This window comes from Ranitomeya imitator, chromosome 2 (assembly GCF_032444005.1).
Source record: "Ranitomeya imitator isolate aRanImi1 chromosome 2, aRanImi1.pri, whole genome shotgun sequence".
Classification (NCBI taxonomy): Eukaryota; Metazoa; Chordata; class Amphibia; order Anura; family Dendrobatidae; genus Ranitomeya; species Ranitomeya imitator.
In genome coordinates, this window is record NC_091283.1 from 794,636,434 (window position 1) to 794,924,791 (window position 288,358).

At 45.0% G+C, this 288,358-nt stretch overlaps 6 protein-coding genes across 7 annotated transcripts; 3 read left to right on the forward strand and 3 right to left on the reverse strand.

The window, feature by feature from the left end:
* Nucleotides 1–256: 256 nt before the first annotated feature.
* Nucleotides 257–12,689, forward strand: LOC138665828 (RING finger protein 122-like). The gene is made up of 6 exons (XM_069753698.1): nucleotides 257–368; nucleotides 2,282–2,419; nucleotides 5,263–5,305; nucleotides 7,990–8,031; nucleotides 8,972–9,054; nucleotides 11,704–12,689. The coding sequence occupies exons 2-6, from the start codon at nucleotides 2,316–2,318 to the stop codon at nucleotides 11,798–11,800; spliced, it is 369 nt and encodes a 122-aa protein (XP_069609799.1). The 5' UTR covers nucleotides 257–368; nucleotides 2,282–2,315; the 3' UTR covers nucleotides 11,801–12,689.
* A 1,839-nt stretch (nucleotides 12,690–14,528) lies between these two features.
* Nucleotides 14,529–79,518, reverse strand: PDCD11 (programmed cell death 11). The gene is made up of 36 exons (XM_069753697.1): nucleotides 79,400–79,518; nucleotides 74,783–74,887; nucleotides 74,245–74,373; nucleotides 73,413–73,580; nucleotides 72,424–72,585; nucleotides 71,267–71,390; nucleotides 68,532–68,713; nucleotides 68,324–68,431; nucleotides 67,138–67,344; nucleotides 59,921–60,042; nucleotides 58,081–58,141; nucleotides 56,511–56,657; nucleotides 56,178–56,429; nucleotides 55,612–55,752; nucleotides 52,314–52,508; nucleotides 50,662–50,832; nucleotides 50,088–50,307; nucleotides 35,975–36,130; nucleotides 35,058–35,173; nucleotides 33,794–34,272; nucleotides 31,956–32,018; nucleotides 29,457–29,544; nucleotides 28,901–28,990; nucleotides 28,715–28,817; nucleotides 28,335–28,512; nucleotides 26,436–26,489; nucleotides 26,061–26,183; nucleotides 25,420–25,542; nucleotides 25,193–25,340; nucleotides 22,303–22,392; nucleotides 21,728–21,859; nucleotides 20,020–20,240; nucleotides 19,763–19,931; nucleotides 19,279–19,432; nucleotides 16,357–16,522; nucleotides 14,529–14,999 (listed from the first exon to the last, which is right to left on the reverse strand). The coding sequence occupies exons 2-36, from the start codon at nucleotides 74,873–74,875 to the stop codon at nucleotides 14,828–14,830; spliced, it is 5,307 nt and encodes a 1,768-aa protein (XP_069609798.1). The 5' UTR covers nucleotides 74,876–74,887; nucleotides 79,400–79,518; the 3' UTR covers nucleotides 14,529–14,827.
* Nucleotides 79,519–79,607: 89 nt separating this feature from the next.
* ATP5MK (ATP synthase membrane subunit k) lies at nucleotides 79,608–93,230 on the forward strand. The gene is made up of 4 exons (XM_069753699.1): nucleotides 79,608–79,746; nucleotides 89,402–89,497; nucleotides 89,578–89,669; nucleotides 93,019–93,230. Exons 2-3 carry the CDS (start codon nucleotides 89,411–89,413, stop codon nucleotides 89,665–89,667), a joined length of 177 nt encoding a protein of 58 aa, XP_069609800.1. The 5' UTR covers nucleotides 79,608–79,746; nucleotides 89,402–89,410; the 3' UTR covers nucleotides 89,668–89,669; nucleotides 93,019–93,230.
* Nucleotides 93,231–111,865: 18,635 nt separating this feature from the next.
* On the reverse strand, nucleotides 111,866–133,449 carry TAF5 (TATA-box binding protein associated factor 5). Its single transcript, XM_069753700.1, has 11 exons — nucleotides 133,001–133,449; nucleotides 128,298–128,538; nucleotides 127,025–127,340; nucleotides 126,591–126,754; nucleotides 118,940–119,075; nucleotides 118,707–118,827; nucleotides 118,088–118,217; nucleotides 117,835–117,999; nucleotides 117,392–117,569; nucleotides 117,018–117,195; nucleotides 111,866–115,009 (listed from the first exon to the last, which is right to left on the reverse strand). The coding sequence occupies exons 1-11, from the start codon at nucleotides 133,434–133,436 to the stop codon at nucleotides 114,792–114,794; spliced, it is 2,283 nt and encodes a 760-aa protein (XP_069609801.1). The 5' UTR covers nucleotides 133,437–133,449; the 3' UTR covers nucleotides 111,866–114,791.
* Nucleotides 133,450–144,159: 10,710 nt separating this feature from the next.
* PCGF6 (polycomb group ring finger 6) lies at nucleotides 144,160–200,080 on the forward strand. 2 transcript variants are annotated; one of them, XM_069753701.1, is made up of 10 exons: nucleotides 144,160–144,370; nucleotides 146,974–147,073; nucleotides 154,296–154,392; nucleotides 162,889–162,944; nucleotides 164,168–164,227; nucleotides 164,371–164,479; nucleotides 177,104–177,131; nucleotides 181,843–181,941; nucleotides 191,109–191,195; nucleotides 198,706–200,080. In XM_069753701.1, exons 1-10 carry the CDS (start codon nucleotides 144,230–144,232, stop codon nucleotides 198,751–198,753), a joined length of 825 nt encoding a protein of 274 aa, XP_069609802.1. In that variant the 5' UTR covers nucleotides 144,160–144,229; the 3' UTR covers nucleotides 198,754–200,080. The 2 variants fall into 2 exon arrangements, with proteins under 2 accessions (XP_069609802.1, XP_069609803.1); XM_069753702.1 differs by lacking the exon at nucleotides 144,160–144,370 and adding an exon at nucleotides 144,477–144,580.
* Nucleotides 200,081–259,652: 59,572 nt separating this feature from the next.
* INA (internexin neuronal intermediate filament protein alpha) lies at nucleotides 259,653–272,412 on the reverse strand. The gene is made up of 3 exons (XM_069753704.1): nucleotides 271,315–272,412; nucleotides 266,908–267,032; nucleotides 259,653–263,707 (listed from the first exon to the last, which is right to left on the reverse strand). Exons 1-3 carry the CDS (start codon nucleotides 272,362–272,364, stop codon nucleotides 263,422–263,424), a joined length of 1,461 nt encoding a protein of 486 aa, XP_069609805.1. The 5' UTR covers nucleotides 272,365–272,412; the 3' UTR covers nucleotides 259,653–263,421.
* Nucleotides 272,413–288,358: the final 15,946 nt, after the last annotated feature.

Here is a 288,358-nt window from a genome sequence, read left to right on the forward strand (position 1 = left end):
TTTAACATAATATAAAGTACATTTTCTAGCCAATTTTATTTTTTAATCTCTCTACGATTTTACAAATATTAGTGCCCCAACATTTGATAATATTGTGATTTGCGGATGTTTTCTGTAATTTCACTGCCTATAAATGAAGTGTGTCACACTACAAAGCATGAACAAAAGCTTGGCCCATGGTGACTGACATGTGACCCATCCCAAACACCCCATTGTCCATAAACAAAGGACAGGATTTCCTCTACAATTCTGGGTCACCTTCACGTGCTCATCTGATCCCGAATGACTGCTCATTTACCCTGGTGCTACTGAAGGGAATGAAGCAGAGAGCGACCACCTTATAAACAAGGCCTGTCCACCATGTCCTGGTGAGTACATTACATGAGAATGTGCCAGCTTCATATAGGCTTCTTGCCATTTTGAGGGGGAATGTGGGGAAGATGACATTTAAAAGGGGAGTGTAGATGAATATATTGTGAAGCATCTGGGTTTACCTGGTAAAATTCAGAATTGGCATCTTCCATCCCTTTCTAGATATGAAGGTTTAATGAATGGATTGAGACTTTGGGGGAGCAATGATTAAACTATGATTATGCCACACCTGGAAAGTGTTAAGTTATGCTCACACTCGTTGTGATTTTATTGGTTCTATCTAAACCTCCTGAAAAATGTCATTTTAGATGTGCCCCTGATGGAGCCATAGACTAATTATCTAACAGTCGAAACATGCAACATTTAACTTTGTTTTCTTCTCTGAAGTTGAAGATGGCAGTGCCATAGACTAAACTATTGTTTCGACCGATATGGTGGAAAGAAAGCTCAAACGGAATCCAAAGTTTTGTGTGTTGGTCTTTGTTTGATAATTGAAGTCCATGGCTCCATCAGGAGCTTGTCTAAATCCTATTTTTAGATGAAGCCCCTGAGGGGTCACAAGTGTATGGCAGACACATGGAGTGAACTCAATTTAACATTGCTTCATCTATGCTTATCTTTGAGGTTCATTTATATGTACTGAATAAAAATTGCATGTGAATTGTTGTGGTCTTCAAATGTGCGGGTTTTTTTTTAAAGGTGATAATGAAAAATACCGTAAATGTTTCACCCATAAGGGCCTCACCACAAACCATAAAAAAATGAATCACAAAAACACTTCCATTTGTACACACTGTGGTAAACCTTATGTGGAATAGATGTTTGGCTCTTTTTTTTTTTTTTGACCGGGCAGTCAAACTTGTCTCATGTAATTGTACTAGAAGGTCAGATTCCATATTTTATGGTCCTCATTCAGATTGCGATCCAATGATATGCCTCAGCTCTGCTAGCTCTAACTCAACTATCTTTATATATGCCTTTCACGCTGTTGAATTTGGGTCAGAAGGTCCTCCGCCAGTCCATGCGTCGTGGTCCAAGTATGGACTACACAGAACAAATGTGTGAAACTGGCCTAAGGCTATGTTTAGACAGAGGTATCTATGGTCAGTGTAGTGTCCGTGTGCTCAATGGTCAGCACACTGATCCAGTAATATCCAGTCTGCCTGCACACATAAGCAGCTGTTCATATGGACCTTAGGTCAGACCAGTGCAAGCCAAGGTGGGCATAGGTGAAGTAAAGTGACACTTTCCAGAAGCGTTATAACTCTTCACGACTATTGTAATTACCGCTCCCTGCAAATTCCTGGTTTATCTCTCACATATTATCCCTAAGGGTAGTGTTACGCATGAAATTCTGAGGAAAAATTGCAGTCAAGGTAGTTATATAGTCAACATCTGGCCACCTTCACAATATGATGCTACTTTTCACATCCTGCTTTTATGGGAAAGTAAATTACAGACAATGAAAGACAAAAGCAGTAGAGGAAAACTGCAAACCATGCACATACAGTACCACCGACATGTGGCAACGCCAGTCTCTTCTGGGTGCTCACTGTGAAAGAAACACAAGTCACTTGATGCTAATTATTAGTATAGTTGTGTATAAAAACATTATCCGGGGACTCATATTAGACTTTTTTCTATGGGAAGCCTATGGAAAACATAGCCAAAACTAGGAAATGTTGTATTTGGGGGGGGACCTCCGTGAACCTACAAAAAAAAAAAAAATTGTGAAGAAACACCACAAAAATGCATAATTTCCTATTGAATCAAAAAAGAACGCTGCAAAAACTTTGTTGGGTGAAAGCACTCACGATCACGTCGTGGAGCGGAGTCTGATGTGTTGCTTATGCACTGTGTTTAGTTCTGCTGAGGACATTTTGGATATATAATTTCTACTCTAATGCAGAATATCCACAGATCATCCAACGCAAAGGACTAATATGACAAAGGAAAATGTTCAGGCAACACCTCTGAATTTCTTCATTTTCGGCGCCGGGATTTTGCTACTTCTATTCTGCCTTGCCTTTTGCTGCTACGTTTTCAGGTAAGGATTTGGTTGATTATATATCTATTTTATAGTGTTATTACCATCTTTTACATTTATGGGATATCATAAGATGTTTGATAGCTGCAGGTCCCAGAGCAGAGCTTCCATAGTTATGAGCTGAGAGAATTGTGCATGGCCAACGACCACCCATCCTATGATAGCGGCATGTAAGAGCCATATTCTTGAAAAATATGTAGGTCACTATGTTGGGACCAGAATCTACCATTCCTTGTGTATATGCTGTTAATGCACAACATGGGGCAACCCCTCTAAGCTAGCATTATATGGCAATAAACTGTCCTAAATCCTCAATGGCATTTGTAGTGGATTCTGCTGACCTCCTTGGATAGAATACTGAGCACTGTGCAGGCACAGTATATGATCTATATACCTGGTAGGCCCATATATGACAAGTCTGTCCTTGGGGTAACAGCCACTACACAATGTACAGAGCTGCTGCTACTTCTAGTGAGCTGGACCCTTCCATCTGCTCTTCTCTAAGAATAGGTCGTCAGAGTACAGGACAAGCCCATTCATTGCAATGGCACATATGTAAGGTTCTAGCAGGTACGCGGGATGCAGTGATGAGCAGGAGGCAGAGCAAGAGTTAACAGGTTTTTTATATAAAGTTATCACAGCAGTAAATACTCCACACAGGGAGTAAGGGGGTGAAGGTATATAGGAACAAAAAGTGTTAATGGTAATAGAGTAATAACAGAGGGTCAAATAACGAGTTAACTTATCAGTCTCTGGTACCTGGATGGTGGAGGCTGGAAAATCCCACGATGGCGCCGTAGGTGACGCAAGAAGTCTCTGAGCCGATCCTGGAGGAAAGTGAAGCACTGTCTCTGAACGGCGATGAAGTATCCTGGCCTTCCTACATGTGCTTTCGTGGTCCCTGGAACGAGGTGCTGACCGAAGCACTGCAAATGGTGTACAAAGTCCTGGAGTGGAGGCCGCAGTCTCGCTACTAGCAGGGAAGCAGGGAAATGGTTTCTAGAGGTACACAGTCGTGGGGGATGGAAGGGTGCAACGCGGGTCAGCAGGTTGGCGTCGGTCAGTGGAGAGGGAGTCAACCTTTTCCTGTCGCACACGCTGGGTATCCGCCAAAAGCCCCATTCTCCCGCGCTCAGACTCTTTAATATCAGACCCGCCCACAACAGTCAGGTGCAAGGGTCTGCTCCGGTCAGAAAGTCCTTCCCCCGGCAACAATTGTGATAGCCCCAACAGTTCCGGCCCGGACACGCGAGAGAGACCACTAGCCCGATCCATCTTCCTACACATACATAGCTTTGAATCTAAGGCTTCTTTCACACTTCTGTCGATCGTCCTGCGTCAGAGTGCAGTGAACCGACTTAGGCTACTTTCACACTAGTGTCGTACGACGCACGTCGCAATGCGTCGTTTTGCAGAAAAAACGCATCCTGCAAAGTTGTTTGCAGGATGCGTTTTTTTTTCTCCATAGGCTTGTATTAGGGACGCATTGCAATGCATTGCCACACGACGCAACCGTCGTTGTCGTCGTTGTGGCGGACCGTCGGCACAAAAAACGTTGCTTGTAATGTTTTTTGGTGCGTTGTGTCCGCCATTTCCGCCCGCGCATGCGCGGCCGGAACTCCGCCCCCTCTTCCCTGCAACTCACAATGGGGCAGCGGATGCGTTGTAATAATGCATCCGCTGCTCCCGTTGAGCTGCGTTGTCACAGGATGCGTCGGTACGTCGGCCCGATGCACTGCGACGGGCCGACGCTAGTGTGAAAGTAGCCTTATTGACGGGAGTTGCAAAATTAGAGGAAAATGTGGAACGCATCCAGTGTTATGACGGATGCGTCGCATGAGTCCCGGGCTGAATTTACAGCTATAAATTTTGAGAGAGAGAGACTCTTTTCCCCGGGTTGGAATATGCTTCCAGGCATGCTGAAATGTAAAAACTGCATCCGTCACTGGATTCCTGCGTTTCACAGTGTGCGCAGGATCCAGTGTCCATAGGCTCCCATTCTGTGAAACGACGTATGCAGCAAGAGGCATCGGGGAATGTTTTTCCACTGGAGAAAAAAAACGTTCCTTTGAACGTTTTTTCCAAATGACGGTCCGTCAAATTCTGCAGGATCCAGTGCACGACGGACGAAACGTGTGGCCAACCCTCGCGATACGTCGCTAATACAAGTCTATGAGAAAATGCAGGATCCTGCAAATTTTTTTGCAGGATCCTGTTTTCTCAAAAAACGACGTATCTCGACGGGGCTACAAAGACGGAAGTGTGAAAGAGGCCTTAAAAAAAACAGATCAGTCGTGGACCTTTATTTTAGATGACCCTAGATTTACAATCTGTTTATGAACCACAATTTCTGGACCAGCTGCAGGTCTTCTCACCCAAACTTGTGGGCCTCCTAGGAATACATAAGGCTGTTGAGTTTGGGTCAGGAGACCTGTGGCTGGTCCGTATTTGGACTATAATGCTGTGTGCCCACGATGAGTTTTCGGTAAGTTTTTGATACTGCTTATTTTCCCTGAGTCAAAAACGCAGCGTCTTACAGTTCCTACAATGTGGATTGGTTTATAGAAATTTCCTGCCCACTGTTTTATGTCTTTTTTACTTGGCGTAAAATGACCTGCGGTTTGTGATTCAAATCTTCAACATAAAAAAACTTGCATGCATTTAAAAAAAACCAAAACACAATAACTTTGCATGCAGGAAAACGCAATAAAAAAACTGTAAGTATCCTAATTTACATAATAGGTGCAGAAAATGTGTAACATCAAAACCTCATCATGGGAACCTGGCCTGAACGCCGGATGTGAGAAACCTGCCTTAATGATGGATCATTTTCTTTATTTTAGACTCAAACAACAGGATCAGTACAGGAGACGTGGCTATAAGAAGGTACATTCATTTATTGTGACTTCACCACCATTATGTCAATAAGTCTATACACAAATTAATTTTTCCAATAGATTAATATAGATAATGTGGTTTTATTTTAGAGCTCGTTACCTGAAATATTAGGTCATATTTAAAATGGACTTGTCACAAGGTCCAACTTGCCCAGACTCAGACCATCTTATGCAAACGTATTTTTGGAAGTTTGTGATATTCTCCCTCCCACTATTTGCTAAATTCAGAGTACCCCTTTAAGGTTTTGATAATGATCAAGTTTCCTCTTCTATGTGTCTGATCATATAACTGAGAAATACTGGCTGTTCATGAGATCAGATGTTAATTTGCTCACGCTGCCATTGAAACCTATTTATAGGGCCCAGCTGCTGGCTAATGCCACAGAGCTGGTTCTCCTGCATGGATGGAGTCTCTATTTCTACAATATCAACTCTCCAGATCCATCTTGCTGTACTTAAAGGAAATCTGTCACCCCCTAGGACGTATACGACCTATTAATATGGGCATACAGGTACTAGAAATGTTACACTAGTCCTACCTGTATGCCTCATATTAATGGTCTGCACAGTCATCACTAGGAACCAATGACTATGCAGGGAGGAAGTGGGGGGAGCATATTATTGGCGCACACACCGGAGGTCAGTGGAGCCGAAGTCGCCTGCACAGAAGTACCCTGAATGCAGTGCCCATAGAAGAGAGGAAGAGGTATGTATCGTGAAGGGAATGCAGGGGCACAGGTGCGGGATTCCAGGATGTCACTGATGCTGATAGGAGGGGGGCTAGTATTGTAGTGAGGACAGGAAGCAGGGATTTCTTCCAGTCACCGCACGCCCCGGAATCTGGAAGAAATCACTTGAATAAAGCAAGAATATAACATTTCTCAGCAACAAGACCATTAATATAAGGCATGCAGGTAGGACTAATGTAACATTTCTATTACCTGTATGCCCATATTAATAGGTCACATACATCCCGGGGGGTGACAGATTATCTTTAAAGGGAACCTGACAGCTGATTCAGGCTGCCCAATCCATGCGTCAGAAACCGGCTATATGATTTGAGCCATGCATATTTGACTCTGAAACACCAGTGTGTACATACTGAAAACATACGGTAAAAGCTGCCAGTGATCAAGCCACATAGGAGACTAGTTGGACAGGTGGGTAGAGATGACCTGTGGCAGTTCAGGTTCTGCTACCCGACCAAACTTTAGTCCAAAGTCCGGATCGGGTACCAGAACTGTACCCGAACTTCAACCAGAACCCAAACCCCATTGAAAATAATGGAGTTGGAAAAAATTTCTCTCTCTTCCCCTGCAGAACTCTGAACATTAAAATGGACTTCCATGGGAAGTGCGTGTTTCGAGTTGAGCGCTGGACACTTATATGAATCTCTCCACCCGCTCCTTTGGAGTGACCAGGTCTCTGCCTGTGGGCATCTATAGGGAGAGACCTGTCACTCCAGGAAAGTGGGTGGGGAGAGGTGGCCAGGGAACCGCCTGTGCGACTAGTCTTCCATGCAGTTTGGTCTGTTTCAGCTTTTGAAGTATTTTTCTCTCTGAAATGCTGCATACCTGGCTAAGATCATACAGTCACATTTCAAATTGGAGGTATTTGCTAATATTATTATACCTATTACATATTGGGATAGCATCTTAGAGGTGGCAATACCTCTTTAAATCATTGATATATTACAATACACACTTGCTAAAGCAATCAGTAATTGGTGACAACAGCACAGCATTACAATATACCAATGATATTACAAAGCGCTGTGTAAAAGAATTTTCATCAGAGAAACTACTAGAAATGTTTGCTTTCGAACCAAAATTGTAAATTAAAAAACAGATATCACTTGGTAGCCATCAGTGTGCCATCCCCACTATTCACTTATTACCGTCTAATGGGTAGGTGAAGAATATATCTATATTTTTTTGTACATGTGAAAAACAGATGAAAAAAAGATACATTGACCAAAGATGGATGAAAATTGAATAAAAATCACTAGCCAAAATTGATCCATTTTTTTCTTGCCCACTAAAAATATGGACATCTAAAAGAGATTACAAGATCACGTGAGAGTATAAAAAAAAAATCACCCACATACTTGTTTTTGTTAATATGTAAGTGAGCTGTTAAGCTCTATGGGCTGGACATAGATCTCCCCGAAAATCTGCCTCCAGAACTTATTTTACATGAAAGGGGGTGTTACCAGTGTGAGACATGTAATGACTGACAGTCTGCTCTCCTGATCTCCAAGGCTCACACTGGTAACTCTCCTGTCCTGTAAAATAAGCTCTGGGGGCAGATTCTCAGGGAGATATTTGTCTGGCCCAGAAAAATGTGAATTTAACTGCAATAAGACATTGGATCATAGATATCAAAGTGTCATTTTATTTAACTTCCTATGACCTAGATGCATAAATGGCTTAGGGGGGGTTGCTCCTACTGACAGATACCCTTTAAGTTACCGTTCTCCAAAATTGAGCTCACCTGTGTTACCGCACAATGCTGATGCCAGGCACCAGGATGGGGTCTAGAACCAGAAGCCTAAACAACGACCCTCTAAAATCTCTATGAATATTACTTTGTTTGTCATAAATTCAGCAACTTGATAATTTTTTTAGATAATTTGTTAGAGTTGATAACAGGTGGCTCCATATATCTTTCTAGGTGGTGTTAAAGAACAAATCCAAGAAAACCAGCCTGATCGGAGTAAGCCTTATATTAATATTTCCTTTTGACAAATTATTCATACACTATTCATATAATTTAGTCTACAATGTGAGGCTCACATCCAACGAGACAAATCTAAGGGCTTGATGAGTCAAGTGACCGTGCGGAAACTGCACGTTTTGAAGAGGATCTTGGAAAGTTTTTGCTCCATAAATTCCTAAAACATATCAGTGTGACCATACCTTAAGGCCTCATTCACACATTTCCCATTATAGTACCCATCGTAATATATGGGCTGGTTCGCATGCACATTTTTTTTCTTTGAGGAGTGAAAAGCACACGAGAAATGTGTTCAATTTTGATCCAATTTGCTAATTAAAATTTCTCAATTGATCATATAATGAACCCGTGGGAAAAAAAAGGGAAAAAATGCCATCTGTTTGCATCCTTTAGCTCTCCATTTTTCATTCTGTAATAAGTAGAAGCTTGGGAATTTTTTTTTCTTTACATACAAGAGAAACTGATACCTCAAGGATGGTAAATCTAGACACACGGGGCAAAGAAAAGGATAAAAATCAATTAAAAAAACACTAGTTCGTAGCATTTCTACTATAGGAAAATTCTTGTTAATTATGGCCTGTATGGATAACCCTATGGTGATATATTGATTGTACCACCATACAGACCGCTTTGCGCTGGGTATGAGGCCTATGTTTCTAAAATTTTAAAATGGCGAAACGGCTAAAAAATTTTTTACTAGCATATAAAAACAATAGATATTTGTATTTCCCTATAAATCAAAGTTTCTGTGTCAAAGAATGATGGCTGATGATTCCTATCTTGACGCAGAATATACATTATGGGTTTTTCTTCTATTGGTATTGTAAAATTGTCCTTGGGAGGGTTTCCATAAATCTAATTTCTAGGTCTTTTATCACAGCGGGCTGATATAGTAGACGTGTAACTTCTATATCTACAGCAAATGTGTGCGGTGTGTCTGGACGAGTTTAAACTGGAGGAAGAAGTTGGCGTGTGTCCGTGCACCCACGCGTTCCACACAAAGTAAGTGCCAGCTGACGAGGGAGATGAAGAGTCATTGACAGGGTCACGCGAACATCTGCTCAGAACTATACAACTGCTGACAAGTTATTTAGATTCCGGGGGTAGATATGATAAATGTTACTCCACGGATGTCCAGAATGGGGTCTTACACTCATTAAAGTCCATGCAATAGACAATCGGCACCATTCCCAGAAACAGGAGAACCACGTTGGGATAGTGGCGGTATTCACACGTGTGATGCACAATATCTGACAGTGTGATAACACCACTGTTCATTTTCTGTGCATGGTGGATAGGTATACAAAAAGAGTACGACTGGCCTGGTGAATAATTTTTTTTTTAATAAACCTTACGAAGGGGCAAAGAAAATAAACATCTGTTATATCACACTATGTGGTGAGCGACAATCTGCTTTTTGATGTTATAATTGAAGATAAGCTAATAAATTTGAGTGGAATTTAAAAAAAAAAAAATCTGCATTTGCCAAAATTCTGATTTTTTTTGTAATTCACTTCCATGCGGAAGGCCATCAAAAGTGAAAAAAAAAAAAGGAAATTATTTGCCTCACTGCTCACCTTTCCAGCCTTTCAGCGTTACTTGTCTGATCTTCCCCACCATTCTGAAATCTACAAGATGATTTTAGGTCACGGAGTCATGAAGTCACGGCGTGCTCTGTGACTTTGCGTGTGTATGCCCAAACTCTCCCAGACCTCATCAAAGTTTGAAGTTCTGGCCCAACAAAAAAGCTCAGGGATGTCCGCACAAGCGGTGGTGATCTGAAGATGCAAGGAGGGCAGGAGGTTTTTATTTATTAACATCTTACAGTTATTATGCTTTTGAGTCTAGAGAGATCCCAAAGTATATCAAATATGCCGAGAATATCTTCTCCACAAATCAAATTTCCCGGGAAAATCACTGGTTTGCAAGATTTAAATCCTTGCTGGGTCCTACTTGCCCTTTACATTTGTAGGCTTATAGCCTGGAAGAAGCATGTCTGATAAATATTAGGTCTAGTGTCCCATCAGAGAGAGGTCACCTTGTTGTGGATGGTGGGCTCACACGAATTGACCAATTTATACACTGTGTACCTGCATTTGATCAATACCTTCTATAGAGCAATAATGCAGTTTAAATTTTGGCCATGATTCATGAAAGTCTTTTTGCTAGAATTCTGCTAGAAAACACTTTTGAGAAATCAAAAAATTTTCACACAACTGGATGTTGGGCAAAAATTTGCGACTTATGGCATTTTCAGTGTTGCGCAATTACAACAAAATGGGCAAAACAGAGGTAGGATGTGAGAGGAACGGAGGAAGAGGAGGGTGACACCACAGCTTGTCTATTGGTGTGCCATACTTTATGCCAGAAATCTTACTTCAGTTTCATGACAGTCTTGATGGATCGGGGCTTTAATGCTTGCATACACAGTAGCTTAGTGCATACAGTGCACTGCTGCACTCTTTGGTTTGTATGTAATGCAGTCATAGCAGCTTGCACCTGTTCACACATGCTTATTTGCTAGGAGATGCTTGTCAGTTGTTTGGTTCAATTATTAAATCTTGTATATTGGGTTTTTCTAATAATAATGATAATAGTCATATAATGTGAGCAAGTAACAATCTTGAACTGTAAATTTTTTCCATGTGGCTTTATACTGTACCCATGATGGAGAGGAGTTGTGAATGTGCCACCGTTGTTATGGTAAGGGACATAACTACAGGTTATTGGGGACACTACTGTAAAAAAAACTGTTCAGGAATTTCATAAAACTTCAATATTTTTGGAAATTTATACATAAAAAAGGCATTAAAAGCGACTTGTAAATATAATTTCTCTAATGCATACCAATGGGTAGTGAACTGTGCAAATTTTTTTCTTTATCTGCTGCCAGAACTTCACACAGAATATTTTTTTAAAACGTAAACACAGTGTCTCGGTGTATTAAGTCTCCCAGAAATAGTTGACGGACACAGCTGCTTCTAATAGGTTGATCTCTAAGGAAACATTGCTGCTTGTAAAGGGTTAATCTTAGTCTAGATTTTTGTCATTTGTAATGTCATTAAGTTTTCTAGATGATCGGTACTAACCCCATTATGAAGGAATAAACCAAAAGCGGAGTAATTTTTTTTTCACTTGATCATGGTCCCATCATTTTGTACCCTGTGATGAGCGGGTCTAGTGAACAAACAGATATGTGTATAGCCTGTATACTTCCGTGTGTTGGAGCCATTAAGAGGATTTGCAAAACTGGATAAATCAAATGGAAAGCAAAGAAAGCAGTCACATTGGTAAAACAGGGGACACCACCATTTTGCTTCCTTTGGGAGCCGAGATTGCTGTTGTCTATTGTTTTCCTGTCAGGTCCATGGGCAGTGAGGGCCTCGTATTAAAGCACTGGCAAAATGAATGGGCACAGCAATATTCCTGTACATACATAACCTGATGAGATTTCATACATTTTATTATGAAGTAGACCTCCCCATCAAAGCCCTCAACATTGTGTACAAATAAACAAGATTCTTGACGAACAATGGTTATTTTAACCTTTTTTAATTTTTACATAAGCATTTAGAACGGAGTCCTCCTCAAAACGGAGACAAAACTATAGTTCTGGCAACATATGCCTGACTCTCTTCTCGCTCTCTCTAGGTGCTTGACGAAATGGCTAGAAGTGCGGAACTCATGCCCGATGTGTAATAAAACCATTTCAGAGGCATTGCCCAGAACTTCCTTGGAGCACATGTGACAACGTCTTCAAGTCTATGTATAGCCTCCAGCAATGCGTGAGAAAGCTTGGAAATGTGCAAAGTATCATACACGTGTCATGGAGGCTCAACTTTCACCACTTACGGTATATAAATATTCGGTGGGATGATCTGGTCTGAGGTCATGCGAGGGAACCGAGGAGGGATCAATCGTCAAGGATCATCAGTCAGCGGGTGGCATCTGATCTATTTCTGGTGATGGGCTACGTCAAAAAGAGAAGACTGGTTGTATTGTATAGAACGTGCTGTAGTCAGGCGGAAGGAGTAGGACAGTGAGGGATAAGGAAGCGTAAATCAGCGGCACAGCGCTGTCCCAGATAATGGAGGCTCGCATTATGGCTGCTAAATCCAGATCATTTTGCAAATATACTAACCTAAATTTAAAAAGTGTTTTTAAGGATTATGCACAAGGAATATGCACTTTTTTTTGTGAGGTGGCCAAAAATGGCAAATTTTCAAGTGAAAACCTTTCAGGAAACACTCCTTCATTGAGGAGATCTTGGAGATTTCTGAAGCAGTTTTAGAGAACATTCCATCATGAACCCGCGCTTCACAGTAGGATCATGCACTTTTTTCAACTTCAGATTTTGGAAAACACCCGGTGAGAAAAGACAAAACATATAAAAAGCAAAGTGATTTATAGTGAACAGACTACGAAAAACAAACAAACAACACTTTCATGGACATAGCCTAATGATTTGTAATACCACACAAAGGCCCAGGAACGGACTGGCGCTGTTTTTGGAATGGCTTTTTTTCTTCTTCAATCTTTAAAGCCCAATAACTGGTGCTACATGATATGGGAGTAAAAAAAATGGTGAATGGAGCAGGATGTTTTGTTTTTAATTAATAAAAATAAATTTGGAAATGATTCAGGCTTAGTTCCAGTCATATGTCTATCCCTCTAATGCATGCTCACTTATCAAAAGTTAGATTAAAATATGATATAAATAAGGGCTTCGCAAACCATGAGGTGCCCCCTAGAGGCAGTTTTCATAGAAGTGATCGTGTTTTGCAGACCTTGCAACAAATATTGCAGCAACATATTTGCCTCATTCCAGACTTATTCTAAGATTATACAGGCTGCACAAGATAAAGATTCTTAATCTGAACATGGACTTCTACTACAGCTGATGAGACCTAGAAAGTTTCTTGGGTTTTCTGGAGAAGCCATGATATAAATATTGAGCAATAAATGGAACCTTTATTCCACATAGTATATTTATATGTTAGGACGGTGAAACCTTGTCTTGATTTTCAGGTTACACTACAGAACAACCTCTGATTAAGGTTGTTGTCCAGGCTTATCAGAAAAGTCTGCGGTCACTATGTCTTGTGTATCCATGTGCCGATTGTGATACCCAGGGGTCATGTGACAGCAAGTAAGAGAAATACATTCTCCTGGTCACATTCCAACTAGATGTGTGGGGCCTTGCTCAGTTCACTGCACGTCTAGTCGGAATGTGGTCGGGAGTATGCTCATTACATATTTGCGGTTACATGACCGCTTTGTCTCGCCTCGTCACTGGAGAATCCTCATTGTGCACTGTGCGAGGTCTCACAAGACTGACTGCAGCCTTCCGTGAAAGGCCTGGACAACCGCTTTAATCAACTCAAATTCCAAAAGAAAAGAAAATCAATGCATACTCACCTCCCACAGTGCTGCCATTCCAGCACTACTATTCCCAGGGGGGTAAGTGTGTGACAATTCTTCAATATTCAATTAGAGGAGACGTGCGCTCTGACAAAATAGTGGAAGGCCTTCGCCGGCCAGTGGTCACGTGGAATAACAATGTCACAACTGGGGACAGCAGCGTTGGACTGGCAGCACGGTCACATATTCTCTATGGCGACCTGAATTGACTAAAGGGGAATCCGGGACTTAGTTCAGGTAATTGCAACGTACCTGCATGTTATGCACAGCGCCGTTCTTCCCCGGCACAGACGCTCCTGCAGGGGATTCAGCTACCTCTGCTGACGTCACATCTACAGAGCGAAGGCTTTTTTCCACTCAGCTATGTTGATAGGGCGGAACTTCCGAGGTCATTCTGATTGACAGCTGGATCCCTACTGCCTGAGGGAGCCAGCTGTCAATCTAAATGATGTGGGAAGTCCTGTCGGGTCAGCAGAGGAAGCTGAATCCCCGGCAGGAGCGGTCTGTGACAGGGAAGAATGGCGCCGGGCACAATAGACAGGTAAGTTGCAATTATCTGCCTGTTAGTGCTTAGGCACATTTTTTTTGTTTTTCCATAAAGTCCCAGATATCCCTTTTAAGCCTGAATTGTCAAGTAATGGAGAGCCCCATTAAATGAGATCATGAAGTAAGTTGCATGCTAAATGTTATAATATCACATAATTGTATAGTCAGGGCCTGCTGATCATTGGTGTAGTAAATGTGCCACCTTAGGTAGGCTGAAAATAGGGATCCAGCCCTGCAAAATACCTCGTAACAGTAGGATCTTTGGTAACAACTTAACAATATGCGTTCCTTGTGTCATCACGTAACTGCATCAGCCATGACAGAAGGGGGCTGGCTTAGCTAATGAAGTGAACCACTTAGCCAGTTCCTTTCACATGTATCAGTGATCTGAAGCAAATGCAGATGGAGAGACGCGTCTTCCTGTCTGTGCTGAATCCTACTCAGAATTGCAGAGGTGAAAAGTGACACCCAGCTGAATTAAAAGTATATTTGTAAGTAAACCATTTGCATTATAATACAATGATTATTTATTTTGGACAATCTCTTTACAGAGCAGCATTAATTCATCACCAGTGTACAAAACGCCTCTGTCTGTATTCAATAAAATATATACAGAATATAGATTTTAATGTTCGATCTCAGTCTTCTCCGTCCCGAACTTCTGCATCTAATTAGCTTCCCAGAGGAAAGTAGTCACATAAGCGACCATGTGATTTCCACAAGTACAAGTCGCAGGGACGACCGAGATTTGGAGCTTTCACACATCTGTAGAGTCAGTAACACAAGTCCCACCGAGGAGGCGCCGGCTTCATGTCGTGGTCACAGACCCTTTTGATTCTACATAGTTCAGAGCCTTCTCCTTCACCGCCTGAACGGTATTCGCGTTGCCCTGCGTCTTCTCGTACTCCAGGTAGCGCTTGAAGAAAAACTTTATTTTCTTTGGTGCCAAACTCAGATGAATGACACGCTCAAAAATCTCCCTGTAGAGAGAATGATGGGAATATTAATACATGGAAAGCCATCAGACGCAATGATGTGAAAGGGAACCCAAAACTGGTCTCTGATCTGCGGGCAGGATGTTATGGAGCAGGTGGAGCTGTCAGACTGATACACGTTTGTGTGGAAAAGATTCAGTAAAACTTTCATTTTATTAACTGAAGTCCCTTGTGTATGTAGGAGTCCAGTGGGAGGTCCTACTAATCACTAGTAGGACCGCCCACTGGACTCATTTACAGTGTACAACCCCTTTAAGCGCATTACATTATAACCTTTGTTTTGTGTTGATTTTTTTTTTATGACTGACAATTAAAAGGAATTGTACCAGGTTAGAAAAAGATGGAGGCTTTTTCCCCCAAAAAAACAGTGCCACATCTGTGTGTAGTATTGCATCTCATGATAAATTCAAGTCAATGAAGCCGACCTGCAATGCCAGATATGACCTATAGACAGGAGTGGCACTATAATTTTTTATAACCCCTTTAACCTTGAGTTAGTTGTGCCTAAATACTGACACTTACTCGCAAGCACCTCGCTGTGACATGTGTAGTCGACACCACGTCTCGTGGTGCACTGGGGAGGGTGGGACGCCCAACCTAGTAAACTACCACAAAGGATGATTATCAACCTTCCATACTTACAAAAACATGATAACGGCAAACTCACTTGTGGTCTGATGGACCCCAAGCAACTAATTCAAGGTTAAAATATAGTGAAATAGTAAGTGCTGTCGGAATCAGCGGTGACTTCCAGGCTCAGTGCTTCTGAACCATTTCTTGTTGCCTCACCCTTAACTTAAAGGAGTATTCTCAAGCTATCCCCTTTGCTTTGATAACTTCCGTCATTGGGGGTCCAACTGCTGGGGCCCCAACCGATGATGAGAACCGGCGCTCTGGTCGATGATGCAGACCGTCGCTCATTTCATTATTAATGGGAGAAAGCGAAAGCTGCGCTGGGGTAACTCCAGCGCTCCCCATAGAGGATGACTGGAGCAGCAGTGCACATTATCGACCTCTGATTTACAGCCCCAATCCTGGGGACTGGTATAGGTAGCAGCAGTTGGATACCCAGTGATACTTTTGGAAGTCATTCCCCCCCCCCCCCCCCCCAAGACAAACCTCTTTAATGCAATGCAGAATAAGCCAACCTTTCCCGAATCCCCCTGGGCACAGTCAGTCACCGCTGGATCTACCCTGGCACATAGCTATATTCCTTTACATCTGTGTGACACTACACTTCCCAGCATGGCAGACACAATCACTGTTATAGCTTCACATTGACTATATAAGAACAAAGCTCTGAACATTTAGCAAGAGCAACCATTAAAGTAACCGTGCTCACCGGATTTCCTTCTTGCTGCCGTATTTCACCATCATGTCGATGTACACTGACCAGATGTCCGTGCGTTTAGGGTAGCTGCTCAATGTGCTCTCGAACAAGGCCTTGGCTCGTACGGTGTCTCCCATGCGGAACTCCAGCTGAGCAAACTTGGAGATCAGATCCACGTCTGAGAAGAAGAAAAGAACGTTACACATTGGCCTAAAACCTACATCTGCAAGCCAAGCACAAATGAAACCTTTTGTTTAAAAAAAATATTAAGATCTGACCGACACGGCCGGCAGACACGCAGAAATGCTACCACCGCTCGAGCGCCAGATATAGCCCGCGTCAGACCTGCTACAGCACTTCCAAGAGCCGCACAGCAGGCACACCGCACCACCTTTTTCTCGTTCTGCCACCACTCTGTATACGTTCCCCTTCAAGGACAAGAAACCAACTAATGTGCGGGAGATGCACTGCCCCTTTTATTTTGTAGGTTTCTTGTCTTTGATGGACAGATCCCTTCTCTCGCGGTGCGGTTATGTGTGAAAGGAAAATCAGAGCTGGAAAGACCTTTTTTGAAAACTTTCAGAAACTTTTTTTTGTGGGGGGGGTGGATTGAGTGCTCATGCACCAATATCTATATATATATATAATTGTCTAAGGGTTTTTCCGTCTGTCCTGGAAATCCCGCGTCTGATTGGTCGAGGCCGCCAGGCCTCGACCAATCAGCGACGGGCACAGTATCGACGTAGAAATCCCGCGTCTCTGATTGGTCGAGGCCGCCAGGCCTCGACCAATCAACGACGGGCACAGCGACGATGATGTCATAAAGGACATAGACATCCCGCGTCTCTGATTTGGTCGAGGCCTGGCGGCCTCGACCAATCAGCAACGGGCACAGCGACGATTTCATAAAGGACGTAGAAATCCCACGTTTCTGATTCAGCGACGGGCACAGTATCGACGTAGATGTCATAATGGTTGCCATGGCGACGATGATGTCATAAAGGTTGCCTCGACCAATCAGCGACGGGCACAGTCTGCCGCGAATTCTGGAATCATCATTGTCCATATACTACGTGGACATGCATATTCTAGAATACCCGATGCGTTAGAATCGGGCCACAATCTAGTTATATATAAATACATATATACACATAAGCCTGGTATGCGTGGACTCTGAACAGGCCTATAGCTAAAAATCAAGGAAACTTTTCCAGTGTGTTCTCTTCATTCTTCTCACAACTATATGGAGACACGGGTGATTCTGTTCTCCAGTGCCACAACTTCACGATGGAGTAGATGGGCAGCCGTCTGTTAGTTTGTGCTCCTGCTGTATTGGCTTGGATATATTAATATTTACACCGGAGTGTAATCTAAAGGACTGCAATGACCATCACACCCCCAGACGCCATTGAACCCGGTGCTCACTAGTTAGCAGGCGCATTTACTTTGCCTGGAGGTAGTTTCACACTGAGTTGTGAAAGAAGTATTCACTGTTATGTTGCTATTTACCAGGTTGTGCTGAACTAGAGAGAAACGAAGGATGAGAAAATCAACTCTGCCGCTTTGCTTAATCCCCCTCATTCACTGTCCTGTCAGTCTCACCGCTCCACGGCAGCTCATGACCTCACACCTGTCACTCACACTGTGCACCTGTGTACAAGGAGCAAGAGCCAGGCCTGCTATGGCCAAACGTATGCCTCCGAATATACTTTCATAGGGTTAGACTCTACGATCCTGTACGCAGTTATTACGATCGGCCCCGAAAGTTGCTCCGATTATGCTAATCACACTCAAGAGTTTGATCAGAGTGGGATCCGATTTTCACGGAGCTGGAGAGAAAAAAAAATCCAAGTTTCTCCACCTTCTCCATTATGACAGTCCATGCACATTGGATCACATTTGGATGTCATCTGAGTTCAGCCCAATTTTTTTTCCCAGACCCAAAATTCATGAATGGGTAAATGCCATCTTATCCTAGAAGGCAAATTGTGCGTGCTGCGACTTTTATTTTTGCTCGGACTGAATAGAAAAATCAGACATGTACACGACCCCATAGAATAACATGTGTACGAGTGCTATCCATCAAAACCACAAATGGCACTCATCCGATTCAATCGGTAGTCTGCATAAGCCCTAACAAACAGAAGAGGCCTTCATGGAGACACAAACTGTTGCCAGAGACGGAAGAGTGCGGTACAATGACGTATTCATGTGGATGGCAGCACTGAAAGGAGAAGACTGTATCAACTACCATTGTATGATTCTGGCCATGAGCCGGACAGCGAGGGTCTCCCCTAAACATGGACCTCTGGTCACTTGTGGAAAAGTCCCTCTCTGTCCTACGGCTTATGCACGTTTTCCAACAAAGAAAATGTTAATGTGGCTTTCCATTTCAGCTCGGAGACAGTCTTTTCCAAGCTCATCAACAGTTTAGTAATTATCGCTACATAACTTGACAGATTTTATTTTTTTGTGAGCCTTTTACGTGGTACCAACCTTTCCTCATAATATAAATATACCCATAATTGGACTATTTTATTCACAATATAAGGACCGCTGTTGTAATATTATAGTATTTCCCACTGTGTTTACTGTACCGTTTGCATCTAATAAAAGCTTGTGTATTTGTAAACCATCCATAGGTGCCTGTTCAGCAGAACTGAGTGTTTTTGGCCTAAGTCTGGCGGGAATTGAGCAGGGTTAGCCTTTCTTTTGCTTAGCACAGCAGATTGCCTCTGCATGAAACCGCACATTCAGCCAATAGGTGAGGAATAGGACTCGGTTAGATGTATACCTCCAATGTTTCCATCGAGAGGTTGATGAAAGATTTATGCAACATCCAGATTCCTCCAAACTGACAGTGCCCGTGTGCGGCCCTCTGGACGAAGCCTGATCTTTTCCCTAAATGCTCAGGTCCATGATTTTGCTACTCACGTTCTTTATCAGGAACACACTTCAGGGCTTGCTGCAGCAGTCTGTGCGTGGCCTCGGACTGGCCTTGTTTCAGGAGAAATGTGGCGTATTTCCACCATACGGACTTCTCCGTCCGGAATCGCTTCACCATGTTTTTGTACAAATCTTCAGCCTCCTGGAAAAAAAAAAAAGAAAAAAGGGAGATCTTTCCTATTAATAATTACACCTTGCATAAAGAAGGATTTTTGCATCATGTCCATTTAACACAATGCTGATTGGAAAAAGGAAAAAATCTCCAAGTAAAAGACAGACAATATCTGCCAACTTTCCTGGGTCTGACCGACAATTTAATGAGTATGGCCACCTCCTGACTCTCCCCTCATACATAAACTTGGGTGGCAGAGAGATCCGGTATGTTGAATATCTAACGGTCTCATAGCCGAACTAAGAAGCAGTCAGATTTGGAGACTGGTTGGTTGTACCTGTAGCAGAGCAAGATCTTTACCTTAAACTTTTCAGACTTGATGTAAATGTCGACCAAATTCAGGAAGGCTTTCAGAGGATCATTGTACTGAATGGCTCGTTCAAACACTTTCTGTAGGGTCTCCTCCGTCCCAAAGGTATTCTCCATGTTTAGCATAGCCACCCAAACACTCAGCTTCTCCTGCTCCTCTCTGAAAGGGTTAAAATAAATCAAGAGAATTAATTAAAGTGCTCCGTCCTGAGGACATAGAATAGAGGAGCAGCGGATGATCTCCTTACCGGAAGTAAATGGTCTGCAGGGCTCTCTCGGCCACGGCCCGCGCTTGCTCAAGGTCGGTGGCCTGGAGGTGGTAGTCTATGTACTGGATCCAGTTGGCGGAGTTGTTTGGAGAACTTATGACAAGCCGCTCAAACTCGTGCACTGACTGTGGCGGCTGGTTTGGATTCGCGACTTGCATCTTTGTTTGTGTTTCTTGCTGATCTTTTTTGGCTTTTTTAATCTGAAAAAAAAAAATGTATGACAAAAAAAAAAAATTGCATTACAGGGTTGTAATAAAATTGTAATTTAATTTAATAGAGTCAAGAAAGAAAAGGGTTTATGGGACTTGATGTCATTTATATCAGATCAGTGAGAATTCGATTGCTGGCACACTACAATTAGCAGATTAAAGGGACCATTGGCGCTGGAACCGCTGGTTGTCGACCAGTTCTTTTTGTTGTAGTGCAGCTGTCCCCGAGCTCACTGCCCTTAAATTAAAAGGGACCGAGCTGGAAGTCACGTGACTGCAATTATGCGATTTAAACACAGGCAACCATGCGCAGACTAGACGTGCGTGCCCCTCTCAATAGAAGTGGCAGCTCTAATCACAATGTGGTCGGAAGTCTGCCAATCATATACATGCAGTCACGTGGCAGCCCCCTCTCAGCGTCGACACTGGAGAATCCTGACAGTGTGCATTGTGAGGATTCAAACCCTTACAATCACATACAGTGACTGCAGACTAACCTCAAGCCTGGACAAGCCCCTTTAAGGACAGGTCATCAATATTAGTCTGTGAAACCTTTAACACGTGATGTCTCTCCACTCTAGTCGGTAGCAGTGCCACAGACAAAAATGGGATCCCATAACATTTCTCCTTGTAGAGAGTGACATGCCAAGCCTGACATGCTAAGGTAAGTAGACTTTTAAGCCTTTCAATTCTCCTCTGCACTGAGGAGGGGCAGTACCCTGAATAACAGTGTCTGCAAATTGAGATCATGGTTTGGCTTTTATCCCAAGTCATGTGACAAGGCTCGTTAAAGGGTCGACATTGACTTGTAGGATTGCTACTTCCAATAGGTGACGCTAGAGTTCTAGTCCTCTTCCTCTCTGAAGAGACAATTTGCATACATAATTTCCCAGAAGAGTATTGAAAGGCTTAAAAGTCTCCTCCATTGGCATGTCAGGCTTCACATGTCACTCTCCGCAAGGAGAAACGTTATTGGATCCCGGTCAGACGCCTCTCATTCAGCCAAACCAGATCTCACACTTTGCACTGACGAGGGGCAATACCCCGAAACACAGTGTCTGCAAATTGAGATTCTGGTTTGGCTTTTATGCTAAGTCAGGTGACAAGGTTCGTTAAAGGGTCGACATTGACTGTTAGGATTGCTGCTTCCTATAGGTGCATTAGAGTCCTAAGTCCTCTTCGAAGAGACAATTTGCAGACAAGAATGGAGAACAGCACACACATGCCCACCCTGAGCAGTTTATACTGCCATTTGCATTTTAATGGACCCCCAGTCTTCCGATAGGTGGTGGTCCAATCAATCTGGTATTTAGGAGTGTCTTACGGACATCTCACATTTCTTATTGGAATTCTTTTTAATTACTTAATATAAAAAATAATACCTGGTCTGTGAGATTATTTGTATTGTGTCACGTGTAATGATAAAAAGATAAGTGACCACTAAAATCTGACAAATGTAACATACAAGCTGCCGGTACCTTAGTCTCTTCTTCACCTTCTTCGTCTTCACTGTCTGTACTGCTCTTCATTTCTCCAGCTACAGAAGTTTTGAGGTTGTATAAAGTAACGTCCCAGGAGAACCCAGAAGAGACCTGGAGCCGGGGGACTTTCTGAGGATCACAGGAAAAAACAAAAACTGGTACCCAATACAAAGCCGAGCTGGAATGACGTCTATACAAAACAGGATTGTGTGCAGATCACCTGCTCAGGATTAGCGCATCATCCTGGGTGTGATACAAAACCATATTTTACCCTATATACTGCATGTATACAGCCGATATCTTGTATATGTATATCTACATTGTGTGTAGAGTACCCCATAATATGGCATCCGATGGAGCCCACCGCGCTAATACCATGGGTTATAGAACGTGCTCCTGCCTCTTCCCCACGGTCACAATCTCGGAGATATCAGCCCTGGAATTAGCACTTCAAAGGCTGGACCCCGGCCGATGAACGCCCCTTTAGGTTGCTACATGTATAGCTATAAAGTTTTTCTTTCCTTTTGAGATCTTTTTTTTTTTTATTTCTCCTGTTCGTCCCTGTGACTCACCTCTTGGTTCCTTTTTTCGCTCTTTGACTCATTCTCTCGACAGTAAACCTCCACGCCGCTGTCCTCATCATCATCTCTTTTTTTCTTATTCTATTTAGAGACCGAATAATAGAAGAATCATTAATAACAGCAAAAACTGATGAATGCAAATCCGTTACTCGACACGGCTGGTACCGTCACTTTGTTGCTGGTCTGACTCGCTGCACTGGTGTGAACACTGGTTTAGCTTAAACTAAAAAATCATTAAGCCAGAAAATGTATAAAAGGATGGAAAAAAAAAAGGGGGGCTTCAGTCGTCCACCAGCTTTTATCCAATAAAATGGAGTTTATAGACCCTTACTGGATTGTATTTGTGCACTTTATTGGATACAAATGTTTCTATTTGAAAAATACATTGATCGGGTGTTTCAATTTATAACAATATGCACACCGTCAGGATTCTCCTCCTTTGCCTGCTGGAGCAGTCGGTCACATCACCAAACTTAAGTGATTTGTAGAATTGTGGTTACGTGTTTTATTAAGAAACGCAGGAAAAGTTGCTAGTTGGCATTAGACAGCCGGTATTACGTGAAAATCGCAACAGAAAGAGAATCCTGACAGCGTGCATAATACACACTAGACTGTTCAATTTCAACAAACCGTGTGTATTATGCACACTGTCAGGATTTCCCTTCTGTTGCCGAATATTGGTGATCTGACCGACCGCTCCAGCATGCAAAGAAGGGGGGGGGGGGGGGGGGGCGGGATCATGACAGTGTGCAAAACACATAATTATTAGACTGACTGCTGAAACCCAAATTTTGCCAGAAAAAAAACACTTTAAAGGTACCGTCACACTAAGTGACGCAGCAGCGATACCGACAACGATGTCGATCGCTGCAGCGTTGCTGTTTGGTCGCTGGAGAGCTGTCACACAGACAGCTCTCCAGCGACCAATGATCCCGAGGTCCCCGGGTAACCATCGGGTTACTAAGCGCAGGGCCGTGCTTAGTAACCCGAAGTTTACCGTTGTAAATGTAAAAAAACAAACACTACATACTTACATTCCCGGTGTCTGGTCATGTCCCTCGCCTTCAGCTTCCAGCACTGACTGAGCGCCGACCGTAAAGTACAGCGGTGACGTCACCGCTGTGCTGTGCTTTACGGCCGGCCGGCGCTCACCAGTCAGTGCAGGGAAGCTAACGGTGAGGGACATGACCAGACACTGGGAATGTAAGTATGTAGTGTTTGTTTTTTTTACATTTACAACGGTAACCAGGGTAAACATCGGGTTACTAAGCACGGCCCTGCGCTTAGTAACCCGATGTTTACCCTGGTTCCCAGTGACATCGCTGAATCTGTGTCACACACGCCGATCCAGCGATGTCAGCGGGAGATCCAGCGACAAAATAAAGTTCTGGACTTTCCCCAGCGACCAACGATGTCACAGCAGGGGCTTGATCGTTGGTCGCTGTCACACAACGATTTAGTTAACGATATCGTTGCTACATCACAAAAAGCAACAATATCGTTTACGATATCGTTATGTGTGACGGTACCCTATGTGCACACGTTCAGGTTTTTTAGCGTTTTTTTTACGGTAAAACGCTATAAAAACTCATTAAAAAAGCATACATTATGCATCCCATCATTTAGAATGCATTCTGCATGTTTTGTGCACATGATGCGTTTTTTTCTGTGAAAAAAACGCATCGCGGTAAAAAAAGCAGCATGTTCATTAATTTTGCGGATTTTCTGCGTTTTTCCCGCTATTCTATGCATTTGGGAAAAAACGCACAAAAAACGCGTCAAAAACGCGAGAAAAAAAAAACGCATGCGGATTTCTGGCAGAAATGTCCGGTTTTTGTCAGGAAAATTTCTGCAAGAAATCCTGACTTGTGCACATACCCTAAGAAAGGTACTAAAATTCCTAAAAACTGGAATCTGCAAAATTTCAAAATAAGAGCATAAAGTTAAAAATTATAGATAATTGTAGAATTTTCAATTCACAATTACAGGGGATCAGCCTCCATATACGCGGCATAAAGGTATCAAGGATCCTGTTTTGTCTGCTTGTTCTATTTTTTTTTTTTTAAGACATGAAGGGAAAAAGATCTTTCTATCACTAAACATTAACGCTAAAAATTCTAGACGCAATTGTCTCCCCGGCCAATATTGTGCGCGCCATGGAGCACAGCATTATCATGAGCCCCGTCTGAAGACTACAAAGGTGTGTGTGAACAGCATCCTAAATCTGTCCTGTGCTGTCATGTTCTAGTTTTGAGTGGACTTAACGGGATTCTCAATTTGTTTAAAAATAAATAGGATTGTTGCCTTACTCACCCTCCCCAGGTCCAACACCACATCTGCTCCCGGTGTCTGGTATGGTCTATAGAGCTGACATTAGGTTAACAGGATTGCGGTCAGTAAGTGAGCAGCTTGGACAGAGCCGCTGAGCTCCCCGAATGGCTGCACTGTTATCAAAGTGATAATAACAGGCACCAAGAGCAGAGTAAGAGACTTAGCAATGGACCCGGGGAGGGTGAGCAAGGACCATATTGATTTTTTATGTATTTTTTTTTAAACAGCAGCCTGGGGATATAGCTTATCTGAAAGCAGAAAACCCCTTCTAGCGAGATGACGAAGTCTGAAAAGTGAATGAATGTGAGGGATTTCGACAGACAACACAAGTGTTCATTAGTTCAATTATTCGTAAGTTTCAATCGGTCGCTGCCTGACACTGATCACTAATCTATTCATTAAATCAGAGAGAACGGAGCAGTCGCCAAAAGTGACAGCGCAGGAATCGCTCGCGGGGACAATGGTCTGATGAGCAGCTGCTGCATGAGACATCAGTGCACTCGGTGCTGCCATCTGCTGGTCACAGAGGCGACATCAGCGGCAGGAATACCTTGGCTTCACTTTCAGAATCTGTTCTCCTCCTCTTTAAATTACTTTGGACCCTTAAAGGGAAACCTGCAGACTCCGGAACGACATCTGGTTTTCCCGTATCCTTTGAGAGAAGTGAAAGGTCCAGGCGTTTCTCTTGTCTGTCGATACTACGGAAAGGAAACACATTCATTCCATGTACATCTTATCCTTGTAATATGTCATCTTGCTTTAAAAAGAACAACTTACGTTAGAATTTTGGCAGTAAGCAGGGTTCCTTCAGGGATGTACGAGGAATATTTTTCGGGTTCTTTGATAAAGTAATCACTACTGTGCTTAAACTGGACGCGGCCAACAACGGAGGCGGATAACCTGCGACACAGAATAATAACGCATCACCGATCTGCATCGATATTAAAGGGGTCCCCTCTAGAGATGGCATGAATCGATTCCCAGGTACCGATGCAGTGGCCAAGGTCCATAATCTGTGACTGTGGATGGGAGCCCTGAGAGCCGCCTCTATCTCCTGGGATCTGCGGTTCTTCTTTTGATTCACCAGCCTGGCGCAGCGTCATCGTTGCAGTGTAACACACATGCGTTGGATCACCAAAAGCAGAGAAGCGATGCCAGAAGGGAGGAGGCGTTTCTCGGATTATAGATCACTGATCTGGCTGATGGATCGGGTCATGAAAAATTGATTCGCACCTCTCATTCAAATATTGAGGCAAATCCACAGAATGTCTGTCTATAGACGCAGATCCAGCCTGCGTTCATAGAAGTTGCTAGTCCCACATCTATCAGACATTTATGGCCTACCCTGTGGATAAACCCTAAATGTCCGTGATTAGAGAACCAGTTTAAGAAATTTACCTGCCTATGAAAAACCTCACCGGAAAAAGATCCCTTTTTCTGTAACCGCTCCAACGAAGCCTGAGACTAGCTGTCCTTCCTCCAGGTCGTCAATGGAAGAGATTTCTTTATCTGTCACTTTTTGTGCAGACTCGGGACATGTCCTAGAAAAAAAGCAGACAAAAATAACAGAGTGCTTCACTCAAAGGGGTCGTCCCACAAGAACAACCGTCCACTGCCCACAGCCCCTTTAAGGTAAACTGGCACTGAAGTCCTTGGGCAATGGGAACTATCTTCTCTTTTGGAATACGGCAATCACCCGCTACTATAAAAGGCGGGGGCGACACATGCAAAAAAAAAAAAAAAAAAAAAAAAAAGAACGGGAATAGCCGCTATTGTTGTAGGAATTCACTTACCGGGACTTCCTCAGGGACACCTCGATTGTGTTCTTAACAGAGAGAACGAAGCACCTGAAAAATGAAATGATTAATTCCTCTACAATATCGAACTTATATAGCATTATGTGCCCCCCTGCCACTACAGCATTGCCTCTCTCCTGCAGTCTTTGTTGACATACCTACAGCGGTGAAGTCTCGCCTACAGCAAGTGACCACTGCTGCCAATCACTGGACTCATTGAGGAAATAAAGTTAATTGGCAGAAGATCACTGAACCGAGTGATTGGCTGCAGCGATCACATTGCTGCATGCGTGCAGCAGTGTCGCCAAAAACCCAGGGTAGCGGTGGTAGGTATTGCTGGAAGGGAGTAAATGCTGCTTTTATTTATTTATTTTTTTTAGCTACTGCAAATCTTTAACAATCAAAAAAAAAAAAACCCTTTTAAAGTGGTTTTCTCAACACCAATAGTAGTTAAAATTAAAATTTTTCAAGAAACGGGGTTTTTTTTTTAACTTCTTGTTTAATGCCCATTTTCTAGGCTACGGGCCACTAATGGCGTGGCCGAGAATAAAAAGTGCTTACAAGCTTCTTTCCATTTTTCATTAGAGCCTTGTAAAACATTGATCTAAAGCTGGCCGGCTCTCGCTGCCGGCGCACGCAATGTGGCCGGCTCGAAGCCGGCGTGCACAATGTGGTTGGCTCGCACGATGTGGCCGGCTCACTGCGGACGTGCACGATGTGGTCGGCTCACTGCTGGAGTGCACGATGTGGCTGGCTCACTGCTGACGTACACGATGTGGCCGGCTCACTGCTGACGTGCACGATGTGGCCGGCTCACTGCCGGCGTGCACGATGTGGCCGGCTCACTGCTGACGTGCACGCTGTGGCCGGCTCACTGCGGACGTGCACGCTGTGGTCGGCTCACTGCCGGCGTGCACGATGTGGCCGGCTCACTGCGGGAGTGCACGATGTGGCCGGCTCACTGCTGACGTGCACGCTGTGGCCGGCTCACTGCGGACGTGCACGATGTGGTCGGCTCACTGCTGACGTGCACGATGTGGTCGGCTCACTGCCGGCGTGCACGATGTGGCCGGCTCACTGCGGGAGTGCACGATGTGGCCGGCTCACTGCTGACGTGCACGCTGTGGCCGGCTCACTGCGGACGTGCACGATGTGGCCGGCTCACTGCTGGCGTGCACGATGTGGCCGGCTCACTGCTGACGTGCACGCTGTGGCCGGCTCACTGCGGACGTGCACGATGTGGTCGGCTCACTGCCGGCGTGCACGATGTGGTCGGCTCACTGCCGGCGTGCACGATGTGGCCGGCTCACTGCGGGAGTGCACGATGTGGCCGGCTCACTGCTGACGTGCACGCTGTGGCCGGCTCACTGCGGACGTGCACGATGTGGTCTGCTCACTGCCGGCGTGCACGATGTGGTCGGCTCACTGCTGGAGTGCACGATGTGGTCGGCTCACTGCTGGAGTGCACGATGTGGCCGGCTCACTGCTGGAGTGCACGATGTGGTCGGCTCACTGCTGACGTGCACGTTGTTGTCGGCTCACTGCTGACGTGCACGATGTGGCCGGCTCACTGCTGACGTGCACGATGTGGCCGGCTCACTGCTGACGTGCACGATGTGGCCGGCTTTAATGTCCCTGTGCGCCTCCAATGCTGCGGTATCTAACAGCGCACAGTTCAGACTACTGAAGGAACTATGTTGCTGGTAAGAACGGTCAGTGTTCAGGAGTGCACTACATGCAGCAAACAGGGAGCCCGGAGGCTGGGGATTGGTGTGCTCCCGAGGATGACAAGAAAGATTAACCCTTTAAATATTACTACACCCAGATCCGGAAAGAACATCCATAGAATTGTAACAGCACTTAAAAATAACGAATAATCAAAAATCTCTCTTTTACCTTACAAACATCCCAACGGTAAAGTTGTTCACGGAACTGTCGGCATAGCAGTCACCCAAATGGAAGAGGCTGGCTTTTCCAATTATTCCAAAGGGCAATGATATTTCTAAGCCAGAGGCTGGAGTGATGCTCTTCACACAGCCGACGGTCACACAGCCTTGTGTCAGCTCATACATGTCTGCAGAGAGAAAAACAATAAAAAGAGAAAACCAATTATTACAAATAGCAGGCGTGTGCCTGATTTATTATATTTTTTGCATTTTTTATGGAGGAGGTATTTTGCTGGAGATGCTGCCGTAGCGGTTCCAGGGTTTTGCATTATGGCGCAAGCGCCTAAAAACCCAATGACGATAAGACGGTGTGAGTTATGTAGTCATTACCTGTCAGTGATAGTGAGAGGGTTTTGTGGGAAACTCCAGTGTCGACCACAGTAGCAGACAACGCCTGCCCTTCCTTGAAATGCATTTCTTGACGCTTCACCACCTGCAAAGCAGAACGGACAGACGCTAAGATGGGGGAAGGTATTCAGTCATCGGGGGGCTCACATCGGGGGATCCACAACTTACCTTGCAGGACTTGGATAGAAGGAGTTGTTCAATGCGTCCATGGATCTCGCTAGTGATCTCCACCTCCAGATACTGCTTCTGCTTATTGTACTGCAGGGGGAGGGGGAATAAGGATGACAGACCAAGCATTAAAACCATCGTCATCGTCTCCTATCCTATTAACCCATTATATAAAGATGAACTGAATGGAGAACAAGTTTACAAGAGATTTCTGGGGCTTAAACACTAAAGGTGTGATTTTATGTCAGGCAATTAGCATTTAATTGGTGGTGGTCTGACCCCAGGAACCCCTGAAAAATGATGGGTAGATGGTGCTTTACTGAGCAACGCTGCCCCATCCTTGTCCACATGGGCACAGCGGCGGTGTTTCCTGCTGCCCAGGTTAGTAAGGGCACCAATGCCCGGCATAGCTGCTCAGTCCCAATGTAGCACCAGGCACGGCCCAATTATATGTGCAGGGCAGAGTAATTAATAAGGTTGAAGTTAAGTCAATGAATAATGACGGACTAATATAACATTTCATCCCCAATTATTAATTTAGTAGCATCTGTATTACCTTGGCCACATAGCAGGTCACCTTCTCCCCAGGCATGTACATACTTGTAGGTCGCAGCTTGGGAATTTTCTCTTTGGGGTCCAGCAAACTACGAAGCCAAACAAAAGAAAAAAAGAAATGAGATGAAAAAAAAACAAATGCTCCAATGAGTGAACCTGGCATATTTAATCCACAAGCAGTGGTCTCCAAATGTGGGACCCACCGCTAATAGCAGGCAGGGCTCCCTTATGGGTACATTTCACCTTCATGCATGTCTGTGAAGGGAGCATGCAAAAATAAAATAGTCATTCCCTCTAATACCTTTATTTTTCTATATGGCCTCTCCTTCTGTCCCCTGCCCCAATTGGCACCTGTTATTGCTTTTCTGCAGCACCTCCGCTCCCTGCATCCAGACTACAAATCCCAAGATTGCAATCGCACTGTCTTATTGCCAGCTCTTGATCGGGTCCCTTGTGAATGTTGGAGGATCAGGGAATGAGAGCCGCAGCTTGTATACATAGAGCTGGGACCCTCTGCACCCCTTTGTAGAGCGGCAGAAGCGGTGATTGCAGTTCTCTCTGTAATCATGTGCGATCCCTGCAACATCTAGGCAAAGTGCCGGACAGGGAGCAGGGAGCGTACATGAGTGATCCAAATGCTTCTGTACCGCATCCCACCACCTAAAGAGTCACTTTTTTTCAAATAATTTTGTCTAGAATGGAAAGTTATGAAAACTTTGCAAATCACTTTATTTAGGAATTTCTCTTCATTACTTCAATTTTTTTTTATTGTAACTGGATTACAAACCCCTGCTGTTCTCAATTCTATTTGTTGCCTACAGCTGCACGGATATCAGAACGTACTCATTTGGAGCACAGATGATGGCAGTGACAAGGTCAGCGCTTGTGTCTACCACCGAGTGTCCAGTTTATCAGAACAATCAGCTTATCCCCAGAATTAAGCTACGGTACATTCACATGTCCAGAAGTGATCAGTTAGGCTGGTTTCACATTTGCGTTTTTTGCCGCTGCGTTTGTAAGGCATATAAACGCATGCGTCGTGTTTTCCTATATTTAACATTAAAAACGCATGCGTTTTTTTGTACGCGTTTTGCCGCGTTTGATGACACATGCGTCGTTTCGATGCTTGCGTCTTGGCGCGGAAATGCAACTTGTAGTAATTTCTAGAGGCGTTTTTTTGCCGCAAAAAAACGCATGCGTTTGTGTCAAAAAAACGTATTGCTGTCTATGTAAACGCATGCGTTTTTTAACGCATGCATTTCCATAGAGAAAAACAAGTCTAGACACTGATAAGCCACCCCCCACCATCAAGGTGATAAAGGGATCCAAACCCTAGCCCTAACCCTAACGGGATCCAAACCCTAACCCTAATGGGAAAATGGAAATAAATACATTTTTTAAATTTTTTAATTTTTCCCTAACTAAGGAGTTGATGAAGGGGGTTTGATTTCTATTTATAAGGGGTTTTTTAGCGGATTTTTATGATTGGCAGCTGTCACACACTGAAAGACGCTTTTTATTCCCAAAAATATTTTTTGCGTTACCACATTTTGAGAGCTACAATTTTTCCATATTTTGGTCCACAGAGTCATGTGAGGTCTTGTTTTTTGCGGGACGAGTTGACATTTTTATTGGTAACATTTTCGGGCACGTGACATTTTTGATAGCTTTTTATTCTGATTTTTGTGAAGCAGAATGAACAAAAACCAGCTTGTGAAATTTCTCATCGTGCGTACCAAAAGCGCAAACGCAGGAAAAAACGCATGTTAACGCGTACAAACGCGGCGTTTTTTTAACTGCATGCAACAACGCATGCGTCTAAAAAATGCAGCGTTTGTACGCGTTTACATGCGTTTTTTTCACCACTTGCGGATGCGTTTAAAACGCTGCGGATTTAAACGCAAATGTGAAACCAGCCTTACAACGGATCCAGCAAAAATCGAATCTGTTGTCCAAAAAGTTGTGCAGACTTTTAGTCCCTTTTTAAATAACTGATCTCTGCTGGATCCGTTTTTTTAACATTAAAGTCTATGGAAAAAGGATCTGTTAATCAGCTATCCATTTTTTTTTCATTTGTATCGGATCTGTTTTTTTTTTTGGCTTACTGGAACCAGTAACTGATTTGTTTTTTTGCTTACTGGATCTAGACTGTGGGGAAAGCAAGGGTTTAGAAGTCACTTGGAAGCATTTTTTTATTTTTCTATTTTATTACAAAAATGAAGACAAATCCCCTAATAAAGTGATTTGCAAGGTTTCAGAATTTTCCATGCTGGACAAAATGATTAAAAAAAAAGTTTAATTACACTTAAAACAACACCTGTATACATATGTCAGCAGTGACAAATACTGGTGTGAACCGTTCAGGCAGAAAACCATGTGGGTGACACTTGTTTTAAAACGGGGGCATAACGGGGCACCCCATAGACAGCCTCCCTCACATTCACAAGATTAGCAGTAATTTGCCTGATGTAGGCAGGGTGACCCCAAACATGTCACTCACCTGGGGAGGATACTGAGCTCCAGAATAGACTTCATCAAGTGTGGGTGAGTGATTGGCAGGAATCTGTCGAAAGGTGAAGCCATAAGTAATAATACAGAACATACATCTATAAATCGCGGTCAGATAGGGTTGTAATAAAAACAATTAACAGCATGGAGGCCTGAACGACGCTCCACTTATTCCCTATGGGGATGGTCGAAAATAATTGAGCCCATCGTTCAGCAGTCCCATAGGGAATGAACGGAGCAGGAGTCGAGCATGGACACTGCCACTACCTTCTAGAGGGGATAAAAAATGCTTCATTTTGCTGACTGGTGTGCATCCCAATGGTCAGACCCCCGCCCATCCTATGGATAGATTGGAACTTAAAACAATCCCTTTAAATAAGGAGAAAACATCAGTGAAAAGTTGGACAAGATTGCGCGTGTTGCAGGTTTCAAAATCCACGGCATGCTCAGACTGTTGTGCTGATTTTTTCCACGACATGTAGACAATCCCTTGTATTGTACTGACAGCCGATGTGGATTTTAGGCGCGGAATCCAGATTGCAAATCCTCAATCAGATCTATGTTTTTAACCAAAATGGAAATCGGAGAAGGGAAATGCTGGGACACCATGCTGCTACTAATCCAGACTAGTGATGAGTGAATATACTCGTTACTCGAGATTTCTCGAGCACGCTCAGGTGACCTCTGAGTATTTATGACTGCTCACAGACTTAGTATTCATCGCGGCAGCTGAATGATTTACAGCCATTAACCTGCTTAATTACATGTGGGGATTCCCTAGCAAGCAGGCAACCCCCACATGTACTCAGCCTGGCTAGTAGCTGTAAATCTTGCACCTGCCACGATGAAAACTAAATCTCCGAGCAGTCATAAATACTCGGAGGTCACTCGAGCAACGAGTAATCTCGCTCATCACTAGTCCAGATCAGTTAGGGCAGCAAAAGGAACACTAATGAAAATAGGAAGAAGAAATGACTAAGGAGTAAAGAAAATGTTTGTTGGGATGTGAAAAGAACAACACTTAGGAATACAGATAGCAGAAAACGTAAGAAAGATCACCCCATATTGATGAAGGGCAATGATGCTGCATATGCAATAGAGGCCAGCTAGAATAGATAATCTGCGAATAGCCGTGATGGTGCCTAAAAGGGACTCTCCAGGAATGCAAAAATTCAGCAGAGCATAAGAATAAGAATTGCAAGCATAAGTGGAATAGGGAGATGCCAACAATCCAGAAGATACAGGAAGGGTTGAGCACAGAGCCCCTGAGGAAGCTTAGTCCAGCTTCACAAGGTCAGATGCACTGAAAGGGTGTGTAAAGGATAGAAACATAATTCAGGAAACAAACATAAAAAAGTGCCAATAACTCCCCAAAATGGGAGTTTCCTGAAGGGGTATCCAATAGACAACACATTTTTGACCATGTGCACACCTCCCAAGAGAACAACCAGCCTCCACAGCTATGCCTGAAGCCAAGCTGAAGTAAGGAGGGGAGGAATGGAGGACCCTGCATAGGAAGAAGATGCAGAAGGGTTGGGTCCCAGGAGAAATGAATGGTTGTGCTTCCATAGTGACCCTAGTAATAAGAAATAAGAGGGAGATCCTGAAAACAAGGGAGGGGGTGACAATATTTATCTTTCCTTTTTCCACCTAGTGTCAGGCTCCTGGTGGCAGGGAGTATTCCCACAATACTGTACCCCTAGTAAAGTCCCACCTTCTAGATATGGTAACACAATGGATGGAATTAGAAAAGTGGTTCAGAGGTCATTAAAATCAATAAAAGAGGAGGACACCGAATGGCTGAGCCGTGGTGGAAACATCTTCACTTACCGATGCGTCTTGACATCTCGTCCTCCAATTACTCGACAGGTGACTCTCTGTTTAATCTTCAGGGTGAGTGTGGGGAAGACGCCTTCTGCTGCATCTTCCAATATCTGAGAGGCATGGATCGCCCCCACTAGATTATCATCAACAGAAACCACTACATTATTAGGCTTCACGCTTTTCACAGTCCCTGTGACCAGTTCCCCAATCACCGGCTTCTCCTTCACAAGGGGCTTGATTGGCTTCACTGATCTACTGGTACTGAGGATAGCGAGCAGGAGGCCATATTCATCAGGACTCGTACTCTTCATCATCACGTTGATTTTCTGTCCAACATGGAACTTTTCCGAGTCAAACTGAAAGGTGTCATTATAGTGACATGCGAGTGGGACAGCGGCAAGATGAGCGGCACCTTCCAAGGACACGACGGCAAATTCTTCTCCCACGTGGCGCACGACCGCAGAATGCACTGAACGGGCAGTAACCTAGGACAAAAAAAAAAGGTGTCAGGTGCACAATTCTGTATAAAGGATTAATGACAGAAAATCTGATCTAACACCTCGCACCCAGCTAAAAAGTACTCTGTCTTGTACTGATGAGGGGCAAGAACCCTGAAACAGCTCTCTGCACATGATTTGATATTTCAAATGGAGGAAAGGCAATTTGCACATTTTTTTTACCCTATTGAGTGTTGCCTCATAATTTGAAGGGGTACGCCCATCTGTGGTGGAATATTACTAGAGTTTAGTAATCACTGAGCAAGTCCAACCTCAATGATCCTGACACTGGAGGGGCCATAGCACTACATTAGCACTGCATGCCCAAAACACGGCGGCTTCCAGCACTGCCCCTGTGCAAAGGAAAAGAGGACGCAGAACTATGATCCTCTCATTTTTAGGATCAGTTGGAGGTCCTACCAATCGAGCTTATAGCCACCATTAAATGATGTTATATCCTGGCTATATAGAGAGATGGGAATGCTCCCGGCAGTAGACCAATACTCTCCCCCTCCGAGGAACCTCAGTTAATTTAGGAGGGTTTTTTTAATTTGTTTTCCTGAATATTTGCAACTAGGTGTCCAAGAGTGGTCTCTGTCTAGTCCGAAGCCAATCCCCATTCATTGCTAGTTAGTTAACTTCTACCAGCAGAATTGGAAGGGGACATCGGAATTTTGGAAATGTAAACTATAAAGAATGAAAGATCAGTGCAAATCTATGGGGAGATCATAACTGCCAAGGATACAGTAACCAGGACTTGTACAAGCACTTACTGTATATTTTGTTTTCATCATCAGTGTCTCATCCAGAGAGACGTGAAGGTGGGACTTAAGGAGATCAACGTGTAGAACCACAACCTTGGCTTTTTGTCCTACCACCAACCTTTTTGCTGCAATGAAAGACATGACAAAATATAATTGCACCAATGAAATACGTAGAGCTGCATGTCAAGGAAAGAGTCAGGGCAGAATGGACTACCAGTAACAAGGACAAGACCACAACATACAAAGTAGTAGCAGCTGGCTAAAAGAGTTGTGAAGATGATCTTATTTCTGCCCATAGTATTGACAGGTTGATTTTTCACACCAGCTGGGACGGTCTCCGGGGCGTAAGTCGCACAACCCACAGGTTTTGTGCACAAGTCAAAGTCTAATCAATAGGATAAATGCACAATATCTACTGTGCGTCCTCCCACTGGCATCGGCAAGCGTCCTACCCAGCGTGCAGTCAAGGAGACTAGATGCAAAATGCTTCTAAAAGATTCAAGTTCATGCATCTTCCAATAAAAGTGTGAACAATAAAAGCCTTCTTATATCAAAATGCTTTAAGGCTTTTAAGGAAACAGCATTGCAAATGGAAATCCCTATGGACAAAAAAACAAAACAAACTTCTGGTGTCTGTTACTGCCTGCAGCGCTAATGACATGTCTAAAGCACTGCAGCCAATCAGTGAGCTCAGCGGCTTGTGCCATCAGCTCAGGCAGAGCCACCGAGTTCACAGACTTGTCAGTACTGAAACCACTTGACTTCAGCGGTGTAGACACACAGCGGGAGCAGAGGTGGAGACTCAGCGCCGCATCCATTTCATTTTTTAAGACAAACTGCAGCCGGAGAAGAGTTTAAAAAAAAAAAAAGCAAAACTGGAAAACCCCTTTAAATTTTCATCACATACATTAGGTGAAAGGTTTTACCTTTATTCCCATGTTGAGCTGCTGTTATTTTCTGAGCTCCAGATACTTTGCCGATGCTGAACAGAACTGAACAATCCTCTTCCACGGCGTCAACAACGAGGGTCAGTTTCTTCCCCGGGACTAGGGAGTAAAGATTCTCATCATCCTCCAGATGCCCTAATACAGCAGGGGTAAGACCAGAAAGTGTTAAAAAGGGGTCACAGAGGCAACAACATTTACCCTTCATGACTTTATAATACAAGGCTATAATGTAATAATATCATAATGGAGCATCTTAAAGGGAATCTGTCACGCTATTTTTCGCCTATAAGGCCTCTTTCACACATCAACGTTTTAGAATCCGTCACAATCTGTCAAAGTGTTGTAAAGATGGATCCTGTGCTGATTGTGAAAAACTGATGCACTGGATAAGTTTTTTTTTTTTTTTACGGATCCGTCGAATCACCTGAATGGAAAAATGTGTTAAATTAAAGGAATAGATGTGTTAAATTAAAGGAATAGAAATTCTTCCAGGCATGCTCATTTTAATAAAGTGGAATCCGTCACTGGATTCAGTCTTTTGACAGACAACGATGGATCCTGCTCCCATAGGCTTCCATTTTAGCCAACGACGGACAGCGCAGGATCCGTCTCTGTCCCGTTTTTTGACGTACACAAAGACGTTACTTTGTCCGTTGTCTCAGGCCGACGGACAAAGACTTTACGACGGATCTGTCAAACGACAGATGAAACGGAAGGCCATCCATCACAATCCGTCGCTAAGGCCGGGTTCACATTCCGTTAATGGCGTCCGTTAGACAGACTACATTACACCGTGGCATAACGCTGTGTAACGCAGTCCGTTAACGCCGCCATTAATTCCTATGTCGGACGCATCGCTAGCACACGCCCACAATGGGCATGCGCTAGCGATGTGCCGTCACTGAGTGACGGACCCAGAGACGCGGGCTGCAGCGTTTCCGGGTCCGTCACTGCTAGCGCAGATAGAGCTAGCAGATGCTCTATCTATGCTAGCGCAATGGAATGTCGGCACTTGCGCTAACAGCAGCTCGTTAACGTATGTGTTGAACGGGCTGCTGTTAACGCAATGTGAACCCGGCCTAATACAAGTCTATGAGAAAAAAACTGATCCAGCAAATGTTTTTTTTCTAAAAAAAGACAGATTGTGACTGATGGCAAAAAACTGATGTGTGAAAGAGGGCTAAGCTGCGGCCACCGGCATCAGGGGCTTATCTACAGCATTCTGTAATGCTGTAGATAAGCCCCCGATGTGACCTGAAAGATAAGAAAAACAAGTTAGATTATACTCACCCAGGGGCGGTCCAGATGCGGTCCAATGGGCGTAGCAATCTGGGTCCGGCGCCTCCCATCTTCATACGATGACGTCCTCTTCTTTGCTTCCTGCTGCGGCTCCTCCGCAGGTGTACTTATCTGCCCTGCTGAGGGCAGAGCAAAGTACTGCAGTGTGCAGGTGCCGGGAAATGTCAGAGAGGCCCAGCGCCTGAGCACTGCAGTACTTTGCTCTGCCCTCAACAGGGCAGATAAGTACACCTGCGGAGGAGCCGCGACAAGAAGCAAAGAAGAGGACGTCATCATATGAAGATGGGAGGCGCTGGACCCGGACCTGCGACGCTCATCGGACCGGACCACATCGGGACTTCGCCTGGGTGGGTATAATCTAACCTATTTTTCTTATCTTGCAGGTTACATCGGGGGCTTATCTACAGCATTACAGAATGCTGTAGATAAGCCCCTGATGCCGGTGGCCACAGCTTATAGGCAAATTTTGGGGTGACAGATTCTCTTTAACTTAGAAAGGTGTGCTGTACCTCTGTTACTCATCCCGGAAAAATACAGAAAACAAACAATCTGCACAGTATGTCACCATTCAAATCAGTGCCGAAATGTCAGACTGTAAGGACGAAGCATATGGACTAGGTTAATGGCACGTATATACATCTGCAGAAGGAGCAAGAGAGGAACAGTAATGTAGGGTTCTAGGCGATGCTTCAACACCATTATTTTCTTGGGAAGACAACTGCTACATACAGTGGCATGTAAAAGTTTGAACTGTTATTGTGAACAGTTAAGCAAGTTGAAGATCAAATGATCTCTAAGAGGCTAAAAGTTAAAGATAACACATTTCCTTTTGTATTTTAGTTAAAAAAAAAAAAAAAAAAATCATTATATTTTCATCTTTTACATTTGAAAAATTACAGAAAGGAAAATGGGCCGATGCAAAAGGCAAAAGTTTGGTCACCTTGCATGGTTAGCACTAGTGATGAGCGCATATACACGTTATTTCCCGAGCACGCTTGGGGGTCCTCCGGGTATTTTTTAGTGCTCAGAGTTTTAGTTTTTCTTGCTGCAGCTGAATGATTTACATCTAATAACGAGTATATTCGCTCATCACTAGTTAGCACCTAGTAGCTCCCACTTTTGAAAGTATCACAGCTTGTAAACACTTTTCTCTATCGCTTCATTGGGAGACACAGGAAACCATGGGGTATATGATGCTGCCACTTGGAGGCAGACACTATGCACAAAAAAAGTTAGCTCCTCCGCAGTGAACACCCCACCGACTGGCACTAGGATAAATCATTTCAGCTTAGTGTCAGTAGGAGGTGGACACAGGTCTTTCACTAGACCCATATCTACCTTGGTTTTTGTCGTTTTCCAGTAACTTTCTTCTTTTTCAGATGGATCTCCTCCTACCTCTGGAGGAATACAGTGTGAACAGTAGTGTTGAGCGATACCGTCCGATACTTGAAAGTATCGGTATCGGATAGTATCGGCCGATACCCGAAAAATATCGGATATCGCCGATACCGATATCCGATACCAATACAAGTCAATGGGACATCAAGTATCGGAATGTATCCTCATGGATCCCAGGGTCTGAAGGAGAGGAAACTCTCCTTCAGGCCCTGGGATCCATATTAAAGTGTAAAATAAAGAATTAAAATAAAAAATATTGTTATATTCACCTCTCCGGCGGCCCCTGGACATCAGCGGGAGGATCCGGCGTCCGGCACGGCTTCTTTCTTCAAAATGCGCGCCTTCAGGACCTGTGGAATGACGTCCCGGCTTCTGATTGGTCGCGTGCCGCCCATGTGACCGCCACGCGACCAATCAGAAGCCGCGACGTCATTCCTCAGGTCCTAGAAGGCGCTCATTCTAGGACTTTAGCTGAGGAATGACGTCGCGGCTTCTGATTGGTCGCGTGGCGGTCACATGGGCGGCACGCGACCAATCAGAAGCCGGGACGTCATTCCACAGGTCCTGAAGGCGCGCATTTTGAAGAAAGAAGCCGTGCCGGACGCCGGATCCTCCCGCTGATGTCCAGGGGCCGCCGGAGAGGTGAATATAACAATATTTTTTATTTTAATTCTTTATTTTACACTTCCGATACCGATACCCGATATCACAAAAATATCGGATCTCGGTATCGGAATTCCGATACCGCAAGTATCGGCCGATACCCGATACTTGCGGTATCGGAATGCTCAACACTAGTGAACAGTCACAACTGTACTACCACGTAGAGACTGAGTATGGCGTGTACTGCCACCCCGTATCCTCATATGTCTAGTCGGCAGGACCCCAACCCCTAACACAGAAGGGTGTATAGGTGATTCGGACCTAGCCCCCGTCTCCTACCCACTCGCCCACCAGAGCCTGTCGGTTTCAGGAGGCATGGACGTCCCTCAGACTCAAATTCTCGGACGCCCTCAGGATGGAGAAGTACATCTCCCTTCCTCTCTCTCTCAGTCAGGTTCCAGTCCAGATGTGTCAGTGGAGAAGATTCGGGTATTGAAGAAAGAAGAGGATAAAGAATGGTGAAGATAAGAAGACTTAAGGTACCGTCACACTATACGATTTACCTACGATCACGACCAGCGATATGACCTGGCCGTGATCGTAGGTAAATCGTAGTGTGGTCGCTGGAGAGCTGTCACACAGACAGCTCTCCAGCGACCAACGATGCCGAGGTCCCTGGGTAACCAGGGTAAACATCGGGTAACTAAGCACAGGGCCGCGCTTAGTAACCCGATGTTTACCCTGGTTACAAGCGTAAAACTAAAAAAAAAAAAAAACAGCACATACTTACATTCTGGTGTCCGTCAGGTCCCTTGCCGTCTGCTTCCCGCATTCACTGACTGCTGGCCGTAAAGTGAAAGTGAAAGCACAGCCGCTGTGCTCTGCTTTCACTTTACGGCCGGCAGTCACAGTGCGGGAAGCAGACGGCAAGGGACCTGACGGACACCAGAATGTAAGTATGTGCTGTTTGTTTTTTTTTAGTTTTACGCTTGTAACCAGGGTAAACATCGGGTTACTAAGCGCGGTCCTGCGCTTAGTTACCCAATGTTTACCCTGGTTACAAGCGAACGCATCGCTGGATCGCATCGCTAGATCGGTGTCACACACACCGATCTAGCGATGACAGCGGGAGATCCAGCGACGAAAGAAAGTTCTAAACGATCTGCTACGACGTACGATTCTCAGCAGGATCCCTGATCGCTGCTGCGTGTCAGACACAGCGATATCGTAACGATATCGCTGGAACGTCACGAATCGTACCGTCGTAGCGATCGAAATGGTATAGTGTGACGGTACCCTTAGGGAGAGACTCATCCATTCTCTTTTGTCTTTTTCCTCCATCTTCCTCTAAGATTCTTTATTCAGGGGTTTTACTTCATGTGGGGCCTGCTTTCCGCCTTATTCGGTCGGTTACGTAATAGTAGGATCAGAATATTCGGTCCCGGCATGGGCTCTTATTTTTGGAGCGGTCACTGACAGCTGGGTTAATTATTCTGTGTGCTTCCCTGTTCCCGGGGCCTTTGCCACTAATTTAGGCTCCGGCTTCAGTGTGGCCTAGTTATGGCGTTTGGCCCTGCCCCCTTCTCTTCAGTGTCTTCAGGCGGGCTTTTCTCCCGCCCATTGATGACACACCTCCTCTTCTTGGCCCCAGCGTCTAGTTTGGCCCTCCTTCCGGCCCTAGTAAGCGGGCTTTTCAGCCCACTCCCCCCTCTCTTTTTCTGCAGCCCGGCTCTGCGCGCCTTTCTTACCACTCCCAGTCCTCCCCTTCCTCCTGCGGCCGCCATTTCCCGGCAGCTGGACCCAGAAGATGGCTCAACTCTGTAGGACCTGCTTTCCTCTATCCTGCAATTGTCCTGCAGCCTCACTTGTTCTCCAGGGCCTGTGAGGAACCCACAGGTTCTTCAGGGCCTGTGAGTATCTCTGCTCTGCAGACTGACACTCTCCTCAGCTCTCTGTCCCCTAACCTTCTTGCAGCATCAGTTAGTGGGTCTGCTTCTTAGCATGCCTAACTCTAAAGGAGAGCGCTCTTGCCCTCCTGCTTCCTTTTCTTTTGCTCGTCAGAAACTTTGTCTGCTCTTCATGCAAATGCAAACTCCCTTCAGACGAGTCCTCTCCCCTCTGTCAAGACTGCAGCAGTCCCCCTGTGCCCGCTACCCAGGAACCCCCTACTGCCCCAGGAGAGAATGGTGCCCCGATCCCAGTATGGGCTACCTCTCTGTCGCAATCTCTCACGGACCTCACCAGGGTGTCCCAGACCCTGGTGTCTGTCCTTGACGGATTGTCTCTTCCTACTTCCGCCGTTACTGGCGGATCGAAGGACTCTCCGGCTGTGCCTACCAGCAAGGGTCATAGTAGGTCTAGGCAGGATTGTCATTCTAGTTCTTCCTCCCACTCCCTTTCTCCCCCTGACCTCTGCCGGTGAACATCCTTTTCCCAGTCCCTTTACCCAGATTCAGAGGTGGCGGATGTACTGTCTGAGGACTTCTCGGACCAGGGTTCTCACCGGGCCTCTAATAAGAGGGACTTGTTCCAGAGCCTCATCGTGGTGGTCAACCAGACCTTTAACATTAAAGATACCGCTACGGAACCTGCAGAACAGGCGGTTTCGTTTAGGACGGTCCAGGCTAGCTTCTAAGGTCTTTGCCTCTCACAGAATTTGAGGAGGTACTTTCCAAGGAATGGGACAACCCAACCATCTGCTTCCAAAGAAGGAAGTGCCTTGGCATCCTATATACCTTCTCACCTGAGCTCACCGAGAACTGGACCACTTCTCCAACTGTGAAACCCCCGGTTTCCAGACAGTCCACCAATACAGTCCTTCCTCTTTCAGATGGAGCTTCCCTCAATGGCAGCATTTGAAGTGGCCGCCTGTACATTGTGCCCTGCCTTTTCCTCCACCTGGGTGGCAAAGTCCATAGCCACATGGGCTAAGCTGCTCAGTCAAGGCATTCTTTCTGGAGCGCAACCGGAGGAATTGGCCAAACTCACAAACGAAATTTCTCTTGCAGGGAAGTACATGGTATCCGCCTCTCTAGATGCCGCCACATGTGCTGCTCGGGCGTCCAGCAACATAGTGGCCATAAGTAGGACCATTTGACTTAAGGCGTGGCAGGTGTACTTATCCTAAAAGAAGTCCCTTACCATCTTGCCTTTCCAGGGTTCCCGTCTGTTTTGATCCACGCTGGATCAAATTATTAAAGATGCTACCAGAGGGACGAGCTCTATCGTTCCTCAGGCCAAACCTCGTTATTCTCTTTTGAAGTGCGAGTTTCGGTACTCTCAGTCAAATCGCCGTTTTCCTTAGACGGAGCAGTCCTCCCAGCAGGTGAATCCATGGGCTCACCGGATTAGGAAACAGGTTTCCTTTAAATCCTCCTGTGGGCGTTTCCCCTACCACGGGAGTTCCGATAATGTGCCGGAAACATCTCCCAGGACCAGTCCTGGTAGATTTTCCTCTGCATAACCCATCCTGGTTCTAAGATTCCTGAATCTAAGGAGTCCTTTCTAGTCATTTCAGGATGGAATCTCTTCGTTCAGTAATTGCTTCCCGGAAACCACAAATCATTGTTCTCCATGGAAGCCTATATCCATATTCCTTTTTCAGTTTGTCGTCCTCCCCTCCGGGTTCACATCTGCTCCCAGGACCTTCTCAGAGCTCGTGGCAGTGGTCCTGCCCATTCTGCAGATCACTGGTCCAGTGCTCTTCCAGTACCGATGTGACATTCTCATCATGACTCAGGAAGGCTCTCCATCGTTCTCAAACTCCTGTTTTCAGGGGGTGCCAGTTTATCTCTTTTAAACACTGGATTGGCCCACAGGGTTTTGCTTTGCAGAAGTTGTCTGCCTTCTCGCGGAAGCCCCCTGTAGGCATCCAGACAGATCGGTCACCAGAATTGTTCGGCAGAGAATGCCGCGCCCTTGTATTGGACTCCTAGGACTTCAACTAGTTCTGGAGGCCCTTGAGAGTTTGCACTTGGAAACACTTCGAGAGGGCTCTCTGTTTGGACAGTGATTTTTTTCTTGTGGTTCTCCCCCATTAGGCGCGTCCCGGAGTTGGCGGCTCTTTCCTATCGCCTTCCTTTTTTATTTATTTATTTTTTTTAACAGGGTAAGGTGACTTTGCAACCTAAATGAGGATTTATCCTTTCTTTCGTTTGGCTCGGTTTCATTCCCGATAGCTTTTCTTATCAGGTTAGACCTGATTTGAGCATCGTGCATCTATCTGGTCACCTTCCTTTTGGATGACAGATTCCTTACAGTGCGCACTGAGGCCTTCCGGACTCCAGGGCAAATATTTGCTCGCTGGATCCGGATGGCAATTGTAGGCTTACCGGGTCAGAGCAGAGCGCCTTCTCCTGGGTTTAAGGCACACTCTACTCGGGCAGTGGGCACCTCCTGGCGGTACACATAGGGCCTTTGCCATGCAGCTCTGCAGAGCGATAATCGGTTCTCCATCCACATGTTTGCTAATTTTTCAGTGTCTATGCCTACGCTTCAGCAGATGCCAGCTTAGGTAGAAAGACCTTGCAGGCGGCAGTGGTGAGTTCTCCGACCTGAATGGAGTTTTCTGCTTTTCCTTCCCCTTGGGTACTGCTTTGGGACGTCCCATGGCTTTCTGTGTCCTCCAATGAAGCGATAGAGAAAACAGGATTTTTGGTTGCTTACCATAAAATCTGTTTCTTGGAGCCGTCATTGGGGGGACACAGTACCCTCCCAAGTTTAACAGATCTTTTTACCGTATTATATTGTTACTGTTTGAGTTCGTGTATTTTTCTTTCTCTTTTATTCATTGCTTCTCCTACTGCTTTCTCACTAACTGATTATCCTAGTGACGGTCGGTGGGGTGTACACAGCCTCCTAGTGGCAGCAGCATACACCCATGGTTTCCTGTGTCCCCCAATGAAGGCTCTGAGAAACAGATTTTACAGTAAGCAACCAAAAATCCTGTTTTTGTGTAGTCAGCCAAGAATCGTTCAATTCTTGTTTGAGGGATTTTCATCTATTCCTCCTTGGAAAATTCTTTCGGTTCTGTGAGATTCCTGGGTCATCTTGCATGTTCTGCTATTTTGAGGTCTAGCCACAGATTTTCAATGATGTTCAGATCAGGGGACTGTGAGGGCCATAGTAAAACCTTCAGCTTGCGCCTTTTGAGGTAGTCTATTGTGGATTTTGACAGGTGTTTAGGATCATTATTCATTTGTAGAAGCCATCCTCTTTTCAGCTTTTTTACAGATTGCATTATGTTTGCATTCAGAATTTGTTGAAATTTCACTGAGTCCATTCTTCTACTCGTGATATATTACCTGTGCCATTGGTTGCAACACAACCCGAAAGCATGATTGATTTCCCCCCATACTTAATGGTTGGCGAGATGTTCTTTTCCTGAAATTCTGTGCCCTTTTTTCTCCACACATACCTTTGATCATTGTGAGGAATGAGTTCTATTTTAGTCTCATCGGTCCACAGGACTTGTTTCCAAAATGCATCAGGCTTGCTTAGAGGTTCCTTTGCATACTTATGACACTGAATTTTATGATGAGAATGCAGAAGAGGTTTTCTTCTGATGACTCTTCCATAAAGGCCATATGTGTGCTTATGTCTCTGAACAAGTTTGCTAAATCTTTCTGAAGGTCTTTTGCAGTCAAGTGGGGGTTCTGATTTGCCTCTCTAGCAATCCTACAAGCAGCTCTAGCTCTCACTGAAATTTAGCTTGGTCTTCCAGATCTTATCTTGACCGCCACTGTTCCTGATAACTGCCATTTCAGAATTACATTTTGAACTGAGGAAAGGGCAACTTGAAAACGCTTTGCTATCTTCTTATAGTTACATATAGTTACATAGTTATTAAGGTTGAAGGAAGACTATATGTCCATCTAGTTCAACCCATAGCCTAACCTAACATGCCCTAACATGTTGATCCAGAGGAAGGCAAAAAAAACCCATGTGGCAAAGAGTAAGCTCCACATTGGGGAAAAAAATTCCTTCCCGACTCCACATACGGCAATCAGACTAGTTCCCTGGATCAACGCCCTATAGACTTCTCCTGCTTTGTGTGCCTCCACCATTTTTATTTTCAGAGTGCTAGGCAGCTGCTTAGAAGAACCCATGGCTGCTGTTTTTTGGCACAAGGTTAGAGGAGGCTGGGTTTTTATCTGGGAATTTTGCATCACCTGGCCATCCCTAACAACAATCATGAACAATCGATAACCGGCTACTTAAGGTCAAAACCTTGGTCAAAGTTATCTGAGAACGCAAATCTCCAAGGGTGCCCAAACTTTTGCATTGTCCATTATCTTTTCCAATTTTAACCCCTTTACCCCCAAGGGTGGTTTGCACGTTAATGACCGGGCCAATTTTTACAATTCTGACCACTGTCCCTTTATGAGGTTATAACTCTGGAACGCTTCAATGGATCCTGGTGATTCTGACAATGTTTTCTCGTGACATATCGTACTTCATGACAATGGTAAAAATTCTTTTATAGTACCTGCGTTTATTTGTGAAAAAAACGGAAATTTGGCGAAAATTATGAAAATTTCGCAATTTTCCAACTTTGAATTTTTATGCAATTAAATCACAGAGATATGTCACACAAAATACTTAATAAGTAACATTTCCCACATGTCTACTTTACATCAGCACAATTTTGGAACCAAAATTTTTTTTTGTTAGGGAGTTATAAGGGTTAAAAGTTGACCAGCAATTTCTCATTTCTACAACACCATTTTATTTTAGGGACCACATCTCATTTGAAGTCATTTTGAGGGGTCTATATGATAGAAAATACCCAAGTCTGACACCATTCTAAAAACTGCACCCCTCAAGGTGCTCAAAACCATATTCAAGAAGTTTATTAACCCTTCTGATGCTTCACAGGAATTTTTTGAATGTTTAAATAAAAATGAACATTTAACTTTTTTTCACAAAAAATTTAATTCAGCTCCAATTTGTTTTATTTTACCAAGGGTAACAGGAGAAAATGGACCCCAAACATTGTTGTACAATTTGTCCTGAGTATGCCAATACCCCACATGTGGGGGTAAACCACTGTTTGGGAGCATGGCAGAGCTCGGAAGCGAAGGAGTGCCATTTGACTTTTCAATGCAAAATTGACAGGAATTGAGATGGGACGCCATGTTGCGTTTGAAGAGCCACTGATGTGCCTAAACATTGAAACCCCCCACAAGTGACACCATTTTGGAAAGTAGACCCCCTAAGGAACTTATCTAGAGGTGTGGTGAGCACTTTGACCCACCAAGTGCTTCACAGAAGTTTATAATGCAGAGCCGTAAAAATAAAACAAAATTTTTTTCCCACAAAAATTATTTTTTTAGCCCCCAGTTTTGTATTTTCCTGAGGGTAACAGGAGAAATTGGACCCCAAAATTTGTTGCCCAATTTGTCCTGAGTGCGATGATACACCATTTGTGGGGGGAACCACTGTTTGGGCACATGGGAGGGCTCAGAAGGGAAGGAGTGCCATTTAAATGCAGACTTAGATGGAATGGTCTGCAGGTGTCACATTGCGTTTGCAGAGCCCCTAATGTACCTAAACAGTAGAAACCCCCCACAAGTGACACCATTTTGGAAAGTAGACCCCCTTAGGAACTTATCTAGATGTGTGCTGAGCGCTTTGACCCACCAAGGGCTTCACAGAAGTTTATAATGGAGAGCCGTAAAAATAAAACAAAAATTTTTTCCCACAAAAATTATTTTTTAGCCCCCAGTTTTGTATTTTCCCGAGGGTAACAGGAGAAATTCGACCCCACAATTTGTTGTCCAATTTGTCCTGAGTGCGCTGATACCCCATATGTGGGGGGGAACCACTGTTTGGGCGCATGGGAGGGCTCGGAAGGGAAGGAGCTCCATTTGGAATGAGGACTTAGATGGAATGGTCTGCAGGTGTCACATTGCATTTGCAGAGCCCCTAATGTACCTAAACAGTAGAAACCTCCCATAAGTGACACCATTTTGGAAACTAGACCCCCTAAGGAACTCATCTAGATGTGTTGTGATAGCTTTGAACCCCCAAGTGTTTCACTACAGTTTGTAACGCAGAGCCGTGAAAATTAAAAAAAAAAATATTTCCCCCCAAAATTATTTTTTAGCCCCCAGTTTTGTATTTTCCCGAGGGTAAGAGGAGAAATTCGACCCCAAAAGTTGTTGTCCAATTTGTCCTGAATACGCTGATACCCCGTATGTTGGGGGAAACCACCGTTTGAGCGCATGGCAGAGCTCGGAAGGGAAGGAGCGCCATTTGGAATGCAGACTTAGATGGAATGGTCTGCAGACGTCACATTGCGTTTGCAGAACCCCTAATGTACCTAAACAGTAGAAACCCCCCACAAGTGACCCCATATTGGAAACTATACCCCCCAGGGAACTAATCTAGATGTGCTGTGAGAACTTTGAACCCCCAAGTGTTTCACTACAGTTTATAACGCAGAGCCGTGAAAATAAAAATCTTTTTTTTTCCCACAAAAAATATGTTTTAGCCCCGAGTTTTGTATTTTCCCAAGGGTAACAGGAGAAATTGGACCCCAAAAGTTGTTGTCCTATTTGTCCTGAGTACGCTGATACCCCATATGTTGGGGTAAACCCCTGTTTGGGCACACGGGAGAGCTCGGAAGGGAAGAAGCACTGTTTTACTTTTTCAACGCAGAATTGGCTGGAATTGAGATCGGACGCCATGTCGCGTTTGGAGAGCCCCTGATGTGCCTAAACAGTGGAAACCCCACAATTATAACTGAAACCCTAATCCAAACACATCCCTAACCCTAATCCCAACAGTAACCCTAACCACACCTCTAACCCAGACACACCCCTAACCCTAATCCCAACCCTATTCCCAACCGTAAATGTGATCTAAACCCTAACTGTAACTTTAGCCCCAACCCAAACTGTAGCCCTAGCCCTAACCCTAGCCCTAACCCTAATCCTAACCCTAGCCCTAGCCCTAACCCTAGCCCTAACCCTAGCCCTAACCCTAGCCCTAGCCCTAACCCTAGCCCTAGCCCTAACCCTAGCCCTAACCCTAGCCCTAACCCTAGCCCTAACCCGAAAATGGAAATAAATACATTTTTTTTAATTTGTCCCTAACTAAGGGGGTGATGAAGGGGGGTTTGATTTACTTTTATAGCGGGTTTTTTAGCGGATTTTTATGATTGGCAGCCGTCACACACTGAAAGACGCTTTTTATTGCAAAAAATATTTTTTTGCGTTACCACATTTTGAGAGCTATAATTTTTCTATATTTTGGTCCACAGAGTCATGTGAGGTCTTGTTTTTTGCGGGACGAGTTGACGTTTTTATTGGTAACATTTTCGGGCACGTGACATTTTTTGATCGCTTTTTATTCCGATTTTTGTGAGGCAGAATGACCAAAAACCAGCTATTCATGAATTTCTTTTGGGGGAGGCGTTTATACCGTTCCGCGTTTGGTAAAATTGATAAAGCAGTTTTATTCTTCGGGTCAGTACGATTACAGCGACACCTCATTTATATCATTTTTTTATGTTTTGGCGCTTTTATACGATAAAAACTATTTTATAGAAAAAATAATTATTTTGGCATCGCTTTATTCTCAGGACTATAACTTTTTTATTTTTTTGCTGATGATGCTGTATGGCGGCTCGTTTTTTGCGGGACAAGATGACGTTTTCAGCGGTACCATGGTTATTTATATCTGTCTTTTTGATCGCGTGTTATTCCACTTTTTGTTCGGCGGTATGATAATAAAGCGTTGTTTTTTGCCTCGTTTTTTTTTTTTTTCTTACGGTGTTTACTGAAGGGGTTAACTAGTGGGCCAGTTTTATAGGTCGGGCCGTTACGGACGCGGCGATACTAAATATGTGTACTTTTATTGTTTTTTTTTTTTTTATTTAGATAAAGAAATGTATTTATGGGAATAATATATATTTTTTTTTCATTATTTTGGAATATTTTTTTTAATTTTTTTTTTTACTTTTTTACTTTGTCCCAGGGGGGGACATCACAGATCAGTGATCTGACAGTTTGCACAGCACTCTGTCAGATCACTGATCTGACATGCAGCGCTGCAGGCTTCACAGTGCCTGCTCTGAGCAGGCTCTGTGAAGCCACCTCCCTCCCTGCAGGACCCGGCTCCGCGGCCATCTTGGATCCGGGGCTCGAGCAGGGAGGGAGGGAGGTAAGACCCTCGCAGCAACGCGATCACATCGCGTTGCTGCGGGGGGCTCAGGGAAGCCCGCAGGGAGCCCCCTCCCTGCGCGGTGCTTCCCTGCACCGCCGGCACATCGCGATCATCTTTGATCGCGGTGTGCCAGGGGTTAATGTGCCGGGGGCGGTCCGTGACCGCTCCTGGCACATAGTGCCGGATGTCAGCTGCGATAGGCAGCTGACACCCGGCCGTGATCCCCCCGTGAGCGCCGCCGATCGCGCTGGACGTACTATCCCGTCCATGGTCATAGGGGCCCACCCCACATGGACGGGATAGTACGTCCAATGTCAGAAAGGGGTTAAAATGAAAAAAAAAAAAGAAAGATATTTTTTGTAGACTAAAATACAAAGGAAATTTGTCATCTTGAACTTTAGCCCTTTTAGAGATCATTTCATCTTCAGCTTGCTTAACTGTCCACAATAACAGTAATTTTGACAAAGGCATGCACAAACTTTTACATGCCGCTGTATCCACCATGCATGTACCTAATCCTAGGAATTATATTTATGCTGTACAATCACAAATCTTAAGATCAATCAGTAAAGAGTCTAAAATATTAACCAGCAAATCCATGATCATTCGCAAAGAATCGTACCATGTCTGGCAAGAAGACTCCTCGAGAGCTGAATCTCCTTCATACACTGGCTCAGACGTGCAAAGCTCTCGGCCGAGCGGTCATCGAGGGCACATCTAGACATCTTCAGGGTCAGCAGGAAACGTTTCTTCTCCTCATCGATGTTTGTCACCTCGGCCACCACCGTCTGGCCCACAGTAAAATGGTCGTTGACGTTTGTCACAAACTTGTCGCTCATTTTCTATTGCCACAAATTATTGAAAAAGAAAAAAATTAAAAATGCAGGAAAACAAAATATCTTTTCAGGCCCATCTTGTCTTCACAGGTTGCTGCTTGCTACATTGCCTCCCTTTCTCTCAAAACCTCAGAAAATATTGCAAAAAAGCTGCAATGTGTTCGCAATGTGTGAACACAGTCTGAATCTAAAAAAATGCGAAAAAAATCTAATAAAAATCCTAAACAATAAAAACACCAAAAAATGTTAGAGTATATCGCAAAAACCGCAGTCGATGTTAAACGGGTTGACCTTAATGCATTCAATCCAAATACATAACAACCAATATGGCTGCCATGTTGCAATAACCATGTGACGTACCGATAATGGGACCAGACCGACGAGTCCACACGGGAGCTCCACAAAGACTCCATACGGCATTATATTCTTCACAAATCCAGTGAGCAGCATCCCAATCTGCAAGTCAGAAAACTCCTTGGCGCCCGGCTCCTTTTCCATGAACGAGATGAGGGCAGGTTTCCTGGTCAGTATCTGAAGCTTTTAGTAAAGGATCCACCAAGATCAAGAGGAATCAATAAAGACATGGTGGAGGGCCGTATTTAAAGGGAACCTTTCACATTGCACATGGAGTCCAGTCTGTGGACACCATGGTATAGAGGAGAAGCTGAACAGAATGATATATAGGTTTGTTGTAAAAGATTTTTTTATTCAGTGAAAACCCTGGTGTTTGTATGTATGTGTGTCCAGTGGGCGGTCCTACTAGCGATTGACAGCCCTCTCTACATGCACAGTCATACAGGGAAGACTGTCAATCACTAGTAGCGCTGACCACTGGACTCATATCCTTACAAGTACAAGGGATTTCAATTAATGAAAAACAAGTTTTACTGAAACCTTTGCTACAAAAATGTATATCAAAACTAATTTAAAAATGTATTAAATAGAATGACAGCTCAAACCAAGCACAGGCGCTCGGTGCACTTTTGGCATGGCCAAACAAATCACCGCAACATTCCCACCTGTTTTCCATCGATCCCCAGCGTCCTCTTCATTGACTGATAGTTCAACCAGAGAAGTGTGGAGATAGATGGAATACAAGTAGGTGGGAAGTTGATCCTTTGGAAAGATGCCAAAGGAGCAGCCAGATCATGTGCTTGGTTTGGACAGTAATGCACTGACTCCTAAATTCCTGTGTAATTTGAAGAGAAATCTGGTCATATGTCATTGATCGCGGTGAACCTACTATGCCTGAGAATCGCACTTTGCTGCATCCCAACCGAACAGTCATGGTCCTGTTTGTGCGCCACAACCTGCATCATTGTCCGCTGTACTTAGCTGTAGCCATTAGTCTCACAGACAACAAAGAGCGCAATGGCAAGCATGTGGGATTCTTGCTCCATTTAAACCAGGCACCCCAGAGTCACTTTCTTGGGCTCGAGAGATTTACCCCTTTACAGGGAATCTGTCAACAGATTTTGCTATGTAGTCTGAAGACTGCAAGAAATAGAGGCTGAGGCACAGAATTCAGGGATTTGTCACTTGTCAAAGTGCATGCGATTGTTTACTAACTGTGAAGGATTTATCATTATGATTAACATTACTGGACTAGTCCAGCAACGCCCCCTTCTGTGATAAGCACCTCACTGTCTATGGACTTTCTACATGGAGCCTGGTGTGGGCAGGGTTAGCTGTGATGTGGGCGGGGTTAGCTTTCTCAGCTCGGCTTTATTCCAAATCTAAAAGCTCCGAATGTGTCAGAACGGTGGCACCCAGTAATCTAAGTGACACATCATTGGATTCAGCCTCTTTTTGCCTACAGCATGCTGCTCTCAGAGGAAGTAGTAAAAACCTGCTGACAGATTCCCTTTAAGCTGCGTTGCCTGTTCACATCACATCTACTCCATACAGGAGACTGCAGTGACACCTAGGATTGCCAATTCAGTGACCCTAAAGATGGGAAAATACTGAGGCTGAAAATAAAAACCTTAGGACATAAAGACTGAAAAGGATACAGTTTTGCCTTTTAAGGTGCCGAGACCCATTAGTCCGGTGAGCTCATCACCCTCCTGCAAACAGTGCCACAAGAGCTCACAATTGGAGACGTGATCAGACAGATGAGTCTTCGGAAGAAATGCAGGACTTTCCTTGGGCAGAATCAGCACATTCAGCCCGTCATCTGCCTTACTCGCGATTTTCACAACAACAGTCTGACAAAAAGAAAAACAAAAAAACAAAACATAGAATTACACGTAATACAGTGACCCGAGCCTACAGATAACATTTTACACAATGGAAAACTAAAAACATTGAAAAGACCCCAAATTTTATATCCCTGCTATAGGCAGGTATTATGGGCAAATGGCAAGAGGTGCAAGAGTTAATAACAGAAAAGCTATGAAAGACCACAAGGGCCTGCTGTTAGGGCCACTACAATTACAGGTCTCCATTTCTTCGTATGCTCTTTGTATCATACAGGACACCAGCACTTTGCACTCGATGCTAGAGGCGTTTTCCCATGATAGTAAATATGGTAGGTAAAATTACAAAGTGCTTCTAAAAAAATACACTTCATTCTCAGGAACAGAAGGATTTTTAATTTTATAGTGTACAGCTCATAGTCTAGCTAGCCGACCACCTCTGGAGTCTATGAGAGGTGGCCGATTTCACAAACAAGGAGCGCGCGCTTACAAGCTTTTTGCTTTAGAGCACATGTCAAACTCTGACCTGCGGACCAAATCTGGCTCACAGGGCGAGTATATTTGGCCTCCTGAAGCGCCAGGCGGATCTCCAGGTCAGCATCGCACTTTCAATTATATCGGCATCCAAGATGCCATGCCAATAGAGTTGAAGGCAACGCGTCATTACAACTCGCCCGTTGTACCAAGATGTGCAGAGGAACTAAAGACACCATGAAGAGACTGGAGCCGCAGAAGAACAGGCAGAGGTATTTATTTTTTAAACGTGGGGAGTATTATACTGTATGGGGAACTATGTGTGTCCATTATACTGTATAGAGCACTATGTGGGGCCCGTTCTATTATACTGCATGGAGCACTATGTGGGGCCATTACACTGTATGGAGCACTATGTGGGGCCTATTATACTGTATAGAGCACTATGTGTGTCCATTATACTGTATGGAGCACTATGTGGGGCCATTACACTGTATGGAGCACTATGTGGGGCCTATTATACTGTATAGAGCACTATGTGTGTCCATTATACTGTATGGAGCACTATGTGGGGCCATTACACTGTATGGAGCACTATGTGGGGCCTATTATACTGTATAGAGCACTATGTGTGTCCATTATACTGTATGGAGCACTATGTGGGGCCATTACACTGTATGGAGCACTATGTGGGGCCTATTATACTGTATAGAGCACTATGTGGGGCCATTATACTGTATAGAGCACTATGTGGGGCCATTACACTGTATGGAGCACTATGTGGGGCCTATTATACTGTATAGAGCACTATGTGGGGCCATTATACTGTATAGAGCACTATCTGGGGCCCGTTCTATTACACTGTATGGAGCACTATGTGGGTTCTATTACACTGCATGGAGTACTATGTGAGGCCTATTATACTGTATGGAGCACTATGTGGGGCCTATTATACTGTATGGAGCACTATGTGGGGCCATTATACTGTATGGAGCACTATGTGGGTTCTATTACACTGCATGGAGTAGTATGTGAGGCCTATTATACTGTATAGAGCACTATGTGGGACCATTATACTGTATGGAGTACTATGTGAGGCCTATTATACTGTATGGAGCAGTATGTGGGGCCATTATACTGTATGGAGCACTATGTGGGGCCTATTATACTGTATAGAGCACTATGTGGGGCCTATTATACTGTATAGAGCACTATGTGGGGCCTATTATACTGTATAGAGCACTATGTGGGGCCCATTATACTGTATGGAGCACTATGTGGGTTCTATTACTCTGTATGGAGCACTATGTGGGGCCTATTATACTGTATAGAGCACTATGTGGGGCCATTATACTGTATGGAGCTCTATGTGAGGCCACTGTACTGTATGGCACACTTCTGCTTCATTCTAAATCTAAAAACTCGGTGTCCAGTAATCTGTGTGACATATTGTTGGATTCAGGGTCTCTATGCCTACATCATGCTGTTCTCAGATGACAGAGCAGCATACTTATGTGATCACAGCTCTATTCATTGCTATAGGTTTTTGGGAGAATTATTGCACATGAGTGAACACTGACTAAACAGGAGTATGATTACAGAACAGAAGAGAGCTAGAACTCTAGTGCCACCTATTGGAAGGTAGAGATCCTACTAGTCAATGTTGATCCTTTAATGAGCCTTGTCACATGACTTAAGATAATAGCCAAACCAGAATCTCAATTTGCAGACACTGTGTTTCGGGGTACTGCCCCTCATCAGTGCAAAGAGGATATCTGGTTTGGCTGTGTGAGAGACGTCAGACCGTCTTCCAAGAAGTATCATTTCTCCTTGCGGAGATCGACATGCTAAGCATGCCGAGATGAGGAGACTTAAAGCCGCAATGCTCCTCTGGGTAATATGCTAATTATGCAAATTGACTCGTCATAATAATTAGCATATTACCCAGAGGAGCATTGCGGCTTTAAGTCTCCTCATCTCAGCATGCTTAGCATGTCGATCTCCGCAAGGAGAAACGATACTTCTTGGATATAGAACAGAAGTCATGCATGCTCACTATCACAGCATTTATACAAGACCTCTTTTTTTCGGTTGATCCCCCATAATCCTACTTATCGGTGCGATAACCCTGTTAAAATACATGGGTCTTCAGAACCTGTCCATTATCTATGTTCCAAAAGATGGAAAACATACACGTGGCCATTCACCTTAAATGAAGTTGGCATGAACCCGTAGATTTGGGCGGGACATGCTGACCATCCGATTTGAAAGGAGAGATCCTGATTGTCTCCTGAAGGCAGATGTCAGAACAAGAGAGATCGGGCAATTGGATTTCTAACACACCCGATCATTTAGTTCTTTTCTCAAGGAAGAAAACCCACCAGACCTGTCTGGCAGCGACTTTCACCCCTCATTCATATGTGACGCACTGAGAGTGCATGTGTACAGGGGAGTACTGAGCATTGGCTAGGGGTGTGTGACCCCATAACATTTCTGCAAATAAAATCCCATTCTTTCCTTACCACACTGAAGGAACGGCCAGCTATGTGCAGAGACTTAACAGAACTGTCCCCATCACAGGCACAGAGAAAAAAATAAGAGAAACTATCAGACAGCGATGATACTGGGCCAGAAATACCTTCCCATCTGTACAGGCTTGTGTAACCTCTTTTACAGGCTTAGATTTCTTCACTCCTTTCTCCTCCTCATCAAGCATCTTGAAGGACAGCCGTAGTTTCCCCGTCTCAGGATTACAATCCAAAATTCTTACTTTAACCACCTGAAAATGATGCAAAGCCACATACATATCATCACTAATATAAAATACACTATATGGTCAAAAGTGTCAGGACAAGCGTCTCAGTCATTCAATTCAGATATTTTGCTCAGTCCAATCATTATAGTGAGACTATGGGACTCTGCCACATGATGTCGTAATGGTTGATTCACTACACAAAGTACAAGGTGGCGTCTGGATGCATTTTTTTTTAAATATAATAACATTCCAGGTTACGGGCACTAGATTGTGTGATGGGACACGGATCAGGGGAACTAGTCCGATTGCCGTACGTGGAGGCAATATGGGGCAATTAGCATTGAACTTGTGGGGGTTTTTCCTTCTTCTGGATCAACAAGTTAATCTATAGGTTAAACTTAAACGCACTTATGTCTACCTTCAACCTTAAAAACTATTACAACTATTACCTGTCCCTGATAGAAAACTTCTTCTGGTGATGTAATATATTCAGTGCTCAACTCCATGATTGGTGCCAGCCCCTGGACATTGTTATAAAACCGGACGATGCAGCCGCAACTTCTCACGGATCGGATAAAGCCGTGAGTGACCAGGCCAGGGGTAGCATCGTGGTAGGTGGTGATGATTGGCAACTTCGAATTTATCAGAATTTTCTTCCTGGTCAAGATCAACTTCTTGGCTGCTGGGTCCACACTTAGGACCTGTGTAATGTTCGGAGACAAGGATAAATCAGTGACACAAAAGTCCCATAATTCTCAAAGACCAAAGTGCGATTTCCTCACCCTGCACTTGATCTTGGTCCCAGGCGTGTATTTCTTCTCCGGCTGCTGCAGAGTGACGTCTGCCAGGTGCAGGGTGGGCACAATACCATTCAGGCGTTTCGTGATATCCACTATCATTCCTATTGGCGTTATACTGTTTACCGTTCCCTGTGTAAGAAAAAGCAGATGTGTGGGCAACCCAAGCATAGAAGGTATATAGATCTTACCAATGAGGCATCACGCCAAAAAGGAGCCACCTTACAACAATAACCCTTGTACATATTTCTTATTAGAGCATATGGACCTCACAGACAAAACCCCAGGACTTCTCTAGCACAAACATATCCTCAGCAGCCATCACTGAAGGGAAAATGTTCATTCACCCTTACTGATGCTCCGATCCATTCTTGCCCAGATCACCACAACTAACTACTACTAATGAGCGAACGTGCTTGTATAAGGCGTTATCTGAGCATACTCGTGTGCTAACCAAGTGTTTTTGGGGTGCTCGCAAAGTATATTCGAGTTCCCGCCACTATTAGACAATCTCTTTAAGTGATGTGACAATGGCTGTGGAGTTGGAGTCGTGAAGTCAGAGCCCATTTTCGTGGAGTCGGAGTCATGGAAATTGAAGTCGGAGGTTTGGCTTACCGACTAACCAGCCCTGTCAGAGCTGTGGTGTCGGAGTCGGAGCTGGAGTCCATTTTGGTGGAGTCGGAGTTATGGAAATGGAGGAGTCGGAGTTGGAGGTTTGGCTTACCGACTCCACAGCCCTAGTTGTGACTGTCAAATAGCTGCGAAACATTCAGCCATGGGGACTCAAACATATTTGTCGAGCATGCCAAAGTCACTCGGTTAACACCTGAGGAGCATGCTCAGATAACGCCTTATCTGACCATGTTCACTCATCACTAGTAACTACACCCTTGAGTTTCTGGCTCTTTTCCCATCGATATCCTGAATGCAACAGTAAAGCCAACCCTTACTGACCAGCAAAGACATGGATGACTACTCTGGTTTATGTCAACAGCTCAGCCAGCCCCCTTCTGTATCCACGCATAGTACGTGACAGAAAAGAGGGCTGAAAGCTACAGAAATGAGAAGTCAGAGAGAACCCTTTACACATACACATCTGACACACAAGGGTCTCTTCTATGTCAAACCCAAACTCAATGTGGAGCTGCTGAATCTGGTGCCAATACACTAGAATTAAGTAAGGCACCCCCCCTCCATCTCAAGATGTTGGCAAGCTGCTAGCCCCCTACTGCCTGCAACATCCCTGGTGTCTCTTCTAAATAGCAAGGGAAAAGACAGAAGAGGTCGACACTCCGTGTTCTGGCGTGGTGCTCGTGGAGGAAGTATAAATGGAAAAGCAAAAAATCCCGGCACTCACGTATCATGAGAGCCAGGATTCTTGGCCTCTTCTAAATAGGAGGCCCGTCAGACATAATGAGTGTGTCGCAATGTAAAGATGTCACCAGAGATGTTGGAGGTTCGTAGTGTTCTGGTCAAGCACAAACGGACTACTGACTTTTATAACACCTACATAACTTTACTACTGCACATCAGTGAACACTGGATTTAGATTTACCTTCAGAACTTGTCCAACCTGCACATCTTCAAGTCTCAAGTAAACGCCTTCCAGAACCTCTCTGTAAGGAAAAATAATAATTTAAAAGGTAAGAGAGGAAAATATGTCAACATCAGACAAATATACAGTATATACTCCACGATCACACTATGCCCAAACTAGAATCACCACTTTCACCTAGGACAATACTCTGTAGGAGAGTTCTTGTGTACTCTTGGACTTGGCTGTTAAAAGGGGTTTTCCATTCTGTGTGACTGCAGACTTGCAGTGCAAGTGCTGGGAAGATTCACTGGTGCCTGGAGCATGATCTCAAGTATGTGATTTGCATAATGTGGTCACATGACAACTAGATGGGTGCAATGTATTGGACAGGGCCGGACACAGACTAGTCAGAATGTGACCGGAAGTATGGAAACTATGTGCGCGGGAGAATCCTCACAGCATGTACACTGCACGCTGTGAAGATTCACATAGAGTGACTGCAGACTTGTAGCCTAAGGCCGGACGATCTCTTTAAAGTCGCTTTTAGCATTTAGCGGAACTCTGTAGGGTTTCTTGAGCTAAAACTACTACATAATAGCATTGTGGACACTGCTGTTATTACAATATGTGGAAGATAAAAAAAACCAACAACACTAAAAATCCTGTAAGGAGGCTTCCCGATATGTGACTTAAGAAAGTCTGTATGGGTTTTGTTACGATAAAAGCTGAAAATATGCGGCAAATTCTCTGTTTGGAACCTGCTGTGAACATTTGTAGGATAAATTAACAAACGGCAGACTTATAATCTGAAGTGCAGATAGAAGCCATGTATTTTCTCAACAGCGTGTGGATGGGATTTTGGGACATTTCATCCACAATGCCGGTTCTCCACTATGTAGGTGATTTTCCGTCTAGGAAATCAGGAGAAAAAAGTAAGCTTTTTTTTTGTCTTATTATGGGATAGGATGCAGCAAATCCGGTTTTGTTTTTTCTTGTACAATAGTAGTTTCAAGGTGTCTTTATTTTCTTATCTTAAAAAAAATAAAACGCACCCACCGTACCCGTACCTTGCAAAACGATGTAAGAATGTGATAGGAAAAAGGCGCAACATGCAATTCTCAATCCGAATCTGATTGAGAATTACCCTTGTGTAAAAAAGTCTAAGACTGTGACCACGTCGTCTTTTTCAGGCCAAGAAGCCTGAAAAAGCCTAAGAAAAACTCAAAAATATTAACATATTCACAGCAATGTCAATGCAACTTGCTGTGCATGTGTTCCTTTTTTAGTGTCTATTAACAAATTCAGGCTTCGAAATTTGCAAAATAAAAGACGTTTCAGGAAACAATAAGTGCTTGTCACTTCTCTGAAGCAGCTCCTGAAGAACTCTGCTTCAAATTGTGAACAGTGTGAACCAAAGGATGCAAAAGTAAATGCTTCAGGTAAACAAAAACTTTCTGAAGAAGGAGCAGTTGCTGTAGTTTTTCATCACCTCAAAAAAAAAAAAAAAAAAATATGCGTGCACCGAGCTTAATTGCATTCACATTGTGTCTTGTTGCCGTTCAATGCTCAGTCACTGGCTTACATATCAACACCAGAAAAACAGTATTCAGGTGTTTCCCTGAGGCAGCCATTGACATCAATGTTGAAATGTGGTTTCCTTTTTCACAACAGTCTACTACGCTATTGTGTCCAGAGAAAAGGCATACACCAATAGAAAGGATTTCAGACGGAGTCCAAAGCATCATCTTGTAGGCTCCATTTCATTCCCTGAAGCAGCTATGTTGGATGTAAAATCTGAATACAGTCCGACGTGGACACTAAAAACCTGACAAGATGTCTACAAAAAACAGCAACTTACTTTTTAAAGGACAGCAGGAGTGTCTGATCCATAGGACTGAACTCTATAACTCGCCCCTTATGGACTGTTCCTTCTTTGAACTTTTGCACAGTTTTTAACTTTGTTAAAGCAAGATCTTTTTTCTGTAAGACAAAAAATTGAAAAAAGCAAAAAAGAGTTCCATAAGAGATAATGGAATCATTAAACAGTGAGTTTACACGTAAGACGAAGGTATCACACCGATGCATAACGAGAAACATGTCTGAAAAGCGGATTCTCAAGACTTGGAGTAAAAGAGTATAACGGTAAGAATGGAGTGGGCATCTCATCCGCACGCATGACAATATCCGGCTTGTCACATATTGGAAAATATGGATTTTTGTGTACTCACCGTAAAATCCTTTTCTCTGAGCCATTCGTTGGGGAACACAGACCGTGGGTGTATGCTGCTGCCACTAGGAGGCTGACACTAAGTGATACAAAGAATGTGATATCCTCCTCTGCAGTATACACCCTCCTGCTGGCTCTCAGCTAACCAGTTCGGTGCAAAAGCAGTAGGAGATCAATAACATATGAGCGTAGAGAATGTCACATTATATATGAGAGTATAGCATGTCAAATTATAAAACAAGCACAAGCTAATAACAGGGTGGGAGCTGTGTCCCCCAATGAATGCTCGGAGAAAAGGATTTTACGGTGAGTACACAAAAATCCCTATTTCTCCTACGCCTCATTGGGGGACACAGACCGTGGGACATCCCAAAGCAGTCCCTGGGTGGGGGCAACATCAGATCAGGCCCTGTGTAACCGCTACTTACAAGTGCGCCACCGCGGCCTGCAGAGTCCGCCTGCTCAGACTCACATCTGTGAGGCTGTGTGCACACGTTGCAGTTTTTTCGCATTTTTTTCGCGGTTTTTCCCTGATAAAAACGCTATAAAACCGCAAAAAAAACTGCATACAATAAGCATCCCATCATTTAGAATGAATTCCGCATGTTTTGTGCACATGTAAAAACCGCAGCATGTTCATTAATTTTGTGTTTTTTTGCGGATTTCCCACTACTAAATGCTTTGGGAAGTGTCCGGAAAAAAACGCGGCAAAAACGCGGCAAAACCGCATGAGGTTTTCTTGCGGATTTCTTGCAGAAAATGTCCGGTTTTCTCAGGAATTTTCTGCGACAAATCCTGAACGTGTACACTTAGCCTGAAAGTCTTTGAATTATAGTGCTTCAAGAATGCATGCGGACTAGATGAACCCGCAAGCTTGCAGTCGTGCTGTGCCGACGCCTGGTGCCTAGAATCCAGGAAACCTCGATAAAGAGGGAGATAGGCTGACATTTAACACGGAAGGTCTCCTGGATGGTGTAACAAATCCACCAAGCTAACATGGCCGATGAAACGGCTAAACCCTTCCTGTAACCGTCAGAAAGCACCTTACAATGAGGTAGCCCAAATAAAGTGTCCAACCTTCGGAAGGACGCCGTCCTCGAGACGTATCTACTCAAAGCACCCACCACGTCCACAGGGCCGGCGTCAGCACCCGGCGCACCTGGGCAAATGCCGGGGCCCTGGGGAGAGAGGGGGGCCCACTCACGCTGTCATAGATACAGCTGGGAGAGCAGAGCAGGAGATAACATGCTCTCTCCGCCCACAAAGTCACTGCTGGCTGCGTTCTCTTAACCCCTATGTGCCAGCTCTGACACAAGCATCTTCTCACTCAGTCAGTGCAGCCAGGCAGGCACACATAGGGGTTAAGAGAAGGCAGCCAGTGTGACATTGTTTATGGGCGGAGAGAGCACGTTCTCTGCTCTGATCTCCGCCCCTGGCTGGCTGCCGTGCTGCTGAAGTTATGAGGCAGATTCAGGAGGAGCTCCTAGTCCTTCCAGTGCCTGAGTGAGTGGCGCTGCTATATACTACGTGGGCTGCGCTGCTATATACTACGTGGGCTGCTATATACTACGTGGGCTGCGCTGCTATATACTACGTGGGCTGCTATATGCTACGTGGGCTGCTAGATGCTACGTGGGCTGCTAGATGCTACGTGGGCTGCTAGATGCTACATGGGCTGCTATATACTACATGGGCTGCTATATACTACGTGGGCAGTGTTATATACTACATGGCTGTGTTTATATGCGATCATGAATCGGGGTATGTGTTAAAGGGGGGGGCCCACTGAGACTCTTTCGCCCGGGGCCCTCAAAAACCTGGAGCCGGCCCTGCACGTCCAGAATATGGGGAACCCATTCCGTTATGTGGACTGGTGCCGAAAGAGATGAGGGAAGAACGATGCCCTCATAACTGTGGGAATACAATACCACCTTGGTAACAAGGGATGGGGATTGCCTGTAGACAACCTTGCCTTGAAGGTAATAAGGGAAAAAAGTCTGAAAGAACAGAGCGGCTAGCTCCGAAGATTCGTCAGGATGAGGAGATCGCAGAGAAAAAAGGGCGAAGACTCCCTGGAGGAAGTCCATATTAGCAGTTTTGTTGCAATAAGACGGAAAAATACTAGTTCAGCAAACGAGAAAAAACCTTCCTGCTTCCAAAAAGATCTCGGAAGTAGTGGAAGAGGGGTGAAGGAAACTGGTAGCATAGAAAAACCAGAGCATGCACTGCGATGGCTTTTGGACCTGGGGGCCGAACCATGAACTTAGAGTACATTGGCGTTTAGCCTGGATGCCATCCGACCTACATCTGGAGTGCTCCAGAGAAGTCGGATCTGATGGAAGACTTCCGGGTGAAGTTCCCTCTCACATGAGGCAGGGCCCTGACGTGACGGCGTCCGCCGCCCAGAGTTCTACACCTGAGAAGTGTAGTGCCGAGACCACCAAATGATAGATCGTGGCCCAACAGAGAATGTGAGGTACCTCGGCCATGACGCTTGACCGTGGGTACCTGCTAGATGATTGACGTATGGCACAGACGTGAGATTGTCCGATTGAATCGCATGGGTGATCCGCCAGAAGGCAGTGGACCTGCTGTAGAACTAGCTGTACCGTTCGGATCCCCAGAACAATGATCAAGAGGAGAGGACTGGCATCGGTAGTCACTAATAACTGGGAGAAAGGATCTCTCCTGGATGAGGAAGGAGCTCAGCGACTAACCTCTGAAAGCCCGATTGACCTGCAGAAAACGAAAGGAGCGAAGGAAACCACTTCCATTGTCGTCACCAATTTTCCTCAGAACCCTCCTAGCAAATCGAATGGAATGAGGGGATGAGTGAACAAGTGCGCGAGCTCCCTGTTGAAGGGCCACGGCTTTGTCTCAAGGGAGAATCACTAAACTTCTGGAAGATTCCAAGATCATGCTCAAAAAGGATATCTGCTGGTCTGGAAATGAGGAAAAAACTTGTGTAAGTTTAGCTGCCAGCCCAGGAGACAGAGGGTATAGCAAGAGATATAGACGACTCAGCGCAGGGCTGGAAGAGAAGCTAGAAAGTCGACCAGATAGGGCAGGACGACCACGCCTCTAGGGTGCAAGAGGAACATGACAGCCCCATAACCCTTGTGAACACTCTGGGTGCGGTAGCAAGGCCGAAGGACAAGGTCGTGATTTGAAAATGCTGTTCGCGAAAGGGAAAGCGAAGGAATTTTGAAGAGGGAAAAAACATAGGAATGTGAAGGTAAGCATCCCGAATGTCAGTGGATGCCAGAAACTCCCCCTTTTTCCATTGAAGTAATGGCGGAGCGGGGGAACTCCATCCGAAGAAGGGGGACCTTGTCAAGTTTGGTAGAAGTTTGGAGGTTCAGGGTCGGTCTTACTTTTCGGTCCCCATTTTGGAACCAAGATCCCTTAGATCTAGACCGTCCTGGACAACTAATCCACTGCTGGTTGGGTCTATAGGAAATCAAAATAGTTAAGGTCTCTGACCAAGAGACCATTGCTCTAGCAACACATGTGGCGGCTAAGGGAGGGTAGAGCGCTGAACTGGAGGCCGCAAGACGGAACAAACTAGATTTGCTATCTGACTGTATTGTATTTTTAATAGGTATGGATAGTGGTAGGTATACCACAGGAGATTCTACCTGGTTAATATGCCAAGTGGCAGAATGCGCAGCTGAATGCAGAAGGAGGAAAAACCATCTCTTACTATCGCAGCTCTCCTTTGACTGTGCGGAGTTAAAATGATGAACCCTCGATCCACCATCCTCTTAACAGGGAAGTGGAGAGTGATCGTCTGCCTTCTTGCATCATCTGCTAAATAGTGGAGATGCAGAGGGGGGATGTTCGGACGCCAAAAAAGGGAGCCTCTGTACATCCACAGAGTTATGGTCCCTGGGTGGACAGGGCTGGTTGTCCGGCGTTAGGCCAGGCTGTAGAAGAGGATACATGGAGGCGACACTCCATGTGCTCGTCTATTGCTGGTGTGGGGAGATCGGTGTCCTTTAAAAGGATCCGTCACCCTTAAGAATCAGACCAAGCATGGCACCTCCCGTCTTAGGTGGGAATACGTGGAAGGAATGCCTCGCGTGTTTGCATATTGGCTGAAAAAGGATACCGCGCTTGCAGAGGTTTCTGTCCAGTGGATCGCTTATCCGGACGCTCCCTGTGAGGGTGAGTGGCAAATGCTCTACGAGGGAATTTAGTTTCCTCATGAGGTACACTGCGTGATCTAGAGTAGAACCGAAGTCCTCGTCAACCTACAGAGATTGGTTAATGATATAAATAGGCGAATCCATCCTTTTCTGAAGTTCTGGTGAGTCCAGAACCAAGGCAATATCTGATCCATATTCAGAGACTTGTTCTCAGCAAATCATTGGTGAGGGATCAGGAAATGAAACTTCCATTTTCTAGGCGCGTGTATGTTTCTAGAATACTTGCGGCCCCTGCTAACCTGAAGGAAAGAGAACATCTATATTGGTCCTGCGAGCACTCCGAGCCACAGAGGGTTCACGGAGGGATTCAATCTCATTAGAGAATCCATGGGTTGCGGCAGTAACGAAACCCACTCAGGGAACTAGGTACTCTGGGATAAGCTGGGATCGGCGGCAGAGGGCTCCTGAGCTCATTTAGGGTAACCGGCTTCGGACTGGTCATATGCCCTTAAGACCAGGGAATGCTGGTCATGTGCCCTTAAGACTACGGAATGCTGGTCATGTGCCCTTAAGACTACGGAATGCTGGTCATGTGCCCTTAAGACCACGGAATGCTGATCATGTGCCCTTAAGACCACGGAATGCTGGTCATGTGCCTTTAAGACCAGGAATACTTGTAATGCGCTTTTAAGACCGGGTAATACTGGTCATGTGCCTTTAAGACCAGGAATACTGGTCATGTGCCTTTAAGACCAGGGAATACTGGTCATGTGCCTTTATGCAGTACTTCCTTACCCGGATGCAGAGTCGTTGTGGCCCTTTAATACAAAACCGTCGCCCCTGTGTGTGTGTGCCGGCAGGGTGGACCAAGATGGCCATCGGGAGTTGCAGAGGTGGTAAAGTCTCGCAGAGAGCGAGAGGCGCCAATTCAGGGGGCGGGGCCACATATGTTATGTGGGCGGAGCCTCGTGACTTCCATGAATAGGCCCTAGCCGGGGCCTAAATTTCTGCAGCCGGCGTGAGCAATACCAGCGTTGCTGAGGGAAGCGATCGCTCCTGTGCCAGGGAAGAAGCACCAGAAAAGGTGGGCGGAGCCGCCTTAGTGCGCCATAGTGCGGGAGCCGCTTCCGAGATGCGGCCTACACATCGGCCGAAGCCTGGGGCTAAATATTTGCAGCCGGCTGGAGCGTTACCTCAGGAAGGTGGGCAACAGGGAAGCTGAGGCTGACTGTCAGCATGTGAATATCCCACTGCAGAGGCCCATGGCTGACTGGATCCACTCACCATCGGTGCGCGTCCCGGCATGGACCCGCTGCGGATGACTGGGTTTCAGCGCCGAGGAAAGCGCGCGCATCTACTGTTCTGCTGCAGGTCAGGTATTGCAGCGGATAAACCTCAATCCATCATCCCTTTGTTAGGGAGGTGGAGAGGACCCGTCCGCCTCCTTGTGCCATCCGCTTTCACAATGGTGGGACAGTGGGGGCTGCTCGGACGCCATAGCGAGGGGCCTCTGTACATCCACGGAGTTCAGTCCCCGGGTGGACAGGGCCAGTTGTCTGGCATTAGGCCTGGCTCCAGGAGAGGATACATGGAGGCGACACTCCATGTGGTCGCCTGTTGCTGGTGTGGGGAGATCGGGACTCGAAGGAACCGTCGCCCCTGAAGTGAGCGCAGGCATGGCTTCCCACGTTGCAGGAGAGGGTACGGGGAGGTATACTCACCGTGCTCGCCTGTTGATGATTCGGGGGGAGATCGGAACCTTGAAAGGAACCGTCGCCCCCTTCACTCCGTTAATTAAAAAATAAAAATTAACAGAAAAGTAAAAAATAAAATAAAAACGTTGGGGTCTGAACCAGACCCATATGCTTCCTACAGACACTAAGCAAGAACTGGTTAGCTGAGAGCCAGCAGGAGGGTGTATACTGCAGGGGAGGAGCGAACTGTCTTTGTATCACTTACTGTCAGCCTCCTAGTGACAGCAGCGTACACCCGCAGTCTGTGTCCCCCAATGAGACGTAGGAGAAAAAAAAATCTGCTAGCAAAATTAAGAATTGTAGAGTTTTTAATAGTGATGAGTGAACATCCTAAGACAAGGTGTTATCCAAGCATGATCGTGGGTTAACTGAGTGACTTTGACATATTTTTCGAGCACGCCAAAGACACTCGGCTAGCACACGAGCATGCTCAGATAACACCTTATAAGACCACGTTTGCTCATCACTAGTTTTTCCTGAAATTAGTAACCTATATACAATGAGAGACACTTTGCAGCTACTTACCATAAGGCCGTGTTCACACAAGTGTATACAGACCGCAATGCCCAGACGGGGTTTCCTGACTCAAACTTGTAGGCACATGTGAGGCTGTCAGTTCAGGGGCAGGAGACTACCGCCAGCCAGGGCTTTCAGTCCCTATATGCTCATATGACTTAGAACTTATCTAAAGCTTGTGTGTAGTTCCTGTCAGTGGGCGCTATGAATAGGACCACGCGGTGTTTGCTATGCCCTTTCCATAATGCTCCACTTTAACAAAAAACAACAAAAGGAGTTCACTGGATGCTTTTTTTTTTTTTCATTAGCATAGATAGGTCAGGACCCGCACCCATCAGGCACATAGGCGATACATGTCGTATGCAATAAATATCTTAAATGCTCGAGATCGTGATATGCCATTAATTTTTAGTTATTGCTCAGAACTTACAAGTGAAAATCCAGAGGTTTCTCCATCCAAGTGAAACACAGCCCCCGCACGCTTGTGCAACGCAGTCACTGTGCAGCACTCGTGCAACGTGCCGATCCGGTCACTGCTCAGCTGCATGACGGAGCTCCCGGGCTGCAAGAAGCACTTCTGAAGGGTCAGACGAATGGCCTTAGAAGATCGGTCAATCCACAAGATGCAAGCTTTCACCTGGAGGAACAAAAAAGAGACTTTAGTTCTCATTAAATCGCAGTGAAATCTAACTAAACACGACCCGTCGGATCTCTGACATGACTGGTGTTCATTAGCAAAACACAATCCTTGAGCACCTGGAACGTCGTGTAGCTCCTCTGCTATTCTTTCCAATAAATGCATAAATAGATTGAAAACAATCCCTCATCAATAAGGTTTGTCCCAACACAATAATATTTCCAGGAAGAATAAGCAAGTATGAAATTCTAAAAAATAGCTGTACTGAGGATATGTAGGAATATCCAAAACCAAACATGTTCTGCGCACATCTAGACGGCGAAATTTAGTGAAATTAGGAGGATTGCAGTGCCATTTAACGTGAAGATTAACACTGTATCTGCAAGTGAATAACATTTCTGGACGTGACAGGTTTCCTTTCCTTGAAGTGGTTGGTTTCTCTACATCGACAGTCCACCAGCACTATAGGTGCATGAACTTCCTTTTCCTCACTTACACACTTGCATAGCATCTGCCATTGTCCAATGGTTGCCTGTCCTTAAAAGAAAGTTCACCCGCTGCTACAACTGTATACAGCTTGAAAGACAGGAGAGCGGCGACACCTACATCCTGTATTTCGCCTTGGTGTCCCTGCTCCTAGAGACGGAAAGGACTATTTGCAGATTGCATATATAGTCTACGAAATAAGCAATGAGCCATACACAGTCCAGACAGAGGTCAGCAGGAGACTCTTCTGACCTCCACCTAGTGAATGGAGACCTATGGATTAATTCAACGCAGCTGCTGAACGTTCTCCCGACACATACGGTAATGGTATCATACTGGGTGAAGAGAGTCCAGAGAGCAACAATCCAAAAGGTAAAGTAAGATGAACTCCTATGCAAAATGGTGAACCGAAAACTGCCCAATATTTATTAGATCATGGATTTCTTCAGGAGTGGAAAAGCCAACAATTATATTAACAGGTCTGGATACATACCGTCTGATCTTTCTTGTAAGAGTTGATTTTCTTGGACTCCAAGTGCAGGAAATCCACAACCCCAGTGTAGGATGACAGGAAGGATAACAGGACACGATCAGAGGAGACCTAGGGGGAAGACAAAAACAACTCAGTTACCATTGCATCCCATTGGAACCAAAACCCAACTATTCCCCACTGCAGCGTGTGGAGTCTGTGAGGTCAGTACCTTCTGAACCTGAGCTTTTACCACCAGACCCGGCACAAGATTATTCAGGGTCCATTTCTGCTCCTCTGTAGCGATGGCTGTAGCCACATCAGACTGTGTGATGGACAGGCGAACAATTCGGCCACTATTCTTTACTTCATCAATCACACAGTTGAGGTACTGTCCGACCTGCAGAGAAGTCACTGTACACATAAAGCAGAAAAAAAAGTCATCTCATTTTCATTTGCCGGTCAGTTTAATGGCATCTATTGTCCCGTTATCACAAAAGTCCATTATAATGAACCTCCAGACATTATGTACAGCATGACGCCGATTTCTAGTTTTCCTTTAAAGTAGCACTCCAGAACATATAATGCCAACTGGCTCTATTCTATCTATAGATTTTGTTGCAATCGATTCCATACCTTTTGAACCAGTCTACTAGTGCATTATGTGCTCTTCTGCATAGACACGAGGATAAACTTGTACTACATTTTTTTCTCTAGAATTACATATCAAAGTTATCTTGACAGCTATCAGATTTTTCCCTCTTATACCTCTGTAAGTCATCTATACAGCTTAAGATACATTTTCTGCTTTATATTAGAGCAGTAATATAGTAGGAGTCTATACAGTGAGTAAGTGCAGCTAACCACAGCTTCAGCTTATCTCTCGGTCTTCTGCTTGTGATAGGTTTCTCCCAGCTTTTACTGATTGTGTACATTTTGTCTCAGTTCTATGTGCAGACTCTGCAGTGTATCTTACATGATGCAGCTTTACTCTGCTATTTTTGCCTCCTGCTTAGATGCAGCATAAGTATTTATGTAATCACCTACTACCTGTGATAAGGGGAAACCTAAAACAAGCAGAAGGCAGGTAAGATTGTCTCATGTGATGCAGCATCAGCCTCAATAAACCTCTTCCTACGAGTCAGGAATCAGCAATTCTGTCATTAATTACTTCTACAGTCAGATAGAAGACAACACAGAGCTCCTGCTCACATGCAAAGCCAGAAGCAGATTGGAGGCGACGAAGGAACAAACATAGCCCAGAAATGGCACATTAACTAAAACAGATATATAACAATATATATATACATAGTGACCGAATATTCCCGATTTTTAATTAAAAAGGCATGATCAAAAATTATCCTGTGAAACATTTAGGCATTGCAACTAATTTTCTACAAAGCCTCTTTATTTCAGGGTCTCAAAAGTAATAGGACAAATTATCTTTATCATAAATAAAATGTTCATTTTGAATACTTCGTAGAGAATCCTTTGAAGGCAATGACTGCCTGTAGTCTGGAAGCCATGGACATCACTAAACGCTGGGTTTCCTCCTTTGCGATGCTTTGCCGGCCTTTACTGCAGCTGACTTCAGTTGTTGCCTGTTCATGGGTCTTTCTGCTTTAAGTTTTGTCTTATGCATGTGAAATGCTGCTTGATGGGTCTGAGATCTGGTGACTGACTCGGCCAATGCAGAATATTTCACTTCTTTGCCTTAAACTCTCCTGTGTTGTTTTCACAGTATGTTTTGGGTCACTGTCCATCTGTACTGTGAAGAACCGTAAACCGTGCTGCATTTGGCTGAGTCTGAGCAGAAAGTATCGCCCTGTATACACAGGATTCATACGGCTGCTTCTGTCTTCAGTCACATCATCAATAAACATTAGTGACCCAGGGACATTGGGAGCCATGCATTCCCAATCTCATGCTATCACGTTGCCTCCGCCATGTTTTACAGAGGCTGTGGTGTACATTGAATCATAAGCCGTTCCAAGCCTTCTCAAAACTTTCTTCTTCCCATCATTCTGGTACTGGTTGATCTCAGTTTCATCTGTCCAAAGAATGCTTTCTCAGAACAGCGCTGGCTTCTTTAGATGTTTTTTTGGAAAGGTCTATTCTGGCCTTTCTATTTTTAAAGCGGATTGTTTTCACCTTATAGTGAACCCTCCGTATTTGCTCTCATTACGTATTTTTACGATAGGCTTACTTTCTGAAGAGTGTTCTTCACTTGGGTGGATGTTGTGAAGGTTTTTTTTCCTTCACCATGGAAAGGATTCTGCGATCATCCACCATTGTTGTCTTCCATGGACATCCAGGCCTTTTTGAGTTCCCAAGCTCACCAGTGCATTCTTTTTTGATGAATATATTAAACTGTTGATTTGGCTACTCCTAACATTCTGCTATCTCTCTGATGGATTTCTTCCTTTTTTTCAGCCTACGGATGTTTCGTTTCTCTTCCCTTGACAGCTTGTATGACCACATGCTGTGGGTTCACAGCAATAGCTGACAAATGCCACTCCTGGAATCAGACCTTTTTCCTACTTAATTGACGATGGATTAACGAAGGAAAATTCCATCCAGCCCATTAAAAAGCTTTTCAGATAATGATCCAATTACCTTTGATCCCTTGAAAAAGGGGCAGATACATATTAAAAAGCTGTAATTCCTAAACCTTTACTCAAATTAGGATGTGAATATCCTCAAATTAAAGCTGAGAATCTGCACTTTAAGCCCATCTTGATTATATAACTGCATCTGAATATGGTTTGGTAAGCAGCCTAAAATGAAAAACTTGTGTCACTGTGTCCAAATATTTCAGGACCTAACTGCATAGCCTCTATGTATTTCTTATTAGATGTATGCTTATTCTGTACCATGACAGCATCACATATAATCGTTGCGTACAAGTCTATGAGAACGTCATCACCTTAGAGAATATTACATACATCAAATTTAATGCATGCTTACATATACTTGTCTGGTTTAGATACACTTGAGCTTTTTGACGAGGCAAGAAAGCTTTATTTCCCCCAATTCCCAGGTCAACGAGATATCCATGGTCTTCAACACTGGAAACACAACCGCAGAGAAACTGGGGAGGACAGATAAAATGTCACCACATCAGCAGGGACAAAAGTACCAGGGATTCATCGTTCTGCCATTAGAGAAGAAACGGGCAGAGGAGGTGGCGGAAGAGCAACAAGGCAACCGGATGGAGATACTAGAAAAGTGTGACCATCAGCATTAGATACGATAGGAGGTAATTAATTGAGCCGCAGGGGCGCCGTAATAAATATGTAACAGTGATATCTTAACACAAGCAATTTCTTTGCAAGTGATCGAAGATAGCAATGTGATAGCTAATTATGGGACAATCCTTTTTACAGCGACGTCTTAAAGTTGCTCGCACACATAGGACAGCTGTCAGCAAAATCAGCATTCATCCAACAGTTATCTCTCTACAAACCCTTATATACACAAATGCTTGGAACAGGCATGAGTGTTTATTTTACAACTCTGACAATATCTAATATTATTAAAGGTTAATCAAGTTATAACCTATGCGGGACCCTCACTGATCAACATAACAGGGAACTTTAATCAAGGCTAGAATGCAGCGACATTGCACATGCTTCACTGCAGCTCCATTCATTCCCTATAGGACTGCTCTTGTTTTTTCCGGCAGCCTCAGAAAATGAGTCGGAAGTCTCATTTTGTAACTGGAAGAAAAGTGCTTAATCAGGGATAAAAATTCCCCATTCTGCTGATTAATGCGGGTCTCCGTGCTCAGACCCCCATTGATCAGCAAGTTATCACCTATCCCCTGGAAAGGCAATAGATAACTTGTTAAAACTGAACAACCCCTTACATGTATGATGAAATCTATTAAATGCCCATAGAATTAGTTTCCAGCACTGTCATCTGTGAGGAAAGCAGATGTGAGTGAAGCCTTGCAGAGATGTAAATCAGGGTGACCGAATTACTGGCAAGTTTGCCTTTAAATATGGAACTACTATTTTGTACCCCCAAAAATTATTTGAACTGTTGCTTTACCAGTTTATTTGTAGAATAGGTCACAGAATATACATGCGATCTAGAAAGATTGAAAAGCTGACAAGACCTACCATGCCCATGTGCAACGAAGAAGGCGTCAGATCCGCATTGACCAGCTTGGGGTTCAGAGACAGTTTGATACTTGGGTACCCACCAGACGTGGTCTCCAGGCGGCTCACTGCACATCTAACCAGCATCCCTGGTGAGTACAGGGCAGACAGCGGCAACAGAGCCTACAACATAAAGAGACAACTCAGGGGGAGCCCAATACAAGCAACACAGGTTATTACATGTATCAAGTCAATGAAGCATCTTTGATGGGAAGTGTAGGTGCAATGATTGCCTGGTTGAGGGCGAGAGACAGGGATGCGAGTCTAGAGAGAGAGAGAGTGTGTGTGTGTGTGTGTGTGTGTGTGTGTGTGTGTGTGTGTGTGTACAGAAGTGCTCATATGAACGTTGTTTTCCTTTGTGTCCGGATTTGCTCGGCACACTCATCCTTGGAGAGCCGAACCTATAGTACAAATTACACTGCAAGCATTTCTTTTCAAACAATTGCATTGGACGTTATTTTTCTTGAATTCTTTACAGCAAGACAATGCATTTAAATCACAAATTAGAAAATAGCCGACAGCACATCAGATATATGAATCCAAGTCCTAGTTCCACTGGACCCCATGGAAAGAGTACATTCTAAAAAAGCAATAAAGGACAGCATCCAATCCAGGTGAAATATCAAAGATTCTTATTTTGCCAGATGCATATAAGGTCTTTTTCTTGGCAAAATAAGAATCTTTGATATTTCACCCGTATTGGATGCTGTCCTTCATTGCTTTTTTGGAATGCATTTAAATCAGTCTTCTAAGGTGTTGGACATTTACAGCTGTCTTTAGAGTTTGCAATTTACATTCCATGAGAGAAGTCCCGAGACTCTAAATCTCTGGGGTGTTGCTTTCCCCCAAAGTGGAAGAAGCAGCTTCCATGCTGCAGACGTCAGAAATTAATGAGGACATTCTAGATCATTTTCCTTTAACATTTCCATAAAGGAAGCTTGAATCCTTACCTCCAGTGGTTCATCCGTTTCCACTTGCTCACTAAGCAATTTGGTGTAGGCCTCACAAATATTTATTGCTTGGACGTAGCCAATGAGCCCATAAGGTAAATTAATGGACAACTCAAAATCTTTTGCTTCTTTCACACATCCCAGGAGCAGCATGCTGTCATGGAGGTTCTGCAATCAAATAAGAAATGATCATGATCCAAAAGTGATTAATAATACAATATACTTAAAAAAAAAATAGAGTGTAGTTCTTCGGTTATTTCTCCTGGTAATTTAGATATAGACAACTGAACTTTACTTTCTATAGAAGGATTTAGCTCTATGCACCTGCATACAGTAAAATTAAATGTATGGATACCTTCTAATGTGACATGCATGATGGTAAAGCTCATTTGTCAAATTACTCATACATTTCCGGGAAGGATAAAAGAATGGGTGATGAAGAATTGAAAAAAAAAAAAAAAAAAAAACAGCAAAACAAGGCAGAGCTTCTTACCTGCCTAGGCCTCTAAACAAATGCACTATCAGGATGCAGTGGACCCATGTGATTCAGATGGAGACAACACAGGTGCAGCATAACCGATGAGGCAGCCACTCACAACCTACCAAACTAATGGAGGGGGTGGCTGCTTGGCACATTGCTGCACATAAAAGACTTGTATGTGGCGCTGTTCACACAATGGAGATGCACAGCATCCAGGCAAGCCTAGTAGTGACACCCTTCTATTAGATCAGGCGGGCCTGCCCAGCGCTATCCAAATGCACCCCATGTGAACAGACACCACAGTTTACATGATGAAGAATTGACATGTAATTTTTAGAAAACTCTACCAACCTTAAAATTCAGTAATTCAACGCCTTTGTCTTTTTTTTCTGTGCTCTTTTCTGGCTTGAAAATCTCTGATTTCTCCCTTAAAACCTTCTTCTTTTTCTTCTTTATCTCTTCTAATTCTTCATGGTGTGTCTAAATAGAAATATTAATGTACTATTTGTACTGCAATCGACTAAAGTAGCAACGATTATTAAGGGCTGTAATACATAGAATAATCTTAGAATAACAATGGAAGAGTGCAGATTTCTAAAAGTGTGGCATATTTTAAACAGATTGTCCACAAGACCCTCACCGATCAGCTGTACTCCGTAGTGGTGTACGGACTTTAAAGGGACCCATCATGTCCCCAAATGACCTGCTGGTTCATAGCATTACTATTACATTACAATGGTGTCGAGCCACCGAGCTGAAGGAAGTGAACTTATTTCTCCCAGCAGCCGTCGGCTTTCAGTCACCGCATTGTGAGTAAATAAATATATTTTTAAAGTTATATTAAAAATATTTTCTTTTGAACATAAGGCAAAATGGCTCATTGACATACAGAAAAGAGGTTGTCATCTTCTCGCGGCCTCTTCTTAATGCCAGTTTCTTCGGATTTCTTCTGTACGCCCCCTCGGGGGAAACTCTCTTCCATTTTGGTGTAGGTCTGGTAAGGAAAAAACAAATAAAACATTACAAAACTAATAAGAGAATTGGACTTTTTCACTTATACGATGAAAATCGCAAGCAAGTCGGCTGCTATTGCCTGCACACCATTAAACTATTCCATCAGTCGTTCTTGAGCACATTTTTATATATGGAATTCGTGGTATGGTTGTGTAGATGCTCTTCCCTCAATAGAAAGAATATATTTTCTTTTTGTAGAGATTCGATGTTGCAGCCCTGAGAAATCTAGTGTAGAAGTCATATGCAAATCAGGCTGGAAGTGCACAGGGGGCGTGTCAATGTACTTGGAAAAGGAAGTCCAGCTGCACTGACACGCCTTCAGTGCACTTCCAGTCTGATTTGCATATGACTTCTACACTAGATTTCTCAGGGCTGGAACATCGAATCTCTACAAAAAAGAAAAAAATATATATATGATTTTTATTGGGGGAAAAGCACCTATATAGCCATACTACTACTTCTATATGTAAAAACGTGCTGGCAGCTTCTCTTTAAGTGTGCCATTACTTCATGATGAGTGAGGTGTCAGACATCTGAAAATGGAAAAGATGCAGAACAGATTCTGCACGAATGTAAAATCGACATCAAATACGCCTGGTGGTCACTTTGCTTCCCCATGCAAATTTTACACTGCATATTTTACAGTTTATTCATATTAAATCCACACCAAAATCAGGATTTGTTGAGAATTCTGGCGCAGATTTCACCTTATATACTGGAATCGGTGAAATCTGAGAGAATAAAACACAGTATAAAGTGACAAAATGCAGATTCACACCATGAACCACAGTTTAATTCACTGAATATGATTTTTTCACTTTTCCGCCCCTGTAATATGTTGAGGATTCTCTGCTGCAAATCCAGATAGAAAATCCAAATAGGATTTACCAAGTGTGAACATACCCTGATGGTGATCCAACATTGTGCCGAGCTTTATTAAAGGGGTTAGTCCTGCTCTGCTTAACGTCCATTTACACGGACTAACCGGTAAACTACTACCGATCGGCGGTCATTTAAAAGTAAATGATGTGCGATGAACGATCTTCAAAAGATCACTCAATGCACAAAGGCTGCCATGATTCTCTGCAGTGCAAGTCCCGATTACATAAGACAATGCATTGCCAAGACAGATGATCTTTTGTGCTGAGTAAAAGATCATTTCACCCAATCACCCAATAACCGAAAGCACTGCTCTTTCATTGGCAACCTGTTTAAAAGGCTACCAGCGTTTTTAATAACATTCATACAAAGCTTCCGTACATGTATGATTATTATCTAAGGAGAGTAAAGGCGGAATAGTAGACAGGGCCGGGGTAGAGCAGAGTAAGACTGGTGACAGAGTAATTATGCTTTTTGTGATGTTCATTCTGAATGACAAGAAAGCATAACCATAATAATAATTTTTATTTATATAGCGCCAACATATTCCGCAGCACTTTACAATTAAGCGGGGACTTGTACAGACAATAAATTCAATACAAGTTAAGGCAATTTAGACAGTGACATTAGGGGTGAGGTCCCTGCTCACAAGCTTACAATCTACAAGGAAATGGGGGGACACAATAGGTGAAAAGTGCTTGTTATTTCAGGTCTGGCAATTATAATAAATAGGGATTTTCATATAAAGCTGCATGATCCGGTCATCAGCCCGTGTGTTTAAGTGCAATAGTCAAGTATCAAGTGCAGTTATCATGTGCATGGAGGGTGTGGAGACAGATGAATAGTAGGGTGCAGATTCAGAGTAATATTTGGAAGGAGGGAACAGGGCAAAGTTAGTTTACTGAGTAATTGATGTGGTAGGCTTGTTTGAAGAGATGGGTTTTTAAAGCGCGCTTGAATAGGTCGGGGCTAAGTATCAGCCTGATCGTCTGGGGAAGTGCATTCCAGAGAGCTGGCGCAGCACGAAAGAAGTCTTGGAGATGGAGGTGCGAGGTTCGGCTTACGGGGGATGTTAGTCTTCGGTCATTTGTAGAATGTGTAGTACGTGTAGAGCGATAGATGGAGATGAGAGAGAAGATATAAGGCGGTGCAGAACTGTGGAGATCTTTGTGGGTGAGAGAGATGAGTTTATACTGGACCCTGTAGTGAAAGGGTAGCCAGTGTAATAACTGGCACAAAATGGGGGCATCGGTGAAACGGCTAGACAGAAATATGACCCTGGCTGCCGCATTTAAGATGGATTGGAGAGGAGAAAGTTTGGAAAGAGGGAGACCGATCAGAAGAGAGTTGCAGTAGTCCAGACGAGAATGAATAAGAGCGACAGTAAGAGTCTTAGCAGTTTCAAAGGTGAGAAAAGGTCGGATTCTGGAGATATTTTTAAGATGCAGGTGACAAGAGCGGGTGAGTGATCGGATATAGGGAGCAAACGAAGTTCGGTGTCGAATATGACCCCAAGACAGCGGGCATGCTGCTTGGGAGTTATGGTTGAACCCTCCAGGGTAATTTCGATGTTGGGTAGAGTGATGTTAGTAGAAGGGAGAAACACAAGTAGTTCAGTTTTGGAGAGATTTAGTTTCAGATAGAGGGAGGACATGATGTTAGAGACAGCAAACAGACAATCCTTGGTATTTTGAATTAGGGTAGGGGTGATGTCAGGGGAAGAAGTGTATAATTGGGTGTCGTCACCATAGAGATGATACTGGAACCCAAATCTGCTGATTGTTTGTCCAATAGGGGCCGTGTAAAGAGAAAAGAGGAGGGGGCCTAGGACAGAGCCTTGCAGAACCCCAATAGTAAGGGGACGAGGAGAGGAAGAGGAGCCGGCAAAAGATAGGAGGGAACCAGGAGAGAACGGTGTCCTTGAGGCCTATAGAGCAGAGCATAGAGAGGAGGAGCTGATGATCCACAGTGTCGAATGCAGTGGAGAGATCCAGGAGAATGAGCAGAGAGCAGTGACCTTTGGATTTAGCTGTTATTAGATCATTAGAGATTTTAGTGAGGGCAGTTTCAGTGGAGTGTAAAGAGTGGAAACCAGATTGTAAGGGGTCGAGAAGAGAGTTATCCGAGAGATAGCGGATTAGACGGGAGTGGACCAAGCGTTCCAGGAGTTTAGAGATGAAGGAAGGGTTAGAGACAGGTCTGTAGTTAGCAGTGCAGTTCTGGTCCAGGGATGGCTTTTTAAGTAAAGGGGTTATGATTGCATGTTTAAATGAGGCAAAAAATACCTGAAGTAAGAGAGAGGTTAAATATTTTAGTTGGTAAAGTCGTGCAGCGAGCCGGGACGGGAGAAAACCAGGTCCAGAGTATTCCCGTCCTCATGCGTAGGAGAATTAGTAAACTGTGAGAGGCCGACTGAAGAAGTTAGAGAAAGAAGATGAGAGGCAGATTGGGAGAGGGGATCATTGATGGGGATGTTAAAGGGACACTGTCACCTGAATTTGGAGGGAACAATCTTCAGCCATGGAGGCGGGGTTTTTGATTCACCCTTTCCTTACATGCTGGCTGCAATATTGGATTGAAGTTCATTCTCTGTCCTCCATAGTACACGCCTGCGCAAGACAATCTTGTACAGCGCAGGCGTGTACTATGAAGGACAGAGAATAAACTTCAATCCAATATTGCAACCAGCATGCAGCCAGCGGGTAAGGAAAGGGTGAATCAAACACCCCAAAACCCCGCCTCCATGGCTGAAGATTGTTCCCTCCAAATTCAGGTGACAGTGTCCCTTTAAAGTCTCCCATGACGAGGGCAGGGATGTCACAGGATAGGAAGTGATAGTTCTCTGTTTGCACAACACTCATTCATCAGCAACCTGTTTAAAAGGCAAAATATAGTCACAAAACAAGAGTTTTTATCAACATTCATTCGTAATTATCTTACAGTGTAAATGCCCCATTACATTGGTATTGAGAGGAAAGCAGAACAGGTGACGCCACATCTACCGATACCAGCAAGGAAGCCTAGCGTGATCGTGCACCATTGATCAGAGCTACACTGATTATAGGGGATTCTTTGGCAAGAGCACGCCACTCCCCAGCCTCCCGAAACCTGGGTAATGGTGGACATATCAATAATGCAGCCGTGCCCAGGGGCCCATATATTGTCCTTGTACTGCTATATGGGACACTAGGCCTCTGCAGCATGGGAGGAGCGCAGGACACGCAGGATGCTCACAGCTGACCATGGCAGACTTCACAGAAGTGCTCTACTATTGGAACGAGCTTGTAAGCGCTGCTCTCCTCGCCTAGGGTGGTCGCCTAGGACACCGACCACCGCAAATAAGACTGCAAAGGTAACCAATAACATTAAATATCTCTTGAAAACCTGAGAGGCTCTTTAACAAAGAGGTAACATGCACCGTTCATGATTTTACAGGAACTTTGCAGCTTTTTCCCATTTAGCAAGAGACAACCCCTTTAAGGGCTAAGAATGCAAAGACTGCAGTACGAGCATCAGGCCCAGATGGCCCCCTCACTCCTGTCTGTGACGCTTAGGATGGTCACATGACTCACAGCCCAGCTTTATAACCGTCCCCGATACGGCGGTCACTTACCGGCTGCACACAGATCACGCACACGGGGGTCTCACAGCCGGGCTCCTCGGCAGAAACATGCAGTTACCACACGTGGGTTTCCCGTGCTGTTAACCCGGAAGTACAAAGTTCCAGCTACAATAGTCACGTGACACACGACTTCCTGTTCCTGGCTGGAGAAACCGCGTCACCGGAGTCACCTTCTGTGTCTTGGAGAACGAGGTATTCTAGCGACCAATAGGGTGTCAGAAAGCTTTGACGAGCAGTTGGAGCAGCCAATGAGTGCAGCCGGTGGTTAGAAAGCCGCAGACAGCGGGCGCAGCAGTCGGCAGTGAAGGGCATTGGCACGTTGCTGCAGGCACGGACTGGTGAGCGCTGCGGCGGGTCACATTGCGCACAGCTCTATGGCTGGGTTTGGTCTTTAATGTGATTTGTTGCTTATTTATGCGGGCCGGTTATCGCTGCAGGACTGGACGGATGCGGGGCTGTCACTGGCCCGTCTTGCAGCTACAATGGCCGGTTGTATCAGGCGCTACTTTAAGGGGTTGACCACAATTTAAACGCAATGTGACAATCAATATGCTCCTGTTAAAGGGGTTTTCTGGTGTTGGTACCCCCCTTTTTCCCAACCTCTCCATGTTATATAACATGTCCTTTACTCACCATCCCCGGGTCCAACCGAGTCTCTCCCAGTGTCTATTGTCTGCAGTGTTGATGTCTCAGTGTTGCAGCCAATCATTGAGCTCAGAGTTGATGGCACTTGGCGCTCAGAGCCGCTGAGCTCGCTGATTGGCTGCAGACAATAACTGGCATCGGGACAGGATTTGCGAAGAGTCAGCGATGGACCTGGGGAGGGTGAATGGACTGTTGTTTGTTTTTTTATTTCAAACTGTATCCGGATGACCCCTTTAAATCCTCTGCAGCTTTGGCCCCGCTGCTCTGGTGGCCGGTAACCTCCACACAATCCCTGGTCTATGTGGTGATGCTGGCATGTGATTTAAAGGGACTCTGTCACCTGAATTTGGCGGGACTGGTTTTGGGTCATATGGGCGGAGTTTTCGGGTGTTTGATTCACCCTTTCTTTACCCGCTGGCTGCATGCTGGCTGCAATATTGGATTGAAGTTCATTCTCTGTCCTCCATAGTACACGCCTGCGCAAGGCAAGATTGCTTTGAGCAGGCGTGTACTATGGAGGACAGAGAATGAACTTCAATCCAATATTGCAGCCAGCGGGTAAGGAAAGGGTGAATCAAACACCCGAAAACTCCTCCCATATGACCCAAAACCAGTCCCGCCAAATTCAGGTGACAGGTTCCCTTTAAGAGGCCGTTGTAGCTATGGGTTTAGGTGGGCTACAGTGGAGACTATTCACTGGCTGTGGCCAAATAGGTCTGTAGGGCAGAGGCATAAGTAGAAGTCATTAGGCCCTTAATCCCCCCTCTGGGGGCTATAGGGACTAGTCTGATGGGGTCCCTGCCTGGTGGCACCTCACCCCACTCCAGTTGATTGACAGCTTTGTCCCATGTGTGTATATAGAGACATGCCTATCATGACTGGCGGAGAAATCCATCTGGGGTCCTCATTGGACTCCTCATTGCTCCCTATAATCCCTGGCCGTAATCCCATTCATCTGCCTGTAACAGATTCCCATAAACTTTGGTTCTGAGTGACGTAATGGGAATATGGACCCGACATACAGCTTAGTCTACGTTCACACTAGCGTTCGGCTAGTGTGCGTCGCGCTAGCGTCGGGCGACGCACGCGTCATGCGCCCCTATGTTTAACATGGGGGACGCATGCGTTTTTGCTTGTTGCGTTTTCCGACACGTGCGTCTTTTTTGACGCTAGCGTTGGACCAAGAAAACGCAACAAGTTGCATTTTTCTTGCGTCCGATTTTCGTCAAAAAACGACGCACGCGTCGAAAAACGCAGCGTTTTTGCGTGCGTTTGCACGCGTTTTTCGGTGCGTTGTGCGTCGCGTCGCCGACGCAGCGGCGCACAACGCTAGTGTGAACGTAGCCTAAGGTCATGATCACCAAGGCATTCCCCTCCCCCCTACAGCAGACCCCTAATGTTTGATACCTACAAGCCCACCTCCACCCTCGCTGGCTGGGAAAGTGGAGTCCAAAATATGAAATTTAAATAAACCGGGAACTCTAGGGATATGTTTGGTAATAGTAAGGGACTTGCCCTGTTCTCTTGGTTGTGGTCCTGTATACTACAGTCTGAGGCCTCCTTCACATGTACGTGTCTCCGGTATGTGTGGCATCAGCTTGTTTGTTTTTGTTCCCCAGATGCTACATGTACCCACTATAATCTATGGTGCTGGCCACGTTAAAAGACATATTATGTTCATTTTTCGGACGGTTTCTGCCCATCTAATGGAAGATACAGGAACACAGTCCATGTAATGGACAGCACTTGGATTGCGCCCGAGTCCTGTTTATTTATTTTCTTCCATTGACCAATAGACTTGTATTGGCGAGATTCATCCAGGCCTTGGATCACCCATGGAGAAGTCTGATTTTGTGCAGACAGTCAGCAAAAATACAGCTACATAGACTAAAATAGGTTTGTGTTCTGTGAAAAATATGTATAGAACTCTATGAGATGAATGGACGCCTGACTGATATGCGGATTCTCTAACTTCCATGGAAATTTCTAGGACTTAAAGACACTGCCTAAGCTCAGCCATTCTTGATTGTTTCTTTGACCCCCAACCTCTCGTGGTCTGAGCAAGACGGAGTACAGGAAGCAGAGATGGGAATAGCCATAAGGCTATGGTCACACGTTGCGTTTTTGCTTCAGGTTTTTTGTTTTTTTTGTCGGGGGACATTTCTCTTGTACATACTGATAAAAATGTAGTGCATAAAAGAAAATCTGACTCCACGTCATCATGTTTTGGCACCAAAAACACAGCAAAACCTGACACCTGTGTTTTTTCCACACGGGCACAGTCCGGCCGCGAATTCGCCCCTTCCTACTGTCAGTGCCACCTCCATACTCCCCTCCAGTCAGCGCCCACACAGGGTTAATGGCTGCGTTACACCGCGGTGTAACGCAGTCCGTTAACGCTGCTATTAACCCTGTGTGTCCAACTTTTTACTATTGATGCTGCCTACGCAGCCCACGCAGTATATAACGCAGCCCACGCAGTATATAACGCAGCCCACGCAGTATATAACGCAGTATATAACGCAGCATATAACACAGCCCACATAGTATCTAACACTGGCCAGGTAGTATATAGCAGGTACGCGGTATATAACACAGCCCACGTAGTATTTAGCAGTGTGGGCACCATATCCCTGTAAAAAAAAATAAAAATATTTAAAATAAAAAAATAGTTATATGCTCACCTGCCTGGATCCAACGAAGCTCTGGCGATGCTCGCGTGGCTGCCGCCATCTTCTGTTTCCAGGATGCATTGCGAAATTACCCAGATGACTTCGCGGTCTCGCGAGACCGCAGGTTTTTTGTTTTTTTTAATTATTTTTAACATGACTTTTCTCCTTCGCCTCATTGGGGGACACAGGACCATGGGTTATGCTGCGGTCACTAGGAGGCTGACACTAAGCTGAGACAAAAAAAGGTTAGCTCCTCCCCTGCAGTATACACCCTCATGCTGGCTTCCAGAGACCCAGTTCAAGCTTAATGTCCGTAGGAGGCACACTGTTTTTTTTTTTTTTTAATCTCACGGATTTTTTCCTTTTTATTCCGGACGAAGGGGGCGACGGATTCTTTCAAGGTCCGATCTCCCCCGAACCAGCAACAGGCGAGCACGGGAGTTTCACCTCACCGTATCCTCTCCTGCGACGTGGGAGCCACTGCCTGAGCTGACCTTTTTTTTTTGGGCGACGGTCTTTTCCCTAAAAGGGCACCGATCTCCCCACTTTATACAGATGAGCACTGGCGTTTTACCTCCAGTATCCTCCTCTGCAGCCAGGCTTTTTATTGCCGGACATCTGCCCTGTCCACCAGGTTTTCCCTCGGCTGTACAGAGGCTCTATTTCCGTGGCGTCCGTGCAGACCACACTGCATCACCAATGCCTATGCGTGATTCAGGTGGTGGACGGTTCCTCTCCACCCCCCTGTCTGGGGCTGGTGGATAGAGGCTTCCCAACCCCTGCACCGTCCCTGTCATTCCAAGGCACCTCTCACTTCCTCGGGGTAAGTGTCTCGTGGGGGATGGGGGGGGACGCCGGTTTTGCGGTCCGGAGGGCTCCTCCTAAGTAGCGGCACATCGGTGGGCTGAATCCGCAGATTCCCATGCATTTTTTGGCACCTTGCAGCCACGCGCCGGACCGAAGCCGCAAATTTAGTCCCCGGCTTCGGCCTAGCCGCTGGACGCTGCCGATTGGCTCCGCCCACCCCTGTGCGTCATCGGCGGCGCCGCCCCCCGGTCCTGGCGCTTCTCGCAGCCTCCGAGATCTCTCTCCTGATCTCGGCGGCCATCTTGGTCCCTCACTGCACGCCGCAGCTCAGCTCTGCCGCAGCGTCTAGGTGTCACAGCGCCCACGTGCAGCCGATTTCCCAACTCAGGGGACAGCGGGACACAGGACCTGGGTAAGGAGACCTCGTCAGCCTCTCCTCTGCAGCGTCGCCCTCTGCTTCCTAGATTATAGACCCTGTGGTCTATTTTTTTTTTTGCATTAGAATCATGTCCCAGTCAAGGTCTAAAAAATCCTCTAAGGTGCATACGACCTTTTTTTTTTTCTGCGTGTACCACCTGTCAGGCCCCACTTCCTAGGCCTCAAAGTTCTCCCCTCTGCTCTGCCTGCGATGCCCCATGTGCCCAGGAGCCCTCCACCGCCACCGACTCTGGCGTACCTAGTCCCCCCCCGTGGGTCGCTTCACTTTCGCAGTCCGTGGATTTTTAAGCTAACGCCATCAAATCCATTCAAAACCCTCCCGGGGAACGGGGCAATCCGTTACAGGTGTTAAGAGATCCCTCCATAGCAGGAGAATCATCGGTCAGCAGGGGCCGCTCTCCCCATAAAGAAGCACGGTCATCCAGAAAACGGATCCGCACTACCTCTCCTGAGCGCTCACCTCGCCACTCAGACTCTGGCAGCTCCACCTCTCGCTCACCCTCTTTGGGGGCTCGCAGCGTTCACGACTCTGAACATGAGTCCGAGGTATCATTGGACCCGGAGGCTCCGGAGTTCAGAGCTACGGTTGACTCCCTCATTGTAGCAGTCAATCACGCACTTAAGGTGGATGATGACTCTAATTCCGCTCCGGAACACGCGGTCTCTTTTACCAGAACCAAGCGTTCCCACAAAACTTTTGCCTCTCACCCAGCTTTTCTGGATATAGTCAGGCGACACAGGGAGCGTCCAGATAAGCGTTTCTCGGGTAAGAAGGACCTGGTATCGAAGTATCCCTTCGCAGCAGATCTCGTGAGAGACTGGACGGATCCCCCTATAGTAGATCCTCCGGTCTCACGCCTGGCTTCTAAAACGCTTCTTTCAGTCCCGGACGGCGCTTCAATTAAGAGTCCCACTGAACGCCAGCTAGACTCTCTAGCTCGCTCAGTGTACGAAGCCTCAGGCTCTTCCCTGTCCCCCTCCTTCGCCGCGGCTTGGGTGACCAAGGCAATGGTTTCCTGGGCGGATGCTCTAGCGAAATCCATTCACGAACAGGACCTCCCGTCTGAGATGGCGGACCTAGCGAAGCAGTTAGCCATTGCTAGTGATTATGTGATGTACGCATCCCTCGATGCGGCGAATTGCGCAGCATCGGCGGCTTCTAACGCCATCGCTATCAGAAGGGCTCTTTGGCTCAGAGAGTGGCGCGCAGATTCCTCCTCTAAAAAATCTCTGATCTCTCTCCCTTTTCAAAGCGGGCGCCTTTTCGGTGAAAAGCTTGATCAGCTTATTTCCGACGCCACAGGGGGAAAGAGCAAGTTCCTTCCCCAACAGAGGCCCAAGGCGGCTTTCCAGCGCCAGCCTTACTTTCGCTTTCGGCCCTTTCGTACCAGCCCAGCCTGGTCCAATCCTACCGGTCTTTCCAGATCGGACCGATCCGCTCGCACAGAGACGCTCGTCCCTCCTTCAGGCCGAATTCTTCCTGGCGCGGAAAACCGAGGCAGCCCAGAACCAGAGGTTCCAGACCCCCCAGATTCCCGTCTCAATGACTCGGGAACGGCGCCAGTCGATACCACCAGAGTAGGCGGACGTCTACTCCTTTTTCAGCAAGCCTGGCTCTCCGTCGTTCACGACGAATGGGTCAGGGATCTGGTATCGTCTGGCTACAAAATAGAGTTCTCCGCTCCTCCTCAAACTCGGTTTTTTCCCTCTCGTCTCCCCAGTTCGGGAGCTCAGTCTCGCGCCCTCCTTTGCGCCATTCACTCCCTCCGCCAGAGCGGGGTCATTGTTCCGGTCCCGGAACACGAGAGGTTCAAAGGTTTCTACTCAAACCTCTTCGTCGTGCCAAAGAAGGACGGAAAAGTGCGCCCCATTTTGGATCTGAAACTCCTGAACAAGTGCGTAAGAGTCCGCCACTTCAGGATGGAATCGCTCAGATCGGTCATCTCTTCGATGGAAAGAGGGGAATTCTTGGCCTCAATAGACATCAAGGATGCCTATCTTCACATCCCGATATTCCCGCCTCATCAGAGGTTCCTCCGCTTTGCCGTTCTGGAGGACCACGGCGCCCAGGGTATTCACCAAGGTCATGGCGGCTGTCATGGCCATCCTTCATTCTCGAGGAGTTGTCGTGTTACCTTATTTAGACGATCTCCTCATAAAGGGCCCGTCTTTTCAGGCCTGCGAGTCAAGCGTCCACATTACCCTGGATTCTCTTTCGCGCCTGGGCTGGTTGATCAACTTGGACAAGTCCTCTCCCGTTCCTGCCCGTCGGATCTCCTTTCTGGGAATGATCCTGGACACTTCGAGGGGGCTTCCTCGGTCCAAGGCCCAAGCGCTTCAGCAGGGAGCCCGAACGCTCTGCCATCCTCGTCCGCGAACCATTCGGTTCGCCATGAAGATCCTGGGAAAGATGGTTGCAGCAATCGAAGCGGTTCCTTTTGCTCAACTCCATCTCCGCCCCTTGCAACAGGCTTTGCTGGACAACTGGGACAGGAGTCTCCCATCTCTCGACCGCCCTTGCCCCCTGCCCCCGCGGGTCAGACAATCTCTCGTATGGTGGACCCTGGGTCCGTCTCTTCTCCAGGGGAAGTCCTTCCTCCCGATCCGCTGTTTAGTGATAACCACCGACGCCAGTCTTCTCGGCTGGGGGGCGGTGTTTCTTCACCACTCTGCCCAGGGCCGTTGGACAGTTCGGGAATCCAGACTCCCCATCAACATACTGGAGATTCATGCTATCAGACTTGCCCTGAGTTGCTTTCACGCCCTGCTCGCGGGTCACCCAATACGAGTCCAATCGGACAACGTCACGGCGGTGGCTTACATCAACCACCAGGGGGGTACCCGCAGCAGGGCAGCGATGCAGGAAGTCTCTCACATCCTTCGTTGGGCTGAAACCAACCATTCCATCATCTCTGCGGTGCACATTCCGGGAGTCGAGAACTGGGCGGCGGACTTCCTGAGCCGCCAGGGCCTTGCCTCGGGGGAGTGGGAACTCCACCCAGAGGTATTTCGTCAGATCTGTCTTCGCTGGGGGACCCCGGACGTGGATCTGATGGCGTCCAGATTGAACGCCAAGGTCCACAACTTCATTGCACGTTCTCGGGATCCCGAGGCCATAGGAGTAGACGCGCTGATTTCTCCGTGGCATCAGTTTCAGCTCCCATACGTGTTTCCTCCCCTTCCCTTACTGCCGAAGGTGATCCGAAAGATCAAGACGGAGGGAGTTCCGGTCATTCTGGTCGCCCCAGACTGGCCTCGCCGCGCTTGGTACGCGGAACTCGTTCAGCTCGTAGCCGACGTTCCCTGGCGGTTACCAGACCGCCCAGACCTGCTTCGCCAAGGTCCGATCTACCACCAGAGCTCAGGGGCCTACATTTAACGGCGTGGCTGTTGAAACCTGGATTCTAACTCGTGCCGGTTTCTCTCAGCAGGTCATTCCCACCATGTTAAGTGCTTGCAAGGCGTCTTCCGCCTCCATTTACCACCGCGTCTGGAAAACATTCTTCTCATGGTGCAGGCTCCGAGGGCACCCTCCGCTCGCTTTCTCTATCCCTTGCATCTTGAATTTCCTTCAGTCTGGTCTGGACTCCGGCTTGGCCCTGAGTGCCCTCAAAGGTCAGATCTCAGCGTTATCCGTGCTGTTCCAGCGTAGGATCGCCGCCAACCTTCAGGTCAAGACCTTCATTCAGGGAGTCTCCCATGTGGTTCCCCCCTACAGGATGCCGTTAGAGACCTGGGATCTCAACTTGGTCCTGGGGGTTCTTCAGGAACCTCCGTTCAAACCCCTTCAAGACGTTCCGCTCTCTGTCCTCTCATGGAAGGTTGCCTTCCTGGTAGCGGTGAGGTCCATCAGAAGGGTTTCAGAGCTCGCCGCTTTATCCTGCCGGGCACCTTTCCTTGCCTTTCATCAGGACAAGGTAGTCCTACGCCCTTCCCCGGCGTTTCTTCCGAAGGTGGTCTCATCTTTTCATCTTAACGAGGACATCATTCTTCCCTCCTTTTGCCCGCAGCCCAAACATAGGGTCGAGAAGGCTCTCCATACTCTGGACGTGGTACGGGCCCTCAGGAGGTACATTTCCAGAACGGCTCATTTCAGAAAATCGGACGCCCTTTTCGTGCTCCCGGAGGGTCACAGAAAGGGTTTGGCTGCGTCTAAATCCACGATAGCCAGATGGATCCGATCCGCTATCCAGGAATCCTATCGGGTCAGGGGCACTCCTATCCCGGCGGGGATTAGAGCTCACTCCACTCGGTCGATGGGTGCTTCCTGGGCCATCCGGCACCAGGCAACAGCGGAGCAGGTTTGCAAGGCCGCAACGTGGTCCAGCCTGCATACTTTCACAAAGCATTACAATGTCCACATTCACTCCTCTGCGGAAGCGGCCCTTGGCAGGCGTATCCTGCAAGCGGCTGTGGCGCATTTGTAGTCAGATGGTACACGGAGTTATTTGGTTGTTTTGTTTCCCTCCCAGGGACTGCTTTGGGACGTCCCATGGTCCTGTGTCCCCCAATGAGGCGAGGGAGAAATATGGATTTTTGTGTGTACTCACCGTAAAATCCTTTTCTCCGAGCCACTCATTGGGGGACACAGCACCCACCCTGGTAGCCTTACGGCTCGTTACCTTTTTTGGTCTTTGACTGTTTGTTTGACATGTTATATTCTAATGTTACTTGATATATTGTTGTTATTATCCTACTGCTTTTGCACTGAACTGGGTCTCTGGAAGCCAGCATGAGGGTGTATACTGCAGGGGAGGAGCTAACCTTTTTTTTGTCTCAGCTTAGTGTCAGCCTCCTAGTGACAGCAGCATAACCCATGGTCCTGTGTCCCCCAATGAGTGGCTCGGAGAAAAGGATTTTACGGTGAGTACACACAAAAATCCCTATTTTTTTTACTATTGATGCTGCATAGGCAGCATCAATAGTAAAAAGTTGGGGACACACAGGGTTAATAGCGGCGGTAACCGAGTGTGTTCCCCGCGGCATAACGCAGTCCGTTACCGCTGGCATTAACCCTGTGTGAGCCGTGACTGTGGGGAGTATGGAGCGGGCGCCAGGCACTAACTGCAGGGGAGTAGGGAGGGATTAATCGGACCGTGGCCGTCGCTGATTGGTTGTGGTGAGACCAATCAGCGATGTGGGATTTCCGTTACGGAAGTTGCAGACACACAGAAGTACCATATATATATATATATATATTCAAATAAATAGTGTAAGAGGGGCTCAAAACCGGAGACTGCTATACCGGAGACCTGTTACTGATGGCTCCTAACGAACACTGCAGGTTTTGGTGCTAGAAAGCTATTTGTATGTCGTAGCCACTTGTGCTCGGTCTTTCAGCAATGTCTCTAAGGCATGTACTGCGTACAATCATTGCAAGGAGTCGCATGTCCCTTATTAATGAGGTTTTCGTTTCTCATGTTTCTTTCAGTAATCCACCATGGGAGGACACGACGCGGGGACACAGTACCACTTCACTGGCATCAAGAAATACTTCAATTCTTATACCATGGTTGGCAGGAGGAATGTACGTGATTGGGCACAGTCCTTCCTGTCCTTAATTTTTATTTCAGCTTTTTCTAAGATTTAACTTTTTTACCTTTGCAGTGTGTACTGGCCACATACGCAAGCATCGCCGCCATTGTCCTTTTCTTTAAATTAAAGCCCAAGAAACAAGCAGCGGTCAAAGATAAATAACGGTAAGTGACGTAAGTAATGATCAGCCCTCTTTACATTGGTAAGATCAGATACTGGTTTGTTATAGTGGGCCACGTCCATTTCCAGTAATGGGAGTTCGTGGTGTAGTGAAAATCTGAGCACGGCCGCTCCGATGACATTCAGTTGCATAAGCGCTGAGCTGCAGTTCTTGGCAGCTGCCACTAGCCACCATCAGCTAAGTGCGACAGTTCACATATAGCCCACGAGCGGCATTAATCTGACAAGTTAGACCTCCAGTGAACTAATATTGCCGACATCCTAATGAATGTAATTGGCCTGGACAACCCCTTTAAGTTTAACTTATAGCCAATTATGTAATTGGCTGTAGGTCTTTGGCCAGGTGGCCCACTGAGTCCCATTTGTCTAGCAGAGCAACTGGCCTCGTTGTCAAACCTACTAACCTGTGCAGCTTTCATCGTCGTTTTGGAGAAAAAACGCATCCTGCAAAGTTGCCCGCAGGATGCGTTTTTTCTCCATAGACTTGCATTAGCGACGCATTGTGACGAATGGCCATACGTTGCATGCGTTGTCCACTGGATGCGTCGGGTTTTGGCGGACCGTCGTCTCGGTAAAACGTTCAAGGGAACGTTTTTCCGTACGTCGCATCCAGTGTTTCACACTGCGCATGCCCAGCAGGAAAGATCGCTCACGATCTTTCCTGCTCGGCAACGCAGACAGAAATGTGAAAGCAAACACTTCCATCGGTACGTTGCGCCGACGCTTTGTGACTGCCCCGTACCGACGGAAGTGTGAAAGAAGCCTAAGAAGGTATATACCTCAGACAGTTTCTTGAGGTATTTCCCAATGGTTTCAACGACCCTATACATACTCCAGCCATGGCATCCACAACTTTTCATATAGGGCAGATTTCACCCTTTTCCTGTAAACTCCCTTCTCCAATTTAAAGGGAATCTGTCACCCCAAAATTGGCCTATAAACTAAGACTACTGGCATCAGGGGCTTATCTACAGCATTCTGTAATGCTGTAGATAAGCCCCCCCCTGATGTATCCTGAAAGATAAGAAAAACACATTAGATTATACTCACGCAGGGGCGGTCCGGTCCGATGGGTGTCACGGTCCGGCGCCTCCCGTCTTCATGCCATGACTGCCTCTTCTTGTCTTCCTGCTGCGGCTCCTGCGCAGGCGTACTGATTAGTGATGAGCGAATTTACTCGTTACTTGAGATTTCTCGAGCACGCTTGGGGGTCCTCCGAGTATTTTTTAGTGCTCGGAGATTGTTTTTCTTGCTGCAGCTGGATGATTTACATCTGCTGGCCAGCATAAGTACATGTGGGGATTCCCTAGCAACCAGGCAACCGTGGCAGGAAGACAAGAAGATACAGTCATGGTATGAAGATGGGAGGCGCCGAACCGCGACGCCAATCGCACCGAACCGCCCCTACGCGAGTATAATCCAATGTGTTTTTCTTATCTTTCAGGATAAGGGGGCTTATCTACAGGATTACAGAATGCTGGAGATAAGCCCCTGATGCCGGTGGCCCAAAGGTACAGTCACACTCAGCGACGCTGCAGCGATATAGACAACGAGCCGATCGCTGGAGCATCGCTGTTTAAGTTGCTGTAGAGACATCAAACACAGCAGCTCCAGAACGATGCAGGAGCGATCCAGTGACGTAACGGCGACTCACTTATCGTTCTTGCTGGTTGTTAGCTCCATGTAAAACATTGCTGGCATTGTTGCTTTTGCTGTCAAACATGACGATACACGCCGACCTGACGACCAAATAAAGTTCTGGACTTCTAGCTACAACCAGCGATATCACAGCGGGATCCAGATCGCTGCTGCGTGTCAAACACGAGATCGCTATCCAGGACGCTGCAACGTCACGGATCGTTGTCGTTCTCGTTGTAAAGTTGCTGAGTGTGAAGGTACCTATAGTTTATAGGCCAATTTTGGGGTAACAGATTCCCTTTAATGACATGTTTCGCTTGTTTAATGAACTCTCCTCTAGTCGGCGGCTCCTCCCTTATCCAACATATTGCGATCACCTTCTGGGCCATGTAAAGCAATCTGGCAATTGCCTCTTTCAAGACATTATCCAACATAATCTCCTCCACATACCCCAGAAGGTATACCACCGGCTCCCTTGGAACCATACATCCATATGCCCCTTTAATTTGACTCGGGACCACTATCCAAAAAGAGGACAGTCTTGGACATGTCCACATCATATGGTATATACCTGCACCATCATTCCTGCACTGGGGAAATTCTGAAGAAGGTCTGAGGCCGGCCTTAAATAAGATAGCCTTAAATAAGATATTTGGAGACTTGTAGACTCTGTGTATTATAGACAGCCTACTCGGCTCACTCAACGACCATCTCGGCACCCATTCCAGAACGGATTCCCACTTGTCATTCTCCATGGGGCCCTCTTGTAGTCCCATTCCCACATATGTAATCCAGCACAATGTCCCCCTGAATAGTGAGACCTAGCGCTATTGGTTTTAACTATTAAGAGGCAGCTGGGGTCCACCACCAACCTGCATACAAATTTAATATATTGCGGTCGCTAAATAGTATAAATCAATCAGTCACTCTCTCAAAAAGTGAATGAAGCTGAGCTGTAATAGCAAACATTACCTGTGGACAGGTGTGATGCAGTCTTTGGAATAAAGCAGCCATGTCCCCCGTTTCGTACTGTGGTTGCCAAAGGCAAGAAGCCAGATTCTCTCTTTCTCTCTCTCCCCTCCCCAACATGAGGTGTAGTAAGTCATTAGAATCCAGTCATTCAGCGAATCAGTAACTGGGACCTCCACTATAATGCTGCCAATGTTGCCCCAGCCTAATGGTAGTGACAGGAGTCCTTAATAGCTCTGTCCCACAGAGTCACTTGCAAGGTGGTCATACAATGGGACTTAAATCTTGCAAATACGATTTGTAAAACTGACTTTAGGATATGTTCCTAAAAGGTCTTGTAAGTTTATCAAAACTTTTTTTTTTTTATACATAAACAAATTGACTTTACTCCATAGATTTGTGTCTTTTGCTGAGTAAAACCTGCTAGAAAAAAAAAAAATACGGTCCAGCTTTTTTCACAGTGTAACAATCCCCCAACGATGTACTCAAACATGATTTATTCTTTCTGAGCCTACAATGACAGGTTTCCTTATACATATGGGGAGTTCTGAGCCCCAAGGCTTTGTGTTTAGTGGCGATGTCTAACAATGAAGGGATTGTAAATCCGGGTTAGTCTCCATTTCACCTCCAGTCCTGATAGATATTACCTTTTTCTGGGATTTCATACACAACTTTTTTTATTTCCACTATAGTCCTATACTTCTGACTTTTTGTTTTTGTCAACAGTGTCCTGGATGTAGAGGCTGATAGTTGCCGGATCATCTCCTCGTCATGGATTTACTCCCATTTTGACATTAAATACCAGATTACTTGTATTTGTATTGTTTTTATTTACAATTTCGGGTACAAAGTCTGTACAAAACGAGGCAGCTCCCTCCTGCCTGGGAAGCCACAAATTTGTCTGAGGTGTCAGTCAATAAATGATAATTCACAAGTCACTCCTTTGTCGTCTGTAAAAGAACGTTTATTGCTGTAGCATCAAGTGAACCCATCCATGGTTTCTGCCAATCAGCGGTAGTACATACAAAACCTAAAGTGGGACAAGGTGGACTGAAAGAAACCAGTTTTAAGTATAAGTGGAGGAAAACTCCTATTACTCGAGCTGCCCATTCCTAATGAGGAGAGGCATCGCGCTACTAACTGGTCATATTTAGACTTCACGACTCCCACTACCCTGGTTCAGTCTTCTCCGATGTGGCAGCTGGACTGCTTTCATTTCTGTATCTGTTTTTCTTGTGCATAGCAAACGTCCATGATGGCAGAAAAGTGTAGACTGATATGGCTGCTACATTGGAGCAGATTGGACTAGGGCAGTGCAAATCTTTCTACTCAACTCTTGTGACTGAGAATTCCTTTTCAATCCGTGCAGATTTATATTAATTTTGCATTCAAAAAGACAACAAATGCACAAATCATTGCTTTCTCCATGACCACTTCAAAGGGATCCAATGTATTTAAATGAATACAGTGGTAAGCATGGGCCCCACGTATCCCCGCTACTAGATTGTTTGTGGGACAATATCTGATTTACTGAATAAGAATGCATGTGGAGCAATGTACAAGTTATTTTGTGGTGTATGCTACTTATCAACCAGATAGTGGAAGACTAAACTGACAATTGGGCAGGTTTCACACTTACGGCACTCATGGGCCAAAGTGCCGAGTACCTGCCCCAACCTCATGACAGCCACAATGTAAAAGCCATATAAAGTTGTTTTAGACCTGAGTAGTTCTTCACATGAATTAAAGGGGGGAGGATACAGGAATCTGTACATGTTGCACCCTTCTGTTGTAGTGCTTGACAGAAGTGTTAATCCATGACATTTGTTGCAGAAAAGGAGATTTGTGTACTCGCCGTAAAATCTTTTTCACCAAGCCAATCACTGGGGGACACAGGACCATGGGTGGTTATGCTGCTTGCCACTAGGAGGACACTAAGTCAACAAAAAGAATTAACTCCTCCTCTGCAGTATACACACCTTGACTGGCCAGCAACAACTCAGTTGGGTAGTAAAGCAGTAGGAGTATAATAAAACCAAGATAAGTAAACTGTCAAAAACTGAGGAACAAACCACAACAACAATCAGCCATAGGCTAACAGGGTGGGTGCTGTGTCCCCCCAATGATTGGCTCGGAGAAAAAGATTTTACGGTGAGTAAACAAAAATCTCCTTATCTCCTACGCCTCATTGGGGGACACAGGACCATGGGACGTCCTAAAGCAGTCCCTGGGTGGGGAGCAATTGCACTGCTAAAACCCCATGTACCACTGTCTTACTGAGGTACCGCTGTCTGCAGAATGCACCTGCCAAGGGCAGCATCTGCCGAAGCCTGGGTATGAACGTGATAGTGCTTCGTGAAGGTATGCAGACTGGACCAAGTCGCAGCTTTACAAAGCTGTTGTGCGGAAGCCTGGTGCTGAATGGCCCAAGAAGCACCGACCGACCGAGTCAAATGCGCCTTAATCCCTGCTGGGACAAGGGTGTTCCTGACGCGGTAGGATTCCTGAATAGTGGAGCGAATCCACTTGGCTAGAATGGCCTTTGAGGGGGGTAGACCTTTCCTATGTCCCTCCAGAAGCACGAACAGGACATCCGACTTACAGAAGGGAGCCATGCGAGATATGTACCGCCAAAGAGCTCTAACTACATTCGGAGTATGGAGAGCTTTCTCGATACGATGGGTTGGTGCCGGACAGAATGACGGCAAGACAATGTCCTCATTTAGATGAAAGGAGGAGACTACTTTAGGTAGAAAAGAGGGAGATGTTCTCAAAACTACCTTGTCTGTGTGAAAAATCAGGAAAGGGGGTCGGCAAGAGAGCCACCAACTCAGAAACTCTCCTGATAGACGTAATCGCCACGAGAAAGACCACCTTCCAAGAAAGGAGGGTGAGAGAAATGTCCTGCAATGGTTCGAAAGGGGCCTCCTGAAGAACCCCGAGAACCAAGTTAAGATCCCATGAAGCCAAAGCCATTCTATAGGGAGGGACCACCCGGGAGACTCCTTGGATGAACGTCTTAACCGGCAGCGATCTTTCATTGGAATAGAACAGACAATGCAGACACTTGTCCATTGAGCGAGCTGAGGGCAAGGCCTGACTAAGCCTGATTGGAGAAACTCCGGAATGGAAAAAAAACAGAGGAGAACGTCCATGGGCATTGCACCATGAAAAGAAGATGCGCCAGGTGTGATGATAAATGTGCATGGATACGGGTTTCCTAGCGCGAATCATGGTAGAAGAAACCCCTGGGGAGAATCCAGCTTGGGCTAAAATCCAGGATTCAAAGGCCGTGCCGTCAAAGACAGGTCCCCCAAGTTCTGGTGGCAAATCGGGCCCTGTGAGAGAAGATCCGTGCGATCTGGAAGCCACCAGGGGACGTCGGTGACCATTTGAACGAGTTCCGCGTACCATGCTCGGCCAGTCTGGTGCGACGAGAATCACCTGTCTCCGCTCTGCCCTGATCTTCTTGACGACTCGGGAGCAGAGGAAGAGGCGGAAGTATGTATGGCAGCTGGAACCGATGCCACAACAGGACCAGAGCATCTGCTCCGATGGCGCAAGGATCGCGGGATCGAGCAATGAACTGGGAAACCTGATTGTTTAGCCTCGAGGCCATGAGATCCACATCCGGCGTCCCTCAGCGAAGGCAAATCTGCTGGAAGACTTCCGGATGGAGGGAACACTTGCCCGAGGCAAGACCTTGGCGACTGAGGAAGTCCGCTTCCCAATTCTCCACACCCGGTATGTGGATCGCCGAGATGAGTGAGTGATTGGTCTCGGCCCAGGGCAGGATGTGGGAGACTTCGAGCATGGCTGCCCTGCTGCAGGTTCCCCCTTGACGGTTGATATACGCCACGGCTGTGGAGTCGGATTGGATTCTGATGGGATGGCCTGCGAGAAGGCGGTGAAAGTTGCGTAAGGCAAGAGTGATCGCTCGAATCTCCAAGATATTGATTGGAAGAAGCGACTCTTGTGGACCAACGACCTTGTGCCATGTGGTGATTGAAAACCGCGCCCCAGCCCAAAAGGCTGGCATCGGTAGTCACCACTAACTAGCGCACTGGGAGAAAAGACTTCCCTCGGTTCAGGGAGGACTGTAGCACCCACCACCTGATTGTCTTCCTGACCTGTGGGGACAGGCAAAAACAATGGTCGAGGGAAAACGGACTCCTGTCCCAGGCTAACAGCAGCGCCTGTTGCAGGAGACAGAGATGGAACTGCGCAAACGGAACTGCTTCCATAACCGCAACCATTTTCCCGAGTATGCGCATCACAAAGCGAATGGAGTGAGGGACTGGGCAGGAGAGTTTGTGCACTCCCTGTTGTAAGGACATGACCTTCTCTGGAGGGAGAATGACTAACCCACGGGAAGAGTCCAAAATCATGCCCAGGAAGATTTGCTGAGCCGGCACTGGAGATGATTTCTCGAAGTTGATTTTCCAACCCGGCAAGAAAGAGAATCCATGGTGATACTTAGACTCCTCGCAGGCAGAATGGGATGGACCCTTGATTAAAATGTCATCCAGATACCGAAGGACTACCACTCCCCAAGTGTGAAAAATGGCAATGACAGCCGCCATGACCTTCATGAAGACTCTGGGGGCCGTGGCGAGTCCGAAGGGCAAGGCCACAAACTGGAAGTGTTCTTCTTGGACTGCAAAGCGCAGGAACTGCTGATGAGAGGGAAAAATTGGAATATGTAGATAAGCATCATTTGTCCATGGATGCGAGGAACTCTCCTTTTTCCAGGGATGCGACAACGGAACGAGTGTTGGACCCGTATGAACTTGTTTACTAGTTTGAGGTCCTTCTTTGGGACCACGAATAGGTAGAAGTAAAACCCCTTGAACCTTTGGTCTCAAGGGACCAGAACGATGACACCGTCCCTTTGAAGCGCCTGAATATGTGACACACTTGCTTTGGGGGAGAAGACTGGAAGAAGCGCGGAGGGGGATGGAAGAAAACTCGATTTTGTATCCAGAAGACACGAGCTCTCTGACCCACTCGTCATGAACGACCGAGAGTCAATTTTGACGGAACGAAAGGTGTCCGCCTACTTTGTCGGTGTGATGCAATTATCACCTGTGCAATACTAAGAAAATCTTGAAAACATGACCTGTTGGTGGCTCTTGAGGACCGGACTTGGGGAACACTGGTGTAGAAGATTTAAGGGATGCGGATGCCTTAGGGCCAGTTGGTCTCTGTCTGGGTTTCCAGGAACGGTTTGGTCTGTATGAGACCTGGAGATTTCTGTTTTCCCGCCGTCCCGAACCAGGGGAGGAGGAGGACGACCAACTGGAGTTGTTCCGAAAGGACCGGAATCGAAACTGCTGTTGATTCCGAAAAGGCCGGGCAGGTTTTTGCTGGGGAACAAATTTACTCTTCCCTCCGGTAGCGTCAAATGATTTTGTCTAGTTTCTCCTCAAAATAATCGACCCGCTTGGTAAGGTTGTTTTTTAGAAAGCGACTTTTTAGAAGCAGAATCTGCTCGCCAATCGCAGAGCCATAAGGCCCTCCTGATGGAGATTGCGTTTGCAGCCGCTTGCGCTGCGCAGTTAGCCGCATCTATGGAAGCGTTAACTACGAAATCTCCCGCCTGAGCTATCTGGATAGCTAGTCTGGCCGCCTCTGGGGGAAGATTACTGTCATGGATGGTAGAGGTTAACACCTCTGCCCAGGCAACCATTGCCCTAGCCACCCAGGTAGCGGCAAAAGATGGAAGAGCTGCTCCTGAGGCCTCAAAGACTGAGCGAGCCAGGTAGTCAATTTGACGGTCAGAAGGATTTTTGACTGATGAATCGTCGGACAGAGAAGACTGTTTTGGATGCGAGTCGCGATACGGCAGGATCCACAGAAGGAGAGAGAAGCAACTCCATCAGATCCTTGGAGAAAGGATATTTAGCTTCCGTGGCTTTTTGAGCCGTAAATCGCTTCTCCGGGTGTTCCCTGTGTTTTTTGGACAATGTCCTGAAACTCAGGGTGATTAGCAAATGTCTTTTGAACGTGTTTAGTCTTTTTAAAAGACACAACGTGTTCCTGAGTGGATACAGATCCCTCGTCCACCATTAGTGTTTTGTTGACTGCCTCAATAAGGGAATCAAGCGTCTCTTGACCGATAGAGGAGTCTTGGGTTAAAGATTCCTCTGACTCGTATTCTGAATCATGTACGCTGCGACCCTCGGGGAAGGGGGAGCGAGAAGATGAGCTGACAGATACTGAAGCTCGAGCATGGACAGGAGATGAGGGAAGGGTCCTTTTTCTGACACCCAGAGATTCCTGTAGTACGGTACGCCCCCTGTGGTCAGACTGCCCTGCTCCATCGCAGCCGACGGAGGTGCGTTCTGGCTTAAGGAGGACCATCGGAAAGAGTCCAATGCCTTGACCAAGGACTCTATTGAACGTGACAAGGACGCGGCCCACTCAAGAGGGTTAGGCTCGGCGGGGTCGGTGGAGACATTGGAGGTGGCGGCTGCGCATCGGCCAGGTCACAGTTCTGGCACAAAGTGGTATTGCGGGCACGTGGCAAAGCAGAATTGCAAGTGGCACATGAAGTAAAAAACAGTGCTTTTTATTGCCCCTTTTTGCCTCCTTAGATTGAGACATAGTTCATGGCTATACTCCAATTAGACTGCGATAGCAGGGCTATGGGAGCAGAGAAGGGGTTAAGCTTTTCCCTATGGAGTGGAGCAGCTTACCCACGGTCCTGTGCTGGTGTCCCCGGGGGGGCAGAGAGGGAAGGCAACGTTTTCGGCTGAAGTTTCCCTACAGAAGTGGAATCCCAAGATGGCCCCCGAGATATGCAGGGCACTTCTCGTTCAGAGCGAGAAGCACCTGAGTAGTGGGTGGGGCCTTGACGGTGGGCGGGAATTTTAAATTGCGGCCTAGTCCGGCAGAAGCCGGGGACTAAATTTATGGAGCTGGCCGGCGGAACGCACCGGCGGCCGCGACTGATGACCACCACTGGCATGTAGCCAGCGGTATCTCTCCACAAGATCCCGGACCGCACCTTCCCGTGCAGGCAGCGTGAGGAAGGGTAGTACTCACCAAGGAGGGGTGCCTGCAGCTCAATCGATCCCTATGCCGGGGGGACAGAGAGCGTCTACATCTTCAGCTGTGCCTGCCACAAGGGACTTACGGCTACTGTGGGGTCTACGTGATGCCGAGGTGAGGGCTTAATTTCAGATGAGCCCGGGAGATGCACATAAGAGACGTACTCTATGTGCTTGCCCTCTTGCAGGGGGAGATCGGGACCGTATAGGAACAGTCACCAAGGTGTAGCTTAGGCGTGCCCCAGTCGTCGCAGGAGAGGTTTCAGGTAGGTATACTCGCCTGTTGATGATTTGGGGGAGAGTGGACCCTAGAAAGGAATCAGTCGCCCCCTTCACGCCGTTAATAAAAATTTACAGAAAAATAAAACAAAACCGGTGGGGTCTGAAAACAGACCCAAGTGCCTCCTACAGACACTAAGCAAGAACTGAGTCGTTACTGGCCAGTCAAGGGGTGTATACTGCAGAGGAGGAGTTAACTTTGTGTTTACTTAGTGTCCTAGTGGCAAGCAGCATGACACCCATGGTCCTGTGTCCCCCAATGAGGCGTAGGAGAAAACAGGATTTTTGGTTGCTTACCGTAAAATCTGTTTCTCGGAGCCTTCATTGGGTGGGGTATGCTGCTGCCACGAGGAGGGTGACATTATGCATAAAAAAAATTAGCTCCTCTGCAGTGTAACACCCCACCAACTTGCATTATGAACCTCAGTTAGTGAGAAAGCAGAAGAAAAAATAAGGTTGAAATAACAACCACAAACATGAGAACTGTAATCATGAGAACAGTCATAGAACACAGAAAAACAGAAACTGAATGATATGGGAGGGTGCTGTGTCCCCCAATGAAGGCTCCGAGAAACAGATTACGGTAAGCAACCAAAAATCCTGTTTTCTTTATCGCCTCATTGGCGGACACAGGAACCATGGGACTTCCCAAAGCAGTCCCTAGGGCGGGAAAATCAGACTTCCATCAGGTCAGAGGACTCACCACTGCCGCCTGCAAGATCCTTCTGGCTAGGCTGGTGTCCGCCGAAGCGTAGATATGGACCTTGTAAAATTTGGCGAACGTGTGGTTGGAAGACCAGGTTGCCGCCTTGCAAAGCTGTAGGGCGGAAGCCCTGTGGTGCACTGCCCAGGAAGCGCCAACTGCCCGGGTAGAGTGAGCTTTAATCCTTGACCCGGTAAGCCTCCAAAATTGCTGTTCTGATCCAGCGAGCAATAGTCGCCTTGGAAGCCAGCAGGCCTCTGCGCATGCCATCAGGAATGACGAAAAGAGAGTCCGTCTTCCGGAAAGAGGCTGTTCTAGCCAGGTAGATCCTCACCGTCCTGACGAGGTCCAGGTTGTTTAACGATCGCTCCAGAGGATGAGTCAGAGCTGGACTAAAGGAGGGTAGGACGATGTCCTCGTTGAGATGGAAGGTGGAAACCACCTTAGGAAGGAAAGAAGGCGGAGACCTCAAGATCACCTTGTCCTGGTGGATAACCAGGAACAGAGGTCAGAAAGAAAGGGCCGCCAACTCGGAAACGCGCCGGATAGAAGTGATGGCCACAAGAAAGGCCACCTTCAAGGATAGAACTGACAGGGAAACCTCCCTGAGAGGCTCGAAGTGGGAACCCTTCAGAACTTCCAGCACAAGATGCAAATTCCATGCATCCACGGGAGCCCTGTACGGAGGGACAGCATGGGCTACTTCCTGAAGGAAGGTATTGACTTGTGGCCGAGAAGATAGCGTCTTCTGAAAAAGGATGGAGAGCGCAGAAACCTGGCCCTTTAGGGAACTAAGAGCGAGGCCCGAATCCAGTCCTGCCTGAAGGAAGGCCAAAATGGAAGGAAGGGAAAAGGACATAGGTGAAACATGGTTGGACTCGCACCAACGGAAGTAAGCCTTCCAGGTACGATAGTAGATCTTGGAAGATGAAGGCTTCCTAGCCTGGATCATAATATGAATCACCTGATCCGAAAGGCCAGATGCTCTTAGAACTGCGGTCTCAACAGCCACACCATCAAACTGAGCGACCAAGAATTCGGGTGGCAGATCAAACCCTGGGACCGCAGATCGGGCCTGTCTGGAAGCCGCCAGGGGGCGTCCGCGGGAATGTGGACTATCTCCGCAAACCAAGATCTCCTGGGCTAATCCAGAGCGATCAGAATGACCGGCACCCCTTCCACCCTTGATCTTTTTCAACAGCTTGGGAAGCAAGGGCAGGGTTGAAAACAGATAGGGGAGCACGAACTGCGATCAAGGAATGGCTAGAGCATCAACACCCATTGCAAGTTGATCGCGGGACCTGGAGACGAACAGAGGGACCTTCCTGTTCATTCGGGACGCCGTGAGGTCCACATCCGGAGTCCCCCATTGAAGACAAATCTGATGGAAGACCTCCTGATGCAAGGACCATTCCCCTGCCGCGAGGCCCTCGCAGTTGAGGAAGTCGGCGGCCCAATTGTCCACGCCGGGGATATGCCCAGCGGATATCACCGAAACAGTTGACTCTGCCCAGAGGAGGATCTTGGATGCCAAGGCGCTGCGAGTCCCCCCCCGATGGTTGACATATGCCACCGCCGTGGCATTGTCTATCTGGATTTGAATTTGCAGACCCCTGAGAATCCTTTCCCAGTGACGAAGGGACAGAAAGATGGCCCGAATCTCAAGGACATTGATCGGCAGAGCTGACTCCTGCGCCGACCAATGACCCTGAACAGTCACGTGGCGAAACACCGGATTACGTACCGGTAATGCTCTTTTATAGAGCCACGACAGCACCCACTGAGAGAGGGGATCCGCCCCTAGGAACAGGAAACCCTACGGAGAGATAAAAGGGGCGGTCCCCCTCGCTCCCACAGTTTGGGTTACAGAGATTGCGAGGAACCGCCCACCAGTTTTAGTAGACAATTCTTTATCATCATTCATTATAATTTAACTATGTATAAGTACAAGAATCCACCACCCTTAACAGTGCTCATATGTACACTAATATATGTAAATGGGAGGGAAGTGAAGGGGTGCTGTCGTGGCTCTATAAAAGAGCATTACCGGTACGTAATCCGGTGTTTTCTCTTCGCCACGACAGCACCCACTGAGAGACTTTCAGAGATAGTTATTTGGGGGGGATTATCGTATTAAGGACTGATCTACCGAAACACAAGTCAGTGGAGGCAGATAGATCTAATCTATAGTGACTATAGAAGGTAGAAGGAGAGGACCAGGTTGCGGCCTTACATATGAGTTCTATAGGAACCTCTGCTTGTTCAGCCCAGGATGATGCTATCGCCCGGGTGGAATGTGCCTTCACAGTCTCAGGTGGATTCTCCCCTTTAGATGAATAGGCCAGGTATATCGCCTCCCGAATCCATCGGGATAGTGTGCCTTTTGTAACACCAGATCCTTTCCTTTGACCCTGGAAGGAAACAAAGAGCCCTGCTCTTCCTCCAGGTGCTAGTCCTATCCAGATAAGTTATTATAGCCCTTCTCACATCTAAAGTATGGTACTTTTCTTCCTGGTCTGTAGGATTATTATAGAAAGAAGGAAGAAGGATCTCTTGAGACCTATGGAATTTTGTACACATTTTAGGTAGGTAGGAAGGGTCTGTTTTCAGGACAATTCTATCAGGAAATATAGACATAAAGGGAGGATCTACTGATAGCGCCTGTATGTCACCTACTCTTCTTGCCGATACTAGCGCAACAAGAAAAACGGTCTTAAGTGAAATATATTTAATGTGAGCTGAGTCTAGAGGCTCAAATGGATGACCTGTTAAGGCTTCCAGGACCAAATTAATATCCCAAGGAGGCATCTGGGAAATCTGAACTGGCTCTGATCTCTGGCAAGCTGAAATAAATCTAGCTATCCATCTATTACCCGCAACATTGTGACTATACAAGGCCCCTAGAGCAGAAACTTGTACCTTCAGAGTATTAACTGAAAGGCCTAGGTCACGTCCTTTTTGAAGAAATTCTAGAATAGTGGAGACGGGAATTTCACTAGACAATGCTGATGGATAGAGATCTAGAAATTTCCTCCACACTCTCACATATATGTCAGTAGTGGATCTTTTTCTACTTGTCAACAAGGTATTAATTACACTATCGGAGAAACCTCTTAGTTTTAACAGCTGCCTCTCAAATTCCAGGCTGTCAACCTTAGTCCCTTCACATGAGGGTGGTTGAAGGGCCCCTGGGAAAGAAGATCCTGATCCTCCGGGAGGATCCACGGATCCGAGATGGACATGGCTCTGAGCAGGGAAAACCATGGTCTTTTTGGCCAAAATGGGGCAATCAAGATTATGTTTGCCCGGTCCTCCCTTATCTTCCTGATTACCGTTGGAAGAAGAATCAGAGGAGGAAACGCGTATGCTTTTTGAAAGGTCCAGGGAGCCTGAAGGGCATCGAGAATATTGGGATTGTCGGCCCGGAACATTGAAGCAAACCTCTTTAATTGTCGGTTGTGTCTTGTGGCGAAGAGATCTATCTCGGGTGTACCCCATCTCATAGTTATCATTTTGAAGATGTGAGGATTTAGGACCCACTCCCCTTGGTGGAGGGTATGACGACTGAGGAAGTCTGCTCTTGAGTTGTCCACTCCTCTGACATGCAGCGCTGACAGGGACAGAAGATGTTCTTCGGCTATGGTTAGAATGTCTTCGGTTATAGACATAAGTGTTCCTGATTTTGTTCCTCCTTGATGATTGATATAGGCGACTGATGTCATGTTGTCGGACAGAATTCTGGTATGTGTCCCGTGTAGCTGCGGAAGGAATTCACATAGAGCATGATAGATAGCTTTTAGCGCTCTTATATTAGAAGAGTCGTCTGACCATAATCCTTGGACTAAATGATCTTTTAAATGTGCGCCCCAGCCAGTAGGACTGGCATCAGTATATATTATATTTGAGGGTTTAACTACCCAGGGGACTCCACTGACCAGGTTTTTTGGTTCTAGCCACCATATCAGAGATTGGATTACTTTATTAGAAAGGGAAATTTTAATATTTAAATGACCATGAGATCTTTCTTCTTCATGTAAAATTGCATACTGCAAATGCCTCGAATGAAATTGGGCCCATGGAACCGCTGGGATACATGACGTGAAGGAACCAAGAAGGGACATGCCTTCTCTCAAAGAAATTAGGGGTTTATCTATTACCGACTGAACTTTATTCCTAACAGTTATTTGTTTGGTTTCTGGAAGGAAACATTTCTGGCTTGTAGAATCTAATATAATTCCTAAAATAATTTGCCGAGTTGTTGGGATAAGTCTAGATTTTTCCCAGTTTATTATCCAACCCAATCTTTGCAGAGATGCTATCATATCACACAACCGTTGTTGACATTGCGAAGGAGAATTTCCTACTACTAAGATGTCATCTAAGTAGGGAATTACGAGAGTGTCTTTTAGTCTTAGATATGACATTACCTCCGCCATTAGTTTAGTGAATACTCTTGGGGCTATAGATAGCCCAAAAGGCATTGCGGTATACTGAAAGTGTCGGACACACCCATTCAATACAATCGCTACACGGAGATATCGTTGATGCTCTGCATAAATAGGTAGATGGTAATACGCATCTTTAAGGTTGAGAACTGTCATAAAGCAATAGGGAAACAGGAGTTTAATGGTGGACCGGATAGACTCCATTTTAAAAGTTTGATTTTCTAGGTAGATGTTTAATTTTTTAAGATTAATAATAGTTCTGAATGTTCCATCTGGTTTAGGGATTAAAAATAGCGGGGAATAGAATCCTTTTCCCTCCTGTAGGAATGGAACCTCCACCAAGACTCCCTTAGCTAGGAGATTCATTACCTCCTGCTCCAATGCCTCTTGTTGTAATTGAGACTTTAATGAAGTCAATAGAAATGAGTCCGGAGGGACTCGGGAAAATTTTAATTGTAACCCAGAGGCAATAAGGTTATTTGCCCAAATATTTGCTGTTATGGCCCGCCATTCATTAGCGAAGGAGGACAATCTGCCTCCCACAGGTAGATCTGTCCTAACGGGGTTTTTCTTCAAACTTGAAAGGGCGCTTCCCAAAGAACGCACCCTTTTGTTTTGTGTCTCTTGTGGCCCAGCGATCCTGGTTCTTAAACTCCTTCCTTTTATTAAATGCGGGCTTTCGGAACGCTCTCCTATAAAATGGAACGTAATTATTACTATTTGGAAAGCCTTTCTTCCTTTCCCCTGCTTTAGTTAAGATCTCATCCAGTTTGGTACCAAACAGGTACTCACCCTGACATGGAAGGCTGCATAACTTAGACTTGGTCTGAGGGTCACCTTTCCAGCCCTTAAGCCATAGGGCCCTACGTGCTGCATTGGTTAATCCTGCCGACTTGGCTGCCAGGCGTATAGAGTCGGCAGATGAGTCCGCTAGAAAGGCTGTGGCACCTCTAATTAGGGGTATAGAGGACAATAATTTCTCTCGAGAGAGAGAGAGAGAGAGAGAGAGAGAGAGAGAGAGAGACCTCCTTTCAGCCCTTCTTCCAAGTCACTCAGCCAAACAAGCATGGATCTTGCGGTGCATGTGGCTGAGATTGCCGGTTTAAAGGCCCCTGCCGAAGTCTCCCATGCTCTTTTAAGGAGCGAATCGGCTTTGCGATCTAGAGGATCTTGTAACGAGCCTGAATCCTCTACAGGCAGTAAGGATTTCTTTGATGTAGATGCCACAGCTGCGTCTACTTTTGGGGCTTTTGACCAGGTTGTGAATTCTTCATCATTAAAGGGGTAGCGTCTCTTTGAGGATGGTGGTAACCCCCTCTGCCCCTGGCTTTCCCACTCTTTTTTGATCAGACTTTTTACTGCCGTTATTACCGGAAAAGAGGGTCTCTTCTTTTCGGATAGGCCAGCAAACATAATGTCTTGCTGTGTTTTAGGGACTTTAAGATCTTCTATGCCCATGGTATTGCAAACTGATCTCACCAGATTGTCAATGCTATCTGTGGGGAAGCACGTATCCTGATCCTCATCTGAGGATATCTCCTGCTGCGATCTGAGTTTGCTTCCTCTAACTCAGACGGCTGATCGGATACAGGTGAAACGTATCCTCTTTTCTCCTTAATACGTGGCTCTCTGTCAACGCTTTGTAGGGCTCGTAATTCTTCCCTAATCATGGCCCTTATATCCTTTGATTTAACTGAGGCTTCCTCACGTAACGTTGATTTTATACATGAATCACATAGCCTTTTAGTGTAACTATCCGGAAGGGGCTGGATACATAACGCACACTGCTTGTGTTTCGCTTTTTCTTTCCTTTTTGCCTATTATAAAGGGAGAGGGACAATAATCAGACTAGTGGGGTAGATGCACACTCACCCAGAAGCTGACCGATCAGGTACCGGCTGAGGAGGAGACACAGATGCAGGTGGCTTCCTTTTGGACGATCCGCTCTGCCTAGAGCGGCTGCTGCTGCTGGCATGGCTGCGAGGGGTGACGGTGGTAACCTCTAGAGAAGGTACCGCAGGCTCTCTTGCAGAATCCATTCTGGACGCCGGGATGCAGCGCCGGCGTCCTTTTCACATGGGGGCCGCCGTGTTCTTCCTGTTGAACCCGGAAGTGCTAACCACTTCCGGGTCGCGGCCATATTTGATACTCCGGCGCTGTTACCGGCTTCAGCGCCGGTGTCGTCTCACTCCTCCGCACCCCGGAAGCTTACCAGCACTTCCGGGGGCATACACTGGGCTCCACAACGCACAGGCGTCCGCCGAGGACGGCGCGACGCTACCACCTGGTGCTTGCCCCGCAGACCGCCGGACATCTGCCGCGAACCGGCCCCCCACGACCCGGTCTCGCGACGTCTGCCAGCAGAGGGGGGGAAACTGAATCAGCACCCCCGACGCTGCATCCAGTCCTGGAGCCCTTGCCGTCCTCACAGGTAAACTGCGCAAGCGGCGTCCAGGCTGGGAGTCCTCTTCTCCGTGGATCTTCCCGTAGGAACAGGAAACCAAAACTGTGGGAGCGAGGGGGACCGCCCCTTTTATCTCTCCGTAGGGTTTCCTGTTCCTAGGGGCGGATCCCCTCTCTCAGTGGGTGCTGTCGTGGCGAAGAGAAAACACAGCACCCCAGCCGAGTAGGCTGGCGTCAGTCATCACCACCACCTGCCAGTGAACTGGAAGGAAGGACCTGCCCTGGGAGATGATAGATGACGTCAGCCACCAGTTGAGGGACCGTTTGACTCTGGGCGAAAGCAGAATCGGGCGGTCTAGAGAAAGGACAGAACTGTCCCACTGTGAGAGGATAGCCTGCTGAAGGGGTCTTGAGTGAAATTGGGCAAAGGGAAATGGCTTCCAATGTGCAACAATCCTTCCCAGAACCTTCATGACCGATTGGAAGGAGGGAAGTCAAGAGCCCTGGAGCAAGCGAACTTCCCAACGAAGGATGGATCTCGTCTTCGGGAAGGAAGACTCTGGTCTGACGATTGTCGCAGAGCATGCCCAGAAAAACGAGGCGCTGAAAAGGAATAAGGCAGGACTTCTTCCGGTTGACAAGCCACCGAAACGGGCTAGGGTGTCGAGGACGAAGGACAGACTTTCGTGAGCCTGAGAAAAGGACGGAGCCTTGATGATGTCGTCGAGGTACAGAAACAGAACCAGGCTTCTGACCCTCAAGATGGCTATCAGCGCTGCCATGATCTTCGTGAAAACCCCGGGAGCGGTTGAGAGACCGAACGGCAGGGCGACATACTGAAAATACTCCTGATGTACTGCAAAACGCAGGAATCTGTGATGTCCCGGGAAGATCGAGACATGGAGGTAGGCGTCCCGGATGTCTATGGAGCACAGGAATTCCTGAGCCTCCATAGAAGCAATTACTGAACGAAGGGATTCCATCCTGAAGTGTCTCAGACGAACCCTCTTGTTCAGTAATTTGAGATCCTGAATGGGACGAACCTTGCCTTTCTTCGGTACCACAAAAAGATTTAAAGGGACACTGTCACCTGAATTTGGAGGGAACAATCTTCAGCCATGGAGGCGGGGTTTTTGATTCACCCTTTCCTTACCCGCTGGCTGCATGCTGGCTGCAATATTGGATTGAAGTTCATTCTCTGTCCTCCGTAGTACATGCCTGCACAAAGCAATCTTGCCTTGTGCAGGCATGTACTATGGAGGACAGAGAATGAACTTCAATCCAATATTGCAGCCAGCATGCAGCCAGCGGGTAAGGAAAGGGTGAATCAAACACCCAAACACACAGCCTCCATGGCTGAAAATTGTTCCCTCCAAATTCAGGTGACAGTGTCCCTTTAAATAGAACCCTGTGAACCGTTCTTTTTTTTGGAACGGGAACTATTACCCCAGATTTGAGGAGGGAAGCGATGGCTGCAAAGAAACCCGGAACTAGAGCGGGGTCTCTTGGAGGGCGGGATTTGAAGAAACGATCCCGGGGCCGTGAAATGAACTCTATTTTGTATCCTGAGGATACCACTTCCCTGACCCATGCGTCCTCCACTGAGGAGTGGGTCTAAAAGGATACCGTCTTCTCTTGACGTGCCTGTGGCCTCTGCTGCTGCTGGGAAAAGGAGTTTGACACCGTGAAGCGATGAAAAGGGCCGAAATTGCCGCCTAGGAGGAGGCCGGCGAGATTTGGACTGGAGAAGAAGAGACCTTGTGCCCCCGGTAGCATCCTTAATAATTTGGTCCAGCTTGGAACCAAAGAGACGAGATCCCTGAATAGGCAGACTGGTAAGGGACTTTTTTTTTTATGACCAATCCGCCTGCCAGGCCTTGAGCCAAACGGTATGACGGATGGCAACAATATTACTAGACGCCTGATCGGCACAAGACACGGCGTCCAGGGAAGCAGAGACCAAGTATTCCCCAGCGTGAGAAATTGGGGTGGCAAGTTCCGCCAGCTGTTCTGGTGGGACTCTGGCCAGAAAGCCCCGACGGAGTTGTTTGGCCCATTCGATATAGACTTTGAAACCCAGGTGGAAACAAAAGCCAGGCATAGGGCAGACACGGCCGCTTCGAAGGCTGACTTCGCAAAGTACTCTAAGATTCTATTGTTGGAATCTTTCAGAGACGCTTCGCCAGACAGCGGAAGGACTGTATTGGTGGAAAGTCTAGAAACTGGCAGATCCACAGAGGGAGAAGTCCAGCTGGCGATGAAATCCGGGGAAAAAGGATATAAGACACCAAGGCGCTTTCCTCTTTGAAAGAGTCTGGTAGGATTCTCCCTTTGGTCAGAAGCTGATCGAACTCAGGATGAGGAGCGAAAACCTTGGAAGGGGTTTTAGACAGTCTAGACAAAACCGCCTGATTTAAGGGTTCCATAGAGGAATCTTTGATGCCACAGGTCTGATTGATTGCTCCAATTCATATCCCTCATGCTAGCGATTTGGTTCGAATCCAGCTCCAAATTATACTCTGAAGGTGCATCAGAGAAAGCTTTGCCTGACTCAGGTGAGGAGGATCGGTGAGAAGCTGATCGCAGAGAAAGACCATGGGGCGAGATGAAACGGGAAGAGGACTCAGACCGGCGTTCCTGTCTGGATCTTTTGCGGCCTATAATGGGAGGCTCGGATGGAGGTTCCTGCGACCCACTGGCTACTGCGGGAGTCTGCAGGGGCAACCTATCAAGCACAGGCACAAGGGTCTGGGACACCCGTGTTAGATCCACTACCGATTGTGACAGAGCGGAAGCCCAACCTGGGGTGGAGGCCTCACTCTCAAGCGGAGCAGCAGGGGGATCCTGGGCGGTGGGCATAATGGGGTTGCTGCAGGTCGGACAGAGGGGAGAGGACTGACCTGAGGGAAGCTTGCAGTTACAAGACGAACACACAAAGTGTTTGACTAAGGCAGAAGAAGTAGGAGGAGGAGTGCGACCTCCCTTAGAATTAGACATGACGACCGGGCCTCTGAGAAAAAAATGCCAGAAGGTTAGGGGACAGGAGGGCAGAGGAGAGTGTCAGTCTACAGTGCAGAGCTACTCACGGCAGAAGTCCTGTAGCTTTCCGGTTGTAGGCTGCGAAGATAGAGCAGGTCCTGCAGAGGAATCAGCGCCGAATCCCACGCCGAAAATGGCGACCGCCAGGAGATGCAGGGTCGCCCTGTGGGCGTCGGGAAGCAAAAAGCCCGCTCTCCAAGGCCAGAAGAGAGGGCAGAGCCAACTGTGCGGTAGGGAACCAAAAGCACTGACTCCGGAGTCTTGCGGAGGAGCGGGCAGAGCCGGTCATCAGACCCCCGGGGGACCAAGAAGGTGACGAGCGCAGCAGGTGAGCTCACTACTATGTTGGGAGGAGTGGGCAGGGCTAGACACGAGGTCTGGGAGGACAAAGATGGCGCCAGTCGGCAGAGCTCGCCGGAGAAACAGGAAAAGGAAGTGAAAGACTGGCGGGAGAAAAGCCCACCCGAAGGAGAGGGGAAGGGGGCTGAGTCGCGGCGGTGAACTAGGCCCTAACAGAAGCCAGGGCCTAAATTAGTAACCGGTGACCGCCGGTGAGGTGGATGACTGAGCTGCCGCTGAGGGGAAAAAAGCAGGGGCACTGCAAAAGGCCTTCCCCAGATGTAGTGGCGACCCCGTGGGAGAGCTGTAGGGCGGATGTTGCACAAGACGTGACGTAAAAGGAAAACGCCGGGTATGATGAAGCACCTGGAGGAGAGAGCCTCCAGGTAACCCTGAACGAGCCCTGCGCGCCCCCCACCCAGAACAGTCCCTATCTGAGGAGGGGGCTAATGAATACTCACCTCATTCATCCCACGTTGCATGGATCACTCATGAAGGTAGTGTCCTGGAAGAGAAAGAGAGATGTACCTAATTCCAGCGAATAAGATTAGACGTCCTCGTCTCCACCAACTGACAGGCTCTGGAGGGCGAATGGGTGGGAGACGGAGCAAGGACCGCTCTGAATCTCCTCAACGCTCTTCTGTGTTAGGGGTCTGGTCCTGCTGTGGGATCTATGAGGATACAGGGTGGCAGTACACACCGTACTCAGTCTGCATTGTGGGATTACAATTGTGACTTCACACTGTATCCCTCCGGAAACCTGAAAGGGAACGACACATTTGAGGTAGATAAGGGTCTAATAAAAGACCTGTGTCCACCTCCTACTGACACTAAGCTAAACTGAGGTTCATAATGCCAGTTGGTGGGGTGTACGCTGCAGAGGAGGAGCTAACTTTTATGCATAGTGTCAGCAGCATACACCCATGGTTCCTGTGTCCCCCAATGAGGCGATAGAGAAATTGAGTATTAAATGTGGCAATCAATCGAGTCTTACAGAAAATACCCCATTCATATGTATGGAACAAATCTTCTTTTGGAGAAACTCTTGCAACACTGCGGTCGCCTTAAAAGAAAATTCTGTCATATCCACAAACTCTGTATAGTTGGGTATATTAATAAACTATTGGAGTGGATTTGCCACTATAACAAACTTCAAATATTCTTTGAATAATGGTGTGAAAAAAGTAGCAATGTGTCTGAGTGAAGAAAATGACTCCAAGCTTGACTAAGAAAATACCCCATACACAAGTTAAACATTTTTTTCTTTTTTTAGCAAGAACCCAGAAATTAAAAAAATGCACGATTGAACAAGGTCACATATGGAGAAGATCTGCTACAGACCTTGACATTTATTAAAAATGCATCCCTATGCCTGCACTACTGTTACACAGGTCATAGCGACCATTCTTGGTATAAATTTTTTTTTTTTAACCGTCCTGGACTACTGCTCCAAAAAGATCCAGAAGTCATGATAAGTTTAACATCCATATATCCTTAATGTTTTATATATTTTCTCAAATATGCTAAAGGTCTACTTCACCAATAATAAATAGATAAAAACTGTGCAGCTAGTGTACAAAAGTGAACACAATATACAAATTCATGAAAGCAGAGATTATAGTACAGCTTCAATTGATACACAGTATCATGCAAACCTTAAGCAGGTATATTGCAAACTGAGAATCTTTTAAACAATGTTTTCAGTTTGTCAATTTGTAAAAATAAATGAAATCATTTTATGACCATAGATTGCCTTCAAAACAGCATAAATTGTATTCGCTCCACTTAGTTTTTGCAGAAACTCTGCAAAGAGAGGGTGTTCCAAACATCTTGGAGACCTAACCACAGATCTGCAGATGTCACTTGTGCAAATCCATCAGTCTTGTCACCTAATCCCACAGACATGATGAGATTGAGCTCAAGGTTGTGGGAGAACCACAGCATTTTTGAGACTTCTTTACACTGAAGATGGATGCAAGTTTGGGGTTGATGTCTTACTGCAGAATAAGGTTGGAGCAAATTAGCCACTTTCTTGATGGTTTTACATGATTGCTAAGAATCTATTTTTATTAATGTTGAGGCCATCACGAAACAGCCATCTTTGAGGACCCAAGTCACAGTGAAACTTAGTGCAGCAGATGAAATTATTTTCTTCCATTTTAAATCATGTTCAGCAGTGCCATCAGCTCAGAACTGTCAGGGTATGTGCATACGGTACGGATTTGTAGCAGTTTTCCATGCGTTTACAGTACCACGTAAACCTATGAAAAACAATCCACAGTGCACATGCTGCAACAAAAACATAGCGTTGTTTATTCCGCAGCATGTCAATTCTTTGTGTGGATTCCACAGCTCCATAATAGGAATCCGGAGGTGTAAAACTGCAATCCGCACAAAATCCACAAAAAAAAAAATCACGGTAATTCCACAGGAAATCCACCGTGTGGTTTACCTGCGGATTTACCAAGATCAGTCCGGAAACATCCACAGCGTGTGCACATACCCTCAGGAACTAGCGAGTCCTAGCTACTGTCCAGAAGTGATCTTCATGGGCAAATTGCAGTCAAAACCCATCCATCTGACAAGGAAACAAGACAAAGCAACACAGTTGTGCACAACACAGGAACTAGGAGACAAAAAAAAAATAAAATCAACATGCTCAAGAGCAGTACCATAATGGAGCATCTGTAGTCAATAGTGAAGTATTGTGGTTCCTTGCAAGTTTGGGGCTGCAATAGATTTGGTCAGGATAAATGTTGTCCTCATTGATAAATACAGGCAGATACCTATCCATCATGCAATACCAGCAGGGAGGCATCCGATTGGTAGTAGGTTTGGGGTCAGTGACCTGCTGTAGAATAAATTTGGAGCATGTCTTTAAGAACTATCAGTGTAAAAAACACACAACCTCTCCTGAAGTGATAATGTGGCTGCCCAGATCACAAGATTAAAGGGAACCTGTCACCTGAATTTGGCGGCACCGGTTTTTGGTCATATGGGTGGAGTTTTCAGGTGTTTGATTCTTGCGCAGGCATGTACTATGGAGGACAGAATGAGCTTCAATTCAATATTGCGGCCAGCATACAGCCAGCGTGTAAGGAAAGGGTGAATCAAACACCTAAAAACTCCGCCCATATGACCGAAAACCGGTCCTGCCAAATTCAGGTGACAGGTTCCCTTTAAAACTGGGATTGTCTGAAGATACAGAAGGATTTACTCAAGCACCATCCACAGATGATCTGTGGTTTGTTCACCAAGATGTTTGGAACAAACTCCCTGTAAAGTTCCTTTAAAAACTGTGAGTACCTAGAAGAATTGATGTGGTTATGAAGGCAAAAGGACAGGCACAGCAAATATTGACAAGATTTCTCTTGTTCATTCACTTTGCATTTCGTAAAAAAAAAAGAAAAATGGTAAAAAACAGTCTTTCCCCCCAACCTAAAATTTGCACAGCACTGTGTTTAATGCCCACCCTTTATATATATTTTTTACTGATTCACATTAGTTTTAAAAATCTGAGGTTTTCTTTATACAATTTGGAGGACTAAATCCTTTAGTCCACCTCAGTCAGAGGTAAGTGATTGGCCTTTCCATAGGCTATGTTCACATCTCGTATTGGCCAACGTGCATCTTCCACAAGAAGCCACAGCCCCGAGATGGACACGTTTATGCTGCTCATGTACCCCCCGAATCTGCACAAGGCATAGCCTCACTGTCACATCATACAACCTGACGTGTTATTTGAGGATTTCAGCAGCAAGGCCACTACCAATTCCTGATAAACAGGAGAAGCTGGACAAAGTCACTACACTGAAAATAATAGGATGGCAGAATAGTGAGGCACTTCCACTGATGGACCTTTAATGTACAGGCTTCTCCATGCTTCCTGCCCCATTCTGCAAAAATTGCACTATAGCAGATTTAGTATAGCTCCTGAAATCTGGGACCACCACAGAATCAGCATTTATGATATACAGTTTTACATGTACACAAGCACTCAGTGCTTAATATAACGGTCATTCGATCACAGCACCATTTCTGCATACACTTGAGCTCCGTAGCTTTACACATAGCCAGTCCATAAAGCAAACAAGGCAGTGCAGTGAATGCAAGATGATCTTGCAGAAATTGACATCTGAATCGCATTTGGTAACTTCATTGCATAAGTTGGCCTTTGCCCGTGGCTGGACACATCTGGGTTTTTTTTCCCCTCTGTATTAGTCTTTTAAGTGCATTGGCTTATTGTGGGCCATACGATCCTGCAGCCATTAGGAGGTTTCGCCTTGAGAAATGAAGATGGATAACAGGGGTGGATTTTGTCAAGTAGGAACCAAGTAATAAGTCTTGGCAATTTTCATGTAAGTTTAAATGACCTGTGGCACTTGTAAAGTCATCAGTCTCCAAATCTTCAAAAGCCTTTACTGCATCCCATAAACAAACTGTATTATCCATGGATCCTATAATGGATAGGGGGGAGAAAAAAAAAAAGTAATCAGTGAACAGAATGGAATTTTGGTGACGGATTGGATAGGATTCCAGCCTATTCACTGCAGAGTAAAATGCTCAAAAGCCTGTTAAAAAAATAAAAATAAAATAATCACTACTAACTAGGTCAGTTGTATTTTGGTTACTCCATGTTCTCAATGAAAGCAGAGATTCTGCACAATATACAAGATCAGGGCTAGGATCCTTCCCAATCAGAAAATGGATGAAAAGTACACAAGAACAAAAGAAGTTCGACAAAGAGGGTAGGGTAGAAAAAACTCACACCAAGAGTGTTTGCAATGCAATTCCTATCAATTTACATACATTTACCCAGTTTTGTTTTGGCCACAAAAAAAAAAAAAAACAAGCCTCATTTACATGTCTGTTGCACAAACGTGTGTTCTAATCATGAAACAATACAAACACATACACATTCTAATATTGTGCTGTTCACGTGTTTTTGCACAGACCTTATGGGTATGTGCACACGTCAGGATTTCTTGCAGAAATTTCCTGAAGAAAACCGGAAATTTTCTACAAGAAATCCGCATTTTTTTTTTTGGCGTTTTTTCATGGTTTTTTTTAGCATTTTGCAAGCGTAATTAGCTTGCAGAATGCTAAAGTTTTCCAAGCGATCTGTAGCATCACTTGGAAAACTGACTGACAGGTTGGTCACACTTGTCAAAACATAGTGTTTGACAAGTGTGACCAACTTTTTACTATAGATGCTGCCTATGTCGCATCTATAGTAAAAGATAGAATGTTTAAAAATAAAAAAAGTGGTTATACTCACCCTGCAGACAGCCGATCTCCTCAGCGGCATCCATTCCTATAGATTGTGTGTGTGCAGGACCTTCGATGACGTCGCGGTCACGCGACCAATCACAGGACCGCGACGTCATCGCAGGTCCTTCACACAGATAGAACTGTATAGAAACAGATGCTGCAGCGTGCACCGCTGAGAGGCGGGAAGACACCGGGGCCATCAGAGGGTAAGTATATGACTTTTTTATTTTAATTCTTTTTTTTTTTTACTAATTATATGGTGCCCAGTCCGTGGAGGAGAGTCTCCTCTCCTCCACCCTGGGTACCAACCGCACATAATCTGCTTACTTCCCGCATGGTGTGCACAGCCCCATGCGGAAAGTAAGCAGATCAATGCATTCCTAGGTGTGCGGAATCCCCGCAATTCCGCATTTTTAATGAACATGTTGCTTTTTTTTCTCCGCAATGCGATTTTTTCGCGGAAAAAAAGCAACATTTGCACTAGAAATGTGGAATACACTGTAATTAATAGGAGGCATATGCAAGCTTTTTTTCACATTTTTATCGTGTTTTTATAGCGAAAAAACACGAAAAAAAACCGTGAAAAATACTGAACGTGTGCACATGGCCCATGTCTGTGCAAAACTCAGGGACAAGTCCGTTTTTTCCAGTATCACAAAGTGCCAATACAAGTCTATGGGTTCGTGAAAAACCATGTACAGCACAGAGATGGCAGTGTACCCGTCCGTATTTAATCAATGGAAAAGAGAAGCTGTCATTTATAATTCCATCCCTAAAAACATTGACACAAAGTAAAAACAGACAAGGACCATAGGCGGATGACTCACTGATTCAAAACAATGTTTTGACTTAAGTGCTTAAAAACACAGATGTGTGAATAAGGCCTAAAGCCAGGGTTCGCTTACACTCAAGCCAGTGACATCTGTATGACCGGGGTCTGCTTGCATGCATACAGAGGATGAGTGCTGGGGCCGCCTGCTGTGGAGATGCACTAGCCCGATTCCCAGGCCCAGACTAGTGAACGCTGCTTTTTCCCCACATGAACTACTGGTTTGTCGCAAAAAGGGAAACCTATGTGCATAGGCAGCACACTAACTGAATACACGCTCATTTTAATAAGAGCTTAAGAAATTCAAACAGATACAAATATTAAATTATCTGTCAACATCTAAGTATTGAAAAAGTTTAACATACCTGATGCTAAAATTTCTCCATCACGACTAAATTTAAGTGCATAGATTGTGTTTGAGTGACCCTTTAACTCTTCAACCATCAATCCATGGCCAATGTCCCAAAGCAAGACTCTGGCATCTGCTCCCCCGCTGGCTAGAAACTTTCCATTAGGAGAAAAGCTCAAGGAGTGAATGGGTCCCTGCAGAAATATACAAGTCGCATATCAATCAGCACCCAAAGTTTTCAGAGACATAGAAATCATTGATCAGGCCCCAATCCTACAGCAGAATTCATACATATATCATATATAAATCAAGATTTAAGCATGTTCCATAGTTTTAATAGGTACTAGGTCTAAATACAACCATCAAAAGCTGGAGGTGTCTGTACGTTACCTTGTGTCCAGTAAAGATCCTTACACAGTTCCCATTGAGAACATCCCATAGCCGGACTGTCCTGTCTGTAGAGCCAGTTGCTATGTAGTTAGCATTGGGATGGAAACGAGTACTTATGACATCTGCCAAATGGCCAGCAAATATACGAAGTGGCTGATAGTGGTCAGTGGCCCATAAGCTGAAAATGGCAACAAGGGTAAAGTTAGGTATATTATTTACAGAATTCAGTGACACATTCTGTACAGAAATGTGTAGTAAAGAATTGTAAATTGTTTCTCTGCAAATTATTTTAGCACTAGATGATCACTACGGATTAAATAAATATGATGGCACCAGATATGGTGTAAATGTACAGAAATTCGGTAATATACACTGATCAGACATTAATACCACCTAGTTTATATTGTGTGGGTCCAAAAAAATAAATAAATAAGTTATCTTACCGTGCAACTCTATCATGTCCTCCAGATACAAAATAATAACCAAATGGGGAGAACTGTGCATCCCATACAGGATAGTTGTGACCTTTGTATGCTACCAGGCAGGTGAAGGTCTGCAGGCTCCATAGCCGGACAGTGCCATCTTCTGAACTGGATAATAAGTAGTTCCTAGAAGAGAGGAGTTATATAGATAAACATGTATGAACTATGGATGCTTTGCAGTCATCACGTTTAATGCTGACCATATTCCTCTCACCTGTCTGGGCTGAAGCTGGTTGCATATACAGGACCACTGTGACCAAATAAGACTTTCATCTCACTGGCGGTTTTCTCATCCATAATTCGCTCCAATACATCATCTGATTCCTTGTCAATCACGTTAAGATCTTGACGGAAAAAAAATTAAAATAAAATTAGATACGATACTTAGATATTGAGCAACTTAAGACAAACAGGTTCTGCATTTGCAAAAGAAGTCTCCACTTAGTTTCAGAGGTGGCAAAACTCCACAACCAAGCCCAAAGTAGTGGTTTTAGGTTTAGTTTTATGTCCTGCTTTACTTGATCGGCCTGATTAAAGCCTTCAGAAAATAGAGGCCAAACAGTGATCAATAGGAGAGGCTTCAACCAGCCGTGTATTGCAGACATGGATCACTGGTTTGCACAGATTACAGAGCGGCCCTCATCTGCCTCATGAGAGAAGGGTCATCCGAGGACTCCATGTTTGTTTTAACAGGACAACCCCTTTAAAAAGTTACTATAGGCATGAGCCTGCATTATTCAGTAGCTTTTCTCGAGGGTTATTGCTATTCCATTGGCTTAAGTTATAAAATACAATCCTGTGCTGTAAAGAGGTGGAATAAAAGTTTTTTTTACCAGATGTGCTTTTAACACTACGTAATTTTTTAGGCGTCAAACTCCAGACGCGCACAGTGGAATCAGAGAAGCCTCCTGCGATCATGCTGGAATCATCAGTGACATCCACTGCGGTCAGGCCCTGCATGGAAATTAAGAACAGTTTTATACATGGGCAAAGCCATTTTCCCCCCCTTTTTTTAAAATCTGATTAAAAAAAAAAAAAAGTAGGTGAGGGGACATTTTCAACATACTTGATATGCATTGAGAAATGTGTAAAAACATATTGACGGTAAAGAGTCTGGACCAAGGCGCACGCGCTTCGCTGCTTCCTTCATTATCATGATTTTGTCAAGTTTGTCAGAATCTTTCAACTCTGGGAGAGGTATCCTAAGAGTAAAAACAAAATGAAAATGCAATGAAAAAAATGTATTAAATGTAATTCAGAATTCCAACACGATACAGGTAAAAATAGAAAACTGGTGGAGGGTTAACCTTCTGTCATTTGCCTTCTCCCATACAGCTGCATTGTGTGCATGCTAAGGCTACATTCACACAGCTGAGCTGTAGGGTTTTTTCACAGACCCATATTTCATTAATTCATACACATCAGTTTTGAAAACTCATCCATGTGTCTGATCTGAGACTTGGAGAAGGTCCTATTCTCATCCATTTTGAGAATCAACCAATTAAAGTCTTTGGAGATCAATTAGATGGGGGGGAAACAACTTTTTAGATCAGAGTTCCATCCGAATTGAACTGATACAATGTTAAAAGGGGTATTCCAATCCCTACGATCCTACCCCAATATGTAGATGTGATATTTGGAAGCACTTCCAATTAGAAATGTAGTATAGTTCTTCTGATTTGCTACGTCGTCTATCCCATGTGCGGGGCACTGCAGTAAATTAGGCATCCATGATTACAACCACTCATATTGTGACCGTTAGTTAGCCGTTAGTGGTTGTAGTCATGGATACTAAAAGCTACTGAAATGCCCTGCACATTAGGTAAGGAACATAGCGAATCGGAAGAACTATACATTTATAAGTGGAGGTACTTGCTAATATCACATCTACATATCAGGGTATGAGCTTGGAGATGTGAATATCACTTTAAAGCAAATCTGTCAGTAGGATCAACACGCATTAGGTGTCTACATGGATATGTAGGTCATAGGAAGCTAAGTGATGTGATGTCTTATTCCAGAGAAATCCACATTTTTCTTAATGTAAAGTGAGCTGTTAAGATCTATGGGACGGACATAGATCTCCCTGAGAATCTGCCTCCAGAGCTTATTGTAAATGGAAGGGGTTGTTACCAGTGTGAGACATGTAGTGACAGACTACTTCCATAACCTACAAGGCTCACACTCATTTTATTCAACTTTCTAGGTCCTACATGCCCATATAGACCACTTAGTAGGGTTGTTCCTACTGACAGATTGCCTTTAACTTTCACTTCATATGTGGCAAAAAGCTGTAGGTTATAGTGTACGGAACAGAGGCATGGCCGCTACAAGACAACTCCCGGTAGCTCAATAGGAAAACACGGCACACTGTAGATTCAGGCCAAACTCTTGATAAGTCTCCATCCCCATCTTAATGGATCAGTGAGAAACATTAAACTTGGATCCTCATAACTTTAATGACAGTTGGCAAAACATACGAGCGCATGATACGATCCAAGTGTCATGGATCAGTTTTAAATCTGAGTGTATGGCTCAATGAAACTATGGGTCAGTGATGACCGAGGAGAAAGAGGGGGAAAAAAAAAAAACAGAACAAAAAAAACCACAGTATACAACAAATCACATAGGCTACATTTAAGCATTTTCATCACAGCTCTTCTACACTAAAGACATTGACGTGTGATACCATATTTCAATATATACAGTACAGACCAAAAGTTTGGACACCTTATTTAAAGATTTTTCTGTATTTTCAGGACTATGACAATTGTAAATTCACACTGAAGGCATCAAAACTATAGATTAAAACATGTGGAATTATATACTTAACCCCTTTACCCCCAAGGGTGGTTTGCACGTTAATGACCGGGCCAATTTTTACAATTCTGACCACTGTCCCTTTATGAGGTTATAACTCTGGAACGCTTCAATGGATCCTGGTGATTCTGACATTGTTTTCTCGTGATATATTGTACTTCATGACAATGGTAAAAATTATTTGATAGTACCTGCGTTTATTTGTGAAAAAAACGGAAATTTGGCGAAAATTATGAAAATTTCGCAATTTTCCAACTTTGAATTTTTATGCAATTAAATCACAGAGATATGTCACACAAAATACTTAATAAGTAACATTTCCCACATGTCTACTTTACATCAGCACAATTTTGGAACCAAAATTTTTTTTTGTTAGGGAGTTATAAGGGTTAAAAGTTGACCAGCAATTTCTCATTTCTACAACACCATTTTATTTTAGGGACCACATCTCATTTGAAGTCATTTTGAGGGGTCTATATGATAGAAAATACCCAAGTGTGACACCATTCTAAAAACTACACCCCTCAAGGTGCTCAAAACCATATTCAAGAAGTTTATTAACCCTTCTGGTGCTTCACAGGAATTTTTTGAATGTTTAAATAAAAATGAACATTTAACTTTTTTTCACAAAAAATTTAATTCAGCCCCAATTTGTTTTATTTTACCAAGGGTAACAGGAGAAAATGGACCCCAAACATTGTTGTACAATTTGTCCTGAGTATGCCAATACCCCACATGTGGGGGTAAACCACTGTTTGGGCGCATGGCAGAGCTCGGAAGCGAAGGAGCGCAGTTTGACTTTTCAATGCAAAATTGACTGGAATTGAGATGGGACGCCATGTTTCGTTTGGAGAGCCCCTGATGTGGCTAAACATTGAAACCCCCCACAAGTGACACCATTTTGGAAAGTAGACCCCCTAAGGAACTTATCTAGAGGTGTGGTGAGCACTTTGACCCAACAAGTGCTTCACAGAAGTTTATAATGTAGAACCGTAAAAATAAAAAATCATATTTTTTCACAAAAATTATCTTTTCGCCCCCAATTTTTTATTTTCCCAAGGGTAAGAGAAGAAATTGGACCCCAAAAGTTGTTGTACAATTTGTCCTGAGTACGCTGATAGCCCATATGTGGGGGTAAACCACTGTTTGGGCGGATGGGAGAGCTCGGAAGGGAAGGAGCGCCGTTTGACTTTTCAATGCAAAATTGACAGGAATTGAGATGGGACGTCATGTTGCGTTTGAAGAGCCACTGATGTGCCTAAACATTGAAACCCCCCACAAGTGACACCATTTTGGAAAGTAGACCCCCTTAGGAACTTATCTAGATGTGTGCTGAGCGCTTTGACCCACCAAGGGCTTCACAGAAGTTTATAATGGAGAGCCGTAAAAATAAAACAAAAATTTTTTCCCACAAAAATTATTTTTTAGCCCCCAGTTTTGTATTTTCCCGAGGGTAACAGGAGAAATTCGACCCCACAATTTGTTGTCCAATTTGTCCTGAGTGCGCTGATACCCCATATGTGGGGGGGAACCACTGTTTGGGCGCATGGGAGGGCTCGGAAGGGAAGGAGCTCCATTTGGAATGAGGACTTAGATGGAATGGTCTGCAGGTGTCACATTGCATTTGCAGAGCCCCTAATGTACCTAAACAGTAGAAACCTCCCACAAGTGACACCATTTTGGAAACTAGACCCCCTAAGGAACTCATCTAGATGTGTTGTGATAGCTTTGAACCCCCAAGTGTTTCACTAGTTTGTAACGCAGAGCCGTGAAAATTAAAAAAAAAAATCTTTCCCCCCAAAATTATTTTTTAGCCCCCAGTTTTGTATTTTCCCGAGGGTAAGAGGAGAAATTCGACCCCAAAAGTTGTTGTCCAATTTGTCCTGAGTACGCTGATACCCCGTATGTTGGGGGAAACCAACGTTTGAGCGCATGGCAGAGCTCGGAAGGGAAGGAGCGCCATTTGGAATGCAGACTTAGATGGAATGGTCTGCAGACGTCACATTGCGTTTGCAGAACCCCTAATGTACCTAAACAGTAGAAACCCCCCACAAGTGACCCCATATTGGAAACTAGACCCCCCAGGGAACTAATCTAGATGTGTTGTGAGAACTTTGAACCCCCAAGTGTTTCACTACTGTTTATAACGCAGAGCCGTGAAAATAAAAATCTTTTTTTTTCCCACAAAAAATATGTTTTAGCCCCGAGTTTTGTATTTTCCCAAGGGTAGCAGGAGAAATTGGACCCCAAAAGTTGTTGTCCTATTTGTCCTGAGTACGCTGATACCCCATATGTTGGGGTAAACCCCTGTTTGGGCACACGGGAGAGCTCGGAAGGGAAGAAGCACTGTTTCACTTTTTCAACGCAGAATTGGCTGGAATTGAGATCGGACGCCATGTCGCGTTTGGAGAGCCCCTGATGTGCCTAAACAGTGGAAACCCCCCAATTATAACTGAAACCCTAATCCAAACACATCCCTAACCCTAATCCCAACAGTAACCCTAACCACACCTCTAACCCTGACACACCCCTAACCCTAATCCCAACCCTATTCCCAACCGTAAATGTAATCTAAACCCTAACTGTAACTTTAGCCCCAACCCAAACTGTAGCCCTAGCCCTAACCCTAGCCCTAACCCTAGCCCTAACCCTAGCCCTAACCCTAGCCCTAACCCTAGCCCTAACCCTAGCCCTAACCCTAACCCTAGCCCTAACCCTAGCCCTAATGGGAAAATGGAAATAAATACATTTTTTTAATTTTTCCCTAACTAAGGGGGTGATGAAGGGGGGTTTGATTTACTTTTATAGCGGGTTTTTTAGCGGATTTTTATGATTGGCAGCCGTCACACACTGAAAGACGCTTTTTATTGCAAAAAATATTTTTTGCGTTACCACATTTTGAGAGCTATAATTTTTCTATATTTTGGTCCACAGAGTCATGTGAGGTCTTGTTTTTTGCAGGACGAGTTGATGTTTTTATTTGTAACATTTTCGGGCACGTGACATTTTTTGATCGCTTTTTATTCCGATTTTTGTGAGGCAGAATGACCAAAAACCAGCTATTCATGAATTTCTTTTGGGGGAGGCGTTTATACCGTTCCGCGTTTGGTAAAATTGATGAAGCAGTTTTATTCTTCGGGTCAGTACGATTACAGCGACACCTCATTTATATCATTTTTTTATGTTTTGGCGCTTTTATACGATAAAAACTATTTTATAGTAAAAATAATTATTTTTGCATCGCTTTATTCTCAGGACTATAACTTTTTTATTTTTTTGCTGATGATGCTGTATGGCGGCTCGTTTTTTGCGGGACAAGATGACGTTTTCAGCGGTACCATGGTTATTTATATCTGTCTTTTTGATCGCGTGTTATTCCACTTTTTGTTCGGCGGTATGATAATAAAGCGTTTTTTGCCTCTTTTTTTTTTCTTACGGTGTTTACTGAAGGGGTTAACTAGTGGGCCAGTTTTATAGGTCGGGCCGTTACGGACGCGGCGATACTAAATATGTGTACTTTTATTGTTTTTTTTTTTTTATTTAGATAAAGAAATGTATTTATGGGAATAATATTTTTATTTTTTTTTTCATTATTTTGGAATATTTTTTTTTATTTTTTTTTTACACATTTGAAATTTTATTTTTTAACTTTTTTACTTTGTCCCAGGGGGGGACATCACAGATCAGTGATCTGACAGTTTGCACAGCACTCTGTCAGATCACTGATCTGACATGCAGCGCTGCAGCCTTCACAGTGCCTGCTCTGAGCAGGCTCTGTGAAGCCACCTCCCTCCCTGCAGGACCCGGATCCGCGGCCATCTTGGATCCGGGGCTGGAGGGAGCAGGGAGGGAGGTGAGACCCTCGCAGCAACGCGATCACATCGCGTTGCTGCGGGGGGCTCAGGGAAGCCCGCAGGGAGCCCCCTCCCTGCGCGGTGCTTCCCTGTACCGCCGACACATCGCGATCATCTTTGATCGCGGTGTGCCGGGGGTTAATGTGCCGGGGGCGGTCCGTGACCGCTCCTGGCACATAGTGCCGGATGTCAGCTGCGATAAACAGCTGACACCCGGCCGCGATCGGCGGCGCTCCCCCCGTGAGCGCTGCCGATCGCATATGACATACTATTGCGTCCTTGGGAAGTAAAGCCCACCCCACATGGACGCAATAGTACGTCTAATGGCAGAAAGGGGTTAAAGTGTGAAACAACTGAAATTATGTCTTATATTCTAGGTTCTTTTTTTGCTTTGGTCTGACGAGTCCAAATTTGAGATCTTTGGTTCCAACCACCGTGTCTTTGTGCGATGCTGAAAAGGTGAACGGATGGACTCTACATCCCTGGTTCCCACCGTGAAGCATGGAGGAGGAGGAGGTGTGATGGTGTGGGGGTGCTTTGCTGGTGACACTGTTGGGGATATAGTCAAAATTGGAGGCATACTGAACCAGCACGGCTACCACAGCATCTTGCAGCGGCATGCTATTCCATCCGGTTTACGTTTATGGACCATCATTTATTTTTCAACAGGACAATGACCCCAAACACTTCCAGGCTGTGTAAGGGCCATCTGACCAAGAAGGAGAGTGATGGGGTGCTACGCCAGATGAACTGGCCTCCACACTCACCAGACCTGAACCCAATCGAGATGGTTTGGGGTGAGCTGGACCGCAGAGTGAAGGCAAAAGGGCCAACAAGTGCTACGTATCTCTGGGAACTCCTTCAAGATTGTTGGAAGACCATTTCTGGTGACTACCTCTTGAAGCTCATCAAGAGAATGCCAATAGTGTGCAAAGCAGTCATCAAAGCAAAAGGTGGCTACTTTGAAGAACCTAGAATATAAGACATAATTTCAGTTGTTTCACACTTTAAGTATATAATTCCACATGTTTTAATCTATAGATTTGATGCCTTCAATGTGAATTTACAATTGTCATAGTCATGAAAATACAGAAAAATCTATAAATGAGAAGGTGTGTCCAAACTTTTGGTTTGTACTGTACAAACAATGGGGTCTGAGAGATCGGGTCCCTAGCAAATTAACATTTATCATCTTGTGGATATACATTAGTTACCCCTTAGAATAATGTCAAAATAACCAATGCCAACACAGTAATATATATTTAAAGTCGACCTTGAAATTAAGTTCTAGGATGCAAAGCAGCATTTCACAAGCTAGTAATCAGCCATACATTTGTTCCCTGCAGGAATCCATACTTTATTTGCCTGCCATTCAAATAAATTGTTAACTATTAAACAAAATGGATGAGTCCAGTCCATGTGGGACCAAGCTTTTATAGTGAAAATTAAGCAACGCTGCGCACGAAGGGGGTTGATTACTACATTTGAGTTAAGCTGTGAAATTATGTGCATCGGCCCTTTGGTCATGGCCGATGCACAAAAAAAAAAAAACAACAAATGAGCAGGGTGAGGTGGCTTAGATATGGAAACTCAATAAGCCAGCCCCTGCTTACACAGCACTGCTATCCTATGAGTAAGAGATGCCATGACCAAAGCAGGTATCAAGAGATTCTGGCCCCTTCGGTAAATAAAATCTGAGTAAATTGTGTGAAAGTTTATAAGTTATATAACTTGGTATATTACATATTTAAACTTTGCTTCTCAAACTGAATCCTTTTAAGTGTAGTTTTGATCACTTAGATCCAAGGCGGCATAATTTCTTGTGTTCAGGTTTTTGAGGACAATCTGTATGCTTATAAAGCTGCAATGAAAAGGCTTCTGGATCAGCACAGAAGAACCTCTCTCCTGATGCATAAAACATACATAGGGGGTTGTGTTCACAAGATACCCTTCCGTTAGCAGGAATTCAAGTTTTTAAAACTACTAATAAAAAAATTAAAAAAAACTGAATTGTACAAATGATAAATACCTAAACCCCCATACCTATTCTGCGGAGGAGCATGAGGGTCCTGCTTCTTACTTTTTGAACCAATACTATCCTTTTTGGGCTTCTTTTTCTTTGGCTTGCCTTCCTCATTTTCCCCTTCTTCATCTTCATCATCCAAGGGCACCTCAATCTCCGGCTCTTTTAGAAGACCATAAAACACCTATAAAAGGAATAAAAGTTAATAACACTCCGTCGACCTAGGGTCTTCATCGAACGGACAGTGCTAGGACACACCAGTGCTACATTATAGGGAGCAAAGAAATCTTAACACTTTGTCGCTGCTGAAAAAAACATGCTGGCGAAAAGTAGAGGAAAGATCTATAGATTAGCAGGGGCAAAGGAAAATTCCTTCTGTCTAGGAAATGGATGATTATTAGCTTCTGCCCAAGGGAGTAACTTTATTCAATAGTTTCCTCTTAATAGCACAAACCTTGACTTTGTTTGCTTCCCTTCTTGCTTCTCCGGAGAGGCTGCCCACCATTGCATCAATCTGTTGCTTGCTACGTGGCATGCCATCAAAGATATCAATATACAGATGTTCCTGGACTATGCTCCAGATCTGATTGTTCTGCCTCTCCTGTAGATGACGCTTCAGCAGCTGATAAGAGTCCCGGGATATTCGCAAAACAAATTTGCTCGTCCTAAAGTCAAGCATGGTCTCGTTTCCCTTCATGTGCTCTTTTTTAGTGAGGCTGACCAAAATCCGCAGATCATCTTCATAGTAACATTCCTGGTCTCCGTGAAATCTATAAAAAAAAAAAAAGCACAGAAAAAAAAATTTGTGGTATAAAATAAGCAATATGTCAATAGGACATAATATGCACGTGAGGAGCTAGAACAAAGGGGACACAGCCAAGACGCCAGAGATTGGAAGAAGACCACAAGTGGAAAAACTCCAATTCAATTATAAAAAGCACCATAGTTGCATGCTATTGAGAGGACTGCAGCTTTGCTTTGGACTAACGGTAGCTAAATAGTTAAAAATCAGTCAATAGCATTATAAAAAGTCACAATGTAGCTTCATGCTTAAGGGATACTCTTATGAAGGCACCTCCTATCCATATCCTCTTTTTTAGCATACAGAGAACAGAGGGATGTCTCCCCCACACACACACACGTGCCCCTAGATGCTTCATTCAATGTCTAAGGTGACAATAGGGACCAATAATTTCAGGGTTGTATCCATCAGCCCGTAGACATTGAACTGAGCATTAAGGCACATGTTCCATCCATAGGCACAACCACAGTGAGAAATGGAGGTAGCAAAGGACTCAGAAATCCTTTTCCACTGATTGATAAGGATCCCAGCAATTAGACATTCACTCCTATCGTGTATAGGCAATGAAAGTCTTATCGTGAGAAAACTCTTAATTACACAATTTAACGGGTATATAACTGCAAACAACTGACCAACCCCAGACTTCCCCCTTATATGATGAACCATTGTAGAAGTGAAGAATTACCACTCTTCTGTGCGGTTGGTGCAGTTTGGGGGCAAGTAGGCACCATACTGATACACGTACTCGATGTGCAGTATTAGACCGTCCAATCATCTGCAATGGTTGAAGCAAGGAATGGGCATGAACGTGTTTAACATGCCCGATCCTCTGCTTCGTCATAATCCACCAAAGTGTTAGCATCGCATTCCCTTTCCAAATAAACTCTAAGCTTATAGTAGCCCGGTTGAGTGTCATTGTACTCACTTATCAAAGAAAGATTTGGCTTTATTTTCATGCTGGTTGTATACAAGCTCCAGATACATATGTACAAATAATGGGTAGAATAACTGAGACAGCTCCGCACGATGACAGTCCAGGACAGACTCTATGAATCTCTTTAGACTACTATAATAATCCTCGTACAGGGCTGGATCCCCTTGCTGGGTGTAGGCAGACAGAACAGCGCTGACGTCGGGCTGATCTTGAGGGCCGCTATTCACTGGAGCTGAAGAGAGAAGAGAATCCAGATTGTTGGAATGACATGAAAACTATATGTAAATGTACACATGACAAATGCAAAAAAAAAAAAAATCAATACCAACTATCCATCAAGGCAACAGACCTTTAGGGTATGTGCACACGATGCAGAAAACGCTGCGAATCTGCAACGTGTTCGCAGCAGTTTCCCATGAGTTTAGGAGAGGCAGAAGCCGCACCAGAAATTCCTAAGCCTAATCCGTAACGTGTGCACATAGCCTAATGAAAGAAACCGAAGATGTAAGCAATCCAAAAACGCTTGTTATGGGCAAAGTAAATGAACCTGTGACCACTATGGAGATGATGTTGCACATAATGGAGTTACCAGTGATGCGTCTGTATTCCGGAAATATGGAATAAATTGAAGAGCAAAGCGGAAAAAACCTGCATCCAATATAGATGAACATTACCTTCCTGTAAGGCTGTGTGCCCATGATCGGCAATAGTAGCGTTTTGGACAATATGTATTTTTGCTGCGTTCTACATTACAAGCACAGTGGATGGGATTGCATCTATTTACCGCAGCGTATACTCACCCACGGTGTGCGTTTCCAAGCCGCAGCATTTCAAGTTCTGTAGTGGAAACGCTAGTCTCCTGTATTTTCCCCAATAAACATTCATTAGATGCTGTAAATCTGCATATTTCCAAACACACATGCATTTATGTAGAATGCAGTGAAAGTACGCTACATCCAAAACACTACTACTGATTGTGGGCACGCAGCATTGTACAATAACCAGGATTATGTGACAATTCCCAGACCTAAGAATAAATCACAGCAGACCTGACTATAGAGGGCATGTATAACCTTTATAAGGGTACCGTCACACTATACGATTTACCAACGATCACGACCAGCGATACGACCTGGCCGTGATCGTTGGTAAGTCGTTGTGTGGTCGCTGGAGAGCTGTCACACAGACAGCTCTCCAGCGACCAACGATGCCGAAGTCCCCGGGTAACCAGGGTAAACATCGGGTTACTAAGCGCAGGGCCGCGCTTAGTAACCCGATGTTTACCCTGGTTACCAGCGTAAATGTAAAAAAAACAAAAACAAACACTACATACTTACATTCCGGTGTCCGTCAGGTCCCTTGCCATCTTGCTTCCCGCACTCACTGACTGCCGGCCGTAAAGTGAAAGCAGAGCACAGCGGTGACGTCACCGCTCTGCTTTCCGGCCGCTGTGCTCACAGCCAGTACAGAGAAGCACAGCGCCGGGGACAGACAGGGGAAGGTAAGTATGTAGTGTTTGTTTTTTTTACTTTTAGGATGGTATCCAGGGTAAACATCGGGTTACTAAGTGCAGCCCTGCGCTTAGTTACCCGATGTTTACCCTGGGTACCGGCATCGTTGGTCGCTGGAGAGCTGTCTGTGTGACAGCTCTCCAGCGACCAAACAGCGACGCTGCAGCGATCCGGATCGTTGTCTGGATCGCTGCAGCGTCGTTTAGTGTGCAAGATGCAAGTGTGTATCATCTGTGCAGTGTAAATATTTACCTGACACATTGTATACATGGTGGGAGATATCTGCAGTAGGCATACAGCACACTTACATACGTTACTACATGTATCTGTGTATACAGTGTATGCAACGATCGATAAAAGGAGAGCAGTGCAGAATAACTCCAATTGTAAGTGTCAGGTACACAGGGAAATAAGAGCTAATAGTCTGGGCTGTCAGTGAAGGGAGTAAGTGATAAGGAAGGTGTGAAATGGGATAAGACAATAAATGGTCTTTATTGTAGACAAGCCTTTAAACTGATCAGGATTTCTTCCTCAAATTGTATACAAAAGAGGACTGATCCAAGAGAAGACTGATCAAAGGTGATGAGGACAATCATGGGGTCATAAAAAATGACAACTTAATTTGGGCCAATAAACTAAAATAGGAATTATTCTGAGATTTGCCCCTTTATGGACTTGTCAAGTAGGGTTTATAACCTGGGTCCTGAGGCTTGTACCCCTGTAGTGGAGCACAGCAGCTGTTAACTGACTAAAATTTATAAATCAGAAATATGCATTACACTATAAACCATGTGCACTATTAGTATATGTACATTAGTCAGAATTATACATGCTGTATAGTGTACAATACATGTATTGTTACATTACTATACATTTACAAGTATAATTCTACATACAGTATCAGGTAACTTGGTTACATGTATATATTTATACTAATGTACTGTAACTAAGCACATTACATTAGTGCAACCCTAAAAGCACAAGTAATCTGTACATATTCGCTACATTAGTATATACATCATATACCGTATGTAACATTACATTGTGATTCTACAGACAATATATGCACACAGCTGATCTGACACTCCTGTGATGCTATATACACATGTAATAAATACATATTACATGTGTATGTAGCATCACAGGAGTGTCATATTAGTTGTCTACTAGGATAGTATGTATGTATGTATATACACATAGTATCCTAGCACACAGCTGATCTATGACACTCCTGTGATGCTACATACACAAGTAATATATGTACACATTATATAGGACCCTTCTGTGATGCTACAAACATGTAATATGTACATACTATCTTAGTACACATTGTATAGGACCCTCCTGTGATGCTACAAACACATGTAATACATGTACATATTATATTAGTACACAGCTGATAGATGACACTCCTGTGATGCTACAGACACATGTAATATATGCACATACTAATAGTACACATGGTATAGGACCCTCCTGTGATGCTACAGACACATGTAATATATGTACACATTATATAGGACCCTTCTGTGATGCTACAAACATGTAATATGAACATACTATCTTAGTACACATTGTATAGGACCCTCCTGTGATGCTACAGACAAGTAATATATGTACATACTAATAGTACACATTGTATAGGACCCTCCTGTGATGCTACAGACACGTTATATATGCACATACTAATAGTACACATTGTATAGGACCCTCCTGTGATGCTACAGACACGTTATATATGCACATACTAATAGTACACATTATATAGGACCCTCCTGTGATGCTACATACACATGTAATATATGTACACATTATACAGTACACTCCTGTGATGCTACATACACATGTAATATATGCACATACTATCTTAGTACACATTATATAGGACCCTCCTGTGATGCTACAGACACGTTATATATGTACATACTAATAGTACACATTGTATAGGACCCTCCTGTGATGCTACAGACACGTTATATATGCACATACTAATAGTACACATTGTATAGGACCCTCCTGTGATGCTACAGACACGTTATATATGCACATACTAATAGTACACATTGTATAGGACCCTCCTGTGATGCTACATACACATGTAATATATGTACATACTAATAGTACACATTATATAGGACCCTCCTGTGATGCTACAGACACGTTATATATGCACATACTAATAGTACACATTGTATAGGACCCTCCTGTGATGCTACAGACACGTTATATATGCACATACTAATAGTACACATTGTATAGGACCCTCCTGTGATGCTACATACACATGTAATATATGTACATACTAATAGTACACATTATATAGGACCCTCCTGTGATGCTACAGACACGTTATATATGCACATACTAATAGTACACATTGTATAGGACCCTCCTGTGATGCTACATACACATGTAATATATGTACATACTAATAGTACACATTATATAGGACCCTCCTGTGATGCTACAGACGTTATATATGCACATACTAATAGTACACATTGTATAGGACCCTCCTGTGATGCTACAGACACGTTATATATGCACATACTAATAGTACACATTGTATAGGACCCTCCTGTGATGCTACAGACACGTTATATATGCACATACTAATAGTACACATTGTATAGGACCCTCCTGTGATGCTACAGACACGTTATATATGTACATACTAATAGTACACATTATATAGGACCCTCCTGTGATGCTACAGACACGTTATATATGCACATACTAATAGTACACATTGTATAGGACCCTCCTGTGATGCTACAGACACGTTATATATGTACATACTAATAGTACACATTATATAGGACCCTCCTGTGATGCTACAGACACGTTATATATGCACATACTAATAGTACACATTGTATAGGACCCTCCTGTGATGCTACAGACACGTTATATATGCACATACTAATAGTACACATTGTATAGGACCCTCCTGTGATGCTACATACACATGTAATATATGTACATACTAATAGTACACATTGTATAGGACCCTCCTGTGATGCTACAGACACGTTATATATGCACATACTAATAGTACACATTGTATAGGACCCTCCTGTGATCCTGCACTAGTTGTATAAGATGCCGCACACGTGTGGCCGGTCTGTAACGCTGACATGGGCCGGCGCGGTGCCGGTACTCCCCGGGCGGGCACACACTCACCTTTCCCCGGCAGGACCCCCGCGCCGGCTCCGCTGTTGGCGGCCGCTCCCCCGCTCCCCGCGGTCACCCGGCTCAGCAGTGTCTGCTCCCCGCCATCCTGCTCGCTGGGCTGCTCGGGGCTCGGCGCGTCCTCCCCGTCCAGGATCCCGGTCTCCCGGAGCAGGATGTCCGCGGACTCCTTCAGGTTACTTTTCTTGAGAAACTGCAGCACAGCCAGCAGCGTCTGCCGGTCCGGAGCATCCGTGCTCCCCGCCTGTGGGGTGACCGCTGCCGGGGCTGCAGCCTGGGGACTCGGAACCTTTGGAGATGCTCCATTCCCGTTCCCGAGCGCCGGCTCCTCGTTGTCTGTACACGCCGGGGTCTCCTGCTTCACGTCGTCCAGGAGCTCGGGCTCCGTCTTCACCGACACACTCGCCTCATCTGGCGCCGCCGCCATCTTGGAGCGGGAGTTTATTCTATACGACGTCGCGTTTTACGTTACCATGGGCGTGGTGAAGGTCACTTCCGGGCTCCTGGAGGCTGCTGACAGGAGGAGAGCGCTGGAGGGAGTAGTCGGGAGGACGGCGGCGGCTGTGGTAGTGTGTGGTGTGACTGGCGCCACAACGTGCGGTCCTATGCACTGTCATTGCCGTGCGGCTTCTCTGCGACTTTTATCTATATGGAAATGATTAACCCTTAGAAAACCTGGCCATATTTCATGTTTTTTTTCTCCCCTTCTTTCAGGAGCCATAACTGCGCCATTGACTTTACTGTATAATGTGCTGAAAAAATTCTAAGTCCTGGGAAATGGTGAAAATAAAGATACATTTCGGCCGTTGTTTTCCGAGTTTCTTTTTTACTTTGGTCATATTGAATAGTAAATATTGCCGGGTCACGTGATGCCCCAGGACGGGGAATCGCTCAGGCGCCACACTTATGTTGTTGGCTTTTTATTATTATAATTTTAGCGGCTAATCTGCTGCCTTGTGTAATGTGGACCGGAGCCCGTGCATCGATCCGCTCAGCTCTACTAACGTTCTCTGCACACTGGTTTTTGAGGCATTTCGAGGAGATCCTCTTCAATCAAAATCTTCCTAAAAATAGTTTCAAAACTTAATTTTTTCTATCGGCGCCGGGGAAAAGCGTCTGCACTCCACCACCAGCGCTAGTCACTCTAGTCACATCTGAATCACAGGTAATCAGCCCATGTCATGGGATCCCCCTCTTTGGGTACTCTTCTATGACGCATATAGTAGTTTTACTTTCCTGCCTATTAACAACTAAGGCTACTTTCACACTAGCGTCGGTATGGGGCCGTCGCGCTGTGCCGGCCCGACGTTTCGACGCATACTGTGCAAGCGCCGCACAACAGGGGCAGCGGATGCATTTTTCCAGCACATCCGCTGCCCCATTGTGAGTTGCAGGGAGGTGGGGGCGGAGTTCCGGCCGCGCATGCGCGGTCGCAAATGGCGGACACAACGCAGCAAAAAACGTTACATGTAACGTTTTTTGCTGCCGACGGTCCGCCACAACACAGCGCAACCGTCGCACGACGGTTGCGACGTGTGGCAAAGCGTCGCAATGCATCAGTAGTATTAGTCAATGGAGAAAAAACGCATCCTGCAAGCACTTTTGCAGGATGCGTTTTTTCTCCTAAACGACGCATTGCGACGTGCAGTGCACGACTGTTGTGAATTCTGTGGCTGAATTCACTCCTGTGGTCACAAGTGGTACTGCAGCTTCTGAGCTTCCTCCCTCAGGTGTTCTGGTGAGCTCGTTAACTGCTTCATTACTTAACTCCGCCTGATGCTGCTATCCTTGCTCCTTGTCAATGTTTCAGTGTTGGATCTGAGCTTCTCCTGATTGTTCCTGTGACCTGCTGCTCTGTATAGCTAAGTGCTTTTTGCTTTTTTGTTGCTTTTTTTTCTGTCCAGCTTGTCTTTGTTTTTGCTGGAAGCTCTGAGACGCAAAGGGTGTACCGCCGTGCCGTTAGTTCGGCACGGTGGGGTTTTTTTTGCCCCCTTTGCGTGGTTTTGTTTTAGGGTTTTTTGTAGACTGCAAAGTTCGCTTTACTGTCCTCGCTCTGTCCTAGAATATCGGGCCCCACTTTGCTGAATCTATTTCATCCCTACGTTTTGTCTTTTCATCTTACTCACAGTCATTATATGTGGGGGGCTGCCTTTTCCTTTGGGGAATTTCTCTGGGGCAAGTCAGGCCTATTTTTCTATCTTCAGGCTAGCTAGTTTCTTAGGCTGAGCCGAGTTGCCTAGGTAGTTGTTAGGCGCAATCCACAGCCGCTTTTAGTTGTGTTTAGGATAGGATCAGGTGTGCAGTCTACAGAGTTTCCACGTCTCAGAGCTCGTTCTTGTATTTTTGGGTATTTGTCAGATCACTGTGTGCGCTCTGATCGCTAAGCACACTGTGTTTCTGGATTGCCTTCATAACACCTGTCATTAGCAAACATAACAGTACAAGGAGCCCAAACTAATGATTCTCAATAGAGGGAAAGAAAAAGTTCTGACATAATTTTTTTTTTTTTTTTTTTTTCTTTTCTCTGCTCTGTGTTCACTTTTTTTTTTTCCCCTAGACATTTGGGTGATTCTGGACACAGGTGTGGACATGGATATTCAGGGTCTGTGCTCTTCAATGGATAATCTCGTTATAAATGTACAAAAAATTCAAGATACTATTGATCAGAAATCTATGTTAGAACCAAGAATTCCTATTCCTGATTTGTTTTTTGGAGATAGAACTAAGTTTCTAAGTTTCAAAAATAATTGTAAGCTATTTCTGGCCTTGAAACCTCATTCTTCTGGTAATCCTATTCAACAGGTTTTGATTATTATTTCTTTTTTGCGCGGCGACCCTCAAGACTGGGCATTTTCTCTTGCGCCAGGAGACCCTGCATTGAGTAGTGTCGATGCGTTTTTCCTGGCGCTCGGATTGCTGTACGATGAGCCTAATTCAGTGGATCAGGCTGAGAAAAATTTGCTGGCTTTGTGCCAGGGTCAGGATGATATAGAAGTATATTGTCAGAAATTTAGGAAATGGTCAGTACTCACTCAGTGGAATGAATCTGCGCTGGCAGCTTTGTTCAGAAAGGGTCTCTCTGAGGCTCTTAAGGATGTCATGGTGGGATTTCCTATGCCTGCTGGTTTGAATGAGTCTATGTCTTTGGCCATTCAGATCGGTCGACGCTTGCGCGAGCGTAAATCTGTGCACCATTTGGCGGTACTGCCTGAGGTTAAACCTGAGCCTATGCAGTGCGATAGGACTATGACTAGAGTTGAACGGCAGGAATACAGACGTCTTAATGGTCTGTGTTTCTACTGTGGTGATTCCACTCATGCTATTTCTGATTGTCCTAAGCGCACTAAGCGGTCCGCTAGGTCTGCCGTCATTGGTACTGTACAGTCCAAATTCCTTCTGTCCATTACCTTGATATGCTCTTTGTCGTCGTTTTCTGTCATGGCGTTTGTGGATTCGGGCGCTGCCCTGAATCTGATGGATTTGGATTATGCTAAACGTTGTGGGTTTTTCTTGGAGCCTTTGCGGTGTCCTATTCCATTGAGAGGAATTGATGCTACACCTTTGGCCAAGAATAAAGCTCAATACTGGGCCCAGCTGACCATGTGCATGGCTCCTGCACATCAGGAAGTTATTCGCTTTCTGGTACTGCATAATCTGCATGATGTGGTCGTGTTGGGGTTGCCATGGCTACAGACCCATAATCCAGTATTGGATTGGAATTCCATGTCGGTATCCAGCTGGGGTTGTCAGGGGGTACATGGTGATGTTCCATTTTTGTCGATTTCGTCATCCACCCCTTCTGAGGTCCCAGAGTTCTTGTCTGATTATCAGGATGTATTTGAAGAGCCCAAGTCCGATGCTCTACCTCCGCATAGGGATTGTGATTGTGCTATCAATTTGATTCCTGGTAGTAAATTCCCTAAAGGTCGTTTATTTAATTTATCCGTGCCCGAACACGCCGCTATGCGCAGTTATGTGAAGGAATCCCTGGAGAAGGGACATATTCGCCCATCGTCATCACCACTGGGAGCAGGGTTCTTCTTTGTAGCCAAGAAGGATGGTTCGCTGAGACCGTGTATTGATTACCGCCTTCTTAATAAGATCACTGTTAAATTTCAGTATCCCTTGCCATTGTTATCTGACTTGTTTGCTCGGATTAAGGGGGCTAGTTGGTTCACTAAGATAGATCTCCGTGGTGCGTATAATCTGGTGAGAATCAGGCAAGGAGATGAATGGAAAACTGCATTCAATACGCCCGAGGGTCATTTTGAGTATCTAGTGATGCCGTTCGGACTTGCCAATGCTCCATCTGTGTTTCAGTCTTTTATGCATGACATCTTCCGTGAGTATCTGGATAAATTCCTGATTGTGTACTTGGATGACATTTTGATCTTCTCAGATGATTGGGAGTCTCATGTGAAGCAGGTCAGAATGGTTTTTCAGGTCCTGCGTGCTAACTCTTTGTTTGTGAAGGGATCAAAGTGTCTCTTCGGTGTGCAGAAAGTTTCATTTTTGGGGTTCATCTTTACCCCTTCTACTATCGAGATGGATCCAGTTAAGGTCCAAGCCATCCAGGATTGGATTCAGCCGACATCTCTGAAAAGTCTGCAAAAGTTCCTGGGCTTTGCTAATTTTTATCGTCGCTTCATCTGTAATTTTTCTAGCATTGCCAAACCATTGACCGATTTGACCAAGAAGGGTGCTGATTTGGTTAATTGGTCTTCTGCTGCTGTGGAAGCTTTTCAGGAGTTGAAGCGTCGTTTTTGTTCTGCCCCTGTGTTGTGTCAGCCAGATGTTTCTCTTCCGTTCCAGGTCGAGGTTGATGCTTCTGAGATTGGAGCAGGGGCGGTTTTGTCACAGAGAGGTTCTGATTGCTCAGTGATGAAACCATGTGCTTTCTTTTCCAGGAAGTTTTCGCCCGCTGAGCGTAATTATGATGTGGGCAATCGAGAGTTGCTGGCCATGAAGTGGGCATTCGAGGAGTGGCGTCATTGGCTTGAAGGAGCTAAGCATCGCGTGGTGGTATTGACTGATCATAAGAACTTGACTTATCTCGAGTCTGCCAAGCGCTTGAATCCTAGACAGGCCCGTTGGTCGTTATTTTTTGCCCGCTTCGACTTTGTGATTTCGTACCTTCCGGGCTCTAAAAATGTGAAGGCGGATGCTCTGTCTAGGAGTTTTGTGCCCGACTCTCCGGGTTTATCTGAGCCAGCGGGTATCCTCAAGGAAGGAGTCATTGTGTCTGCCATCTCCCCTGATTTGCGGCGGGTGCTGCAAAAATTTCAGGCGAATAAATCTGATCGTTGTCCAGCAGAGAAACTGTTCGTCCCTGATAGGTGGACTAATAAACTTATCTCTGAACTTCATTGTTCGGTGTTGGCTGGTCATCCTGGAATCTTTGGTACCAGAGAGTTAGTGGCTAGATCCTTCTGGTGGCCATCTCTGTCACGGGATGTACGTACTTTTGTGCAGTCCTGTGGGATTTGTGCTAGGGCTAAGCCCTGCTGTTCTCGTGCCAGTGGGTTGCTTTTGCCCTTGCCGGTCCCAAAGAGGCCTTGGACACATATTTCGATGGATTTCATTTCTGACCTTCCCGTTTCTCAAAAGATGTCAGTCATTTGGGTGGTCTGTGATCGCTTTTCTAAAATGGTCCATCTGGTGCCCTTGGCTAAATTGCCTTCCTCCTCTGATTTGGTACCTTTGTTCTTTCAGCATGTGGTTCGGTTGCATGGCATTCCTGAGAATATTGTTTCTGACAGAGGTTCCCAGTTTGTTTCAAGGTTTTGGCGAGCCTTTTGTGGTAGGATGGGCATTGACCTATCCTTTTCCTCGGCTTTCCATCCTCAGACTAATGGCCAGACCGAACGAACCAATCAGACCTTGGAAACATATCTGAGATGTTTTGTTTCTGCAGACCAGGATGATTGGGTGTCCTTTTTGCCGTTGGCTGAGTTCGCCCTTAATAATCGGGCCAGCTCGGCTACCTTGGTTTCTCCTTTTTTTTGCAATTCTGGGTTCCATCCTCGTTTCTCTTCAGGACAGGTTGAGTCTTCGGACTGTCCTGGTGTGGATTCTGTGGTGGATAGGTTGCAGCAGATCTGGACTCAGGTAGTGGACAATTTGATCTTGTCCCAGGAGAAAGCTCAACTTTTCGCTAATCGCAGACGCCGTGTGGGTCCCCGACTTCGTGTTGGGGATCTGGTTTGGTTATCTTCTCGTCATATTCCTATGAAGGTTTCCTCTCCTAAATTTAAACCTCGTTTTATTGGTCCGTATAGGATTTCTGAGGTTCTCAATCCTGTGTCTTTTCGTTTGACCCTCCCAGACTCCTTTTCCATACATAATGTATTCCATAGGTCGTTGTTGCGGAGATACGTGGCACCTATGGTTCCATCTGTTGAGCCTCGTGCCCCGGTTTTGGTGGAGGGGGAATTGGAGTATATTGTGGAGAAGATTTTGGATTCTCGTGTTTTTAGACGGAAACTCCAGTATCTGGTTAAATGGAAGGGTTATGCTCAGGAAGATAATTCCTGGGTTTTTGCCTCTGATGTTCATGCTTCCGATCTTGTTCGTGCCTTTCATGCGGCTCATCCTGGTCGGCCTGGGGGCTCTGGTGAGGGTTCGGTGACCCCTCCTCAAGGGGGGGTACTGTTGTGAATTCTGTGGCTGAATTCACTCCTGTGGTCACAAGTGGTACTGCAGCTTCTGAGCTTCCTCCCTCAGGTGTTCTGGTGAGCTCGTTAACTGCTTCATTACTTAACTCCGCCTGATGCTGCTATCCTTGCTCCTTGTCAATGTTTCAGTGTTGGATCTGAGCTTCTCCTGATTGTTCCTGTGACCTGCTGCTCTGTATAGCTAAGTGCTTTATGCTTTTTTGTTGCTTTTTTTTCTGTCCAGCTTGTCTTTGTTTTTGCTGGAAGCTCTGAGACGCAAAGGGTGTACCGCCGTGCCATTAGTTCGGCACGGTGGGGTTTTTTTTGCCCCCTTTGCGTGGTTTTGTTTTAGGGTTTTTTGTAGACTGCAAAGTTCGCTTTACTGTCCTCGCTCTGTCCTAGAATATCGGGCCCCACTTTGCTGAATCTATTTCATCCCTACGTTTTGTCTTTTCATCTTACTCACAGTCATTATATGTGGGGGGCTGCCTTTTCCTTTGGGGAATTTCTCTGGGGCAAGTCAGGCCTATTTTTCTATCTTCAGGCTAGCTAGTTTCTTAGGCTGTGCCGAGTTGCCTAGGTAGTTGTTAGGCGCAATCCACAGCCGCTTTTAGTTGTGTTTAGGATAGGATCAGGTGTGCAGTCTACAGAGTTTCCACGTCTCAGAGCTCGTTCTTGTATTTTTGGGTATTTGTCTGATCACTGTGTGCGCTCTGATCGCTAAGCACACTGTGTTTCTGGATTGCCTTCATAACACCTGTCATTAGCAAACATAACACACGACGCTAGTGTGAAAGTAGCCTAAGTTATATTGCTGGATATACACGTCTCATTTACTCCTTTATTGGTAAAACCAAATGAATGGGGATACCCTTTTGATTTGACTTATTCCTGGCAGGTGTAACTAGATACTAGTAGTGTGTGCCTCGGATTGCTGTGTTTTCTCGTAACTATATCATCACAAATTCCATCTTCCCATGATATAAATTGGTTAATTTTTACCGTATTAACCAGGTGGATTTGTGCAGTACCGTCCCCCCCCCCTTCTATAGTCAGGTGGTTTAAACCCCAAACCCCCTCCCCCCATGTCTTTTTGATATCCTTCTGTATTGATATGCTTATTTTAAAAATATTTACTAATACATATAATATTTTGTAATATTATCCTCTATTCACTTCCTTTTGTGCAAAGCAGTCATCAAAGCAAAAGGTGGCTACTTTGAAGAACTGATGAGAAAAAAGCTAATCAAAATTGATCTATTTGGAAAAAATCCACCAAAATTAGAGGAACATAGCTATAGTAGGAATTAAAACGTAACCTTTAATATGTACAAGGTAAAAGCGTAGACAAAAACACAAACAAATAATGTCACCCAAAAATAGTAACCTATAGTGGTACTAAATGATGTAGCCTGTAAGTAAAAAACATCACTTATGGGCAATGCCACAATAGAGGATCAGTGGGAATGGCCGCAAACGTGCGACGTATAATATCCCACGACGGCAAGATACCACTTAATAGCAAAAATACATAAGTGCAAAAAATGCTAATCCAGGTAACCTTGTATGTATAGGTATTAGCAGGTATCCAATACTAAACAGGCGGGAGGGGGTAAGGCAAATGAGATGTCATAAATATTCAACAATTATAAAACAAGAACGATCTCACCAACTGCCGAAACCCGGATAGGTGAAGCCCATAGCGCGCTGAGGTGGAGGGATCCAAAGATCAGCAACGTCAGGAGACAATACCCTGAAGGGCTATCCGTAAACCTAGGTTCCCGAGCTCCCGCCCTTACAAGGGCAGTCCACAGCTACCCCTGAACAACATCATGCCCTGCACTCTCCCTATTGATGTCCCGACGCGTTTCTTCGCAGGCCGTATCATCAGGGGACTGGCCTGCTTGGGAGCTGAAGTGCACGAGTGCTGAGAACAAAGAACCTGCCACCCTCCAAATTACACTGATGATACGGCCTGCGAAGAAACGCGTCGGGACATCAATAGGGAGAGTACAGGGCATGATGTTGTTCAGGGGTAGCTGTGGACTGCCCTTGTAAGGGCGGGAGCTCGGGAACCTAGGTTTACGGATAGCCCTTCAGGGTATTGTCTCCTGACGTTGCTGATCTTTGGATCCCTCCACCTCAGCGCGCTATGGGCTTCACCTATCCGGGTTTCGGCAGTTGGTGAGATCGTTCTTGTTTTATAATTGTTGAATATTTATGACATCTCATTTGCCTTACCCCCTCCCGCCTGTCTAGTATTGGATACCTGCTAATACCTATACATACAAGGTTACCTGGATTAGCATTTTTTGCACTTATGTATTTTTGCTATTAAGTGGTATCTTGCCGTCGTGGGATATTATACGTCGCACGTTTGCGGCCATTCCCACTGATCCTCTATTGTGGTATTGCCCATAAGTGATGTTTTTTACTTACAGGCTACATCATTTAGTACCACTATAGGTTACTATTTTTGGGTCACATTATTTTTGTGTTTTTGTCTACGCTTTTACCTTGTACATATTAAAGGTTACGTTTTAATTCCTACTATAGCTATGTTCCTCCTACTTTGAAGAACCTAGAATATAAGACATAATTTCAGTTGTTTCACACTTTTTTGTTAAGTATTTAATTCCACATGTGTTAATTCATAGTTTTGATGCCTTCAGTGTGAATGTACAATTTTCATAGTCATGAAAATACAGAAAAATCTTTAAATGAGGTGTATCCAAACTTTTGGTCTGTACTGCATATTATTCGTTTACTATGTGGTGGTAATATGTGGTCTGGTTATGATGTGGAGGTATTTGTCTCTTGTATATATTATTCGGTCCCTATGTGGTGGTACTATGTGGTCTGGTCATAATGTGGTGATATTTGTTTCTTGTATATATTATTCGGTCCCTATGTGGTAATATGTGGTCTGGTCATGATGTGGCAGTATTTGTCTCTTGTATATATTATTCGGTCCCTATGTGGTGGTAAAATGTGGTCTGGTCATGATGTGGCGGTATTTGTCTCTTGTATATATTATTCGGTCCCTATGTGGTGGTAATATGTGGTCTCGTCATGATGTGGCGGTATTTGTCTCTTGTATATATTATTCGGTCCCTATGTGGTGGTAATATGTGATCTGGTCATGATGTGGCGGTATTTGTTTCTTGTATATATTATTCGGTCCCTATGTGGTGGTAATATGTGGTCTCGTCATGATGTGGAGGTATTTGTCTCTTGTATATATTATTCGGTCCCTATGTGGTGGTAATATGTGGTCTGGTCATGATGTGGCGGTATTTGTCTCTTGTATATATTATTCGGTCCCTATGTGGTGGTAATATGTGGTCTGGTCATGATGTGGCAGTATTTGTCTCGTGTATATTATTCGGTCCCTATGTGGTGGTAATATGTGGTCTGGTCATGATGTGGCGGTATTTGTCTCTTGTATATATTATTCGGTCCCTATGTGGTGGTAATATGTGGTCTGGTCATGATGTGGCAGTATTTGTCTCTTGTGTATATTATTCGGTCCCTATGTGGTGGTAATATGTGGTCTGGTCATGATGTGGCGGTATTTGTCTCTTGTATATATTATTCGGTCCCTATGTGGTGGTAATATGTGGTCTGGTCATGATGTGGCAGTATTTGTCTCTTGTGTATATTATTCGGTCCCTATGTGGTGGTAAAATGTGGTCTGGTCATGATGTGGCAGTATTTGTCTCTTGTGTATAGTATTCGGTCCCTATGTGGTGGTAATATGTGGTCTGGTCATGATGTGGCAGTATTTGTCTCTTGTGTATAGTATTCGGTCCCTATGTGGTGGTAATATGTGGTCTGGTCATGATGTGGCAGTATTTGTCTCTTGTGTATAGTATTCGGTCCCTATGTGGTGGTAATATGTGGTCTGGTCATGATGTGGCAGTATTTGTCTCTTGTGTATATTATTCGGTCCCTATGTGGTGGTAATATGTGGCAATGAGACTGGACATGAAGGTGCATGCAGGACAAGAAGGTGAAAGCTCTTTTACTTTTAGCGCCTCTCCCTTGTTGGTTGAGTGAAGTGGGAGTGGTTTACAATGGGCGTGGCTTCTTAACAAAAAACAGGCAACCTGTCCTGTTGGTAGTAATGACTCTGACCCCTGCACGTGCACATAGCTTCTCAGTGACACATTTAGCAGGACCCATTTTTTCCATATACATTTCCGGCAAATCGGGGTCTGAGCAGGAGAGGGGGCACTTTACATCCTGCACATAAGTGGGTGTGGCCAGGACCTGTAAACTCCCTTTATGATAGCTACACATGGATGCGGCGGGTGATCCCTTTAACCCTTCAGGTGCCAGTGGCAGAGCAGCACCAGTGTTTCCCGTTGTCAGCGCACGCTTTACAGCTCTACAGTCCACGCTCATCCTGACACATGGTGGTTCTATAGTTTTGAGACAAAACTACAATCGCAGTAGGTGCAGTAAAAACTACAGTTCCCAGCGTGCCTGGCGCGGCCGCACATGCGCAGATCAGTGTCGAAAAGAAAGTACCGCGCGCTGTTTGTTGAGCTGCTGCAGGGGAGGTATGGAGCTGGAGTTCGTGAAGTGTGAGGAGGAGGAGAGGACGAGGGCGGCCCTGGGCCGTACAGCCGCCAATATCACCCGCTCCTCGTTTGGGGATGAAGATGGGCGCAGCCGGAGCGGGAGTGAGGAAGCGCTGCGCGAGGTGAGAGCGGGCCCACGTGATCTGCGGTGCAGTGACGTCACGCGCCTGTAACGCTGCATGTTGTTCTGGTCATGTGACAATAATACGCTCTAATGACGTAATCAGTCCACAGCAATGTATCACGTGACGTCATGTGGAGGGCAGGTGTGATACCTGAGAACATGTCCGGCGCGGTGCAGAGACGACAGTGTCCGAGCAAGAAGGAGAACTGTGAGGTTTCTGTAGAGAGAGGTTTATTGGGAAGATCCCGGTATTAACTGTACAGGAAGGATTGGGCTTCTTTCACACTTCTGTCGGTACTCGGCCGTCACCAGGCGTCGGCGCGACTTATCGACGGAAGCTCATGAAATTTTGAGTGACGTGAGCAGCGGACGCAGTGTTTGAACGCGTCCGCTGCTCATTGTAAAGCCCCAGGGAGGAGGTGGCGGAGCTCCGGCCGCGCATGCGCATTAAAAAATGCAGGAGAGGACCTACGAAAAAACATTCCCTTGAACATTTTTTCGCAACGACAGCCCGCCACATACCGACACATCCAGTGCACGACGTATGGACCGTGTGTCCATACGTCGCGATGCGTCGGTAATTCAAGTCTATGTGAAAAAATCACATGCTGCGGACAACTTTGCAGGATGCATTTTTTTCACAAAACGATGGATTGCAATAAATGGAAATGTGAAAGTAGCCTTAATGGGAACGTGACGGTACAGAGAGGATTAATGGGAAGATCCCACTCCTAACGGTACAGAGAGGATTAATGGGAAGATCCCACTCCTAACGGTACAGAGAGGATTAATGGGAAGATCCCACTCCTAACGGTACAGAGAGGATTAATGGGAAGATCCCGGTACTAATGGTACAGGAAGGTTTAATGGGAAGATCCCGGTACTAACGGTACAGGAAGGTTTCATGGGAAGATCCCGGTACTAACGGTACAGGAAGGATTAATGGTAAGATTCCGGTCCTAACGGTACAAAGAGGATTAATAGGAACGTGCCGGTCCTAATGGTACAGGAAGGATTAATGGTAAGATTCCGGTCCTAACGGTACAAAGAGGATTAATAGGAACGTGCCGGTACAGAGAGGATTAATGGGAAGATCCCGGTACTAATGGTACAGGAAGGATTAATGGGAAGATCCCGGTACTAATGGTACAGGAAGGTTTAATGGGAAGATTCCGGTCCTAACGGTACAGAGAGGATTAATGGGAAGATCCCGGTACTAATGGTACAGGAAGGTTTAATGGGAAGATCCCGGTACTAACGGTACAGGAAGGTTTCATGGGAAGATCCCGGTACTAACGGTACAGGAAGGATTAATGGTAAGATTCCGGTCCTAACGGTACAAAGAGGATTAATAGGAACGTGCCGGTACAGAGAGGATTAATGGGAAGATCCCGGTACTAATGGTACAGGAAGGATTAATGGGAAGATCCCGGTACTAATGGTACAGGAAGGTTTAATGGGAAGATTCCGGTCCTAACGGTACAGAGAGGATTAATGGGAAGATCCCGGTACTAACGGTACAGAGAGGATTAATGGGAAGATCCCGGTACTAATGGTACAGGAAGGATTAATGGGAAGATCTCGGTACTAATGGTACAGGAAGGATTAATGGGAAGATCCCGGTACTAATGGTACAGGAAGGATTAATGGGAAGATCTCGGTACTAATGGTACAGGAAGGATTAATGGGAAGATTCCGGTCCTAACGGTACAAAGAGGATTAATAGGAACGTGCCGGTCCTAATGGTACAGGAAGGATTAATGGGAAGGTCCCGATCCTGCCAGTGCCAGAAAATGTGCGAATCAGAAGAAACAGACTTGCTGTCATTGCCCTTTGGGTAGAGCCAGGCCATGGAGCCCCCTCTCTTCCCCCGAGTCGTGCAGCCATTAGCCCACCATGGTTGGGTGGAGTTCAGTCCTTGCTGCCATTGCAGAGCGCTTTCCCCTGATTTGTTTGTGTAGTGCTGAAATTTCTCTGAGATGTTTATTGTAGGGACAGAAAAATAAAAATGACGACAGAACAGGATCCGTTACTTGGGGGGGTGGGCTGCACTGACAGTGTTGGAGGAGGAGATATGTGCGCTTTCTGTCATGGTTCAGCCAATCCCTGGCCTCAGCGGTGATGTTAGCAGTGATTGTCTGCAGTGGTCATGTGCACATGATCAGCCCTTAGTTTATTCCCAATGTTCTCCGGAGTCATATGGGCCTTTTTAGTTTGTGCTAATCTTATATTTTTTTTACCAATAGGGTTTGGCCCAGAGGACACCCCCGACTAGTCCTGTGAGCCACGGCCCCTTCATAAAGACCACGAAACTTGGCACAGTCTTACTGTATGGGATAGAGCTCACCCATTAGGACAGTCCAGCGCATTATATCTTTACTGGTGACTAATGGGCACTTCTTATATTTACCGAACCTATTGTTTATGATTTACCAATAAAGAATAATAGTTAAAAGATTGTAGTTTTTTTTTATTTTGGGGGAAATTTTAAGTGTTAGAGTAACCAGAACAGCCGTAATCCAGTAGCACTCAGTAAGATGGATCCATGTAGGCAAAATTCTCCCCAGTCGTTAGTACTGTCTTCTTATTCTGTTCCCACAGCATATGATTCGCCTCGCTGACCTGAATCCATACATCCTGTGCTCACTATGCCAGGGTTACTTCATCGATGCCACTACCATAACTGAATGCCTGCATACATGTAAGTACTGTGCTGAAGATTCATACATAGTGATATGGCGTCCGCTACTCTTATCTCTGTATCATATGGAGTATATGGACACTATGCGTCTCAGGGACGACCCTTCCCCTTCATCAGGTAAATATACAGAGTACATGGGCCACCTATTTAAAAGGGTTGCCCACTAACAGACAAGCCCAGCTTATCAGGAGCCCAATAAAAATAATAACTGCATACTCGCTTGCTGCAGTGGCGCTGTTTCTTTATCGCCTCTCATTGGGGGACACAGGAACCATGGGTGTATGCTGCTGCCACTAGGAGGCTGACACTATGCAAATAAAAAAGTTAGCTCCTCCTCTGCAGTGTACACCCCACCGACTGGCATTATACTCTTCAGTTTAGCTTAGTGTCAGTAGGAGGTGGACACGGGTCTTTCATTAGACCCTTATCTACCTCTATGTGCGTCGCTTCCTTTACAGGTTTCCCGGAGGGATACAGGGTGAACAGTCACACCTGTAGTCCCACAAGGCGGACTATGAGTACGGTGTGTACTGCCACCCCGTATCCTCATAGATCCCTCTCCAGGACCAAGAGCCTAGCACACAAGCGTGCTCAGAAGTCCGGTCCTGGCTCCGTCACCCACCCACTCGCCCACCAGAGCCTGTCGGTTGAGGAGACGAGGACGTCCATCAGCTCCCTGGACGTCTCAACCCTTTTTCAAGGTTAGTACGCGTGGAATTTTTAGGTGAGTATATTCTCCCTTCCCCTCCCATCCCAGACCTTTGATAGGGTTCTTGTTAGGGGCTCCCTGGCGACTCGCTTACCCGGTCATCGCCTGTCTTTCGGTGGCGCGGCTGGTATTTCCACATTTCTTCCCCTTTTCTGCAGGGGCCTTCTGCTCTCCAGCGCGGGGCCCCCCTTTTAGGCCACCGCGCTCTTTTCCCCTGTGGCCAGCATTTCTTCCACGACAGCTCTATGGCTGCCGTACGCTCCTTCCGCGGCGCATTACCGGCGCTGCGGTTTTTACTCTGGGCACATCCTTTGCGCGGCAGCCCTGCAGGCGGTCGCGCCGCTTCTCGCTGCGGCGCATTGCTCTGGCGCCGCAGGAGGTGGTTATCTGCGGCGCCCTTCTGTGACCTGCAGGCTGTCGCGCCGCTTCTCCCTGCGGCGCATTGCTCTGGCGCCGCGGGAGGGTGTTGTCTGCGGCGCCCTTCTGCGGCGCCAGCCTCCCTCACGCCGCATTGTTTCCGGCGCTCTATTTCGGCGCCGCGGCCTTTTTTTTTCTCGGCCGCCGGTCCCTAATTTAGGCCCCGGCTTCGGCCGGGGCCTACTTCCGGTTGTCGGCTTTCTCCATTTCCGCTTCTGCGGGCGGGCTTTTTCCCGCCCGACATACTGCGCCCTGCCCACCGGCGCCTCTACGTCTGGCTCCGCCCCCCTTCCTCGTGGGACTCTCAGCTGGTGTGCGCCGCTTCACACAGCAAGCAGCCCTCGCAGCACCTCACGCAGCGCGCCACGCTCCTTCGCCCGCATCTTCTGTGGGCTCAGCATCGCAAGAATACAGCAACAAGTGGGACATCTTCCAGGACCGGGTCCGTGAGTAGCTGCACTGCAGACTGACACCCTTCTCTGCCCCACTGTCCCCTAACCCACTGGCATCTTCAGGGATCTCTCAAAATGTCTTCTAAAGGGGGCCGCTCTCGCCCCCCTACCTCTTCATCTTCTGCCTTAGTCACGTACTTTGCATGTTCGTCCTGTAACAGCAAACTTCCCTCAGGTCAGTCCTCTCCGCTGTGTCAGTCCTGCAGCAACCCGATTGTTCCCACCGCCCAGGATCCCCCGACTGTTCCGCCCGAGAGTGATCCCCCCATCCCAGGCTGGGCCGCCTCTCTGTCACAATCGGTGGCCGATTTAACACGGGTATCTCAAACCTTGGTGTCCGCGCTGGATCGGTTACCCCTGCAGACCCCTGCCGTGGCCAGCGGGTCGCAGGAAACGCCACCCGAGACCTCCTTGCCAAGCTACAAAAGGTCCAGACAGGAACGTCGGTCTGAGTCCTCTTCGCGTTCCATCTCGCCGCCCGGCCCTCCCCCGCAGTTGGTGTCGCACCGTTCCTCCTCCCCTGAGTCAGGCGAGGCTTTATCTGATGCGCCCTCAGAGGAGATTTCGGAGCTGGATCCTAGCCAAATCGCCACCATGAGTGAGTCGGTCCAGAACCTCATTCGGGCTATAAACCAAACCTGTGGCATTAAGGATCCCTCTACGGAACCCGCAGATCAGGCGGTTTCGTTTAGACGGGCCAAACCACCTTCAAAATTTTTTGCTCCTCATCCTGAATTCGAGGAAATCCTGGCCAGAGAGAGAGAGAATCCGACCAGACGTTTTCAGAGGGGAAAACGCCTGGGGGTGTTATATCCGTTTTCACCAGAACTTACCGCCAATTGGACGGTCTCTCCCTCGGTGGATCCCCCTGTTTCCAGGCTGTCCACCAACACGGTGCTTCCACTGTCCGGCGGAGCGTCTCTGAAGGATTCTAACGACAGAGTTATAGAATCCTTCGCGAAATCTGCCTTTGAAGCGGCTTCAGCAGCGCTATGCCCAGCCTTTGCTTCCACTTGGGCTTCAAAATCCATCTCAAAATGGGCCAAGGATCTACGGCGAGGTATCCTGGACGGGGCTCCTCCCGCGCAATTAGCGGAACTTGCCAACCAGATTTCCCACGCGGGTGAATACCTGGATGTCGCCTCTTGTGCGGCTCAGGCTTCCAGCAATGCCGTTGCCATCCGCCGGACTGTTTGGCTCAAGGCCTGGCAGGCGGACTTGTCCTCCAAAAAGTCCCTCACTAGTCTGCCCTTCCAGGGCTCTCGTCTCTTTGGTTCCCAGCTGGACCAGATCATTAAGGACGCCACTGGGGGCACAAGTTCCCTTCTCCCCCAGGCTAAACCTCGTCGCCCTCCCCCCTAGACGGCAGTTTCGCTCGTTTCGGCCTTTTCGTCGCTTCGCTGCATCAAACTCCTTTTCCCAGCAGCAACAGAGGCCACAGGCACGTCAAGAGAAGAAGGCGGTGTCCTTCAGGCCCACTCCGTCCTGGCGTCCTCGCTGTTCCCAGGGTAGATCGTCCAGGCCCAGGACTGGAAGATCCACTTCCGCATGACTCTCGGCAAGACTCCAACCCAACTCCCAGGTTGGGGGGCCGTCTTCTCCGTTTCAGGGACGTCTGGATTTCCGCAGTAGAGGATGCATGGGTCAGGGAAGTTGTATCCTCGGGATACAAAATAGAGTTCGCCTCCCGACCCAGGGATCGTTTCTTCCAATCTCGTCCTCCAAAAGATCCCGCTTTGTTTCCGGGCTTCTTCGCAGCCATCGCTTCTCTGCTAAAATCCGGGGTAATTGTTCCCGTCCCAGAAAAGGAACGGTACACGGGTTTCTACTCGAACCTCTTTGTGGTACCGAAAAAAGACGGCAAGGTTCGTCCCATTCTGGACCTCAAATTGCTGAACAGGAGGGTTCGCCTGAGACACTTCAGGATGGAATCCCTTCGTTCAGTAATTGCTTCCATGGAGGCTCAGGAATTTCTATGCTCTATAGATATCCAGGACGCCTACCTACATGTTCCAATATTTCCCGGACATCACCGTTTCCTGCGCTTTGCAGTGCAACAAGATCATTTTCAGTTCGTCGCCCTGCCGTTCGGTCTCGCAACCGCGCCAAGGGTGTTCACGAAAATCATGGCGGCGCTGATGGCCATTTTGAGGGTCAGAGGCTTGGTCCTGTTTCCATACCTCGACGACATCCTCATCAAGGCTCCGTCCTTTGCTCAGGCCCACGAAAGCTTGTCCATTGTTCTCGACACCTTATCCCGTTTCGGATGGCTGGTCAACCGGAAGAAGTCCTGCCTTATTCCTTCTCAGCGCATCATCTTTCTGGGCATGCTCTTCGACACTCGTCAGTCCAGAGTCTTCCTTCCCAAAGACAAGAGATCCACCCTTTGTCGGGACATACTCTTGCTCCAGGGTCCTCGGCCTCCCTCCCTCCGATCGGCCATGAAGGTTCTGGGGAGGATGGTAGCTACCTTGGAAGCGATTCCCTTCGCCCAATTCCATTCTCGACCCCTTCAGCAAGCCATTCTGTCTCAGTGGGACAGGTCGGTCTTCTCCCTGGATCGGCCGATCAGACTCTCCTTTCGGGTCAAGCGGTCTCTCAACTGGTGGCTGACGTCTCCTCTCATCTCCCAGGGCAGGTCCTTCCTTCCGGGTCACTGGCAGGTGGTGACAACGGATGCCAGCCTGATCGGCTGGGGTGCGGTTTTTCGCCACCTGACGGTTCAGGGCCGTTGGTCGCCGCAGGAGTCTGCGCTGCCGATCAACGTCCTCGAAATTCGGGCCATCTTTCTGTCCCTCCGCCATTGGGAAAGGATCCTCAGGGGCCTTCCAGTCCGGATCCAGACGGACAACGCCACGGCTGTGGCATATGTCAACCATCAGGGGGGGACTCGGAGCTCCTTGGCCCTTGCCGAGGTATCCAAGATCCTCCTTTGGGCAGAGGCAACGGTTCCGGTGATATCCGCGGTGCATATCCCCGGCGTAGAAAACTGGGCCGCCGACTTCCTCAGCCGCGAGGGTCTCGCGGCAGGGGAATGGTCCCTGCATCCGGAGGTCTCTCCATCAGATTTGTCTTCGATGGGGAACTCCGGATGTGGATCTCACGGCGTCTCGAATCAACAGGAAGGTTCCGCAATTCGTCTCCAGGTCCCGCGATCCTCTCGCAGTGGGCGTCGATGCTCTGGCCATTCCTTGGTCACAGTTCGAGCTGCCCTACCTGTTCCCACCCCTTCCATTACTTCCCAAACTGTTGAAGAAGATCAAAGCGGAAGGGGTGACGGTCATCCTGATCGCCCCGGATTGGCCCAGGAGAGCTTGGTTCGCGGAGCTCGTCAACCTTCTCGCGGACGCTCCCTGGTGCCTTCCAGACAGGCCCGATCTGCTGTCCCAGGGTCCGATCTGCCACCCGAATTCTCGGTCGCTCAGTTTAACGGCGTGGCTGTTGAGACCGCGGTTCTAAGAGCGTCCGGCCTTTCGGACCGGGTGATTCACACCATGATTCAGGCTCGGAAGCCTTCGTCTTCCAGGATCTACTACCGCACCTGGAAGGCCTACTTCCGTTGGTGCGAGTCCAACCGCGTGCCGCCTATGGTTTTTTCTCTGCCTTCTCTTTTGGCCTTCCTTCAGGCAGGACTGGATTCGGGCCTGGCTCTTAGTTCCCTGAAGGGTCAGGTCTCTGCGCTTTCCATCCTCTTTCAGAAGACCTTGGCCTCTCGGCCACAGGTTAAGACCTTCTTTCAGGGGGTAGCCCACGCCGTCCCGCCGTTCAGGGCCCCTGTGGAGGCTTGGGACCTAAACCTGGTACTGGACGTTTTGAAGGTTTCTCCCTTTGAACCTCTTGGGGAGATTCCTCTATCCGTTTTATCTTGGAAGGTGGCCTTTCTTGTGGCCATCACGTCCATTCGCCGCGTTTCCGAGCTGGCGGCACTGTCTTGCCGCCCTCCGTTTTTGGTCATTCACCAGGACAAGGTGGTCTTCCGACCTCCACCTTCTTTTCTTCCTAAGGTGGTTTCCACCTTCCACCTCAACGAGGACATCGTTCTACCTTCCTTTTGTCCAGCTCCGACTCATCCTCTGGAGCGATCGTTGAACAAGCTAGACCTAGTCAGGGCAGTGAGGATTTATCTGGATAGAACATCCTCTTTCCGGAAGACGGATTCTTTTTTCGTCATTCCTGATGGCACACGCAGAGGCCAGCCGGCTTCTAAAGCGACTATTGCTCGCTGGATCAGAACGGCAATTTTAGAGGCTTACCGGGTCAAGAACAGAGTGCCCCCTCCTGGGATTAAGGCTCACTCTACCCGGGCAGTCGGCGCCTCCTGGGCGGTGCACCACAGGGCTTCCGCCCTACAGCTTTGCAAAGCGGCAACTTGGTCTTCCATCCACACGTTCGCCAAATTTTACAAGGTCCATACCTACGCATCGGCGGACGCCAGCCTAGGCAGAAGGATCCTGCAGGCGGCAGTGGTGAGTCCTCTGACCTGATGGAAGTCCGTTTTCCCGCCCTTGGGACTGCTTTGGGACGTCCCATGGTTCCTGTGTCCCCCAATGAGAGGCGATAAAGAAAACAGGATTTTTGGTTGCTTACCGTAAAATCTGTTTCTTGAAGCCTCCATTGGGGGACACAGCACCCTCCCAATGTTTTCTGTTGTTATCTGTTCTATGACTGTTCTCACGTTACAGTTCTCAAGTTTGTGGTTATGGTTTTTTCAACCTTGTTTCATTATCTCCTACTGCTTTCTCACTAACTGAAGAGTATAATGCCAGTCGGTGGGGTGTACACTGCAGAGGAGGAGCTAACTTTTTTATTTGCATAGTGTCAGCCTCCTAGTGGCAGCAGCATACACCCATGGTTCCTGTGTCCCCCAATGGAGGCTTCAAGAAACAGATTTTACGGTAAGCAACCAAAAATCCTGTTTTTGGCACTGTCGGCACTGCTGTTCCTGGTGGTGATGTGACTTGTTGTGTCACTGGTCATGAGCGGCCGCTCGTCAGCTACAACTCATCAATATTCCATCAGGGCGGATGGAAAAGTAAAGGCTGCAGCTGACAAGTGACACAAGTCACATCACCACCAGGAACAGCCATGCCAAAACTGTGCCGATGCAGGTGAATATATACTTTTTGTTTTTATTGGCTCCTAAATCGAATAAGCAGGGATTTTCAGGTAGTGGACAACCCCTTTAAATGGGTGGTCCATATTCTCTGTATACTTACCTGATGAAAGGGAAGGGCCACTCCTGAAATGCATAGTGTCCATATACTACGTATGAGACGCCTAAATATCACTATGTATGAAACCCTTTAAATGAGAGGTGTGAGGTGAAAATGAGAGGTGTGAGTGCAAAATGAGAGGAGTGAGGGAAAATAGTGGAGTGATCGGAAAATGACAGATGTGAGGTCGAAATGACAAGTGTTAGGGGGGAATAAGAGGCGGGAGAAAATGAGAGATATGAGGGGGAAAATGAAAGATGTTAGGGGGAAAATGAGAGGCGTGATGGGAAAATAAGAGAAGTAAGGTGCTATAACTAACCACAGATATTTACTATGCCCAGGCAACGCCGGGCTCTTCAGCTAGGATAAATATATTTTAAATTAGTTGAATTTGGACTCTATGGTAATGTTTCTTTTTGTTTTTGTTCCAGTTTGTAAAAGCTGTATTGTGCAGCACTTCTATTACAATAATCGGTGTCCGAAATGCAATGTTATAGTGCATCAAACACAGCCGCTTTATAATATCAGGTGGGTATTATTGCTGCTTTGACATAATTATTCTAAGAAATAGACACTCATTCAGATGGCCATGATTCACATAAGAGGTCTATGGGTCTGTTCAGATGTCCCTGTTTTATGTATGAGACAGCCAAGATGATTGTCTATAAAATGATGGTAGTCCCACGTTGGAAGACATACTGGACGATGAGATATGGAGCCTGAAAGTCAAAAGTTCAAAACAATGTTACCCTTCTGCTGGTCGCTGTAAGCATGTAGCAGAAGAACACCCCACCCCCACCATAGTTTAGTTTTCTCAGTGTGTGACATGCAAGAATGTAGATCTGACCTCCTAGTCTAACCTCCTGCAGGATTAGGAAGTGTTCGGAGATTAGAGCACAAATGTAACACCTTTCAGATAAGGTCCCTTTCTTTATCGCCTCTCATTGGGGGACACAGGAACCATGGGTGTATGCTGCTGCCACTAGGAGGCTGACACTATGCAAATAAAAAGTTAGCTCCTCCTCTGCAGTGTACACCCCACCGACTGGCATTATACTCTTCAGTTTAGCTTAGTGTCAGTAGGAGGTGGACACGGGTCTTTCATTCGACCCTTATCTACCTCAATGTGCGTCGTTTCCTTTCAGGTTTTTCCGGAGGGATACAGGGTGAACAGTCACACCTGTAGTCCCACTATGCGGACTATGAGTACGGCGTGTACTGCCACCCCGTATCCTCATAGATCCCACAGCAGGACCAAGAGCCTAGCACACAAGCGTGCTCAGAAGTCCGGTCCTGGCTCCGTCCCCCACCCACTCGCCCACCAGAGCCTGTCGGTTGGAGGAGACGAGGACATCCATCAGCTCCCTGGACGTCTGATATCTTCCCCGGATTGAGGTTAGTAAGGACGGCGTGGGATGTTTTAGGTGAGTATTCCTAGCCCCGGGGTCCCTTGGTTTTCCCTTTTTCTTGGCATTTCCAGGCCATCTTTTTCCCTGGCCTGCTGTCCTAATGGGGTCCTGGGAATCGCAGATTGCCGCTTTCGCAGCACTTTCCGGGGTTCTTTCCAGCGCAGCTGGCTTTAAAGCTGATATTTTCCTGCGACCGCATGGGGCTTCGCCGCGTCCCGCTCCGGTGGTCGCCACCTTCCTAATTTAGGGCTCCGGCGGCAGCGCTTCTCCCTGCTATGCGGCGACTTTCTGGCTGCCGCGCCACTCTGCACCTCCCAGCCGAGCAGCGCCGTCACCGCGGCTTTAACCCGGCGGTTGTCGGCTCCGGCGGCAGTGCTTTTCCCCCTTGCTGAGGCGACTAAGCAGGTCGCCGCGCCGTTCACTAGAGGCCTCATCCTCCTGCCGGGCAGCGCCGTCGCCGCGGCTTTACCCCGGCGGTCGTCGGCTCCTAATCTAGGCCCCGGCTTCCCCTGGGCCTACCTCCAGCGGCAGCGCTTCCCCCTTGCTGAGGCGACTTTGCTGCTGCGCCGCTCTCCAGAGGCCGCATCCTCCAGCCGGGCAGCGCCGGCGCCGCGGCAGCCCCCCCCCCCCCCCCCCCCCCACTCAGCCGGTCGCCAAGCTTTAATCTAGGTCCCGGCTTCTCCTGGGGCCTACTTCCGGCGGCTCCTCTCCGCCCACTTCCCCACTACTCGGCGGGCTTTTCTCCCGCCCGGCCATCAGCCCTCGGTGTTGCTCCGCCCACCGGCGCCATCTTACTACACCCAGTGGACAAGTGCCTTAGCCCACGCACGCCTCTCTGTGCGCTGCAGTGGACTACTACGGGTATCAGATCCCTTCGGCTGCACCACTGCAGGATCCGCATTATATTCTAAGAGGATTTCTTCCCTGGGGGACCATCTTCAAGCTGTGTCCTGCGTCTGGAACTGCTTCGTCTGCGTGAGTAGCTGCACTGCAGACTGACACTCCCCTCTGCCCCCCCTGTCCCCTAACCTTCTGGCTTTTCTTCAGGGTCTTTTCTTTAAAAAAAAAAAATGGCTACCTCTAAGGGAGGCCGCTCTCGTCCTCTGTCAGGCCTGCAGCAATTCGATTGTTCCCACCGCCCAGGATCCCCCGGCCGCTCCACTCGAGAGTGATACCCCCACCCCAGGCTGGGTTTCCTCTCTGTCACAATCGGTGGCAGATCTAACACGGGTGTCGCTAACTCTTGTGTCCGTGCTGGACCGATTACCCCTGCAGGCCCCCGCAGTAGCCAGCGGTCGCAGGAACCTCCGTCGGAGCCTTCCATTATAGGCCGCAAAAGGTCCAGACAGGAACGCCGGTCTGAGTCCTCTTTTCGCTCCATCTCACCACACGGTCCTTCTCTGCGGTTGACTTTCCCCCGGTCCTCCTCCCCTGAGTCAGGCGAGGCGTTCTCTGATGCGCCTTCGGAGGATGTTTCGGAGCTGGATTCGAACCAAATCGCTACCAGGAGGGATATTGTTATGTAGGCAATCCAGTGACACAGTGTGCCAGCAATCAGAGCACATACAGTGATCTGACAATAACCCAAAAACAATAGAACGAGCTCTGAGACGTGGAATCTCTGTAGACCGCAATACCTGAACCTATCCTAAACACAACTAAAGGCAGCTGTGGATTGCGCCTGTCACTACCTATGCAACTCGGCACAGCCTGAGGAGCTGACTAGCCTGAAGATAGAAAAACAAGCCTGACTTGCCTCAGAGAAATACCCCAAAGGAAAAGGCAGCCCCCCACATATAATGACTGTTAGCAAGATGAAAAGACAAACGTAGGGATGAAATAGATTCAGCAAAGTGAGGCCCGATATTCTAGATAGAGCGAGGATAGCAAAGAGAACTTTGCAGTCTACAAAAAACCCTAAAGCAAAAAACCACGCAAAGGGGGCAAAAAGACCCACCGTGCCGAACTAACGGCACGGCGGTGCACCCTTTGCGTCTCAGAGCTTCCAGCAAAAACGAATAGACAAGCTGGACAGAAAAAGTAGCAACAAAAACAAAGAAACACTTATCTAAGCAGAGCAGCAGGCCACAGGAAAGATCCAGAAGCTCAGGTCCAACACTGGAACATTGACAAGGAGCAAGGAAGACAGAATCAGGTGGAGTTAAATAACAAAGCAGCCAACGAGCTCACCAGAACACCTGAAGGAGGAAGCTCAGAAGCTGCAGTACCACTTGTGACCACAGGAGTGAATTCAGCCACAGAATTCACAACAGGATATGGTTCAGAATCTCATTGGAGCGATAAATCTAACCTGTGGCATCACGGAGTCCTCTACGGAACCCGCAGATCAGGCGGTTTCGTTTAGACGGGCTAAACCACCTTCAAAATTTTTTGCTCCTCACCCGGAATTCGAGGCGATTATGACCAGAGAAAGAGAGAACCTGACCAGACGCTTTGAGAGGAAAGCGACTTGGCGTTTTATATCAATTTTCTCCACAGCTCATCGCTAATTGGACGGCTTCTCCGTCGGTGGATTCTCCGGTTTCCAGACTATTCGCCAACACGGTCCTCCCACTGTCCGGATGTGCATCTCTGAAGGATTCTAACGATAGAGTCATAGAATCCTTCGCAAAGTCAGCCTTTGAAGTGGCCTCAGCCAGTCTTTGCCCAGTCTTTGCTTCCACTGGGGTTTCAAAATCCATATCCAAATGGGCCAATCAGCTCCGTCAGGGCATTCTGGACGGGGTTCCTTCCGGACAGCTGGCGGAACTTGCCAACCAGATTTCTCATGCGGGTGAATATCTGGTCTCAGCCTCCCTGGACGCCGCGTCTTGTGCGGCTCAGGCGTCCAGCAACGCGATTGCCGTCCGTTTGGCTTAAGGCCTGGCAGGCGGACTTGTCCTCTAAAAAGTCCCTTACCAGCCTGCCTTTTCAGGGGTCTCGTCCTTTTGGTTCTAAGCTGGACCAATTCATTAAGGACGCTACCGGGGGCACAAGCTCCCTTCTTCCCCAGGCCAAGCTTCGTCGCCCCCCTCCTAGACATCAATTTTGGTCTTTTCGGCCTTTTTGTTGCTTCGCGGCATCAATCTCCTTCTCCCAGCAGCAACAGAGGCCACAGGCACGTCAAGAGAAGAAGGCGGTATCCTTTAGGCCCACTCCTTCCTGGCGTCCTCGCCACTCCCAGGGTAGGTCCTCCAGGACTGGAAGAACCACCTCGGCCTGACTCTCGGCTAGTCGACAACCCACCTCCCCGACTGGGCGGCCGTCTCCTCTTCTTCAGGGACGTCTGGATCTCCTCAGTAGAGGACGCATGGGTCAGGGATGTTGTATCCTCGGGATACAAGCTAGAGTTCGTTTCACGGCCCCGGGATCGTTTTTTCGAATCCCGACCTCCAAGAGATCCCGCTCCTAGTTCCGGGTTTCTTCGCAGCCATCACTTCTCTCCTCAAAGCCGGGGTAATCGTTCCCGTCCCAGGAAAAGAGCGGTTTGCAGGCTTCTATTCCAACCTTTTTGTGGTACTGAAAAGACGGCAGGGTGCGTCCCATTCGGGACCTCAAATTGCTGAGCAGGAGAGTTCGTCTGAAACACTTCAGGATGGAATCCCTTCGTTCAGTAATTGCTTCCATGGAGGCTCAGGAATTTCTGTGTTCCATAGATTTTCAGGAACGCCTACCTCCACGTTCCGATATTCCCGGGACATCACCGATCCCTGTGCTTTGCAGTGCTTCAGGAACATTTTCAGTTCGTCGCCCTGCCATTCGGTCTTGCAACCGCCCCAAGAGTTTTCACGAAGATCATGGCTGCGCTGATGGCCATCTTGAGGGTCAGAAGCCTGGTTCTGTTTCCATACCTCGACGACCTCCTCATCAAGGCTCCCTGCTTTTTTCAGGCCCACGAAAGCCTGTCCTCCATTCTCGACACCCTAGTCCGTTTCGGGTGGCGGGTCAACCGGAAGAAGTCCTGCCTTATTCCTTCTCGGCGCATCATCTTTCTGGGCATGCTCTTCAACACTAGTCAGACGAAGATCTTCCCGAAGACTAGATCCATCCTTCGTCGGGACATACGCGTACTCCAGGGCCCTCGGTCTCCCTCCTTTTGGTCGGCCATGAAGGTTTTGGGGAAGATGCTAGCAACATTGGAAGCGATCCCATTCGCCCAATTTCACTCGCGACCTCTTCAGCAAGCCATCCTGTCTCAGTGGAACAGGTCCATCTTCTCCCTGGACCGCCCGATCCGACTCTCTCCCCAGGCCGAACAGTCTCTCAACTGGTGGCTCACGTCACCTCTTGTCTCCCAGGGCCGGTCCTTCCTTCCAGTTCCCTGGCAGGTGGTGATAACGGACGCCAGCCTGCTCGGCTGGGGTGCGGTGTTTCGCCACCTGACTGTACAGAGCCGCTGGTCGACGCAGGAGGCAACCTTGTCGATCAATGTCCTCGTGATCCGGGCCATTTTGTGTCCTTTCGTCTCTGGGAAAGGATTCTCAGGGGTCTTCCAATCCGAATCCAGATGGACAATGCCACGGCGGTGGCATATGTCAACCATCAAGGGGGAATCGGAGCTCCTTGGCCGAGGTATCCAAGATCCTCCATTGGGCAGAGGCAACGGTTACAGTGATATCCGCGGTGCATATCCCCAGCGTGGGCAGTTGGGCCGCTGACTTCCTCAAACGCGATGGCCTCGCGTCAGGGGAATGGTCCTTGCATCTGGAGGTCTTCCATCAGTTTTGTCTTCGATGGGGGACTCCGGATGTGGATCTCACGGCGTCTCGAATGAACAGGAAGGTTCCACAGTTCATCTCCAGGTCTCGCGATACTCTCTCAGTGGGTGTCGACGCTCTGGCCATTCCTTGGTCACAGTTCGTGCTGCCCTACCTGTTCCCACCCCTTCCATTACTTCCCAAACTGTTAAAGAAGATCAAAGCGGAAGGGGTGCCGGTCATTCCAATCGGTGGCTGTTGAGACCGCAGTTATAAGAGCGTCCGGCCTTTCGGACCGGGTTATTCACACCATGATTCAGGCTCGGAAGCCTTCGTCTTCCAGGATCTACTATCGTACCTGGAAGGCATCTATGTCCTTTTCCCTGCCTTCCATTTTGGCATTCCTTCAGGCAGGACTGGATTCGGGCCTGGCTCTTAGTTCCCTGAAGGGCCAGGTCTCTGCGCTTTCCATCCTTTTTCAGAAGACTTTAGCTTCCCGACCACAGGTTACGACCTCTCTTCAGGAGTGGCCCACACTGTTCCTCCGTACAGGGCCCCTGTGGATTCATGGGATTTAAACCTGGTACTGGACGTTCTGAGAGTTTCCCCCTTTGAGCCCCTCAGGGAGATTCCCCTGTCAGTCCTATCTTGGAAGGTGGCCCTTCTTGTGGCCATCACTTCTATCCGCCGCGTTTCCGAGTTGGCGGCCCTGTCTTGCCGTTCTCGGTCATCCACCAGGACAAGGTGGTCTTCAGGCCTCCGCCTTCCTTTCTTCCCAAGGTGGTTTCCACCTCAACGAGGTCATCGTTCTTCCTTCCTTTTGTCCAGCTCCGACTCATCCTTTGGAGCGATCGTTGAACAAGCTGGACCTCGTCAAGGCAGTGAGGATCTACCTGGATAGAACGTCCGCTTTCCGGGAGACGGATTCTCCTTTTGTCATTCCTGATTGCCCGCGCAGAGACCAACAGGCTTCTTAGGCGACTATTGCTCGCTGGATCAGAACGGCAATTCTGGAGGCTTACCGGGTCAAGAACAGAGTGCCCCCTCCTGGGATCAAAGCTCACTCTACTCGGGCAGTCGGCGCCTCCTGGGCGGTGCACCACATGGCTTCCGCCCTACAGCTTTGCAAAGCGGCAACTTGGTCTTCCATCCACACATTCGCCAAATTTTACAAGGTCCATATCTACGCTTCGGCGGATGCCAGCCTAGGCAGAAGGATCTGGCAGGCGGCAGTGGTGAGTCCTCGGACCTGATGGAAGTCTGTTTTTCCCGCCCTAGGGGCTGCTTTGGGACGTCCCATGGTTCCTGTGTCCCCCAATGAGAGGCGATAAAGAAAACAGGATTTTTGGTTGCTTACCGTAAAATCTGTTTCTTGGAGCCTCCATTGGGGGACACAGCTCCCTCCCAATGTTTCTCAGTTCTCTATTTTATGTTCTATGACTGTTCTCACGTTTACAGTTCTCAAGTTTGTGGTTATGGTTTTCAACCTTGTTATTTATATCCTACTGCTTTCTCACTAACTGAAGAGTATAATGCCAGTCGGTGGGGTGTACACTGCAGAGGAGGAGCTAACTTTTTATTTGCATAGTGTCAGCCTCCTAGTGGCAGCAGCATACACCCATGGTTCCTGTGTCCCCCAATGGAGGCTCCAAGAAACAGATTTTACGGTAAGCAACCAAAAATCCTGTTTTGGAGAGATGGGCAGTACAGCTGAGTTTAGCTGTGTCACATTACAAATCCAGCTCTGCTGTACTGTCCCTCATTTCACACTGGCTGTCCAGAGATAGGTCACACTTATGTGCACTGTGCTCAAAGCAACTAACTTTTGAGCACAACAGAAGTAAGTATGATTACTGACTCATCTCCAGACAACAGGGTGTGGAGGACGTGGCAGTACAAGAAAGCTGATCATGCTATGAAAGGAGGAAAGCTTATCGAAGGGATGGAATGTGAGCTGTGCTAACCCTACCCTCACATGAACCTTATCTGAAAGGTGTTCTATAATCTCCCAGCACTTCCTAATCATGCAGAAGGTTAGACCAGGGGACCAGATCTGTATCCTTACATGTCACACACTGAGAAACCTAAGTTATGATGGGGTCATGATCTTCTTTCAGTTTTTTGCTACCTGCTTGTGATGGGGCACCATCCTACAGGAGGAAGAAGTACACGCCCCAATGAAAACTGTCTGATACAACCCACTTGTCTTAACAAAAGTTAACGCATTTGGTGCCAAATGCTTTGCTTATTATCTCTAGAGAGAAACCTAAAAAAAAAAAAACGTTTAATTCTTCTCTGCAGCCTGTCTAACATCGTGTGTCTAGTTCAACATACAATAAACTAGCGATGGGTCCTCTTCAACACACATGGCAGAGAAAATTACCAGGCCTTGGCTGCTATAAAGGCTCAGTATTTTTCTACGTTGTACGTGTTGTAAATGGGGGCAGATTGGGAAGAAACGATTTTCTTTCTACCTCATTTGGCATCCTTATTAGTGATGAGCGAACGTGCTCGTATAAGGAGCTAACTGAGTGACTTTGGCGTGATCGAAAAATATGTTTGAGTCCCGCCGGATGCATGTCTCGTGGCTGTTCGACTGGCGCAACACGTGGAGGGATTACCTAACAAACAGGCCATCCCTGCATGTCTTGCATCTGTCTAATAGCTGCGAGAAATGCAGCCGCAGGGACTCGAACATATTTTTCGAACACCCCAAAGACACTCGGTTAGCACTCGAGCATTATCCGCCCACGTTCACTCATCACTAATCCTTATATATTCAATAGGAATGAACAGAATCTATCGTGTTTGGCGCCATCTTCTAAGATTAAAGTGTCTGTCACTGGCATATAGTATACGGGAAATGCCGACCCGTTTCTGTTGCACGTGGAATAATTGTGTAACCTTTCATTTTTTAGGTTGGATAGACAGCTGCAGGACCTAGTCTTCAAATTAGTCGTCAATTTAGAAGATCGTGAGTGTTTCTTTTCACTTTACTTGAAATTATATACCGTAAAATCTACAGCAACATCCACGTCTGATGCAGATTATTCTGTGGATTTTTACTTCTTTTAATGCAGCTGATTCTTCCATGCAGTGAGTTTAGTCACAAATGTGCTGTCTGTATCCGCCATGCGTCTGTACTCCAGAGTCGCATACATTCATATCACCATTCTTTTTTTTTTAGGAATGTTTGTTTGCATTATATTCATTATAGCTTTTCCATTATTAGTCAAATTATTTAGTCTTCATCATTTTTTATGTTTACTCGCTTGTCGTGGTTTTCATTTTCCTGATGTTTTCCGCTAATTCATCATTAAGACTTTTTAAGATACCGCAAACTTGCTGAATTGAACTATAGTGAAAGTTCAAAATCTGTCCTTTGTTTTTTCATTTTTTTGGAGGAGGGTGTTACCATGTTACTGAAATAAGGGCCAAAAAAACAAACAAAAATAAAATTCTTTAATTTTCCAACAAATTTATCAAACATCATTTGCTAGTTGATAAACTAGCTTTACCATGACTTGGCACCTGTCCACATCACCAAAAGTACCAATACCTGCTGTAAAAACAACAGTATCACTGTGCTTGATTGGCAGCAAACTCATCTGACCCTTAACCCCATAGAGAATCTATGGGGTATTGTCAAGAGGAAGATGAGACACCAGACCCAACAATGCAGACGAGCTGAAGGCTGCCATCAAAGCAACCTGGGCTTCGATAACACCTCAGCAGTGCCACAGGCTGATCGCCTCCATGCCACGCTGCATTGATGCAGTAATTGATGCAAAAGGGGCCCCAACCAAGTATTGAGTGCATTTACTGAACATACATTTCAGTGGGCCAACATTTCGGATTTTAAAATCATTTTTCAATCTGGTGTTATAAAGTATTCTAATTTACTGAGATAATGACTTTTGGGTTTTCATTGGCTGTAAGCCACAATCATCAACATTAACGTAAATAAACACTTGAAATAGATCACTCTGTGTGTAATGACTCTATATAATATGAGTTTCACTTTTTGTGTTGAAGAACTGAAATAAATTAACTTTTTGATATTCTAATTTTGTGAGAAGCACCTGTAGATGTTAACACTTCTCATACAATGTAAAATATAGAGAGAGGGTATATATATATATATATATATATATATATATATATATTAATTTTTTTTTTTTTTTTTTTTTCTTTTAGGTGAGAAAAATCAAATGTATGATTTCTACAGAGAAAGGGGTCTTGAGGTGCCTAAACCTGGTGAGTATCGAGCATTTTTGCACCAGATTGAATTATTTTCCTGCACCACTCATATTATTTTTACTTTATACTTTACTATTACTACTATCATGTGTATTATTTTTATTTCTTTCTACATTTATTCTATTTCTCTTTATACACAGTAGTGCCACATTCTGTGTCCACTGGTCGAGGGAGACAAAAGAAACCTTTTGGTCCTTTATTCCAGATTCCACCAGAGCTGGATGTGTCCCTTCTTCTGGAATTTATTGGGTGAGTAAACTTTTTTTTTTCTCATTTATTTTATTACATCATTATTTTATTTATTTTGTGTTGCAGGGTAGGTAATATATCCTAATCTATGAATGACACGTCTAGCACCATTAAAGGGAGTCTGCACAGAAGTTTGTGAAGATATAGCCCCCATTAAAATCTCACTATTCCGGCTCCTGTAGACTTCTGTGATACTCGGTCAAAGCACGGACTGTCCGCGGACCTCCTGAACGTGACGGCCTCACAGACATGTATGAGACTGTCCAATTCGGGTCGGGAGACCCACGAGCAGTCCATGCATTGCTTTGCGGATTGTGCTCACACTGAGTTCCATGGATGTTTGTATGGACCCTTAGGGTATTTACAAGTATAGGGTGGAAGCGGTCAGGAAATATGAATGATGAATTTGCAGCCAGTAAACATACCTGAGGATGAAGCAGATTGATTGACAGTAATAATGACATTGAAGCATCTACAGCAGGGGGTTTTGTTTCTGTCATATTTCTGCTGCATACTTAAAGAGCCCTGCTTATGGGTATTTTTGCTGAGTTTTCAGTGCAGAAACTGACCAGTACTTCCTAGTTTATGAAAAGCATTTCTGCTTGGAAAAACTCTGTGTGTGCACAGTTTTTGGATTGTCGTTTCTGCCTCCATTCTGCAGAAAGTTCAGTCAGATATGCTGGTGCAACCTGGGTGTGGCCACGAAGCTGTTTTGCATGCCCCGCCTCCCCCACTGGTGATTGACAGCACTGGCTGCTCCGAAATTTCTCTGCTTGTGTAAGCAGGTTGCGGGATGCAGTGACAGACAGAGGGCAGAGCAAGGATTAACAAATATAACTGTTAATTTATCAGGGGGTTAACTCCTCACAGGGAGGTGCAGGGTTAAATGGGGAGAATAACAGTCCAATTGTAAAGGATATGCAGAGCTAAGGAACAATGAATCAAATAATGGCAGTTCTTGTGAATGCTGTAGGGGAGTCACTTTCGCCGGTGGCTGGCGCGGTGCTTGTACAAGAAGGTTCAGCTGGTAACGATGGTCCGTCTTCTGGCAGCAGCTGTCAGTGTCCAGTACCTTCCGCTGAGCCCCTAGTCCATGATGATATGAGGCCGGAGCACGATCAGAGTCTCCCATGGGCGGGAAGGAATATGCTGGTAAGGTGGGCTGAAAACGTCTGTCCAATACCCGGGTCTCTCTTTGCAGCACGTGTGCTGTTCTCAAGGTCACGAAGCACACGGCACCTCGCTCTCTGCCAGCTGTCCGGCGCACTGCACTTCTCTCTCTGTGCTGCGCGATGCCTGTTCCAGCCAAGTCTGTAGCGCCGACAACAGCTGGTGCAACGTTTTTCCAAAAAGGTCCTGTAGACAACGGTCCGACGACGAGGGCAGCAGTGAACAGTCCTGATCTCTGCCCTGGCTCTTAGGCTGAAGTGCGGCGCTTAGCTGAACAGGGCTCCCGGCTCTTTCCTTATTACTGCGGTGGGCTCCGGTAGCGTCCCAGCATTGGATCAGCCACGTGTCGTTGCGGCACGACTGCGCACCCCCGGAGCCCGCTGAGCGCACACCTTGCCTCTGTCATGCCGGCAGGAAGCTGCTCGACATTGCGCACGCATTTACTTATAACCACGCCCCCAGTTTCCTGGGCAGGGAACCTGTCCGGGCCTTTTTGCATTCCCCCCCAGACAACATGAGACGCAGCCTCAGCAGTTCCAGACCCGGTCTGGCACAGGTACCTGCAGTCTGGTCTTCCTCCCTACACTCCCCCTCTCCTTTAGCTCGCCATTCCACGGGCGAGAACTCTTTGTGCCCCTTTATGTTCTTTGGAGGTGGGCCAGATGCCCACAGTTTTCCCACCCATTTCTGCCTCTCTTGCACTTCATATTGCCAAAGAAAATTTATTCTGTGTACAGTATATTGCAGGGGCGGAACACCAGCATGGTTACTCTGAGCATTTTGAGGCAGCTCTTGAATCTTCTCGTCAGGAGTACTCAGAACTTCAGGTTTCTCATACAGAATTTCGACGTCTGGCTCTTCTCCATAGCATTCAATGTCCACCACTAGGTCACCTGACTGCACTTCATCATCAGGCCGCAGCTCTCGGTTTTCTCCAGCATCAGCCATCCAGAACATGGAGTGGCATCCTCATACTCGGTACCTCCTTCAGCTGCATTGGTGTGCTGTCCCCAACACCTGACTGTGCACTAGATGTGAGGTCTACCTCCGCCTCTTTGCTGGGGCCGCCGTCATCTTCAACTTCCATGCTCTTGGGTAATGGAGAAATCTTACTTCAGGCAAATTATACCGTCTCCCTTCCTTCTCGGCGTCCAACGCCGTGGCTCTGCCTTGCTCTAGGTGAGGTTCCCCTCCGCTCACCGTACCATTTCTTCCAGTTGCAGCGTTCTCTCCAGTGAGCATGACCTTCGGAAGGGTGATCAAATCTTTGCCGTCGGCTGTCTCGTGTAGGGCAACTCCTTGACAGTGTCCCATTTTTCCACAAGTCCAACACTCACTTCTGCTCCTGTCTGGGGGGCACTTCGGTTATAGGATTAGATTCTGGGGCTGCTGCTGGAGTTTCTCTTACGCTCCGTGTCTCTCCTCTAACTTCTCTTATCCCTTGCTGTAAGATACTCCACCTTATGGGATTGGACTCCAAGGCAGCAGCAAGGGCTTCTTTTAGGCTCCCTATTTCTCCCCTCATTTTTCGCATTTCCCGCCGCAATTCGCAGGTCTACGTAGGCTCTGCCGCGTTCGGGGTAGGTACTTCGCAGCTCCTGACCATCCCTACCAAGGCTGCGGTCCCCTGCTCCTGTTCCCTTATGCACGCTTCGGCCCCAATTTCTGAGAAAGTCATACGCCGCCGAGCACGCAGGCGCTCCTGCAAAACTTGTTTAAGCAGCTCATCTGTAAAGCCTACCACTAGCTGGTCTCTCAGAATTATGTCAGGAGGCCCTACGTCTACGTCATCCCGCTTAGCAATCGCAGCGTGAATCTCCTGCAGCGCATTCATGTATTGGGTCACCGACTTCCCCTACCTTTGGACACGGCTAAACAGGCGCATGCGCAATTTTCCGACATCTGTGGGATTTGGAACACCTTGTCGAAGGTATCTCGCTCTTGAGGAGGCAGGAACATGACAGAGCTTCTCGCCTCTCCGTCCAGCACCATTATTGCAATCTCTGCCGCCATCACAGGAGTCATGAGGTGCATCCTCAACATACCCCTGACTCACTCAGTCCAGTCCCACAGCAGAGCATTGCTCCCTGTGAACTTTTGGGAAGTTGCTCAACATGGTCCCCATTGGTATACTGGCTCTTGGGGCACCCCTGGCCGCTTGGTCTGTCACTTCCATGCCTGTGGACTCCATCCTTTCAACAAAAAACTTCTGGAAACTGTCGAATCCTTTGGGGGTTTTTTAGGAGTTGTTTTTTTTTCCTGAAGCTGTTTTGAATGTTTTTTTTCCCTTTTGACTTGACAGTGCACAGTATGGAGTGGTTTCCTTCAGGATCCTGCACTTTTTTTCCTAAACTTTTTCAGGAATTCCTAAAGAGGATGATACAGTATTTAGGAGAACCTGCTTTTTTTCATAGACCTAGCAATTAACTATTCCACTGTTACGCTTCGTTCAGAGGTCAGTTGTTCACTTCCCAGTTTATTCAGTGGTTTTCACCGATAGAACTCACACTGATCATTGTCTATCAAGCTGTTAACACGTCCTTCTATTTTGGCAGACCGATTGGTCCACGGAGAAATGTCTGATTTTTGATCCTTGTTATGGATCAGTCTCGTCAATGCAAATCTGGGTCCATGAAAACATCACTTAGCTTTCAGATGCTGTTTTTCATGGACTGATGGAAACCTCTATAAATGTGTTGTTGTTTTTTAACTGATGAAGCTCAGATGATAAAAAAATGACAGACTGAAGAAAATCTGTCCAAAGCCGCTGATGGAGCTCGGATGTTTTTGAGTCCGAAAAATAAGCCTTTATTCTGTGTTCTAAATGTTAAATGATGACCACAAGGGGGCAGAAGACACCAGCATTAGTCACGGGGTGGGTCATCTCTTAAGGGATCTCCTGTTTCCATGTACTTGGTGTTGCATCAGGTTCTAGAAAGCTTTCACCGGTACATACTGTGATAAATGCAGGCTTCTCAGCCCTACACCCAAGTGTGTATCCACTGCTCACGTTTCCTATTGTTTCCTGCATGTAAAAACAAACGTACCACCAATAATCAATACATCGCGGAAGAAATTAGAAATGGAAAAACAGATGACAAAAATAGTCATTGCTTGGATAAAAAAAATGCCAAGATATATTATAGACTTACAGTATATGGTGATAAAGCAGATTTTACAGGACTTGGTAATGGCAGATATCGGATAGATTTAGGAAAAGTATAGATATCCATCTTCGAAAGGACATAACACTTTCCAATCCTGCGCAGGTATCTGTTATTTTTTGGGGGGTCAGGTGTTAATTTGCGGATTTCTACCCCGAAAACGAGGACATGGAACTGTGATTTACTCTGAAGTGTGGCCTTTCAGACCGTCACGGGGAGAAATATCCACAAATAACTGATGACTATAGTGATGTAGATTTATAAGCACATGTGTGGACAAAAATCTTGTCACCTCCACTTTACTCCTACAGGAGCTTTTATCTCCTCCCATATATCCATCAGCATTAACATGGAGCTGGTCCCCCTTCTGCTTCTGGGAAGACTTTCTACAAGATTTTGGTGGAGTCTGTGGGAATCTGTCACGACACAGCTGTCGGGTGACCCGGGACGAGGGGCTCCTTTTCTGGCCCTAACACTAGGAGGTGCCCTAGCTCGCACTGTTCCCTGGGATTCTTCAGATGATGAAGACGCCGGGGCCTCCGCCCTTGCCTTATCTCTTGAGTTAACCCTCAGTCTGTTCCCTTCCCCCACCCAGGGAAGAGGGGCGTTACTGTGCACCGCAGCACACCAACCCAACAAACAGGACACTAAAGACAAGGGCAAACTGAAAACTCCACACACCCAAAATATTCGCTCATATATAACAGACGAATCCACCGGGGTGTGCAGGAAGGGGGAGAAACCAGAATAGGGAAGGATAAGGAATTGCCAAGCGTCCAAACCAAACAACAGTCACTAATAACTCCTCCAGCACTCCTTCTCATACCAACTTTTCTCCATCCTTTTGCAGAAAGCTTTCTCTGACAAGGATTAGTAATAGAGCCCAGATTATATAGGGAAAGGAGTGGCTAACCGTTTTCCAACATGGCCGATTAACCCCTGTTCTGCTAGAAGAAATAAACACATTTAATAAACCAGAGAAGTGCTGCTTCTCAGCGGCGTTGTAGGAGTAACCAGATGCTGTGGTCCTCTGGCTCTGCTCCGTCGCGGTAACCCCGTGACAGAATCCATCCAGAAGAAGTCAGATACTAATGTTGGAGCAGAGTGTTGGGCTTGTAATCTCCATTCTTGTTCATCTCCACGATGTTGGATGGGGTTGAGGTCCAGGCTCTGTGTGATCGGTCAAGTTCTTCTACACCAAACTGTCCCAAAAATGTCTTTATGGACCTTGCTTAGTGCAGTGGGCACCATAACGGGGAACTGAAAACTGTTGCCTCAAAGCTGGAAACTCCAATTGTCCAAAATGTCTTCTATGTTGGGGCATTAAGATGTCCTTGACTGGAACTAAGTTCTAGGCCAGTGATGACGAACCTTTTATAGACTGAGTGCCCAAACTGCAATCTAAAACCCACTTCTTTATCGCAAAGTGCCAACACTGCAATTTAACTGGAATACTGAGGCTTTAGATTAGAAAAACAACTCCTACATTAGCGCCCTATAGCGTCTATAGAAAAGAGCTTGTAAGTGTTGCACTCCAAGCTTAAGATACTAGCCTCCGATTGCAGTGGAGGTCTGTTCTTGAGAATGAAAGAGATTTTTATTCAAAAGTAAAATTGCCAAGTTTGTTTTTTACAACTTCTTTGCAACTGTAACCCTTTATCATGATGAGAATAACCCTTTAAGCATGGCATGTCAAACTAAATACACAGAGGGCCAAAATTAAAAGCTTGGACAAAGTTGCGGGCCAACCTTGATATTTGTTTTAAAAAAAAGTTACAATTGAGGAAGTTTATCCTTCTCAAATAAAACAATTAACTTTTGGAATTATAGTGGAATAATATGTTATGTGACAGCAGTAAAAAGCATGTGGCCCAATGGCCGGATATAAATATGTCAAGGATACATAAACACAGTATTCCTCCATACACAACATCTCCCTCCCTGAAAATTCCCCCAACAAATAATGATGACCCCCATCACAGTGTGATTCTCCAAAGGTAATCCCCACACAGCTCTCCATACGGTATAATGTGCACAAAATGTCCACCATACAGTACAATGGTTCCACATAGTCCTCCATACAGTGTAATGGACCTCACATAGTTCTCCATAGAGTGTAATGGGCCCTACATAGTCCTGCATAAAGTGTAATTGGCTCCACATAGTGCTCTATACATTATAACGGGGCCCTGCATTGCCTTTCATACAGGGTTATGGCCCCACATAGTGCTTCATACAGTATTATGACCTCCCATGATGCTCCATTCTGTATAATGGACCCACATAGTGCTCCATACTGTATAATGGTCCCTCATGATTCTCCATGCTGTATAATGTCCCCACATGACGCTGCATACTGTATAATGGCCCCAGATGATGCTCCATACTGTATAATGGTCCTACATGATGCTCCATACTGTATAATGGCCCCACATAATGCTCCATACTGTATAATGGCCACACATGATGCTCCATTCTGTATAATGAACACGCATGACGCCCCATACTGTATAATGGTCCCACATGATGCTCCATACTGTATAATGGCCCCACATGATGCTCTATACTGTATAATGGTCCCACATTATGCTACAATCCGTATAATGGCCACATATGATGCTCCATACTGTATAATGGCCTCACATAATGCTCCATACTGTATAATGGCCTCACATGATGCTCCATACTGTATAATGGCCCCATATGATGCTCTATACTGTATAATGGTCCCACATGATTTTCCATTCTGTATAAAGGCCACATATGATGCTCCATACTGTATAATGGCCCCACATGATGCTCCATACTGTATAATGGCCCCACATGATACTCTATACTGTGTAATGGTTTCACATGATGCTCCATTCTGTATAATGGCCACACATAATGCTCCATACTGTATAATGGCCACACATGATGCTCCATTCTGTATAATGAACACGCATGATGCCCCATACTGTATAATGGTCCCACATGATGCTCCATACTGTATAATGGCCCCACATGATGCTCTATACTGTATAATGGTCCCACATTATGCTACAATCCGTATAATGGCCACATATGATGCTCCATACTGTATAATGGCCTCACATAATGCTCCATACTGTATAATGGCCTCACATGATGCTCCATACTGTATAATGGTGCCACATGATGCTCCATACTGTATAATAGTCCCACATGATGCTCCATTCTGTATAATGGCCACACATGATCCATACTGTATAATGGCCACACATGATGCTCCATACTGTAAAATGGCCCCACATGATGCTCCATACTGTATAATGTCCCCACAGGATGCTCCATGCTGTATAATGGGCCCACATGATGCTCCATTCTGTATAATAGTCCCACATGATGCTCCATTCTGTATAATGGCCACACATGATGCTCTATACTGTATAATGGCCCCATATGATGCTCTATACTGTATAATGGTCCCACATGATTTTCCATTCTGTATAAAGGCCACATATGATGCTCCATACTGTATAATGGCCCCACATGATGCTCCATACTGTATAATGGCCCCACATGATACTCTATACTGTGTAATGGTTTCACATGATGCTCCATTCTGTATAATGGCCACACATGATCCATACTGTATAATGGCCTCACATGATGCCCCATACTGTATAATGGTTCCACATGATGCTCCATGCCGTATAATGGCCACACATAATGCTCCACACTGTATAATGGTCACACATGATGCTCCATGCTGTATTATGGCCCCACATGATGCTCCATACAGTATAATGGTTCCACATGATGCTCCATACTGTATAATGGCCAGCCCCACATGATGCTCCATACTGTATAATGGCCCTACATGATGCTCTATACTGTATAATGGCCAGCCCCACATGATGCTCCATACTGTATAATGGCCTCACATGATGCTCCATACTCTATAATGGTGCCACATGATGCTCCATACTGTATAATAGTCCCACATGATGCTCCATTCTGTATAATGGCCACACATGATCCATACTGTATAATGGCCACACATGATGCTCCATGCTGTATAATGGCCCCACATGATGCTCCATACAGTATAATGGTTCCACATGATGCTCCATACTGTATAATGGCCAGCCCCACATGATGCTCCATACTGTATAATGGCCCTACATGATGCTCTATACTGTATAATGGCCAGCCCCACATGATGCTCCATACTGTATAATGGCCCTACATGATGCTCTATACTGTATAATGGTCCCACATGATGCTCCATTCTGTATAATGGCCACACATGATCCATACTGTATAATGGCCTCACATGATGCCCCAGACTGTATAATATTAATAATAATTTTTATTTATATAGCGCCAACATATTCCGCAGCGCTTTACAAATTATAGAGGGGACTTGTACAGACAATAGACATTACAGCATAACAGAAATACAGTTCAAAACAGATACCAGGAGGAATGAGGGCCCTGCTCACAAGCTTACAAACTATGAGGAAAAGGGGAGACACGAGAGGTGGATGGTAACAATTGCTATACAGGTCCTTCTCAAAAAATTAGCATGTAGTGTTAAATTTCATTATTTACCATAATGTAATGATTACAATTAAACTTTCATATATTATAGATTCATTATCCACCAACTGAAATTTGTCAGGTCTTTTATTGTTTTAATACTGATGATTTTGGCATACAACTCCTGATAACCCAAAAAACCTGTCTCAATAAATTAGCATATCAAGAAAAGGTTCTCTAAACGACCTATTACCCTAATCTTCTGAATCAACTAATTAACTCTAAACACATGGAAAAGATACCTGAGGCTTTTATAAACTCCCTGCCTGGTTCATTACTCAAAACCCCCATCATGGGTAAGACTAGCGACCTGACAGATGTCAAGAAGGCCATCATTGACACCCTCAAGCAAGAGGGTAAGACCCAGAAAGAAATTTCTCAACAAATAGGCTGTTCCCAGAGTGCTGTATCAAGGCACCTCAATGGTAAGTCTGTTGGAAGGAAACAATGTGGCAGAAAACGCTGTACAACGAGAAGAGGAGACCGGACCCTGAGGAAGATTGTGGAGAAGGACCGATTCCAGACCTTGGGGAACCTGAGGAAGCAGTGGACTGAGTCTGGTGTGGAAACATCAAGAGCCACCGTGCACAGGCGTGTGCAGGAAATGGGCTACAGGTGCCGCATTCCCCAGGTAAAGCCACTTTTGAGCTACAGAGAAGCAGCACTGGACTGTTGCTAAGTGGTCCCAAGTACTTTTTTCTGATGAAAGCAAATTTTGCATGTCATTCGGAAATCAAGGTGCCAGAGTCTGGAGGAAGACTGGGGAGAAGGAAATGCCAAAATGCCTGAAGTCCAGTGTCAAGTACCCACAGTCAGTGATGGTGTGGGGTGCCATGTCAGCTGCTGGTGTTGGTCCACTGTGTTTCATCAAGGGCAGGGTCAATGCAGCTAGCTATCAGGAGATTTTGGAGCACTTCATGCTTCCATCGGCTGAAATGCTTTATGGAGATGAAGATTTCATTTTTCAGCACGACCTGGCACCTGCTCACAGTGCCAAAACCACTGGTAAATGGTTTACTGACCATGGTATTACTGTGCTCAATTGGCCTGCCAACTCTCCTGACCTGAACCCCATAGAGAATCTGTGGGATATTGTGAAGGGAAAGTTTAGAGACGCAAGACCCAACACTCTGGATGAGCTTAAGGCCGCTATTGAAGCATCCTGGGCCTCCATAACATCTCAGCAGTGTCACAGGCTGATTGCCTCCATGCCACGCCGCATTGAAGCAGTCATTTCTGCCAAAGGATTCCCGACCAAGTATTGAGTGCATAGCTGAACATTATTATTTGATGGTTTTTTTGTTTGTTATTAAAAAACACTTTTATTTGATTGGATGGGTGAAATATGCTAATTTATTGAGACAGGTTTTTTGGGTTATCAGGAGTTGTATGCCAAAATCATCAGTATTAAAACAATAAAAGACCTGACAAATTTCAGTTGGTGGATAATTAATCTATAATATATCAAAGTTTAATTGTAATCATTACATTATGGTAAATCATGAAATTTAACACTATATGCTAATTTTTTGAGAAGGACCTGTAGTTATTCGGACCAGCCATAGTGTAAGGCTCGGGTCTTCATGTAAAGCTGCATGAACCAGTTAACTGCCTAAGTATGTAGCAGTACAGACACAGAGGGCTATTAACTGCATAAAGTGAATGAGAACATAATGCGAGGAACCTGATTTTTTTTTTTTTAAATAGGCCACACAGGGATCGTTAGGTTAATGCATTGAGGCGGTAGGCCAGTCTGAACAAATGAGTTTTTAGGGTACGCTTAAAACTGTGGGGATTGGGGATTAATCGTATTAACCTAGGTAGTGCATTCCAAAGAATCGGCGCAGCACGTGTAAAGTCTTGGAGACGGGAGTGGGAGGTTCTGATTATTGAGGATGCTAACCTGAGGTCATTAGCGGAGCGGAGGGCACCGCTCCGCTGAGACCAGGGAGGAGATGTAGGGTGGTGCTGAGCCATGGAGTGCTTTGTGGATGAGGGTAGTAGTTTTGTACTGGATTCTGGAGTGGATGGGTAGCCAGTGTAATGACTGGCACAAGGTAGAGGCATCGGTGTAACGGTTGGTGAGGAATATGATCCTGGCAGCAGCATTCAGGACAGATTGGAGCGGGGAGAGTTTTGTAAGAGGGAGGCCGATTAGTAGAGAGTTACAATAGTCCAGACGAGAATGAATAAGTGAAACAGTAAGAGTTTTTGCAGAGTCGAAAGTAAGAAAAGGGCGAATTCTAGAAATGTTTTTGAGATGCAGGTAAGAAGAGCGAGCCAGTGATCGGATGTGGGGGATGAATGAAAGGTCAGAATCAAGTATGACCCCAAGGCAGCGGGCATGTTGCTTTGGAGTAATGGTGGAACCGCACACGGAGATGGCAATGTCAGGCAAAGGTAGGTTAGTAGAGGGAGAGAACACGAGGAGTTCAGTTTTTGACAGGTTTAGTTTCAGATAGAGGGATATAATGGCCTCACATGATTCTCCATACTGTATAATGGTGTCACATGATGCTCCATTACTGTATAATGGCCACACATGATGCCCCATGCTGTTTAATGGCCCCACATGATGCTCCATATTGTATAATGGTTCCACATGAAGCCCCATACTGTATAATGGCCTCACATGTTGCTCCATACTGTATAATGGTTACACGTGATGCTCCATACTGTATAATGGCCTCACATAAAAAAAAATTCACTTTTGCCCATTCCAACGCTGATCTGGTCTCTTCATATATCAGTCCTACCTGTGGGCACGGGCGCCAACTCGGCAGTAGCGCCGCCATCTCCGTTCTCAGCCTACGCAAGATCCATGTCCTCAGCACATGCGTAGACTGATGGAACGGCGTGCGGCCTGATGGAAGAGACAGGAGCAGAGGAGAGTGGCTGCGGTGCTAGTGATGAGGGAGATTACGAGCGGGCTGAGGAGAGTGGTAGCAGTGCTAGTTTTGAGGAGATGCCGCTCGTGCCCCCCGAGAGGGCTCTGCGTGCCCCTTCTGGCATGCGTGCCATACGTTCGCCACCACTGGTCTAGACCAAATCCCTGAATAGCAAATCCATAGCTTTATCCCTTCCATTTTTCATTAATATTCTTCACAGGTGATGGTGGATTACATAAGGAAGAAATTTCTCATGCTGGCTTGTTACATCAGTGGCTCCAATTCCATGACCACAATTTAATATACTAATGCAATGGGACTGATTTAAAACCTGGATTCAGTGATTGACAAGTGGCCTGATGCTTTATTTATGCAGTGTAAACATGTGCTTGTTTTGGTAACATGTTGTGTGCTGTATGTTACAGCTGCTGTATTATATTTTGCTTTATTAGTATTTTTGCACTCTGGTTTGGCCTCGCAGCGACGGTTAGGATGGATTCAATTACCCTGATGTATTGAGGCTGACGTTAAGAACTCCCTGGGATATAATCGCGCTCCCCTGAACGTGGGTCTTGTGACACTCTACCCTGTTTTTTCCTTCTGATGTGAATGCTCCATACGAGGAGCTGGAAGTGCTTATCGCCCACGTGACTCGCTGCATTATTTATGGCAATGAATTGGTCCTGGAAGTGCATTAGGACCTCAAATGAAAAGCCTTGTCATTATATGGAGAGAGTTTCACGTCTGCTTCCAACCTTTACAACATGTACAATGTCTGTCCCGGGAATTAGGTGATTGCCTTGTAGGTTTAATAAAGGGCTTTTTGTGTTCTGTTTTAGGGCTGATGAAGGCACGGGAAGCTTTAAGGTAAGGCTGTTACTATGAATTGTGGCTTTTTATATTTAAATGTGTGGCATCAGCTGCACCCCTCTAAACTGACCATAATCTTAAAGGGGTTGTTTTTTGTCTGGAATATGGGCATCCAAAGGGAGGATTTTGGCCACTCATCGGGTGGTTGGCCATCATCAGTTGTGTGCTACACCTGTCTGGTCTCTGTGAGCTGTGATGGGAGTTACATAGGTTTGCATGACTTTCAGTCCACAGGGCAGATGCTTAGGAATTGGGCAATCTGCGTAAGGGGCCACGTAGAATAAATGGACCAAAGCGCTCTGTAATAACAACACTGCTTTTTGGATGATGCACTCTGAAAGAACCACTTTGAGAAAAATGTTTCCACTCCTTTTGCAAATTATGGCCAAGAACTGTCTTCTGTCTCCCCCCAAAGCATGCACATTTGGCCTAATGTCGTTTCAGTAACAGAGGAAAATAAATGACTGCCAGACATGTAGGACCAATAATCTCTGTTAGAAATTGAGGGTGTAGCAAAGTCAGGTTGGACAGGTGGGCAGCGTTAAATCCTAGCACTGCAGGTCTTGAGGCACCTGACTAGCTTTGACTAAGAGCCAGGGCCTGTGTTCACTTGGAGTGTTAGTCTGCTGGATGGAGCAGAGTTGATTGTTCTCAAGTTGGTGAGTGACCAGTCCAAATGTGAGCTGTAGCTGGGAGAGAGACAAGACCTAGCCTCTCTGAGTGGAGACTGCACGGGTAAGCTAGGAAAGCTGAGCAGTCTGTGTGTTGGAGCTGCAGCGAACGCGTGGAAGCTGCAGTCTCTTCAGTGTGAATTGTGCTCGGATTTGAACACTTCTGTTTGGCGCTGGAACTCAGGCTGAAGGGGATACCGAGATTGGCAGGATCGTACCTCTTTTTTGTGTAAATTTTGCTTCAAGAGAAAGGACTGTAATCTGTTCGGGTGTGCCCTCACTGACATATATGACCCTGCTGAATGATCTGTTTATTTGCTGTGATACCTTTGTGCACAGAAGAGGCAGGTTTTGGTTTTGAGTCTCTTGGAGTTTTATGAAAGTAATAAAGCTGCACATGTTTGGACCAAACCACATTATGTCTACCTGAGAGTGTGAATCCCTACAATGGTTAGATGGATTGTTGGTGTGTTCTGCTGACAAATACCCAATGGTTGCCGCAGACAGTCTGCATGTGCAAAAACATAATTAGCTATATGCCAGCAGAACCTGCTGCTACTTAGGATAGACGTGATTGTCTGGCCACAAGCGATGCTTTTCTCACTCCGTTATTACCATTCAGCTTGGTTATGCCAAAACAATAGATTAGGGCTGAATAGTTTTGGTTACTGCAGGGGAAATGCTCAGCAAGAATCACAGATTAGTAGGGAGATATCGGCACATGAAACATTCTACATTTTTTTGTCTTCGTTGTTAGAAGTCCGAACCCCTCAGTTTAAGAATCTCAATCTTAAAGGGAACCCGTCACCCCCAAAATCACGGGTGAGGTAAGCTCTCCGTCATCAGGGGCTTATCTACAGCATTCTGTAATGCTGTAGATAAGCTGCCGATGTTACCTGAAAGAGGAGAAAAAGAGGTTAGATTATACTCATCCAGGGGCGGTCCCGCTGTGGTCTGGTCAAATGGGTGTTTCAGGTCCGCTCCGGCGCCTCCCATGTTCATTCCATGATGTCCTCTTCTGGACTTCACGCCGCGGCTCTGGCGTACTTTGCCGAAAGTACTGCAGTGCGCAGGCGCCGGAAAGGTCAGAGAGGCCCAGCGCCTGCGCACTGCAGTACTTTCCTCTGCCCTCAACAAAGACAAAGTACGCCTGCGCAGGAGCCGTGGCGTGAAGACCAGAAGAGGACGTCATGGAATGAAGATGGGAGGCGCCGGAGCGGACCTGAAACACCCATTTGACCAGACCGCAGCGGGACCGCCCCTGGGTGAGTATAATCTAACCTCTTTTTCTCCTCTTTCAGGTTACATTGGGGGCTTATCTACAGCTTTACAGAATGCTCCAAATACCCCAACACATCAGACTTGCGCCTACCATAGAAACCTTCAAAAAGAACCTGAAGACTCATCTCTTCCGACAAGCCTACAGCCTGCAGTGATCCTCAACCTACTGAACAGCCGTACAGCCAGCTCTTCCCTCTCCTAGTGTATCCTCACCCACCCCCTGCAGACTGTGAGCCCTCGCGGGCAGGGTCCTCCCTCCTTATGTACTCGTGTGCCTTGTTATCTGCTCATGTTTAATGTATTTGTCTATATTTGCCCCGTATTCACATGTAAAGCGCCATGGAATAAATGGCGCTATAAAAATGTATAATAATAATAATAATAATAATAATAAAAAATGCTGTAGATAAGCCCCTGATGCCGGAGAGCTTACCTCACCATCGATTTTGGGGGTGACAGGTTCCCTTTAAATCAACCCAACCAATCCCACTGATCACCAGTGATGGCAGCTCCAGTCAATAGAAGACGATGCAGATTGCTCTCCTGTTTATATAAACTGTGTCTGTATATAGACAGTATGATGAAAATAAGTTGCACATACCGGTGGAGAACTAAAACTCATTTCCTTTGTGGTTAAAATGTGGATTTCTACCCATAATGTCAAATCAGTCAATCAGAAGATATACCAGTAACCAACTCTGGAAATCTGCAAGGCAGCCAAGAACTTTTAGTAATAGAAAAAATAGAAATATAATTGTCAAACTTGAAATAGGATTTATTTTTAATACCACTTCAAGGTCACCACAGTGGCAGGACAGAAACTTCTATCACAGGTACTGCTGATGATTACGCAGCTTCTGTCAAACAATTATTATTCAGCCTCCTGACTGTATACTTGTAAGATATTAGATTATTTACTACAAAATACAGAGAAGGTTAATCATACTGTGCCCAGAGCAGGCAGAGATTGCACTGGCTCTAGATGCCCATGTTACGTTGAACTGGTCCATCATAGGACCACTTTACTAGTAATCAACATTGACATATTGTTAGTGGTGTTGTGTAATCAATAGTGAAGAGGTGCCAGTATATGAGATCAGATATCTCCCAACAACGTACCATCTGAAATCTACTCTGAATGTTACTGCATGTTATTCCTCTGGGATACAGGGATGTAAACTGCCAACTGGGCGTTACCGTTCCTTTTGCCAATAGGATATGTTCCTGTAGTGTAACACTCATCTCTGATTGGGCAGTATGTAGGGACACCGCCCCCCCATGAGAATTTTGCACCCTGTTTCTTCATACATTTCCAGGGAGAATAACAGAGGAATGACATAATGCAGAGTTTATTATACAGATACCCGTTATTTTATGGGAAATTCAAGTATTTAGAGCAGATGTCAGGGACTCTGATGACTTGTTGTTACTGTTTGGTAAACTTGCTGCTCGTTATATATCTGACTGTCAGGCTCCTGAGGATACCTAGGTGAGGATGTTTTATTGCGGACTGCCCTGCCCTGCTCTTGGGGAAAATCCCATAAAGATGCGGTTTGATGTTTAGGAGCTGGAGCGAGATCTGCGGTCTCTGCTGGAGTCCTGGCGCTTACTAACCACTGCAGCGCTGGACTCTGCTCATCAGTGATTAACATCTATTTTCTTATTCACACTATCAAGCTCTGAAATTTCAGCTGTCACAGGCTGATAGTGAAGACGGGGCATTAATGTGACAAGCCTCGTTGTGTCGTTGGAAGGGATGTTGCACGGTCATTCCTTGTCCTCTGGCTCAGTGGACTTCTCATGAACCCGGCTTCACTTGCACTCCCCAGCTGGCCTTACTGTAGATTGCTGAGCTTTCGGTGGACATCTATTCCTCCTCACCCCCTCCATCCACAGGCGTGCGTGTTCAGCCCAGCCAGGCATGCATGTGATTTCAATGGGAAGAGGGGGAAGCGGGCAGCTGTCAGATACCTCGCCAGTGAACACAAAGGACCGGGCGTGTTGAAAGACAACATGCCAATCCATGTTGTCCCTGACATTTGCTGCTATCAGAGTGTTGGGTTACCCCCATTTGATCCTACTGAAATGAGCGATATGGCCGACATTCAGCAAGTGTTAAGCCACCTTTTATAGAGTTTGAACCAAGTATGGAAGATGTACCCTATCCTTGGGACATGGGATCATTTTCTGATCGCTGGGGATCTGAGTAGTGGGACCCTCACCAATCCAGAGAAAGGGGCTTTGCAGAGCCCAATCTAAATAGAGTTGAGGTCGAGCATGCACCCGCCAATGCCCCATTAATACGTCTATGAAAGGGCTGGGGGTGGACCGCCAACGATCAGGAACTTACCCCCTATCCTATCCATAGGAGATGACTTCTATTCTTGGCCCAAAGGCTGTAAAGGATACATTTACTGTTTAAAGGGAACCTGCCAGCAGGATTGTGCACAGTAACCTACACACAGTGTCAGGTCGGCGCCGTTATACTGATTACAATGATACCTGGTGATGAAATCCGTCTTGTGGTTGTTGTCTGATCTTTATTTTCAGTTTTGTGTTAATGATATGCTCGTGCTCCGGGGGTCCTGTGGGGGTCTTCATGTGGTGCTCTGATTAGGTATTCATAATGAAGACTGCTGACAGGTCCCTGATCCCTCACTGACCTGCCCCCTAGTTTGTCACAGTCCTCATTTATTGCTCCATGACTAGAACGCCGTCTACGTTCTCTGATATACTGTCTTTTATCACTGAATTAGCCTTTGGAGAGAAGGTTTGTACGTGTCTCGGGAGACGCCACCATAGGACATGTTGAGAAATTCATAAGACGGAAGATGGAATTGAACACGACCTGTCAGGTGAGTGAACCATTGCCGGAGCAGCTACGGAGCCTCAATGTGCACAGTTAATTTTTAGATATACTGTAGTGACACCTTTTTTTGTGTAGTGTAAGGATATTACTGTGTACCAAGGAACATTTGGCTTTCAAGAATCTAGAAGCTGACAACTTTTGTGCAAACTGTGATTTCAGCCATAGTGGTTGTCAGGAATACTGTATGTCATTTCCAATTTATAAGAGTAGCTTGGCTTTGATCTTTTAATTTTTATTTTGTTTAATATTTTTCAGACCCTTTCATTGCCTGCAGGTTAGGGGAGGTCCAGGTCCTGAGACCCCCTCCACCGATTGCTACAAGTAAACCACTGAGAGGTGATCAGATTGGGAGGCCGTGTTGTGCTTCGTGCCTATGCACTTCTCACCAAACTTCAGGCAACTAAAGGACTTAAATATATTAAAAAAATGGTCAAAAGTTTAATTACTTTTTATCATCAGAAAATGACCCATTGTTTAAAGCACCACTCCAGCGATTGTTTTTTTATATCAACACTGGAGTGGTGCCATTAATGTAGGTTCCCTGACCCTAGTATTCTACCTACCAGCCACCATCTTCAGCTCTTCCCGATGCCACTCCAATCCCGATCCGCCGTCTTGTGACTGCAACTTCTGCCTGACCGTCAGTCAGAGGTAACGGTCACAAGCTCTCAGTGTAAGTCTACGAGACCATTGTTCTGGCTGTCACAGACTTGCATTAGGTTGTGACTTCCGGATCACCCAGCAAACACTGGAGCGATGCGGCAGATCACAAACTGCAGAAAACAACTGGAGCGGCACGGTGAACTTATATTAGGGACAACACTCCAGTCGGGGGGGGGGGGGACAATGAAATGGTGCTTTAACTTTTTTTTTATTTATGTTGCATGTATTTAACCCCTTCCCGACCTTTGACGCCACATAGGCATCATGAAAGTCGGTGCCAATCCGACCTCTGACGCCTATGTGGCGTCATGGAGGGATCGCTTCCCTGCAGATCGGGTGAAAGGGTTAACCCCCATTTCACCCGATCTGCAGGGACAGGGGGAGTGTTTCTTCAGCCCATCAGCCCAGGGGGGTGGCTTCACCCCCCGTAGCTACGATCGCTCTGATTGGCTGTTGAAAGTGAAACTGCCAATCAGAGCGATTTGTAATATTTCACCTATAAAAACTGGTGAAATATTACAATCCAGCCATGGCTGATGCTGCAATATCATCGGCCATGGCTGGAAACCCTGATGTGCCTCCCGCCGCCACCGATCTCCTCCCCGGTCCTCCGTCCGGTGCTCCGCTCCCCTCCGTCGTCCTGTCTGCTCCCCGTCCTCCTGCCCGCTCCCCCCGTGCTCCGATGCCACCCCCCGTCCTCCGATCCACCCCCCATGCTCCGATCTCCCCCCCTCATACTTACCGGGCCTCCCGGTGTCCGTCCGTCTTCTCCATGGGCGCCGCCATCTTCCAAAATGGCGGGCGCATGCGCAGTGCACCCGCCGAATCTGCCGGCCGGCAGATTCGTTCCAGAAATATTTTGATCACTGTGATAGGTTATATCACAGTGATCAAAATAAAAAAAATAGTAAATGACACCCCCCCTTATCACCCCCATAGGTAAGGACAATAATAAAATATATATATATATATATATATATATATATATATATATATATATATATATATATATATATATTACCTGCGGATTTTTCAAAAATCGTGCGGAAAAATCTCACGAATCCGCAACGTGGGCACATAGCCTTAGGGTTGGAATTAGGGCTAGGGTTAGAAATAGGGTTAAGATTAGGCTTGTGGTTAGGGTTAGGAGTTTGTTGGGGTTAGGGTTGTGGTTAGGGGTGTGTTGGGGTTAGGGTTGTGATTAGGGTTAAGGCTGCAGTTGAGATTGTTGGGGTTAGTGTTGAAGTTAGAATTGAGGGGTTTCCACTGTTTAGGCACATCAGGGGGTCTCCAAACGCAACATGGCGCCACCATTGATTCCAGCCAATCTTGCGTTCAAAAAGTCAAATGGTGCTCCCTCCCTTCCGAGCCCCGACGTGTGTCCAAACAGTGGTTTACCCCCACATATGGGGTACCAGCGTACTCAGGACAAACTGGGCAACAACTATTGGGGTCTAATTTCTTTTGTTACCCTTGTGAAAATAAAAAATTGCTTGCTAAACAATTTTTGAGGAAAGAAAAATTATTTTTTATTTTGACGTCTCTGCGTCATAAACTTCTGTGAAGCACTTGGGGGTTGAAAGTGCTCACCACATATCTAGATAAGTTCCTTGGTGGGTCTAGTTTCCAAAATGGGGTCACTTGTGGGGGTTTCTACTGTTTAGGCACATCAGTGGCTCTGCAAATGCAAAGTGACGCCTGCAGACCATTCCATCAAAGTCTGCATTTCAAAACGTCACTACTTCCCTTCCGAGCCCCGACGTGTGCCCAAACAGTTGGTTACCCCCACATATGGGGTATTAGTGTACTCAGGACAACCTGGGCAACAACTATTGGGGTCTAATTTCTTTTGTTACCCTTGTAACAATAAAAAATTGCTTGCTAAAACATCTTTTTTGAGGAAAGAAAAATGTTTTTTTTATTTTCACGGCTCTGCGTTGTAAACTTCTGTGAAGCACTTGGGGGTTCAAAGTGCTCACCACATATCTAGATAAGTTCCTTGGGGGGTCTAGTTTCCAAAATGGGGTCACATGTGGGGGAGCTCCAATGTTTAGGCACACAGGGGCTCTCCAAACGCGACATGGTGCCCGCTAACGATTGGAGCTAATTTTTCATTTAAAAGTCAAATGGCGCTCCTTCCCTTCCGAGCCTTGCCGTGTGCACAAACAGTGGTTTACCCCCACATATGAGGTGTCTGTGTACTCCGGAGAAATTGTCCAACACATTTTAGGATCCATTTTATCCTGTTGCCCATGTGAAATTGAAAAAATTGAGGCTAAAATAAATTTTTTGTGAAAAAAAAGTACTTTTTCATTTTTACGGATCAATTTGTGAAGCACCTGGGGGTTCAAAGTGCTCACTATGCATCTAGATAAGTTCCTTGGGGGGTCTAGTTTCCAAAATGGGGTCACTTGTGGGGGAGCTCCAATGTTTAGGCACACAGGGGCTCTCCAAAGGCGACATGGTGTCCGCTAAAGATTGGAGCCAATTTTTCATTGAAAAAGTCAAATGTCGCTCCTTCCCTTCCGAGCCTTGTTGTGCGCCCAAACAGTGGTTCCCCCCCACATATGGGATATCGGCGTACTCAGGACAAATTGTACAATAACGTTTGGGGTCCAGTTTCTCTTTTTACCCTTGGGAAAATAAATGTTGCTAAAACATCATTTTTGTGACTAAAAAGTTAAATGTTCATTTTTTCCTTCCATGTTGCTTCTGCTGCTGTGAAGTACCTGAAGGGTTAATAAACTTATTGAATGTGGTTTTGAGTACCTTGAGGGGTGCAGTTTTTAGAATGGTGTCACTTTTGGGTATTTTGAGCCATATAGACCCCTCAAACTGACTTCAAATGTGAGGTGGTCCCTAAAAAAAAATGGTTTTGTAAATTTCGTTGTAAAAATGAGAAATCGCTGGTCAAATTTTAACCCTTATAACTTCCTAGCAAAAAAAAATTATGTTTCCAAAATTGTGCTGATGTAAAGTAGACATGTGGGTAATGTTATTTATTAACTATTTTGTTTCACATAACTCTGGTTTAACAGAATAAAAATTCAAAATTTGAAAATTGCGAAATTTTCAAAATTTTAGCCAAATTTCCATTTTTTTCACAAATAAGCGCAAAAATTATTGACCTAAATTTACCACTAACATGAAGCCCAATATGTCACGAAAAAACAGTCTCAGAACCGTTAGGATCCGTTGAAGCGTTCCTGAGTTATTACCTCATAAAGGGACACTGGTCAGAATTGCAAAAAACGGCCAGGTCATTAACCCCTTACCGGCATCGGACGTACTATACCGTCCGATGCCGGCTCCCCTGCTTTGATGCAGGGCTCCGCGGTGAGCCCGCACCAAAGCCGGGACATGTCAGCTGTTTTGAACAGCTGACATGTGCCCGTAATAGGCGCGGGCAGAATCGCGATCTGCCCGCACCTATTAACTAGTTAAATGCCGCTGTCAAACGCAGACAGCGGCATTTAACTACCGCTTCCGGCCGGGCGGCCGGAAATGACGTCATCGCCGACCCCCGTCACATGATCGGGGGTCGGCGATGCTTGTATATTGTAACCATAGAGGTCCTTGAGACCTCTATGGTTACTGATTGCCCGTCGCTGTGAGCGCCACCCTGTGGTCGGCGCTCACAGCACACGTGCAATTCTGCTACATAGCAGCGATCAGCAGATCGCTGCTATGTAGCAGAGCCGATCGTGCTATGCCTGCTTCTAGCCTCTCATGGAGGCTATTGAAGCATGGCAAAAGTTAAAAAAAAAAGTTTTAAAAAATAAAAAAAACATAAAAGTTTAAATCACCCCCCTTTCGCCCCAATCAAAATAAATCAATAAAAAAAATATCAAATCTACGCATATTTGGTATCGCCGCGCTCAGAATCGCCCGATCTATCAAATAAAAAAAAGTATTAACCTGATCGCTAAACAGCGTAGCGGGAAAAATACTCGAAACGCCAGAATTACGTTTTTTTGGTCGCCGCGACATTGCATTAAAATGCAATAACGGGCAATCAAAAGAACGTAACTGCACCGAAATGCTATCATTAAAAACGTCATCTCGGCACGCAAAAAATAAGCCGTCAACCGACCCCAGATGATGAAAAATGGAGACGCTACGAGTATCGGAAAATGGCGCATTTTTTTTTTTTTTTTAGCAAAGTTTGGAATTTTTTTTCACCACTTAGATAAAAAATAACCTAGTCATGTTTGGTGTCTATGAACTCGTAATGACCTGGAGAATCATAATGGCAGGTCATTTTTAGCATTTAGTGAACCTAGCAAAAAAGCCAAACAAAAAACCAATGTGGGATTGCACTTTTTTTGCAATTTCACCGCACTTGGAATTTTTTTCCCGTTTTCTAGTACACGACATGCTAAAACCAATGATGTCGTTCAAAAGTACAACTCGTCCCGCAAAAAATAAGCCCTCACATGGCCTAATTGACGGAAAAATAAAAAAGTTATGGCTCTGGGAAGGAGGGGAGCGAAAAACGAACACGGAAAAACGAAAAATCCCCCGGTCATGAAGGGGTTAAGGTCAAAAGGGGTTAAAAATAAGTGATAATGTTTTTGGTTTTTTTTTTTACATGGCACAATCTGTAATAATATAAAAAACATTTTGCAATTCTCACACTGGCCACAGGGGCTTTTTTAAACTTATTGTTTTGGGAAACACATGTACGTTAGCAGCAATGAACAGACTCTGACCTCATCTTTGTCTTGAAGCATCTAATGAGCAGGTGCAATGGTCACTGTAACGGGAGGAGAAGCAGGGTCCACTGTGATTGATGGATCCTTTATTAGCTTTGTATGGAGGTGTTGATCCTGCGTCTAATAATAAGGAAACTTTTCATGAAAGAGCAGGAAGTAGGACTCTTACAGGGAACCTGTCAGCAGATTTTGCCGCTTTAGGGTGCGGCCACTGCCTTTCAGGGCTTATCAACAGAATTCTATAATGGTGTAAATAAGCCCCCCGGTCCGACCTGCAAGTGAAGAAAAATAAGTTATATTATACTCACCCGGGGGGGGCGGTCCTGTCCGATGGGCGTCACAGGTCCAGGTCCAGCGCCTCCCATCTTCTTGTAGTGCCGCCCTCCTGCTTCTTCATCGCTCCCTGGTATCGCACTCCGGCGCAGGGGTACTTTGTCTGCCCTGTTGAGGGCAGTGTAAAATACTGCAGTGCGCAGGTGCTGGGAAAGGTCAGAGAGGCCCAGCGCCTGCGCACTGCAGTACTTTGCTCTGCCCTAAACAGGCCAGAGAAGCATGCGTGCGCAGGAGCGCGATACCAGGGAGCAATGAAGAAGCAGGAGGGCGGCGGCGCAAGAAGATGGGAGGCGCTGGACCTGGACCTGTGACAGCCATCGGACCGGACCGCCTCCCCCGGGTGAGTATAATATAACTTATTTTTCTTCTCTTGCAGGTCGGACCTGGGGGCTTATCCACAGCATTATAGAATGCTGTATATAAGCCTTGAAAGGCAGTGGCCGCACCTTATAGCAGCAAAATCTGCTGACAGGTTCCCTTTAAAATAAAAAAGTCCCTAGTGGCCAGTCTGAAAATTGCAAGATTCCTAGTTGTGATCTGGTTTGCCTTTTATTTTTGTTTTTAGGTTGTTGCTTTTTTTGTCTTACGAGATCTGGATGTGAAAAAAAAACATTCCCAACATTTTTTCTTTAAAATACATGTAACACAAGAGCCTGATTTAAACCATAATTAATTTTCTGATGACACATTCCCTATCCTGTATTTATTAGGAACTGATTCAGAAGCATGTCTAGTTGCCAAAATGTGCAAATGAGGCATTTGACGGCGGCCATGTGATGCTGTATACTAATCGAGCCGTGCCTCCAGGTCTAGCAGATGCTCCATATTTGGGGGTGGGGGTCTGTCTGGTGACAGGTTTTCTTTAATTTGTGTCACCTTTAATTGTGGGTGTTCGGTCAGCTGGAAGGATCAGCCAATTTCTGTCCTGCAATAATGAATGTGAGCCATAAATCCTCTTATGTGGTTTCCTCTGTGCCTGCGCTTACAAGTTATGACTATGACATACAATCATCTCCAGATGATTACTAACTGGAATTTAGCTCACAATAAAACCCTCTGCATCATCTCTAGAAGGACATTTCAATCACTGTTTCCACATGTGACGACCAGCATCAGTTCTTTCATTGCAGGATTTCTCTGAGTGGACTTCTCTGGAGCCTTTCCTCCTCTGTTACCATTGTTTATTACGGTAAAAACCCATCCAATCCACACAGGCAAAGAATTCAACCCATAGATGTCCATTCATTATGTGTAATAATGAGAAATGACACAGGGAAAAAGTATTGAACACGCTTACTCAAATGTATTTAACACTACAAAAGCCTTTGTTGGTGATGAAAGCTTCAAGACGCCTCCTGTATGGAGAAACTAGTTGCAGGCATTGCTCATGTGTGATTTTGGCCCATTCTTTCACACTCAAACACTCTTCACATCCTGAAGGTCCCTTGGGCTCCTTCTATGAATTCTGAGCTTTAGTTTTTTCCATACATTTTCTATTGGGTACAGGTCCTTTGATTGGCTCGGCCATTCTAGCAGCTTTATACCAATTAAGAGTTTCCTTGGCTTTGTGTTTAGGATCATTGTCTTGTGGAAATGTCCACCCTTGTTTTATCTTCATCATTCTAGTAGGTGGCAGCAGATTTTTATCAAGAATGTCTCGGTACATTTGTCCATTAATCCTTTCTTCAATTATATGAAGTTTGCCAGTGCCGTTTGCTGAAAAACTTCACTGTTGCTATGGTGTTTTTGGGGGTGATTTGCAGTGCCTTGTGGCCTCCAAACATGTGTGTATTATGGCATCCAAAGAGTTCAATTTTGGTCTCATCTGACCAGACTATATTCTCGCAGTATTTTACAGGCTTGCCTAAATGTTGTTGAGCAAACTGTTAACTCACCTCAACATGCTTTTTGTTCAGCAATGGAGTCTTGTGTGGTGAGTGTGCATACAGGCCATGGAGGTTGAGTGCATTACTTTTTGTTTTCTTTGAAACAATTGTAACTGCTGATTCCAGGTCTTTCTGTAGCTCTCCACAGATGCTTCTTGGCTCTGGGATAACTCTTCAGATAATTCTTTTCACTCCTCTGTCTGAAATTGTGCAGGGATCACCTGGTTGAGGCCCATTTATGGTGAAATGATGTTCTTTCCACTTTTGGATTACGGCCTCAACAGTGTTCACTGGAACGTTTAGAAGTTTAGAAATTTTTTAGTGATGAGCGAGTTGTACTCGTTGCTCAGGTGGTCTCCGAATATTTGTTAGTGTTCGGAGATTTAGTTTTCATTGCCGCAGCTGAATGATTTACAGCTATTAGCCAGGCTGAGTACATGTGGGGGCTGCCTGGTTGCTAGGGAATCCCCACATGTATTCAAGCTGGCTAGTAGCTGTAAATCATTCAGCTGCTGCGATGAAAACTAAATCTCCGAACACTATCAAATACTCGGAGACCACCTGAGCAACGAGTTTACTCGCTCATCACTAAAATTCTTCTGTAACTAATGCCATCAGTATTTTTTTGCAGCAATAAGGTTGTGAAGGTCTTGAGACAGTTCACTGGTTTTATCTATCCTGTCATGATTCTTGTGTGGCTCCTTCATAATGAGACACCTTTTTATAGGCCATCAGAAAGCCATAAGGGTTCAATTTCTGTTACTGGAAATCTGCCCCGTATGTCTAAATGGGGTTGTTTTAGCGCTAAACTCTCAGATTTCTGCAAGTTCCATTCATTTTGAATGAGACCACTCTTACTGTATCATACAGCGCCTAGGTCGTAGCTTCCATCATCGGGGAGTTTTTACAGCCGTACTTCATTCCTAAGAGATTTTAAAAGAATATTGCAACATACTTAAAGAAAACTGAATGTAAAGAAAAAATGTGCGTAAGACAAGTTGTTGGCTTTATTTTTTTTGCTTTTTCTTAAATTTGTGATTAATTCCACACTTGGATCCTTGACTTTCATGCCTTGAGGATGACGTAACACAAACCACTGTGTACTAATATGACGCGTCTGCTACTGTGATAAAATACAAAAGTTGCAAAGTCACAAGACAAACCCCCAATGTGCGGCATAACTACAGCATAATGGTATACTGCGGAGGAAGGAGCTGCAGTCAGTTCTGCCTCCTCCTTTGTCTTGATGTGCGGATCCTCCACACTTCCCTCTGTGTGAATAATTGACATTACCATACACAACGACGGCTGCCATGATGAAATGTATTAAACATGAGTTGGAGCCCCTTATCCGGGGCACGGCCGTAATAGTCGGTATATGTCAGTCTGTACGGATCCCCTCCATCTAGACCGCAGCACATCGCGCCTCCTCCACCGCTAGTCAACACGCATGTTGTAGGACAGACAGATAAGTAGTCATGCGCTTGATTTACCACTATTTGGTTGGTTTGTGACCATCTAAGGGTTCAACTTTTTGTTTTTTTGATTGTTGACAGGTGGATATTATATGTGCGGATCACCTCCTGGAACATTACCAGACATTAAGGGAAATTAGTGCTGAAATTGGGAAAGGCGCTCTCCAGGTATAGTATAATCTATATTGGGCATTCAGCACCACAGAATCATTTTACCACCGCCAGGCTTCATTCTTTCACATATAGTTCCTTTGGAGGAATAGAAATAAAGAACTTCCATTTGTACTTTCTTTTTAACCAGAGTTCCAAAATCTGCTCACCCCAAAATGCTGGGTTTTTTTATGTTATTTTATTTTTTTCTGCAAATTAAAGGGGCGGTCCAGGACTTGGCCGATTAATATCGGATCATTGGGGTCTGATACTGATGAGCCAGGATGGAGTTGGGTCAGCACAGCGCCATACACTGTGTAGTGGTCGTTCCCGGTACTGCAACTCGGCTCCTATTTGCTTCAATAAAAGCTAAGCTGCAGTACCCAGGAATGACCACTACACAGTGTATGGCGCTGTGCTGTTCTGACTTTGTATACTGCCTACATCTGCTGATCATTGGAGGGGCTGGGCATCAGACCCCCACCCATCTCATATCAATGCCCTAAGGTAGGTCATCAAACTAGAGAATTCACACTAATAATTTATCATTTAGAATTTCTTGAATATCATGGGGTGGGGGGATGAGTGCAGTGTGGCTGGAAATGTCTTTTTTTTTCTATTGTTCCATTGAAACCTTTGTGAATAATGTCCAGTGCACATACCCCAGCCATCTCCGTCCTCCCTGTAAATCATGTTGCTGCAGTGAGCTGAGGAGCAAGACGTTCATTATAGCTGACAGTTTTAGTGCAGACATGGGCTTTCCTGGCTCATAACTTCTATGTAATTGCTCAGTGCAGCTAATTGTTATTTGACTGGTTAGATTTTCACTGTCTGCTGAATCTCCAGTGTTAACAATAAAAATGTTATTTGTGCTGATTTTATGTGTTGTAAGCACAGCGGTTTGATTGCAAGAAGCCACATCCACGTACATGATACTGCGGCTCTATAACTCAATGGATAAAAGAGGTACAGAAACTCTAATAAAAATGTCACATGTCCTACCAGTGCTATGAATGCCGAGCTCTATATAACTGGCTGGACCAACTAGCAGCAGGTTTACTTGGTCTCTAGTGGTTATGTCCTGCTTCTTAAGAATGATTTTATTAAAAAAAAATTACATCAAACAGCTCAGTAAGTGACAAATCATTGAACTCAGGGTCTCTGCACCTACTCTCAGATTAGTCAGGAAAAAGCTGGTAAAAGAGATTTTAATCAAGGGGTGGAGAACCTTTTTTCTGCCAAAGCTATTTGGATATTTACTCCGTCATTTGGGGAGCATACAAAATTATCAACTTAAAAATGATCCTGCTATATTAGCTCAAACAATTATTTGTTGGCTAGAACGGCTTCTCTTTGGTGCGGCTGGAATGTTATCTGCTATAGATGATGTTAGTAATCACAATGGCTATTCCAGGTTTGTGTTGGTCTGGAGTGTAGTCAACTCTTTGTAATCAGTTTTGTAAAGCACTCACAGCAGTAAGTCGTATAGAACACAGAAGTATATTACTCTGCAGGTCTTCTCAAAGTGGGAAATTCATATCTGCTCACGTATCATAGAACTCGGACACTGGAAGGTCTGCTGTATACATCACAAAGAATACACTGAGACTGCTGGAGACTGCTGTATATACATCACATTGGAGTCACTGATGCTGGAGTATAACATAGTAGACAAGGAGACTACTGTATACCTCACATAGGATTCACTGAGACTGCTGTATATACATCACATAAGATACACTGAGACTGCTGTATATACAGTTAGGGCCAGAAATATTTGGACAGTGACACAATTTTCGCGAGTTGGGCTCTGCATGCCACCACATTGGATTTGAAATGAAACCTCTACAACAGAATTCAAGTGCAGAATGTAACGTTTAATTTGAAGGGTTGAACAAAAATATCTGATAGAAAATGTAGGAATTGTACACATTTCTTTACAAACACTCCACATTTTAGGAGGTCAAAAGTAATTGGACAAATAAACATAACCCAAACAAAATATTTTTATTTTCAATATTTTGTTGCAAATCCTTTGGAGGCAATCACTGCCTTAAGTCTGGAACCCATGGACATCACCAAACGCTGGGTTTCCTCCTTCTTAATGCTTTGCCAGGCCTTTACAGCCGCAGCCTTCAGGTCTTGCTTGTTTGTGGGTCTTTCCGTCTTAAGTCTGGATTTGAGCAAGTGAAATGCATGCTCAATTGGGTTTAGATCTGGAGATTGACTTGGCCATTGCAGAATGTTCCACTTTTTGGCACTCATGAACTCCTGGGTAGCTTTGGCTGTATGCTTGGGGTCATTGTCCATCTGTACTATGAAGCGCCGTCCAATCAACTTTGCAGCATTTGGCTGAATCTGGGCTGAAAGTATATCCCGGTACACTTCAGAATTCATCCGGCTACTCTTGTCTGCTCTTATGTCATCAATAAACACAAGTGACCCAGTGCCATTGAAAGCCATGCATGCCCATGCCATCACGTTGCCTCCACCATGTTTTACAGAGGATGTGGTGTGCCTTGGATCATGTGCCGTTCCCTTTCTTCTCCAAACTTTTTTCTTCCCATCATTCTGGTACAGGTTGATCTTTGTCTCATCTGTCCATAGAATACTTTTCCAGAACTGAGCTGGCTTCTTGAGGTGTTTTTCTGCAAATTTAACTCTGGCCTGTCTATTTTTGGTATTGATGAATGGTTTGCATCTAGATGTGAACCCTTTGTATTTACTGTCTGTGATGAGGGAACAGCCGCCATCTTGGAACAGGCATGCTATCAGATTGGCGTGACTCCATTTTGTCTCCTGGACACAGGAGTGCTCCTGGCCCCCACCTTTGCTAATGAATAGAGTTCCTATTAGTATGCTAACGGGCTGAGCTCAGTGTAAACTGTAGATGGTAGTTCAAAGCCCCATGAGGAAACCACGCCAGCAGGGGGCTTGGAAATGCTTGGGGGCTTAATTAAAACACGCATGCCAAGTGGCCACTGGATACACATCTATTATGGCAGCCCAGCCAAACCGTCTCCAACATGGAATTGTGAAGTATGGACGCATCGTCCGAGGTACAGGCTCATAAAAAATATTCTCCTTACCCTAAAGAAATTGTGCATCCAACAGTGTGACTCCCGTGACGGTGGAAGGTCTGAAACCCGAGATATAGGGATCAGCCTCCCACAGGGACCGAATGGGTCCAGGTTTGATCCCAGTACGACCGGCAGAACAAACCACAGGCGCTGGTACTGCCCGTGTGCTGATCCGATCATCCTGAGAGAAGTTATCCCATTTATTAGATATTGGAATAAATCTTGCAGGGAGACAGAGGGGGTGGAGATTGCTAAGCCCACCCAGCTGCAGGCAGGGGGGCTCAGCCAGGTATAAGAAGACGCTGAGGTCACTGGGAGGGACTCACTCCACAGAAGAAGATGATGATGATGACATCTTAAGGAACAGGGTATGCCAGCCAGGGGGGAGCAAGCACATGCTTTCTGGGGGCTGCCCGGCAACTAAGTTTTTGGACCTGCGGAATGCTATGCCCCCCGGCTTCCACAAGCGAGCTTCGACCTGGTAAATGGACCTCCAGCTTTATACCTTTAAGCCTTGTATTATTGTTGTTATATTGTACTCTGACTGTAACTCTTGATATATTGTGATTGTATATTTCTTGTAATTATCTAGTGCGCCCTTAAGGCAATTAAATCATAAATTAATTTTGGGCTGATCCTTTTACTCTGATTGCGAATCTTAGAATACCCAGGGTGGGTAACAGGGCAGTCTCCCCGGCGGCCATTTGCTCTAGGTGCAGTCCCTTTACTGACCTGAGAGACAAAGGGGGCGCCGGAGAGCTGGACCTGTGTAGTGACGTCACGGATTGGTGACGTGGGAGGAAGGGGTAATCCTTCACACTGTCATGGAGTCTTCTCTTTACTGTTGACTTAGAGACAGATACACCTACTTCACTGAGAGTGTTCTGGACTTCAGTTGATGTTGTGAACGGGTTCTTCTTCACCAAATTAAGTATGCGGCGATCATCCACCACTGTTGTCATCCGTGGACGCCCAGGCCTTTTTGAGTTCCCAAGCTCACCAGTCAATTCCTTTTTTTCTCAGAATGTACCCAACTGTTGATTTTGCTACTCCAAGCATGTCTGCTATCTCTCTGATGGATTTTTTCTTTTTTTTCAGCCTCAGGATGTTCTGCTTCACCTCAATTGAGAGTTCCTTTGACCGCATGTTGTCTGCTCACAGCAACAGCTTCCAAATGCAAAACCACACACCTGGAATCCACCCCTGACCTTTTAACTACTTCATTGATTACAGGTTAACGAGGGAGACGCCTTCAGAGTTAATTGCAGCCCTTAGAGTCCATTGTCCAATTACTTTTGGTCCCTTGAAAAAGAGGACGCTATGCATTACAGAGCTATGATTCCTAAACCCTTTCTCCGATTTGGATGTGGAAACTATCATATTGCAGCTGGGAGTGTGCACTTTCATCCCACATTATATATATATATATATATAAATATATATATATATAATTGTATTTCTGAACATGTTTTTGTAAACAGCTAAAATAACAAAACTTGTGTCACTGTCCAAATATTTCTGGCCCTAACTGTACATCACATTGGAGTCACTGGTGCTGGAGCATATACACTGCTCAAAAGAATAAAGGGAACACTAAAATACCACATCCTAAATATCACTGAATGAAATATTCCAGGTACAAATCTTTATTAATTACATAGTGGAATGCGTTGAGAACAATAAAACATAAAAATGATCAATGTAAATCAAAATTAATATCCCATGGAGGTCTGGATATGGAATGATACTCAAAATCAAAGTGGAAAATCAAATTGCTGGCTGATCCAACTTCAGTGGAAATGCCTCAAAACAAGGAAATGATACTCAGTAGTGTAAATGCTCTCACCCCTAGAGGTACAGTAGCATAAGGCGGTGTTTATAACCCACAAAAGTTGCTCAGGTAGTGCAGCTCATCCAGGATGGCACATCAATGAGGGCTGTGGGAAGAAGGGTCGTGTGTCTGTCAGCAGAATGTTCAGAGCATGGAGCAAAAACCAGGAGACAGGCGAGTACACCAGGAGACATAAAAGGGGCCGTAGTAGGGCAGGGCTGCTACCTCCTCCTTTGTGCAAGGAAGAACAGTACCAGAGCTCTGCAAAATTACCTCCAGCAGGCCACTATCATCCATGTGTCTGTTCAAACTGTCAGAAACAGGTTAGTTTAGTAGTTTTCTCTGCAGTTCCCTTTAAGAAATGACATGGAGGATTCTATATAGACATAGTATCCTTTTTGAGCACAATTCCGACGTCCGTGTATCATGGGCCAAATACGGACAGCGACTTTAGTACTGACCGCAGATCTGATTCGAACGAAAAAGCCTTGTAGGCCTATAGATGCATGCAGTCCCGCACCGTGCTACACAGTCGTCTGAACTCGGCCTTATACCGGCATATCATGCTTCGTTCTCCAGTTTTCGCCAGTGCGTAACTTTATATGTTTTCTGTACTTTACCTAATTACTGTACAGGATATAACTGCGGTGACTGATTTTTACTTTATAATTCTCTAACCAACAAGTATATATGGTGCCAAGCAGTAGAGTGCCAAGGTCAGCGCCAGTGATTATTTCTAATTTCATATTTTTCCTATCCACTATTAATAGGATAAAAGAAATTATAAAATGCACTCAGTGGAAACTTTGTAGCTACAGTAATTGTTTCAGTGGAGGAATATTTTATAATGTGCTAATATAACAATCTGGCAGCGCAGCCGGGAAGGTGACCTTTGTATGGAAAGAATTCACAATCCAGGCCGGGCTCTGGCCTTTCCAGGGACTGCACTGCACATTCCCACTCCATATAATTGAAGAAAGAAGCATTCTCCTAACGTACATGTACCTGTGTCGCCATTTTAATGTATATTTTGTGGACAGCACGTGCCATAATTTTCACTTTTCGAGCAAAATAATGTGTGGAGTCCTCAAACCATTGTTGTAGCTGACATGAGACTGCGGCATCCACTTACTGTCCACAGCGTGTCATCCATACTAATATCGGCTGTGGTTCATTCCTGAGATATTGGCGCTTTAATATGCAAAGGAGGCTGTAGATGTGAAGCCTCTGTCACTCCAGCTCTATCCGGCCACCCAGTGTCGCCTCCTTCTTGACTGACAGCCTCTATGTTGTGTACGTTCAGGCAAATGATTCATCAGTGAAGCAGGAGGAGGCAGCATGGTGCGGAGAATAGAGCTGGAGTGACAGAGGCTTCAGATCTACCATAGCTCTTCAGACTCATTTGCATATCAATTCAAATGCTGATTTGTTAGGAATGGAAGAACGGACTGGCCATGTAAAGGTGTTGCTGGAATTATCTATCAGTAGCGATGACGTAATTTACTAACCATGGAACTGGAGCCGCCGCTTCCTGTTTGACTGAAAGCCTCTCTGCTGTATAACTTCAGGCAAAAAAGTCTTCAGTAGTGATGAGCGAATATACTTGTTACTCGAGATTTCTCGAGCACGCTCGGGGGTCCTCCAAGTATTTTTTAGTGCTCGGAGGTTTAGCTTTTCTTGCAGTAGCTGAATGATTTACATCTGTTAGCCAGCATAAGTACACGTGGGGATTCCCTATCAATCAGGCAACCCCCACATGTACTTCTGCTGGCTAACAGATGTAAATCATTCAGCTACTGCAAGAAAAGCTAAACCTCCGAGCACTAAACCATACTCGGAGGACCCCCGAGCGTGCTCGAGAAATCTCTAGTAACGAGTATATTCGCTCATCACTAGTCTTCAGTCAAGCAGGAGGAGGCAGAGGATAGAGCTGGAGTGACAGAGGCTTCGAATCTACAATTGGTCCCTCAGCCTCATTTCCATATCAAACAAACTCTGATTTCTCAGGAATGGAGGAACCAATTGGCCACGTAAAGGTATTGCTCGACTTGTCTTAGAAAGCACTACATGCAGACAAATAGGTTGGGGTGTGAAATCCTGTAGGTAGGTATCTATAATACTGCCTCCTATTAGCTTATGTATTCAGTCCCTATGAGACGTGTGTCTCCGTAGACTACAAAAGGACCTGGATGTAATGTGATTCTGCAATTCCGTGCTGAGGGGGCAGATAAAAATGCAGGGAGTGACCCGCGGCTGCAGCCAGAATATTGCACGTTGTCGTGTTTGTGCACACAAATCCTTGACTGGCTGGGGAGACATGATGCCAGCTGGCAGACAGCCTGGCGGCCAGTGAGCAATTAGCGCAGGTGCCCAGGGACGGCAGAAGAGAAGCTGGTTAATAAGTTCCTAGCTTTCTGGTATTGTAACCTCCATGCTGGCTCATGTGTCCGTGTATAGTGTAACGTTACTGGAAATATTGCAGTAAATTTCCTTGTGTTCTGCATTGCCTCGCGCCCTGTCCTTGCTTACCAGGGCATCTAGTTACTTGACGCCATTTATGTAAGACCAATATGTCCTATTCTAATCTGTATCCTTGTTCTGCATTGTTTGCCTTCAGGATGGATTACTCGTCCTTCACTTTGGCCTGGGCCTGTCTCCAATATAATTGACTTGAGAGGGTTTTCTACAAGTTTTCTCCACGGGTCTCAGAGGATGTGAAGACGACACTAATGAAGACAGACGTTGGGATGAGCACTCTGGAAGTGCTACTGCAGGTTTATCTGCCGTCAGTGTCACCAGCATCAGTCTAATCAGTGCTTATTAGTTTAGCATATTTCTCCTATGTCAATGAGCTTGGTGTGAGTAGTGATCGTCTCCAGCTTGCTGGGACTTGTAGTTAACAAGCCGCTGATTGCAAACCACTGATGTCAGTTTGCACTGACATTTTCAGGCAAATGTGAACCAGTTGGGCTATGAGCACACAAAGGCTTTTGGAGTACAATCCTCCTAAAAAAAAAAACTCTTCCAATTTACCCCTTTTTTTTTTTTTTCTTTTTTTTGGGGGGGTGGGGTGAAGAGATTAATTTTGTGACTTTAGAGTGGTTTCCTTCAAAATTCTCTTGAAAGTAGGCACTGACCAATCATATTGCAAAAAACTTTTCCAAAACTCATCAAAAACTGCTTCAGGAAATGAAAAACTCCCCCAAAGCCGCTCTTAAAACATTTGTTTCCTGAAGATGTTTATGCTTGAAAAATTCATGATTTTTGACCACCTCAACAAAAAATTGGTCGTTCACTGGTGCTCTGTGTTGGGCTAGGATCACACCTGCAGGTTTTAATGCAGTTTTTTTTTTCAAAATCAAAACTAGTAATAGATACTATTATTCATTTTTATATTGCGCCATTTATCCCATGTGAAAAAAAGGGGCACACAAGTACAGAAGAAGAGAGGACCCTGCCCGCGAGGGCTCACTGTCCAAATATAAGGCTACACTGACACTTCCATTTCTGGTTTTTTAACATTTATGAAAAATCTACTTTTTTATTATTATGCCATGTGTCAACCTGTTTGCATCAGTTTTTAAAAACATTGAAGTAGACAGACTGACTGAAATTTTTTTTTTTGCGTCCATTGACTTCGCAATGTATTAGTGAAAAAATAGATGAAACACGGATGGAAAATAGAAGGACAAAGCCTGTCTTCTGCTTTTCATCTGTTTTTAATGGATCCTCATAAACTTTAATAGAGTCTGATTCACAAAACGGATGAGAGTAGGACACAGTCATACTTACATTGCTGGGCATTATGTTCATTTTTTGGGGGGTAGATTAGTACCAAAAATCCTCTACAGGTAGAAATTCACTTACAACTGCAGATTATTTTGTACTAGTGGACATGTGTTTCCATAGGTGTTGGGAAGAAAATATATTGTTTTCTCTCTTTTTTTTTTTTTCCTGTATATACTTGTAATAAAATAGTTTCAACATAACGTATGAGACGTCTTCTTAATATTGTGATTTGATTTGTTACTTTTTCTAAAGTGCAGATTGCAATAAAAGAGGTTTTCCTCAAGGGGGCAATGACAAGCTAGCACTTAACTGCAGTACTATAAAAGTCGCAAGGTTTAACAGAGTCCTAGACTTAAGGCCCTGGCCAAATAGCGAGTTGGTCCTTCAACGACACCGTCCTTTTTAACCTTTTCACAACATGTGTCCTACGTCATGTCTGTATGTATGGTGCGTGCTCAGGAGCTGAGCCTGCACCGTACCTGGCAGATGCAAGTTATGTTACACAGCCGCCATCTACCTATAACAGCAGAAACCAGAACTCGCTTGATTCACTACTGACCCACTTTTTCGTCTTATTTTATTCTTGCCGCTTCCTGAGTAACTCATTTTTTTCTTTAATCCACAATGCAGTTCCAGAGATATGAGCTTTCTGATTTAGTGCTAGTTTTTATGGTCTCTACAGGATCCTCGGGGGCGGGTCTTTAGGCTACTCTGCGTTATTACTCTGTGAGTAAAGACATTCTTGATAAATACCGTAAAAATTAGCATTAAAGGGAACCTGTCACCCCCAAAATCGAGGGTGAGCTAAACCTACCGGCATCAGGGGCTTATCTACAGCGTTCTGTAATGCTGCAGATAAGCCCCCGATGTATTCTAAAAGATAAGAAAAAGAGGTTAGATTACACTCACCCAGGGGCGGTCTGATCCGATGGGTGTCACGGTCCGGTCCGGCGGCTCCTATCTTCATCAGTTGATATCCTTTTCTGGTCTTCATGCTCCGGCACAGGCGTACTTTGTCTGCCCTGTTGAGGGCAGAGCAAAGTACTGCAGTGCGCAGGTGCCGGGAAAGGTCAGAGAGGCCCAGCGCCTGCGCACTGCAGTACTTTGCTCTGCCGTCAACAGGGCAGACAAAGTACACCTGCGCCGGAGCGTGAAGACCAGAAGAGGACGTCATCCTATGAAGATGGGAGGCCCCGGACAGGACCGCGACGCCCATCGGATCAGACCCGCCCCTGGGTGAGTATAATCTAACCTCTTTTTCTTCTCTTTCAGGATACATCAGGGGCTTATCTGTAATGCTGTAGATAAGCCCCTGATGCCGGTGGGCTTAGCTCACCCTTGATTTTGGGGGTGACAGGTTCCCTTTAAATAAATGGCCCACATCTCTGGAACCGTATGGCGGATTTAAAAACAACTAAAAATGGTGTACTCGGGAGCAGCAAGAAGTAACCACGAGAAATACTGGCTACCTTACCTAGTAACGGGTCCTTTTTAATTTAACTATTTAGATGTCTCAAACAGTGACATTTAATGGACTGACTGCTGGTGCATTTCTCACCCCATCTTTCTACGGCACCTCAATAAAAACATCACATCTCCATCAACATAAGGCTGTCGTCACACTATCAGTATTTGGTCAGTATTTTACATCAGTATTTGTAGCCAAAACCAGGAGTGGAACAATTAGAGGAAAAGTATAATAGAAACACATGCACCACTTCTGTATTTATCACCCACTCCTGGTTTTGGCTACAAATACTGCTGTAAAATACTGACCAAATACTGCTAGTGTGACGGCAGCCTCACTGTTTTTTTTTTAAATCTATTTTTTTCCCATTTCAAAAACCAAACAAAAAAAACTATACAAGCTTAGTGTTATAATAATACGGACCTGAAAAACATTGAACAGTGTAAAAACAATACAGTGGGTTTTTTTTTCACCATTTCACTGCACTTGTTTTTATTTTTGTCCCATTTTTCAGGACATCATGAAGTAAAATGAAAGGCGTCATTTAAAACTGCAACTTGTTTAGCAAAAAACAAGCCCTCCTACAGCTAGAAAAAAAAATATAAGCGGATCTGTCACCATACTTACCGTAATTGTTCAAACTGAATAGATTATTAGATCTGGCGAGGCTGTTGTGATTACTTTAAAAATCAATGTCACAATGGCTTTAAATTTGAATCATGCAGCCATTTTTACATGGATTTTCAAAGTAAGTACATACGCCTCATCAGGTCCTAGGAGATGTATTAATATTGTATGTAAAAATCTGGTGCCAAATCCACTTTAAGGTAAAATTGCTGGAATACTAAAGTGAAGCTTGGACCTTGCAATTGTTATTGTGAGCATTGCCATCGGCTGCAGTGGTCTCTTGGGGTGAGACATCGCCTACGCTTAGGCCATGTTCACACCATCCTTTTTTTAATGCGGAACCGCCGCGATTTTCCCGCTGCGGGTCCGCAGCTGTTTTCCATGCAGGGTACATTACAGTGTACCCTATGGAAAACAGGAACTGCTGTGCCCACATTGCGGAAAATCCCAAAAAAAGCCGCGCTGAATAGCTGCGGTAAAAAAGAAGTACCATGTCACTTCTTTTTGCGGAACTGCAGCGGTTCTGCACCCATTGACCTCCATTGTGAGGTAAAACCCGCAGACGAAAAAAATATCTGCGGTTTTCTGCGGTTTGTGGTGCAGAACCGCTGCAGTGTGGCTGCCCCCCCGTGCTCCAATCCCACCCCCCCCGTGCTCCGACGCCACCCCCCGTGCTCCGACGCACCAACCCTTTCCCCCCCCCCCCCTCCCGTGCCCTAATCTCCCCCCTTATACTTACCGGGCCTCCCGATGTCCGTCCGGCCGTCTTCTCCCTGGGCGCCGCCATCTTCCAAAATGGCGGGCGCATGCGCAGTGCGCCCGCCGAATCTGCCGGCAGATTCGTTCCAGGCACATTTTGATCACTGTGATAACCTCACAGTGATCAAAATAAAAAAAAAGGTAAATGCCCCCCACCCCCTTTATCACCCCCATAGGTAGTAACAATGATAAAATTAAAAGATTTTTTTTTTTTTTTCCCCAACACAGAACTAGGATTAGGGGTAGGGTTAGGGTATTTTCAGCCATTTTAACCCTAAAAAAAACTTCCTAGAAAACACACAGAAACTGCACTAAAAACCGCATCAAAAAACGCACCCGCGTTTTCTGCCAAGAGCTGCGGTTTTTAGTGCAGAAAAAACAGCAGGGAAATCAGGAACGTGTGAACATGGCCTTAATCCTTTGTGATGACGTGCTGAATCAGTATAAGGTCTTAAAGGGGCGATGGGAAGCAAGCACAAGTGGACAATGAATATAAATTTGCAGTAAAAAAAAAAAATGAAATAATGACAAGATTTTATTTATGGAGGCAAATGCAGTCAAGATTGCCGGTGTGGATTTGGGTTTGACATTTTCAGGGCCAGTCTGACAATTAATATTCTGATTTCACGTATCTAGTAGATCCTATGTAAAAATCTATTCTGCCACAGAGATCAATGGGCAAGAAAATGATCTGCAATTTAACCACATAAACAATCAATTGTGGTTCATTATGAAAAGATGGACTATAAATCTCCTGTCGAATTTCTGAGATGGGAAATCCCAAAGGGTATTAGTAATGGACGACCTCTGCCAATGTTTTCCAAACCTACTGACCGCAAGAATATAACAGTTCTCAGAGCTTGCCGTGTAGTATTGTCTTGTAGACTGGTGTCGTACTCTGGCCGCGCCGTCGTACTCTCACCGCGCCGCCATTGTTCTCCTTTTCTGCAAGGAACTTGCAGCTTATTACCCGCAGCAACCAGCGACAAGTAATGTAAATTAATGATCGTTATTCCTTACTGATTGCATGTAATTACTACCGGTACAGGAAACGGTGACATTAATTAGTTAAGGCATATTAATCCCAGTACTTGAAGACCAATAGAATATTAACCATTTCCTGCACTTATAGAGCCTGCTAAAGTGGAGCATTAAAATTAGTCCAGGCTTGGACTATGCAGAGGTTTTTTTGCGGCATATTTTATGCAAAATAAAAGCTGCTTTATACAGTACCAGCAAAAAGTATGAGATTTCCGAAATCTTATAATGTCACGCTGCAACGGTTTTCGGTAAGGGAGAGAGGCATCAAACCGCCCCTGGAACTGGGACCCTAATGATCCCTGTCGCGGGGAAACACTTGAAGGTTGCGAGGCCTGAGTCTTCGACCTTACTATGTTCCTGTTATACCCTGATCTTTCCCCTCCCCCAACCCATGAGGCATGGGACAGAAATGTAACCAAGGCACAAGGACAAAACAGGGATCACAGAAAACCTCTATCATACAAAAGCACTAAACAACATTAGGGAGGAGGATAGGGACAGGGAGGAATAAACTAAATGGGAACAGGGACCAGGAGCTAAACACAAACGTACTACAGAAAACCACAGAACACTACTGCAGCAACTAGACTCCAGCACTTAGCTTTAGCCCACAGCACAGGAAGATGAATCTTTCACGGGCAGGGACAAGAAGGTCTGATCAGTTTTTATAGGAAGATGTAATTACCAGATCAGAAGCAGATGAAATGGAGCTGCATGTTTCTGACCAGCATAGAAAGGTGGTTAACCTCTTCAGCACCAGAGGAAACTAAATCCAAGGGAAACAAATCACTCGTAAGTATTCCAGGGGGAGTGACACATGCACACCCGTGTTTTTTTTTCTTGATTTAATTGGAAAACTGCTATTTATGAATTCTTATCAGTGAGTTTGCAGCTAATTTTCAACCATAGAAAGCAATGGAAAAATAAACACTCTGATTCCAGTGATGCGTCACTTACTTTATTGCGTGCTGCAGTTTTGATAAAATCACTGTACTATCTGCTGCAGATCTACCAGTTCTTTGAATGCTGGGGCTCAGTTATGTCGAGCTAATGAATATGGAGGACTACCTGGCAGCAGCTATGCAAGTCCTCTAGTGATAATCTCCTGCTGATAAAACTGACTTTACCAAAACTATAGCAAGCAGCTCAGTAAGTGATACATCGCTGGAATCAGGGTCTCTGTCTCTACATTTTGCTGCTCTCAGATTAGATGGCAAAAACCTGCGTACTGATTCTCTTTTAAGGGTATGTGCACACGTTGCGGATTTTCTGCGGATCCGCAGCGTTTTTTGCAGTGCAGAAACGCTGCAGATCTGCAATTGATTTACAGTACAATGTAAATCAATGAGAAAAAAAAAATGCTGTGCACACTTTGCGGAAAATCCGCTGCGGAAACGCTGCGGTTTAAAAGAAGTAGCATGTCACTTCTTTTTTGTGAATCTGCAGCGTTTTTGTACCCATTCCATTATAGAAAACCGCAGAGGTAAAAAACGCAGCAAATCCGCAAGAAACCTGCAGCAAAAATGCACAAAAAAACGCTGCGGAACCGTACAAAAAACGCGACAAATCCACAGGTGCGTTTTCTGCCAGGAGAGGCAGAATCCGCACCAGAAATTCCTAAGCCTAATCCGCAACGTGTGCACATAGCCTAAGGACGTGTTACAGCAGATTTTTGCCAAAGATCTCTAAAATCTGCCTGATTATTCATTTTATTGTATTCCGTTTCTATCAATCTGAAACCTAAATTGCGCCACTTATCTGATAGCATTGCCGGCAATCCAGCAGCTAAGAATGAGAGTTCCCCACAGCAAAGTGCTAACACATTGTAATTGCTCGCCATTACATCACTTATCTGTCACAGATCCCGAGCAGCAGCCTGTGTCATTATAGCCCAGAGCTACATTCATAATTCTGCTATTTGAAACGCCTGACTATCTTACCAGCAGACACATCTATATATAATTAATAGAGCGCCTATGAAATGCTAGAGGCGTGTTTTTTTTTTTTTTATTTAACACCAGATTACTGTATGGTTCCTGATGTAAAGATGGCCCTCGTCAACAGCTTTATGCAGACTTTGCTCCGGCAAGGAATAAAATAGAATTTCTGCTGTGAGGCTTGTAAAATTGTAAATACTACTCTAGACTGCAGTGGAGGTTATAATCTGGGATCAGTCAAGAGAAAGTATTTATGACGCTCCGTAGTGTTTATTTAGATTTATTCTATAATAGTTGGCATCCTTTGAAAGTGTACCCCCGACCACCATCTGGGTGGAGATGTGGGGGGTGTCATCTGTGTCAGACTCTGGTTCCTTGGGCACACAGGTACCATTGACTCTATGTAAAGCCGATAACTTGTTTCCACCAGAGAACCCCTTTAAAGAAGCACTTAATATATTGCAATCATCATATTACATAGTACTGTGTACTTACAATTGCTTATTCTGCCTTTCTACCCACCTAATTGTTCTATTTGCTCTATGAAAAAAACAGGGAGTCTCTTGTCTCTGCATTTTATCATTCCCCTCCTAAACTCCTGACCCAGATGCTCCTTCCCTCACCCCCCCGCCATGGACTTTTGCAGTGACTCATGACTTGTGCATACAAAATTGACCTCCTGTTTCTACATAGGGCTTAGAAGGAATCAGCTAGTCAGTTTTTTTATTCACGTAATGTCATAGACCTAATGGAAAAGAGAAGAATTATCTGGGTAGACAGGTAAAATGAGCAATTGTAAGTACACCGTGCTATATAATATGGTTGCTGCAATATATTAAGAGGATACAAATTTGATGGGAGGATGAAGAAGAGTGATTCTTTAAAGGGAACCTGTCACCAGGCTTTTCCCATATAACCTACCTTTCCAAGCTGCCCTGAAAAAAAGAGCTACAGAGCTGTCCAGTCCGATGTGTGTCGATCGTGCATGTTTTCCCACCTACAAATAATGGAGAGATCTGTAATTTATATCGTAGGTATGCTTCACCTGTGAGACAAAATCTAAAAATTAAAAAAAAAAGAAAATTACATTGTATGATTTTTACATAATTACAGTCATTTGCATTTTATTACATGAAAAATTGGCAGTGTATCAAATACTTATTTTCCCCACTGTATTTGTTCCACATGCATGTCTTCCCAGGCTGTGAAACTGGGTTTGATTGTTTTTGTTTTGTTTGTTTTTTTTATACATTATTACCTTTTTGATTGCACATATGCTTTATATAACTATATTGTTGTTTCTTGTTACATGCTAATAAAAGAAATGTCAAATAAATAATCAAGCACAACAGTAGTTCCTGGTAAATGACTATACAGTATTACAATTGTACAGTGGAACACCCCGAATAGAATTTGTTTTATTGTACTTTTTTTTTTTTCTGTTTTATGTACATGATTATGACGGCCGCCATAATTTGTTATCTTCTGTAACAGAATTTAAAGAGATGCTTTACAGCAAAAACATGGACCGTAGGAAACAACAGACAGGAGACGTTCATTGACTTCTGTGGAATAGTTCCTAGACATACTGTGCGCAGTGGTAATTGTACAGTGAGGGGGAGAAGGTGAGCTGTCATGTATGAATTCTGAATCCTGTCTTATCTTTATAAATTCTAATTTTCTTTTTTTTTTTTTTTTTTTTTTCTGCCTGTAATGATAATGTAGCTGCTGAAAAATATCAGCCCGGAATAAGGCTTACTGTGAAAAAAATATTTAGAAAGTGACATTGATTAAAAAAAAAAAATGTGCTTAAAAACTTTAAAATCTGGGTTATTTTTAGATGACGATAAACCAACCAAAGAAAAAAGAAGAAAAAAATGAACAATATTCAAAATGTATCAAAATGAAAAGACGGGTGCATAAAGGATAAAACTAACCATATACCAGCTATTTACTTTTTCATACGCCATGAAGGTATTGAAATATTTATTGATAAATGAATTTCTAAATAATAAACATACCAGACACAATAATATCATGATAAAGCAGAGTAGCAGAATAAAATGGTTCAATGTACAGATAAGCCTAATAAATAAAAATCTATATGAATAAATTATATACATAATTAAACAAACAAACATGTAAAAAAATATGTAGTAGATAGTCCGTCCCCAGTGTACATGATAGAAGAAACTCTGCAGTCAAAGCATGTTTCGCGTTTGCTTCCTCAGGGAGTAATGGGGCATTTATTTTTCAGAGGTGTGTGTGTGTTTGTGTGTGTGTGTACGATCTGTGCCTTTTAATGGTTTAGTACACTACGCAGTGAAACTAATTGGCCCCGATTCATCAAGACTGGCGATGTCCATGCCGGTCTTTATGAGGCGTCGTGTTGGAGTCATAGGAGGGGCACACCTCTTACCGAATCAGGCACATTTGTAAAGCGTATTACCGTAGATAAGCTGTGGCGTCATGCCTCCGCCCCACCCCAGGCCTTCCCGCTTTAGCAGAACTGGGCAAAACTGTTGTGAAAGCACCAAAAATCACAACAACAAAAAATGTTTTGCGACTTTTCAAAACTATTTTTGAATCTTGGCATAATTACGGTACTTGGATGAATTACGGCCAATTTTGGAGACTGATGCAAAATATAGAACATATTAAGAGATTATTATTCAGAAAGAACGTGGGTGTGAGATGGCGGCATAATATTCACCATTTCCAAATTTTTACATCATTTATGTTTTTACATCATTTTTTTTTTATGATGGAAAGAGAACCACAAGTAAAAACCACATGTACAGGTAAACTTTTAAGATTATTCCTACGTTTTTCCTATATAAAAAAAAAAAAGTAAAAAAAAAGGGGGTTTAAATAGAAAATGAAAATGTAGTTCACTAAGACAAATAGGAGGACAGCGCCATGATATCCGGTAGGGATGATGAGGCGACAATAGACAATGGTTATTTCTTCCAAAACCTGCCGCTGCCAGAACAATTCTCTGCCTAAGAAATAATTACCGCAATTCGTCAGGCCGGCCAGTGAGACACTAGAGACATAGCCAATAACTAATGGCCACACGACTGAGGCCAAATTACTGGCGGGAACAACAGATGGCCGGTACCGCAGCCATCTATTAACACAACCAGGATAATGTCAGGGTGACGTGTAGGGAAACGCTGAACCTTTCATTTTACTTACAGTGTATCTTCATCTACAGAGGAAATGTGTAATCAGAAAATAGCCAATTGTTTTTATGTTCAATTTATTTATTTTGTAATGTTTTTTTTTTTCTATTCCAGATTTGTACTTCCTGTTCTTTCAGGAACGCCACATGGACATTGACATCAATAGACTGACTCAGATCTTACTTATTTGTAGTTAAAATCTAATGAGCGGATTAGCGCAGCGGTCATAGCGGAGCGACAGGAGCTGTGTTATCGCTTATTCTGAATTTTCTCTACTGTGAATAGACGTGTTACCTTTAATTAAAATCCTGTCTGTGATGATAATGAAACTCCTGAAAACTCAAGAAGTGTGAATCTAGTATTGAGTTTAGTTTTTTTTTTTTTTTACATATTGTGACAAAAATGTGACATGGTAAAGCCAGTGGCGTTTTCAAAAGTACACCTCGTCCTTGGCCATATCGATGGAAAAATAAAAATGTTATGGCTCTGGGAAGAAGGAGAGTAAAAAAAACGCAAACACAAAAATAGAAAAACCGAAGGTGGTGAAGGGGTTAATAAGATTTTCGTGCTTCGGAGCTTTATGTGGTGCTCTGCTTACATATTAATCTGTATGGGCTTATGACCGGTACCTGATCTCTCAGTGACCTGCACCCTATTTTATAATCTAAATATAAACTGGTTTGAAAAAAAAAATTAACATTCATCAGGCAGGTGCCAGCGGTGGGACCTGCGATGAAGCATGATCCAGTGGATAATATGCATATTTTTGTTTTATTTAGACATATAACTTTGTTTGGAAAAAATTATCTTAATCAAAATGGCGCCGGCTGCTGCGCTCCGATAGATGATACTGCGCTCCGATAGATGGTACTGCGCAGGTGCTGCCGTCTGCCCCATTTTGCTATAGAAAAAAATAAAACTAGGCTCCAACAAGATGGCGGCGTCTGCGCAGTATCCTCTATCAGGACGCGATCAATGCTACTGTGCCAGTGGCATTTTGGTACAGAAAAAAAATTAGATTTTATCAGGATGGTGCCGGTGGCGCCTGCGCAGTAGCATTGTTCCGATACACCTTAATGGAGCCTAATGTGCAATACCATCGGAACATGGTAGAAGCTACTACGCAGGCGTGTCCGCCGGGCCATTTTGATTACGATATAGTTTTGTTTTTAAAAAAAATTATGTCTACATAAAGTGAAAATACGCATATTATCCAACTTATCAAGCTACAGCACAGGCTGTATACATATTATATTCATTATGTAAACTAGGGGGCAGGTCAGTGAGGGATCAGTGACATGTCTACAGTCAGTATTATGAATACCTAATCAGAGCACCACATGAAGACCCCCACAGGCCCCCCTGGAGCACAAGCATATCATTAACTCAAAGCTGAAAATAAAGATTAAACAACAACCACAAGACGGATTTCATCAACCAAGGAATCATTCTAATCAGTATAACGGCGCCGACCTGACACTGTAGTTTACTTAACAAAATCCTGATGACAAGTTCACTTTCGAAAGGGAGAAAAAGAAGTTATCTCCTCCCTGCGGCTGCTCACTTCCAGTCATAGGGATGGTGCAGGGGTGTAGCGACCAGCCCAGTGGGTGACACATTCAGCGGGTCCGTGCCCCGCAATACATGCTGCCATCCAATCAGAGGCCAGCAGCTAGTGTCAGCGTGCACGTAACTGCAGGTGCATGGAAGTGACATAATGCGCTCCCGTCGCCTGCACGCTGAAGTCAGATGCCGGCTTCAGAAGTGGACGCTTCACGGCAGGGGAGCACAAGGAAGATGATTATTTCTTTTAAATCAGTGATTACACCGTGGCAATACTACTACATGTATGACTATGGGCTGTGCATTATATTACCTGTATGACTATGGGCCAGGGCCGGACTGGCCATTGGGCAGTTCTGGCAAATGCCAGAAGGGCCGGTGGCAGTCGTGGGCCGCTCGCCAGGGCCGACTCCACCCACCCCCCTCCCGCCCCCGCCAGCGCCGCCGCATTCAACTATACCGGCATCTATGACGCTGGTACAGTTGAATGCAATGATGGAGGAGAAAGCGTCTGCTGACGCTCTCTCTCCCATCATTCCCCGCTCTGCCTGGCGCTGACACTGCGGGTGCGCGATGACGTCATATCATCGCGCACCTGCTGTGTGACCGGGCAGACTGCAGCTGCTGAGACCGGAGCCGGGAGCAGCGCTGGGCACAAGGAGAGGTGAGTGGGTTTTTTTTGCTTGTTTTTTTTAAATATACCACTGAGTGATAACTGGATTGTGGGGCTATTGGGGGGGCTGCATTACATTCTATGGGGGCTGTGCTGCATTACATGTTATGGGGGCTGTGCTGTATTACATTCTATGGGGGCTGTGCTGTATTACATTCTGTGGGGCTGTGCTGCATTACATTCTATGGGGGCTGTGCTGCATTACATTCTATGGGGGCTGTGCTGCATTACATTCTATGGGGGCTGTGCTGCATTACATTCTATGGGGGCTGTGCTGCATTACATGTTATGGGGGCTGTGCTGTATTACATTCTATGGGGGCTGTGCTGTATTACATTCTATGGGGGCTGTGCTGTATTACATTCTATTGGGGCTGTCTGCATTACATTCTATGGGGGCTGTGCTGCATTACATTCTATGGGGGCTGTGTTGTATCACATTCTACATTCTATGGGGGCTGTGCTGCATTACATTCTATGGGGGCTGTGCTGCATTACATTCTATGGTGGCTGTGCTGTATTACATTCTATGGGGGCTGTGCTGTATTACATTCTATTGGGGCTGTCTGCATTACATTCTATGGGGGCTGTGCTGCATTACATTCTATGGGGGCTGTGTTGTATCACATTCTATGGGGGCTGTGCTTCATTACATTCTATGGGGGCTGTGCTGCATTACATTCTATGGGGGCTGTCTGCATTACATTCTATGGGGGTGTGCTGCATTACATTCTATGGGGGCTGTGTTGTATAACATTCTATGGGGGCTGGCTGCATTACATTCTATGGGACTGTGCTGCATTACATTCTATGGGGGCTGGCTGCATTACATTCTATGGGGGCTGTGCTGCATTACATTCTATGGGGGCTGGCTGCATTACATTCTATGGGGGCTTTGCTGCATTACATTCTATGGGGGCTGTGCTGCATTACATTCTATGGGGGCTGTGCTGCATTACATTCTATGGGGGCTGGCTGCATTACATTCTATGGGGGCTTTGCTGCATTACATTCTATGGGGGCTGTGCTGCATTACATTCTATGGGGGCTGTGCTGCATTACATTCTATGGGGGCTGGCTGCATTACATTCTATGGGGGCTTTGCTGCATTACATTCTATGGGGGCTGTGCTGCATTACATTCTATGGGGGCTGTGCTGAATTACATTCTATGGGGGCTGGCTGCATTACATTCTATGGGGCTGTGCTGCATTACATTCTATGGGGGCTATGTTGCATTACATTCTATGGGGGCTGGCTGCATTACATTCTATGGGGGCTGTGCTGCATTACATTCTATGGGGGCTGGCTGTATTACATTCTATGGGGTGCTGTAGTAAATTCTATGGAGAGGCTACATTATATTCTATGGGGGGCTGCATTATGCTCTATGAGGGGGCTAGCATATATTATATATGCAGGGGCTGCATTATACAAAATGAGGGGGCTGCATTATATTCTCCGGGGGTTTACATTATACTTGGGGCTACAATCTATTCTGTGGGGTGGCTGCATTATACTCTGGGGTGGCATCATTAAACTATATGTGGGCTGCATTATACTGTATCGAAGACTATGGGGAATACATTATACTATATGAAGAACTATGGGGTGCATTATACTATAGGAAGTGAATTGTACTACATGGATGACAATGGCGGGGCGTTATACTAGTTATACTATATGGAGCACTATGAGGAATGTATTATACTATTTGGAGGACTGAGGAGTGTATTATACTATATGGAAGAATTGCAGTGTATTTTAATATATGGAGGTCTATGAGGAGTGCATTATACTATGTGGAGGACTATGTGGAGTGTACAATACTATATGGAGGACTGAGCAGTGTATTATACTATATGGAGGACTGAGGAGTGTGTTATACTATATGGAGGACTGAGGTGCACATTATAATATATGGAGGACTATGGAAGGATTATACTAAACAAGCAAAATGCTGCCTATTCATCAAATGATTGAATTGTTTATGTGGGAACAGAAATCCTTGTTCTCAGCAGCATATCGCCGGTGTAAACTGTAGATGTGCTGCTGATAACATGATACTGTATTATGGGGACAGATTGATCTAATTGTGATTATTCCCTTCCCTTCATTCTTTCTCAGTTGATGTAAAGAGGCTGGGAAACAAGCGAACGACTTCACTATTGTTGATCACACTCGTTTAGCGGCCTGAGATCAGCGCATGTAAATACAGCAGAAATGCTTCGCAGAGAGATGAGGCAAGGATGATGATAGTTGTAGTTAGCATCCGGTGCCTAGGAATAGCGCTAACTCTTCTGCTTTTCCCAGCCGCCAGAGCATTTAATTCTAGTTTGTGTAATGATTTTTAGGGTTGATGTCAGCTGCGTAATGTCAGCTGCTATCAATCCCTGGTGTAAGTAATGGAGAGGTGTCTATCAGACACCCCCACTACTAGCCCAGACCTGGCGAGACCCAGCGACTCTGAAGAGCGGTGACGGTAGTAACAATACCGCTCTTTACAGTCGCCGAGCTCAGCGCAAGACCCGGAATATCTGAAGAGCGGTGACGTTACTGATGTCACCGCTCTTCAGAATCACCGGGTCTCGTGCTGCGCAGCAGAACCAAAAGTGGCTGTAGGCAAAGTTTATGGAGCATCAGAATGAGGTTCTATGGCCTTTGGTCGTCTCAATCCCTTCATTATCTACGAGATCCAGTTATGTAGGTAAAGTAGCGGCTTTTCTTGGTACTGCAACTAAAAGCAATAAATAGGACTGAGCTGTAATGCTGGATAGATCTGTGATTATATGTTATATAGTCGTGTTACACTCCACTCACTTCTTGTAACCTACAAGTGTACAAAGATATTATACAGTCACCATGTGACAAGTGGGCCTATGTAACTTCAAATGCCAGGGCTGAATTTTACTTACAGTCCGGCCCTGCTATGGGCTGTGCATTATACTACATGTATGACTGGGCTGTGTATTATATAATATGTATGACTATGGGCTGTGGGTTATATTACGTGTATGACTGGGCTGTGCGTTATATTACATGTATGACTATGGGACTGTACATTATATTACATGTATGACTGTGGGCTGTTGGTTATATTACATGTATGACTGGGCTGTGCGTTATATTACATGTATGACTATGGGGCTGTGCATTATATTACATGTATGACTGGGCTGTGCGTTATATTACATGTATGACTGGGCTGTGCGTTATATTACATGTATGACTATGGGCTGTGTATTATATTACATGTATGACTGTGGGCTGTTGGTTATATTACATGTATGACTGGGCTGTGCGTTATATTACATGTATGACTATGGGGCTGTGCATTATATTACATGTATGACTGGGCTGTGCGTTATATTACATGTATGACTATGGGCTGTGTATTATATTACATGTATGACTATGGGCTGTGCATTATATTACGTGTATGACTATGGGCTGTGCATTATACTACATGTATGACTGGGCTGTGTATTATATTACATGTATGACTATGGGCTGTGGGTTATATTACGTGTATGACTGGGCTGTGCGTTATATTACATGTATGACTATGGGGCTGTACATTATATTACATGTATGACTGTGGGCTGTTGGTTATATTACATGTATGACTGGGCTGTGCGTTATATTACATGTATGACTATGGGGCTGTGCATTATATTACATGTATGACTGGGCTGTGCGTTATATTACATGTATGACTGGGCTGTGCGTTATATTACATGTATGACTATGGGCTGTGTATTATATTACATGTATGACTGTGGGCTGTTGGTTATATTACATGTATGACTGGGCTGTGCGTTATATTACATGTATGACTATGGGGCTGTGCATTATATTACATGTATGACTGGGCTGTGCGTTATATTACATGTATGACTATGGGCTGTGTATTATATTACATGTATGACTATGGGCTGTGCATTATATTACGTGTATGACTATGGGCTGTGCATTATACTACATGTATGACTGGGCTGTGTATTATATTACATGTATGACTATGGGCTGTGGGTTATATTACGTGTATGACTGGGCTGTGCGTTATATTACATGTATGACTATGGGGCTGTACATTATATTACATGTATGACTGTGGGCTGTTGGTTATATTACATGTATGACTGGGCTGTGCGTTATATTACATGTATGACTATGGGGCTGTGCATTATATTACATGTATGACTGGGCTGTGCGTTATATTACATGTATGACTATGGGCTGTGTATTATATTACATGTATGACTATGGGCTGTGCATTATATTACGTGTATGACTGGGCTGTGCATTATATTACATGTATGACTGGGCTGTGTATTATATTACATGTATGACTATGGGCTGTGGGTTATATTACGTGTATGACTGGGCTGTGCGTTATATTACATGTATGACTATGGGGCTGTGCATTATATTACATGTATGACTGGGCTGTGCGTTATATTACATGTATGACTATGGGCTGTGTATTATATTACATGTATGACTATGGGCTGTGCATTATATTACGTGTATGACTATGGGCTGTGCATTATACTACATGTATGACTGGGCTGTGTATTATATTACATGTATGACTATGGGCTGTGGGTTATATTACGTGTATGACTGGGCTGTGCGTTATATTACATGTATGACTATGGGGCTGTACATTATATTACATGTATGACTGTGGGCTGTTGGTTATATTACATGTATGACTGGGCTGTGCGTTATATTACATGTATGACTATGGGGCTGTGCATTATATTACATGTATGACTGGGCTGTGCGTTATATTACATGTATGACTATGGGCTGTGTATTATATTACATGTATGACTATGGGCTGTGCATTATATTACGTGTATGACTATGGGCTGTGCATTATACTACATGTATGACTGGGCTGTGTATTATATTACATGTATGACTATGGGCTGTGGGTTATATTACGTGTATGACTGGGCTGTGCGTTATATTACATGTATGACTATGGGGCTGTACATTATATTACATGTATGACTGTGGGCTGTTGGTTATATTACATGTATGACTGGGCTGTGCATTATATTACATGTATGACTATGGGGCTGTGCATTATATTACATGTATGACTGGGCTGTGCGTTATATTACATGTATGACTATGGGCTGTGTTTTATATTACATGTATGACTATGGGCTGTGCATTATATTACGTGTATGACTGGGCTGTGCGTTATATTACATGTATGACTATGGGGCTGTACATTATATTACATGTATGACTGTGGGCTGTTGGTTATATTACATGTATGACTGGGCTGTGCATTATATTACATGTATGACTATGGGGCTGTGCATTATATTACATGTATGACTGGGCTGTGCGTTATATTACATGTATGACTATGGGCTGTGTTTTATATTACATGTATGACTATGGGCTGTGCATTATATTACGTGTATGACTGGGCTGTGCGTTATATTACATGTATGACTATGGGCTGTGCATTATATTACATGTATGACTATGGGCTGTGCATTATACTACATGTATGACTGGGCTGTGTATTATATTACATGTATGACTATGGGCTGTGCGTTATACTACATGGATGACTATGAGCTGTGCATTATACTATATGGCTGTACATTATATTACATGGAGGTGCATTATACTGCATGGGCGACTATGAAGGATGCATTGTACTATATGGAGGATAATTAAGGTGAATTATACTGTAGGGAGGGCTATGGGCTGTGCATTCTAATATTTTACTTTGATTGACAGCCTGCGGTGCACACAGACTGCACACACACGATGCAGAGCAGGTCGGGGAGTGATCACAACTGCCCCTTACATTGTAGTAAGCGGTGACTGTAATGGCCCTGTGCACCGTTCCTATGACCGGAAGTAAGTGGCTGCAGGGAGGATATAACTTCATTTTCTCCCTATAGCCACCAGGCATGATTTTACCTGCAGCTTAGCCCTATATCTGCAGGTAAATAGCGTTTCTGGACATGACAGGTCCCTTTTAAAGCCTGGCCACCATTTATCGGTAAGCATTCCCTATATTTTAGCTCCGGTGAACTATTGCAGAGAACATGGTTCAGTCCCTGCAATGTCAACAAGATGTCAGAAGCAAATACCTCAGTGATAAGAGCCCTATAGAGTCGGCAGCAATCCCCTCTGTCCCTAATAAACCTGGCGCCACTTGTAAATTCATAACAGGCTCACTACACGCCAATCTCACCCGAGCCATATCCAGTTTACTGTCAGTAACTCCCTCCCCGTCACCATTGTTGCAGACATTCTTCTTTTCTTCAGAGACGTTCCTGTGCCATTTGCTCCCTCTTAACATAATTACAATCGAGCTGAGCGGAGGCCGCAGAGAATATTATGTTAATGCCGCCTTCCTGCACCCTCTCTGCGAGAACCTCTCATAATGTGATGGAAGACGGCTCCAATTTATACCGACACAGCGGCTGCGGAGCGATGCCTGCCTGTCATCTATTCTCACACTAAACACATGAAATGTCAGATAGGGACAGTTTTATAGATGGCGGCCTTGTGGTGTTATATATGCCTCGACTAGCCTAGTTTTATAGTCCATAATTAGTGTTTCTAGGGCATCCTGGCCAAAAGCTAAAATTTTCCTTATCTTGCCCACCTCAATAAGGCCAAACCCCTCATAGTGACCTCTGCCAAATGTACAGCTTTCTAATTCCTTGCCTACCCATTAAACAGCAGGCAGGAATAATAGAGGCGTGCTCTCAGTTCAGGACATGCAAGCTATTGGACAATGGAAGGCATATTGCATGATGGGAAGTAGAAGTAGGGAAATTCCAGCTCCTATAGTGCTGGCAGAATGCTGATGAAGAGGAGCCATTTACTCAAAATAGGTTGGATAGATAGATTAAGAATATGAAAAATTGGGACAGTTACTGGACATCCTAGACTAGTATGATTACCAGTAGCAATTTACTGTTTTGAGGGATGAGAAAGTGGAGGAACAACACCATGCTTTGTTACAGTCTTGTGGGAAAGTATAGGTATGCAGAAGTTGCCAGGTTTTTGCCCTTATTTTATTCCCGCTGCTCCCCAGAGTATTCATTATTTATTTTTAATGATATGGGCCTTTTTAGTTAGTGCTAATTTTTATGTTTTTTTTTTAAATCAAGAGGGCATTGCTCACAGGGTAACAATGTAGGACAATCTAAAGACACGCCCCCGAGGATCCTTTGCGCAACGCCATCTTGTAAAAGCTATAACAATGAACACTAAATAAAAAGACCGGTATCTCTGAAACCATTTAGCAATTAAGAAAAGAATATTCGGAAGGAATAAAATAAGAATAAAAAACGAAAGACAATAACATTGTACCTTCTTCCAGGCTCGATAATGACGTGTTGTAGACTAATCTGATCACAACTGTTCATTTCCTTAATGATACCTGACGTCACAGTAATGGGAATTGTTCATATTCATACCATCTGTCCAACAAATATAGGGCTTTGTGTCTCCAGGGCTTCTTCAAGGGCAAGATGAACCAGACAACTACCTAATTCTGCGGTTACAATGCAATAGACTGTAGTTCTTAAAGGGAACCTGTCACCCCCCCCCCTCAGGCATTTGTAACTAAAAGAGCCACCTTGTGCAGCACTAATGCTGCATTCTGACAAGGTGGCTCTTTTAGTTATGCTCCCTGCACACGCTGAAATAAACGTTTATAAAATGTGCCCCTCATACCCTGAAATCGCCAGGGAGGCGTGACTTTCCTTCCTAAGCCAGATGCCTCCCAGCCATCACTCCGGGCCTGTGCGTGCCGGGCGCCACCTCCTCTAGCTCACTATCGTCCCCGGCGCCTGCGCATTAAGTTTTTTTTTTGGGTATGCGCAGTTGCGTTACCCTTCGTACGTACAGCGCAGGCGCCAGGGACGATAATGCAGCAAGAGGAGGCGGCGCCCGGCGCGCACAGGCCCGGAGTGAGGGCTGGGAGGCGTCTGGCTTAGGAAGGAAAGACCTGCCTCCCTGGCGATTTCAGGGTATGAGGGGGCACATTTTATAAATGTTTATTTCAGCGTGTTCTGGGAGCATAACTATAAGAGCCTCTTTTAGTTACAAACGCCTGAGGGGGTGACAGGTTCCCTTTAATATATTTGTAACAGAAATGTCATGTAAGCGCCCCACCATGGCAGCTCTCCCGGTATATGGATACGGCCTTACAACGTCAGTCTTAAAGGGGTTCCATCTAGACGGTAATGTCCCCCATAGCTGCTGAGCTCCCTGATTGGCTGCCACATTCATAAGGCATTATCAGTGCTGCAGCCAATATCACATACAACAAAACAGAGACTTTTTTTGGGCAGAGGAAAAGTATATACGTATCACTTACGCAGCTGAAAGGCAGAGCAAGCTACAGCATATGAATATAATGCATGGCGCTTCTCCTTAAAGCAGATTTTGCACTAGATTTTACAATAAAAGCTCAAGACATTATGACATAGAGCTTAGACCTGATGAGGCTGATGTACTAATTTTGAAAATCATTGTCAGAATGGCTGTATATATTTTGTGCTTAGTTTGATTGTTAAAAATTTACAAAACTTACAAAAAATTAGTTATAAAAACAAAAACAAAAACAATGTCTGCATTTGGAAGTATTTCAAACTACAATGCTCCAAGAAAGCCACTTTTCCCAATGTTTACACCCCTGTTTTGGTGGAAATCCACACACTGGTTTAGTGCAAAGTCAAATCTGATAATGATAGTGTACCCAGAACCCCTGCTTATAGAGGAGAATGTGATGCCGTACAGAAGCACCGCTCAGTGGCACATGGTATAGGTCTGCCCATGCCAGGTGCAAGGACCCTAAGACGTGGGCTGAGAATTCTAAAAAGTGGTCTATGTGGATGTTCTATTGAATAGAAGGGGGAGCTGGTGTAGCCCAAGTAGAGCAAACTATATCCAAGTGCATTACAATAATAGGAATCTGATTATTTCTTGACAAGCCGCTGACCAGCTCTCAGCCCGCACATAAATGGCCAAGGGGACATTTCCTTCCCCGTCTTCCTCGATAGCCTCTTTAGGTAAAACCTACGCAAACCTCTAAACGACCTTTTACTTTCTGACAGTGTTTGACTGCTGAACTAGAGATGACTCTGGTGTTTTCAGCGTGTTTTTGTAGTTGCATAAAGTGAATTCCCTGCAGGATCGCTCCACCGCTCAGTGACTCACCATTTCCCAATTCATAACATCTCACTACATTGGCCTACAGGAGAGGTCGCATTTAATTTGTATCAGACAAGGAAAGGCTGGCATCAAATATTTGTAATTTGCCTTTGCAGGGAATTTAGTGGTGAAGCTAAAGGAGGAAGTGCGGGCAGTGCAATTCTCAGAGGAGTCCGCAGCAGTGGAACTACAACGCCCAACATTTCACAAAGGCTGCAGAACCGCAGATCTAAGCCCTATAGTTTATAGGAATCAAAGGAGACATAAAAATTGCCAAACACAGTTTTTGCTGTAATTTTGAAAATCCACTTAATTTTTTGTTATGATTTATCAAAAATAGCACATAACTATTATTCTTAAATCCAACCTTAAGCCACATCCAGATGGCTGTCATGCAGCCACGTTTTGGGGAAATGCATCCATAGAAAATGACCCATTTTTTAAATCAGGTTTTATGCTAAATGTTGTTTTAAAATGATTTTAGTATCACTATCTACATAAAAAAAGCATATAAAAAGTACTGCAATTTTCCCACATGACTTTGTTTTTAGTATAGCAGCCTTCTGAGCAGCTCTAACCTGGACAAAGGTCATGGTGTAGGAAGGGGAAGGAGGAGAGCCGTGACCAGCATCGGAGTGGCCCACAGGTTCATCGGAGGATCCACTAGTGGGCTGTGGTGCTGGCCTTGCTGACTACTGCTGCAGCTCCTCACCTACTTTCTGAAACGCCAGGCTTTCTATGGTAGCTCCAAGAACTGATTGCTCACCCCTCTTCCCAGGAGACCATTGCTACTGGTATTAAGACTAACACTAATTGGCTGAATGACTGCAGACAATCAGTGGTGTTTTTTCCCTCTTGACTCCACAGCCTAGCATCAGCTGTGCAGAGATAAAAAAAATGCTGCCTGTGGAGCTGGAGTAGCAGAACATGGGCCCAGAATGGAAGGGTGGGCCATTCCAGATAAGAACAGAACACCAATAAACATGAAGGTGCATAGTACACCTATGGCTGTGACATTACCTATTGCTAATGTTGGATCCTGTGTTATCTGCCATATATAGAGGTATAACCTTTTATTGTAATCCTGTCTGTGATGATAATGAGACTGATGAAATGTATCCCGGACAGCATAAGAAGTATGAGTCTAGTATGAGGCCTCGTGATCAGTGTGAAAACTTCCAAGATTTCCGTTTTGGTTTTTTTTAATATAAATTGCAATATGGATAAAGGAACATTTTTATTTGATTTTTTTATAATTCATGCAAAAACTTGATTTAAACAATAGGTCATTTTGTGATGACACATTCCCTTCAACGTCACAAATCCCAGCAGACTGTTAGTCTGTTTCTTTTCTTTTCATTTTGCCGACAGTGATTACGGTATTATTATTATTATTGATTTGCAGACAATGCAAAGCTAGGAGGGTTAGCTAACCCTAGAGAAGACATAGAAAGGATTCAGAAGGATCTAGATAAGCTTGAACAATAGCCAGTGAGTAAGAGAATGGTATTTAACAGGGAGAAATGCGAGATTCTACATCTGGGCAAGAAAAACAAAAATGACATCTACAGAACTGGAGGAAGAGAACTAAGCAACAGCACGTGTGAAAAAGACTTGACTATACTAATAGATCACAGACTGCACATGAGTCAACATTGTGATGTAGCAGCAAAAAATAAAACATAGTTCTAGGATGTATTAAGAGAAGCATAGGGTCTAGATCACGTAAAGTAATTACCTCCTCTACTCCTCCCTGGTCAGGCCTCATCTGAAATACTGCGTCCAGTTCTGGGCACCACATTTTAAAAAAATACAATGAAAAAGTGGAGCAAGTTTAAAGAAGAGCTACCAGGATGGTGAGCGAACTCCAACGTATGTCCTACAAGGAACGCTTAAAGGATCTGGGAATGTTTAGCTTACAAAAAAAAAAGTCTGAGAGGAGACTTAATAGCTGTCTACAAATATCTGAAGGGATGTCACAGTGTAGAGGGATCATCCTTATTCTCATTTGCACAAGGAAACCCGAGAAGCAAAGGAATGAAACTGAAAGGGAGAAGATATAGATTAGATATTAGAAAAAACTTTTAGACAATGTGCCTCCCTGGTGATGCTGTCAGCCCCAGGTCCAATGTACAACATTGCTGCCGGGGCCAAAGAGGAGTAAAGACAGTGCGGGCGTGCACTGGGAAGAGCTTCAGCAGGAGATGCACATTAAATGTATTATGTTTAGTTTTGAGAGAGGTTGGGATGGGGGGCTGCTTTAGTCAGAGGGAGTGTGTATGTATCTGTGTGTGTGTTAGTATATATTTTGCAGAGGGGCAGTGTGTGTGCGTATATACTTTGAAGAAAGGTTGTGTGTGTGCATGTATGTATTATATGCATACATATTTTGCAAAGGGGCAGTGTGTGTGTGTATACATATTTTGCAGAGGGGCAGTGTGTATATAGTGTGCAGGGAGACAGTGCGTGGTATATATTGAGCAGAGGGATAGTGTGTGCATATATTGTGCAAAGGGGCAATGTGTGTGCATATATATTTTTTGCATTGGGGCAGTGTGTGTATGTCTGTTTTACATAGGAAGTGTGTGTGTGTGTGTATATATATATATATATATATATATATATATATAAAATATATTTTGCATAGGGGCTGTGTGTATTTTGCAAAGGGGCGGTGTGTGTGTGTGTTGTGTTTTGCAGAAGGGCTGTATGTGTACGTGTGTGTATTTTTCAGAGGGACAGTGTGTGTGTATATGTTTTACAGAGGGACAGTGTGAGTATGTATATACAGCTCTGGCAAAAATTAAGAGACCACCACATCAAAACCCTGTCATGGGCAGCCCAATCTGCAGACCTAAAACTCGTTGAAAACATCTGGAATGTAATCAAGAATGTAATCTAAATGATTATGAACTTGTTTTCTTTTCATTATTTGAGGTCTGAAAGCACTGAGGGTTTTTTTGTTTATTTTGACCATTTTTCTTTGTCAGAAAAAAAATACAAAATTTATTGCTTGAAAATTCGGAGACAGGTTGTCAGTAGTTTATAGAATAAAAGAACATTTTACTCAAAAATATACTATAAAGAAAAAAATCAGACAAACTGAACATTTTGCAGCGCTCTCTTAAATTTTGCTAGAGCTATATATACAGTATATATACTGTATGTATATATATATATATATTTTTTTTTTCCAGAGGGGCTGTGTGTGTGTGTGAGTATTTTGCAGAGGGGTAGTGTGTGTGTATTTTGCAGAGGGGTAGTGTGTGTGTGTGTGTGTGTGTGTGCGTGTGTGTGTGTGTGTGTGTGCAGACTCAATATAGTATAATGCCCCCCATAAGCAGACTCTATATAGTATAAAGCACTCCCCATAGACAGACTCTATATTGTTTAATGCACCCCCCATAGGCAAATTCTATATTGAATAATGCACCCACATGGGTCTCTAGAGTACTATTCACCTCCCCATAGGCAGACTCTATATTGTATAATGCACCTGGATTGCCCCCGTAGGGCCGTGGGGTACTCAGTACCGGGTCCTTCGGTTCTCAAGGGGGATGTCATGGTGGCTGACCTGGTCCGTGGCCCTCGGGAGGTCCATTGTAAATGGGGGGAAAGGTCTTTAAAGGGATAATGTTTGTGACGCCACCATGCCTCCTGGGTATAGGTCGGGCAGGTAATATGGAATTAGCTGCCCCAGCCCCCACAAGTTGCCACCACGCCTCCTGGGTATAGGTCGGGCAGGTAATATGAAATGAGCTGTCCTGCCGGTCTCTGGAGCAAGGCATGGAGACGATTGCTCCCTCGGTGTTCCGGCTACCGGATCTTGCGCCTCCGATGGAGGCAGCCTGTATAGGGCAGAACTCCTTCTGGTTTCCTCTCCTTTTGCTATGACTTCGTTTCTCCCCCTCTACAATACAATTCTCATTCGTGTCCTTCCTTAGGATGCTGCCGCATCGGCAGGCAGTCGCAGCTCCGTGTCTTTCTGTCTAGGCCTCTGACAGGATCCCTCCCCTGTCAGGGACCAACTACCTGAGCGGAGCTCAGATAGCAGCTCATTGGGTGAAGCCCAGCCAGCTTCTGCCTAACTTCCTATCCAGACCACCAGTTTTACCTAATTGTGAAGAGTGCCCTAATAAATAGGAGCATGGATCCCTCTGGTGGACTGGAGTGTGAAGTGTGTTGTGTGGTTTGTGATACCTGGTAAGGTGATCTCCTTTATTGCCTTCAAACGTAACATCACTCCCCCTGGTGGAAGAATGACATTACTGCAATGACCAGGACCCTGGGGTACTGCACACCCCCATAGGCCTCTATAGTATAATGCACCACCATAGGCAGACTCTATATTGTATAATGCACCCCATAGGCAGACTCTATATTGTATAATACACCCCCATAAGCAAACTCTACGTGGTATAATGCACTCCCCATAGGCAAACTCTATAGCATAATGCACTCCCCATAGGCAGACTCTATATTGTATAATGCACCCCCAAAGGCCTCTAGAGTATAATGCTCCCCCATAGGTAGACTCTATATTGTATAATACACCCCATGGGCAAACTCTACATGGTAAAATGCACTCCCCATAGGCACACTCTATAGTATAATGCACTCCCCGTAGGCAGACTCTATATTGTATAATGCACCCCCATAGGCCTCTAGAGTATAATGCTCCCCCATAGGCAGACTCTATATTGTATAATGCACTCCCCATAACCGGACTCTATATTGTAATGCACATAAAAAAAAAATACATACTTCTCCTCGATCCCCTTCTGCTCCAAGCGCCTGCCCACCTCAGGGCAGCGGATGCTGAGTAGAGACGTGAATCTCGCCCACTGTCAATGTCTGCATCAGGGATGTCAGACACTGAGAGGGGGATGATGGGAGAGGGACAAGTTATGGTCACAAAAAAGAATGTTTTCTCCTACACATGCCAAAGCTAAGAGCTTGAATTCCACCATCTCCAATCTGTTGGCCACGGAAATGCAGCCTTTCTGCCTGGTGGATACAGACGGTTTTAGAAAGTTGATGCCCATTGCAGTTCCCCAGTACCAGTTGTCCAGTTGCCATTACTTCTGTAAGAAAGCTGTGCCTGCGCTACACCAGCATGTAGCAAACATCACTTGCTCCCTGAAAAAAATCTATGTCTGCCAGTGTGCATTTCACCACTGACACCTAGACGATCAAAAATGTGCAGGGTGTTACATCTCACTGACTGGGCACTGGGTGACTTTGGTGGCTGTGGGGGCAGGAGGACAAAGGGCTGCTCCACAAGTCTTTGAATCCCCAAGGCTTGCAGGACATACCTCTCTATCTAACAGTTTCTCCACTGCTTCTGGCTCTTCCACCTCCTCTAGGGCCTCTACCTGTGCCCCCAACCTCTCCCTTTATCAGACACGCGTTTCAACAATGCACATAGAATCCCCACCACATCCGTACTGCGCAGCCATGGCTCACCGCAGTCAGGCAGCGTTCAAATTAACATGCCTTGGACATTGCAGTCGCACAGGTCAAGAGTTATGGACAGCTATCCCGGAGTTAGAGTAATGGCTGTTGCCACTGAATCTGGAGCAAGGGAAAGCCGTTTGCCTGTTGTGTGAAAGTCTCCTCATCTCGGCATGTTTGGCATGTCACTCTTCACAAAGAGAAACGATATCTCTTATCTCATATTCAATGTTTCCTTATACCTTAGTGCACATGTTGTATAATGCAGGAGCAGCACCTTGCTCTTTCTTCCGTGTGTTAGGAGTTGCTGAAAAGTTTTTTTTTTTTTAAATGTAATATTGACTGATATTATACTGAAATGATTCCTAATGAATAGACCATGTTGGCAATGTGGCCCATTATTCCATTCAGGGGTTGTCCACCTATCACCCCCAGCGACTCCGCTTAGTAAGCGTGTTGCAACTGCAAGAGTTGGTAAGAATCAGTGTGGGGCCGGTCACTTTCCTCTTGCAGCTGCATTTGATAAATCTGCCACATTTTTAGACCGTCTTGTCCAGATTTACATCACCTAGTTAGTTATTGGCTTATTTTGTGCCAGAATTGTGAGCTACACTTTTGGTGAAATTTCTGGAACAGAATGTTAGACCCCGCCCCTCTTATATAAGCCACACCCTTTCAGATAAGCCACGCCTCTTGTCAGACAAGGCGCAGAAAGGGTTTAAAACATGGAAGCAAATCATGAAATTCAGATTATGCTGCACATAACTACAGAATTCTGTCACATTTCACTGATAAATCTCTCCCAGTGGCGTGTGATCAATATTTAGATTTGTAGTGAACATAAAACCACAATCTTAGGACCATTAATTACATTATAGAGACAAGGAAGGAAGGGGAATATGGAAAGTCAGCTCACCACGTCCGGGTGCATCTTATAGGATAGAGGCAGTTCGCATGGGGCCATCCCAGTCTCGGACATGATCATCAGATGCAAGAAAGAAGAAAGCGATCTCCAGCGACAAAATATCAAAGTGAAAAATGTCATATATAAAATCTAGCTTTTATTATTCCAAACAAAAGACGAATGTGCTGGCCACCTTTAGAAAGCCATGTAAAATAGACCAACGCATTTCAGATTGGAGCCTTATTCATGGTGTGTGGCTCCTAACTGGTGTGTGGCTCCATGATTAGGCTCCTACCTGAAACGCGTTGGTCTATTTTACATGAGTTTCTAAGGGTGATTAGCACATTTGTCTTATTATGTTAAAAGCTTAATATATAATTTTTTAAAGCTAGTTTTATACACAGCTCTGGCAAAAATTAAGAGACCACTGCACAGTTTTATAAAAATCAGCTTCTCTACATGTCTGACAGCCATTCCATTCCAGTGTCAGTTGAATTCCAACCAGAGTACACCTCAAATAAGATGACTGTTATCCCGGTCAGGGGAGAGCCATTTTTGCCCGCTGCCAGTCTGTAGCTTTGTTGTTCCCAATGTCTGCTGCTTGACCTTGTTGTAATGGACTGCCGTCTGAGAAATTTTAAGGATAGAGGCAACATGAGGCTCACTGTGTCCATCTGCTAGTAAAGCCAGAATTGAGCCCTTCTTTTCCTCACTCAAGACTTTTCTTTTCAACCCCTTTGTCATGGTTCAAAGTCATTTTTTCACTCCTATTACTTTTGGGATATTACTAGAACTTGTTTTGCCATCCAGCTTGTCCTATTGCAAGGGGATTGTGCAGACCACAGCAGTGTGTTTTCAATAAGATTTGGTTCAGGTGATCACCTAATCAGAAGCACATTAAGTAGAATGAATGTCACTCAGCAACCGCAGGATGACATCAAGTGATCTGCAAAAGGAATGTCAAATGGCAGCTGGGGTGAAGTGCACGGCAAGAAAACAGTTTCTAACAGGCTCCTAGAGGCAGGGCTCAAGTCACTTAAAGCTAGAAAAAAGTATTTTATCAATGTGAAGCAAAGGAGAGCCAGGTTGAAGGATGCCAAAAACCATAAGGATTGGACCATAGAGGACTGGAGTAAGGTTATCTTCTCTGATGTGTCTAATTTTCCGCTTTGCCCAACACCTGGTCATCTAATGGTTAGACGGAGACCTGGAGAGGCGTACAAGTCACAGTGTCTTGCACCCACTGTAAAATTTGGTGAAGGATCGGTGATGATCTGGGGATGCTTCAGCAATGTTGGAATTGGGCAGATTAATCTTTGCGAAGGACGTATGAATTAAGCCATATACAAGGTTATCCTGTAAAAACAGTTGATTCCTTCTGCTCAGGCAATGTTCCCCAACTCTGAGGACTGTTTATTTCCAACAGGACAATGCGCCATGCCACACAGCTAGGTCAATAAAGGTGTGGATGAAGAACCACCACATCAAATCCCTGTCCTGGCCAGCCCAATCTCCAGACCTGAACCTCATTGAAAACCTCTGGAATGTAATCAAGAGGAAGATGGATAGTCACAAGCCATCAAACAAAGAAGAACTGCTGACATTTTTTTTTACCAGAAGTGGCATAAGGTCACCCAGAAGCAGTGTGAAAGACTGGTGGAAAGCATGCCAAGACGCATGAAAGCTGTGATTAAAAATCATGGTTATTCCTCAAAATATTGATTTCTGAACTTTTCTAGAGTTAAAACATTAGTATTGTTGTTTCTAAATGATTATGAACTTGTTTTTTTTGCATTATTTGAGGTCTGCAAGCAATGCATTTTTTTTGTTATTTTGACCATTTCAGAAAATAAATACAAAATGTATTGCCTGGAACTTCGGAGACATGTTGTCAGTAGTTTAAAGACTAAAAGAACAATTTACATTTTACTTAATAATATAAAGTACCCATAAAGAGAAAAATCAGACAAATTGAAAATTTTGCAGTGGTCTCTTAATTTTTGCCAGAGCGGTACAACATTTTTCACCTTGATATTTTGTCGCTAGAGATCACTTTCTTCCTTTTTGCATTATTTACATTATCAGCCTTCTTTATACACATTCAATTTTCAGCACAAGTTATTGTACCCCCAAATATCTCTGCAGATCCTCTAAATGAATCTATGTAAATTATGAAGGGATATATTTGCCCCCCACATTATCTGAACAGAGCCACGTAATATCCAGTATTTGATTAACTTTATAGTAAAATGTGCTATAGAACTATAACAGCGTCCTGTCCCTTTAAATCTTCAGATGCTTCTGTCACCATGGTAACTGCAGTCATCAACAACCAGTAGGATTGATCAGTTTGAATTTGAAAAAAAAAGTCAGTTTGTTACATCTCATCGGAGTGTGAAGACAAGACACCTGCAGTCAGTGCGAGATTCCAGGTATAACCCGTGAGATAACGCACCGGACGGACCCCACATCAATCACAGACACTCACAGACCACAACTGACACTTTCTGATAAATCTGATCATTACCAAGTTATTATTTGCACAACACATGATGTGGTGAGATATCAGTGGGTGAGGCCGGTACTCGTGACATCTCCCATCTGGATCAGAGACAAGATCCCGATATTTACCCTCCGCTCTGCTCCTCCATGGGGAATGTCCCCGACACACACACATGATGGCCCGCAGTGTAGTATCGCTAGTACTCTGCATGATATCCCGTCCTCCATATATACCACATGCTAAAGGGGTGATCCCATCTGGACAAGTTATCACCTGTCTGCGGGATAAGATCAGAGTCCGATCACTGGGAACCGCACCAATCGCCAGAACAGGGCACTGGTATCCCATTAAACGGCAGCAGCAGTACCTCCCCCGACCACCGGGACTGTCAGAGAGCAACGAGTACAGCTTCTGCAGGCCCCAGAGAGGATGAATGGAGCAGCAGGGGAGCATGTGCACCTCCTCTACCTTCTAATGGGGAGAAAAGTTCTGGTGATGGCTGGAATTTCCAGTGGACGGACCCCACTGATCTATAAGTCATCACCGATCCCATGTATAACTTGCTCCAACTGAAAATACCCCTGTAATGAAGCTCACATATGTAACCGCCAATATCCCATATATTTCCCAATGTTACCCTTCCCTGCACCTGAATTTATGATAAAATAAATATGAATCAATTACCAAACCCCTGCTGACTATTCCTGATGTCTTATAGGATTTGGGTACATTTTGTCAGAGAAGATGTCAGCGGTCGCCATGTGGAGCGGGTATTCTGCCAGCGCTGGATCAGGTAGCTTCCATCAGTCTGTGATAACTGACCGCTCTCTACACTGCTGTTGGGTGGGTTTCTGGGGCTTCACTATATAGGCGTTGTCTATCTTTGGGGGCATTTTTGTTTTTACTTAAATGCGTGTATTTTGTGGTAAAAATTATTTTTGCATTGGAGTTTCATTAAACAATTTCCATGATTTGCTTCCTATTATCTCTGAGCTGTGCCATCTATTGCTAACTGATAATCTATCAGTGAGCTCTTTCTGACAGTCTTCAATCCAAGTTTGTAGATCTTTTACGCTTATTTCCTGAGTGTCGCTTGGTAAATTTCTGTAGTGGCTTCTCTATCACATCCTCTTTGTACGGTTAGGATTGATCCTAATATCTGGTTGTGTTTTCTTCAGTTTACGTCACACCTGAGGAGCAACTGAGAAGACTGGCGTATTGTATGAAGTTTCTCCCGTCACCCCTCTACAAGAAGGAGGTCAGTGAGAAGACTAAGTTGAGGTAGTTGTGTACTCGGATATTCCTAGTCATCCTTCTAACTTCATCTCTTCTCTTCCTAGCGCCTCATGCCAACCAACCCAGAAGCCCAGAGAAGGTTTGCTGTAAGGGATGAAGAACGGCCCGCGCCATCCATAAGTATCCCAGCCAGGGAGAAAAGGAAGAGGGAAGAAGAAGTGGCGCTGAGAGAAATGCTGGCCTATCTGGACGAGGAGGAGGACAAGAAAGAAGAGAAGGAAGAAGAGGAGATGGCGGCAAAGATCAAACTGGACATTAGGCTCCCGAGAAGCAGCACACGAAGAAGCAGGACCAGGCCCCACAACGTCCGCCACCAAGTCAGCCAAGCCTCTCCCATGACATGGAAGAACATCATGTGGACCGTCCTGCTGGGACCCCTCTGCCGATACATTGGCATTATCGGCCCGTAAGTATAAAAAAAACTAGAAATAATAATAGCAGCATAATAGTAATATAGTGACAATAAAGCAGCAGTAGACTAACAAGAATAATTAGTGATAATAAGAAAGTCATAAAATAGTAATAAAATAACAGTAGTAATAGTAGTAGGTGGAATAGCAGTGTGATCCAGGGTTCTAGGACTGATCGCCTTTTCTCGGGGTCAAGAAGGAATTTTTCCCCTCGTGACACAAATTGGCCGAATGTGTCCTGGGGTTTTTGCCTTCTTCTGGATCAACAGTGTAAGAATAGGGTAGTATTAATGATAATGGAAAAGTTAGAATATTACAATCATAAAATAGCAGTATTAATATTAGTAAGAATATAAAATAATTATATCTATATAAAGACAAGAACCTAAAATTACAATAATTATAGTCGTAGCTCAATCAGTGCTGTAATGTGAAATAGTTATAGAAAAGTTAGAATAGTACAGTATTAAGATAGCAGGATGTAAATAATAGATATAAAATCTATAAAAAGAACAAAACCCCTATACACTATAATAATAACTATAGTAGTAGTAGAATTAGCACTGTAATAGTAGTTAGATACCTAGTAATAACATAATTAGGTTTGATCCAGGGTTCTAGGACTGATCGCCTTTTCTCGGGGTCGAGAAGGAATTTTTCCCCTTTGACACAAATTGGCTGAATGTGTCCTGGGGTTTTTGCCTTCTTCTGGATCAAAAGCTTTAGACATAGGGACCTTAGTAATATTATTAAAGTCACAAGAATAATAAAAATGATAAAACTAATAAATCAAAAAGTAAATGATAAAAGGCACATGTTTAATAAATAATAAAAAGTGTAGTAATAATAATAACAGATTTGTGAGGCAGAGTCCCGTTAGTTAATGGGTTAGTGTTAGGTTAGTGTAGGTCCCATCTGAAGAGGTCGCCTTGTCGCTGGCAGATGGGCTCGCACAATTTGATTAAAATGTGCGCTAAGAACCTCACATTTATATCTATAGAAGATATGCAGTAATACCGTTCAGGAGATGTACATGTACACAGCAGTTTTGTGAATAACACTTCTGCAGAATCACAGCAGCAGGTATACCGGTATAGGGAGGTCACATCTAGTGATAGTGCTACAGTGATATTGCAACTGGGCCTTAAAGGGAATCCGTCAACAAGATTTGCAATCTGACAGCACCATGATGTAGGGACAGAAATTCTGATTCCAGCAATGTATCACTTAGTTTTCTGGGTGCAGCAGTTGGGATAGAATCACAGTTTTCTCTTCAGCAGATCTAGCAGAGCTCAGATGTTGAGTTGTGTATAACCCCGTCCACACCACTGATGGACTGCTTACTGTGTACACTGTATATTGACAGAAAGCTGTTAATCAGTGCTGGGGACAGTGGTTGGACTAAGAGACACGAGACACCTAGTCCTGTAGTGATAATCTTCTGCTGAGAAAACACTGATTGTATTGAAGCAGCAAACCACAGCCAATTAATTGACACATCTCTGGAATCAGATTCTCTTCTCCTACATCATGCTGCTCTCAGTTTACATAACAAAGCATGCTGACAGATTACCTTTAAGGGTAAAACTGCTTATACTAATTACTTATATTGGTTCCCGAGAAACATCTAACATCTACATCGCAGTCAGGTTCCAGTACCCGCTCTATAGTGCACATTTTCACCAGGCTGGTGCTGTCAGGACACCTACAAGATGTGCAGCAGTCGTACTGGTGTATTATACAACCTAATTCTGCCCCAACTACCGGCAGTGGAGCTCGCCCTGATCCTGGCAGCTTAAGCCCTTTTACACCACAGTCAGTAGCACCCACAGCACCTAGGTGGTGTAGAGAGGAGGAGAGGGAGGCGCAATCACAGTGCTGTGGATTTTCTATGGCAGTCGGGGTCCTAATTAAGGTTTATTTTGACACCAGTCAGAGTCATGCGGGGGCGAAGTCATCCTGATGAAGTGTCTGCTACTCATACGCCCTAATACAGCCTCCGATAGTAAAATTTGCCTTATACCCAGGGCTTCCTCCCTCCTTCACTGCTAGCATGCTCCATGCCTTACAGGGGATGTCCAATGACAACAAGTTGTCACCGATCCACAGGCGAGGTGATGCCGTAACTTACTGCTTGGTGGGTTCCGACCGCTGGAACCTGCACCATCCTCAGATTGAGGAACCTGTATCCTGTTAGAAAGGAGCTGAAAGTCAGGAACCATCTGAGGCTCCATTCATTCTCTATGGGGCGGCCAGAAAAAAGCCGAGCTCAGCACTTGGACACCACATGGGGAATGAGTGGAGTAGGATCATTGAGTAATAAAATGTACTTAGCTCCTCATCATTGCGTCTGTGTAAGAGGCTTAAGGCTATGTGCACACGTAGAAATGACCTCTGCAGATTTTTCCGCAGCGGATTTTAGAAATCCGCAGGTAAAAGATACTGCGTTTTACCTACGGATTTACTGCGGATTTACCGCGGTTTTTATGCAGATTTTGTGCGGATTCCACTGCAGTTTTACACCTGTGGATTCCTATTCTGGAGCAGGTGTAAACCGCAGCTGAATCCGCACAAAGAATTGACATGCTGCGGAATGTAACCCGCAGAGTTTCCGCGCGTTTTTTTTCCGCAGCATGTGCACTGCGGATTGCGGTTTCCATAGGTTTACATTGTACTGTAAATGCATGGAAATCTGCTGTGGACCCACAGGAAAATCCGCAACGTGTGCATATACCTTAGGCAGTGGAATCCACACAAAATCCACATAAAAACCGCAGTAAATCCACAGGTAAAATGCAGTGCCTTTCACCTGCGGATTTCTAAAATCCGCTGCGGAAAAATCCGCAGAGGTCAATTCTACATGTGCACATACCCTTACCCTTTTCTCCCCTTCTAACGTAAGCTTGTATGTTGGCCATCTACCCCACCCCCCCTTTATGACCTGGCTTAACTGTGAACATGTGCTCTAGACACACACGCCCACATCCTCCCTCTCAGCTGTGAGCCCTTAGGTGCCCATAAATTCATAGCCATGAGTCTGACCAGACGTGTCTGACCATCTTAGAAATTGCATTTTTAAATTGCAGTTTTTTAATTGCTATGAATTAGACTAGAATTGGACTGGAATTGACTGGAAGGTAAAGGAATAGAAAACCACTATAATGTTTCGGTTTCTTTTCACATTCACCCCCATACTACTCTATTTCTTCCTATCTCCTGTAGTCCCTCCACCCAGTAAAGAACTAGTCATTTCTCCCTCCATCCTCCCCAGTCATCTCACCTCCTCCACAGAACTATTCCTCCACATACAATCCTTTCTCGCCAGGCACACACGGCCACATCATGACCTATCCAGCTCACACCTTCTAACGCTCTGTCTGCTGCTCCTCATTGCTGGCGACATATCCCCAAATCCTGGCCCTCCTCATCACATCCCCACACTCATTTCTAATCCCCTGCCACGATCCTCTACACGTCCTCGCAACCACAGTAACCTCATACCCATTCATCCTGCCCCCACTCCCCCAATTTCCCTATCTGGAGCACTATGGAACGCACGCTCTGTCTGCAATAAACTTCCATTTATCCATGACCTCTTTATCAATAACAAACTCTCCTTCCTCGGTATCACTGAAACCTGGCTCACCCCTTCTGACACAGCCTCCCCTGCGGCACTCTCTTACGGTGGCTTCCACCTTTCTCACACACCCCGCCCCAGCAGCAAGCATGGCGGAGGAGTTGGTTTTCTCCTGTCAGATAACTGCTCCTTCACCCCAATCCCACTGCCACCCTCTGTTATCCTCCCTTCCTTTGAGGTGCACTCTGTGCGCATCTACTCCCCCTCCAACCTCCAACTGGCTGTCATCTACCGTCCCCCAGGGCCAGCCACCACCTTCTTCGACCACTTCACCACCTGGCTACTCCACTTCCTCACCGCTGACATCCCCACTATCATCATGGGCGACTTCAACATCCCCATTGACACTTCCCTCTCAGCTGCCACTAAACTTCTATCTCTCACTTCCTCCTTTGGCCTCACTCAATGGTCTTCTACAGCCACCCACAAAGATGGTCACACACTGGACCTCATTCTCACCCGCCTCTGCTCCCTATCTAACCTCTCAAACTCACCTCTTCCTCTTTCTGACCACAACCTACTTACATTCTCTTCCCTTTCCACTCCTTGTCTACAACCCCCACCCCACAAACTCTCACACCCTCGCAGAAATCTTAAACACCTTGATCTTCACTCACTCTCTGAATCCCTCCTCCCTCTCACAGACATAAGCTCCCTACACAATGCGGATGATGCTGCCACTCTATATAACACCACAATAGCTGCAGCTTTGGAATCTCTTGCCCCTCTCACACATACCAAAGCTCGCAAAATCAACAGACAACCCTGGCACACCAGCATGACAAAAGAACTGAGGCGAGCTTCCAGAGCTGCTGAGCGCAGATGGAAAAGATCCCACTCCATCGAGCACTTCATCGCATTCAAACAGTCCCTCACTGCTTTCAAAACCATGCTCGCCACAGCAAAACAAACCTACTTCTCATCTCTCATATCCTCCCTGTCTCACAACCCAAAACAGTTATTCAACACCTTCAACTCTCTCCTCCGTCCCCCAGCACCTCCTCCCTCCCCACTCATCTCAGCTGAAGACTTCGCCTCATTTTTCAAGCAGAAAATTGAGAACATCAGAGACAATTTTAGTAAACAACCCCCAGAACCCTTCCTCCCAACTACCCAGCCCTCCACCTCCAAAACCAACTTCTCCACCATTACAGAAGACGGACTCTCCACTCTACTCTCAAGATCGCATCTCACCACCTGTGCACTTGACCCACTCCCATCCCACTTCATCCCAAACCTCACCACAGTCTTCATCCCAACCCTAACCCATCTCTTTAACCTATCACTAACAACTGGCATTTTCCCCTCAAGCTTTAAACATGCCACAATCACACCTATCCTCAAAAAGCCCTCTCTTGACCCATCCTCTGTATCTAGCTATCGCCCTATATCACTTCTCCCCTTTGCCTCAAAACTACTGGAACAACATGTCCATATTGAACTGTCCTCCCATCTATCTTCCTGCTCCTTCTTCGACCGCTTTCAATCAGGCTTCCGGTCACACCACTCCACTGAAACTGCCCTAACTAAGGTCACCAATGACCTATTAACCGCCAAGAGCAAGCGACACTACTCTGTCCTCCTCCTCCTGGACCTGTCCTCTGCCTTTGACACAGTGGACCATTCCCTGCTGCTGCAGACCCTCTCATCCCTTGGCATCACAGAATTGGCCCTATCCTGGATCTCATCATACCTAACTGACCGTACATTCAGCGTCTCCCACTCACACACCACCTCCTCACCTCGCCCCCTATCTGTCGGAGTCCCGCAAGGTTCAGTTCTAGGACCCCTGCTCTTCTCCATCTACACCTTTGGCCTGGGACAGCTCATAGAATCTCACGGCTTTCAGTATCATCTCTATGCTGACGACACACAGATCTACATCTCTGGACCAGATATCACCTCCCTACTAACCAGAATCCCTCAATGTCTGTCTGCTATTTCATCCTTCTTCTCCACTAGATTTCTAAAACTTAACATGGACAAAACAGAATTCATCATCTTTCCCCCATCTCACGCGATCTCCCCAACGAACCTATCCATTACAGTAAACGGCTGCCCACTCTCCCCAGTCCCACAAGCCCGCTGTCTTGGGGTAATCCTTGACACTGATCTCTCCTTTAAACCACATATCCAAACCCTTTCCACTTCCTGCCGCCTCCAACTCAAAAATATTTCACGGATCCGCACATTCCTAAACCAAGAATCTGCAAAAACCCTAGTCCATGCCCTCATCATCTCCCGCCTTGACTACTGTAACCTCCTGCTCTGTGGCCTCCCCTCTAACACTCTTGCACCCCTCCAATCTATTCTAAACTCTGCTGCCCGACTAATCCACCTGTCCCCCCGCTATTCCCCGGCCTCTCCCCTCTGTCAATCCCTGCACTGGCTCCCCATCACCCAGAGACTCCAGTACAAAAGCCTAACCATGACATATAAAGCCATCCACAACCTGTCTCCTCCATACATCTGTGACCTCGTCTCCCGGTACTTTCCTGCACGCAACCTCCGATCCTCACAAGATCTCCTTCTCTACTCCCCTATTATCTCCTCTTCCCACAATCGCATACAAGATTTCTCTCGTGCATCCCCCCTACTCTGGAATGCTCTACCACAACATATCAGACTCTCGCCTACCATCGAAACCTTCAAAAAGAACCTGAAGACCCACCTCTTCCGACAAGCCTACAACCTGCAGTAACCACCGATTGACCAAACCGCTGCACGGCCAGCTCTACCCTCACCTACTGTATCCTCACCCATCCCTTGTAGATTGTGAGCCCTCGCGGGCAGGGTCCTCTCTCCTCCTGTACCAGTTGTGACTTGTATTTTTCAAGATTATTGTACTTGTTTTATTATGTATACCCCTCCTCACATGTAAAGCGCCATGGAATAAATGGCGCTATAATAATAAATAATAATAATAATAATAATAATAATGTTGGTCCCAGTCTTGATTTTCCTGTAGAGAAGAGGAAGCCCCTTTGCCTTTTCTGCCCTCAGTCCTCTGCGGCTTTTCACCATCACTCAGTGTCCACCATTAAATGTAATAAAGGTAATAATTGACCCGTTGTCTGTCTTTCATCCCTTCCCGGTCTGAGCAACGTACAAGATAATAAAAACGTAAGGTGAATATTGAATCCAAAAAAGCAAAAATCAGCTCCTTTACATCAGACACCACATGTGATGCTTTAGAAACTAAAGAAGATATATATATATATATATATATAGATATATATATATAAATATAAATATATATATATCTATATATATATATATATATACAGTATAGCAACTACGTGGGCTGGGCAATATACTACGGGTGATCAATGAGTAGAACAGGCCACCACGAGAGGTCCTGAGTTCTCCTTCAATGGAAGTCTTGAAACAAAGACTGGATAGACATCTGTTTGAGATGTTTAGTAAATCCAGCATTGAGCAGGGGGTTGGACCCGATGACCCCTGGAGGTCCCTTCCAACTCTTGACATTCTATGATTCTGCTTCAAGCCTTTTGAGCACCAAATGTGGTCCCTATAGTTTTTAGCATGGACTCATAGACCAGCTGTGAACTGACAATAGGTGCTTGAGTATGAGACTGTATACCACTGTAATATGGCAGAAATCTGGCATACATGCCTTCTTCTTTCTCCAAAAATATTACTCCGGTCCTAAACTGGAGTGACATTTCTGGTGAGGCACATGCCACCAGTGATATGCATTAAATTCATTAAGTGGCATGCAAGTCTTTCTGAATTTGGCACATCTCATTACTACACACTCCTCATTATGACTGGTGTATGAAACACTATTCCTAACAAATCGGGTCCAATGTGTTTGCATGCGGCGGCCGCCAAAGCTAATTCAAAGGATAGTTCATCAAATCCATTAAGTGCTTTAGGGCCTCTTTCATCAGGGGACGTATCTAAGAGGTTAAGGAATGTTGCTTAACAGAAAAGGGTATGGTTCAAAAAGTGACATTTTGTGCCAAAATTTTGCAGCAAAAATTGGCGAAACATAAGTAAACCAATTGATGATGTATAGTTAGACAAAAAAGCGTCTAAACATGTACCACATTTTTTAATAATTTGCCAAAAGACTCTACTCTAAATTGTTACAGTCTAAAAATGAGTTTAGTAATTTATATTCTCTTGGATCTTGATAGAAACGAAAAGCACTGTTTCGCCCTGCATGGGGTACATCAGAGGCTCTTGGATTTCTTTGAAAGAGATTTGTGCATGAGGTGTTAACGAATGAATCATAATTCCTTGCAATTTTGGGGGGTATTTTTTTTATCTTTTAATTAGCTAAAGTTCAAATAAAAAAAATAAATGGAGAGAATGTGTCACACCTTTGTTGGCATTACATTACTTTATTTATAATGCGATGTTTAAGACGTCTTATTCCTCCCGGCCATGATGAAAACCGTGATTTATTTATAGATCAATCAGGAGAGAAAATACTTTTTTTTTGCCCTTGAGGGAGATGTGAAGGGAAAAGGGCTGCAATCAATGCTCATTATTCACAACATTTCGAGATTCACTGTAAAGATTGGAATGTCAAAGACTAAAGATTTTCCTTAGAGAACACCTGAGGTGTCCAAGCCATTGATGTTTTCTTTTCTTTCTTGCTGTATCTTTCTGCCCATCAATCTGTAAGTCCCGACTATTCTGAGCCCATCACACGTCTACCATGTTTGCTAATGTCATGTCTACAGTAAACTCATCTATTATTGCTCTTATGTTGATTGTGGGATAATGATGTTTTCTGGAATTGTAATGACCTGGGCACCAGGGAGCAGGCGAAAGGTCAGCATTGATTGAGTAAATCCTTTTGTTTCGCTGACCTTTGGAATTACCATTCATGTGGATTATATATCTTTTACACACATTTTTAGAAAAGCTGATTTATGATTGTTTTTTTTTTTCCATGGAGGATTATTTTATAGTTTCCTATCAAGTTCATGGAAATTAAAATAGTTAAAGAGGTAATGTTTCCGAAAAGGAAATGGAAAGAACTGAACTTTTTGATTACATAGAACATGCTGATATATTACTGACCTAATGTAAAATGATGGGAAACCTCAACCGCTCGGCCATGCTGTTGTGTACCTGGTAAGGTGGATTCTAAAGACCCTAGGTCCGGATGTGCGGACCACTGCGACAAGGACAGATGAGGTTGGTGCAGTGAGATGAATGGGCGCAGGCCGGCCGTAGAGGCTGTAATCGCTGGATGGTAGCGGGGGAGTAGAATAGTAGAGCACAAGAAGGGAGAGCCCATTGATGTGCACCAGCAGATTCACTCTTGTCATGTAGCAGAGCTGAGTAGGTTTGGTGAATTAACTAACAATGTATCAGAGCCCAGCAATGTGACAGATTGGAGTGTTGTAGTAAGTCAAGCAGAATAGCAGAGCTGGGTATGTCACTGTATTAAAGGAAGAAAGTCCAGTAATGCAGCTGAGTGGATTGTTGTAGCAGAGCCCAGCGGTGTAGCAGAAATGGTTTTGTCATATGATTCACTAGTATTGGAGAAAAAGCAAGTGAATCAGAAAAAAAAGTATTGGCTACAAGCCAATTATCGAAATGGTCAGGCATGTGCTGCCGCCTTAGCCGACCTACAAAGTTGGGGAGCATGAATTCAGATGTATGCGGTTAATATAGTAACCCAAAGCACAGAGGAAAGGAAGGAGCCAGCCATAGCAGGAAACAAGTGGGGAATCCAACGCTGGAGCTGGGACAGGTAGGAGACACATGCAATCTCAATAGATAAACACTGCTATTAGTGTGCTTTGTACTGGAAAGCTCAGTGACCTAAAACATGGCACTGTCAGAGGATGACAACTCTGCCACAAACTGGCAACAGTACAAGAACTGTACATTAAATGGGTTTTGTCAAGGGACGCAACTCCGCTGCCTCCAGTCATCAGGACAATTACTGTCATGATTCCAATGGCAGGGAATCACAAAAGGACAAGCACCAACGAGCTCTAGGGTGATGGAACCTGAGCTGACCGCGACCCTAGACCTGAACACACAAATAACAATAGCCGGGGAACGTGCCTACGTTGATCCTAGACGTCTCGCACCAGCCGAAGATCTAACTTCCCCTATTAGAAGAAACACAGACCTCTCTTGCCTCCAGAGAAATACCCCACAGAAATAGCAGCCCCCCACATATAATGACGGTGAAATGAGAGGAAGGCACATACACAGTATGAAATCAGATTCAGCAAAATGAGGCCCGCTAAAACTAGATAGCAGAGGATACAAAAGTAAACTGCGCGGTCAGCAAAAAACCCTTCAAAAAACCATCCTGTAATTACTTGAACTCATGTTCCAACTCATGGAACATGAGGAGCAATTACAGCCCGCTAGAGCAACCAGCAGCAAAGAAACAATTATATGCAAGCTGGACAAGACAAAAATAAATCAAAACGTGGAACAAGAAAATAAAAACTTAGCTTGTCCTGAAGATTACTGAAGCCAGAAGCTGAGGTAACAAAACACTCTGATAACCTTGATAGCCGGCGGGGAAATGACAAGAAAGCCCGGTTAAATAGGAAACTCCCAAATCCTAATAGAACAGGTGGACACCAGAGACAGCAGAACACAAATCACCCAGTACCATCAGTAACCACCAGAGGGAGCCCAAAAACAGAACTCACAACAGTACCCCCCCTTGAGGAGGGGTCACCGAACCCTCACGAGAACCACCAGGGCGACCAGGATGAGCCCTATGAAAAGCGCGGACCAAATCATCAGCATGAACATCAGAGGCAACCACCCAAGAATTATCCTCCTGACCATAACCCTTCCACTTGACCAAATATTGGAGTTTCCATCTGGAAACACGAGAATCCAAGATCTTCTCCACAACATACTCCAATTCTCCCTCCACCAGCACCGGAGCAGGAGGCTCAGGCGAAGGAACAACAGGTACCTCATACCTCCGCAACAACGACCGATGGAACACATTATGAATAGCAAACGATGCCGGGAGATCCAAACGAAACGACACAGGGTTAAGAATTTCCAAGATCCTATAAGGACCGATGAACCGAGGCTTGAACTTAGGAGAAGAGACCTTCATAGGAACAAAACGAGAAGACAACCACACCAAGTCCCCAACACGAAGTCGAGGACCCACGCGGCGACGGCGATTAGCAAACTGCTGAGCCTTCTCCTGGGACAACTTCAAATTGTCCACCACATGACTCCAAATCTGATGCAACCTATCCACCACCATGTCCACTCCAGGACAATCAGAAGGCTCCACCTGACCAGAGGAAAAACAAGGATGAAACCCCGAATTACAAAAGAAAGGAGAAACCAAGGTAGCAGAACTAGCCCGATTATTAAGGGCAAACTCGGCCAGCGGCAAAAAGGTAACCCAGTCATCCTGATCAGCAGAAACAAAACACCTCAAATAAGTTTCCAAGGTCTGATTAGTTCGCTCCGTCTGGCCATTCGTCTGAGTGTGGAATGCAGACGAAAAGGACAAATCAATGCCCATCTTAGCACAGAACGTCCGCCAAAATCTAGACACAAACTGGGATCCCCTGTCAGAAACGATGTTCTCCGGAATCCCATGCAAACGAACCACGTTCTGGAAAAACAGAGGGACCAACTCAGAGGAGGAAGGCAACTTAGGCAAGGGTACAAGATGAACCATTTTAGAAAAGCGGTCACACACAACCCAGATGACGGACATTTTTTGAGAGACAGGGAGATCCGAAATAAAGTCCATGGAAATGTGCGTCCAAGGCCTCTTCGGGATAGGCAAAGGTGACAACAATCCACTGGCTCGAGAACAGCAAGGCTTAGCCCGAGCACAAACCTCACAAGACTGCACAAAAGAACGCACATCCCTAGACAAGGAAGGCCACCAAAAAGACCTGGCCACCAAGTCTCTAGTACCAAATATTCCAGGATGACCTGCCAACGCAGAAGAATGGACCTCAGAGATGACTCTACTGGTCCAGCTATCCGGAACAAACAGTCTCTCAGGTGGACAACGATCAGGTTTACCCGCCTGAAACTCCTGCAAAGCACGTCGCAAGTCTGGGAATACGGCCGACAAAATCACCCCATCCCTAAGGATACCAGTGGGCTCAGAATTTCCAGGGGAGTCAGGCACAAAACTCCTAGAAAGAGCATCCGCCTTCACATTCTTTGAACCTGGCAGGTATGAAACCACAAAATTGAAACGAGAGAAAAACAGTGACCAACGAGCCTGTCTAGGATTCAGACGCCTGGCAGACTCAAGGTAAATCAGATTTTTGTGATCAGTCAAGACCACCACACGATGTCTAGCACCCTCCAGCCAATGACGCCACTCCTCAAATGCCCACTTCATGGCCAAAAGTTCCCGATTACCCACATCATAATTCCGCTCAGCGGGCGAAAATTTTCTAGAAAAGAACGCACATGGCTTCATCACCGAGCAATCGGAGCTTCTCTGTGACAAAACCGCCCCCGCTCCAATCTCGGAAGCATCAACCTCAACTTGGAAAGGAAGCGAAACATCAGGCTGACGCAACACAGGAGCAGAAGAAAACCGGCGTTTAAGTTCCTGAAAGGCCTCCACAGCCGCAGGAGACCAAGCAACATCAGCACCCTTCTTAGTCAAATCCGTCAAAGGCTTAACAACACTAGAAAAATTAGTTATAAAACGACGATAGAAATTAGCAAAGCCCAAGAACTTCTGCAAACTCTTAAGAGATGCAGGCTGCGTCCAGTCACAAATAGCCCGAACCTTGACGGGATCCATCTCAATAGTAGAAGGGGAAAAAATATACCCCAAGAAAGAAATCTTCTGGACTCCAAAGAGACACTTTGAGCCCTTTACAAACAAGGAATTAGCCCGCAGGACCTGAAACACCTTCCTGACCTGCTGAACATGAGACTCCCAGTCATCAGAAAAAACCAAAATATCATCCAAATACACAATCATAAATTTATCCAGTGTAGCGTGGCTAAAGGGTGTCTAATCGATGGGAGATATGTCCCTTATAGATGGCTTGCTACTGTGATGTAACCATAGCTACCTATATGTGTTTCAGGACCTGTGGTGATGTCACAACCACATGTCTGGTCATGTGATGGGTTCTGGGTGTGGTTAGACATATAAAAGAAAGCCTAATGCTTAACACAGAGAGGTATGTGTGGAGGTGAAACCCTCCTGAGTGTGTTACGGCTTCAGGACTGAGCCGGATGAACTGGACCCTTGTTTTTCTTTGCCTGACCCAAAGGCTATTTGCTTTCTGTTGTTTTGTCATATGGTTTATGGAGCAATAAACCCAGTGAACTTTAAAGGAACCTGCCTCCTTAGTGTCAGCCGTCGCAGCTGAGTGAGTGGAACCCCTACAATTGGTGGAGAATGCGGGCAGCGTTCCCAGCGGAGAAGTGAGTTTATTTTTTGAATGTCCTGGGTCAAGGCTGTTGCAAGCCAGCAAGCATTGCCGGAGAAAATGGAGGACTTGCTGAAACACTTGGTCCAGCAGGAGCAAAGGCAGCAAGAGACCAACAGGCTGTTGATGCAGCAGGTACAACAGAGCCAGCAGCAGATGCAGCTTCTGGCAACCGCCATCCAGGGCAAGGCGAGCGCCCCAACCCCAGGTTTGGCTGATGACACCCACGTCCGAAAGACGGTAAGACGCGCATTGCAGAAAATGACTCCCGGGGATGATGTTGAGGCCTTCCTGACGGTGTTTGAGAGGGTCGCTGAGAGGGAAAAACTTCCGCCAGAGCAGTGGGCAGAGGTACTTGCGCCATACCTGACAGGAGAACCCCAGAAGGCGTACTATGATTTGACCTTGCAGGATGCCAAAGAGTATCACAAATTGAAAGCCGAGATTCTCGCACGTTTGGGGGTGACACTGACTGTCAGGGCACAGCAAGTTCACTCCTGGGGCTATCACCGGGACAAACCACCTCGTTCCCAAATGTTTGATCTGTTGCACCTGGTCCAGAAATGGCTGCAGCCAGAATCCTCTGCGCCTGCACAGGTGGTAGAACGGGTGATGATGGATCGGTTTGTCCATTCCCTCCCGAGGCCTATACAGTCTTGGGTTGCCCAGGGTGATCCCCAGAATGCCGACGAGCTGATCGGACTGGTTGAGAGATACCAAGGGTTGGAAGGCTCCTTCGGGAGGCAGCCCATGCCGTACTGGGGGTCCCAGAAGGCAGCTGAGTCCCAAAAAGGGGTGGTGCGTCCAAGGTCACAAAGGGCGGGGGAGGTGGTGCCCAAGGTCCCCACGGGTGATATTATTTGTTGGAGGTGCCACAAGCCAGGACATATAGCTGCCTGTTGTTCTCAAACCACTGAGCAGATGGACTGCAGCATGGGACGCCGTTGTTCATACTATGCGTATCCAGCCTGTAGTGTGAACTCTCCATCTAACGAGGGACCTCAAGCATGTCCCGTAAAGGTGAACGGTCGAGCAGTAACGGCACTGTTAGACTCGGGGAGCCTAGTGACCCTGGTGAGGGCCACTTTTCCTCTCCACCTGCTCCCAGGAAAGAAGGTCGGAGTGCGGTGCATACATGGTGATGCAAAGGACTACCCTATGGCCAGGGTGGACATTGAAACGGCATGTGGCACTGAGTCCCACATAGTCGGCGTAGTTCAGGACTTGTTGCACCCTATAATTATTGGCCGGGATTTCTGTTTGTTTTGGGATTTGTGGGGAAAAGGTTCTGAGCTCCCTGGCAGGGAACCAGTGAACCCTGGAAGGGTATCGCCACACCCAGAGGCAGACAGCTTTCCTTTTTGTGTTCTGGTTGGGGATGAGGAGGAAGTATCCCCTGCATCTGACATTTTGGAGTTAGAAGTTACCGGTGAAAATTGTGGGACTGCCCAACATAGGGACCCCACTCTGAGGGAAGCCTTTAATAATGTCACAGTTATTGACGGGGTGGTACAGGAGCCGGGGGCAGACACAAGATTTCCCCATTTTCTGTTGAGGGGGGAGTTGTTGTACCGGGTCACGGAAATAAGGGAGGAGTTGGTAGAGCAGTTGATAGTGCCGGGTCCGTATAGACGGAAAGTGTTGGACATGGCCCATTCACACATCTTGGGTGGACACCTGGGGGTGGAAAAAACGCAGGAACGGGTTGTGCAGAGGTTCTATTGGCCTGGGTGTCACCGGGAAATAGTGAACTATTGCAGGTCCTGCCCTACATGTCAGCTAACTGCTCCCACTCCTCATTTCCGGAACCCCCTTGTGCCACTGCCCATTATTGAGATACCGTTCGAGAGAATTGCCATGGACTTGGTCGGTCCCTTAGTTAAATCAGCTCGGGGCCATCAGTATATATTAGTCATCCTGGACTATGCCACACGCTATCCTGAGGCAATTCCCTTGAGAAATTCTTCCTCAAAAAGCATAGCCCGCGAGTTGGTCCATGTCTTTTCCCGGACAGGTCTGCCAAAGGAGATCCTGACTGACCAGGGTACACCTTTCATGAGCAAGGTGATGAGGGAGTTGTGCAAAGCCCTGAAGATCTCCCAGTTGAGGACCTCGGTGTACCATCCCCAGTCAGATGGCCTTGTTGAGAGGTTTAACAAGACACTAAAGAGCATGCTGAGAAAAGCTATAGAGAAAGACGGTAGAGACTGGGATTGTCTCTTACCCTATCTGATGTTTTCCATTCGTGAAGTTCCACAGGCCTCCACAGGGTTCTCACCGTTTGAGCTTCTATATGGCCGACATCCACGAGGACTCCTGGATATAGCCAAGGAAACCTGGGAGGCCGAAGTCACGCCCCACAGAAGCGTCATTGAGCATGTGGCCCTGATGCAGCAGAGGATTGCAAAGGTGATGCCGATCGTGAAAGAACACCTTCTCCAAGCACAAGAAGCTCAAGCCAGGGTCTACAACCGGTCTGCAAGAGTGAGGCAGTTCAATCCGGGAGACCGAGTTCTTGTGTTAGTTCCAACGGTGGAAAGCAAGTTCTTGGCCAAATGGCAAGGGCCATATGAGGTTGTCGAGAAACTTGGTGAGGTAAATTATAAAATTCATCAACCAGGAAGACGGAAACCATTCCAAGTTTACCATGTCAACCTCATCAAGCCATGGCAAGATAGAGAGCCGACAGTAACTCCGTCATTGTTAAGCAACCCAGAAGGTGAGGTTGGAGCGGTTACTATAGCAGAGACGCTATCAAAGACCCAGAAACAGCAGTGCCGGGAGTTACTCCAGAAAAACAGGGACCTGTTTTCAGAATTGCCAGGATACACGAAGGTCATAGAGCACGAGGTCCTAACAGAGCCACATGTGCGGGTGAATGTGAAACCTTATCGTATTCCTGAGGCTCGTCGAGAAGTTATCTCCAAGGAAGTGGAGCGTATGTTGAGGCTTGGAGTCATTGAGGAATCCAAGAGTGGTTGGTCGAGCCCAATTGTCCTGGTCCCAAAACCTGATGGGGAGTGGAGATTTTGCAACGACTATAGGAAGTTGAATGAGGTCTCTAAGTTCGACGCATATCCCATGCCCCGCGTTGATGAGCTCATTGAAAGGCTTGGGCCCGCCAGGTACATAACCACCTTGGATTTGACGAAGGGGTATTGGCAGATCCCCATGGCACAGGAAGCCAAGGAGAAGACGGCGTTTTCTACACCAGATGGGTGCTTCCAGTATGTCCGGATGCCATTTGGCCTACAGGGAGCTCCGGCCACCTTCCAAAGGGCTATGGATAGAGTCCTTGCACCCCACAAGGCATACGCTGCTGCGTACCTAGATGATATCGTCATCTTTAGCCTGGACTGGGAGAGTCATCTGGAGAAAGTCCAAGCGGTGTTTGATGCTATAAGAGAGGCCGGATTTACAATAAACCCGAAGAAGTGTGCATTGGGTAAAGAAGAAGCTAAGTACCTTGGATACATAGTGGGTCATGGAGAAATAAAACCCCAAATCAGTAAAGTGGAGGCAATTCAAACATGGCCAAAACCAGTTTCCAAGAAGCAAGTTAAAGCCTTCCTGGGAATCGTGGGATATTACAGGAGGTTCATCCCAAACTTCGCCACAATGGCGGCGCCTCTGACTGACCTGCTAAAAGGGACAAAATCAGTAATGGTTAAGTGGTCCGAAGAAACAGATTAAGCCTTCCAAGAAATGAAAGAGGCTTTATGTAAGCAACCCGTTCTGATGGCCCCAAACTTCAAGAAAGAGTTTATTCTTCAAACAGATGCCTCAGATGTTGGGGTGGGAGCAGTCCTTTCCCAAGAACTACATGGAGAGGAGCATCCTGTTCTCTATCTGAGTAGGAAGCTGTCCTCGTCTGAAAAGAACTACTCAGTCGTTGAAAAGGAGTGCTTGGCCATAAAATGGGCAGTCGACACATTACGATACTATTTGCTGGGACGTAAATTTAGACTGATATCCGACCATGCCCCACTTAGGTGGATGAGGGAAACGAAGGGTAGAAATGCTAGGGTCACCCGTTGGTTCTTAGCCCTGCAGGACTTCTGTTTCCATGTGGAACATAGGGCCGGAAAGCTGCACGGTAATGCTGATGCCCTGTCAAGAATCCCTTGTCTAGTGGGAGAAAGTGCCAAGCCCCACGGCTTTAGGCAGAGGGGGGAGGTATGTAGCGTGGCTAAAGGGTGTCTAATCGATGGGAGATATGTCCCTTATAAATGGCTTGCTACTGTGATGTAACCATAGCTACCTATATGTGTTTCAGGACCTGTGGTGATGTCACAACCACATGTCTGGTCATGTGATGGGTTCTGGGTGTGGTTAGACATATAAAAGAAAGCCTAATGCTTAACACAGAGAGGTATGTGTGGAGGTGAAACCCTCCTGAGTGTGTTACGGCTTCAGGACTGAGCCGGATGAACTGGACCCTTGTTTTTCTTTGCCTGACCCAAAGGCTATTTGCTTTCTGTTGTTTTGTCATATGGTTTATGGAGCAATAAACCCAGTGAACTTTAAAGGAACCTGCCTCCTGAGTGTCAGCCGTCGCAGCTGAGTGAGTGGAACCCCTACACCAGATATTCACGGAAAATATCGTGCATAAAGGACTGGAAGACTGAAGGAGCATTAGAAAGTCCGAAAGGCATTACCAAATACTCAAAATGGCCCTCAGGCGTATTAAATGCGGTTTTCCACTCATCACCTTGCTTTATTCGTGTAAGATTATACGCACCCCGGAGATCAATCTTAGTGAACCATTTAGCCCCCTTAATGCGAGCAAACAAATCAGTCAACAAGGCAAAGGATACTGATATTTTACGGTAATCTTATTCAAAAGACGATAATCTATACAAGGTCTCAAGGACCCATCTTTCTTGGCCACGAAAAAAAAACCTGCTCCCAAAGGGGACGAAGATGGACGGATATGTCCCTTTTCCAAGGACTCCTTAACATAATCCCGCATAGCAGTATGCTCTGGCACTGACAGATTGAACAAACGACCTTTAGGAAATTTACTACCAGGAATTAAATCTATAGCACAATCGCAATCCGTGAGGAGGAAGCAAACTGAGCTTAGGCTCCTCAAAAACATCCCGATAATCCGACAAAAATACAGGAACCTCAGAAGGAGTAGATGAAGCGATAGAAATCGGAGGTGCATCATCATGAACCCCCTGACATCCCCAGCTTAACACAGACATTGTTTTCCAGTCAAGGACTGGATTATGAGTTTGTAACCATGGCAGACCAAGTACTAGAACATCATGTAAATTATACAACACCAGGAAGCGAATCACCTCCTGATGAACGGGAGTCATACGCATGGTCACTTGTGTCCAGTACTGAGGTTTATTCATAGCTAAAGGTGTAGAGTCAATTCCCTTCAAAGGAATAGGGACTTCCAGAGGCTCAAGACTAAACCCACATCGCTTGGCAAATGACCAATCCATAAGACTCAGGGCAGCGCCTGAATCTACATAGGCATCGACGGAAATGGATGATAATGAGCAAATCAGAGTCACAGACAGAATGAACTTAGACTGTAACGTACTAATGGCAACAGACTTATCAACCTTTTTTGTGTGTTTAGAGCATGCTGATATAACATGAGCTGAATCACCACAATAAAAGCACAACCCATTTTTCCGCCTATAGTTTTGCCGTTCACTTCTAGACTGAACTCTATCACATTGCATTGTCTCAAGTGCCTGTTCAGAAGACACCGCCAAATGGTGCACAGGTTTGCGCTCCGTAAACGCCGATCAATCTGAATAGCCATAGACTCATTCAGACCCGCAGGCGCAGGGAACCCCACCATAACATCTTTAATGGCCTCAGAAAGGCCATCTCTGAACTTTGCAGCCAGGGCGCACTCATTCCACTGAGTAAGCACTGACCATTTCCGAAATTTTTGACAATATATTTCTGCTTCATCTTGCCCCTGAGAGAGAGCTAATAAAGCTTTTTCAGCCTGAATCTCTTGGTTAGGTTCCTCATAGAGCAAACCCAATGCCAGAAAAAACGCATCCACATTAAGCAACGCAGGATCCCCTGGTGCCAATGCAAATGCCCAATTTTGAGGGTTACCCCGCAGGAAAGATATAATAATCTTAACCTGCTGAGCAGGGTCTCCAGAAGAGCGAGATTTCAAAGAAAGGAACAGCTTGCAATTGTTCCTAAAATTCAGAAAACTAGATCTATCTCCAGCAAAGAACTCTGGAATAGGAATTCTAGGTTCAGACATAGGAGCATGTACAACAAAATCTTGTATATTTTGAACCTTAGCAGCAAGATTATTCAAGCTGGAAGCTAAACTCTGGACGTCCATGATAAACAGCTAAGGTCAGAGCCATTCAAGGATTAAGAGGAGGAAAAAAAAAAAAAAATCAGCCAGGCTGCAATTAGGGCTAGGCAGCAACCTCAGAGGAGAGAAAAAAAAAACTTCCTCAGACTACTTTTCCTCCTACTTCAGCCCAAACATTTTGTGGCCGGCTATACTGTCATGATTCCAATGGCAGGGAATCACAAAAGGACAAGCACCAACGAGCTCTAGGGTGATGGAACCTGAGCTGACCGCGACCCTAGACCTGAACACACAAATAACAATAGCCGGGGAACGTGCCTACGTTGATCCTAGACGTCTCGCACCAGCCGAAGATCTAACTTCCCCTATTAGAAGAAACACAGACCTCTCTTGCCTCCAGAGAAATACCCCACAGAAATAGCAGCCCCCCACATATAATGACGGTGAAATGAGAGGAAGGCACATACACAGTATGAAATCAGATTGAGCAAAATGAGGCCCGCTAAAACTAGATAGCAGAGGATACAAAAGTAAACTGCACGGTCAGCAAAAAACCATTCAAAAAACCATCCTGTAATTACTTGAACTCATGTTCCAACTCATGGAACATGAGGAGCAATTACAGCCCGCTAGATCAACCAGCAGCAAAGAAACAATTATATGCAAGCTGGACAAGACAAAAATAAATCAAAACGTGGAACAAGAAAATAAAAACTTAGCTTGTCCTGAAGATTACTGAAGCCAGAAGCTGAGGTAACAAAACACTCTGATAACCTTGATAGCCGGCGGGGAAATGACAAGAAAGCCCGGTTAAATAGGAAACTCCCAAATCCTAATAGAACAGGTGGACACCAGAGACAGCAGAACACAAATCACCCAGTACCATCAGTAACCACCAGAGGGAGCCCAAAAACAGAACTCACAACAAATTACGCAATTGACTGACGGGTGATGGATGAGGCCGCGATTGCTTTCACTACTGGGCCGGTTTTTGGGAACTCGCAGTGAACGCATGGTATATACCCCTCTGATTCCAACGCACCGAATATATATACCCTGATACAATCACTGCCAACTCCGGTACGGTTTACAGAGCAAGAGGAACATTGCTATTAAATTTTATATACGGTATTTAATCCAGAAAGGTAGGCAGGGTTTTTTGAACAAAAAAATCTACAAATATGGTACAATACTAAACCTGATGTCATGAAAATAGCTCAGAGCTTATCGGAGGGAGGTACGCCTTAGGAAACGGACAGAACCACAGTAAGCTGTACCTTCTAGGACTGACCAAATACAAAAACCCAAACTCTGCTTTTTATAAGATCAAGGTTACGTTCACATACCTCCCCTTGGTGATTTCATATGGGGGCTGGTTGTGGGATGTGCTAGGTCTTTCAGGATATCCTTGTCCCTGGAAGTCCCAGGAGGGAGATATTTATTTTGTGTTTCCTATCACAATCTTACCTTTCTATAGAGATGAAACATGGCATGAATAGCATCATCCGTCTGACCGATATTAAGTTGCTGGTGTTCAGCAGGCTTTACAGTGATGTGAGGGAATGCGTTATGTTCGTCCCTCGCTATGATGCTGAAAACATATCTACAATAAGTATCGGATAGATACGAACTCCCATATTCATCACTGATCACTGGCTACAGAAAGTCTGAGACCAGTGCTTTGAACAGAGGTAGTTGTTGCCTCAGAGGTGCACTTCTCCACCTCTGAATATGCGAATCCTAGGCTTAGTGTCTTGTTCTCAGAGCAGATCTATGCTGTAATTACCTGGTCACTGCAGGAGGTCCTACTGCACTGGAGGTTGAAGTGTCAGCTCTTTTCACTTCCCCAGTTATAATTTATCCCATACATTCAATGCGAGGATGATATGTCCCCTCTCCTGAGATGTCTTTATGGATTTTGCAATTTTTCTCTACGACAGGTTTCCATAATCAAGATACTGCCCACAAGTCTAAGATCGCCATTCACAACACCAAACATTAGCTGAAGTGGTGTGAAGCAACTGGGAGAGGGCTACAAGAATTCATAGTGTTTACTGTAAAATCTGTAGAGGAAGGATAGTGATACGGGGCAGTTTTAATAGTATTAATAACAGTATCATCAGTACAAGTATGGGATATTCCATAGTTTGACAGTTGATGAGGATTTAAAGACCAATGAGGACACCAGATCAGCAGCACTAGAATAGTAGTGGTTTTACGAGGGATGTAAGTTAATTTATCACAATCTGTGCTTGAGTCTTTTTGTTCCAAAAATTCCAAAAAACTACTTTAATGACACACATAAAAAATACTACAATATTGGGCTACAGAAATTTTGACTTTTGGCTGACCCAATGGGCACTTTGACGACTCCACCCTCAGCTCCTAGCATTTGCCCATTATTACTTGGTGCTGACGCCTGCTGTTCATAGTGAGGTCATCACTGTGGCCAACAAACGGCTTTAGTTATTGTGTTTTTGCTATGTAATTTGAAGACAACAGGAGATGAAGGTTAAAACACAGATTTCAGTGATTTCTTTCTTATCAAGCTCTATGGTTTTGTTTGCTTACAATGATTGTTTTTGCACCAGTAGCTTATCATTGCTGTGCGCCTTGGTCCAACACACCCCTTCCTGTGATAGGTAGCTTACTGTTTATGGACATTGTATATGAGGAGCTTGGTGGGGGAGGGGTTAGCCTCACAGCTCTTCTTCATTGCGAAATCTAAAAACTATCTATGTGATACATTGTTGGATTCAGGGTTTCCTTTCCTACATCAGGCTGTTGTCAGATGAGATGAATATAAACCATCAAGAGAACCATTAGTAGTCGGTACCAGATAGCTCAATCGTCAAGTGGATTGGCTAAACAGGCCAAAAATGGGACACTCCTCTATATAGCCAAAATATAAAAAAAATGGAGTACTACGTCCACAAAATAATTTAAAAAGGTATAACTTTAATTAGATACGTAATAAATACAAAAACATCATCAAGAAATGATCATAATGTACATAAATAAGCAGGAGAGACACAAAACAGCAAGGGATCAGATATGTGGTGGCTCATGTGTCCCGGCTGAGACAAACAGGAGTATTATAAAGTGCTCGTGCATATAAAGTTAAGGAGGAGGAATACAGAGGTTAGACATCAATGTATAAGGACGTCAGTCCAATCAGTCCGCACCTTGAAAAAGCTTATGCGAAACGCGCGTCGGTGGCGGAGTGGTGTGTGTTCCGGTCTGAGCGGCAGTATGGGTAAGCACTTTGGGGTGAGGATTTAGCTCTGGGAGACATGGTACTTATCTGGACTGATTGGACTGATGTCCCTTGATGTTTTGTGTTTCTCCTACTTATTTATGTACATTATGATAATTTCTTGATGATGTTTTTGTATTTATTATGTATCTAATTAAAGTTATACCTTTTTAATTATTTTGTGGAAGTGGTACTCCATTTTTTTTATATTTTGGCTGCTGTCAGATGAGGTAGCAAAAACCTGCTGACAGAATCCCTTTAAGAAGTCATCATGGATCTGTATCAGCAAGGGTTAGGGGTTAGGTGAGGTCTGTGAGCAGAAGCAAGGAAGGGGGTCAGGTCTGAGTCCCCCTCATTGCTTCTGCTCACTGGGCCCCATACACCAGTAAGGATATTAATGACCCAATGGCGGCCCTGGGTGAGGATAATAATTGTATGTTTTTAACCCCTTCCTGACACATCTGTTTATTATTCTTAAGGGTCGGGAAACCTCATAGCACAATAAAGGTTTTTTTGTTTTTTTTTTGTCTTCTCGTATTCATGGCAGTTGGGGCTTATTTTGATTCACATTGAATACATTTTATGTAAACCAAAATTTCCTTGTCGAATTTGAGCAAATCTTTTGACTTTCGACAGATTTGCTAATCACTATTACTTGTAATGCACTTGTTTAATTAATTCATAGCAGACTGTTTCCCATGTGGAATCTCACTTTTTGGCTCAGGAAGTCGGAAGATTAGTTTGTTAAGGGATAAAATATATATTGACAGACACCCAGGAGAGTGTGCCAGACATCCCCCTGCTGCCCTCTTGTCTTTAATTCAGGGGGGTGGCCCATTCCTGTTCTTTCTATGCCCAAATCACAAGGCAACAGCTGCACTGTGTCATTTTCTCATTAAACGCCAGTGATTCCCAGATGGGCAGAGAACAAAGGCAGAGGTAAAGGTGCTATAAGAAGACAAGGGAGACGCCAAGATTACCGAGGAGGCCATAATAGCTAATTTGTCTGCAACCCTTCTGTGACCTTCAAAATGGATCAGAAAGCAGTGAACCTGCAATTCTAGAATAAATGTTTCTTGATATATGTCTGCTTTTAATAAAACAAAAATGTGCATTGCAGCAATGGTCTTTTTTACAACTGATAGAATTTATGTCTTCACTTTAACCTCGTTCCGCCACTACCAATTTCCATTTTTTGTGGATTTTTTATTAACCACCGTATATCCACAATACGGTCAAATTGACCTGGCAATATAATTCTCCAGGTCCGTATGATTGTGCCGGTAATAAACATGCATTTTTTTTTATTTAAGTGGTGAAAAAAAATTGGAAATTTGTAAAAAGACAAAAATATAGATATATTTCTTTTTTTGCCTTTTGTCACCACTTCCCGAGACTTGTAACATTTTCAATTTTCGGAATTTGGGGCTGCACTTACTAGCTCATTTGCAGAAACATTCGCCTATGGATTTCTAGAAAATGGAGAAATGGACTCTTAATACGGAGGTATGAACATAACCAACATTTCAGATGCTTTACATTAATTTATTAGTTATTAATTTAATAAAAATTTAATTTAAAGGGATATTGCTATTTACTGAATATGCCATACATTTCTGATCAATATGGTCCCACCTCTGGGTCTGAAACCCATTTTGAGATCCAGGCCCTGTCTTGCATTTACATTTATAGTAACTATGAAAATTGCCAAAACTGGGCAGCCACCCGCAAAAGTATTCTTCATTTATGGGCACAGGGTAATACTCCCTTTTTTAGTTTAATTACTAAGAAGGTAGCCTATCTCTTTAAGATGGACTGGATAGAGTCCATTTTGAATAAAGAGAATTACACTGAAGGTTTTTTCCTTACTTGGTCTTCTTTTATTGATGCCCAGACATTGTCTATACGCCAGGCGATTCATAGTTGCTTCCAATTTACAGACTGGTACATGAGAGAGCAAATTTTTAGGCTTGATTGATGTTACTTTAGGAAGATATTTATGTGTGCCCGGGTGAGGGGGTGGGAGGGGAAGTTGGTTATAGTCATAATACACTGTCTAATGTTCAAAGTACAGTGAAATTCTATCGGTCAGATATTTTCTAATGTTTGTGTCCAACTTTTGTACTGTTTATTGTTCAATAAAGACGGTTTATAAAAAAAAAAGAAAATTGCCAAACACAATTGCTTGTCAATTGTTTAAACTCCCATACGGGTGAATTGAGAGCGCTGTGCATTTGACTCCACTTTTTTATTCCCAAGGCCACAAAACGGCGTGTTTTCAAAAAGGTATAAGACCCAAATGTGGGATCCACACTTATCAGATCTTTCTAAAAATCTACCATAAAAGTCTGTAATGGGACAAACCCTGATCTGTCTTATAAAATAATCATTCAAGACACATAATTGAAATTGAAGGGATTCACTCACTCTGGCAGCACTTGAGTTAGGCACAAGCAGCAGGTTCTTAATCAACTTGGAAAATGTACTGAAGTTCATAAATCTTCCAAAGGAAAAATAAATGGCCTTTCTCCAGCATTAAAGGTACAACATAACAAAAACACAGTCCATGCAGCAAGTACAAGCTCACCCGCTTAAGTCAGCTTTGCACCTAGTCAGCCTTCAGACAAAGACCAAAGGTACCTTCACACTGAGCAACTTTAGAACGATAACGATAGCGATCCGCGACGTTGCAGCGTCCTGGATAGCGATACCGTTGTGTTTGACACGCAGCAGCGATCAGGATCCTGCTGTGACATCGCTGGTCGGAGCTAGAAGGCCAGAACTTTATTTCGTCGCTGGATCACCCGCTGACATCGCTGAATCGGTGTGTGTGACGCCGATCCAGCGATGTCTTCACTTGTAACCAGGGTAAACATCGGGTTACTAAGCGCGGCCCTGCGCTTAGTAACCCAATGTTTACCCTGGTTACCATTGTAAATGTAAAAAAAAAAAACACTACATACTTACATTCCGGTGTCTGTCGCGTCCCCCGGCGTCAGCTTCCCTGCACTGTGTCAGCGCCGGCCGGCCGTAAAGCAGAGTACAGCGGTGACTTCACCGCTCTGCTTTACGGCCGGCGCTGACACAGTGCAGGGAAGCTGAAGGCGAGGGACGCGACAGACACCGGAATGTAAATATGTAGTGTTTTTTTTTTTTACATTTACAATGGTAACCAGGGTAAACATCGGGTTACTAAGCGCGGCCCTGCGCTTAGTAACCCGATGTTTACCCTGGTTACCCGGGGACTTCGGCATCGTTGGTCGCTGGAGAGCTGTCTGTGTAACAGCTCTCCAGTGACCACACAATGACTAAACAGCGACGCTGCAGCGATCGGCATCGTTGTCTATATCGCTGCAGCGTCGTTTAATGTGACGGTACCTCAACACAATACAGGTCTTTCTACCTTCCATTCCCAGACAGTCAATGGGGCTGCCTCAAATAGGCTATTCCAAGGCCTGGAACTGTAGGTATGGGAACGACCAGTCCTACCAAGTCCTTTCGCCATTCCTAAAACCCAGACCCCAAAATCCGGGCCTATTAAAAAAAAAAAAAAACTCCCAGCACTTGCCATGCTGCAGCCTGCTATCTAGGATTCACACCACTGAGGCTAGGCACCTCTGTGACACATACACTCCATCCAGGACTTGTCCAGTTGCAAATAGTACAAAAAAAAATTGAATAACACCATCCACAAATGTCATTAAATAAAAGAAACCCTGCCATTGCAAAACTTACTTAAAGTACAGCTCTGGGAAATCCTACCTAATATCACTCATCTTTCCTAGGAATATATATTGCTTAACCTTCGTCCGGCTGAGTAGGTACAATTGTAACTATTCCGTTTTAAAATTGCAATAACTTTTTTTTTCGAAAAGCCGTAGAGGGCTGAAATTTCATGACATCTCTGCAGTTTTGGTCCAGAATGTATTGGCCAAATTTCAATAAAATATATATGAAGGTACAATTGTACCTCTGCAGCCTGTTAACGTTGTAAAATTATGCAGCCTGACAAAGGTTAAATGGCGGGTGGTATTTTTTTTTAAACTACACATGCCTTTTTATTTCTGCACGCTCAATGCTACTCATAATTCATAATGTATGAAATCTGCCCTGGCAGCCGGTGCTTTCAGGGGTGAATTTCATTAACCATGGCCTCCCCCCACTGTGCTGCTTTTACAGCCCCCAGCTATTACTGTACCTTCTTTCTTGTAGGCTTCCTCCTCGGTGCGGAGAAGATGAAATCATTTTCCTTGCAGTTCTTATCTTTATCATTCACATTCCCCTTATACCTGTGTCCTATATGATAAGGGGATTCATCTATTCATGTTTAGATCTCAAGCAAAACATGCAAAAAATTTAATATTCAGGGAAGCAGTGGGAATAAAATTAGAGCAAATTCTGACCACTTTTAACCTGGTGACAGACCCTCTTTAAAGGAACATTCCCATCAAAAGGAATAACTATGTAAAGCCTAGGGAAGGGCCTGAGGGACCATGTGTGACACAGACTTCAAAGAACCCCAGAGAGGAGATCCTTGTGTCCCCGTTCCCTCGGGCCGTGTACTTGGCACAACACAGTGAGTTTAAATTTAGTTGTGAGAGATGAGTCTGAATAAGAGAAATAATGTGTTAATTTTATTTTTAAAACATTACTTGAGGGCGGCCATATTGTATTTCTTGCATCAATACGACAGATGGGTGTGTTTGTTTAATGTAAGAGAATATGAATGAGGGTCCTGGAAGTCGTGGAGTGCAAACTTTGCAAGAACTTTGCCTGATAAAATTGACAAAGGAGCTGCATACAGAATCTGATCATTCAGCCAGTCTACACAACAAAGCTGACAAATGAGACTCAACAAAAAAAGGTGTTCTACACGCGGGTGGCAAGCTATTACAGAACAGACATTTGCTGGTATCTGCCGGGATTGGAGCTAGCTCTGATCGTAACAGTTTAACACCATAGATGCTGTGGTGAACTGCGACAAAGGCGACTATATGGTTAAATGTGGAAGAGGACCTCTCTGACCGCCATTTTGCCCCTGTGACGCAAACACGAGATCCCGCTGAAATGGCAGAGAGATGGCGGTTTCAATTTGAGACATTGCTCTTTGTGTCTTCTAAAAAAACAGGTGAACTGTAGACCAGTCAAAGAAAAATGGGTGGTCTGTACCGAGAAGGGAATTGTGACCCAGAGTGCTGAGGATGAAACTCCGTAAATCTAGGATCTGCCTTAGAGTTTGGTCAGGGTTCAAGAAGTGTAGTACTGCCCTGAGCGTAGGCCAGATTGGTATTATTTTTGTATGATTTAAGAACTGAATAAATCCATTTTTTTTATTGACTTCATCATAAATGTTGTTTATTGGGCATTTAGCACAAGCACATCTTAATTACAGTGCCAGATTCTAATGATAAATTTGTTTTAACCTCAGATTCCATGTACATTGTACTAGTTATAACCAGTGGATCTGTTTTGCCTGCTATAAGTTATAAAGAAATTCGGATTGCGGGGCAGAAAGAAAAAAAGAAAGGGAGCTGTCATGCTTAGTAACATGGCTGCCATCACTATCCCCACTTTGTATAATCCTTGTATCCTGTATTAGGCCAAGCAATAAACATTGTAATCTTAAAATTAGTGTCTTACAAAAAAAGTGATTGTCATAACATCACAGCGACTCCAGTCCAGGCAGATTAGGACAATTCATGCTCCATGGAAGGTCTTAAGCAGTCAAAGGGGGCTGCCTAAGACTACTGACTTGAATAGGGGGCCGATGTTCAGAACATGATGCTGCCACTTGTCCGTTGGTAGAACTGTTCACAACTTGAAACATCCATCCAGCACCAGGAATAGCTGATTAGTGGGGGTGCCGGGGTATTGATCAGATATTGATGACCTATCCTTAGGATAGGCTATCAATATAAATAGACCCCATCATGGAGGCGCACCTACTTCCCAATAAAACAGAGATCTAATGATGAAAACTCAAATAAAACAAAGCTGTGACCATTAATGGTTTTCATAACTAAGCCTTGATATTTAACCTTGATATTTAACCTTGATATTCTAGAATTGCAATCTAACACATTTTGTACCCGGAAACCTATTCACCTCCCCAATTAAAGAAGGACACATGGTTTTATTTCATGACTTTTATTTCATATCTTATCTGCAGGCACAACAATGTTACTTCCGCTCTGTTTTTAGCATTTATTTTAACATTTCAGGGTGCAAATGCCATTAATCATTGCCTCATCACTAGTGATGAGCGAGTGTACTCGTTGTTCGGGTTTTCCCGAGCACGCTCGGGTGGTCTCCGAGTATTTGTTAGCGTTTGGAGATTTAGTTTTCATTGCGGCAGCTGAATGATTTACAGCTACTACCCAGCCTGAGTACATGTGGGGGTTGCCTGGTTGCTAGGGAATCCCCACATGTAATCAAGCTGGCTATCAGCTGTAAATCATTCAGCTGTGGGGATGAAAACTAAATCTCTGAGCAGACATTAATACTCGGAAAACCACCCGAGCGTGCTCGGGAAAACCAGAGCAACGAGTACACTCGCTCATCACTACTCACCAGTGGTTAAATATCAAACATACAACATACATCGAGAAAGTAATTGGAAGGATGTCACTAGTCGTAAGGCATTATTAAGACATGCTGTCGAGTCTATTGTGCACATGCCTTAACTTTGATTTGCACCGTGTATGTGACTCCTCCAACTAGATGGTATTTTGATGTCTCACTTTGCTGTATATTGCAGTTCACCATTACCAGCTTCTGTCCCAAGTCACCTCGTTGTAACTTGCCTGATAATATTAGTTTTCGTGTAATGCTACCAGCTTTGTAAGATAACGGTGACTTACAGTAGTTGTGTATTACAGTACTAGGTGTTCTAGAAGAAAACGTTGGTGGCTGATCGGAAAAACAGGTTGTGATCATCTGAAATGCCCACAGATTCCAATGTGCTTTAGAATTTGATGGTCCCCACATTTCCATTCATTTCCATTAGAATTGGATACTAGTTTACATCCAAATGTCTAAGAACTAAGTGCACATTTTAGACTGTGTCCTAAACTAAGAAATAGATTAAGGAGTGATGTGCTTTTCAATAATGGGTGGCTATGACAATTCACTATGGAATGAATGGTCTACTCATGATATCTAGAAGTCTGCATCACGCATCCATCATATCAGCATGGTCACGGCCCTTGGCGTGGGAGAAACCCAGCATAGGGTGTGTGCACATCGCATCTTTTTCAGGTGGATTCCAAGCGCTAAAAAAAATTATTTCCATATGCGCTGCAATGTCAAAACAACTTGTTCGGGTCCAGGGTCTGTAAAGGCGTAAAATTAACAATAAACATTATAATTATACTTGCCTGTCCAGCGACGCGTCCTCCCGTCCCGCTGTCTCCGGGCCGCTCATTAACTTCTGGCAGTATTCATTGCACTCGGCAGTCTTCGGCAGTGTTCGTGCGGTGACGTCAGGGTTCACCTGAGTTCATGTCTCGGGCCATGAACTGGGGTGAACCCTGACATCACCGCACGAATAATGCCAATGCCAGCCAAAAATTGCCGAGTAGTAGAGTGAATAACCCGGTGTTAGGTGTCAAGTTCCCACCTCTGCACAGGGGGAATCTCAAACCATCTCCGCTGTGGTCTCCCATTCTTTTCCAACCGCAGTGGAGCCTGCTCGGCGGAGACGTCGGTCCCAGCGTCTGACTCAGTTTGATACTGGGCGACTGGTTACTACTGTTATTCCAGGCTCTGCCTTTGTAGCCAGCACTGATCAGCAGTGAGCAGATCTTTCTGGGACGAAGTCCTGCTTTTCCCATACTGGGCATGCCCACGGGACGATCTCCCATTGGAGGTCGGGGGTCATATGCGCAGGTCCTGAAGCGGTTCCTGTTGGACCACTAGCAAGGTCCTTGAGTGCTAAAACTATAAAAGGTTCACATGGCCGGATGGCCATGCGCTAGTATCAAACCAATGTTAAAGAGCTCAGCGCCAGTGTGGTCATGCTTGTATGTGGTCAGGGTTTGGCTGAAATAAGCCCCTAGAATACCGGCACCTCCGGTGAGGAGTTTGTATGTTTGGATTCAGGGCCTTGGCTGAAATAAGCCCCTAGAATACCGGCATCTCTGGTGAGGAGTTGTTTGCTGCTATGCTAACTGCATGACCACAGTTTTGCTCTGTTTGATAGCTGTGTTCTTCTGTGAGGTTAACAGGGCACAGCATCTTATTGTTCTAGCGAATCTGTAAAGTAACAGAGTTCGATAATACCGCCATATAGTACCGCCTATTACTAGCAGCAGGTTTCTCTCCAGCATGGTGGACCCCGGGTTGCGAACGCACCAACTGTCTCAGATATATATATATAAGGTGCGTTTCGCCAACCCTAACACCCGGAAGTTAATGAGCGGCCCTGGAAGTAGATGCGGCAGGGAAAGAGCGGGACCGGAAGACGTGTCGCTGGACCGGTAAGTATAATTATGTTTATTATTAAATTTATGCTTTGGTTTACAGCCCCCCCATGCCCAATCCCATATCTGTAAAGTCCAAGCTCAGAGTTCGGATGCAAGTTCGCGTCATCTCCGACCCCGAGCTCGAGCTTTACAAAAAAAACTCAGGCGAACCCGCCAATCCCGGTTATCGGGGGGTTCGCCCATCACTATTCAAAAGCCATTAAGTGGCAAAAAGAAGTGACCTGCCTATTCTTCTAGCATTTTACGCTTGAAAGTCAGCACTATTTCTTATATAAAATAAAGAAAAATGCAAGTGGCATAGAAGGTGATAAAAAAAAGTGCTTTTGGAAAAATGCCTCCAGCATATTCCTGAAGCATCTTCTGCTTCAAAATCTATGCGTGTAAAAGACGCCATGTGCACACAACCTTAGAGCAGCTATTAGAGTTTGATCCCAAAGTTTTTTATTACTAAAATAGCTCAAATTAATCGTTTAAAAAAATCTTTCTTAGTAAGTTGCGGTTTGAAAAAAAAGGATCAGGGTCAGGATTTATTTCAGCACCAGTTTTTTCAGCACCACCACAGCATGATCCAGATATTTTAATTAAGTTTAACAGGGATGATTTACAATAAGCCTATGAGCAGAAGTGGCGCTATTTCAGGTAAAAGGGAAAACGAAAAACGAAAAACTCTTATGGGTACGTCCATTTTGGGTAGATACGCTGACAATTTTCTGTGCGGATTTTGAGGCTGAAGATCAGCAGCGTAAAACAGTAGCAGCAAAGTAGATGAGATTTTATCAAATCTCCCCACGGTGTAGAAAAAAATCCACATGGAAATTGACCTGTGATGTGGATTTTAGATCCTCAATGTGTCAATTTATGGGGCAGGATACACTGCGGATTTTACACTTTGCAATACAGAGATTAAAATCTGCAGCAAAATCATAAAACATGCAGACTTTTCTGCAAATTGTTCAGCGTATCTGAAAACCTATTTCTTTCCTCAATTTACACCATGCATGGACATAATATGAAGGATCTAGGCTAAATTTCCCACTACCTCTAGATAGAAAATATATATTTTCTATCTTCGATTTCCATACGCACCAGAAATGAAAAAAAAAAATAAAACATGAAAAGTATGGGAATGTTTTCCATTGGTTCTGCATCTAAGATCCATTAGTATCGTCTACAGTCGGCCAATGCTTCCTATGACATTGTAGGCTGGAGAGACATACTAGGACTTGTGGTTCTCGAATTGCCAAGTGGTCGTAGACTACATGCCTAAACTTCATTTACTTTGTGATTTCAACATGAATGCGCTTAGAAAAACTTTTGTGACCATATATGATACAAGCAATAGCTGTGAACTCTACGAGTGAACGAATCCATGACAAAGTGAAAATTCTAAGGGATAAATTAGTAAATGACTAGTTTCCTAAGGTTTGCCGTTTAATCCTTCGTTCTGGTCTGACTTCTCTATTTTTTTGGTTGATACAACAGTTTCTTCAATGATTTCTTCATAGGTTTCTCCCCTGTGACTAGATGTTTTAGAGGTTATTTTGCTGCCCACATCTGCTTCATCTTTTCTTGTGGAAGATATTATCTTGGAGGAGGATGAAATATGGGCTCGGGGTTGGTAAGAATAACTCTGGGAAGGGTTTGGAGGCATAATGCTGATCGCACTGGTGCTAAATCTGGTTTCTTCACCCTCCAACAATTTCCTGAAAAATAAAAATCATAAGAAAAATTAACAATGTTAAAAGGGTTTTACGGGTCTATTTTTTCCCATTGGCCTCACAACCTACAAACAAGTAATAACTAACTACCTTCTTGTGGAGCCTGGTGCCAATCTCCACCACGATTCAGTGGCTTCCACTGACGTTACACTGACAGAGTAGCTACTTCTTTTACATTCTTCTCTGTTGATGGGGTGTGACTGACGATATGCTGACAACTGGCTCCCCGCTGCATAACTGCAGGGAGCTGGCTGTCACTCAGCATGACGTCGGCAGTCACGTCCTGTTGACTGAGCAGCTCTGAAGAGCAAGAACTGATCTGTGGACATGAGCTGCAGAATCGACTGCTAGCTGCTCTAGCAGTCTGTGATTACTCTTAGCTGGCACTGGGTAGAGCAGGCAGGTCGTTGCTAATTAGTCAGTTCTTAGCTCCCCATGAAAAAAAAATGCTGGATAACCACTTTAAGGAATACCACATTTACATCTTGGTGACCTTTAGGCACATATTGCCCTATGTCTCAGACACCATCCATTAAGTAGACCGCACTTGGTACTTTAATGTCCTTCTCTAACCCCCACAGTGCACAGTGCATAATTAACACGCACAGTTCAGTGCACATTTTCCCATCCCCATTGGTCCCCAATTCAGGAGTATTCTCACCTCATAAAATAATGTCACATCACCAGGATATGCTAATACTTTATGATTGGGGTGATTTTTCTTCTGAGATACCCACAGATCCTGGGAATGAAGGGGCCGCAGTGCAGATTCAGTTCAGCAGCTCCTGGCCACCTGGCTTTGCAGGGAGCCACTACTGACTCATTCACTTGGACAAAGCTACTCTGCAGTTGTCCTGCACTGCAGACAGCTGGGGCTGCTAAGTGGGACCTAATAGCTATACATTCCCAACAGAATAATGTGTGGGGTATGGTTTAATTTAAAAAAAAAAGACAACTATACAGTCAGTGGGAATGAAATAAGAGCAAAAACTGGCATCTTTTGACCTGAGCTCCACTCTAGATAAAAGATATATTTCTGGTATCTTGAAACTGTCGATGATTTGCTGTTGACTGATATATATATATAGCAAAAAAAATAAGTATTTGATCCCTTGCTGATTTTATAGGTTTGCCCACTGATACAGACATGAACAGTCTATAATTTTAAGGGTAGGTTAATTTTAACATTGAGAAACAGAATATCACAAATAAAATCCAGAAAATCACATTGTATAAATTATATACATTTCTTTGCATTTTGCAGTAAGAAATAAGTATTTGATCCATCTGGCAAACAAGACCTAATACTTGGTGGCAAAACCCTTGTTGGCAAGCACAGAAGTCAGACGTTTTTTGGAGTTGATGATGAGGTTTGCGCACATGTCAGTAGGAATTTTGCTCCACTCCTCTTTGCAGATCATCTCTAAATCATTAAGATTTTGAGGCTGTCGCTTGGCAACTCGGAGCTTTAACTCCCTCCATAAGTTTTCTATGGGATTAAGGTCTGGGGACTGGCTAGGCCACTCCATGACCTTAATGTGCTTCTTTTTGAGCCACTCCTTTGTTGCCTTGGCTGTATGTTTTTGGTCATTGTCTTGCTGGAAGACCCAGCCACAACCCATTTTTAATGTCCTGGCGGGAAGGGAAGGAGGTTGTCAGTCAGGATTTTATGGTACATGGCTCTATCCATTCTCCCATTGATGCAGTGAAGTAGTCCTGTGCCTTTAGCAGAGAAAAAACACCAAAACATGTTTCCACCTCCATGCTTGACAGTAGAGATGGTGTTTTTTGGGTCATAGGCAGCATTTCTCTTCCTTTAAACACGGCGAGTTTAGCTAATGCCAAAGACCTCAATTTTTGTCTCACCTGACCACAGCACCTTCTCCCAATCACTCACAGAATCATCCAGGTGTTCATTGGCAAACTTTTGACGGCCCTGCACATGTGCCTTCTTGAGCAGGGGGACCTTGCAGGCACTGCAGGATTTTAAACCTTTACGGTGTAATGTGGTACCAATGGTTTTCTTGGTGACTGTAGTACCAGCTACCTTGAGATCATTAACAAGTTCCCCCCCTCGTGTAAGTTTAAGCTGATCTCTCACCTTCATCATAATCAACGATACCCCACAAGGTGAGATTTTGTATAATGCCCCAGATCGATGTCTATTGACAGTCATTTTGTATTTCTTCCATTTTCCTACTATTGCACCAACAGTTGTCTCCTTCTCACCCAGCATCTTACTTATGGTTTTGTAGCCCATTCCAGCTTTGTGCAGGTCTATGATCTTGTCCCTGACATCCTTATAGAGCTCTTTGGTCTCGCCCATGTTGTAGAGTTTAGAGTCTGACTGATTAATTGAGTCTGTGGACAGGAGTCTTTTATAAAGGTGAAAATGTAAGACCGTTGTCTTTAATGCAGGTAACGAGTTGATTAGGAGCATCTAATTGGTCTGTAGGAGCCAGAACTGCTACTGGTTGGTAGGGGATCAAATACTTATTTCTCACCGCAAAATGCAAATAAATTTATATAATTTATACAATTTAATTTTCTGGATTTTATTTTTGATATTCTGTCTCTCAATGTTAAAATTAACCTGCCCTTAAAATTATAGACTGTTCACGTCTATGTCAGTGGGCAAACTTACAAAATCAGCAAGGGATCAAATACTTATTTGCCCCACTGTAATTATAATATATATATATATATTATTATATATTATGCCTTTGGCTGTGATATATATATATATATATATATATATATATATATATATATATATATATATATATCACAGCCAAAGGCATAATTTCCAGACCTCAAGCATAATTCATTTGTAATTGTAAAAACATATTTTCCATTGAAAAATGAATCCATGTGTCATCCGTGAGTCATCATTCATGGGTCATCAGCGTGGTTCGCATGGACACACGATCTGTGTAACAACATAGACATGTGAGCAGCCCCACAAGTTATAAAAGGTACGTGTGGGATCCATGAAAACAACTGATGACACACGTACTGCAAACACGGACATGTGAAGGAGGCCTAAATTAATATTTTGTAATTGATAGAAATAGTGAATTGACTGCAGAAAGATTACGCTCAATGTTACATTATACACATGACCCTGCACATTTCACAGATATAACTATTGTTTCACAGACCGCAGAAATGGAAACACAAATTACCGATATGCTGCTATTTCAATGTCCAGTGCCATCTTGACATTTAGCAGGTCCTGATATTCCCGCAGATGGCGAGCCATTTCACCTTTGGTGTTCCTCAGTTCATTTTCCAATTGATTAATTGCATCCTTTAATCAACAAGAGACAATGATTGGAATATGCAGAATGTCAGCCTTCCCGCCATCCGCCATATTATAAAATATTTTTGCTAAAAATAGAGGCAGCAAAGATTATATTATAATTCCTTAAAATTAGAATCAGGATCATCTGGCCAGGCCCCCTCTTTATAATTTACACCCTGCCAGCACCTTTTGCACCCGTTACACCAGGGGTCCCCAACTCCAGGCCTCGAGGGCCGCCAACAGTGCAGGTTTTCAGGATTTCTTTAGTATGCATCGGTGGTAATGTGATCATCTGCAGAGGTGATGATTCCAACCCCTATGCAATACTAAGGAAATCCTGAAAACCTGCACTGTTGGCGGCCCTCGAGGCCTGGAGTTGGGGACCACTGCGTTACATCATTATAAATTTGCACATATAGTCACAGTTCTGGAAGAGCAATCGCCTCCTAAACTAACAGATGGTCGACCTCTCGGCTCCGGCCTGCGTGACCCTCAGAAGGGGGTAACATGAATAAAAGAATAAGAAGGCAAATTTATATTTGGCTATTTAGGCAGCTGACGTACATTGGCAGTCGGGACATACTGGGCAAAGTCGTTTGGACATAACCGGAGAGCCAGAAATTGGATATCAATGATGTAGATAGGTTATGTATTTAGTGACTGCACATATACTGTATATATGTTTCCAAATGTATTTTTAGTGTGTCCGTTACCCTATAATACTTTTTTGTTTTTTAAAATAAAAGATGTTATTTGTCTAACTTGAAACAAAAGAAAAAAATAGCTGTTGACAAATCTGGTGTGTTTAGTACTCTGAGTGCACAAGGGTGCTCTGAATAAAATCTTTTAATTGCATTTACACTGTGAATCTTAATTATGACCTTGGTCTGTTTCACAACAGTTTTATGGAAACAAATGTTTTAATATATCATTTGATATAGCTGAAGTTATCAACGACGGAGCTGCTTTCTAAGTTCTGACCCAGCTGCCATTTGCAATGAATTATGTAGCCCCCCAGGGTATTGTTGCAACCATTCCTAACTCTATCAATCCCAATATTTGCACCGCTAGCGTAACAAAGCACTCACAAAAGTGTCATGGAGGAACTGTGAAAGAAATGTACAATGCGACCATGTGTCAATACCGTCAATGAATAATTCTATAAATCATGGTCATCTCTTTGAAACTGTATATACTGAGAGATCTCTAGCTGCACGTGTCATCCATCAGAGTGCTGCAGTTTTCCCTTTCAAAGATGATGAGTTAAAACAATGATTTGCAAATAGGTAAAATAATAAGATCTATTCTAACATCATCTGCAAATACATGGGGAATCAGAATAGAAATCTGATTATAAGGGCCATTTCTATTTTCGTTGCAGGAAAATATCCCTTTTTCTTAATAAATGAACTAGAGGTTTAAGGAGCACGCTTCATTGTAAGAATCCAATCAATCAAATACCCATATATCACCTAAGTGGCATTGTGGGGGATGGGAAGTTCCAAAAAGGATATTGAGGTTAGCAGCTTTCAGATTTATTGTATGTTAGGAAGAAGTAATTATAAATGAGTATCACAACACTGTTTTTTTTCTGAGCAGCACAGTTATCGTTGGGATACAGCGCCACCTTTGGCTAGTGGCTGTGTCTGGTATTGCACCTCAGTGTGATTAAATTTAAAGTAATTACACACACAGCCAGCGGAGCTGTTTCTGGACGAAAATAGGCATGCTTTTTCTAATCTCGTAATATCAATTTAACCAGTCTAATTTTCTTGATATATAAAGTAATATGATACTTTTTATGTTCAATTTAAAGTTAGATCAAATTTCAGACCCTCTGGTTTCCATGGATTTATTTTTCCCCTTTAAGTTACCAATTAAATATAATTCCTTACAACATATTATTACCATAAACTAGCATGAAATAAGAAACGGAGAGAAAGAGAAATGCTAACATCGGTTCTGTTTCCCTTGGAGGTTGCCTGGGAAATGAAGGCTACAGAATCCTGGAGGAGTTTGGTTGCTGGGATAACACTGTTCACACCTTCCACTTTCATACCTTCTATAAACAGTTCTCTATACCATTCGCTCGGCTGTGTCACACGCCATAAAAGCTAATGGAATAAAGACAAAGTGCCACTCCCTTCTAAAGATGGCGAAGGAAGTTACGTTGGGTGGATCTAATATTTGCTACAAAACTGGATCCAATAAAAAAAAAAATACTATACAATATTTCTAATATATTAGTATTTGATTTTTAGGTATCTTAAAGAAATATCTTATGCATCTTGAAAGAAATACGTAGTCACCTACAGTATTTTTTAGTTGTATTTATTTACAACATTGTTTTTATTAATATAATTGGAAATTGATTACAACATAGTACCAAGGGGTTAAATGTGCACTTAGATATATGGATAATGAAAGATAGATAGATAGATAGATAGATAGATAGATAGATAGATAGATAGATAGATAGATAGATAATAGATAGATCATGATATGAGAGATAAGTACATATATATGCAAATATCAAATACAGATATATATGAGAAATAGATAGATAGATAGATAGATTTGATAAATGTATAGATAGAGATCATATATAGATAGTTATGAAAGGAGTGTTTAGAAAGAGATGTTTTAAAGACAGTAATATATGTAATTTATTGAGGTAAATAAGTGGGAAATGAAAAACAAACAGATAAATACATAGGAGTTATGGAGATAAATTAGAGAGATACTACATACACAGGCTGCTCTAAAACAGCACATATTGAGTAAAGTAAATAGATACAGAGAGGCTGATAATAAATAAAAAAAAACACAATAAGATAACATGCAAAAACAGACCTACTAAGCACCAGATAGTTTGTAAATAAATAGATGGCCAGATAGATAGAATGATAAAACATCCATACTCCACAGTGGATTGCTGCATTTTTTGACATTTTATTGACATGTGGACTTGATAAGAGTCTTTGAATGTTTTAATTACGGTGTGTCTTTAGCTTTTCTTAGATAGACAGATAGATAATTAGATAACAGATAGATAATTAGTTAGATAGATAATTAGATAATAGATAGGTGATAACTAATTACATAGATAGATAGATAGATAGATAGATAGATAGATAGATAGATAGATAGATAGATAGATAGATAGATAATAGCTATGGGATAGATAGATAATAGATAGATAGATAGATAGATAGATAGATAGATAGATAGATAGATAGATAGATAGATAGATAGATAGATAGATAGATAATAGATATGGGATAGATAGATAATAGATAGATAGATAATAGATAGATAGATCGATCGATAGACAGATATATAATAGATAGATAATTAGATAATAGATAGATAGGTGATAGATAATTACATAGGTAGATAGATGATAGGTGATAAATAGATAATTGCATAGACAGATGATAGATAGATAGATAGATAGATAGATAGATAGATAGATAGATAGATAGATGATAGATAGATAGATAATAGATAGATAGATAGATAGATAGATAGATAGATAGATAGATAGATAGATAGATAGATTTGGATAGTGACCATTTCTTCCCCAGCACACAGAGCCAACAATTCCATTGGAAAATACACGTCCTTATAAAATCGTTCCTGTGCTGCTGTTCTGCCCTGAATCACTACGAGTATGGCAGCCATGAGAGATCGTAGTAAGAACCACTAACTTTTAATAAAAACATAATACCAATATGTCAGCCCCCCTCTTTCTAGCTTGCACCCCTGGAGTGCCTTTGTTAGCCTCTCTGCCACTCCCTGCCCCTCCTCCTCCCTTTCTGGAGAATGTGTTACATAAGGCTCCTCATCTATAATGCATTACAGTCATTTTTCTGACTGCAGATTAACCTGTTCAAGGAGGATCTAACAGGTTCCATATTGGGGGAGCTGTAGTATGGAAATACAAAGTGCAGCAAAGATCTGGAGCTCAGCTTTGGCTGATTAACTGAATGATTCCCTTTATGCCTTGTATATACGGAATATGGGGAAAGAGTTTAGGAAATGTGAAAATGCAAAGAGAAGAAAACCGAATGCAATAATAATAAATCTGTATATTGAAGTAATACCACTGATTGTAGGGCAGCTGCACAGCAAAGATCAGCACCATGGACAGCAGTCAGCTCCACAGTGCAGTGTGATGAGGACAAGCAGGTTAGGGTCTTCCAGTGTCTCAGTGTCTACAGCCTCATAGCATAAATGAACTGACAAGGACCCCCAGAGTATCAGGACACTGTACAAGGAGCCTTACCTGCATGCCAGCTGCCTCTGCTATGTGTCTTTCCTCCATCTCCTGGATCTGCCGGTCCAGAGACTCATTGGTACCACGAAGGCTTTCTATCTCGATGGTCTTGGACTGGAGCTGTCTTCTGTAATCGTTGATCTCCTCCCTGCTGGCTCTGATGACTTCGGAGCTGCGAGATGCCTGCTCACTCAGGTTGGCAAATTTGGACTTGTACCACTCATCAGCAGACTGTAGGTTTTTGGCTGCAAGAGACTCATACTGAGAACGGATATCCTTCAGAGCTGAAGTCAGATCAGGCTTGGACACCTCCATCTCTACAGAGACCTGGGAGGCTTGTAGCATGGCCATCAGCTCGGTGACTTCTTCTTCATGGACTTTTCTCATAAAGGAGATCTCATCCAGCAGAGATTCCACCTTTTTTTCCAGATCCAAGCGAGCCAAGGTGGCATCATCAACATCTTTCTTATGAGACTTCAAGGCGTACTCCGTCTCCTCTCTCATCCTGATCTCATCCTCATATTTAGCCTTGAGTTTCTGGAGATCATCCTCAAGACTGTCCCTGTCTAGGATGAGCTGAGCCTTCTCAGTGTTCAGATCTTCTATTTGAGCCCTGAGATCTTTAAGCTCTTGCTGGTAAAGCTCTCCAAGCCTGGAGGGTTCAGCTTGCCTTTGCCTTAGGGCTATCAGCTCAGTCTCCAGCACCTTGTTCTGCTGTTCCAGATTACGAACCTTCTCAATGAACATTGCAAAGCGATCATTGAGTCCTTGGAGCTGCTCCTTTTCATTGGTGCGGATAATCTTAAACTCATTGTTCAAGGCTGAAGTTTGGGTGAGGTCTAAGTTTTCTCCAGACACATAGCCACCTGGTCGGGCAAGTCTTCTATAAGAAGATTGGGAAGAGACATTGCTGCGGGAGGCAGAGTGGGACCTAAAAGGACCAGAGATGGTGGTCCTGGAAGAAGAGCTGCTCCCTCCAAGGCGACTGGATGACCTGGGAGGGTCTCCAAAAATCTTCCTGTATGAGGAGGAAAGGTAATGATCCGAGCCAAAACTCATCTTGGAGAGAGAATGAGGGAGGGACACCTGAGCTCTGGCTTTTATACTGAGAGGCAAGATCAATAGCTGGGGAAAAGGCATTTACTTAGGCTGTCACACTGAGGGGGGGGGGGGGGGTTAACCTCTTCCTCCCTGGGATGCATGAATTATCCAGGATGCTGCAGCAATAGAGAATGCACAGGAGGAAAGAGAGAAGGAAAGAAGCAGAGGTTGATTTCCAACAGCACAGATGGAACTGTCCATTTTGCCGCAGTGCTGATGTCAGCGATTCTGCTTAATTCCCTCCCCAACCCCCACCCAGGCATGGCACAGGGGCTCCCCCACCAACCCCTTGTCCCCATGTTACTCCTCAGAGCTGCAAAGAAGAAATCCTGCCCCACAAATTGCTAAGTCCCTATCAAGTCTCCTCTAGCGAAGTAGAGAAATAACAAGTAGGATTCACATCGTTACATAAGTAAAGCTCCACATAATCCCATAATTCTTGAAAACTCTTAAGAGAAATTCTATTTTATGGGTTTCCATCCATCCAGATGGGAGGTCAGGGGGGGTCTCCTCATCTACAGAGAAGCTTACAATGAAATATTAATCTTTCTTTTTGGCTGTGGCGGCTTTTTATCTGGATTCTCAGTAATGCCAGTGTCCTCAAAATGTGATTTAACAGTTCTATATTGCAATCAGCCTTTAGTTACAGATGTAGCAGGGCTGGTATTTCCTTTTACTTCTTTGTAGAGAATACTTGTTTCAAGATAATGTATTGTAGTAAGTTCACCCTTGTGACATCAATCATACCTACATCTGGATGTAAGTAACAATATACTATACGATACAGTATATATTTGGTCCTAGGTAGCTCATAAATCTGTACGTGTAAAATCAAAATATGCTGTATAATATATATATACATATATATATACACTGCATACATGTGTATATATACTGCATATAAATATATATATGTACATGCATACAGTGTTACATGCATAGATGACAGAACAGTATTTTTTGAATTATTATTGTTATTATTGTTAATATTTTGCATTTATATGTTGCTGCAGTAGTCCACTCATCTGCATATCACCCATTTATTAAGACTCACATTGGACCAGCAGTCCTGTACATACTGTATAGACATCTGCATTGGGTTTTGTACTTTTAGGCTGCATTCCCCCCCAATGAGATTTTGGTGCATTTTTGACATTGCGTATTTAGGCATTTTTTTCCAGTTCCAGCAAGGTGGATGGAATTTATTGAAATCCCATACACACTGGGCTTCTTTTTTACTCAGTGTAAACTGACCTGCGGTGCATGGTACGAATCCCCAGGATGTACATTTCTCTTGTGGATACGCTGAGTTTTCTGTGCAGATTTTACCCATAGACTTACATTAGATGCGGAACAAACGTACATGCATTTTTTAGTACATTTCCACAGTGGAAGTGCATCAAAAACGCATATAATCCGCACCTAAATATATATATAAAAAAAGCATGAATAGGTGCAGAAAATCAGCAACATCAAAAACGCATGAAAAGCTCATCATGGAATCGTACCCTAGCTTCTGTTTTTTTCAGGCACTCCTGTTCCCTCCCCCACTCTGAAAACAACATGGTTGACCTGGGGTGTGTCTATGCATGAGATTAAATTCTGATCCCCGGTGAGGACAATGGCTGACGTAGTAGCATTCTCTATTCCGTGCTGTGGCATATGTTTGCATCACTGGCGGATGCAGACAGAAAACACGCATGTGCAAGAACAGTATATGGGCCCTATGCAGCCCAAGGACTCCTAAAAATGCAAAATTGCACCAGATTTGGAGGCAGAAGTGGCCCCTCTTACCTCTTGGGCCCCTGTGTGGCCCCACAGGTTGCACCAATGATATGTCTGCCCCTACATAAATAAGAGTGCTGTAATGCAGCCCGACCTTTCTCATGGTACTATGCTTTGCCGTATATCCTTAGAGGAAGGTGGGAATCAGCAGCCTCTGCTACATTTTATTATATACTAATGCTACCTTATTTCAGCTTCATGAAGCCGCATCATTTACATTGTTTAGTATATAGAAAGCAATTTTGCGCTTATGTAAGAAATATTAACATTCATACTTTCGTGAAAGTGATGTAGCAGAGCTCAGAATGTACCACAGCTCATTTTCATATGATATATTGCACAGAAGTCAATTTGGTGGAAGAGGAAAAATTAGTCAATTATTATACAGATCTAATCCACTTTGATAAGAGTTAATCCAGACGGGGTCAGATCTATTCCAAAGCCTGGGATGTTACCAGTATGCCGTGATTAGTACCTACTATGTCTGGTAAGGATGCATTCAGACGTCCGTACAAATCAGTCCAGAATCGCACTGCAATGCATGAACTGACCGCGGGTTTCCCGACCCGAGCGTGAGATATATGAAGCCGTCACGCTCCGCTCGGGAATTGCCCATCCGTACATTGCGGTCTGAGCTCAGACCGTTTTTTAGGATGTCTGAAGGCCCCATAACAGAGGGACAACCAATGAATCAGCATCAGGATTATTAACACTTGAACGAGTTTCTGATTCTACCTGTTCCCTGCTACAGTTTATTTTAAGGAACCGTGCCTTACTCATCCTCCCCAGGTCCAACACTGAGTTATTGTCTGCAGCGCTGATGTCACATCGACCATGCTGCAGCCAATAGCTGAGCTCAGTGGCCCTGAGCAAGTTGTGCTGACAGCGCTCAATTATTGGCTGCAGACATCACGTCAGCGCTGCAGACAATAAGTGAGCTAAGTGGCTCAGTCCAAAATGCTCAGAGCCACTTAGCCCGCTGGACCTGGGGATGGTGAGTAAAGATAATTTTATTTTCTTTGTTTTTTAAAAAACAAACTTTAGCGGAGGACGTGAGTTTTCCAAAACTGGATAAAACCTTTTTTAGTCTTTGATGCAAGTGTGGCTGCAGTCTGGTCATACTGACTCCTGTCCATTGCTGAATGCGCCTGCAATGGGTATGTGGATGTCTGCACGTGACCACGGAGCAAAGGAAGAAGGTGGCCTGGTCTGATGAACAATGGTTTCTTTTACATCATGTGGATAGCTGCATCACTTACCTGGGGAAAAGATGGCGTCACGGTGCACTACATGAAGGAGATGACCCAGCTGACGCCGCTGGATGATGTTTATCACGTGTATGAAGATTTATTTCTACATATTATTAAAACAAGAAACATTCTGAAAATTAATTAATTATTAGATTATAGCAAGAGCGAGTTTTTCGTTTTTGTGCCAAAATATTCAATCTGGATAATGGGAATTTTTTTTTTTTCAAAAGACAGTGCCCCAAATACAGACAACCCCAGTGCCACTATAACTGCAAAATCCCCAGTGTACCCAATAACAGCAGTAGGACTGAGTCCTAGGTACATGGACACCTGCTGAATCACCGGAACAGTGACATCATCAGTAACTCATCATCATTTGTACAACAGGCACAAATGTGGCCGCGTAGGATGAAGCCATGGACGAGCGTTGATGGAACGTCGTGTTCTGTAGTCATCTTATGATAATACACAGATACAGAACCAAATAGGGTCTATGGATAGGATTAGCGCTCAGGCTTTTTGTACTGTACATAGGTACAGAACATGTACATTGTAAAAAGCATCAGGAACTGAAATGTAACCAAATCTAAATTGCAAATTTTCATCTCCATTGACATATCTACAAGGGCTGCAAAAGCTGCAGTAGTAAATGAGGAGCCCATAATCCACCCTGACAAATAAGAATAGTAATACCATAAGTAGGATTTGTGATCACCTTTCATGCGTGTTGCATAATGATGTAATCTCATTAGACAACTAAATATAGTTTGATAATTTACATAGTCTATGTGATGTGCATGACGTATATACTGCATGTGAGATCAGATGCAGATCGATGGCTCAAGTGTAGATTTTGGGAAATTCATCCTACACCTCCGCCCAAATGTTTAGGTTCTGAAAGAAAGAAAATAATTTCCTGCCAAAGTTTGTAAAATATTAAGGATGTATGTTTTATATTATAATTTTAACAGGCAAGTCCATTTCTTTTGACATTACATGTGTGTACTTTTTATCTTTATGCATCTTCGAAGGAGTCAGCCACTAGTATTTATTGACGGCCTATCTTTAGGTTCTCGGATGCTGCCAGAACACAGCAGCTTTGTCATTTCTGTAGTGGCCGAGCGGATCCACCACCTATTCAGAAGATTCAATATCTATAGTAGCTGTGGCCGGGTACTGCAAATTCAGCCCCTAGTCAAATGAATGGCCATTATAGTTTTGACAGAATTGCTGAGTTTCAGCAGCATCCGAGAACTTCCGTCCGCCAGCAGTACAGATAGCAGCTGATCGGCGGGGATGGTATCGCACCCCCACGATCAGCTATTGATGGCTTATCCTAAGGATGGTTCATCAATAAAAAAAGCAGTGGCCAACCCCTTTAACTAGCATTTTATTATTTCTACTTTACTTCTAGCTTTTTTTTACTTTTAAACCACATTTATGACTTATTGACATAAGTTGATGGTGATTCTAAACAGTACCCTGAATACTAAATATGATGTAGATATACCACAGAAGTCACGTCATAAACGCTGTACACAGTATACATCGACAAGCAAAAGGGTAAGGCTAGGTTCACATTGCATTAGTGGGTGTCCGCTGACGGAATCCATTTCATAGCGGCACTAACGCTATGTAACGGATCCGTTAGCACACCCATTGCCCGCAATTATGTAGCTCATCGCTACGCATGCCATTATTGGCATGCGTTAGTGATGTGCCGTTATTTTGTGATGGACCCTCGAACGCTGCTTGCAGCGTTTTTGGGTCCGTTCCCGCTAGCGCAGATAGAGCATTTGCGCTAGCACGATCGCATAATGTGATCCCTTTTCGGCAATTGCGTTAATGTAGTCCGTTAGCGTATGCGCTAAACGGACTGCACTAACGCAATGTGAACCTAGCCTAACAATGTTCTGAACTTTTGTCTTTCAGGCTCCCTATCTCACCTTCCACTATTGTTTCACAAGTGACAGACTGACAGCATTTTATTGACAATCATCTTGGCTATCTCATACAAAAATTCAACTATTTAGCATATGATTAGTTATGCAGATTCTTGTCATGTCACTGCATTGTTACCGTTTTGCTCCTGGAAGTAGGAAAATCTCCTCCTTCCTGTAGACTACAAAATACAAGCGGTTCTCACATTCCTTAATAGCTCAATGTGTTATTAGGTTGATTCCCAATTGAAAGGTCATTGGTTAGAATCGAGGAGCAGCCATGAACCAGATTTTCCCAGAAAAGAGAGACAACTTCATCAAGCTCATCAATAGCGGTCTCTTGGCCAAGAAAATTACTAAACTCCATCATGTGAGAGCCATGACAGTTGGAAGGATACAAAATGAGTCCATCCATTCAAAAGCCAAGAGGTGAACATCCAGGCAAAATATCAGAGTCAACAAGTCGACTCATTATAAGGTCTTTCATCTCTGGAGTGACAAACACGACAGTGGAGATCGAGAAATTGAAGAAATTGTCAAGTTCGGTGGAGGAATCCTGATGATATGGGGTTGTTTCATAGCCAAAGGCATTGGATATTTGACCAGGATCCATGGTGGTCTCAATGCTGAGCTATATGGGAGTATCCTACAAGATGAGATACTTCGTACACCAGAGTACTATGGATATGAAAAGAACAACATAGTGTTCCAGCAGGACAACGACCCGAAGCATATGTCAAGATTGGCAAAGAAATGATTCAATGACAATGAAGTAGAGGTGCAGGATTAACCTCAAACCAATCGAACACTTGTGGGTAGAGTTGAAGAAAAAGCTGTATACATACCAAAGTGCGTAGATCAGTATGCACCAACTTTGGCAATGTGTAGAAGTGACCTTGGGATCAGATTTCAGTAGAGACATGCTTGAATCTGATTGAAAGCATGCTCAAAAGGATTCAGGCAGTGTTAAAAGCCAAAGGTGTACTGACAAAATACTAACAAAATAATAAAAAGTTAAATTTTGATTTTTAGAAGCAAAACAGTAACAATACATTGACATGACAAGAATCTGCATAACTAATCATATACTAAATAGTTGTAAGTCAAATTTATGTATGAGATAGCCAGGATGATTGTCTATAAAATGATGGTAGTATAAAGTTCGAATCAGTAGTGGATGGTGAGATATGGAACCTGAAAGTCAAAAGTTCAAAACATTGTTACCCTTTACTCATCATTGTATATGCAAATTACCATACAAGAGTTATCTGGGAGGTGCGTACATCAGGAATAATTGACTGACATCACCAACAGTGTTCACCGGAGAGAAGTCCTGTTCCTAATCTAGTCATCTCCCAGATGGCTTTTCTATAACCATTTGTTTACAGTACAAAGTATTATACAGGTCATGTTCACAAATTCAGTATTTGGTGATTGTTTTACCTCTATATTTGTAAACCTTAACCAAGAGTGGGTGATGAATACAGAAGTGGTGCTCATGTTTCTGTCACTTTTCCTCTCATTGTTACTGTCTCGGCACTGTTGCAGGATATCCCAGGGCTAGGGCCTCTGATGGTGAAGACATTGGGGCCTCGTGCCTTACGGATCTCCTGCATCCGCCCTTTATCTGTCCCCTTCCCCACCCAGAGAAGTGGAGAGTTGTTGTGTATATGAATACACAAAACCAGACTAATAAGGGAAGAAGTACAGGAATAAATGAAAATACCAATTATACAAATATGAACTCACAAACAACAGAGTGGAACACCGGGACGTAAAGGGAGGAAAAACCAAATAGGAGAGGATGAGGGAATGCACACAGACAAATCATCACACAATCTCCTGAAAACCCAACACCTCCAGCTCCCACCAGGCAGTATAGAACTAACTCTGGCAATGCCTGCTTGCCAGAGGCAAGTATATATCAGAGAGGAGTGGTCAATACTTAACAGTTAAGAGCATCAAAGCAGAAAAGCTTCCAGGAGCTCTCAACTGAAAAGATTAAGTCCTGCACTACTGGCAGAAACCTGCACTGTTTATTATGAAAGTGAAGTGCTGCTAATCAGTACAGGAGTATGAGAAATCAGACAGCACAGGCTTCTGGCTCCTCTCTGTCGCGGGAAACACCTTGACAGTTTCACTCCTGATTTTGGTTTACAAATACTGAAGTTAAATACTGAGCAAATACTAAATGTGTGAATATGGCCATGAAATGATTTGTACATTTTGACTATGTGAACCAAATATATTATTGTAGAGGAAAGGTATAACAGCAGTAGAGTTACATTTAGTTGACAAAACTACAAACTGGATTTACCAGTATTGCAAGAACAAAGGGGCTTTCGCACCTGAGCTCCCAGACTCTGAGCTTCAAAGGGTTAGCAATTTGTCATTCTAAGTCGGTGGAATATTTCCTATGTACTGTATAGAGGGAGTAACTAGAGATACAGGATGTTTGAAATGTAAGGCCTTAGCCCCTAAAATAGCCCACCATCCAGTCACAAACAGCAATTTTTAAATAGTCCAATCCAGGCCGCCCTGGAAACCCGAGCCCAGGATCAAGCATATAAAAGCTGGGTTGCACAAAAGAAATTTGTTCACATGTGGGGGCCTGCCTATGCTAGTCGTGATCCATAATTCATTTCTCCTTCCCTCAAGGAAACAGAAGATAACTGTAGACAGAAACATTCAGCTATTTCTGTTATTTCTCCCTTTTCATGTTAAAACTGTTTTGCATATTTATGTGTCATATTATTTTTGCATTTTTATTTTCTTGTAAGCACTGTTTTTTATATATTAAAGCTTAAAAACTTCAATAAGTCTGGTCCTTGTATGCTCTATAGAATCCATAGAGATTTCAGAGAGCGTGTGACTTTTTTTCATTGTCTGACAGTAACATATTTCGAGGACTCATCACCCTGTGTGTTTGATGAGCGATGGCAGCATGTTATATATCTGTGGTGTGTAGCCTGTGTTACGGCCGGGGTGGGGTGTGTTGGGGTGGGGAGGCATTTGATTTATGCTCACTTCATACCCTGTAGCAGAGGTTGAGTGCTGGATTGAGTGAGAGGAGATAAATAAACCTTTACACACCCACGTATTGTGTTTGTGACACACTACATCAGTTCTACCAATTCGAGGGCATGTTTGGAAATATCAGTTTGTGCAATAAAACTTGCTGCTAGTTCAGAGGCAAAATAAATCTGTTTATTGACTTAGTATGTAATAAAAGGAAAAACTTTCTCTGATACCTCTTTTTATAGCCTTGTCTTTTTTACCTACTATTCACAGTTTTAAATATTTTTGCATTTATGTTCTGGAAGTCCCAGAATATCTCAGCTATTTTTTTGGATTGTTTTATGTTACATAATATTGTAAAACCAATAAAGAATGGAATTGGGTTGTAAAATATGCAAAAACCATGGAATAAAATTTTTACCTTAATATATACAGTAAACAAAAATGTATACCTGCCCAGCATATGCTAATAATATACTCTTTGGGTACTTACTTGTACATGGAGCTAATAAATACATGAACATTTTCCAGCACAGGCGCCAAACTTGTTCACAAACTTTACGTCTTAATTCAAGTTTTGGTTACTGGTCAGCATTACCACCAAGTTATCAGCAGGGGTCACTCTAATAACATCATAAAGCTGAAAAAAGAGACAAATCCAGTCGTTCCACACTATTAGAGTGGGGGAAATACAGGTGTTTTTCACAAAATTAGAATATCATAAAAACATTTATTTATTTCAGTTCTTCAATACAAAAAGTGAAACTCATATTTTATAAAGTCATTATAAACAGAGTGACCTATTTCAAGTGTTTATTTCTGTAATGTTGATTATGGCTTACAGCCAATGAAAACCCAAAAGTCATTATCTCAGTAAGTTAGAATAATTAACAAAAAACACATGCAAAGACTTCCAAAGTGTTTTTAAAAAGGTCCCTTAGTCTGTTTCAGTAGGTTCCACAATCATGAGGAAGACTGCTGCCTGACAGATGTCCAGAAGGCAGTCATAATAATAATAATCTTTATTTTTATATAGCGCTAACATATTACGCAGCGCTTTACAGTTTGCACACATTATCATCGCTGTCCCCGATGGGGCTCACAATCTAAATTCCCTATCAGTATGTCTTTGGAATGTGGGAGGAAACCGGAGTGCCCGGAGGAAACCCACGCAAACACGGAGAGAACATACAAACTCTTTGCAGATGTTGTCCAAGGTGGGATTAGAACCCAGGACTCCAGCGCTGCAAGGCTGCTGTGCTAACCACTGCGCCACCGTGCTGCCCATTGACACACTCCACAAGGAGGGTAAGCCGCAAAAGGTCATTGCTAAAGAAGCTGGCTGTTCACAGAGTGCTGTATCCAAGCAATTAATGAAAAGTTGAGTGGAAGGAAAAAGTGTGGTAGAAAAAGGTGCACAAGCAATCGGGATAATCGCAGCCTTGAATGGATTGTTATGAAAAGGCCATTCAAAAATTTAGGGGAGATTCACAAGGAGTGGACTGCTGCTGGAGTCATTGCTTCAAGATCCACCACACACAGACATATTCAGGACATGGCCTACAAGTGTCGCATTCCTTGTGTCGAGCCACTCATGACCAATAGCCAACGCCAGAAGCGTCTTACCTGAGCCAAGGAGAAAAAGAACTGGACTGTTGCTCAGTGGTCCAAGGTGTTGTTTTCAGATGAAAGTAAATTTTGCATTTAATTTGGAAATCAAGGTCCCAGAGTCTGGAGGAAGAGTGGAGAGACCACAATCCAAGCTGCTGGATGTCTATTGTGAAGTTTCCACAATCAGTGATAGTTTGGGGAGCCATGTCATTTGCTGGTGTAGGTCCACTGTGTTTTATCAAGACCAAAGTCAGTGCAGCCGTCTACCAGGAAATTTTAGATCACTTCATCCTTCCCTCTGCCGACAAGTTTTTTGGAGATGGAAATTTCATTCTCCAGCAGGACTTGGCACCTGTCCACACTGCCAAAAGTACCAATACAGATGCACAAAATCTCTGTACAGCTCCATCCGCCAACATCTTGTGGAGCGCCCCCAAGGACTAGGGGTTACTCGGTACTGGGTCCTTCGGTTCTCAGTGAGGATGTCACGGTGGCTGACCTGGTCTGTGGCCCTTGGGACATCCGTTGAAGTTGTGGGGGAAAGGTCTTTAAAGGGATAATGTTCGTGACGTCACCTGTGGTATTCGATCAGGGTGACCGACGCTGCTTAGGAGTCCGCTGGGGTGATGTTATGGCAGCTAGATGGTATACCTTCCCACAGGTGAAGTATGTCCCCAGGGCTTCCCAGAATGTAGATGGTGGATGATGTAAGGCGCAGTGAATAACGAGGACACAAGGTTGCAGTCCCTTTACCTTTAGGGACCACGGGGTAGGCAGAGTCCGGCCGGTCTGAGGGCAATTCCAGAGTCCCCTTATCCAGGTGGAATTCAGTAGCCTTCATCTAGCGCCTGGGCGTTGTAGTCCCTCCCTGCTGAGCAACTCGGTAAGGTCCTCACAACTATTGTAGATGTTAAGTCTCTTCCTCTCTGTCCCCCTGATGGATAGGACAAACCCGTATGACTGGTGGCCTGAGGCTATTTATAGGGACCCTAGAGACGCCCCGGCCTCCACAAGTTGCCACCGTGCCTCCTGGGTATATGGTCGGGCAGCAGAGGCGTAGCTAGAGCTTTTGCCGCCCGGGGCTGTTCCCGAGCTTGGTGCCTTCCCCCCCCCCCAGCAGGAATAAGACCTCAGATGTAGAACTTTAATTGTTTCGCCGGTGAATGTTACCATCACATGATCGGGACTGCAAAAAAAACAAACAAGTTCTGCTTACCTGACCGCGCTCCTGCTCTCTCCACGCAGCTTAAGAGTGCACTCGCCGGCGACTGACAATGATGTCAGACGCTGGCGACATGCACACTGGGACTGACGTCAGCTGCCAGCCTCAGATTGGCTGGCGGCTGTTAACTATTGACGTGTGGGCGCGGGCCCGCACGTCAATAGCGTTAAACAGCTGCAGCGCCGGCCGCGGCCCGGTGACCCACCCCCAGGGCTGGCTCCAGGTTTTTGAGGGCCCCGGGCAAAAGAGGCTCAGTGGCCCCCCCTTTAACACATACCACGATTCATGATGCCCAGATACGGCAGAGAAATCTAGGTATAGTACAATGCCAGATTTCACTTCTAACATGAGTGACAGCTATTGCAAATTCTACAGTGTATATATACAGGATAGGAGGAGTGGTACTGTGCAGTGTATATATACAGGATAGGAGAGGTACTGTGCAGTGTATATATACAGGATAGGAGGAGTGGTACTGTGCAGTGTATATATACATGATAGGAGGAGAGGTACTGTGCAGTGTATATATACAGGATAGGAGGAGTGGTACTGTGCAGTGTATATATACAGGAGGAGTGGTACTGTGCAGTGTATAGATACAGGATAGGAGAGGTACTGTGCAGTGTATATATACAGGATAGGAGGAGTGGTACTGTGCAGTGTATATATACAGGATAGGAGAGGTACTGTGCAGTGTATATATACAGGATAGGAGGAGTGGTACTGTGCAGTGTATATATACAGGATAGGAGAGGTACTGTGCAGTGTATATATACAGGATAGGAGGAGTGGTACTGTGCAGTGTATATATACAGGATAGGAGAGGTACTGTGCAGTATATATATATAAAGGATAGGAGGAGTGGTACTGTGCAGTGTATATATACAGGGGAGTGATGGTACTGTGCAGTGTATAGATACAGGATAGGAGGAGAGGTACTGTGCAGTGTATAGATACAGGGGAGTGATGGTAGTGTGCAGTGTATATATACAGGGCAGTGGTACTGTGCAGTGTGTATATACAGGGGAGAGGTACTGTGCAGTGTATATATACAGGGGAGTGATGGTACTGTGCAGTGTATATATACAGGGCAGTGGTCCTGTGCAGTGTATATATACAGGGGAGTGATGGTACTGTACAGTGTATATATACAGGGCAGTGGTACAGTGCAGTGTATATATACAGGGCAGTGGTACTGTGCAGTGTGTATATACAGGGCAGTGGTACTGTGCAGTGTATATATCCAGGATAGGAGAGGTACTGTGCAGTGTATATATACAGGGGAGAGGTACTGTGCAGTGTATATATACAGGGGAGAGGTACTGTGCAGTGTATATATACAGGATAGGAGGAGAGGTACTGTGCAGTGTATATATACAGGATAGGAGGAGAGGTACTGTGCAGTGTATATATACAGGACAGGAGGAGTGGTACTGTGCAGTGTATATATACAGGGCAGTGGTACTGTGCAGTGTGTATATACAGGGGAGAGGTACTGTGCAGTGTATATATACAGGGGAGTGATGGTACTGTGCAGTGTATATATACAGGGCAGTGGTACAGTGCAGTAAATATATACAGGGCAGTGGTCCTGTGCAGTGGATATATACAGGGCAGTGGTACTGTGCAGTGTATATATTTCAGCAGCCGCCCAGGCCCCCAGCACCTGTCCTGTATATATATTATATATACTGTCATGCAGGCTGTGTAGATACAGTATATATACAGGACAGGTGCTGGGGGCCTGGGCGGCTGCTGAAGTATATAATATACAGTATACTCCATGTGAGCTGACAGTACACGGCCACATATAGAGGCGCTCTCCATGTGATCTGATAGTACACGGCCACATATAGGGGCTCTCTCCATGTGATCTGACAGTACACGGCCACATATAGGGGCGCTCTCCATGTGATCTGACAGTCCCGGCCACATATAGGGGCTCTCTCCATGTGATCTGACAGTACACGGCCACATATAGGGGCGCTCTCCATGTGATCTGACAGTACACGGCCACATATAGGGGCGCTCTCCATGTGATCTGACAGTCCCGGCCACATATAGGGGCGCTCTCCATGTGATCTGACAGTCCCGGCCACATATAGGGGCTCTCTCCATGTGATCTGACAGTCCCGGCCACATATAGGGGCTCTCTCCATGTGATCTGATAGTACACGGCCACATATAGGGGCTCTCTCCATGTGAGCTGACAGTACACGGCCACATATAGGGGCGCTCTCCATGTGATCTGACAGTACACGGCCACATATAGGGGCGCTCTCCATGTGATCTGACAGTCCCGGCCACATATAGGGGCTCTCTCCATGTGATCTGACAGTCCCGGCCACATATAGGGGCGCTCTCCATGTGATCTGACAGTACACGGCCACATATAGGGGCGCTCTCCATGTGATCTGACAGTCCCGGCCACATATAGGGGCTCTCTCCATGTGATCTGACAGTCCCGGCCACATATAGGGGCGCTCTCCATCAGCTGTGGCCGCCCCAGGTCACCCAGACTGTCAGAATACAAAGATACATCGTACTCACTCTCAGGGCGGCAAGGCTTGCCAAGGAGCTCCTCCAGAATCTGCATCTGTCTTGATAAGTTCAGCAGCCAGCGAGGGGCGGGCGGGAGAGCAGAGCAGGAGAACTCTCCGCCCATAAACAATGTCACGCTGGCTGCGTTCTTAACTCCGATGTGCCTGCACTGCCTGGCCCTGCACTCACTGAAAAGATGCTTGTGCCAGCAGGGCTAGATGCCCGCCCCCCGCATTGTGCCGCCCGGGGCGGCCCGCCCCCCCCCCCCGCACCCCTCTTCCTACGCCACTGTCGGGCAGCCAACGTGGAATCAACTGTCCTGCCAGTCTCTGAAGTAAAGCATAGAGATCCTTACTCCCTCGGTGTTCTGGCTACCGGTACTGCGCTTCAGAAAGAGGCAGCCTGCTTTTAGCTGGTCTCCCGCTGATGTTCCTCTCCTGCTGCTATGACTTCGTTTCTCACTCACTGCAACACACTTCCTTTCGTGTCCTTTCTTATGATGCTGCCGCATGGGATGCAGGCGCAGCTCCGTATACCCTTGCCTTCCGCAGGCCGCAGTATGGAGCTGGCTGGAACTCACTCCAACCAGCCTCTGCCAAACTCGGTCAGGGCTGACTGTCTATCTCCTACTCCGTGCAGTCAGCTTCTGTCTAACTTCCTAACCAACCCACCAGTTTTACCTAAGTGTGAGGAGTGCCCTAATAGATAGAAGCATGGCTCTCCCTGGCGGACTGGAGTGTGAAGTGTGTTTTGTGGTTGTGATACCTAGACAGAAGATCTCCTTTATTGCACATCACCCCCCCCCCCCTGGTGGAAGAATAACATTACTGCAACGACCAGGACTCTGGGGCGCTGCACTTGCCTTGGGGGTCACGTTGTGGAGACGATTACAAACCTGCACGCTGTGCTCATAACATTAAAGGAATATTACAGTAATAACCGGCCAGTGATGGAGTGTCATAGAAATGTTGGCTAATCCGGCATGCTGTATTTATATATTATGCGATAATTGTATTTCTTGTAAGACTTGCGTCTCCCATCTGTTTATTTTCTTGGACGAAACTGCAGTTTAAAAATTACTGTAGAGATACGAGGCTAAAAATCCACAGCATTATTCATAGCTACAGTATTGCACATTTTATGATTAATATTCGGCTTTTCTAGAAGATAGCAGATTGTGGCGGCTGCGGCACACTGTCACCGGCATTGCGCCATACATTGTGTGGTGGCGCGGGATCTATCTCCCATTCACTGAAACAGTAACTAAACATAAATTTTTCAAATAATTTTGTCCTGAATGGAAAGTTATAAAAGAAATCACTTTTTAGGGGATTTGACTTCATTTTTGTAAAAACTTTGCGTGTAGATGGTTTCCATAACCGCTGCTTTTCTATTTCCCCGCCATCAGCTGCATTGATAACAGAATGTACTCATTTGGAGTACTGATGATGGCAGTGAAAGGGTCAGCACCTTCTTATATCTGCACGTCAGTGTTTCACGTACGAGTGTTATCCATGTTTTCCACGGTAGCACTTATTCCTATGACAGTCTATGAGGCTGTGCACGTCAGATTATTACCTTGGACTGAGAGGTCCATTAAAAATCACGGAGACGTGTGATATTGATGTGAGTGTCAGATCAAAATCGTCAGTGCAAGTCTATGAGCCATTCAGATGCATTCGTGTGCTGTCCGTTTTTCACTGACTGATAGAAAGGAGTTGGAGAAAGTTTTTTTTCTCATCAGTGAAAAAACTGATCAAATTCTGATGAAACTCTAATGAAAATCACTGATGAAACTCAGTCCGCTGGTGCTGAACCTTTCACTGCCAGCAGTAATACTCCAAATGAGGACATTCTGATATCAATGTGTGTGTGAACCCAGCAGGGAGCCAGAGTGAGATCAGAGTTTGAGCTGAGTGCCAGCATGCGAAAATCGTATCGCAGGTGTAGAGAAGATGGAGAACTTAATATCTCCATCTTCTCCATTGTCTGTACCTTCATTAATCAGACTGCACTCGGATGACATCCAAGTGCAGTCTGATATATTACGCACACCCATAGACTTGTATGGCTGCATGTGATCCGATTTGCGGGGCCACTCGGAGCATGCTGCAGTTTTTTTTAACTTGCCGAATCAGCATGAGAAAAAGAAATGCAGATCTGCCATTTTTACTGCAGCTTATATGCCTGACCTCATAGGTCCTGTGAGGCTACTGCACAGGAGCGATATCTTGGTTTGTCATGTGGATGATGCGTCCACATCAATCAAAGCAAGAGGATGCGATTAGTAGCAGAGAGGAGGGACAGACGCCACAGCGAAGACGCCCATCGGACCGAACCACCCTTATTTACACACAGTGCGGGAGCATATCAAATGGTACTTTTCGGGGTACACAGGGCGGTCAAGAGCCGATAGACACATTTGTGGAATACAGCATAGGGGCAGTTAAAGGTGGTGCCATTTGTTCATAGGCTCAAAAACTGGTGACACATTCCCTTTAGAACAAGATGATTGACGGATTCTTAGTTAACTGCAGTCAGCAATGGACAGTGCAACACAGAGGCTACAGATGGAAAACAGTGCA

Bases quoted from the DNA above. Each gene is read 5' to 3' on its own strand.
- INA (XM_069753704.1), bottom strand. From the start codon at position 272,364: ATGAGTTTTGGCTCGGATCATTACCTTTCCTCCTCATACAGGAAGATT. The intron at 267,033-271,314 runs GTAAGGCTCCTT...TGTTGATTAAAG, and splicing joins CAGAGGCAGCTGGCATGCAG to GATGCAATTAATCAATTGGA. The intron at 263,708-266,907 runs GTAATTTGTGTT...TTTATTTTTCAG, and splicing joins ATTGAAATAGCAGCATATCG to GAAATTGTTGGAGGGTGAAG.
- PCGF6 (XM_069753701.1), top strand. From the start codon at position 144,230: ATGGAGCTGGAGTTCGTGAAGTGTGAGGAGGAGGAGAGGACGAGGGCG. The intron at 181,942-191,108 runs GTGAGTGAACCA...GATTGTTGACAG, and splicing joins AATTGAACACGACCTGTCAG to GTGGATATTATATGTGCGGA. The intron at 191,196-198,705 runs GTATAGTATAAT...GTTTGCCTTCAG, and splicing joins TTGGGAAAGGCGCTCTCCAG to GATGGATTACTCGTCCTTCA.
- LOC138665828 (XM_069753698.1), top strand. From the start codon at position 2,316: ATGACAAAGGAAAATGTTCAGGCAACACCTCTGAATTTCTTCATTTTC. The intron at 5,306-7,989 runs GTACATTCATTT...ATATCTTTCTAG, and splicing joins GGAGACGTGGCTATAAGAAG to GTGGTGTTAAAGAACAAATC. The intron at 9,055-11,703 runs GTAAGTGCCAGC...CGCTCTCTCTAG, and splicing joins ACCCACGCGTTCCACACAAA to GTGCTTGACGAAATGGCTAG.
- PDCD11 (XM_069753697.1), bottom strand. From the start codon at position 74,875: ATGGAAGAGAGTTTCCCCCGAGGGGGCGTACAGAAGAAATCCGAAGAA. The intron at 36,131-50,087 runs GTACGATTCTTT...CTGCTGTATTAG, and splicing joins GAGTCTTCTTGCCAGACATG to GGCATCTGGAGGATGATGAG. The intron at 32,019-33,793 runs GTAAGTGAAGAT...ACCTTTCGACAG, and splicing joins CGAGATGTCAAGACGCATCG to ATTCCTGCCAATCACTCACC.
- ATP5MK (XM_069753699.1), top strand. From the start codon at position 89,411: ATGGGAGGACACGACGCGGGGACACAGTACCACTTCACTGGCATCAAG. The intron at 89,498-89,577 runs GTACGTGATTGG...TTACCTTTGCAG, and splicing joins CCATGGTTGGCAGGAGGAAT to TGTGTACTGGCCACATACGC.
- TAF5 (XM_069753700.1), bottom strand. From the start codon at position 133,436: ATGGCGGCGGCGCCAGATGAGGCGAGTGTGTCGGTGAAGACGGAGCCC. The intron at 128,539-133,000 runs GTGAGTGTGTGC...TTCTCTCTTCAG, and splicing joins GGGGGTCCTGCCGGGGAAAG to CTCCAGTGAATAGCGGCCCT. The intron at 115,010-117,017 runs GTATGTTAAACT...TATCCATTATAG, and splicing joins TGGAGAAATTTTAGCATCAG to GATCCATGGATAATACAGTT.